The sequence below is a fragment of the Parasteatoda tepidariorum genome, chromosome 3 (genome assembly GCF_982258835.1).
Source record: "Parasteatoda tepidariorum strain Cologne lab strain chromosome 3, Ptep-v5.0, whole genome shotgun sequence".
NCBI classification, from domain to species: Eukaryota; Metazoa; Arthropoda; class Arachnida; order Araneae; family Theridiidae; genus Parasteatoda; species Parasteatoda tepidariorum.
This window is the reverse complement of record NC_141757.1, coordinates 78,684,105-78,972,462: the sequence shown is the minus strand read 5'-3', so window position 1 is coordinate 78,972,462 and position 288,358 is coordinate 78,684,105. Positions and strand designations below refer to the sequence as shown.

The 288,358-nt window shown below is 28.6% G+C and overlaps 7 protein-coding genes across 11 annotated transcripts in view; 3 read left to right on the top strand and 4 right to left on the bottom strand.

The window, feature by feature from the left end:
* Positions 1 to 28,260, bottom strand: part of Dhod (dihydroorotate dehydrogenase 2) — a 43,489-nt gene extending 15,229 nt beyond the window's left edge. The window contains exons 1-4 of one of the 3 annotated variants that reach the window (XM_087159655.1): positions 28,140 to 28,260; positions 25,957 to 26,118; positions 2,201 to 2,413; positions 999 to 1,198 (exon numbers count right to left, since the gene is read on the bottom strand). In XM_087159655.1, the coding sequence (XP_087015781.1) occupies positions 999 to 1,198; positions 2,201 to 2,413; positions 25,957 to 26,109 (566 nt within the window). In that variant the 5' untranslated portion in view covers positions 26,110 to 26,118; positions 28,140 to 28,260. Of the gene's footprint in view, positions 1 to 998; positions 1,199 to 2,200; positions 2,414 to 2,573; positions 2,804 to 25,956; positions 26,119 to 28,139 lie in introns of those variants that run through there. The other 2 variants (XM_016068894.4, XM_043038873.3) reach the window with 2 other exon arrangements.
* A 3,229-nt stretch (positions 28,261 to 31,489) lies between these two features.
* Positions 31,490 to 127,313, top strand: bark (C-type lectin domain-containing protein bark beetle). The gene is made up of 16 exons (XM_087159654.1): positions 31,490 to 32,087; positions 66,386 to 66,570; positions 69,524 to 69,714; positions 98,209 to 98,547; positions 101,894 to 102,114; positions 103,429 to 103,693; positions 103,775 to 106,219; positions 106,937 to 107,184; positions 107,613 to 109,860; positions 110,046 to 110,488; positions 113,752 to 113,999; positions 116,393 to 116,553; positions 119,390 to 119,484; positions 120,532 to 120,739; positions 123,179 to 123,593; positions 125,229 to 127,313. The coding sequence occupies exons 1-16, from the start codon at positions 31,803 to 31,805 to the stop codon at positions 125,539 to 125,541; spliced, it is 8,310 nt and encodes a 2,769-aa protein (XP_087015780.1). The 5' UTR covers positions 31,490 to 31,802; the 3' UTR covers positions 125,542 to 127,313.
* Positions 127,314 to 140,517: 13,204 nt separating this feature from the next.
* On the bottom strand, positions 140,518 to 170,111 carry LOC107439016 (WD repeat-containing protein 26). Of its 2 annotated transcripts, none has more exons than XM_087159653.1 (14): positions 169,624 to 170,111; positions 167,278 to 167,377; positions 163,559 to 163,615; positions 162,955 to 163,091; positions 161,702 to 161,799; positions 159,857 to 160,013; positions 158,072 to 158,210; positions 157,202 to 157,342; positions 156,898 to 157,017; positions 155,406 to 155,551; positions 154,599 to 154,677; positions 144,972 to 145,101; positions 143,600 to 143,779; positions 140,518 to 142,225 (listed from the first exon to the last, which is right to left on the bottom strand). In XM_087159653.1, exons 1-14 carry the CDS (start codon positions 169,818 to 169,820, stop codon positions 142,191 to 142,193), a joined length of 1,716 nt encoding a protein of 571 aa, XP_087015779.1. In that variant the 5' UTR covers positions 169,821 to 170,111; the 3' UTR covers positions 140,518 to 142,190. The 2 variants fall into 2 exon arrangements, with proteins under 2 accessions (XP_087015779.1, XP_087015778.1); XM_087159652.1 differs by having other exon boundaries at positions 158,072 to 158,213; positions 169,624 to 170,098.
* A 5,665-nt stretch (positions 170,112 to 175,776) lies between these two features.
* Amnionless (amnion associated transmembrane protein) lies at positions 175,777 to 193,152 on the bottom strand. 2 transcript variants are annotated; one of them, XM_043038827.3, is made up of 12 exons: positions 193,003 to 193,152; positions 191,010 to 191,179; positions 190,326 to 190,416; positions 188,129 to 188,367; positions 186,920 to 187,060; positions 185,751 to 185,844; positions 185,561 to 185,640; positions 184,110 to 184,245; positions 182,745 to 182,852; positions 178,009 to 178,096; positions 177,737 to 177,914; positions 175,777 to 175,933 (listed from the first exon to the last, which is right to left on the bottom strand). In XM_043038827.3, the coding sequence occupies exons 1-12, from the start codon at positions 193,052 to 193,054 to the stop codon at positions 175,835 to 175,837; spliced, it is 1,476 nt and encodes a 491-aa protein (XP_042894761.2). In that variant the 5' UTR covers positions 193,055 to 193,152; the 3' UTR covers positions 175,777 to 175,834. The 2 variants fall into 2 exon arrangements, with proteins under 2 accessions (XP_042894761.2, XP_042894764.2); XM_043038830.3 differs by having other exon boundaries at positions 182,754 to 182,852; positions 193,003 to 193,135.
* A 9,715-nt stretch (positions 193,153 to 202,867) lies between these two features.
* On the top strand, positions 202,868 to 246,154 carry Cpsf160 (cleavage and polyadenylation specificity factor subunit 1). Its single transcript, XM_016051469.4, has 32 exons — positions 202,868 to 202,968; positions 207,804 to 207,985; positions 212,089 to 212,229; positions 213,364 to 213,444; positions 214,986 to 215,155; positions 215,235 to 215,378; positions 216,210 to 216,349; positions 216,823 to 216,933; positions 219,706 to 219,799; positions 219,893 to 219,980; positions 221,106 to 221,270; positions 222,092 to 222,149; positions 224,400 to 224,494; positions 225,396 to 226,088; positions 229,474 to 229,622; positions 230,459 to 230,554; positions 230,639 to 230,711; positions 231,374 to 231,477; positions 231,572 to 231,677; positions 231,783 to 231,872; positions 232,080 to 232,208; positions 233,298 to 233,450; positions 234,160 to 234,367; positions 235,661 to 235,890; positions 237,429 to 237,497; positions 237,581 to 237,664; positions 239,300 to 239,476; positions 243,165 to 243,231; positions 243,324 to 243,533; positions 243,630 to 243,759; positions 245,255 to 245,393; positions 245,873 to 246,154. The coding sequence occupies exons 2-32, from the start codon at positions 207,830 to 207,832 to the stop codon at positions 245,918 to 245,920; spliced, it is 4,398 nt and encodes a 1,465-aa protein (XP_015906955.3). The 5' UTR covers positions 202,868 to 202,968; positions 207,804 to 207,829; the 3' UTR covers positions 245,921 to 246,154.
* On the top strand, positions 202,965 to 203,748 carry san (Probable N-acetyltransferase san). Its single transcript, XM_021144273.3, has one exon. It carries the CDS (start codon positions 203,147 to 203,149, stop codon positions 203,654 to 203,656), a length of 510 nt encoding a protein of 169 aa, XP_020999932.1. The 5' UTR covers positions 202,965 to 203,146; the 3' UTR covers positions 203,657 to 203,748.
* Positions 246,155 to 250,783: 4,629 nt separating the features above from the next.
* scat (VPS54 subunit of GARP complex scat) lies at positions 250,784 to 284,368 on the bottom strand. The gene is made up of 24 exons (XM_087159644.1): positions 283,968 to 284,368; positions 281,740 to 282,047; positions 279,768 to 279,843; positions 279,637 to 279,662; positions 279,138 to 279,272; positions 277,904 to 278,046; positions 276,313 to 276,412; positions 275,434 to 275,576; positions 274,419 to 274,542; positions 273,931 to 274,038; positions 273,529 to 273,587; positions 267,378 to 267,474; positions 265,905 to 266,008; positions 263,761 to 263,893; positions 262,018 to 262,149; positions 261,006 to 261,055; positions 259,379 to 259,461; positions 259,202 to 259,295; positions 258,983 to 259,088; positions 257,231 to 257,318; positions 256,726 to 256,847; positions 256,425 to 256,505; positions 253,034 to 253,236; positions 250,784 to 250,992 (listed from the first exon to the last, which is right to left on the bottom strand). Exons 1-24 carry the CDS (start codon positions 284,209 to 284,211, stop codon positions 250,896 to 250,898), a joined length of 2,856 nt encoding a protein of 951 aa, XP_087015770.1. The 5' UTR covers positions 284,212 to 284,368; the 3' UTR covers positions 250,784 to 250,895.
* Between the last annotated feature and the right edge of the window lie 3,990 nt (positions 284,369 to 288,358).

Genomic DNA, 288,358 nt, shown 5'->3' with positions numbered 1-288,358 from the left:
CTTTAGATTGACATTTTTAAATGATTTATAAAGGCAACTAAGTATTAAATAAATAATGGATTATTCATCGATTTAAATGTAATTAAAGATTTTAAAAGTCAGTACAGGTTAACAAAAAAATTCCAACATCCAGGCAACCCTAAGGTTCTGCAGAACGCTATCTGGGAACTACTAACATGGATATTCGAGATAAAGTGGATACCTTATCTCAACCACTACTCTATTTTATTAATAAACTTTTTTGATGAAATTCTAAATGTCACATAACTTTAAAAATACAACAGTGAAGGTTAAATGCAGAAAAAAAGTTTTTCAGCCCGACATTTAACATTATTTATTTTAAAATACAAATGGGCTGTCATTTCCGATAAATAACACGCCTCAAGATAACCACAATGAATGTTTTAACTCAAAAATAAACATAAGGAGACTAACATTTTACAAAAAGACTGAATACAATTTTAAAACAAGAAAAATATGATTGATAAATTTATTTCATCTCTTGAAAATAAAGTTACACAGATTATGAATAACCATAAATTATGAATACCTAGAACTTAAGATAAGATTTTAGAAGGCAATGTCAATCATACTTCATTCAAAGGGAAAATCTTTCATTCAAGGTGTTTTCAAGATGTGTCCAAAAGAAGTAATGATTTAAATAATTTCTGAGAAACTTTTTCTAAGCCAAATAACTAAATTTTGGTCTCTGTATTAAAACGAACAGTTCAGTGTGGACATTCTAATGGATATTAACATAACATTGCATCTTTTTAAAAGAAAACAGTACTTTATGTACCAGTAATTTCGATGGAAGTAGGCTGTAATTGGCAATTGTACTAAAGATCATAGACTGTATTTTGGGTAATAATAGAAATAATTAAAACATGATAAATGATATATAACACGTAGCTAATAAATCTAGACAGCAAATGCGACACAATGAAACATAATTAAAGCAGCATTTATAGTTCATGGATGCTTTTTTCTATTTTTACCTGTTAATTAAAGCTTCATCTTCAGTGAGTGAAAAAATTCTAGGCTTTGGATTTCCATCTTGTGGCAAAGGTGTAATAGTACCAATTTCTAAGAACCCAATACCAGTCCTAAATAAGCCAGACGGAGCATCTGCATTCTTATCTAACCCTGCAGCAATACCTATTGGATTTGAAAAGTTTAAGTTCCATACTTGAGTTTTCTGAAAGAAGAACAAATAATCATATTACCATGACTCTTAAATAAGGAAAACTAGCATATATGGACATAAGAAACAATCAAGTTATTAAAGAGGGGTTAAATCTTTAAAACATAGTAATTAATTATGAGAGCAATTTAGTAGATAGAGAAGTAAAATCCTGTATCTTTGATGTGAATAACTGTGGTATTTAGCTGTAAGATATAATTAAATTAAAAAGGGGTCAAATCTTTAAAATATAATAATTGATGTTAAGAGTAATAGATTAGAGATGAGTAATATACTAGAGAAGTATAAATTTTTAGTATGTTACAAACTGACATAATTGATTATCAATTAGAAGAACCAGATATTTTTTGCATAAAATATCTATCAATCTTAATTAAGTGACAGAATAATCTAATAAAAATAAATAAAAAAAATCTGGTTTAATTAAAATAAATCCCTTTTTTTTAAATTATAATTTTTTCAAACCTTGTACAATTATAATGATAATAAATTAAATGTATTACTAAGCAAAAAAGTTTTAATATATTTCTTTCCTAATAATTTCACCAACTGTCAAAAGAATATAAATACTCTAGTTCCCAGTAAAATATTTTATATCTATATTTTCGGAATCAAATTAAAGTTATTTACTAAATTGCAATCAAAATTTTAAATGATATCAATTTTTTTCCCATTCAACAATTAAATAAATGGTTTGTAATTTCTAGCAAAATATTTAAAAAATATCACATATAAAATCTATAATAAATACAATTGTTAAAAATATAATTTCTTTTAAAATGAAGATTTACAAAAAAAAAGTACATTTATCTGCCTAAAAATATGACTTCTTTCTTTGCAGTTTTTAATTTAACTACTCTTGATTGTAAAATATCACAACAGGTACAAAAAATTTGTAAATTAGTTAACATTTTTATTTCAGTTTAAAAAGTAAATTTTTAAAGGACAAAAAAATATGTTTGCAACTAAACTATTTCTTAACACAAATTCACTTACTAAAAGATCTCCGTCCTCAACTTTACATTTAGGTATGAGTGCTAGTTTAGCAGCATATAAACCAAGCATTTGAGATGATTCAGGTGATAGTAATGAATGCAAAGTTGGCATAACAACTTTATGGAAAAATTTTTCATTGCCTTGTTGAAGGCAGATTGCAGAAAATGCAGCTGTTCCCCCAATAGCTACGACAGCTAAGGACTTTAGTTTCTTCTATAAAAATAAATAAAAGATAAGTAAAAAATAAAACTAAATATTTGGTTAATTTGAGGATAGGTAAAATATAAGTAAAAATAATAAATTAAAATAAAGGTATTCAGTTCGTTATAAGTAAGTTCAGAGATAATTTGAAAAAAAAAAAATGCCATTTTACCAAAGCAACAGCTTTAGACATGACTGTTGTTCTTAGCTAAAACTAACAAAGATGTAAAACTTCTTAAGAATACTACAGTACATTGAACTCAATAATCAGTACAATCACTATCAATTAGCTATTATTTATCTGCACTAAAAATAGACGATTAAAAGCACATGCTCCTTAGTTGTTTATTTACGTTTTGCAAGCTGGATGAGAAACACCAAGGTAGAAAACCGAAGACATGTAAAATTTGAACAGAATAAAAAGTTGATCTCGGCGTTTAGTTCAAGAAAGATTTTTCGAACGTCATTTGAGAAGCAGTTGAAAACGAGTAGTTCAACTTGTATTTATGAACGATGTAGAATACAACATGAAAGCTGAAAGTTACAGCTAGTTGTAAAAATTATCTGCATATTTCACAACTGAAAAGGTCCCGCAGTGGACTGATCGTTAAGACACGGTTCCCAGCAGATCACCGAAGTCAAGCATCACTGGCTACGGTCAGTGTGCGGGTGGGTGACCACTTGGATCAGTCTGCGTAGGGACCGAGGGTGTGCGGTATTGGTCCTCGTTAAACTGTGCTACCGTAAAGTGCTCGACTTCGCGCGCAGGTCGTCGGGCTACCGAAGCGGGGGTGCCATCCCTTCCGCAGAGGATCAAAATTGTGATGGCATGTCTTCGGATCATCCTCCGGGATGTTTCCCAGACCGTCGCCAATAGCCCATTGTTCAGCTCTAGTGCGACGTAAATTAACAACAACAACAACAACAACACAACTGAAAAGGTTCTCCCATATTTCACAATCCCGCAGTGGACTGATCGTTAAGACACGGCTCCCAGCAGATCACCGAAGTCAAGCATCACTGACTACGGTCAGTGTGCGGGTGGGTGACCACTTGGATCAGTCTGCGTAGGGACCGAGGGTGTGCGGTATTGAACCTTGTTAAACTGTGCTACCGTAAAGTGCTCGATTTCGCGCGCAGGTCGTCGGGCTACCGAAGCGGGGTGCCATCCCCTCCGCAGAGGATCAAAATTGTGATGGCATGTCTTCGGATCATCCTCCGGGATGTTTCCCAGACCGTCGCCAATAGCCCATTGTGCAGCTCTAGTGCTACGTAAATTAACACCAACAACAACAACCATATTTCACAACTGAAAAGGTTCTCTGTTATCTGAACAAAGGTGAGAAAACAAAAAGAACAGTGACAAAAAAAAAATCTTAAAAAGTAATGACATACACTTGTTTTTATCATCAGCTCAGTTGATCAAAAAGCAATTATTACTCATCTTATTCATTCTATCAAATATTCATTCGTTATCGAATGAATGTATTAATGGAGGTTGTTCTTAATTTACGTTGCACTAGAGCTGCACAATGGGCTATTGGCAACGGTCTGGGAAGCATCCCGGAGGATGATCCGAAGACATGCTATCACAATTTTGATCCTCTGCGGAGGGGATGGCACCCCCGCTTCGGTTAATGTAGAGTGCAATACAGGCACTCTAGGTTAATGGAGGTAGAAGAAGGATTTTTTTGGGTGCTTTCTGACTAACATTGGATGTTGTAGTTTTTTCAGCATGTCGTAAACCAGTAGTGGCGCCATATGTGGAATCAGAGAATCCTACGTCCCACTTTTTTCCTAACAAATTACATAAATTACATTTTTACGAAATTGTTTTTCAATAGATTTATTACAAGTAATAACACTTTACTATACAGTTTGAGTTTGTTTGTCTGATTTTGTGTACTTCTTTCTTTTGTGTTCTGTTTTTCGTAAGTCAAATTAAATAAACTACAATAGATTCTTTACGATTGCATGGAGGGTTGCAGTAACAGAGTACTCTTACTAAAGAACCTCTTACTGTGCGTTAACAAGAACAAAAATTCTAAAACCGGAACGGAATGTTGAAATTCTCCGCTTAATTTTTGTTTGCGAGACGATGTTTGAACGAGACTTGTCGTAGGAAGTTTTATTATTCAAATTAATATTTAAATTTTTACATAACTTTACCTTTCATAATTCTTTTTATGTATTTTACAAATTCTAAAATTCTTCTAAAATTAATTCTTCTTTTTTATCTTAAAGAACAATGACAGGGCCGGTCCAAGCCGATTTTCAAGGGTAAGCAAAAATATTTTTGGCTTCCCCCCTACATGAAGGATAATAATAAATATATTCGGAGTAAAATAAATTTTATTCGTAATTTCTAAAATAAGTCAAAGTCTAGAAATGTTATTTATTTATTATTTTTTTTCTTATAAAAATATGGTACAAACTACTTTAATTTAAATCATTATTTTCAATTAAAAGGAAGGATTGTTTGCATACATTTATAAGTCTTACCTTTTTATATTTTGAAATTATTTTATTTCAAAATGATAAAAAAAAAAGGATAATAAGGTATAATATTTTATTTTACATCATATTTTAACATGCCAAAATCTAAAATTCAAACCGTAACTGAATTTAAAAAATCCAAAGCTGCTTAAATACATGCACATTGGATCATTCAGATGTTTCATTCGAAAATTTCTTACTTGATTATGTGAATTCACTACTAAATATTTATTATAAATATTAGTACGTTTCTTTTATTTCATACATCCACCTATATTCATAATTTTTTTCACGAATTGTTTCGCACTGCTCGGTCTTGAATAATCGTGTAAAATTTAATGAATAAAGGTAGGAATACTTCAATCACCCATCATAATTGCCTGACTTTACACCATCAGATTTACATCCATTCTGATTGCAATAACATTTCCAAAATGCCTCTTCCTGATATTTTACTCAAAAATACAAATACTTTTTATGAATCAGACACTTAAATTTTGTAGGCCCGATAGCGAAAGATTTTTGACAACGTATACGGTTACATCACTGATTAAAATAAAAAACTAGTTAAAATATATTGTACAATTTAATGCAAAAAAAACGACACTAATTTCCGGTTCACGGCGTAATATAACACCAGAAGAAGATTGATCACTAAAACTTAAAAATAACTACAAGTTAATGAATCACTGAAACTTAAAAATAACTACAAGTTAATGAATCACTGAAACTTAAAAATAAAAATTAATGTAATAAATGTCTTAAAAATAAATGCCTTAATGCTTTAAAAATAAAGTAAAACTTTGACTCTTTTAAAAAATTTCAAAATTTTTGTAGGAGATTAGAAAAAAAAAAAAAAACTAAATAAAGTGATAAAATTTAAGAATTTTTGAAAATATTACTATTTAAAGAAAAACTGTAAGAAAGCGAAAATAAACTAACCAAAATATAAATGCAATCACTAAATTTTGATACTGGAAAAAACAAACAATATTATAATTATTAATTTTATTCAAATTTGACACTATTTTACAAAGAGGGAAAATTAGGGCACAAATATCTAGAAATACATAAAATTTTGAAATCCCAATGAAATGAAATAGCAATACACATTATTATTTATTTTTTTAAAAATTTGCTTTTAACTAGTCTCGCAAAATAAATTATGAAATTAAAGAATAATTAACTAATGGAATTTAAATTGGAAATATTTTAAATTACAAAAAAATAAATAAATAAAACACAATAGAAGGGATAAAAAAAGAACTAATTGAATGACTAATTAAAAAAAATTAATACTGATCTAATAAATTCATATTATTTCATACTAATTAATAAGAAAAAAGTTTTAGGTTTTTCAAATTTTTTGTAACTAAAATTAAAGCATTGATAACAAATTATATACTGATAAAATAAAAGAAAACAATAAGATTATAAGACTTTTAAATTAATATTACGTTTTGAAAAGTAAAAATTTATAAAATTATTATGTAACTGAGGGAAAGTAATAAACTTTGTATTTACTTTCAGAAAGGCGCAAAAAATAACTTGAATCTGAAATTACTGATATACTTATATAATTTGAAAAACTAACAAAAATTTTAGATGGAGACTTTTTATTAAAAGTGTGGCGTAACTACCATTACGATTATTAAACATGAATTCACTGGTATGTAAGACATCTAATTAGGTTCAATCATGAGGTACCTACTGATAGATGAAGGTTGGCATTGTCGATAGCTTCGCCCCCCCCACTATTGGTGATCTTCGGACATGATGTGAACACGCCTACCTTGACAGTAACGCCCCCTTTCGATCTGGTAACGCCTACTTCGATGGATGGTCCACATTGAACAATTGACTTGCTACTTGTGACTGCGACACCATCCACCTCCTAGCGCTGTTGCTCCTCAGTTTCAATCACACACAACGTATACACTCGACTGCTAAAGACAACACAGGAGCGACTACGACCGTGAAGTTAATACACCTCTCTCATTCAGCACACAGAAACCCGGTGACCTTAATCCAACTCTCCCGGTCTTTCACGAGTACAGCAACTAGCGGTATCCGTTCATCGAATTCCATCCCTGATAAAAATCTGGTGGGGGAGTATTGTGGTGTAACCAACACTACGATTATTAAACATCAATTCACTGGTATGTAAGACATCTAATTTTATTCAATCATGAGGTACTTTTTGATAGATGAAGGTTGGCATTGTCGATAACTCCGCCCCCCCCACATTGGTGATCTTCGGACATGATGTGAACACGCCTATCTCGACAGTAACGCCCACTTCGATCTGGTAACGCCTACTTCGACGGATGGTCCACATTGAACAGTTGACTTGCTACTTGTGACTGCGACACCATCCGTCTCCTAGCGCTGTTGCTGTTCAGTTTCAATCACACGCAACGTATACACTCGACTGCTAAAGGCAGCACAGGAGCGACTACGACCGTGAAGTTAATACACCTCTCACATTCAGCACTCAAAAACCCGGTGACCTTAATCCAGCTCTCCCGGTCTTTCACGAGTACAGCGTAATGTGGCGTAACTTCCACTACGATTATTAAACATCAATTCACTGGTATGTAAGACATATAATTTGATTCAATCATGAGTGAGGTACCTTTTCGTAGATAATGGTTGGCATTGTCGATAACTCCGCCCCCCCCACATTGGTGATCTTCGGACATGATGTGAACACGCCTATCTCGACAGTAACGCCCACTTCGATCTGGTAACGCCTACTTCGATGGATGGTCCACATTGAACAGTTGACTTGCTACTTGTGACTGCGACACCATCCGTCTCCTAGCGCTGTTGCTGTTCAGTTTCAATCACACGCAACGTATACACTCGACTGCTAATGGCAGCACAGGAGCGACTACGACCGTGAAGTTAATACACCTCTCACATTCAGCACTCAAAAACCCGGTGACCTTAATCCAGCTCTCCCGGTCTTTCACGAGTACAGCGTAATGTGGTGTAACTTCCACTACGATTATTAAACATCAATTCACTGGTATGTAAGACATATAATTTGATTCAATCATGAGTGAGGAACCTTTTCGTAGATAATGGTTGGCATTGTCGATAACTCAGCCCCCCCACATTGGTGATCTTCGGACATGATGTGAACACGCCTATCTCGACAGTAACGCCCACTTCGATCTGGTAACGCCAACTTCGATGGATGGTCCACATTGAACAGTTGACTTGCTACTTGTGACTGCGACACCATCCGTCTCCTAGCGCTGTTGCTGTTCAGTTTCAATCACACGCAACGTATACACTCGACTGCTAAAGGCAGCACAGGAGCGACTACGACCGTGAAGTTAATACACCTCTCACATTCAGCACTCAAAAACCCGGTGACCTTAATCCAGCTCTCCCGGTCTTTCACGAGTACAGCGTAATGTGGCGTAACTTCCACTACGATTATTAAACATCAATTCACTGGTATGTAAGACATATAATTTGATTCAATCATGAGTGAGGTACCTTTTCGTAGATAATGGTTGGCATTGTCGATAACTCCGCCCCCCCCACATTGGTGATCTTCGGACATGATGTGAACACGCCTATCTCGACAGTAACGCCCACTTCGATCTGGTAACGCCTACTTCGATGGATGGTCCACATTGAACAGTTGACTTGCTACTTGTGACTGCGACACCATCCGTCTCCTAGCGCTGTTGCTGTTCAGTTTCAATCACACGCAACGTATACACTCGACTGCTAATGGCAGCACAGGAGCGACTACGACCGTGAAGTTAATACACCTCTCACATTCAGCACTCAAAAACCCGGTGACCTTAATCCAGCTCTCCCGGTCTTTCACGAGTACAGCGTAATGTGGTGTAACTTCCACTACGATTATTAAACATCAATTCACTGGTATGTAAGACATATAATTTGATTCAATCATGAGTGAGGAACCTTTTCGTAGATAATGGTTGGCATTGTCGATAACTCAGCCCCCCCACATTGGTGATCTTCGGACATGATGTGAACACGCCTATCTCGACAGTAACGCCCACTTCGATCTGGTAACGCCTACTTCGATGGATGGTCCACATTGAACAGTTGACTTGCTACTTGTGACTGCGACACCATCCGTCTCCTAGCGCTGTTGCTGTTCAGTTTCAATCACACGCAACGTATACACTCGACTGCTAAAGGCAGCACAGGAGCGACTACGACCGTGAAGTTAATACACCTCTCACATTCAGCACTCAAAAACCCGGTGACCTTAATCCAGCGGGCCGGCCCTAGGCATTTTGGCGCTCCGGGCGAAACATTAATTTTGCGCCCCCCCCCGTTTTTTTTAAGTAAATCTCATGCGACCATATCAGAAAGTCAAGAAAACATTGAAAAAAAAATATTAAAAAAAACGTTTTATTAGAAACTCAATCATCAGATAACAAGATAAGCAATTTAGCATTTAAGGCAAAATAACAAAGATTAAAGTGTAGTAATGCTAACTAAACTAATATCCCATATTATAAATAAATTCTAACTAACCAAAGTAATTAAAATGTCCTTTTTTCTAACTTTTCCTTCGGCAAACTCACGAACCAGTGATTTCAAGTCTAATTTGTCACTAATTTGGTGTTCTATAGCTATCATTGAGCCGATTTTGCGTCTGCATCGTTCTGAGATAATTTATTATTATTTTTTGTTTTGAAAAGCTTCTTTCCCCTGAAGCCACAGTGACTGGCAATGCAAGTAGGATTCTTAATGCTATGCTGAGGTTTGGTGCTAATTTAAGTGTAGCGATAAACTTGAGAACTTCAACAGGGGTTTCCTTTTTTGTTAATAATGACGAAACAATGCCTATTTCATCGGCTAGTTCCAGGGTGTTAAGATCACTTCAATTTCCTTCAGTTAAAACTATTTCCAAATCTTTGCAATGAGCCAGTAGCTCATTTCTGGGCATGTCTCTTAGACCAAAAATATTATACAAAAAGACCAAAATATTATATACACCAAAGTATTATTTAGACCAAAATATTATATAAACCAAAGTATTATTTAGACCAAAATATTATTTAGACCAAAAATATTATATAAAATACAATCAATTCTTGAAAGGCGGGGGGGGGGGGGGGTTAAGTGGTTTTGTCATGTTGAATTGAATTCAACTAGGTTTTGCATTAGTGTTTATATGTATTATATTATTTGAATTATGTGCTTAGAAATAAAAATGATAAATTCCGCCTGCCACCTCTCAATCTTGTTAACTATCATTTTGGTGCCCCTAGATCATTGCGCTCCGGGCGGCCGCCCGAATCGCCCTGCCCTGGGGTCGGCCCTGAATCCAGCTCTCCCGGTCTTTCACGAGTACAGCGTAATGTGGTGTAACTTCCACTACGATTATTAAACATCAATTCACTGGTATGTAAGACATATAATTTGATTCAATCATGAGTGAGGAACCTTTTCGTAGATAATGGTTGGCATTGTCGATAACTCAGCCCCCCCACATTGGTGATCTTCGGACATGATGTGAACACGCCTATCTCGACAGTAACGCCCACTTCGATCTGGTAACGCCTACTTCGATGGATGGTCCACATTGAACAGTTGACTTGCTACTTGTGACTGCGACACCATCCGTCTCCTAGCGCTGTTGCTGTTCAGTTTCAATCACACGCAACGTATACACTCGACTGCTAAAGGCAGCACAGGAGCGACTACGACCGTGAAGTTAATACACCTCTCACATTCAGCACTCAAAAACCCGGTGACCTTAATCCAGCTCTCCCGGTCTTTCACGAGTACAGCGTAATGTGGTGTAACTTCCACTTCGATTATTAAACATCAATTCACTGGTATGTAAGACATATAATTTGATTCAATCATGAGTGAGGAACCTTTTCGTAGATAATGGTTGGCATTGTCGATAACTCAGCCCCCCCCCCCACATTGGTGATCTTCGGACATGATGTGAACACGCCTATCTCGACAGTAACGCCCACTTCGATCTGGTAACGCCTACTTCGATGGATGGTCCACATTGAACAGTTGACTTGCTACTTGTGACTGCGACACCATCCGTCTCCTAGCGCTGTTGCTGTTCAGTTTCAATCACACGCAACGTATACACTCGACTGCTAAAGGCAGCACAGGAGCGACTACGACCGTGAAGTTAATACACCTCTCACATTCAGCACTCAAAAACCCGGTGACCTTAATCCAGCTCTCCCGGTCTTTCACGAGTACAGCGTAATGTGGTGTAACTTCCACTACGATTATTAAACATCAATTCACTGGTATGTAAGACATATAATTTGATTCAATCATGAGTGAGGAACCTTTTCGTAGATAATGGTTGGCATTGTCGATAACTCAGCCCCCCCACATTGGTGATCTTCGGACATGATGTGAACACGCCTATCTCGACAGTAACGCCCACTTCGATCTGGTAACGCCTACTTCGATGGATGGTCCACATTGAACAGTTGACTTGCTACTTGTGACTGCGACACCATCCGTCTCCTAGCGCTGTTGCTGTTCAGTTTCAATCACACGCAACGTATACACTCGACTGCTAAAGGCAGCACAGGAGCGACTACGACCGTGAAGTTAATACACCTCTCACATTCAGCACTCAAAAACCCGGTGACCTTAATCCAGCTCTCCCGGTCTTTCACGAGTACAGCGTAATGTGGTGTAACTTCCACTTCGATTATTAAACATCAATTCACTGGTATGTAAGACATATAATTTGATTCAATCATGAGTGAGGAACCTTTTCGTAGATAATGGTTGGCATTGTCGGTAACTCAGCCCCCCCCCCACATTGGTGATCTTCGGACATGATGTGAACACGCCTATCTCGACAGTAACGCCCACTTCGATCTGGTAACGCCTACTTCGATGGATGGTCCACATTGAACAGTTGACTTGCTACTTGTGACTGCGACACCATCCGTCTCCTAGCGCTGTTGCTGTTCAGTTTCAATCACACGCAACGTATACACTCGACTGCTAATGGCAGCACAGGAGCGACTACGACCGTGAAGTTAATACACCTCTCACATTCAGCACTCAAAAACCCGGTGACCTTAATCCAGCTCTCCCGGTCTTTCACGAGTACAGCGTAATGTGGTGTAACTTCCACTTCGATTATTAAACATCAATTCACTGGTATGTAAGACATATAATTTGATTCAATCATGAGTGAGGAACCTTTTCGTAGATAATGGTTGGCATTGTCGATAACTCAGCCCCCCCCCACATTGGTGATCTTCGGACATGATGTGAACACGCCTATCTCGACAGTAACGCCCACTTCGATCTGGTAACGCCTACTTCGATGGATGGTCCACATTGAACAGTTGACTTGCTACTTGTGACTGCGACACCATCCGTCTCCTAGCGCTGTTGCTGTTCAGTTTCAATCACACGCAACGTATACACTCGACTGCTAATGGCAGCACAGGAGCGACTACGACCGTGAAGTTAATACACCTCTCACATTCAGCACTCAAAAACCCGGTGACCTTAATCCAGCTCTCCCGGTCTTTCACGAGTACAGCGTAATGTGGTGTAACTTCCACTACGATTATTAAACATCAATTCACTGGTATGTAAGACATATAATTTGATTCAATCATGAGTGAGGTACCTTTTCGTAGATAATGGTTGGCATTGTCGATAACTCCGCCCCCCCACATTGGTGATCTTCGGACATGATGTGAACACGCCTATCTCGACAGTAACGCCCACTTCGATCTGGTAGCGCCTACTTCGATGGGTGGTCCACATTGAACAGTTGACTTGCTACTTGTCACTGCGACACCATCCGTCTCCTAGCACTGTTGCTTTTCAGTTTCAATCACACGCAACGTATACACTCGACTGCTAATGGCAGCACAGGAGCGACTACGACCGTGAAGTTAATACACCTCTCACATTCAGCACTCAAAAACCCGGTGACCTTAATCCAGCTCTCCCGGTCTTTCACGAAAACAGCAACTAGTGGTATCCGTTCATCGAATTCCATCCCTGATGAAAATCTGGTGGGGGAGTATTGTGGCGTAACTAACACTACGATTATTAAACATCAGTTCACTGGTATGTAAGACATCTAATTTGATTCAATCATGAGGTACCTACTGATAGATGAAGGTTGGCATTGTCGATAACTCCGCCCCCCCCACATTGGTGACCTTCGGACGTGATGTGAACACGCCTATCTTGACAGTAACGTCTACTTCGATCTGGTAACGCCTACTTCGATGGATGGTCCACATTGAACAGTTGACTTGCTACTTGTGACTGCGACACCATCCGTCTCCTAGCGCTGTTGCTGCTCAGTTTCAATCACACACAACGTTATGCACTCGACTGCTAAAGGCAACACAGGAGCGACTACGACCGTGAAGTTAATACACCTCCCACATTCAGCACTCAAGAACCCGGTGACCTTAATCCAGCTCTCCCGGTCTTTCACGAAAACAGCAACTAGTGGTATCCGTTCATCGAATTCCATCCCTGATAAAATTCTGGAAGGGGAGTAATGTAGCGTAACTTCCACTACGATTATTAAACATCAATTCACTGGTATATAAGACATGCTAACTTGATTCAAACATGAGGTACATTTTGATAGATGAAGGATGGCATTGTCGGTAACTCCGCCCCCCACGAAAGCATTGTGCAGCAGGAAATTCAAGGAGTGTCTGTTCTTCCTATCATCAAACATAGTAAGTGCTAATTTTTCTGACAAATCAGAAATCTCATTTCGTTTAATTGTTTTCCTTATAAATTTTGTATTAATTAATTTTTGTGAATACACCAATGCCCGATGTTGCACCAATATTTGCAACTTCCCATTTTTCTTAACAGAAAAAGCGCTTACCTTCACAAAGCAAATTTTTATTAGAACACTTTGGGAGGTGAAATTACTAAAGGCGAGTCGCTACCTCCGTCTCTATAGGTTTTTCTTGAAGAAAAATTAAAGGAAACTCAACAGACATTAGTCTTTAAGAGTGACTGTCATCCGCATCTGCAGATCGTAAATTATCAGAACAGAATGCCATCGACTCTGGTGAAAAGAAAGATCCAAGACAAGGAATGTTACATTGCTACACAGTTTGAAGGGTTATTTTATTACCAGAGTATTAGATATTTTTCAATATTTTGTTTTAGGAAAATAAGTTCTTTTTAACTCTTATTTTTCAACAAGCAAAAGAAAAAAGAAATTTTGTTGAAGGAAAAAAAAAACTGCAAAAAGATTTTTTATTTTCAGTGTCTAACTTGGCTCCGGCTCCCTACGCAGCAGCTTATTAGGCTTATAGCTCGGGCCGGCCCTTATCACTGACTATACAGTAACAGTTGCTATGCGCTATTCATTGCCGATAATTTAATAAGAAATAATATTAATTACGAAATTTCAAATCATAATAGAAAAGTTAAAAGAATTTTTTTTCTTCTCAAATCTTCTAGATCGGATGACATATAATTCAAAATTTATTTATCTTCCTTTGAAATTTTAATTAAGACTTATAATATCAATAATCATTAAAAATAGTGTTAAAACTAACCAGGATTTCTTAAAAGATACAGATAGCTTTCAGCTTCAAATTTTTTCATTGAAACAGCAAAAAAAGGAACTTCTACTTTCAATACTAATAATAAATTTAAAAGAAAAGAAAAGAAAAAAAAACGAAACTTCGATGTAATTTTGTAAAAAAATTTTCTGTGCGATAGGGTCCATTAGAAATGCAAAACCCTGCTAAAATGCCCTGCTCCCCTGCTTACAACGGCTTTGATCTTTTATTGCGTTAATGGATAGGCAAGTAGACAATCATTAAAAAAACGTTCTGCAAAAAAAGGATAATTGCGGTAAATTTAAATTTCAATCAGCATCCAAACATAAATTCTTTTTATAGTATTATTATTATTACTATTTCATTTTTTATGCGTTACTTTTAAAGAGCGAGCATTAAAAAAGTATAGTTATGAAAATATGAAAAAAGTATAAAGAAAAAATAGTTTTTCAGTAACTATGGAGTCTACACGAGTTTGTACCAATACTAGCACGCTCCCAAAGGCGTATCTATGGAAAGAACCACCCATGGCATATCTCTTACATGCGCCCATCCTAAGATATTAATATTGTCTTTTTTTTTAAAGCATTGTTTGAAGTGTTTAATTCTTTTCGCAGTATTGAAAAAAGATTGCATTGTATTTTTTTCTTAAATAGATTGATAACTAAATAAATATTAAATATAACAGAATTAAATTATATCTTTTTAATTGTTAATGCATTCGCGTGTATTCGAAATAATCATTGGTTAGAAATAAGAAGACCTGTTTTATCACATTTATATAAGATTCTATCGCTTTTTTTCAATTGTCAATAAAAATTCTGAAAGTTGTTTATTTAACATAACCGGATAATTACCCAACATCTTCAAAATTAAAACGGAAGGAAATTGATTTTTTTAAAAATAATTTTGCTAACACAAAGCAATAAAATCATCGCGATATAATGAATTCCTTAAAGATCACAGTGTAAATAATTACGATTTGTTATGATAATTACAAATAAAATAGCTACAATCAAATGATATATTTTGCTTAGTTTATTTACTGTTCAATTAAAAAAAAACCGATCCTCATAATATAATTAAGTTTTACAAACATTATATAATAACAGATAATAAGAAAAAATATACACATAATTATATACAGAACACTAGACTTAATAGCGACAATAATAAATTTTTAATGTGAAATAAATTAGAGGAAGTTGACGTTTTAGTTTAAGAATATCCAGAAATAATTCATTTGCTAACAGTAAGGAACAAAAAGGAAAAATGTAAAGAAATAGATCAGAATACATTCTGATATATTTAATAATAAAAAAATATGAAAAATTCTCTTCACATCGTAATGAAACAAATTAAAGATAAAGCAAAAAATTAAACAGATTTCAATTATAAATTTTTGGACGTTCAGTGTGCAAAAAAATAAAATAAATAAATAAATAAACGGATCATTCTGATAACGTAGTCACAATCTGGGAAGTAACTCCAGAGTTTTTCAATCAAATTGAAAAAAAAAAAATCGCACAGTTATAAAAGTCGTTTATAATTGTGTAAATTTTTAAAAAATAACTTTTAGTAAATATTTATTATTTTATTTAATAGCGGTCGCAAAAAATTTGAGTTGTAAGGTAAACATTTTCTTACATCGTTTTAAAAGAAGGTAATTTAACATGGGAAAATACAATATTTCAGCTAAATTGATCGAACAGTTAATGAGAAATCAAATTTTAAATATCCGACTTTCTTAAAATTCGATTTCTCAGGAATCCGAACTCCATATTCGAACTACATGATTAGACCAACCTGCAGAACAGATTTTTTTAATTAAAAAAAACTTTTTAAAATCAATCAAAATTAATTAGATTTAAAAGTTATTTTTTAAGGAAAGAGAAAAATATAATTCATTGAAATATTTGAGGAGAAGATGGCTTTTTGCATCTTTATGAAAATACATTATAACAATGCGTATGCTTCATAACTAAACAGGCTCTAATTTTTCAATACATTAGATGCTTATTGTTTTTTTTTTATATTCTTAGAATAAAGATAATTATTTAATAAAAAATATTATTGTGATTGTTACTTTATTGATAACTTTCTTTTCGAGATACTAAACTTTGTAATGGTTGGTTATGAATTATAAATTATAACCATAATATTATTTTGTTACCATTTTACTTTGATTATAGGAATTAAATATAATCTATAAATAGAGGACACTTCATTGAACCCTTTTAAAAACAATGTAACAACTTTTTCCAAGCAATATGATATGGAGTGACATAAATGTAATGTAAGGGATATATATTGTAAAAGATTATAAAATAAAAAAATAGTATTTGTTTAATCTACATTCTGAATAAAAGTAATCTGAAATAAAAGAAAAGATATAGGAGAGAGATTTACAAAATTTTGTGCCCGAGAAATATGGAAGCCTGTTCCATAACTCGAAGACAGCTTGATAAAGATTAAATAAATGTAATTTAAAAATTCAAAACAAACATGTCCCTAAAATTTACAAAATTCTTTTTCTTCAATTTGTAAGTAGAAGGATTATTTAGGAATTAAAATATAATAAAAATTGTGAGTGAATAATACTTCTGTGACTTAGAGCACGAAAAAAAAAAAGAAATTCCAACAACTGACGATTTATTCCTTATGTTCCATTCAAAGGAAAGAAAAAAAATCGTGTTAACTCAAAATTTATCTATTAATAAATAAAAAGAAAAATTTTTTTAGGTTGTTGGCAACTATTTGCTGAACGTAATGAATGTTACTTACTTAATATTCACAAAATTATTTACTTATCGCGATTAATTTTTAGGAAATTTAAAAAATTGTGCCCCCAATAACATTTGAAATTTTAACATTTGTTGTTTTTTATTACATATTAATTTTAATAATAATGCATTAAAGAATAAAAAAAATCAGTGTGCATATGAAATGTTTTGTCATAAAACAGTAATAATAAAAACTAAAAAATATTATAAATTCTAATTTATAACGTTAAAAAAAAAGGGGAGGGGGGGCAAATGTCCCTCTCGATCTATATATACAGAGATGCCAACTTGCTCTGTTTAATGGGAAACTTTTTTCTAGTGGAAACAAAATTTATGTTTTGTTTCTCGGTTTATGTAAATTTGATATAAAATGATTTTTTAATGTAATATGTATGTATAACTCGAAATTTCGAGTGAAAAACAATTTCATTCCTGATATAAGCATTTTAAATTTTATCAAAATTAAAAATTTTGTAAGTTTTAGTTTTTAACTCTCTACCACTTAATAAAATATTTCGGAGAAATCTTAGCAGTTGGAATCAATGCTTCATAGACATCATTTCTATAAAATATAACGCCTATAATACTAACTAATAATTCATGCTTAATGCATTTATTTAAATATTTAGGAAATGATTACTTACAATCAAGGAAGAAAATCCTAAATATTTGAATGAATTATAAGAGCTGTAACCTATCAAAACAGATTATAATATTTCCTGTTTTGGAAGGATTTAAGCTAATTTACAGCAGGGGCTCTTTTTGAAATCTATTCAATAGATTCGGATAATCGAGAGATTCAAAGAGGTTTTAACCCCTGATGAAACTGAAGATTTATACAAGCATTTTACTATAGAATAATTAGTCTAGGCTAGACTGAGCCACCCTATCGTTTTCATATTTCTCTGTCCTCTGGTCATCATCAAAGATCTATCTCTGCCTCTGAAGGGATTCTATCCATTTCCTCTCAATGTGATATGAAGAGGAGGAACAAATTGTTTATCTTTTTCTCTTTGTGGTTGTGGAAAAATTAAGAAAATAAAGATTTATTTCTCTGCATTCTGGTCCTTCCTTTAATCTTTTCTGGTTTTGTGACACTTTCAACCTAAGAATGGGGACATCTTAATTAAAAAAGAGAATAAAGTTATGGGGCAATAGAGTAATAATTATATAATAAAGTAATAATAGTTAGCAAATAGAGTAATAATTATAATTATTAAAAACTAAGCATTATTCTTTAAATTATGATTTCATAATTAAAATTTGGTTTTTCGCTGAAATCGCCGTAAATATAACAGCAGGAAAGAAAAAGCTACTTAGTTATTTATTTTAGTATTTATCGTGAATGTATTCATGAACATTACAAATTATATTCAATAATCTGAATTGTTTGACGTTCCTCACCTACTTTTTTTTTTGACGATTAGCCGTTCCCTATCATATTTTACTCCCCCAGTGACAAAAAGAGTCCCTCAAAAGACCTCGATATTTTCTTTTCGAGTCTACATGAAAAGATTAAATGTTGTACGCTTTTTTTCATTATATATATATATATATATATATATATATATATATATATATATATATATATATATATATATATATATATATATATATATAAATATATATATATTATATATATATATATATATATATATATATATATATATATATATATATATATATATATATATATATATATATATATATATAATATATATATAATATAATTATATTATATATATATATATATATATATATATATATATATATATATATATATATATATATATATATATATATATATATATATATATATATATATATATATATATATATATATATATATAATATTTTTAATTATGTATAGATATATATATATATATATATATATTTATTTATTTTTAAAAAAGTTAATAAAATTTTTAAGTAAAAGAAATTGTTAATGTTGATCGATTTTGCGCCTTGCCATTCCCTAGATACGCCACTGTTCAAAACAAAAATATTTTTTCAGCTTCAGCTAACAGTTTTCGCTAAACTAAATTACGCTGAATTCGATATTCAACTAATGAATACGTCAGCACTTTGCTACCAATTTTTTTAAAAAAACATTTCTCTATGAATGTGTAAAGTCGCATATAAGTAAGTTTAGACGAATTTTGGTTGCTGGCGAGTGATCGTGAGTCGGAGCATTTCATCTACTATTGTGAATATATTAATTTAAAGTATAAAATATAGTAGAGTATAAAAACTGAGGAAATGAACAATAAAAGTAACCGAAAGCGATCTGAAAAAAATTGCCAACTGTATAAGCAGTTAGTTCAGGTGTATATTTTGCCGATGAACTGAAAATGACAAATATGTATTACTTAGCTTAATTTCTAATAACTTTTGGAACAGTTATATTACTAGAATCTCCTGGTTTTCGCGGTATATTTTCCTTTTACATTTAAAAAAAAGGAAGGGTTGGAGAGAGATAGTAAATAAGGGAAATATTCCTCTATTTAGTTAAGCGAAAATTATTAGCAGTAGGATATGACTTTTTTAGATAAACTGAAGATGAACAATATGTCTTAATTTGCTAATATTTCTAATTACTAATCAAACAATTATATTGCTAAGTTGCATTTTTTTACGAACGAATACCACTCCAACATCTTAAATTTTAACTACTCTACAGTCAAAATGTTCCAGATCGCGAAGCAATCTGAAATCCACTCCATAAGAAAATCAGGGTTTAGGCGAAAGACAGCGAGTACTTTTCAAAGATATGCAATTAGTTTATTATTAATTTTACTGCATATTTCGAATTTAAAAGATAAAATTTTTATTTTCTTAATGATTATGCTGATTCATTGAAACTCAGTGAAAAACTATTTACTTCAATTCAGTTTTTTACTTAAAAAATATATTAAAAATTTCAAATTTTAAATCACGTCTTTTTTCGATTAGCCCTACACTCTTGGAATATCTGGTGGTAAATACTGCACTGAGTCAACTATTAGAAAAAGCATACTTCTGTTGTCTAATTACATAGTTAATAATTTTTTTTCTTCGAAATCTGTAGAATTTGATTAAAATTGAAACATATTAGTCTATTTAAAGTGTTTTGGAATTTCGAATTATTTTAAATAGAAACAAAACTGACCAAGCAGGTGGGGTAATTGTTAGTTTTTAGGAACTCTTACAGATCTTTATGTTGTGACCTTCGATCTCTTTTGCTCCCTTATTGTGGTGAGATGGAACAAGAAGAAAAAAAAGAAGAAAAAGAGACTATTTTCCTTAGAGATGAGTAAAGAATGTGAAAAGGATGAACGATAGAATAAAATTTTATTACGAATAATGCATTTGCAATTTTTTTCCCTAGAAAACGAAGATTCGAAGCAAAATTAGGATCAATTTCTTTTTTAATTAATTTTAACAGAAAGTAACCAAGATGGAGGGTGCACCGGGATAGGTATCGGTATTCCGGTGGGCTAGTGAACCCTCTACCTCTCCTCTTCTTGCCGGCTGGCATATAATGCCTCAAGTCTCTTTTTCCAGGCACCCCTGTCCTCTTGTTTCCTCCCATCTATTTAGTTGTGCTTCGTACAGATCTTGGTGTATACGAGTAAGCCAAGTAAGTCTAGGTCTTCCTCTTCTATTTTTTCCATCGGGAGCCCAAGTAAGTGTGAAAAATTGTGTTAAGGAACACTTTATTTCAAATTAACACCAAGTTGAACCTTCACATACACTTCAGAGTAGTCAATTTATAAACAGCAGTGGAGAAATCATAAACTAAGCTCCCATGTATTCACACCATTCTTGAATTATTGTCGCTTCCGTAAACGTCAATCTTGGCATACTTTGGATATCACCAGTAGTCTGTTTACAATCGATTAGGAGATAGCGTGGATTCACCGTTTCAAAATGTATGCATGTTTTTAGTGGTGCGATCAGAATAATAATATTTTAATTTTTAAATATCTGGCAATGTATTAAATATTTTTATAATATCGAATTTCTATCCTCTTCTGCTATGTTAAGCCCAGTTGGAAATTCCTCGTAATAATTTCCCTGTGTTGTGTATTTTTAATCAGCTAACAAAAAAAAATTTTTTTTTTTGAAGAATATGTGCATCCTAAATTAATGATTTTTTTCTTCGTGTTTCATCTTAAAAACAACTTTACTGACTCTTGTTTGAATCATTGCATTGCTGCAATTATACATTTTAGTATTACTTAATACACAAAATGGTGGCAGCTTCTTTACGCCCAGTAGTGTAAAAAAATACTCTTAGTGTTTCACTATACTAAGAACTTGGAAGTATCCCTTGGTTCTTGGTGTAGAGTAGTTGCCGCCATTTTTGGTGCTAAGATACACTAAAATTTTTTTAGTGTGCAAAGAGCTAATAAAAGATAGATCGGTCTTTGAAACTGTGCACTCTAAATTAGTTTGACTTCTGTGATGTTCTTAAAAAATTATAGTAATATCTTTTGGACAGTAAAACATTTGACAATTTTTGACTCATTCTATAAATTTATGATTGGCTTTGTTATTTTTCAGTTGTTTTAAAAGAATTTTCTTAACCCCGAATCAAACAATTCTGTATTTACGGAAAAGTGTGGTACATAGAACACTATTCAGCAGCACAACGCTGCAGAATTAAATATTACTTTATTTCTTAGATTTATCGTAAAGCAGAAAATTCTGATGGATTGCAGATGTGATTTCTTTTCCGTAAATTGGCTTTATTTTTGACTAAAAATAGTTCTTAATTTCGGCAAACGAGAAGTTCTACGTACTTTTCAAAAAAGGTTTACGATAAAGTGAAATATTTTACATAAATCAAATTTTGACACATCCATTCAATTTTTTCAAATACTTATTTTTATTTTAATGGAATGATATTTAAGTATTTTGATAACGACTTCAAATATGGATGCCAAAATTGTTCCAACAACCGCACCGCATCCTTAACTTTTCAAATTTGTAATAACTGAGCAATAATAGTGTTTGCATAAAAGAAAAAGAAAAGAAAAAAACTTTTTCCTGTTGTAATTTTCCATTATATTAATTTTTCAAGACGTGTCTAAACTTATTTACCTATCCCAAAATTTAGCTTATTTGCCAAGCACCGGAACTTCGTGAATATAAAAAAAGGAGTTTCATCTCCCTGTTAGCGGCGCATCAAACAGCTGGCGGAAATCTAAACATAAGAGTTTCAAAAGTGTGACGTCACGATCAGAAGGTAGAAAAGAGCGTAGCTGTTTTCTCCCTTCAGAGAGATCAGAGGTGGTTGTGAAGAAATTAAGATAGTCGACTCCTTATTCGATTGTTTTTTCTTTCATTTTTTAAAGCTAAAAGTAAGAATCCAAATTTTTTATGATCTGAATAATTGTGTAAACATAACCTTTGCCTTAAAATAATAAATTTAAAATGAACCAAAGGAAGAAAAAAATCATAAAGAATAAGTAAATTAACGCAGTAAGAAATTTCAGATTAGTTTTTAAAGATGTTTTTTTTGTTGTTATTTTCATAAGATTTATCCAAACCTTTTTTTACAGATAAATTTTAAACTATTTTAAGAGTAATCAATCATATTAAATAAATAAAATTGATTAAAAATAAAAATATTTTCCTCAGAATTGAAAATTAGTACTTAACATAACATTCATGGAAACAAAATATTATTGGAAAGAACACTTAACGTAAAATTCTATAAAAAAAGCATAAAAATGGTTATCCTTTATAAACCTTTGAAATATTTATAGCAAATTTATATAATTATACAGAATTTTTTTGATTTACTGCAGTAAACTAACAAATTCTTTCTAATTCTCGTCTAATTACTTTTGTTTTGCATACATGTGATAAAAATAATTTAATGTGACTTATTAAATAAGCTGAATCATTACTTTAATGATATAGATTAGAACTTTACGAATGAGGCAATTAAGTATATGAAGATTAATTTTATCTTAAAGTATAAGTATGCTTTAATAATGACAAACATGTATATATAGAACAAAAGCTTTATTTAAATCAATGAGAAAATATGTATACAAAAACAAATAAAGAGAACAATAAATTTAAAAAACAGAACAATAGATTTAAAAAACAGAACAATAAATTTAAAAAACAGAATAATAAATTTAAAAAGCATTATAAACTTAATTGAAATAATAGTATAACCAAAACAGTCTGCATCATCATATTTATAGATTTTAAATTTAAAAAACGGAAAATAGTTGAAACAATAAAATGGCTGAAAAAAATACAAAAGCAAATAATTTATTTTCTTTTTTGCAGAATTTTCTGTTCTCATTTTGGAATAAAAAATATTTGCCAATGACTGGTTTGATTCAGCTAGAATTTTAAATTTATAAAATAAAAATATCATAAAAAAAATTCTGAAATCTCAGAAGTTAAAAAGATAATTTGCTCTAGAAATGTTACTTCATTCATTTTTTGAAAGAACACCATAATTTTTAAAGAACAGGATAAAAACATTTTATATTTTAATAAAACATGAATGTGAGTTGGGATTTTGTTACAAATTCAGATATTTGTAACACCATGAAATTAGAGATCCATTTTGAAAATTCAATAATTTTTGAAAGAAAAACTGTTAAAATTATGACGTTTCATGACAAATTATGCTCAATACTGAAATTCATGACTTTCCAAGGTGCATGGATACCCTGTGTATTTTACCATGCATGTTGATGAAACAAAATGCTGCCCGTTGATAAAATAGTAAATATACATGCAAAAGTAAAACAATAAATTACTAATAATTGTACAACAGTTGGCAATTATATAGTACTACATTTTATTTCAAAACATAACTCCAAATCCAAAATGCAAACAAACATTTGGTAAAAAAATGTCATGGGTAATTAAAAATATTTTTTTACATATTGTATTTTACCATGAAACAATCTTTAATGAAACAATTTTTCTGAAAATGCTGCACAATTTTTCTGAAAGATATTTGGAACACCATGAAATTAGAGATCCATTTTGAAAATTCAATAATTTTTGAAAGAAAAACTGTTAAAATTATGACGTTTCATGACAAATTATGCTCAATACTGAAATTCATGACTTTCCAAGGTGCATGGATACCCTGTGTATTTTACCATGCATGTTGATGAAACAAAATGCTGCCCGTTGATAAAATAGTAAATATACATGCAAAAGTAAAACAATAAATTACTAATAATTGTACAACAGTTGGCAATTATATAGTACTACATTTTATTTCAAAACATAACTCCAAATCCAAAATGCAAACAAACATTTGGTAAAAAAATGTCATGGGTAATTAAAAATATTTTTTTACATATTGTATTTTACCATGAAACAATCTTTAATGAAACAATTTTTCTGAAAATGCTGCACAATTTTTCTGAAAGATATTTGGAACACCATGAAATTAGAGATCCATTTTGAAAATTCAATAATTTTTGAAAGAAAAACTGTTAAAATTATGACGTTTCATGACAAATTATGCTCAATACTGAAATTCATGACTTTCCAAGGTGCATGGATACCCTGTGTATTTTACCATGCATGTTGATGAAACAAAATGCTGCCCGTTGATAAAATAGTAAATATACATGCAAAAGTAAAACAATAAATTACTAATAATTGTACAACAGTTGGCAATTATATAGTACTACATTTTATTTCAAAACATAACTCCAAATCCAAAATGCAAACAAACATTTGGTAAAAAAATGTCATGGGTAATTAAAAATATTTTTTTACATATTGTATTTTACCATGAAACAATCTTTAATGAAACAATTTTTCTGAAAATGCTGCACAATTTTTCTGAAAGATATTTGGAACACCATGAAATTAGAGATCCATTTTGAAAATTCAATAATTTTTGAGAGAAAAACTGTTAAAATTATGACGTTTCATGACAAATTATGCTCAATACTGAAATTCATGACTTTCCAAGGTGCATGGATACCCTGTGTATTTTACCATGCATGTTGATGAAACAAAATGCTGCCCGTTGATAAAATAGTAAATATACATGCGAAAGTAAAACAATAAATTACTAATGATTGTACAACAGTTGGCAATTATATAGTACTACATTTTATTTCAAACCATAACTCCAAATTCAAAATGCAAACAAACATTTTGTAAAAAAATGTCATGGGTAATTAAAAATATTTTTTTACATATTGTGTTTTACCATGAAACAATCTTTAATGAAACAATTTTTCTGAAAATGCTGCTAGTTGATAAAATTTTTTATATACATGCAACAGTAAATTATTAATTTTCTGTTCTCATTTCAGAATAAAAAAAATTCGTAGATGCCTGGCTTGCTTCAGCTAGAATTTTAAATTAACAAAATAATAAAAAAAATTCTGAAATCACAGAAGTTGAAAAGATAATTCGCTCTAAAAATGTTTTTCTTTCATTTTTTTTTAAAGAATGCCATAATTTTTAAAGAACATGACAAAACATTTTACATTTTAATAAAATATGACCCGTGGCTGGCGATTTTGTTACAAATACAGGTATTCGAAATACAGAATTCAAATACAGAACAGGTATTCAAATACAGAAAAACAAAGGAAAAAAATTAAAATCAACATGCGAATAAGGATGAGAATGATGTTAGTATAATCCCCTTCATTGAGAAAAATAAAAGTATTAAATAATAAGAAATTATATTTAAAAATTATCAAAGACTTACTCTTGAGTGAGCAGTTATTTTGTAGTTCTTTCTTGGAATTTTCCGCAACCACAATTGCTGCAATTCAGCATCCTGAGGGAAACGAAACACAGAAACTTTATGATCTTCATCATAGTTCCCTCGACACATTGGGACGCAACACATATAAACCATGCTGGCTGCCTGAAAAATAAATAGACATTAAGACTTATGGCTGTAACTAAAATATTTATTAATACCTTAATGTCCAATTAGAATAATGAAAATAAAAAAAATTAAAAAAATTATTTCCCAAAAAATATGTTACAAAATATATTTCCTAGTTAACTGATTCTTAAATAAATTTTCTAAAGTTCTGGTTCATAAAAACAAAGTTCTGCAAAATGTACTCAACAATCTCTAAAATAAGTGTTCGTTAAGTAATTTATTCACTAAAATTTTCTTTATTCAAAATACTTTTTTTAAAAGTAAAAATTCTAATAACTAAATATAAACAAATGTAACTTTTATCAACATTCTTCAGATAAACACATATGGTATTTTCCTACTGAAATTTGCTTAAATTTTATTTCATTAGAGTTAAAAATAACTACTTTTCATCACCAAAAGTTTAAATTTCTTTGTAATGCTTGTTTATAATAATTAGTGAAAAGTAGTTTTCAAATATTGTAAACATTAAACCAATTGGTAATTCTACATTTCAAATAATATCTTAAAAAATATTTTTCTTAGTTTACAGATTCTTAAATAAATTTTCTAAAGTTTTGGTTCATAAAAACAAAGTTCTGCTAAATGTACTCTACAATCTCTAAAATAAGTGTTCGTTAAGTAATTTATTCACTAAAATTTTCTTTATTCGAAATACTTTTTTTAAAAGTATTATAACAGCACAGTAGAAGAACTATAAGTTAACAATGACACCAAACCTTGATATCGAAGTAGAAAATAATAATTTTATCCCCGAACATCAGTACATTTAGAAATTCTTCAATATTAAAATTCTTCTCAGACATATTTAAATTTAAAATTCTAATAGCTAAATATAAACAAATGTAACTTTTATCAACATTCTTCAGATAAACACATAAAATTTTCTTTATTCAAAATACTTTTTTTAAAAGTAAAAATTCTAATAGCTAAATATAAACAAATGTAACTTTTATCAACATTCTTCAGATAAACACATAAAATTTTCTTTATTCAAAATACTTTTTTTAAAAGTAAAAATTCTAATAGCTAAATATAAACAAATGTAACTTTTATCAACATTCTTCAGATAAACACATAAAATTTTCTTTATTCAAAATACTTTTTTTAAAAGTAAAAATTCTAATAGCTAAATATAAACAAATGTAACTTTTATCAACATTCTTCAGATAAACACATAAAATTTTCTTTATTCAAAATACTTTTTTTAAAAGTAAAAATTCTAATAGCTAAATATAAACAAATGTAACTTTTATCAACATTCTTCAGATAAACACATATGGTATTTTCTCACTGAAATTTGTTTAGAGTTAAAAATTCATTCATTAGAGTTAAAAATCACTACTTTTCATCACCAAAGCAGTTTAAATTTCTTTGTAATTCTTGTTTATAATAATTAGTGAAAAGTAGTTTTAAAATATTGGTAAAGTTATACCAACTGCTAATTCTATATTTCAAATTATTAGGTATTTTTACTGAGAAAGATATATACACATCTCTAATCTAACATCATAATGTACAAAACATTAGAAACATCATATTAGTATTACAAGAAATTGCATAGTTTATTCTTACAAACACTAAAAAGTTTAGCAGTAAATGTATAATTCAAACATATTTTAACCGATTTATTGAAATGTATATTTTATAAACAATTCTAGGGCTATTTAAAATCTTGAGCAGTCCATTTAAATCGCTTAGATTCATTTAAGATGCTTTAGCTGATGAAGTATGAATATAAAATACAATCGAATGCTTTTGTAATTTTATATTTGAACACTAAATTATGTTATTTTATAATTCAAATGGAAATAGATCAGATAACACATATAAATACATTTGGAACTCAAATAATGTCTCACAACATAACACCAATGCAAGTTAAATAATATACGTGCTTTCAATCCGATTTCAAACTTAATTTACACCATATTACAGTAAAATCTATTGAAATCAAACATAACACATTAATAAAAAAAATAGTAACTTTTACTTACTTTGATATCTCTTTAAATCTTCGATAAAAAATGAAATTCTGCTGCAACATTCACGTGTTCAATGGAGCTTTAAATGGCGTTCCTACGTTAAAGGTACAGACGCTATTACCTCCTCTTCGTGACGTCACGGAGTTGAAATAGTTGAGCCAGCAGGCCTTCACCTTCTAGTAGGTTATGGCTACGCGCAGTTTCATTTCCCCTTTTTCAAAATTCTGACTTTCTATTGGTTCAGGCACTCAGGTAAGCTGTTCGCTTTCAGCAATCACCGGCAACTTTCAGCAAAGCGTCATCCGGAAGATGTCACGTGACCTTACGCAATATATTTCTCTCGCTCTTTTTAGTTTCACGGTAGTTTCGGTATTAAAAATTTATTGTTGGCGAAAAATGACTCATTTGGCGCAAAATGCTTGTTGCTTTTTTAGCCTTATTTTCTCTCTTCGACTTAGAGTCAATGTTTTAAATTATGTTTAGTTTTAATTTTTTTAAAGTTTAACTCGGGAAATTTAATTTTATTTCTAAATGTTATTGAACATTTTAAAAATTTCTAATTTTCTTTTAAAACATTAAATAAAAAATATATTAATATATTATTTTGCTAAAAAGCAAAAGAAAAATAATAATAATAATAATAATCTGCACGCAGCTTACTTATTAAACTATGAAGTATATGAAATCATAAAACTAATATAAGAAATAAAAGCTAATTTCAATGAAATTTATTTTATAAAACTGTTCCAAGTAAATTAAATCTAACTTAATTTATTCTATCTGAATTAAAATTCAAGTAAATTCTGGGAAAAAAAAATGATTTTTAGGTTTATTACTTTTTTTATACAAATGCGGATTCAAATATTTGGTTAAAGAATTAACACAATGCATGGTGACATTTTGTTGTAAAGAAATTATTAACTCACACTTTTAGCCCTGAAAAAAGTAGTATTCTGGTATTTACTAAGCAATTGATGTCGATACAATTAAGATCCCCCCTTCCCCGCTATATTACAAAGGTTTGTAAAATATTCATAATAAATTTTGGCCCCAGCAAGTATGTAAAACAATCTGAAGATTTAATCTTTCACGATTTTTTTATTTGCTCACAACACAAATTTTTAAATAATAACTAGTGGATTTAGAATCTGACTGTATTATTCATTTCATATCTATTTTTAAACTTTCAGAAATATTGTTTTTGGGAAGAAAAAAATGAAACAAAACATATTTTTCATCATAGTAGCCTAATTTCTTATGGCCTAATATAACAATAATGTATTTCGATCTGTTTATAATAATGGTTCAACTACCACTCTGCTAACCAGATATGAACACTAAAATTTCAAATTAAAGTTTATTCAATTTTATCACAGTCGTTGAACAGTCGACCCAAATTTTTGAATTTACGACTACCAATGTTCAACTCCATAGCCTTGTAACTGTGAAACCGATTCAGAAGATAAGGGAACTCCTGAATCAAGTATTGGGAGAAATTTGAGTTGCACGGAGAGGAAAATCATTAAAACCTCCCCTCTATTAGCCTGACGGCAAGGGATCTCTGAAAACCAAGATTCGTCTGCCACTGAGGCTATTTTACATCAGCACTATGTTTGGTGTGAGCCAGGTGCGGAACTCGTATCAACCAGCCATCGCTGGGATTCGAATCCGGGTACAAGTAATTGAAAGTCAATAAAAAGAGGAAAATATGGTTTAAATATAATAAATTTCAGCGTTCTGTTAGTGATTCGTACTCTAAAGGGAAAGGAAAACTTCGTCTTATCCAAAAGATTAAAAAATAAAAATAAATATTACAACATTTAATTGTGTTTTATTAAAATATTAACTAAGAAGAAACTTCTTTATTTGTTTAGTTTTAATCACAATATATTAGTCGTATAATGTAATTATAAATTCTTAAGCACGTTTTACGAAGGACTTGGAAAAGAGTAATAAAATGATAAACCACATTTTTAAATTGTTGTTTTCAAAAGCGTTTTATGGTGTAAAACATCACTATTTCATGAAAAAAGTGAATTTTTTTAAATTTTATATTAAGCTCTTATTAAATTGAAATTCGGCAAATTTGTTAATAATTTATGTGGAAACAATACTGAAAAAAAAAAGTGTTTGATGCAAAAATGTCATATGTCTAAAAAGTGCCAAAAGCTCTTCATATGTGCACTTTATTTACAAACACGCTTTCCTTTTAAAAAAATTTACAGATTTCCATTTGTAAATTGGCCTATTTTATGTTACTTCTAATTCAAATTGATCGGCAGGCGATAAAACAAAAGATTTCAATAAATATAAAAAACTGTAACTCACTTTCTAATTTCCTCCGAATCAGACTTCAAACTAACTAAAGTTGTGAAAGGAATTTTTCAAAATTAAAGACCGCATTTTGACATTGGTATGAATAAAAAATTCTATGGGAATTTTTGGCACTATTCCAAATTTACAATTCAAATTTTCACTTTCGAATATAAGAGAGTTCACCGTATTTTCACATAAGAAATATTTTAAATCTGTTATATTTTTCACATGATTATTGGTACGGAAAAAATTCCAGATAAAATTGCCAAAAGACATATTGGCATCCTGAGCGACGGTACTTTTTAACATAAGATCTATTTTTATTTTAAAATTTTATGGAATGAAAAAAACTTGAAATAGCATTATTTTTACAGTATACACCGTTAGCATTAGTATACAATGATTTTACAGTATATATTACATTAACTACTACTGTACATTACAATAATATTTACTGTAAAATTACTGCAATTAAATGAATATTACTGTAAAAATTATTGTCTAAAAGTTTACGGTAAAAATGAATTTCAGGGTAAAGTGAGGTTGCGAGTACTTTACTCAGGGTGCCAGTACTTTTTGCTTTAGTTTTATTCGGAGTTTTTTTACAATGCATGAAATAAAAATTTACGGACAAGATCACCGAATGCACCGAATCCTTTTCACAAACTGGGTGACTCATACTCTTCAGCATTAAGAGAAACATCTTTTTCATATTAAAGAATTTATGTAATAAGTTGCCACGAGTTTATGTTTTTTCTTATTTAAATATTTCAAAGTCACTAAATAATTCAAAGTCATTGTGATTCGGAAAACAATGGGGAGCAAACAATTTCTCTTAACCAGTAAAAAGTTTTATACACACTATGATAAGTTCTTCTTATCAATTCAATTCCATATAAAAGCAATTTATTTGCCGCAATGAAACTATTATTCCTCTGTTAAACATTGGCTTGGTGAATACTGTTTAGATGGCGCTGAATTAAAACGATAAAAAATGGCAACCCTGTAATTCAGAAACCACTTTATCCAGGAGCGACAAAAAATCAAAAGTAAGCTTTGTGATCGTGAGCCAGGTAGATAAGTTTTCGTTCGGTTGCCGCGCGCTGGATATCTTTTACGTACGTTTTTTTTAAACGGAGGATTGATAAAGTGAGTGTTTGCGGGGGACTGATTTACCCTCATCGGACATAATATGGGGGACTAAAAAAAAAAATTGTATAGAAATGCCCCTTTCCGTCAGTTTCCCCCCGTTTTCAATTCCATGTTTACAGTTATTTCATTGAGTTTATCCTAAGCCTAATAGAACGGACTCAGGTGTGTTGTGGTTTGAAAAGGCTCTTCCACGCCCTTTTGTTGTCGATGGTGAAAGTGCGATTTGGAAGGGGGCCACCCCCTATTATGATTATGTGGGTGTTGTTGTTAACTTTTTTAAACTTTGAAATACTTGTGAATGGAAGGACTACAGAATTAGGTGGATATATTTCGGGTACGTTGGTGCTGGATGCTTCAGATTCCCCGTTTGAAGTTCGTAAAGATATTATCATAGAAGGGGAATCAAATTTAATTATTAAACCAGGAGTTGAGTTAAGGTTCGCTCCAGGAATTGGAATTACCGTGTTAAGAGATGGTATTTTGGAGGCAAAGGTAAATATTTTTATGGATATCTATTTTATTATTATTATTACCATTAGTTTAATATTTATTTAAAACAGTGAACCAAATATAAATATTTTTTTATCGCTTTACGAATTGACAAAAAGCAATGAAATTTTTATATTTTGTTCATGGATATATATTTATTTTTTTTTAAATTTATCAATAAAACATTTTATTCTAAGAAAAAATGCTCGCGGCAATTAACATAAAATCACAGAATATATTTACTTCTATGAACGAATTCAAACAAAATATTTTGGATAAGCATGCGAGATAATATTATCTTACTATAATTCAAATATTTTTTTAAATTATAGGCTTTGTCTCTATTACTTTGTTTAAAAGTAGCGAATGAATTAATTTATTAAAAATAGGCTGTGTAATATCTTAGCAAAGTAAAAGAGGGAATTTAAAGTTTAAAAATTTTAAGAATAATACTACCCATTAATTTAGTAGCTCAAATATTTTGCACATTTGAAGTAAATAATGTATATACTCATGTACTGATGTATTTTCAAAAAGAACGAGCCATTTCTTTTTCCAATATAATTCCTAAATAAGTGTAAGAATTCAAATGATAGAGTCCATTTGTTTATAAATACATTTTTATTTAAATTTTTATTTGATTTGCTACATTTTTATTTAAGATGCTACGTTTTTATCTAAAGTTATTAGTAATTTTTTTAAAATTTCATTAATATTATGCTTTTTTATAATTCAGAAAATAAATCTTATGCAAGGGTACTGCATAAACGTCATCTCATTACTTCACATGATATAATTTAATAAATGCTACTCATATAACTTTATATGATATAAATTCATTCATGTTGGTCATCCTTAAGAAAAGATAAAATGTTATATTTCTCACTAAATAAAAAGAATTCTTTTTATAATTTAGAAGGAACTCTTCTTTCGTGGTTTTGAGTTAGTACATAAATGGAAAAACTTATTTTGTAAAAGGGTGAATGCAATTTAATGAAGCAAGAACTCTTAAAATGATATATTTTTACTTACCTGATATGCTATCATACAACTCAGGGTTTTTTTTAAACAAATTATTGTTTTATTTAAATTTAATAAATTCTTTGAATCGAAATGATTCAGTTCTCATAATTATCTAAGATAAAAATGGACTTAAGCATTATTTAAGCTATTAATTAAATGTTTAATTATTTAATTTATAAATTACATTATTTAGAGTTATTTATTGAAATAATATACATAAGTTATAAATTATTTATTAAGTTATAAATTATAAGACCATGTCTACAATATTACAAGACTTTGTTAATAATTCTTCTCATAAAACTATTATTAATCAAAAGCTGATTAAAATAAATGTTTAACTTAAAGCATGTAAAGCATTAAAAATATGAAAAATATTAATTTTTATATCCTTTGGTAGTTTGAATATTTTGTATATTTAAATTAAATCATGTATATATTCACATATAGTGATGCATTTAAAAAAATAAATATTTAGTCTGAAATTGCATTTATTTAAATTTGTATCAGGATACCTTGGATTAAAAGGATAAACTCAATAAAATGAGTTGAAAATTGAACTCATAAGAAATGTTGATATAGTTCAAATTTCATTTGTCGAGATAGTTCAAATTTCATTAACTGTTAGAAAAATTATTTTAGAAACTTTTTTTGAAAGTTTGGGAGCAAAGAAATATAAATTATTAAAATTATGGAAGCTTACTAAAAATATACTTATTTATTCAAAAAATATATATAGAGAGAGGTCAAATTTAAGTAGATCTGCAGAACTGAGGAAATTGCAAAAAATTACTCAACAAAATTACTCTCAGCAACCATTTCAAACAATGTCATTTCAAAATAGCCATTTTTTATGATTTTTCCGACACATTAGGAAATTTATCTGATAAAATAAAAGTACTTTTTTCTATAAAGTAGAAGTATAAATATGCTAGAATGCTTTCCGTAAAATCACGAGCTACATTTGTAATTGTTTATCATTGGACGACATTACAAAGCCTTGTAAATTATCTTCTAACTTAGAGTTTCTTTATTATAATTTTGTGTTATTACTTTTTTCTTGTTTATTGCGTAGAAGAAAAAATATCTTATAAATATTTGAAATTTAGCAAAATTTAAATACACAATTTGAAACGCAATAAAAAAAACATAAATGTATATTTATGTATAATAAAAAATACTTACATGTAATAGAAATATAACATAACCTCATCAAATATTTTACATAACATTATGTTTAAAAATGTTATGAAGTGAAATTAAACGTGTGTTGCAGTTTAATATTTTGAGAGTGGGTAATAGTTCGCAAAAAATGTTACAGACGTTGTATGAAATTTTTGAGGACCTTAAGTCTCATACTAAAAATTATACCAGTGGGACCCAGTTCCTTCCATAAAGTTAGTTGCTTTATTTTAAGAGATAGTTAAATAGATCATTTCTAAATCCAAGCAATATAAGTATTATAAATTGGAAGTGTCATTTATAAGAAAGCAAATAAAATATACCCAAGAAAAAACGCATTTTTAGAATGCTGCTTAAGATACAGCATAAAAACTGTATAATATACAGTTATTAATAATTATACATAAACAATATACTCTCAAAATTAAGCAAAAATGTGTGAAAAAAAATCAGATATCAATACAGTATTGGAAAACCCATTCATTCAAAATTGAAATAGCATATACTCATTTTTGTACAAAATGTATTGCCTCAAAAGTGATCTGAAGGAAAAAATATGTGAAAGAGATGCTCATTGACTGACAGGAGGATTCGAACCAATGTCCTCCGGGAATATAATAGGATGCTCTAACCACCATACTTGTACGCCCCAGTCCAGGGAAAGTTAAGAAGCTTTTCATTGTGGCCTCTGCAATATCACCATATCATGCTAATTTCCAATTTTAATGGTACAAAGAAATACATTTTGAAAACATAATCACCATAGCTTAGTCAGGTCGGTAATTTCACTATTACTTAGTTCGCTTTTTCTGAAGAAAAAAAAGAAGTTTTAATCGAATAGAATGTATGTCACAATATGTCATTGCCGGGGCCACTATTTAAAAGGAGATTCCTAACTCTTCCTGAACTTGAGTGTACAACCATGGTGGTTAGAGCATCCTTTTACGAACCCGGAATTTCTTGGTTCGTATCCTGTTGGCAGCCAATGAAGATCTCTCACACATTTGTCCCTTCAAATCACTTTTGAAACTTTGCATTTTGTTCAAAAATGTGTATATGCTACTTCAGTTTTGAATACATGACCCTTTCAAATTCGACTATATTTCTTTCGAAGCTATTTTGTCACATTTTTGCTTAATTTTGAGAAAACCTTTTTTACAGTGTATATGTAAAATAATTTAATATGTATTAATTAAACTTAATTAATTCACTAATACTTAAAATAAACATATTTAAACCGTACAAATTAAATTTACTATTCTAAATTTGAAAGCCCCATTATCTTTTTGCTTTTAATTAATACTCACGAATCTTCTATGACAGTGAACAGTTTTGTAGAAATGCCACTAAACAAATACTCACTTTTAAAAAAAAAATTTAAATTTTTCATTTTTTTGCCAAAATGTATATTTTTTTACTATATTTCATAAAAAAGAACTCCTAAAAGAGTCCTGAATTAGTAGAAAATCAATAAAAATTACATTATTAAGATTTTAAGGAATTTGACTTATTTTTTTATTTATCTTACCTAGCACAATATCCACTGAAAATGAAATACTCAAAGATCTCAAATTCGTCATTCTTATTTGTATTTTTACGCTTACCTTTGATGATAAAACGGATGATAAGAAATATTTCTCACTCTTGTTGTCATCTTTATCTTAAAAAATGCCCGTTACTCCGGCTGTCATGGCAAACTTATCAGTTCGTTTAGTTTTCTTTTTTCTTTTCTAAATAAATGCCATCGGGTCTCTTTTCAGCTTGAGTACCTAACACTTAAAAGACTTTTAAGAACAGTTTAAATGTTTCATTATTTGATTAAAAGTTATTCTCAAATGAAGCATAATACTTATTTAACTTCTTAGTCATTTTGTTTAAAATAGGAAACATGGATTAAAAGTTTTAAATTAAAATATTTTAATAGACTTCAACTGAAGGATTTTTATTAGAAAATATTAACACAATGTTGTGTTATTTCTGTACGTTTAATATGCTTTTAATAACTGCAAATGGCCCAAGAAATCACTAAAGATTTGAGAAAACAGTAAAAATTGGTTTCATTTATTATGTTATTTAAAACATTTTATGATCGAGTTTAAAGTTTGAACTTTAAGAAATGAAAGGTAGTCTTGATGCGTAAACTTCTTCGGTTACTTTAATACATTTTATATTAACTGTTACTTACTTATATGAACTTTGCAGGTAGTGGTATCCAATGTTTCATATGTATAATGTTAAGTTGAAATTTAAGGCAATGTTAATCTATGAAAAAAATTATTCTGTCGGTTATTTTTGACCCAAGTACAGCATCTGTTACATAAAATATTTTTTTTGATTTTCTTATAGCACTATCAACAAGGAGAACAAGTCAATCCTTAATGACTTTTGATCTAAGTGATGTAGTAAATCTGACCGATATCGATATTTTTTTAAAAAACTGCCTTTGTGTCTGAAAGAGAACTGTTGAATGATATCAATTACCATATTGTAGCCTTAGCGTTTAGTAATTCATTTTTTTTTTTGGGGGGGGGGTTATTTCCATATTTACTATCTATTATCAATGAAAGATTTTCTAGTTACAAAATTTAATTTCAACAACTTTCGGGAAAAAAGTTCTTGTTGAAATTTTTTAAAATCTTTTTAATAAAATTATTTAATTTATTACAGTTATTTAAGTTTTAATATTTTTAATACAGCTGGAAATTTTGTAAATTGAAATAATTCATTTACAATACATAATATCATCAATTATGAAATCATTTTGAAGGCGTGTTTTCCAGGAAAAAGTTTGTACTTACATTAGGTTACGTATGCTAATTTTTGTGAAAGTGGCTTGAAATGTTGTTGCAATTATTTGCGTATGTTTTCTATTAATGATTCAAGTCTGAAATTTTTTTTTAATTAATTGAAAAAAGAAACAAAATAACTCAGAGTTGAAAATACTATGTTACTCAATTAAATAAATTTTTATTAATTTTTTTGTGAGCATCCGATTATCACGGCCTTAACCGCATTCAGAAATAGACTATACATAAATATTTTATGATCGCTTGAAACCATAGGCGAAGCGTATTTTTCACGGAAAACATTGTGCAAACATTGCGAAATGTATGTTAATTATGTTAAAAGTTGTTTGAGATATTGTTGGAATTACTTGCGTGCGTTTTGTATCAATTACCTCATCCTAAAATATTTTTAAGAAATAATTAACAAAAACAATCACTCAGAATTAAAAATGCTACATTTTTAAATGAAAAATAATTTAAAAAATATTTTTTTTGGCCATTCGATTTGTGATGTTGTAAAAAGCTATTTAGAAATTGACAAAAAGTTCTGTTATATTCGCATGGTTATATTTAGTTTGTAACTCACGCTAGGTTATTTGAAATGTATATGGAATTATTTGTACTTTTCTGTCAAAGGGAGCCAAACTATTAATGCTATGTAATAATAGATGCATAATATACTAATATAGTTGCATAATATTGGTGCAACAATTATTGGTTTTTCTCCCTCCCTTTTTTTTCGCAGTCTCTTTTAACGGTTAAGTACTTGTTTTTCGAAATAATTTTTTGTTTGTCCCAAATATTATTGCGCACAAAACTAAATGTTGGTGCACTGATTTTTATAAATATTGAAATTAATTCATTTTGCATTTCATGTGAGTCAAATAGGTTAATTCCATAAATAATGATGAATTTAAAACTACTAGAATGGAGGTACTACTAAACAATACGAATTTCAAACTTCCCGTTTACGTCTTATGAAAACTAAAAAGTTGTTTTGTGGTTAGAATTGGCTCTGTTCAAGGTGCCTCTCTAAGCGATGAAAAATAAACATAAAAATATAATAAGTTGTCTCTACAAGATTTCTCGCAAAAAAGCCGTTGAGTATTTTTCTAAGCTCTTCAAGGCCACTTGCGAAGGTCATTAGCACGCAAAAGAATCAAGTCTGGTTGCAAATATCATTGGTGTCCAAATATAATACACTTTACAATCAGTTTACCTTAAAAACTGGCGATAGAATTTTCCTTACTTCATTTTCGGCCCATTTCCACTGGTAATATTAGCGTACCTCACACTCTAATGGTTTTCTGAGCTTTTGGCTCAGAGAAGGAGTGGTTTTTCTTTTTTTAGGAAAACGTGGATGTTTGTTATCAGAACTTAAATTAATAATCTTTTAAGTCCTTTTTTTTTAAATGTAGCCTAAAATAATATTTAGTCGTAGGAAACATGTTTTTGTTTAATTAAACACATTATCTTTGACGGAAAACTGAATAATAATTATTGAGTAATAAACATAACTAAGAATTTTTTTATGCTTTTTTAGTAATACAAGCAAAATTTCACACAGAATAAGCTTTTAATTTTCTTTTATTTAAATTCATTTTAAAAAATTATTATAATTTATAAGTATTACCTAATTAAAAACTTCATTCGGTTAAAAAAAAATATCAATAACAAATAACAGTCGATCTGTTTCAAGCGCTTCAAAAATAGGCGCCCTCTTACAAGATTTGCCAAACGTGAATGAGAAGAAACAAAAGTGATTTAAAATTAAGAACGTAGAGTTGCGCATTAAAAATGCAATAATAAAGAATGGAAATAATAATACAAATAAATATCTCACTTTTCGCTCTTCTCATTCGCGCCTGGCAAGTCTTGAAAATAAACGTCGATTTTTTAAGCGTTTGAAACAAACCGACTGTTATTTGTTATTAATATTTTTTTAAAGCAAATAAAGTTTTGAATTAGTTAACATTTTACCGCTTCTGTTTCTTGGGAATATTTATTTAAAGTTTATAAATATATTTGCAAAAACTGGGATGTATATAAAATAAAAAAGGTGTTTTTTTAAAACCTTTGCCCTTTTAAGAATATTTATTGCCAAATAAGTATTTTGAGCAGGTTTACTTAATTTATCATTTAACTCAAAAATATTTATGTCATAAAATTCTAAAGTAACAATGCCACAGTACATTAAAAAGGATGTAAAACATCATGTACACTACAACGTGCAGCATATTTAAAGGTTTCAAAAATGATACGTGTGGGAAAGCAGAAAAAAAAATTAGACATAAGATTTCTCAAGAATATAAGAAGCGTATTTTCCCCTCTCTTTAAATGCATTTGCTTTTTAAGCACGTTTTGAATCCGTGATATCCTCTACGAGTTGCCATTGTTTTTGAAGTGTCTAAAACACTATATAATTTGTTTTTTCCAATTTTAAAAACTATTATCAAATGCATATACAGGGAATTAAAAGTAACTCTAATGAATTTCACACATAAATGCTTTGAATTTGTTATACTATAAGGGTCTTTTTTTAATTTAACCACCAATCACGATCATCTGTACTATTTTTTATCATGCCAACAAAATATACCTCACTAAAAGTATAGCTTTAATATTTATTGATTTTTTGATGAATTATTTATAGATGTTTGTATACTACACATTGTTTATATTATGTCATAATTTTTATAAACTCTTTTTGTAACGGCACATTTCTATAAACACTTTTTGTAGCCCTTTATTTAGTTATTGCCGCTATAGAGAGAGTTCAAAATTACATTACTCAAAGTTAATGGACATAAAGAAAATTTGTATTAAAAAATTAGATATCATATGTATAATCAGGGGTATACATATGATATGTATAATCCAGACATTTTGTGAAAGGTCCGTTTTTGTAAAATTGTGAAAAAATTACTCGTAATTTGTGAATATAAAATAAACGTTAAGTTACATTCTTTCAACCAGGGTCCGCTTTTGTGGATTTGTGCAAATAGGGTCCGTTATTGCAAAAAAACTTTTTCAAGGAGTTTTTAAATTGTAAAGACATACAAGATTATGCTTAACACTGTAAAATTATAATAAATAAAAAAAATTAAATTTTCAAAAATAAACAGCAATTGTTGCAACTAAATGAGAGGGGCAACATACAAATATTTCGTATTTAGCTTTTACTGCTGAACGCAGAATATTTATTTCGGACGAATAAAGGAAGAAGCGTCTGCCGAAGACAAAACTTAGTTTGTTTACATCTGTCTTTCTCTCCCCCCCCCCCTGGGAAGGTTTTATTCGATTAGCAAAACAATAATGAAGATAAACAAATTTGTGAAGAGTCCGATTAAAAGATAAATTATTTTGTGAAGGGTCTGTTTTTAAGTTAAAATATTTTGTGAAGGGTCCGTTTTTAAGAAAATATATTTTGTGAAGGGTCCGTTAACGGACCCAAATTTCTTCTAAACAGACCTCAGATAATACAAAAAATAGATAACTTTAAAACATCTGTTATATCCGCCGTTGAACAGCCGACTCAATTTAGGGTTTACGGCTACTAATGTTCAACTCCGTAGCCTTGTAATTTTGAACCCAATAAAGAAGACAAGGCAACTCCTGGATCAAATATTGGGAGAAATATGCCTTCGTGAAGAACTTTTTGATGGAACTAACCCGCATTTGCGTTACATGGAGAGGAAAACTACGAAAACTTTCCACGTTTAGCCGGATGGCAAGGGGATTCTTATCTATGATTCACCTATCATTGAGAATATTTTACGTCAGCATAGTGGTCGGTACGAGCTGGGTGCGGGATTCGAATCGACCAGCTATCGCTGGGATCGAACCTAGGTCACCTCATTGGGAGACGAGCTCTCTATCCCCTGAGCCACCACGGCTTTTAAACATCTGTTATAAAAAAACTTAGGTTTGTTTTAAATTAATGTTTTATTTCGTTGTCTTGACTTGTCTAGTTCTAACACCTATCATTAGGTTTCACCCACACAGTTTGTTGAAAGGTTGTCTAGTCCAGCAATTCCCAATTTTTTTACGGTTATGGAACTTTAAATGATCGAGTATATTTCAGCATTAAGTTACTGGGTTACGTAAAATTTATTAACAGCTGTGAATATGTTAACCAAAGAAAGATTACTGATTTTTTTGATAATATTAAACAATGTGAAGAATAAAATTTTCTCTATCATCGTATATCAAATATAATCTTAAAATTATAGGGTTTATGTCAAACAGTTAAAATTGCAAGCTTGGTGTAGGATCTAGTCAAGTTCTGAATTTATTCTTGATATATGCATAAGTTGAAAATGAATAAAAGGTGCTGAATTATAGTTTTAAAAAAAGAACTGTTATGTACGTTGAAAAGGGTTATCAGAAAAACATAATTCCTTTTTCTAAAATTTGGTCATATTATTTTGAATAGAAAAGCTCGATGAGAGATACTGTCTTTTTTATAAATGCTTATTCTTTTCATAATTTCAATATATTGTAACAAGAAGAAATATTTAAAAAAAAAATTCTATTTCTTTCTTGGTGGCATTTTACTTAAATAATTTCATAAACATAACCAAAATATCTAATAAGTTATGCTTTATTGTTCAGATGAAAATTTATTCACAGATTTCAAAAATCACTGTTCATTAACAAAAAAATTAAACTCTCGTATCCCCTATGACACTGCCGGGGAACCCTAAGGTTCCGAGCAGTAGTCATAGTGTCATAGGCCGCGGAACACCTATTGGGAACCGCTGATCTAGTCAAAGGTGTAACAAAATGTCCTTATCATAAATGATATCTACAGAACTAGAAATCCATAAATATTGAGTTGTCTAATTTTAGTACTATTTCCAAGATATATTTAATAAGCTTAGTTAGTGGCATTGTATAAGATCTTTACTGTAACAAAACATAATTCTTAGTCATTATTTTACAATTTTATCTAAGTTCAACTTATCTTGGCAAGTAAATATTGACTCAGATAATAAAAAATATTACGTTATCATTGGAAAATTATTGCCTTTGCGACAAATATATTTTCTTTTACTACTGTTCCATTTTGTTTTACTAAATTTGAAATTTGATACAAGTTCCGAAACAAAACGACTAGGCGATTTCAGATTTATTTTTCATATCCTATAGTTTTTACTGACCCTTTTGAAAATAAAAATCTTTTTATGCAATAGAACATCAGTTTAAAATAAAATTGAAATACATTCTCATCATTAATGCATGAATTTATGAAATATGATGCAATAAATCAGTTTAAATAAATTATAATGTAAGAATGTTAGAAGAATAAAATGAAATATACTTTTAAGATAATAGTGCAAAAATTACCTTTTTATATACATTTCACTATTTTAATTATAGGAAGTATAAAGATTCACTTATTTTTTAATCGCACCTTATAGTGTTTTAAAATAGCAAATTAAATAGTTTTTTCCCTTAAAAAATGAAAAAAAAAGGGGGAGAAAGGGAGAAGAAGTTACGTTTTCCAGCGCGTCTGAAAAAGAAATGAGAATAAAAGCTGGTTAAGTGATAAAAATGCTCTACTATCTAATATTATTGATGCGGTTAGTTAAAATGCCTTTTTTTGTTTGAAATATTGATCTGCATTTTTCTTAATCTGATTTTCGTTACTAAATTAATAGTAAATTCTGTAAGTTTCTTAGTGATACCAGTTAAAAAAAAATTATTTTTCCTTTGCAGAATTTTTACTAAGCATATTTTCATACTTTTTTCATTATTTTGTATTAATTTAGGTTAAAATAAGTGAAAAATATTATGTATAGCATTTTAATAATTCATGTTTATGAAATACAACAGGAAACACCTATATCTTTTTCTGTGCTGAAGATAAAATCTTCCAAACATGGCTTACTTCTAAACAATAATTTTCTTCAATTTTTCACTTATTTTTTAAAACTTATTGTAGCAATAAAGATATAAGAGAAATGGCTATTTATCACTGGAATTTCTTCAATTTATTAAATAAATCATTGATAAATTTTTGAGCAAAAATGAAATTTTTTTTTCAAACTACTTTTTTAGGATTTCATAATTTCTAACCGATTTTTTAGTACTTATTGAACTGTTCTTTTTTTACAATAAAAAAATACCGAAATTCATTTTTACTTGCACTGAGAGCATAAAAAAACTATTAAAAAGGACATCAGTGTCCAGCTGCTTCAAAGTGTTAAAAGAATTATAAATATGTAGCATTTTTTAAAAGTGTGAATATAGTGCTTGTTTATATTTGCTTTAAAAATTAAATTACTATATAAATCAGAGTTTTTTCAAACCATGGTGTTGCTACAAGTTTAATGGCTTGTTTGCATGGTATTCTTTTTCATAAAAAGAAGCTAATGAATGAAAAATGCGGTTTACGTTTTAACTTTAAAAAAAAAGGACGCAATTTGCAGTTTGAACCTAATGTGTGCTTAAAATAAATGAAGAAAAAGCAAGATACATTGAAATTAGTAATAAAACAAGAACATCTGTATTATTTATTCTCATCAATAAGTTATAATATAATCTAGTCTACTGCTTCATATTATCTATAGAATATCTATATCTTATTGAAAAAAAATTCATAGATTTTTTTTAATATTATGTACGTCTATATTCGAGAACATTTTACAAAAATTATAAGCTTTACGATGCTACTAATAAACTTTGCACAACATTAATGCTACTTATATACTAATTATACTTTTGTATGCTTGTTACATTCTTCTTAAACATTAACTAATTATTACTTATGGGCCAGTTACTTACTTCTTATATTATTTATATACTTTTTACATTATTCTTATACCTTATAAACTTGTTGCATTATACTTATATGGCTTGTTACTTACTATTTATTTACTAGTTAGATACTAGTTACAAACTACTTATACTATTTCATACCATTAGTATGAAATATATAGTATACTTTATACATAATAATTATCCTACTTACATACTTGTTACATAATATTTATGCTACTTATATATTAGTTATATATTAGTTATGTACTATTTATATGAAATACACTGTAAAAATTCCGGATGAAATAACGATGAAAAGTATTGGCACCGTGAGTGCTGATACTTTTTACATAAATATTTACTGTAAAATCACTAAATCACTATAATTAAGAAATATTGATGTAAAAATACGGTATAAAATTTTATGGTAAAATTGGATTTCACAGACGCTACTCTCAGGGTGTCAGTATTTTTTACCTTAATTTAATCCGGAATTTTTTAGTGTTCTTCATATAAATGAGAAAAATACATCGCATTTTGTGTTGACGTGCATATGAGTATGAAAACTCAACGCAAAAATTTATCGGCGCTTTTCATACCCACCGATTTGTTTTTACTCCTACAATTTTTCATTTGTTTTGCTTAAAATGCATCTTCAATTGCTGTTAAGATTCTATTTGATTCTTTAGGTTTTTTTGATTAATTTAATGACAAATTCTGAATATTTTCAAATCTTTTTTCTCCTAATTTACAGCCATATAGATAAAAATAATAACATTGCAAATTGTCCAAAATTTTTTCTCTTTGAAAATACCTGCATCAATATACTATGCCTATCAGATCGAATCGGAAGAAAATATTCTTTACTGCTTTTACAAGGTATTTATTTAGCGTGGAGTTTTACATGATCGACTATACAGTTTTTTCGTTTCACGAATTTTCTCTTATTTAATACTTAAAATCTAGTTTAAACATGAAAAAATTATGTAAAAATATATTTATTTTATTAAATGTAAAAGTTTTATGGATCTTTGTTTTAACATTTCGTAGTTTAAAGTTATAAAAGAACACTTTGTTATAGTTGATTGCTATTTGTAAACCAAAATTCGGAAGTCATAAATTCAGACAAAGTTTAGTACATTAAATAAAGCCTATGACTTTATTTCGTTATGTTACGTGATAACACTGGCTTTAGAATTTATTACCATCGATTAAGTATTTTCTTCATAAATTCGCAGGTGACTTCACAGTTTCGAAGTGGAGCATAAAACATTCTCTGGGTGTATTTTAAAGAGTTTGAAGATTTCTACCATCTTTACCTGAAATAGAGCGAGTAGTTTTCTTTTTAAATTTTTTTGGAAAACAAGTTTGTGTTCGTAAAGTGTTATAGCTTTATTCATATTTATGGAGATTCGGTTCTTTTTATCGCTGTTCTTCCCGCTGTTTATCTTGCCGTGTTCGGAAGTTACACCTAATTGCCGAGGATGGATTAAAATATTCGTTCTGGAAGGATGGACAATTCGCACCATTCAGTGAACTTGCTTTCTTTCCCACCAATCGACACTTCCGAAAAAAATAGTTTTCTAATCTTTTTTTCTTTCTGTGAGAGTTGTTAGGGCTTAACTCGGTGGATAAATGACCGAACGGTGAAAGAACTCAAAGGAATGCTTCAATTTCTCATTTAGAAAGATTTTTGAAACATTCATCAGTCAATTTGGTGACATGCCTTTGGCATATTCTTTGTCTACCAATTTTCCCAACTGTGTTTTCACTTGACTAAATCTCCAGTTTAGGTATCACCTGGAAAATTAGTACATAACTTAAAACAATAATAGATAAACGCTAGAATATATGTTTGGCTTATAAATATTTAATTATAGCTAGATTTCTTGAAAATCTTACATTCATTCATCAGTTTATGCAATTCTTCACCAAAGATCGGTAAATTACTAATAGCATATTGGAATCATCAGTTCATGAATTCATGTTAAGACTGGTTTTGCGAATTATAGAATTATAGAATTTTGCGATGATATAGAATTGAGAATTTAAAATTGGTTTTAAGAATTAATAATGTGTTAATATTGGTTTTAAGAAAGGGTAAAAACTCAAATAGTTTATTAATTGCATGTTTAGCTTATAAATATTTAATTACGGTTGGATTTCTTGAAACTCTTATTATCACTCATCAGTTCTTAAGATTCTTCAAAAAAAGATCGATAAATTACCAATAGCATATTTGTAACAGTTCATGAAGTCAATGTTATGTTAAGATTAGTTTTAATAACTGCGTTGAAATCAAATAGTGCAGAGAAAATCCATAAATTAATTTAGCTTAATTCAAGTATTTGGTAAATTATACAGGTGCCTGTTATTTCCCCTTTTTTCATGTTTTCATTATTTGTGATGAAAATATGTCTAATTATATTATATTTTAATCGCTGCTGTAAAATAAGCAATTTGTTTTTATTATTTAAACATTCTTTCCTAAAAATAATTAAAAAAAATATTATTTGAACTACCAGAAATAAGGTGATGAAAGTAAAAGATGCGAATACACTTTACTCAAAATCAAGTTTTTCGACAACAAACATGCATTATCTGATTAATTTTCAAGAGATTATCAGTTGTATAAGTTAATGAGTTAATGATTAATCTTTAAAATGTTTGGTTTTATAAATATTTTTTTTACACTCTGTAATACCAAAAATGATTGTTTTAATGTTTGAAAGTTTTGAAAAAAACCCCCCAACTTTTTGAAAAGACTTTTGAAAAATGAACCGAATGTTTTAAACTATTTTTCGAGAAAACAGCCATCGGTACGAATTCAGAACGATAGTTGCCATTAATAGCATCTTATGTCAGTCGAGTAATTGATACAATTCTTTTTTTAAATAAAACATTATCATTCGAAACTTTTAATTACTTTACTTAAAAAAAATCAAAATTGTAATCACACAGTTTTAGATATTTACTCAAAAAATAAATTCAGCTATATCATATACTATGTCACGTATTTCATAAAATGATTTTCTGAATTTAAAACTTATAGTCTAGCCAATGTTCAAATCATTATTTTTTGTTCATATCATTGCTCATATAATTATTTTCTGAATATGTTTTTAATTTCAAGTTTAAATTAAAAAAATGCGTTTCAGATGTTAATATAAAGGATTGTCCTAGCAAGTTTTTTACAATAGAATGATTGTATGCTGTAAAATATAAATAGTTTTTTTTTATCTGAAAACGTTTCTGTTAGTAAAATCCAAGGTAAAAATTTCAAAAACTCTACAAATGTGAAACAATTATTACTAAGTTATCTGCCGGATTTTCATACTCTTAATTTTCCCGTAATTTGCACTTTTCAAAAATGACTTGAATTTTTATTATTTAATTGAAATTTATGGTTATGGTTAAATTTAACCTATTCAGCTTCGAATACTGTTTTAGAAAATAATCTAAAAGTATTCTTTATTCCAAAGAAGCACCTACAGACGAGCTTAGGGATAGCGTGAATGTCCGATCGAGGAATTTGGACCTTGTCCACTCGTATCGGTTAACCGACGCTAGGTTAAGTTTCACAGTTTGAGTGATTATTTTTGGTGATTAAACCACTTTCTCAAAGAATCACTTCAATATTTAACCATAATATCAATTCATGTTGCTATAATATAAAGCGAGTTTGTTGTAACCTTAACCCTTTGACGTAGAATTTCTATTAAATATATTTTTCATATTTTTATCATTTTTGTATTAATTTAAGTGAAAAATATTAAATTTAGCATTTCAATAATTTATAGTTATGAAATACAACATGGGTCACGGGTGTCTTTTTCTACGTTGAAGGTAAAATCTTCCAAACAATAATTTTTCGAATATCTTTCACTTCTTTATATCTTTTCACTTATTTGCAGCTATTTAAATCTAAGAGAAACCTCATCACTGAAATTTCTGAAAATCAATTATTGATAAATTTTTAAGTATGAATGGAAAAAAAAATTTAACTACTTTTTTTTTATTTTATATTTTAGTACACATATAATAACAATAATCTAACTGATTTTTTCATTAACTATTACACTGTTTTTTTTTTTTTTTTTTTAATGAGAAAGCATATTTTTACTTCTAATATGAGAGCCAGAAAAAATATATGAAAGGGAAGGCGGTGTCCCATCTGCATCAAAGAGTTGAAAAGCGTTATGTTGAACCAAATTTCCATTAAAATTGAACAATAGCAATTTTGGCATCAAGTTTGAAAGATATTATCGTTTAACAGCCTCTTAAATTCTAACAGTGTGAGAAGGAGAGGGTAGTGAGAACGAGTTCTTAGTTGTCTGACTTAATTTTAAATTTTTTATAACACCTATCTAAATTATTTAATGGAACTATATTTTCAGAGATTAATTTTTAAGGCACCCTTTTTTTAGTTTAACATAGTAGCTTTCATTGATTATGCGGATATTGAATTCATCAAACAAAGTTCAGAACAAAATAGAAAAGGTCAGTATTTTACCTAAAATTCCATCTTGTTTAAAACGATTCCTCGTTTTTATTTGTTTATGTAAATTTTATAAAAATAAATGTATACAACGGAGCATTGTTTTTTTGGTACGATTCCTTCCTCTATGTCTGTTTATCATAAAAAGTGGTATCACGTGGTGATTGTTTTCTTCTAGTTTATTTCTCGGGCCATCGACTTCTCAAGAAAAAGTATCTAATTATTATTCCCAATATTCATCCTCCCAAAAAAAGAAACACGATTTGGTTTCAGTTCAATAAGCAAAGCTTGCTTTGTTTTTAAGTTTCAGTTTTCAGATGGACGCAATCTGTGTTCCATCCATTTAGAGATGTCTCTCTATATGTTTATCAATTTTTTTTTCCAATTTCGTGCGTTCTAAATAAGTCTGCATTTTAATTCTTTATCTGTATTTTGATAAATTTTATTTGTTTATAAAAAATAATAGGAAATTAAAAAGAAGAGCTTAAAGTAAATACAAATGTAATTTATGTATTTTTAAAATTAAATTTTTTAATCAGCTAAGAAATTTTTTAATGATGTCTGGGAATTTAATTGAGAACTATTCAAAATTCATTCTATTTGTTTCTGGAAAGGAAAATAAAATGCAACAAAAAGAAATTATTCTAAAACAAGTTTTATGTATCTAGGACGATCCATGATATTCAAGTTTTTCTGAAATACCCTCATTTTTATTGTATGGTAGTATGGGTTTTTATTACATTATTTCTGCTAGTTATATAATATAATTAAGCTAATTTGCTAATAACATTTCATGTAGCATTTTAGCAATAATGTGATAGTATTTTTTTTTAGATTGAGACGCAATCGTACAGTGAGTGATTAACTGTAAAAGAACCAGGGTTCTATCCCCGATAAAAGCATAAAATACGACTTGGGGACTCTAACCTATGATCCGTCTCCCACTGAGGATATTTCACGTCAACACTGTGGTCGGTACAAGCCGGATGTGGAGTTCGTATCGACTAGCCATCACTGAGATTCGAACCCGGTTCACCTCATTGGAAGGCGAGCACACTATCCCTTGATCCACCATGGTTCTGCCTTTCCTATTGTCAACTTTTTGAAAGAAAAAAAAAATTTATTTTACTTGGGAGGCTCTGCCTTTTGCTTGCTCAATTCGCTCACCACCCCCACAATTACTTCTCATTCACTGATTCTATTTTTTTTAAAAGTAAAAGTCGTTATTTTTCGCGAAAACAAAGAACATTTTATAAATAAAATATGTAACTTTAATAATTTTATGAACTAAAATAACTAATTGGAATTTCGGAAAAAAAGAAGAATGCTTTAAGTTTACCAATAAAAATTGCCATTTATTTCAGCACGTTAAAATTTAGCGCTGTTGTTGCACATTTGTGAACCTGCATAACAGCCCGCATCCTAAATTAGCGGCAACTACGCTTACGAATTTTTGATTAAAATAAATAATACTTCATAAAGCAGAAAGTTTTTTTTTAATAACATCTAATACTAATAAACAAAAATTAAAACACTAAACAATGTAATTAATCTCTATTTTTCAATTTATATTTAAAGTTAATTGAAGTTAAATATTTCACCTTCTCTAATAAGAAGAGCTCTTTCTTTTTATTTTCCATGGTCCTGAAAATTTTCTTCGAAGGATCTGCCATCATATAAAATAGCGTTTCTTTACGAATAATATGTTATTTTAATGATTATTATTTGTTTGTAAGAGTTACTCATGACAGCTTGGTTCAGCGCCTTTTATGCTGATTCTGAAAATGGCGAAAAGCGCCAATATGAAGAAAAGCCAGTTTTATGAAAATAAAAATCATTGTTGGGATCAAATTTTTGATTAAACAGTTTTTAAAATGCTTAATAATTTCCTTTGATTAACTGAATTATTTGTGAGTTCTTAAGTCCAAACAATCCTTTTCAACAGAATAGTGAATACAGTTTAAAATTAAAAACCTTGCTTCGAGTTTAATACACTCAAACTGTGTCTTTTCAATTTTCTTCGGCGGAAAACTTCCCCAAGAAACTCTTAACAAAGTATTTAACCGTTTAAAATACTTATTACTTTCGCGGAAGAATTGATGGTTATTAAACTGACCGCCATGAACTACTTAAACTCTGAAAGCAAAGATAACCGGAAATCTTGAATAGGCAAAGAAGATGCATGGCTGGATTTTTTAAAACCACCCTTAATAGTAAATCTTTCCTTTTTTTTACCATTAATCTTCATGGGCTATTCTTTATGTATTTTATTTTTTAGAAGGAATACAATGCTTTCTTTAAGTAAACTCTTGCCCTTTTTGTTACGAAAGGTATCTCTTGCGTTAGGCAGAAGGGAGTTGCATAAAATAATTACATTGGTAGGACTAAGAGAACAAGTTTATATAATAATAACTTCTCCAACTCTTTTCTTTTATCCAGATAGATTTGGACTAACAATAGGCAGCTACATTATTCTTTCTTTTTTTTGATAGAAGCTATCATCTAATATAATGAAACCCTTTCTTCGCTGCTTCTACTGAAAATAAAGAGCGAAACATATTTTCGTTTTCTAAAAAAATCGAAGAAAATATTTTTAAAAGCAATGGACCTTAATGGTCAAACCCGACTAATGAACCAGCGATATATTTTACTTTATTTTACAACCAACGTTGAACAGCCGACCGAATTCCGAGTTTGCGACTATCATCGTTCCACTCCGTATCCTTATAATTTCAAACTCAACCAGGAAGACAAGAGAACTCCTGGAGCATGCATTGGGACACACTAAGCCATCTTAGAGGACTTTTTGATGGAATTTTGAGAGAGCACATGGGAGAGGAGATTACAAGGAGAAGAAACCACGGAATCTTTCCACGGTTAGTTCGACGGTAAAGGGATTCTAGCGGTCATCGCGGCTCAACCAGGGATTTGGATGGTGTTTTCAATAGAAATGTAAACAATAACAATCTCGAGTTCGGCACCTACTCTAGTTCCGGTTAAAAAGTTTGCAGCTGCTTACTACATGTTATTCTGATAGGCGATGTTTTCAAACGGATAATTTTGTTTTCAATAAAAGAAATAAATTAGATAATTTCTGAGCTCAAATCTGCCATATTTCATAAGATATTAATGTTAATATGTAATTCTGGTGAGTTTGAAGTGAAAATTTGTTTTAGTTTTTCAGAGATATATTTTTAAAAAAGGTGACATGGTTGCTAGATTTTGAATAACTCGCTTTTTTGGCAGTCTTGATATGGCCTCTTTCCATAAGTTTATTACTGTTTGTTCTTGTTGCAAGCTGTGAACCATCTTACGTTAGTGTTAACACTTTTAGCATTGTAAACACCAGTATTGTTAGCATTGTAAACACAAGTAGTAAGTAATCAAATACATTGTTTGCAAGAATTTCAAAACGCTGATGCCAAATGGCTTTAAAATACAACGGAAACAGTAACCCAGAAATTTAGGCGGTACCGAGCTTGCAGCGTTCCCTAGTGTAGAAAACACCATCCATAGTTAGCACTCGGTTTGCTGGGAACATTTTTAGCGGCGACGTCTGAATTCCTAGTTTATAAATGTATTTCATATAAAGTTGACGAACTCATGAAAGCTGAAATAGATCGGGTTCTTTTCAAAATATGGTATTTGGCTATCCTCAAAATTCCTTAAAAAAGCTTTCGTAGAAAAAACAGAGGGAAAATTACCGCGAAGTGTCATAAAAAGAAAGAATGGGAGATTCTTACAATTCCATTTTTTAAGAATATTATCAATGAAAAATAAAGCACCTACAACGAAAACAAAATTTTGAAGCTCAATTTCGTGAAGAAACGTTTCGACCTATAATTAGTTAGTTTGTAGTTAATGGCGTGAAGAATTAATTGTATCAAAAATTTGGTTAATAAATAATGATTTTGTTTTGAGTTAAAACAAGGGTGGCTATCCTTTTTAGGAAGATTCACAATGTGGTTATTTGGAAGAGTTATACTATCTGAAAAAGAGAAATTGTGCGTTCCGCTTTAATTTTTTCCAATATTCTTAAATATATGCATAAAAAGGAGAAAATTTCTTTTATAGCCTGGTTATAAGGTTTTTTGCTCGTGGCATTTTATTTATGTAAGTTTAAGAAATAATATAATAATTAAAGCATAAGTGCAAATTTAAAGGTTCTATTATTAATAAGCATCTTTAGAGGTTTAGACAGGTCGTATATAAAATAAAATAAAAATAACTTAAAGTGTTTAATTCTAATTACTTTTTAAATATATTTAACATATAGTATTTCTTTTGAATTTGTGTTATTTTCCTGAAATCATTTATATGATAAGTTCTAAAAGATGTTAAATAAATGGAGTTTTAGTTGCTTTATCAGTTCATCTTTAACGGCAGTTTGATTTCATTATGTGCATATTAAAATAATGATCCAAAAATCCAACCAATTATAATAAAAAAAAAACTCACAACATCGTTTTGTTCAGAAATTAAAAACTATTTCGGGAAAAAGGTAAGAATTTCTTTTATCTTAAACTTATCAAACCTAGCACTGAATCAATCCTTCAAAATGTAATTTAAATCCATTATAGATTGAAGTATTGTTGACTTTGAGAACTAAAACTCCAGCATTAAAGCATTCTGCCTAACATCTGCATTAATGCATTTTGCATAATTCCTACATTAACACGTGTTAATCTTTTTCCTCCAAAATCAAGGGGGGAAAAAGCTAATGTTTGTTAAATTTTATGTCATAGCGGCGTGCCTTAAGCTAAATAAATTTAAGAAAGCCGATATATTTAAAAATTTTAATGCCAGAATTAATATTATAGCAATCAGGGGTCTGTTTAGAAGAAATTTGGGTCCGTTAACGGACCCTTCACAAAATATCTTTTCATAAAAACGGACCCTTCACAAAATATTTTAACTTAAAAACGGACCCTTCACAAAATGATTTTTCTTTAAACGGACCCTTCACAAATTTGTTTATCTTGATTATTATTTCGTTAATTGAATAAACCCTTTCCAGGGCAAAAAACAAGAAAGATGGGTGTAAACGAATTAAGTTTTGTCTTCGGCAGAAGATTCTTCCATTATTCGTCCGAAATGAATATTCTGCGTTCAGCAGTATAGGCTAAATACCAAATATTTGTATGTTGCATCTCTAATTTAGAAGCAGCAATTGTTGTTTATTTTTTAAAATTTAATTTTTTTAATGATAATTTTACAGTGTTGAGCATAATCTTGCATGTCTTCACAATTTAAAAACTTCTTGAAAAAGTTCTTTTTTGCAATAACGGACCCTATTTGCACAAATTCATAAAAGCGGATCCTGGTAGAAAGAATGTGAGTAATTTTTTCACAATTTCACGAAAAACGGACCTTTCACAAAATGTCTGAACAGACCCCTGGCAATAATGAAGAGTTGTTACCAAACATTGTTGTCGGTGGATTTTAAATTTGTAGCTTCGGGTCAAAATATGTAGGAGTTCATTGTAGTTCGATTAATTGTGTGCAGGTTCGTTAAAACGAAAGATAAGTTTGTGGGTTAAACAGATGTGACTAATGCTTAATTTCCAAATATCATTAAGAGATTCATAATTTTAAAAGCTCTGACTTAAGTTATTCATTTTCCGTTTTAACACTAGAAAGACTGAAACTTAGTATATCCTCTATATTGCCTAAAAGCAGTCAAAATAGTGAAAGAATAACTAATGTGTAAAAAAATTTGTTTATAATTAATCTTTAATATTTTTTACATTATTTACAGTTATATAACAAGTTATTAGTAAATATTAACAATAAAAAAAAATCATATGTAGCACAAAAGTCTCAAAATTCTAAGATATCGTGTCATTATATACTTAATTGTTTTTCTAATTGAAATTAAAAAGCAGTCAAAATGACTTCCTTGGTCAATCTAGTGTTAATTATTTGCATTATGACAAATTTTACTATAAATGTAGTGTAGAATAGACTTAGGAATGGATGATGTCTCTTGGGGAAGTGGGAAATTACAAGGTCAAAAACTATTGTAGGTGCTGAACAATTACAACATTGAATTCATATTGCAGGCCGGATGTTCTCTTTTACCATTAGCAATCTTAATTACTGAGTATTTTCATGTACGCTGGTGCAACATAATTCTCCATACAAATTATCCTACCTTGATGACACTGGAGTAGGCTAATCAAGCCATCATAAACGTTATCGAAAAACCGTATAATCTGAAATTTCGATATTATTGAAGCGTGACGGACTATTATCTACCCTTTAACAGCCGAGGAACGGTCGTTGATCATTTTTAAGTCCGATTGTTCTTGCTAAGTAGGTTACTGTAGCTGTCAGGCGAACACGAGATTTCGTTACTGATTCTCTTCCTCAGAACGACTCATTAGAAGGCGAGAATTACATCAGGTATTATTCTACGAGTCTGATGAACCTTCAGAGGAACGTGTCTGGAGGTCCATGTATCATTCTTTTACTCCGCCCATCCTTTCGTTTTCATTCTTTTTTTTCAGGATTACCCGTCATTTATAGGGTTTCCGATTATTTCCATCAGGAGATCGCGTGTTTCTGGATCAAATTCCAAGACCAGTGGAGTATGACCTTTCCATTATTCGACCGGAAGGTGCAAGTACACTTAAACGCATTTCCGTCCGTTGTTGTCGGCAAGATAGTGATGTATTTTCTTTTATTCGTTTATTTATTTTTGGCTGAAGCTGACGAACGTGAGTGCCATTTGAACTCCAACTTTAGTCAGGGACAGCTAGTTTTGGCCGAGATAGTTATCTGATTATCAAAGATGGAAGTCAAGAGACCATGACCGACATCCCCTATTTGGATTAAAACACTTAATGTCACTTTTATGTTTGCATTGGGTGTTAGAGTAGCTAGTGGAAAATTTCAAATTGTATTTTAATGAATTTCCATTGGCTAAAGCAAGTCTGAAATTTAAATTTTTTTTTTTTGGAAGTTTGAAATAATTTTGTATAAACGTTTTAGACTTTTTTAAAATTAATTTAAATAGCGAAATTTTTTCAGAAATCGATTTTTTCTCCCAAAAAGATATAAGCCCAATTTGCAATGAGACTATTCGTTAGCCGATATCTATTACTACTGATCTTCTAGTATTTTTTCGACTAGCCTCAAACTGATTTTTTTTTTAAAATTTGTACTAGCAGTTTTGCACTTGGTACTGATAGTTTTTCTACTAAGTAATTGTATTTATTTATTTTCATCTATTTATTTGTTTTTACGGTAGAATGAAATTCACTCTTGTTTTCTTGTTTATAATCATTAGTATATATATATATATATATATATATATATATATATATATATATATATATATATATATATATATATATATATATATATATATATATATATATATATATATATATATATATATATATATATATATCTATATCTATATATATATATATATATATATATATATATATATATATATATATATATATATTTCTTTTTTTGTAATTTCAGATAAAACTGTTTATTATAATAGGATTTGCATTCAAAATAGTCAATTTTACATTCTTAGCGTCTTTAGTTTTTGTTTTACTACATTGTAAAGAAGTGTGTGTGTTGTTGAGATGAGTAGTAAAAGTGAAAAAAAAAAAAGAAAAAAGAAAAAAATCGAAGAAGCTAAAACTACAAATGTTTGTCTAATTATAAGGGCTTTATTAAGTCAGTTTAGTTCTTAAGCATTTTAACCTAACCTTACCTAGACCTTAAGCATTTTAAATATAAAAAAATTAAAAAATAAGTTAATTAGTTTTAGTTTTGGTTCCATGAATATCGAAGTTAGAGTTTAGTAGAGAGCTTTTTCTGAACGGATTCCAATTTATTAAATTATTTTGTAAGATAAATTTTATCTAATCGACAACTACTAAGTTATCATTTTAATATTACATATCTTGTAGTGCAAAATCTTTATTCAATTAAAAATAATTTTAAATGAAATATTATAAATAAACTGAAAATATTAAAAATATTGTAATTATTATAAATATTATAATTATTATAAATATTATAATTCAAATATTATTATTAAAATATTATAAATATTATAATTTCATTTTTAATTTGTATTGTTAAAATCCGTAAACTGTTTTGTTGAGTCTACTACAACCTCATTATGAGCTAAAGTAGACAAAATTCAATTAAAACAATCTCAGAATAAAAGAATTTTCATTTGTATCATTTCATAATTACAATTTTCAACCCTTTTGTTTGGAAATCTTTGGCAGAGTAATTCTATTCTTAACGTTAATTCGAAAAATGCCGGCAGCAGTCCAGTGCCACCTACACAGGAAAGCTTAAATCTGATAAAAGAGTTGGACAATGAATGGAAAACAATGGAAATTACGGTTATCCCCCCGAAAAAATGATTTCAAGGTCCCGCTGGATGTGGAAAGACAGAGAGAAATTGAATAGAATTACTCAAACTTGAATTAAAGTGGACCTTGAACTTGAAATAAGAGTAATGGAAGGTGGGGTCATACTAACTTTACTTTTATTTTTCTAAATTTGTATTTTGTTGAAAAAAATTTTTAAAAATTTCTTTTCGTTATTTTTAATGTGAATATAAGTTTCCGCACTATATCTTATCCTAAAATTTGAAAGCTGTTAATATGTACAGTGCGCAAAATAAAAAAACGGACCACCCTTAATAACGTTTGATTTAATGATCGGATCTTAATGTTCTAGAACTCATTCTTAATGATTCGAAAGGGTAACCTGAAATACGCTTATTAATTAGTGCAGACGATATTTTAAGTTACGAAATCAGACGCATAAACGTACTTTCTTCGAATAAGCATAGCTTTTTTCGACGGATTCGGATTTCTGACCCCCAAAATATCGGGAGTAGCCCTAAATACCTGGGAAATTCGAGAAATAAAACAATTTTTTTGGCACTTTACTGCTCACCTAGTTAATATGCACGTTGCCTAGATAATCCGTAGAATAACTTTTTTCTGCACTTTAACCGTAACATATAACAACTATTTAACCGTAGCAGCAAAACAACTACTTAATTTACGTAATTTTAAAAAATAATTTTTCCTAATAGTAAAGGTAATGTATTAATATTTCAAAAAATTGGAATTAATTATAACAAAAAACTTGAACCATAAAATAATTGTGTCCCCTACTGCACATAAATATATCAAACAGATATTAAGGATCTGGTAGAAAAATGGTTTTGCTTTTAATTTCTGAGAAAATATTTTTTATAATTTCATTTTTAGATTTATATAGAATAATAAATAAGAAGAATTCTAAATGAAAATTTATATGGAATTCAAAATTAAAACTTTTACAATAAACGGAAGGGGCATAATTGTTTATTAAACAATTATATTTTTTTGAATGTCAATCAACAATACATTTAAATTTCATAGATTTTGAAAAGGCTTTTGACAGTTTACACAGAGAAACACTCTTGAAGCTGTTGAAGTACTATGGAATTCCCGAATGTTTTGTAAACATTATCAGAAATATATATAAAAATTACAATATATGAGTTATCCATGCCGGCTAACAATCCGAATCTTTCAAGGTTGATTCCGGTGTTAGGCAGGGTTGTATACTTTTTCCAACAATCTTTTTAATTGCTATTGACTGGATTATGAAGAGAATATCAGAAAATAAAAGGGGTATAAGATGGAACCTTGCTGAATACCTCTCTGATCTTGATTTTGCAGACGACTTATGTTTACTGACCAACCCTCTTCAAGACATGGAAGCAAACATTTTAAATGAAAGGACAAAGAAAAGAAAATGGAGTTTATTATCAACCAAAATATAATTAGATTTTTGAAAATTAATACTAAACAATTAAAGGACATAATCTTAGAAAATAGTAAACAAATAGTAGAAAATAGTAATAGAAAATAGTAATATCTCCTCCAGAGATAAGCAGTTTTACGTATCTTGGAAGTATAATTGACAACAAAGGAGGATCAGATGAAGATATACTAAATAGGTTAAACAAAGCGCGAAGCAATTACGCTATTCTCAATAAATTCTGGAAAAACAAAAACACAACAAATTCAACAAAAATTTGAATTCTCATTACTACTGTTAAATCTGTCCTACTATATGGATCTGAGACATGACACTGCAATAAAAATAACAGGAAAAAACTTCAAGTTTTCATTAACAACTGTTAAAGAAGAATCCTGCGTACCAAGTGGTTTCATAAAATATAGAAATTCTTAGAAAAGCAAAACAGAAACCAATTGATCTGGAAATTCTAAAAAAAAACATAAATGGAAATAGATTGGTCCTGTTCTACTTAAATTTGAAAAATTTAAAGTAAAACATGTTTTTGATTGGGACCCTCAGGGCAATAGAAAAAGAGGAAGACCTAAAAGTACTTGGCGCAGGATGATTGTAAACAAATTGAAAACAATAGAAAAGACATGGAGAGAGGTAAAATATGTGGCCACAAATAGAGTGAGATGGAAAGCTATGATAGAAGCCCTATGCTCCAATTCGGAGTGAAAAGGAATATGTATGTTATCATAACACAGCTTTTAACAAAAAAATTTTGTGGAGTTGTTCGAGAATAAACCCATTAAAAATAAAAATGACACAAAAAAGGAAGTAAATAAAACGTAAATTAATTGTCCAAAACTGGATGAGGTTAAAAAAAGTTTTTCAGCATCAAATTATTGTAACAATTCTTAAAGGAAAAAAAATTAACAGGTTTATTCTTTGACAGCGGGATAATTTTTTTTTCTGTCAGGGGGGGAAGTTAAAGCGTGTCACACAGAAAATTTGTTAAGAATTTTAGGTATGACGTCATTCGTATGCAACTTATCATTTTATCGCTTGTGCCAAAAATAAACCTCGATTTGTCTCTGAATCACCTCTTTGTTCTTTTTTTCTTTTCCAGGTAATCATAATTTATAAGAATGTTTTCTACTGTGAATTTCATTTAATGGACCGCTGATTCAGTACGCTGTAGAAAAAGATTCATTTTTTATTTCGATTGCTCATTCGATTTAAATTTTCCGTTGTTAATAAGATTTAAAACCAGAAGATTTAAAAATCTGTTTTACGTAAAAAATTAATCAGTGGAATAAAAAAAATTAACAAAAACGAAAGGAAACCCATGTGATATGTAAAGGACCAGGAAAATAATTAAATTATCGGCTTGCTTGTCTCTGCTTTGACAAATTTTCATTTTCTTGGCTAGATACACTGACCCTGCAGCCTGTGGTACAATTTTCGTGAGTGACCAGTGAATAACATGAATTCACTGTTCTTCCCTTACAATGGATTTTTTTTTTTAATTTTAAAACACGACTTTATACATTTAAATTGAAATTAAAAAGGGCAAAAAATTAGCAAAAATAAAAACCCATAAGGTCTTAAAAAGTAATGCTAACAGGGAATTTACGCGAGCTACCTTCGATACCATTGTTCCACTTACTCAGTTTTATTTTATAAACTCATCGTTTCGTGGCTCTAAGAGAGTTTCATGCACTCGCTGTTGTTTTATAATGAAAATTCTTTAAAAAGTTTTCGTGTAACCTTATTTCCTTGAACTTTGATTTTGTTTACCTTAGCCACAAGCGTATTTAAAGCTAAAATGAAGAAACTGGCTTTACAATCTACATACGAAACCTTCACTGCAATCTTTGAATTTTTGTGGCATAGTTTTTGCGGTTGACGCATTTCTAAAAAGTAGTTACTAGAGGAAAGTTTGATCCTATGTGCAGTCAACAGTTTATATACTAAGTTTTAAAATATCCTGTAGTTTTAAAAACCAACAGTCACTGTGTAACTTTCAGTTTGCTTTAAATAGAATTGAACACCTATCATAATTATTTTACATTACTGTTTATTACATGAAATAGAAATATTATGGAATTGATTAGTTAAATAACACATTAATACAAGTATTTTTAACAATCATTAACTGCATCCTTTTCTTGCGAAAAAAAAATGAAAAGTTACTAAACAATATTCTTTTTTTGTGCATGCAAGAAAAATATGTCTAATAAATGTGCTTAGTAATTAAAAAGGAAGGATATTTACTAAAGTTATAAAACAGCTAGATCAACACCCAATTGACACATATCTGTCTGGCATTATTTACATTGGCTAAAAGCCACCTTTTTTGATAATAAATTAATATACTTAAATAGACAAATAACGAACACTGTTATTTAGACAGAGGTGATTGATTGTAAAGAGACGAGTTTTTGTGATGCAGACAAATATGTTTGAAGTTTATGGATTTTAGAACGAGTTTGTAGCAGACTTAACCAATTAAATACCGATTTATTTAAATTCTAAACTAGAATGAAATAGTTAATTTAAACACTGGTGTAAGGTTCTGATTAAGTATGATAGAAATTTTGTGGTGGATTAACAACCAAATCTAGCTTGATCCCTAAACCAATACATTGTTATTTATATGATGTGATAATTTTCAATTCATTATCTCTTTCTGTATTAAATTGATAAAAAAAAGAATTTTTGCCATTGCTTTTTACTGATTCAAAATAATGCATGACGAGTCATTGAAGCGTTTGGGTTAGTTTCAAATAAATTATTAAAAACTGCCAATAAGTGCATAGAAAATACTAGAATCGGGAATTATTAGGAATTATGGTATTGGAATTATTGGGAATTATGGTTTCAGTAAATTATAATGATTTGTAACTAATGTAATTAATATTTACATTTCCGTTTGTTTTAATTTTTTACACGATGTGAATTTATATGAAGTATATACAAATGTTTTGCTGCTAGAAGATATTTGATAAAAAGATGCTTTTTTTCTGATAAATAAATTTTTTTTGTCTCAGTAAATTTATTTGACTAGATTTTATAATTATATCATAACTGTAAGTGTAATGACAAACATAAATATTCACAAAAAAACACGAGTTAAATCATTTGCTTTGCTGAAAATCAAGAAGTTATATTTACTTCATAAACATAAATTTAGAGAAAGTAATGTTTTGTGGCTTTTTGATTCCGGCTATTTAAATTCCGGCTTCACTAAAAACATTCTGTGGTTGGCTTTAAGCTAAACATCAATTTATTAAGGAAAGTATCTTAAGAAAGCTATTTTCTATTAAAAAAAGATGGTTTGTAAACAGCTTAGCCAATGTTTGGAAGCAGAAGCTTCAGTTTATTTTTGGGTGAACATATAACCGAGATGCCTTTGTGATTTTTTTTTCAATGTTTTTATTTCCCATTAAACATGCTATAAAACAATCTTTGCACAAATTTTCCGTTGGGGTTCATTGTGCCATTTATATTTGTCGCAGTATACAAAATTCTGATTCTTTTATGACATTAAGAATCTACATTAGATATTTTATCCTATGCAAACAGCTTTTTAATCTATTTGTTACTGTAAAAGCCCGAAATTTGGTAAATTTTATGGTTTGTCAGTAAAACCTAAGATTTTCCAAAGTAGATTGGTAATTTCTAGGTTTTATTGTTAAAGCTTGGTAAAAGGCCAAAATGGAAAAATATAAAAGCATTTTTTGGCCTTTTACCAAGCCACTATGGTAGAAGATAGGTTTTACCCGTAAAACCAAAGATTTCGGTTTTTTACTGTAACAACTGTAAAAAACCCTTAGTCTGGTAAATTCTCGGCTTTACTGGTAGAAACTTAGGATTTATTACAGTTGTTTGAAAAATCCTAGGTTTGTTTGAAAAAAAAGGCTCGGTAAAAGGCCTAGGATATTAAAGTGTAATTTTTACTTTTATCAAGTCACTTTGGTAGAAACTAATTTTTACCAGTAAAACCTAAGAATTGCTAGACTTCGGGCTTTTACCGTAACACATTAAACCATTATCATATACATATAAATACCATTTTCTTATTTTCGTCCACTAACATATTCCTTAAAACTTTCATGGCGACAATGACGTGCCTTTGTCCTACCCTCTGCGCTTAGAGTTCCCCCGCAGCATTAAAATTGAAACAAACCGCAAATTCCTTTAAAACTTGTTTATTTTACATTAAAAAGTAATAATTAATTGGGTATAATATGAAAAAAACACAACTACTTCCACTTACTAGGAATAACATTTACCTTTTAGTTTAATTAATAAACTCTGAGTTTTAAATATGCTTACTAAATTCATAAACTTCGGTAAAACAACAATATAAATTATTTCCAAAGGAACTAGACTAATACAATTCCAACCTGGCGAGTAGCGACTTATAACAAGACACTTCGTTTGATGCTTTTACTTGTTGCTAGAAATCAGGTTCGCAGAAAATGCTGTTTACTAGTTAAATTTAGTAGGAATAACACGATCTGTGACGTAGGCTATAGTATACCCAATTGCAACTATAAAGTCTAAAAATATTAAAAAATATCTGGCTAACAAAAGCATGAATAAAAGAAACAAAACATATGACGAGATAAAACTATAAATAAAAGCACGGGACAATTTATGGAACATCAGAGAGTTGTTGATTTTTGAGGAGGATGGTTTTTGTTTTTGAATTTAAGGTTTATACTAACCCGTTATGGGTTTTCCTATATTTTTTACAAGGTTATTACTTACCCATTATGGGTACTTTAATTTTGTTTGTTTATGCGTGGTTGTTAAATAAATATGTTTTTATATAAAAAAGAACTGTTTCTTAATATAGCTTGATTCGTTACACAATCAATAACCATATTGACTAATATAACAACAGAGCACAACGAATATTCCTAGAAGACGAGTTATCTCGTCCGTCACGATGAAAAAGATAAGGGTTTACATGCAAACTAAACTATAATATTAAAATAAAAGGTGTTTCTTCTGATGAATGTATTTCAGATTAGTAAACAATGATTATCATTAAAAGAAAAAATAATCCGATATTTTTATCTTCCTCAAAACGTATATTACAACAAAGCTCAAACCACAAAAATGTTTCCATTGCTTTACGAACTTCAACAATATCGTGTTTCGCATTCACTTGACCGATTTCCATGAAGATTTCACAAGGGATGCGATGACATCATGCAAAAAGTAAAAAAAATAAAATAAAAATAATAAATTCGAGAATTCATTTTTCTCTCACACCGAGTTTACCATTTTTTCCCTCCACTTCCGTATATGTATTTTTATCAGTCTAAACAAGAAGCCATTACAAGATAGCAAAATCCCTTCTTCGTCCAGGTTCATGATCCATGAAGTGAAGCTTGTGTCCTCCGAAAACTCATATTTCTACTTTTCGCAATGGCTGGGTCACGTTTTCTGCCTTTTGTTGTCAATCTGCCGTTTTTCTTGGCACTGCATCCTTGATTTTACTAAATGTGAAGAAAAAAAAGGTGTCTCCACGGTTTATTTACCTAGCTAAACAGAACCACTATTAAAGGGTTAATTTGTAGTAGCGATTGTCACCTTTAATTTAACATTCAATTCATCACAATATTTGGTTCACTTACGTTTTTTAAAGGCATTAAAATACCTTTGGTTTACTAATGAAAAAGCTGGTTGCGCATGGATTTGTATGCAGTCTCGTAATCGTAACCGTAGCCAGTCAATGAAAGCAACTTATTGTAGTAGTAATGTAATTAAATTGGTTATACAATACTAAAATGGCTCAATGATGAATTTAACGCAACGTAAAGGTTACAAGCTTTGTATGTGAGCAATCATCTAGAATTCTATTTAAAATGTATTGTCTTTTAACATTAAATTAGTAGAAAACATTGTATTCGTATTTTTTTATAAGAAATTTACAATAAGATTTCAAATTTTTTATAATTTGTGGAACATATAATATGTTGTTAAAGTAGTTAAAGTATAAAAATTAAGGTATACATTTTGTATAGAGTTTTTCTAAAAATATCTTATATAATTTTTCAATAAATAAACTGATTCTTCCATTTCTTCTTATTGGCAAAAACATTTCTTGTAAAGCTGTTTTCCTCAGCAGAAGAAATAAATTATAAGCAAATATCTTATTCATTAAAATAAGCTTGATTCCGCTACTTGATTTGACGAAGATAGAAAGCACATTTAAAAATTATTTTTTCTTCATTTGCTTAAAATCTAATTTACTTACAAGAAATTTTAAAATTTTTTAAATCAGAAGCTGAAATATTACTTTTAACAGTTAATGTAACTAGTTTATTTTGGGGACGAAAAACATCTGATGCAAAGTCTTATTTTCTTTTAATAGGAAAACATTTACTCATTTAAACCTTAAAAACTGTTGTATATAAAAACACATATTAGTTTAAAGTATGTGTTAAACATACATATGTGCTCACCGTTGGTACCCCCTAAAATCATGAATCTGCCACTTCAGCAATCATAGATTCGTGCTTTTTGTGTTATACCAACGATATTTCCTATCAAAAGTGTTTTTTCTTCACGAGTCAAATTTTAAAGAGAATAAAAATTATTAATGGTACACATTTATAAAAAGCCCCAAAAAAAAATCTATTCTTTTAAGTTTGAATAGAATTTTATAAAATATAAATTATTGTTTTTCTCCTTTATACGATGGTCACCCGGAAAGTACGTATTTCACATCCCATTAAAAAGAACATAGCATAATTCCCTGGGAAAATTTAATGCGAAAGATACAGTAATATACACTCTGCCCAATGAATTAGAAACCTCACATTAATTTCTTATTAGACAGTTTGCATTGATGACAGCCCAAATTCATACAGGTATCCATTCTGCAAGCTTCTGGAGTGCATTTATGTCCAGTGCTAGTCGTGCATACTAGATATCTCTAATATTAGTATGCCATGATCGTGAGAATAAAATACATTAGTTACGCAGACTTTAAAGTACTGAAAATTAGATGTAAGAGAAGATTTCTGTCGAATTTAACTTGTCAAAAAGTCATAAATATTTTCTATTGGTTTATAAACTAGGGTTTGCGGCTGTAAGGGAAGGCGTTAGAAGCCAAACTGAACACTTCTGGCACTATACATAGTTGCATCCAATAAGTGTTTGTCATTCTTTGAGTAAAAATGTAAAATTACAGGACGCACTTGATCCACCAATATGTACAGGTATTGCATGGCCTTTTATTCTCCCTCGGGAAACATCAGGACACCATTTCCACACCAGCAAAACACACTCCACATCATAATACTTCTACCAGACCCTTGAACGCCAGCGAGCATTTAATAAAAAAATCTCTCAGGAATCTAATGCATTGGCCAGTGTGTGTATTTCAACTACATCTCAACATGACCATTAGAATTATAGCACTTGTCTTACCGTTGGATATATTTTTGTACTTCATTATCAATGGAGTTTGCTAGAGCCCCTGAATTAGACAGGCCGACTTATCATTTATTTTTGGAGCAAAGAGCTAACATAAGCACATAACATAAATAATACTAACATAACGTTAACTTGCGAACTTGTTTGCTCCAATATTGCTTGATAGGTCAGCTCTGATAGTATAGGAGCCTTAGAGTTTGCCACTGAAAAATGGCGTTAGCGTGTCTCAGCTCTCTGCAGTTTTGGTGGAAAACTAATGCTTTTGAAAGTATTTTTTCACGTGCAAGAGCAGATAGAAGTTGCAGGGTGCCTTGTCGCTGGAGCTGTAAACTCGCTGCTACAGAAGTCTCAGTGGGTACTTGACCATCCACCTGATAGTATCAATCTTGCTCCCAGCAATTTATCTTTCTTCTTGCATATGAAGAAATTCCTGTACGTACTTCACTTCCCCGCACAAGTGAAGACAGCAGTCACAAGCTGATGCCATTCTCAGGCGGTAAATTCCTATCATACCGGGCTGCGAAAACTTATCCCTCACTTTGACAAGCGTTACAATTTCGATGGTTCTTATGTTGAGAAGTAGTTTTTGAAATAAATCTTTCCAGATAATCACATTTTGATCCTTTTCTTGAGCCATGCGGTACATATTTCTGGATGACCCTCAGATGCATTGAGAATAATTAGTATTATATTATTTGTTTATGATTTTAAAAATATGCCAATTGTTAATTTAGTTCTGTTTCAATGCTATGTATTAAGCAAAACCTTTTTTGCAAATTAATTATTTTATGTTATTGTAGGGTTTTGAAGATCGCAAAATAACCTTCACTCGACTGGCTGACAGACAGATTTCCTGGTCGGATTCAGACTTAAATAGATCCAAATGGCCAGAAGTCAGACTAGTAGATGGACATTCCATCTTAGAAGGCCGTCTCCAACTATTTTACAAGGGACAATGGCATTCTGTTTGCACGAATTCCAAAAAGTAATCATTCATGCTTCTATAAACTGTTTCTTACGAGCTGTCAATTGCTTAAATATAGTTACTATTACTAAAGTCATAAAGTTGCTTCTATGTCATTCAGACTTTTAACTTTTTACTTGGATGATCATTTCAAGCCATGTTGATTTGTAGACCCCATGTTAAAAATTTTAATTATGATTCAATTTTATACAAAGGTACAAACGAATATATGTAGACTATCAGAGTGAGATAAGAGTTATAGTAGCTATTACGACCAAATGTAATTTTATTGTACTAAGTATCAGAAAAAATTTAAGTAAGTTTGAACTGGTAAATATTTTAAAGATGTCTAAAGTAAGTTACATTAAAAATCGTTGTGAAGGTTTCAAAAGTTTGATATTTCTCGTTTGCCGGAATCAATTTTTAATGTATATTGAAAATGTTAGAATAAGTAATTAGTATGTTATAGTTTTTTCATTACTTTATTTTTTATACGTAAAATGCCATCCGCAAGATACTTAAAACGAACGAAGCACAAGCCTTAAAGTTGAGGGACGTTGCTAATAATTATTTGCTTATTACGTGAATAAATGAGAAAATCAATAACGACAGGTCGATACAAATTGTAGTATATTTGTTCTTTCTTCAGGTCAAAATACAATACAAACGTAACATATTACCCGGTAGGGAAAACTGATAGCGGAAGCTGCAGATTACCATAGCATCTGCAAACATCTTTAACTCTCAAATTACTTTTTAAAAAATTGAAGAAAAATTATTTAGTCTCATTTTTAAAATGAGTCGTAACTAATTTGAAATGAAAATTAAAAGAAAGCCGAATTGAGAGAACATAACATAGAACAAAAAGTAAGGAAAAGTATTCTTTTTCTGTAAGTTGATGACAGATTTACACTGTATAAGGATTTCTTCACTTCTCTTTAGAATTCATTCAAATTAAGCTTAGGGGATACGAAGTTTTATGTATAATGTATAAATATCTATTCTAAGTTTGCTATATATCTGCTAATTCAATCTGAAATTTAGATTTATGAAGGTAGCGTTGCAGATTTACTCCACTAGTTGAGCTACCTGGTATATTACCAGTAATAAATAACTAATACATACGCTCTTATTACTTATTCTACATAAAAATTTGTATGGAAAATAATAAGGTACTGTATAGTTTAATGGCTAAAAATGTTCGCTTCTCTTAAAGCTTGCTGTCAAATATTTTTAACTTAACTCGTATGTTCAGTGTTCTACAAATATATCAGCTCTGATAGCTTAGAAATCGGAACGGTTTCCAAATTTTGACCTAAATATGCATAAACTGAATTCAAAGCAGATGAAACTTATTAAATAACATGTTATAACTTCGCATTTGGTTGACTATAATAGTCAATTTCATAGAACGTTGCATAGTTATAAAGAAACAAAAATTAACTGATATCTATACAAAATTACTTTTTGAGGACATCGTTATATTGAGAAATTAGTTCTGACTTTGGTTCTTTACATTTCTTGTCACATTCTGTATGGTATAAACATTATATATGCATTCTGCATTCATTAAAAATTCAATGTTTGTATTATAAATATTATATACATTTTAAAAATCTACTGTTGTTAGAAATTTTGTCACGTGATAAAGTATAATATCGATCAAATTTTTTACAAAGAGTGACGTTCTTAAACTATTATACTTGATGCTCTATGATTCGATTTAAATAGAAATATAATTTAATTTAATTCCTTATTAAAGTTTCACGTTATGGTTCACGGTGTGTAGTACATTTCGGTATTAGTCAGCTTAATTATGCAATGCTAAAGTTCAGCTTGAATGGAAACTTGGATAAATTTAATTCTTTATTATAGTTTCACGGTATATAGTTTATTACGGTATTTTAGTTCCCTAATACGGTACCCAATTGAACCTTCTTAAACTTGATTACACGTTGTCATGGTTCAATTTGAAGAGATGTGATTAGATACGATTTAATCTTAGATACGAGTTAACTAGATATGATTTAATCTAATTCCTTATCAAAGATTCATGGTGTATAGTACATTTTCGTGAGAGTTAGCTTGATTATACAATGCTAAAAATCAACTAGAATGGAAACTTCGTTCAATTTAATTATTTATTATAATTTCACCGTGTATAGTTTATTACTGTATTTTAGTTCCCTAATACGGTACCCAAGTGAACCTTCTTAAACTTGATTACACGATGCTATGGTTTGATTTGAAGAAAAACACGATTTAATCTAATTCCTCATTAAAGTTTCACTGTATAAGTTCATGATGTGTAGTTCATTTTGATGTTAGTTAGCTTGATTATGCAATACTAAAGTTCAGCTTGAAAGTAAACTTGCTTAAATTTAACTCTTTATTATGGTTTTGCAGTGTATAATTTATTACTGTATTATAGTTCTCTAATATGATGATGAATTGAACATACTTAAACTTGATTACATGTTGCTGTGGTTCGATTTCAGATTTGTTCAGATCAGATTCGACTTATTTATGTTTCACGATTTAGTTCATTATACATTTCGGTGTTAATAAGTTTGATTATACAATACTAAGGATAAACTTGAATGAAAACTTGGTTTAATTTAACTCTTCATCAAGGTTTCACGGTGTATAATTTATTAAGGTGTATAGTTCATTACGGTATTATAGTTTCTTAATACGGTGATAAATTGAACCTTATTAAACTTGATTATACGATATAATGATTCAACTTGAACAGGAACTTGGTTCAATTTAACTCCATGATGAAATTGCAGCAAAATTTACGTTATTATGAATTAAGGAACCAATATAATGGTTGAAAGTTGAACCAATTTTCTGGAATGGGAAGCTAGCTTTGAAAATGTGTTTATAGAAAAAAAGTAAGATGTTTAAAATGAAATGCTCATCAACTTCTCCTCAAATACAATTAAAGAAATGTGTCTTATTTCCCTCTCAGCTGGACCGAAAACAGTCTACAAGTAATGTGCCGACAACTAGGATTTACGGGTGGTCATCTGAATCGTTGGTTTCCTCGAAGTAATGACTCCAGTCAATTTATGTATGAAGATCCCCAATGCTCAGGCAATGAATCGTCCCTTTTTGACTGTCCTAATTGGAATTCAAGACAAATTGGCAGCGGTGTGTGCGGTAAGTAGGCTAAAAAAAAAATAATTTTTCATTTTTTTATTTTATTATTCTGTTATTTAAATTTCCTGTGAATCTGGAATTTCACTTCAGTGCCTTAATCTTTTAATGTAATAGACTACGGTGCGTAAAATAAAAAAAGGACATATTAACTATTTTCGTTCTAATGATTTAGCTGTCACGCATAAGATACGGTTTTAACGGTTCGAAAGGCTAAACTTAAATGTGCTAATTATAATATTATTATATGCAGATGATATTTTAAGTTACGTAATCAGACACAAAGCGTACTAAAAACAAAGATACTTTTTTTTTCTCCACTGATTTGATTTCTTCACTCTCCCAATATGGCAGGTAGCGGCCATCTGGAAAATGTGGTTATAGTGTTACTTTATAAGGATTATTAGTTTGCATCTAAATAAAATCGAACAAAGTATGCTAAGCGTCAGATTTCAGTGAGAAATAATCATAAATAAATCACATGATTGTTTTTTAGACTAATTAGATGACGAGTGGAGTGTCCGGAAACTTAATTCTACAAATTAAACTGATATTGTTTGTATGACATTTCTTGTTGTCATACTCGTGTAAAATATGCTTAGATCACTACTTTTTTTTAAAGAAATTTTTTTAATGAAATCGAACAATTTAAATTGCATGAATTAGACATTTGTCTGATGCAGAGCTTAGAGACAGATGTGTCTGTCCTCTTGTTCCTTTTAGCTACGCAACTGAGTTTTCTAAATAGATTAAACTCCAGAAGCAACGCGTCTAATATATTGCACCACGTTTGATACAATTTTATGTCTTAAAATATTTCTTTTTGATTTTTTTTTCTGTTTGTATGCCTTTCGATTGTTTGTGTAAGAACATTATCCTCCGTTGTTCAGGGTTTTTAAATACAATGAAAAATAGTTTTAAGAAAAATAAAAAATTCAATTCAAGTATCATTTTGGCATATTTTTATGTTTATCTTATTATATGAGCATATATTTTTTCATATATTTGCATGTATGAACATATATTTTTTCACCGCCAAAATAAAAAGAAATAGATTATAAAAATTCCCTAAATCATGCAAAAATAGGCCAAAAATTAAAATGTATGATTTCTTATGCTATATCTAATAAAGTTAGACTTAATGAGCTGAATTTTTTTCAAAAAACTTCTATTGCACTTATAAGTTTACTTTATAAGTTTTGTTTGAGTTTCTTTTCTTAACTTGTTATTTATATTGCATGTTTTTTTTTCCTGGACTTCTATACAAAACCATCGGGGTACTGAGGGAGTTAATTTAGGCATTTGATTCTCCCTCAATTAGAAATGGTTTTGTTTTTATGGCTACCGAGGCCGGTACCCCCTGAAGACGTCGGCTTCGGTGGTCATATTTTCATTTTTATTTCCTTCATTTTCTTTATTTACTTTTTTTTTGTTTACTTTCTTTCTGTTAAGCTACATATTTACATAATTCTACATATTTACACAATTCTTACACAATAATTGCGGGACGCGGGAAGTTTATGTAAAAGAAGTCGTCAAATGTCTTCAATGCACCACTATGCATAAATAAATAATTATTGTAAATTACAAAATTGTGATTGGCAGTTTTATATAGTTTAACCTCTTCCTTCTTCCGTCAAAATAACTGGGTTAAGTTTCGCCCCTCTATTTCTCGCGTCCGTGATATTTCCAGTCTGGAGTGTTTAAAAGTAAAGTGCCAAAAAGATAAAAACAATCCATCTCTTATGCCCGGAATCGTGTTTATTTCTCAATCTATACACTAGATGATAGTACCAGACTATTTGTAATGTGTTTAGAGATATTTTATTTTAAACTAGATGTCAACACTTATCAAACATGTACAGTGCGAGGAAAAAAAACAAAAAAAAAACAGCGAACCACCATGAATAACTTTTGATATAAAAATCGGATTTTCACGTTCTAAGACTTAATCGCTCGAGGGGTGACCTCAAATATGTTAATTAATTAGTGCAGATGATAATTTAAGTTACGAAATCAGACACAAAAATGTACTTTCTCTCAATTAACATACCTTTATTTCGACGGATTCGAATTTCTGATCATTAAAATTAGGGGTTATAACAGAAATCTGAGAAATATGGTTCCAATAGCTTGATCAGGAGAGCTGTCCAAAGTTTGGACCCCTTAATGTTAATTTTATTTTTCACGTATTTCGCGATATCTCGAGAATTTTTTATGCGAATTAATAGCTTTTGTACACAATTATAAAATGTATTTATCTAAAGATAATTTCATGCAAAAAAAAAAAAAAAACTTTTAGTAAATACTTATTAATTTTTTTAAAATTTTATTTAACAATTGTTAAAAAAAAATTAGTTGTAAGGTGTAAAATTTTTTACATCATTTCAAAGAATATAGTTTTGCATGGCAAAATACAAAGTTCAAGCGATAACGGCAGAATAGTACCTGAGAAATCGAATTTCAAAAATACGTCTTTTTTATATTGTACATACGCTTAGTTTTATTTAATTTTTTTGAATAAAACAAAATAGGCACTTTTATGACCGTTTTCTTCAAAACTATGCGACCATTAAGAGGTTAATAATTATTATTCTTGAATACAATGTAATATGAATAAATAATAACGTGAAGCAATATTTATAGTAATAATAATAAAAAAGCTCCAAGATAGTTTCTCTGTGTGCATGTTGTTATGCATCTGTGGTGGATCTCAAAGTTTAAGGTACTTTTTTTTTATACCTAAAATTAACATTAATGTCCTTGCCACAAGCACTCAATTTGCAGCATGAAATAATTATAAAATTTTATGTCATTAATATTTTTTCCGCTTTCCTTTTGAGACAAAAATTATTAACTGTCATTCATTAGTTTATGCCGTTAAAATTATTTATCATTATGACCGGAAAAAAAATTACGGAAAGCTTTTATGTTTTTTTTCCGCATTTTTGTTCGAAATAAATATTTTGACGGCGTGACATTGATAATGGACTGAGGTCGTTAGACTCTGCTTGTTGACCTGGGAAATGATTCACAAGGTTAATCTCTGTAGTTTTCAAAACTATTAATAGAAAAAGAATATTTCCAATATAATTAAATATGTCCATTGGCATTTATAAAATAAATATTACTATTTCACTTGCAAACAGAAATTATTATTGAAACATTTACTAATACTCTATATAAATGACTTTAATAAATGTTTTGACTCTAAGCTGTAAATTCTATGCAATTATTATCATTATTAATTAATTTAGAGTTATGCAGGGTGTTCTGTAATACACATCCTTAGTATATATTTTTAGAAACTTGGAAATAGAAAAAAGTATGCGCTTGAAGAGGCAAAGAAAATTTACTAGAATTTTCCCGTAAAGTTTTTGTGAATTTTTAAGTAAATATTAATCTTTGGAATTTATTTTTATTATTCTGCAAAATATAACTTATGTTTTAATTTAACTTCGTATTTTCTTAATCAAATAAACCAAAAATTAAGCTTCAATTAATAACTTATAAAAAATGGACAATTCATTTCAACGTGATTTATAAATTTTAACAGTTTTATCAGCTCCCATCATATGTGATTAAAATAATCTTTATTGAACTTACAAATTTGAGACTTAAATAGAAAACCTATTATATTTTGTTACGATAAGAATAAATAAATAAATATATATACATATATAAATATAAAATTAAATATAAAATTAAAAATATAAAGAAAACAGGGAAAAAATATTATTTTAAAGAGAAGAAGAAAAACTATCATTAAATAAAAAAATTCTTAAAAATATTTGAAAATTTAAAAAAAATTAAAGCATCCGGAATCTATAATCTCTATAATCTCGCCGTCAGCTCACACGATTATAACAGCGAAAAAGAGAGCTTTCTAATATTGTTTTTGTATTTTGTATTGTATTTTGAACTTATTTCATGGGTTCTATATACTTGCAGCTAATGAGCAGTAATAAAAATTATTATTCATATTTTCTTTTTCTTAATTTTCTTCGTTAATCTCTCATTTCTTTTATCCACTTTATTGTGTTATATATATATATATATATATATATATATATATATATATATATATATATATATATATATATATATATATATATATATATATATATATATATATATATATATATATATTACATTTATATATATATAAATTTTTTGACATTGACATGTTGAAGGAAATTATATTACTGTAATAAAGTTAAATGTTATTTACGAAAAATTAGTTACCCGTTAAGGGATTTATTAGGAAATTATTTGAAAAATACAACTGTAATTGTGTAAATTCAATTTAATGGTATAATGACATTTACAAGATGGTTCCGAGGTCAACGAAATTGTATCTATTAGTTAACGTTTAGCGAAAATATATTTTAATTATTCATATCTTTATACTATTCAGTAAACATCCTTTTCCTAACGCCGTTGTTATAAGATTTACTTAAAAGAAAAGTAACTCTAATATCAGGTTTAAACTTTTGGTTTATCAATAAAATAAATAAAAATGAAATCAAAATAAGAACAAACAAAAAGCGATAAAATTCGACACGCTTGCGTGCTATAAGTAAACCAAGTTAGTACTATTGGAAGAAATTATTTCTTGAAAACTTTTGTGGCACAATAGTTCTTTCCTAGATTCACCTGACTTCATCTTAGGTTAGTAATGTTGAGTCAACAAGGTTACGCAAGAGAAATATAGAAAGATTAAATGAAGATAGAGTAGAATAACATTAAAAAAGTGATTAAATGAAGATTTTCCACATATGGACAAGCGTTCGTTTACTCCATTTTTTTGAAAGAACTTGATCTTCCTTTATTTATTTTAATTAGTTTTGTTTTTCATGGTACATTCGACTGGCAGCTCTAATGTTATGTTTTTTTAATCTTTCTATTCTTAAGTTTTTTTTTCATTTTCAAACATTATTTTTGTTTGTCGTAACTTGTTTTTGCTATCTATCTATCTATTTTTTTTTTGCTGGATATGTTTTATTCTATTTTATATTTTTTGCTTAATACGTTATATTTTAATTTTTTTCCAACTTTTTGGTGCTCTTTACATGGAATATATTTTGTTTTGGATATATTAATACAATATTAGAAAGCACTTTTTATTTCTGATATAATCGTGTGAGCTGACGACGTGATTATATCTTTTTCTTATTTTATTTTCTGGCATTTTTTTCTTCACTTTTTTATTATTTTTTAAAAACATTTGAATCATCAATAATTTTTCTTCTTCTCTCTAGAAATCTATTATTTCCCCCTTATTTTCTTTGTATTTTTAATCTGTTTCTCTGTCCCTATATTTCGTAAATCTGGATTTTCTAGAAAAACTTACACCATTTCGACACTTAAGTTGTAGTATTTTGGTTCATAGGTGATATTTTAATTTCAAAATGAACATAATATGGTGTAAAAATAGTTTTAAATAATGTCGAGAAATACTTATAAGAAATACAAATAGACATTTTAATGATATTAAAAGCCTATCTAAGGATACCAAACTCGACCACACTTCGTCAACCCCTGATGCTAGGGCAACTCCCAATGAAGGTCGAGTTTGGTATCATTAGATAGGTTTTTTATTTTTTTTTTCATAGATCTGATGTGTATCTCACGATAATTATCAATTTCAACGACCTTTGTATATTGCTTCACCCAAGAACCGAAATTTTGCAACCTGTATCTAAAATTGAGGTACTTCTTTTGAATGGAAAATCCAAATTTGCAATAAAAGATAGGGATTTCTATTAAAAATGTTTCCATAGCTCGGGGGTCCATCCCCAGGATTTTGAGATTGGGAGTCACGTTTTCTATCCTCTAATACCTCATTTGAAAATATTTCGTACGTTTATTTTTAGATCTTTGATCCAATCTGTTCTTCGAAGGTTTATTGTTTATATTGAAATAATGAAAGTTTATAGTGCAATAACAAACAAATAAATTGAAGAACAAAAGTTTAAAAATAAAAAGTAAAGTATTTTTCATTATTTATATGAAAAATACTTAATAAAGTAAGTTAGTTGTATTGTTTTCTACATTGCTCTTTTTCTTACTTTTTAATGTTTATTAATTTAGTCAGTTTTTAATACACCGAAGAGCCATTATATTGTGACCACACTCCATCTATAACAATGGGCTCACCCAGGTTTTCATGGTTTCTCGCCCAGGAACAATGTTTTCATGGGGCACATTGGGACCCATAATCCTCATAGAACAATCCCTGACGTCTGTAAGCTACTTCAACATAGTTGCAGACCAGGTTCACCCATTCATGGCAACAGTTTTTCCTGCGGGGGATGGTGTCTATTAACAGGATAATGCACCATGTCATAAGGGTCGAACCGTCATGGATTGGTTCGAGGAAGGCTCCAGTGCCTTTCAAGTCATGTCTTGGCCCCCAAATTCACCTGACCTTAATCCAATAGAGCATTTGTGGTCCTACTTGGAAAACCAAATTCGTACTGCCACGTTACCCCCTCGCAATGTGAGGGAATTGCAGGACCAGTTGGTGAGCGCTCGGTACCAGATACCTCAGACTACCTATCATCACCTTGTGGAATCAAATGCCACTGCGGGTGCATCAGTTTTGAGGGCTAAAGGTGGTCCTACATGTTATTAGCAGGGTGGTCATAATGTAATGGCTCTTCGGCGTATATCCTAATACTAGTATAATTTGGTTCGTTACTGAATCAGTTATTCTAAATAATCATCGCAGTTTTCAAGATGATTTTGTTGGTCACATTTATTATTTTTGAAGCATTTGAACCCTTTAATATCCATCTATTATTATTCTAAGTCCACTAATCTCAATTTGATAATCTGAATTGCGTCAGATGGTATCGAATTCTCTCATTTGATTTTACAGTTCGGCACCATTGATTTATATTTAAATGAATGGAATGCGTTAATTACAAACTATTGGTTTAACTCCAATAATTCAAATCATTCCGAGGATTAGGATTTTTTTTTTTTTAGAATCTTGAATATGTTTAGTCTAATCTGTGATTTAAGTTGTCTCGAATAATTGATGGAAAAACTCACGAGAATGATTTATTTAAATCGAATCGCTGATTCAATACGCTCAGTTTAATGGGAATTTTCAATTAAGATAAATGATTCACTAGACAACTACGTGAATTAACCCGTCTGATTAATTTCACCGATTAAAAGCTTATAAGTGAACTAAGTAACTTCAAATTATCATGATTGGTTTTAAAAAAAACAGTTCAATTCTAACATACTATCTCGATGGAATCGTAAAAAACTATTTAGTAGAGATCGGTATTTTGTGAATCATGAAAAAAGTAAAAAATAATACTAATATTTGTCGGGACAGTTACAAACCGGTTGAGTTCACACGATTAATCGATTTTTATTTTGGTTTGACATACGTGATTGCACGTATTCGTTTCTTCTTTATATAAAAGGGTAACAATCTGCAATCCGGAAACTATTTTTTTTACAAACTAAAAACATTGTATTCGATAAAAATCATTTATGCTTAACATGAGTTTTGATCAGAGAATCAGATGTTATGGTACAGCGCGTATTGTCATGTTAATACCGTGACTGTAATAAAAGAAATATTGTTTACGCCAAAACATGAAAGATCACGTTTAACCATCACGAGTATACAAAAATAACAAGCAAATCTGCTAGATCATTAAAGGTACCACAATGGTTAATCATCTTATCAAGATGTTTAAAAACTGTTATTATCTAGGTTGGTGTTCTCTTTATAATCGTTTTCGATCAGTAAACCACAAAAAAGAATTCTATGAAGTTTTAACAAGTTGAAAAGCGTTAATCTTAAAACATTGTTGAAAAGAACTAAAATTTAAAAGTAACTTACAGTTGATCGAAACATGTTATAACATCGTATCACATCTAACAATTTAAATCGCTTTAGAACTATATTAATGATTTAGTATTCTTAAGAAAGTTGAAATAAGAAAAAATTTTTAAATTATATGATATTTGCCATTTGATTATATGATATTGGTCAATTAACTTCTGACAAGTATTTAAACAGTTTTTCTTAATTATTCAGTTACTGATAATTTTCATTTTTCGAAGTCAAACGTGGAATTTTTTTAAAAAATCTTTTTAAATGTACTTGTGTACTGTATTTGATTATTAAAATTATTTTTAAATTTTTGCATAGTTTGTAGAATAATGCATTGGAAATAATCTCACGAAAGAGAGTTTTCCAACGCTGTATATTGCAAAAGTTTTTAAACTAATAGTCGGAAAACAATTTTAAAAATGACTCTTTTATAAAGTTTCTAAACATTACACCAATTATTTTACATTTATTAAATAATCACATATCAATATTATTTCTTTTTTCTATTGAATTTTGTTTTAACTGTTGGCAGCTGCTGTTACAAAGTTTTGTTCGTAATTTCTAAAGTATGTAAAATTAATCTCTCAAACTGAATTTTTGGACAACATAATTTTTAAAAAAAATATTAAAAAAATTAATGTTTCATTCCGAATTAAAAATAATTTAAATATGATAATCTGAAAGTAGTTTGAGAAATATGTCAAAATATTTTGTTCATAACGCTGTTCATTTTTTTACTTTTATCCAAGAACGATAATTGCTTGGTGCTTTTATTACTGTATATATTAAGAATCCTCTTTTATGAAAATTCTAAGGATTACACCAATTATTTTACATTTATTAATTAAGCACATATCAATATTATTTCATAAAGCTTAATATGTACCAAAATGTACCAAATTGGAGGGAAAACATTGTGCAACATTCTCAAAATCCTTCAGAGCGATTGCAGTCATTCGAAGTTTAGAGTTTTTTTTTTTTTTTTAATTTATCTATCGATTAAAATATAAATATTACCATTTGTGGAGGTATTTTTACAGTAATGTATATTAACATTGAGGTTCTTTTATGAAGCATATGAAAATACTTTTTTTTTCAAAAATGACAACTTATACTTATGATTTTCAGCGACAGATGACATCATTTATAAACTTTTATTTGTATGTGGTTGTAAATTAATTTGGAGAATTTCACCATCTTATTTTAATTTTATCTACGTTTAAAGTCTTGTTAAAATTTTTTAAGCTAAAAGGAAATTAAATATATAGCATATGTTTGACGACCAAACTTTTATAACAATCCGACTGGTTGTATAATTTACCACAACCAGGAAACTTTTCGTGTGAAATTCCAGGCTGGCAATAATTAGCGTAAAATAAATATAAGTTAAGGCTACACGGTACCCTTTTTTAAAAAAAAATTTTAAGGCCTGTAATATTAAAAGTAATAATAGATTTTCATTTTTATTATATTATTAAACTGATTTTCAAAAAGAAAAGGCAAATCGACAAACCACAATTTAAAAAATTTAAATTTTTTTAAAAAATTCAGGATTTTTTTAAATTTTTATAACTTTTTTAATTTTCAAAATTTTTTAGTTATTTTAAATAATATAAATATCTTAGATTATTAGGAACAAAAGTTAGCATGGATTTGATGCTCTGATCCTTAGTTGAATCTTAATTATTTTTATCGTTACTAAACACGTGGAAAACCCAAAAATTCTAAAAACTCCAACTTCAAATTTTTATTAAAAAAAATTTATACATCTCACACTGAAATCCATACTAACTTTTGGTCTGTATATACATAAAAGTTTCTACAAAAAATTTCAAGGCTTTATCTTTAAAGGGAAAAAAACCTTAGGGAATCGAAAACAGTGGCATCAACAAAAAAGAAAGTCTGAGAAAATGACATTTAAAGTAAAGAGAACCATAAAACCAAAACTAAAAATGCTTGTACAGTCCTACTTTCTTAATATATTATAAACAAACTTATTGCTGGTCCAAAAACACTAATTTAATTGAATATTAATAGTATTATATTTTTTCACATTTAAAATTTATATGTAACCTGTATCGGCTAAAATACACGTAACATTGGTTTAGACCAGGGGTCGGTAACCTTTTGAAATGAAAGAGCCAAAAGTTACAATTTTACAAAATTTCCCGCTTTTAAAGAGCCACTGAAAATTTTTGATTTAATACTATAATATTTTTTTATGTATATATGATTTTTAATTAAAAAAACGGTTTTGAATACAGAATAATATTTATTCTTTATTTTTAAAATGCGCTAATAATTTTTTTAAAATTTAGTTTTTATTTAATTTTTTTAAATTATTTCTTTTGAGGGGGGGATAAGAATACTTGGGTCATTAAAATTCGATGAAAATTGTAAATTTTCTTACTAATTCTTGTCAAATTTTCAACAGAAAACGCGCTTTTTTTTATTGAATGTGCAACGAAACACAATCTTATCAGATAGATTTTATAATAATTCTTTTTAATTTTTCATAGCAATTCCGTAATAATATTCATTTATATTATATCAGAATTCTTTCACAATTTTCCTTTTTTAAGAAATATGTACCGTCTATTCTTGTTATTGTTAAAAACAATTTTTAAGCACTTAATTATTAAACATTTAAATAAATTTTGCATTTTTTTGTCAAGGCAAACGTTAAATCGACTTATGATGAAGTGCTAGAAACGATGGTCACATACTTTTTCTATTTATTGTAATTTCTATTTATTTTCTATTTATTGTAAACATTTATAGAGCCTCGAGCTTTCCAACTCAAATAATTTAACACTTTTTTAAAAAATTAATTTAATAAAAGTCACTGAAAGTAACGATCTTCTATTATTTTAAATACCTTTTATACGCAAAGTTACAACATTAATGTATTTGATTGCTAAATTTAATAATATGCAGGAAATTCGGAATGACCGCTCTTAATATGCATTTAAAGAAATTTTGTTTCAAGTGAACGCGAAAACGAACAGATAGAGGTCACACGTTAGAATTTTAACAATCGAAAACAAATAAATCACTGTTGAGGAAGGCGAGTGTAAAAAGGCGATTAACGATTTTTTACTAAATTAAATAACTTTATAAATTAAAAACTTCAACATTCACCTGGCAATTAAACAGGCCTGTTATTATTACTATTATTATAAAGATTATATCAATATATTGCATTAGATATTTTTTAAATTTATATGCTTCTTTTTTCCCTTTTAAATTTTAATTTACTACATCCGCTGAAGTAGATTTATATCTTTATTTTTGACAAGGTTTATAAAAATTTATAATAAGGGTGGTCTTTTCATAACATCATGTTTTACATGATAATAACATGTGATACACATCAAAGGCTTTAAAAAATGTAGATGAAAATTAAATTTGTATTTGTTCAACTGAAACACTAAACTTAAAAATTATCAGACATCAATTATGACTCGTGCATTTTTTTAAAACTCTTAATCTAAGTAGGATTCTTTCTGATGCATTTCAAATATTATATGCGTATTTATTTAATTTTAGTAATTTGATTTGCGAATAATTATTTTTAATACTTATTTATTACTAAAATTTTATTTTTCATTTTCATTTAATAATTTTATTTATTTTTATTATTCATTTTATAATCTACATTGTTATTAATATAAGAGCTGTGACTAAAATCCTGAATGGGGATACAGAAATAGTTCTTTTTTTCTGGGTTAAATTTTTTCACGCATTCTTGCCTTAAATTTGTAAAATGCTAAATTTTTTATCCGAATATTTCTTTATATAAAAATAATACTATATAAATAATAAATAAAACTTTAAAAAAAATTTAACTATGTATTCAAACATTGCAGCATGATAAATCACAAATAAATATTTGTAAAATTTGATGATTTGTAAATAATGCTTTACCGAAGAATGTTTAAGTCTTTTTTTAAAATATAAAAAAAAATACCCTTAAATCGCAAAAAAAATTTTTTTTTTCTGGTTAAGGCAGTTAAAGTACAATTTTGTTAATTATTTATTTTGTTAATTATCGTGCCTTTTAATACAAAACTGTGAATTGAGTTTTTACATAATTACAAAAATATTAAGTTTCTTTTTACTAATAATTAACTTAAACAAATGGAAAATTGTTAACTTAAATCTTAAATATAAATAAAAAACATTAAATACATACGAAATACATCAACATAGTAACAAAAAAGATGAAGAAAAAAAATAATTATTGAAAAAAAAACTGAAGCTTTTCTATTTTTAAACACATTACATTTTTAATAAAATAAGCATTAGTATAGTTTTGTTCATAACGGATTGCAGTTTGAACTTATTATAAAAACAAATGCTACGAACAAATATAGAATTTGATTTTTGAAATTTAAATTAAATAAGATCTGTGAAAAATAATCTCAACTGAAAAAATTAAATTTAAAAATAAATTACTATTTTAAACACAAAATTAAAAAGCTTAGTAAATAACTATTTAAAAAAAGGAAAAAAAATTCCTATATTTAGAATTCAAATGTGATTTATCTGCTTCCATCTCCAGCTCCTACTAATGAATATAAGTAACGTAAAAAAAATTTAATTGCTCTTTTTTCTTTCTTTTAATCATTTTACAGGGGAAAAGAGAATAAAATTTTTTTATCTACTTCATAAAAATCAATTTTTTCCCATATATATTTTTAAAAAAAATATTTTTTTCTTTTTTGAAAAAAGTCCTATACCTAAATTTTGAAGCAATAATTGAGGAATTAATTTAAAAAGAAAATAACAACATATTTAATGAAATTTAATTTTACCTTAATATTTAAACAATAAGACTGCAAATAGTAAATATTCATAAAAAATTTATACTTACATTCAATAATAATATTAATTTATAAGATACGCTTTGAGTAACTAAGTACTTGTAAACTGGTACTGGACAGTTAAAGACAGATCAGTAAAGTAACTGGGGAGGTGAGTGAAAAGAAACTGGACAGTCATATAGAGAAAACCACAGCTGTATGTGCATTGAGCTCTTTCCTTCCCTTTCTTAACGACATGGACAAAGATATTGTCTTTATTCTTAGAAAGAGCAAGAGAAAACGTGAGAAAAAGGCATTTCTAGCTATATACTTTTAAAAACAACCTGGATTTTTCAAGTTGAAAGAAATTTCCGGGGTTTTGTCTGCTGTTTCACAAGATCAGAGTCGCAGGCATCATCCTTTTTTTGTGCCTTTTCATGGTGTCGGTAACGGCATGCTCAAACAGACAACAGACTTGCCACTTTTCCGGGTGAATACTCGGAATCGAGTCGGAATGAGACACCCCTCTAACCGGGCTTAACGATGGGCCTGAGGGTAGCGGTTTGTAATTAACGATTATAAGAATAGAAAGCTCTTGAGAAATTAGGTACTTAAAAATATTTTTTCTTATTTTTAAGGGCTTTGGTAACAATTTATTAATTTTTTCGTATGGAACTGGAGAGCCGCAACTTTACATCAAAAGAGCCACCTGTGGCTCGCGAGCCACAGGTTGCCGACCACTGGTTTAGACAAACAAAGCAATAGGATTAAAGAAATAGCTAGCATAATTATATAAATATTCAGTCAATCAAGTATAACAAATATTCTGTTACGAATGTATTTATAAATTAAAAAATATTAGTCTTAAAAAGGACTTTTTATAAATAAAAATTTAGTAAAAACACAACTTTAGAACGCATCCATCAAACACCGAACATAAATAAACAACAATGCTTCTAGAAGTGAAAGTGAAATTTGATAACTTTTGGAGAAAGTGAAAATTAATAATCATCGAAATAAAATAAGTCTTTTTTTGAAAAAAAAAGTTTTAAAATTAGATTTAAAAGAAAACGAAACTAACCACGCCCCCTTGCTTGTCAAATTGTGAGTCTGACACAACTCGGAAAAATCCTAATATCTCTAAAACTAATTAAATCTCAGATGCAAAATTTTTCAACTTACTTCCCAACCACATTAGCCACCCAAAAATGCAAAAATATTTTTTTGCATATTTTTGCGAATTTTAGGGTACTGTGTAGCCTTAACGAAACAATGAAAGTTTACCTTTTCATTCCGTCCATTATTTGTTTAATTATTTACGTATCCGGCTTTTCAGTTCGTAAGTTGTAATTACTCCTTTTTAATTTTTTTTACGGAAGCTCTCTCTTGCATTGAAATTACAAATAAAGCAGGCTCAGTTTTACTTGTTTTTCTAGCTTCTCGAACGGGAATCGTTCCAATTGAGCGATAGAATTGTGTAGTCACATATTTGGTTCTTTCTAGCATGCAAATCCTTTCAAATTTTCGCAAACATCAGAATCATTTTTTTTTTAAACTCCAAGTGTTCCCTTTGCTTTGAACATCATTAAAACTATTAACTGATGGCGTTACAGTTGCGTTTAAAAGTATTTGTTTCTTTAATAGTGGAATTAGTGGAATAAATAGAAGAATAGAGGAATAGTGGTGAAAATAGAGGTGAAAAGAAAAAAAAATCTTACTTTGAGTTGATTGAATAAATACAAAAAATTACTAATAGTTAAAATTTTTAATAGACTTTTCTAGCCATACTGAATCAATTCAGCTGATAAAAGTGTTTAAAACTAATAAAATTGTGTTTTTTTTTACGTCTAGTGATCAGATTTTCATTTACTAGGACTCGATCTTAATGATTCGATGGCCTAACCAAATAAATGTTAATTTTTTCAGACGATATTTTAAATTATGAAATAAAATATAAAGATGTACTTTCCTTGAAGAAACAAGCCGTTTTTGACTGATTTGGATTCTTGAGTCTCAAAATAGTTACAATATGGAAAGTAATGTCCTGATAGTTTAGACTAAAGAGCGGTCAAAAGTTTGGGCCCCTAAACGTTAATTTCACTTTTTGTGTTTTTCGAGATCTCAAAAAAAGTCATATATTTAAATTTTTAATTCTCAAAAACTATTTCTGCGATTTCCTTCAAACTTTGGATTTTGTCATTTAAGATTATGCAGCTTAAATTAATTTAAAAATGTGCAAGAATTACTATGAATTTTTTTATGCTGATTAAAATAAATAATAAAAATGCCGAATAACTGAGAGTTATTTTTGCATAGAATTATCTTAGATAAACAATATATTTGATTTGCTTGATTCCTACAATGCTATGAAAGATTCAATGAAATTCGGAAATACTTAAAATAGTTCTGAATGTAACTCATTGTTTCGTATTTCTTTTGAAACGTTATTATCCTTTCTATATTTACATTTCAGAGCTATGATAGATTATTGCCATTTCAAGCGTTTTGTGTAACATTCAGAATTGAAAACTTTTCAAAACGATGCTTTTGTTTTCCGTTTTAACTCCACGTTTTCCATTGTTAGGAAAGGAGTTCTGTAATTTTTCCACTTTTTCACTTACTATGAAATCATTTTGTCCAAACAGTTGCGTAAAAAATTAAGAAACATTTCTTTTTGGCTTGTTATCGTTATTCAATTTCAAATAATTATTTGGAGTTGGGCTGCTTACTCCCCCACCCAGTTGCGAAACTCAACTTTGTAATTGAGACGTACTCAAAACTCACATTGTTTGCAATCACTTATGATGAAGAAAGGCTTTTTTGTTGATTGCCCAAATGTGAACTTGAGTGTTGAAGAAAATTCTTCAACAATTCATTTGAAGTGCGTGATATTATAAAGCTCATTTGACAAGGTCTGAAAGACTTGAAATAACCTTTTATCCTTCTTTTTAAGTTGCTGCAATAAACACGCTACTTTTTTCGTATGGAATGATTTAAATTTAGAGACACAATTTTGCTTGTTTAAGATCCATTAAAAGAATTGTTTCAAAAATTTTTTAAAGTTGTTATGGATTTGTTAAATGGAAAAAAACCTTATTTGTTCTACGAACGCAGGAGCAATGATGTGTAATAATCTTAATAAAAATAAATTACCACTGCCAAACTCTATTCTGAATCTAAATATAAAGAAATTAAATTGTTGTAGTTTCTTTAGATGCTGGGAGTAAACTGAATCATTAAGAACTGATAACTTTTAGATTTGCATTAGCAATTTCGCAAGTTGTTTTTATTTTTGTATCAAATTCTTAATAAACCCTTAATGGAAAAACAGATTCAAAAACAATGAACTTCTTTTGAAAATGTAAAGCGATCTAAATTAAAATAAGAGAAAAAAGATCATGCGTTAGATTCTGTTTTAATTTCTTCAAAAAGAAAAACTATTGTCTGTTTTCCTTGTAGGTAAGAATTACTCTTTAATGGCCACTTCTCTTTTGATACATACGATTCAATCACGCAAGAAAATTAAGAAAGATTGAAATATTTTCTTTCGACTGTATTTGCTCTTAATTTAAAAAGGAAAAAAAAAATTTTAAAAGTTTACTTCTGGTTGTTTTAATACGTATTTATTTCTTTATATAAATATATGATTGAAGCACGCTAGAAAAGAATAAATTGAAAAGTTTGTTTCTGGTTGTTGTTCTATTACATACTATGCGGATCTCGTAAGTCCTGGAGTCAGATTCTACTTCAATTTCTCATATTAACGTGAAGAGAATAATATATCATGAATACCGATCCTCATTTCATTAACTCCACTATTTAATAGTTTTTGAATATGCCGACCGGCTTGCGTAGGGGGCAAGGAACTGTCCTTGCATCAGAAAGGTTCTGGATTCGAATCCCGGGTATGGCATGGATGTTCTTTCCTTCTCTGTACTATCAGTCCTCTCTGTGGGAGCGACGTTGGCCCACCTAATATGGTGCCCCTGAAAGAGAGGCCAACAAAATCACCCTGTAAATGCCTGAATTGACGGATGTTAACACAGGTGGGCATTGGAAAAGAAAATATTTTTGAATGTTTATCGTTATTTTCTACAAAGAAAGCAAAAATATGTCTATTTTATATGTATCATATATTGAAATGGTTTTAAATTTTAAACTTTTAATTTCAAAATCCAATCGCACTTTTCATTATTTCTACAGGAGAGTGTAATGCTTTTCTATAAAATTATAACTGAGTTTGATTAAAATGCTTATTTTCGAAAAATAGCAAGGCTATTATTAAACAAATCCGGCCAGTCTTGACATACACTTCTGAAGCTTGGACAATGACAAAACTGGAGGAAAATTGTATCGCAATATTTGAGAGAAAGATTTTGCGGGGTATACTAGGTGGTGTAAATGGAAACAATAGCTGGAGAAGGATATTTAACTTTGAACTGTACAAGATTTATAAACAACCTGATATTATTAAATACATAAAAATAAATAGAATGAATTGGATCGCACACGTGATTCGAATGAGTGACGACAACACAATAAAAAAGATACTGCTTTTTAGATCCACTGGAGAAAAAAAAAAAAAAAGCGGGGAAGGCCGCGGTTGAGATGGGCTGACTCAGTGGAGTCTGATTTTCTCGCAAATAATGAAAAGCATTGGAGATCAAAGATAAATCGGAAGTCATCATGGAAAAATCTTCAGAGGAAGGCATCGGCTCACATTGGGCTGTCTGGCCAAGTACTATGATGATGATTATTATTAAATAAAAAAAAATTCTTAGATACTTAATTAAAGAGTTTGCTTTGTTCTCAATTTCGATTTTTGTACCAAATGCAAGCGATATACATAAATATTTTAAGGAAGTGAATTTTTCTAAATCGTTTTGACTTAAATAGAAAACATTCAAAAAGCCCAGGTGCTGACTTTTGCACAATTCTGAATTGTCTCGATTGAAGGTAGAGAAAGAAAAAGAGGTGTAGAGGTCAATATTCTTGGGCTGTACCTCTAGCGTGTGAGTCAGTGGAAAGGAAACAGTGAGGAGAAAAAGATGTAGGGCACGCGGGGGAAAGTGAGGTAGTTATCGGCGTTACAGGTGAATTCCTCTTCATCATATTTGAACTTCATTTTCGCTTGAACTTCGGACAGATGTCAGTTTAAAAATAACTTAATAAAAAATAGTTTGACAAATGTTAAATTTAATTAAACGATGATATTTTTTCACGAAAAAACCCTCCCGCTTGTCATTCTACCGAAAGCATTTGTTGGGTTAGCACATTAACCCTATGGTTAACGCCATTGTTAACACATTTACTCAGCAATACCCATTTTAAAATAGTATTTTGTCTACAACAGTAAATGACATGAATCGTGAAATAGCGTGACTCATTTGTGAAATAATAAAATAAATTACGACTTAAAAAAATTCGTTTAACAAATTTTTTAAAAAATCTGTTAAAATTAGGCACGCAAAATTAAAGAATTTTATTCAATTAAAAGATTTGTAAAATTTAGACATGCAAAGCGTAAGGCCAATTACTAATTGAAATTTGAAGAAAAGTTGTCTCACAATTGTTATTGCTGGAATATTTGCTAAATTCAAAGCAATTAATTTCAAATATTTAAGCAAATTAATGGGGAGTTGTGCGTGGCATTGTGAAAATGACGCCCATCCTTGTAATAAATCACGGGGAGAACCAATTTTTCATGCTTTTAATTTGTCAAAACTTAGGAATTCTCAAAATGCTTCAGATAATAACAAATGGAACCTTTTTAATTTCTGATTCTCGGATTCAGATCTTTCCTTAAATCTAGTCATGAAAAACAAACGCTTAAGAAAGGAAAAAAAAAACGAGTTATAAGCTTGTATGAAATTGAAGGCTAGTTTAATCGAGAGCTATTTATAGACGGCTAGTTTTAGATGAATCCAAAAAATTGAATGGAAATAAAATTCAGAATAAAAGAATTTCGTTTTTATATGGAACACATGATAATTATTCCAAGCTCATGACGACGAAAACGAATATTATTATCGAAACAATCGAACTTGTCAATAATTCACGATCGTTCGGTTTTACGTATAGCTGAAACATCGCCTGATCTACCAAATATCTAATTGTTTTTATCAGATCGGCATTCAATAAAGTAAACATAATGTGCATCACACATTAAATCTGATTATTCTTAATATAATACATTAGTCATTAATCTTGATTGAAAAAGCGTTAACATGTCCAAAAATTTGTTTAAGTACTTTTAATATAAAGTTATAATAAGTATACCAAAATTATAACACTCAAACACTTATAAAAATAGATATGAATTTAATGTCTTAAAATTGAGCTAGTTTTAAAATTACAAAATGTTTGTATTAATATTCATATATATGAACTATTTGTTCAGATACTTATTGCTCCTTAATCAGTACGTTTTAAAACGTTTGTAATATTTGTAGCGATATATTCATGTAATCATATGAAAATGCAAATTACTTTTACGGTTATTTGTTTAAAATGCATCTAAAGGCGTTTTAGATAAGTTCTAATGCTTATTGCTCATTAATCTTTATATGTTCTAAAAAGTTTCTAATATTTGTATCTATATGTTCATGTAATCATAAGAAAATGCAAATTATTTCTATGGTTATTTGTTTAAAATACATCTAAAGGCGTTTTCCTGAGTTCCTACTATTTGCATTTTTCTTTAGGCATCCAAAGATTAGTAGAGACAAGTTATTTATGAGACTATTTATTTGGCATACGATGTCTGTAAAAAATGTTCCAAGTTTTTTTTATTTTTTATATTCAGGCAAACACTCAAACAAATTACTTTTTCTGCTGTTAATTTTGCATCCGTCTGTAAGCATAGGGTTTAATATTTTTTGTAATCGCTATAAAAAAATTGGTAACGAAAAATACTTGTTCGGATATATGTTACAGAAATATCTCTATAATTTTTTATAAGTTTTAAAAATTTATATTTATGCAAACATGAGTAAAAAATATTCGTTCAAATATTTATTTTGCACGTATTTTCATACGTTTTAGTAGGTTATTAGTGTTTTAATTTATGATTATGTAAATATTGATGAAGATAAATTATTCTTTCAACAATTAGTTTTGCATCACCCTGTTAACTTTTTATTAAATTAATATTTTAATTTATGATTATGTAAATATTGATAAAGGTAAATTATTCGTTCAACAATTAGTTTCCCATCACCCTGTTGACGTTTGATTAAATTCCTAAACATCAACAGCATTTACATTCAGGCAAATATTCGTACAGATAAATTATTTGTTCGGATATTTATTTTACATACGTCCGCATACGATTTAATAAGTTTCTAATATATTTATTTGCAATTACGTAAACAGAAGTACTGACAAATTATTCTTTAGATAATTAGTTTTGCATTAGTTTGTAAGCATTGAAATTCCTATTATCTACTGTATTTATATTCATGCAAACATTCAAACAGAGAAAGTACTTATTCAGTTATTTATTTTACATATATCTATATAAGTTTTAATAATATTTTTATTCGAATTTTGCTGTAAATGGTACAAGCAAATTATTCGTTTAGCAATAAGTTTTGTATCATTTAACAAATGTTTTAGAAAGTATCTAATATCTGCTGTACTTATAGCCATACGTCTGTATAAGTTTTAATAAGTTCCTAATATTTAATTTATTTTCATGAAATGCCATTTGATAACGATTCTATGTAAAAATGATTATTTTATTATAATTTAAATAAATATTTTGGGTTCAGTACCACATGAGAACGCGGATCCCTTGATCTCGTCAAATATTGCCAGGGATCCATGAAGTTAAACTTTAATCTTTTCCATTAGACAAGGGAAAAGGTTTGGCATGAAATACATTATCACGTTATTTATTGTTTGATCAAACTGTGCTCACATAATAGCCAATTATCTCTTTTAAATATTGAGAAAAAACGGCAGGTGGTCGATACCTGCAGAATCAAATAATGTTAATAGTTGTCCTCATTGCCAAGAGCTAAGTTCATCAGGGATTGGGCTGGATGTTTTAGAGTAAAAAAAAAATTTACTGGCGTGGTTTCAAACTCAATCTCGGCTTATATGTAGTCTATATTTTATTAAAATCAAGTATTTCTATTTTAGTTAGAGCCTCTAATGCATTGAATTGAAGTCAATTTGGTGCTATTGGAATGATGAAAATCCCAATCGAGTAATGATATTATAATTTATTTTAGAACAAATAAAATTGTTCGAAAAGAAGTTGAATTATAATACAACTAGTGAAACAGAGAATCCAAGATAATAAAAAATTGAGGTAAAACAATGAAAAGTAATTTAAATTAAACTGAAAAAAATTATACAGAATTAAGAGCATAGGCGGATCAATAAAACAAGATATGATAATATGAAGTATTTGAATTAAAGAGCTATGAAAAGTAATTTTAAAGCCCACAAGTGAAAATTGTTTCTTATTTTTTCAAATGAATCTACCTAATAGTAATGAATTATTCAAATTCTAAATACTTTTTCAAGAATTTCCTTGAATCATCCTCAATGTTCTTTTTTTTGTAAATGAATAATAATATATATTCATACATGAAAAATGTTATTTCCATTTAGATCTTCATTTATATTAGTTTTTGTTTATTGAAATGAACTTTCGAATTAATTATTATGGGCAAGTTAGGAATAGCTCTCTCTATCTCTCTCTCTCTGTGTATATATATATATATATATATATATATATATATATATATATATATATATATATATATATATATATATATATATATATATATATATATATATATATATATATATATATATATATATATATATTAATAAGCATTCATCGCTTTTCACAAATCAATTTTGTTTTAATAAAACATGAAAATGAAAAGAAAAAAAATTTCTGTATGAAATTACCTATTTATGGACATTATTTGTTGCAGCTTGGGATAACGACTAATTCATGGATTTGGTCTCAGTTCTCAATGCTTTTAGAACAAGAACAATCAGTGTTATTTCGCTGCAATTGATTATTTTATGCAAAAACAATCAATATATTTGATAAGTAGAACTCAAAACGAAATACAGAAATTGGTTTTTTGAAACTAATGTCCTTTTATTTTATATTATAACCTTTTATTTTTGTAACGCATTATTCATTGAAAAATTTTGAAATTTTTTAAAAAACTTAGTTTTTCGTACTTAAAAATATCTATTGTTCTTCCATTAAGTCACAGATATATTTAACCACAAATTATTATTTTAAGGCTACCGATAGCTCGACTGAAACTAAATTTTTTTATTACTTTCATTTGTTTTAATAATTTCAATAATTCATTAGGATTACAGTTATAAGTTAGTTAATTATTTTGCACGAATTCGCTCGATTACGAAGTTTAGAATATTTTTTATCGCCAGTTTTAGTCTAAATAAACGATTAAATAATAACTTAAAAGGATTTTTCTGATTATTCTTTTTCTGTTTCAATTTTTATTGTTTAAAGAAAAAAGTGAAAAAAAGAAACTAATGACATATTTTGATAACATGAAGTATATATTTTTTACTTAGTTACTTTGAGCAATGCATTACTATCAACATTTGCTGTTAGAAGCTAAATTTAATTTATTAATTATTTTCTCAATAACCTACAATTGAGTGTTTTTGCCTCCAAATGTTTTTGTACTGCAAAGTTTTTGTCTGCAGTTCAAATGCAGCGAGAGATACGGAAAAGATAGTACTCTACTAAAAGATTTTCGTAAATTAATTCAATAAAATCTTTACATAGTTCTTGCATAACTATATATAACCCGACGCATAAAAATTTTATAGAATGATCTAGATTAAAAGTAGTTATTGAGTTTGGTTCACTATTGACGAAGCGTTGCTAAAAAAACAAGAAAATAAACAGATAGCCAACGAAAATGTTTTTTTAAAGAAAAAAAAACGTATCTCTATCTATATCTAACAACGTCTAAATATAATTGGTTTTGCTCTATTTTCTCAAAAGCAACGTTTTTGGTTAAATCACAACAAATATATAAAAAGTAATCCTCCTTATCAGGATGGTTCAATCGATATTGACCGCCTAAACTTAACTCATTTTGAATCTAAACTCGATTTAGTTTCGTCTAGTTACTACTTCCAAAAAAGAAAACAATAAAATAAGGGCCAAGTTTCAATTGACCTAGCTCACCTAATTTTAGTGAATCTTCAGCTGCATAGCAACTGCAAATTGAAGTAATATTGATTCAGGAGTCATAACGTTTTTTATTTGTTTCTTGCTCTTAACTCTCGCTATAATACATTTTAATCTAGTTCTTTAACAAAAGTTTGCTAAATGATGCTAAAGAAAGTTTTCTAATTTTAACGTCTGATTATTCTAAGTTTAATTATTTCATTGTTATAGTTTATTTTTTATTCATAGGTTGAAAATTAAGTCAGTGATATAATTTCCCGCCAAATCATCTTGAATATAAAAGCGTGCATATAATATATGTATTTCTGACTAAACTCATTATTTCCCTCAACAAAAGACAAAAAAGTCTTTTGACACCTCAAAAGATTTCATAACAATATATAATTTAATTTTGTATGTCAACACCATTTTGGGGTGAAATATCGATTTTAATCACATGAGAAAATCCAGATTTCAGTGGTAATGGAAACAAAATAGGAGTTGTTTTACAATTTTGATATTTCGTTGCTTTCCACCAAGTGGTTCTTTTGTGTTAGCAGTGATTTGTTTAAAAACATTTGGATATTGATGAGACATTAATGTATCATGTATCAATAAGAATATTTCTCAAATTGTCTTAATTTAAAATTTCTTCTTCTAAAATTCTTAATTTGAAATTTCTACAGTTTTGGTAATTGTGTGCATTTAGACACAAAGGTGTTTGGACAACTATACCATAATTTTTTAAAGATGTAATATAATGTTTCAACTGACATTGAGTTTGCTGTATTAATTTTTTAAATACATACTCTAACTGTTTTCAAAATTAAGGTAAACGAAATTTTCCCAACTATGTTTTAAGTTTTACAGCTTCCATTTTTTAATAATTTTTTCTGATAACTTGGTAATAAGAATTATATCACCTATAATTTAGCAATTACACATGTAAAATAAAAACAACATTTAATAACAGGATAGGGTCTTGAATAGATCTATTTCCCACATCTTGTATGTAGTGTGCTCAAAAACTAAACGAGATTATTGATCGTTTTAGAGCGTTTAATGAACTGAATTCTGATTCGATGGAAGCATTTGCGTGCCGCTAAGAACATACCACGTCCTGTATTCGAAACAGTACATTCGTGTGAATGCTGAACCAACCCCTATTTTTATGGAAATGGAAGACTAATATTTACATACAATAATTTAAATATCGTATGGCGTTCTTCTTCTAAATTTGTTACTAACGATTTAATACAAGTTGGATTTTTTGTGAAAAGAACGTTTTGCAAATGTTTTATCGTAATAAAGAATTGTATTTTTGAAAAATACTATAAATCACGGGTTGCTGATATGCTGATAAGTAAAATAATATTTAAACAATTAGTGGGTGAGAGAAGTTGTGTCTTTATTTTTGATAAACTGTTAAAATAGTTTTCTATAGATAATTCTTGTTCAGTATTAAGAACAATTTTTAGTTTTCTTTTTAATTTCAGTGTTAATTTCCGTTAAAAATTTACGATATTTTCTAATACGAAGAGAAAAATACTGTGTCTTACTTTTCGAAACACATTTGGTTCAATTTTAAAGTAACAAAATATTCCACGTCTGTTTCCCTTTGGACAAATTCGAAATAACTACGCAAAATTAGAGTCACAAGGAAATGCATTTGTAAAGAATAAATACCACTGCTGGGATTATTTAAACTCATTTTGAAATATTGTTGTAAAAAGAAAGCTTGCAGAAGGAAATAATAATCCGTCATTGTGTCGTTAAGTAATCATAGATGGTTTTCCTCAACTATTTTTTTTCCACGAATGCATTTAGGAAAAATCAGAATATCTTTAAATTCTTCATAAATTATCTGCCTAGTTTTAAAATGTGACGGTTTAGTAAACATGTGTAAAAGAAAACAAATTTCCTTACCTTAACTTATATTTATTAAATAATTTTTCATTATTATTATAAAAATCGTCTGCAGAAGTTGTAGTTAACGTGAAAAGTTAAAACGTGAAAGTAAAACTGAAGCTCTTCCAAAACGCAAACAATAATGATTTAAGCGTGACGATAATTACCTTTTGAGAAAATGGAAATCGTCTCTTAAAATTGTTTGTTTTGTGCGTTAGGAATTTTTTTACTCACAGTTTATTTCCTTAAAAAAAAAAAAAAAAAAAAAAAAAAAAAAAAAAAAAAAAACGATGCGAAACTCATTGATTGTCGGAAGTGCCATGGATGTTCTCGCACTTCTTGCCATTTTGAATTGGGCTCTTTCATCGCCTTTGTGCTTAATTGTTCATGCTTGCATTCTTCTTTAGAGTGAGCAGCTTATGTTTCACTTTCGCTGTTGTTGGGCTCAACGCGGACGAGAGGCCGACCGGTGTCCATGACCTCTTTGATGTTGTGTTCATTGTTCGCCTGATGAAGAACCGGCATCTAATTTTTTTTTTCTTCTAACTTAGCGCTAAACTATTCGTTTGTTCATTTGTCATTCTTATTTCGCAAAGACAACTTGTTTACATTTTTTTTACATGATCTGAACTTTGTAATGACCGGATCTTAAATGGAAAATTTTTCAATAATCCCCTTTATTTTTTTCATTAACTTTTTTCTATATATTTTGATTTTTTGTAGTGAAACTTTTTATTTTAGAAAAGAAAACTATTATAAGGATACTAGATATAAAATTTGATATATGTATAATTGAAAAAAAAAAAAAAAAATCGTTACATGTGAAGCACTGATTCTTTCGTCCCTTATAATGTTTATTGGTGGTGTACTTAAAACTTAAAGCATATTAACTTGAAAAGCGGTATATATTGCTAAACGTTGCAAATATTGCTAAACGTTGTACAGCTATAAACTTTACTGGTAAAGAGTGCACCCATTACTTTGAGCACGCCACTGACGTTTATACTTAATCCAAAATTATATACTTGAGATTTTGGGCAGTCTCTGACCAAAGAGTTATAATGTAATATCACGCTGATGAGCAAAACATAAATAACAATATTCCAAAGTAAAAATGTGGAAGATTTTCACTTTGGTGAATTGTATTAGAAGAAAAAACTCTAAAGTTTCAATTGTTGGAATTTTTCAAGAACATATTTTTAATATTAAATATGAGTAACATTTATACAAATGATTTAAAACAAATTTAGTAAATTGTTAATTCTTATATTAAATATTTTCTTTTTTAAATCGTAATGCGCGTCTAGTCTAGCAGCAGAGAGAACATGCATTTTCAACAAAATTAGTAAATATAATAGTAAATTTATTAAAATTAATAGTAAAAATTATATAATAGTAAAACTTATTTCATGTTTTGAAATTAATATTATTTAATTAAATTATAAGTGCTCAAATCAGTTAGAGTACTCTAATATAAAATATTGATTTCTTACAAAAAGTTTAAAAATTCTCTTTTTTTGGAGAGAATTTTTGAACTTTTGGTGAGATACAATACAAAACTTAAAGCCACTTTTTTACTTGTATAACATTTTTTAATTAAATAAAATTAGGAGAAACAAGTTTTTTTTTCTGTAGAAAACCAACCATCATAAGAATTGTAATGTAAAAAACCGAAAATTTTTCTAGAGAAAAAAATATAATGATCAAAAAATTTATGACACATTAAAAAAAAAAGTAAGAAGTTTAATCTTTCTCATATCGATATAAATTAAGATGAATTGAACTTTTTTTTCGCTTTGTTTTTCTTTAACCAAATTTTTTTAAAAGGACATTTTGGAAATGTTATTTTGTTATTAATAATCATAAATTATCAATTTACAAAAGTAGAAAACTGGAAAAAAGTTTTACCCTCCTGTTACGTCATACCGAATGTCCATGATAACTACAATAAAAAATGTAGATAAAATAAAATAGCGTCGACATTTTATTGAAAAAAACAACAATTTTACAAAAAATTAAGCTAAGGAGTATTCATAAAATTATGATGCTTAAAAACAACTCTACGAGAGAAAAAATTAAACAAATGAAGGTAAAAAAAGTTAAAATTAACACAAATCATGTATCCATTAAAAATAAAATTAAAAGAAATTTTTATTTTGTTAAAGATAACATACTACAGTTATATATATTTTCGTAAGTCATATTATTTTACTGTTTTAAGTTTTAATTTCCTTTACTTTTCTAAGTTTTTGACTTAATTTTGCACTTCGAAATAAACTGGTTTTTAAGAAAGTGAATATGACTCTAGTGAGGAATCATGAATCATACGGAAAATCGAACAATTTAGCAAAATACCAATTAAAAGAGCAAATGAATCAGAATTTTAGTTCGAAATAAAGTATCGCTTTCTTTAGCCCACTTTTTGTTACGTATTTAAATTCCTAAATTGATAATAAACCGTAAACTTTGTCAAGTTTTTAAAATACGATACTTCATATCCTAATTAGTCTCAGAACGAAGCAAAAGAGATAATAATTGACCCATCTTTTGTTTGGTACAGGAACTTAGAAAACGCCAAAAAATTTATTGAAAAATGGCAATTTTGGCCCAGTTTACAGTATTTTTTAAAACCTTTCCAAGTGCTTTAAGGATATGCTATTTAATACGCAGTCATGTAATCAAATAGAAATTCTCTATAACGCCACATTTTAGAATCGTATTTATAAGTTCAATGAAAAATGTACTTTCTCTTTAGTTTTTCCAATAGTAGGGGAGAGTGGGGTCAATTGTAACATTTTTTACTTAACTATTTTTAACTAACAAAAAATCCAATATATTATTAGTATTAATTGACAGACGAGTAAAGTAGACTATCCTCTACTAGAAAAAAATAAATACCTGATTTTAAATATTATTATATTAGTTATTAACAATTTTTGACAGTCGCGCAGTTGTTACAATTGTCCCCACTTACGGGGTCAATTGTAACAGTTCATAAATTCAACTAAAACATAGTTAATTATACATATTATCATAGTTGTGGTATATTTTTTTTTTTGATCAAAATAGTAGTGATATTTTAGGAGTAAAAATAATAATGAGCAGAAACCTAAAGGGTTAAACTTTTAACTTTAAGGGGTTAAAAATTTTAATTTCTGCTGTGAAAGGTGACAAATAAAATAATGCACATGCAACATAATATAAATGATATAGGAAGCTATTGGTGGTTCTTAAAGAGTTAAGTAATGGTTTGTAAACATAAGATTATTTATTTCCAGCTGTTACAATCGTCCCCTTACTTATTCTTACAATCGTCCCCAAGACGCCATTTCAGCTTCCTTTCTTAAAAACAATGCCAGTTAATTAACAAAACTAATTTTTTTTATTGAAATGTTAATTAAGGTGTCCACTTACATATTCGGTTACTAATTTTTATTTGTTTAAACAAAATTACTTTGTTACAATATAATATTCTAATACCAAAAAAAGTACTTGCGTGGCGTGAAAATATCTTTTGTGATGTAACTCTTTCAAAAGTACATAAAAATGGTTGCCAGCAGGGGTGTACATGTAGATTTATTAAATACACCTTGTGCGCCACCTAGGAACCAAATCTAGAACCCGACACTCGAAATTTTTGCTCTGTTACAATCGTACCCTGTTACAATTGACCCCACTCTCCCCTATAATTAATTTCTGTCTAATATTTATCGACTTTTTCTTCTCTATTGTAGATTTTCATGCGGATATTGGAATATCATGTGACGGATACCTTGGTAGCCAAAAATCGTCGAATTGGAGAGGTGTCAAGTTTAGTTATGGCAAGACGAAAATAAAAGAACCCATCGAGAACAAAGTTAAAAAAATAATTTCTTTATCTAGTCTTGAACATGTTAACATCTTTCATGCTGGTAGAGATGCCTATGGTTATGCTGTGCCTGCCATAGATGTTATTGGTCAACCACCCATAATGGAAACCTTGCATGTCAGAAATTCTGCTTTAAATGCAATTAATGTTATAGAACCACGTAACACATTTTCTCTGGAAAATTGTCTGCTTGCGGAAAATAGAGGTAAGTTCCACTGTTTATTTTATTTATTTTTGCGTCTCAAATAAAGTTTTTTGTTGCATTGTAGAGAATGAAGTTACGAGGTCCTTCCTCACATAACCTAACTCAGATGTCTAAAGGGTGTAGAGATGAGAAGGGAAAAATCTAAATATATGCTTTTAATGACTTTCATTTGATTTTCACAAATAAACTGATGATGGATATCTACTCTATTAGGCACTATCTTCCGATGCATGCAAAATATAAGGCTGTCACCCAATCAGAATTCGAGATCTAAAACGTGTGATATTTTAGAATCTCTATTAATTTTTTTCTCACAAAATTATGCCAATACAATTTCGCAAGCAACCATTTATTAAAGATATTTAAATAGTTAACAGTTATTAGTTTTTATATTTGTGATAAGTATCTTTATTTTTATGCAATTAATGTTAAACAAAATTTTTTAGCGTCATTCAAATCCCGTTTCCTCAATTTAAGCTACAATAAGATAAGATATTAACAAATCTAATAACTGAGAAATGTGTAGTTTTAAATTACTTACTCAAAACCACAAATTGCATTGCTTATTATTGTTAAGTTTTGAAGAAAAATTCAGAGAATTCTGAAAATTCAAGAGCTATTTCTCTTAATCTAATAAAGCGACCCCTTTATTTCGAACCTTTTTTGACAGACAATGTGCCGTCTAATATTTAAAATTTTGTCAAGTACAAAAAATTATCGAGAAAAACAAATTAAAAATTTAACCTAGAATCCAAGATGGCGAGGGTAGGGGCCTTTTAAAAGTTTTAATTGTACTTTCAGAAAAATCGGTTATGTGTTGACCCATAATATCGTGCAAAGATTTTACTTGTACACTCACAGACTCACAGAAAAACGATTGAAAGTTGAACCACAATGACGAGTAGATGTTTCACTTGTAAACGCTCAGAAAAATCAATTGAACGTTGAAAAATAATAGCATGTCGATGTTTTTTTTAACTGTACACTCTAAAAAAACGGTTTAACGTTGAATTATAATGACAATTACCCATAATGATGTGCAACTTTTCTGCAACCTTAATAAAGTGTTAAACTGAACCGAGTTTCAGTTTAAGTGATTATTCATGCAATCAAGTTTACTACGATAATATGGCTCAACTTTCCACCACATTAAATTCATATATTAAATGGAGGAATGAGATTGAACATATTATGTTTCAACATTTTTAATGCAGTATATTTTAATCATACGTATAAAGTTCTGCGTACAAAAAATACGAGAAGATGGTTTGACCTTCTCTCTTCTTAAAATACTAACTAAAATTATAATTTAAATAATTGTATGCGTGCGTGATCTGAGAGAAATATGAAATTAATTTCCATTTAGCTTAATTTTTACTAAGAAAAAAAAAACTTGAAATTATCTTAAAATTTTTCGATGTTCTCGAAACGTTATTAAATATATAAATAAGAAAGACTGCAGCTTTTTCAGTTTTTTAATTTTATTTTCTCATCACAATTTTCACTACGAAATAATTATAACCTTATCTCGAAATAAACACCATTGAAAAAAACAGGTTTATAATCACGTTGTGAGTTGTAATCACTAACCTTATTATGTATGCAGTTATTTAACGGAGGGTTTTCCTAATTTATTTCTTGCACTTCATTCTACACTTTCTAAAAAGCAATTACTTAACCACAAATACCTTGAATTGTAATTATATTGTATCGTGGAAGTTACAGAATTCCGTTACGAGTTTTTCTTCAGTTTTATTTTACAGCATTTCTTGCTTTCGTTTTTTAAGAGTGGAATCCGGTAATCGAAATTTTGACCACTTTCCGACAAGCCAAAACACTCAAATCGCTACTGGAGCTTTGTGTCTGATGACAAACCAAGTTTCAAACAAACAAACAGAACCACTACAAACAGAATTTATAGCTATATTATTGCCACAAGAAATTTATGATTAATCAAAATTCTGATCATTTGCCAAATAATTCCTCACGTCCGACTCTAATACAAGATCCAGTTATTTTTCGACCGCTACGTATTAAAGTAACAACCATATCACCAAAAGGCGTTTATTGTTTATCAAATTTTCGGCCTCTTTTCGACTAGTTATAGTGCTCGAATTTGAACTGGTGCTCTGTGTTAAGATGCGAGTTTCAATCGATTCTTGACTGCTACGAGCAGAATTTTAGATCACAGTACAACTAGCTAGAGTGCTTAAATTTTAACTGGATCTCTGTGCTGGATGACAATACAAGCAACAATTGCTACCTTAACCCTTTAATGGGCCATTTATTTCTAGTAAAGGTAAATTAAAGTATTTTTGGAATTGAAATTGTTTTAAGAACAGTAATTGATATAAGAAAAAAAACTCATTTAGTTTATAAAAATGCCACTTTATTGGTGGTAAATATATTTAACATGACCTATTAGGAACTTATTGACTTTTATTTTTCTTTATTTATCAAACTTCAAAAGGAATTATATATTTTATAATTTTTACACGTTTTTTTAAACTAACAAATGGTTACCAATTTTATAGAAACGCACTTCAAGAAGGCTGAAGTTATTAACAAACGGAAACCTAAATTAAAAGTGGTAAAAAAGTGATGGTAAGTATACTCACCATGGCCTTCGAAAGGGTTAATGGTGCAAGCTAACTTCAATGTAATTTTATTGCTAATTGAAATTTCGACGTCTACCAAACATTTCTAGAGTTACAAATCACAAAACGGAAGTAAAGAAAATACTAAAATAAAAATATTAAAAAAAACTATGTTTTTCAACTAGACTGAAAAGGAGAAAACACATTTTTGGACCTAAAACGCAAATTTTAGATTGCCTCACCTTCACTATAACTTCTATCACCACTAAAATCCTCCACCCCTTGAATTTCATTTGGATTTTGATTATAGCCATATACATTTCTCCTTATATTAAATTACACTTTACAAAACTTCGTGATATATTTGTAACCTATTCTTTACAATTTCCTAATTAAAAAAAATTACGTATTCATTGAGTTTTGAATTAATCTTTCCTTTATTTTGCTTTCCGCTTATCCCAGAATTCGGTGAACATTATTTTGATCTGATTACGTAAGAAACGATACTTATCATACATGTAAAGTTTAACGACAGAGCCACAACTATATCAAAATATCATCCAAAATGTTATCAAAAGAGTAGTGGCCGGTGGAGCAGTAAGAGTTGGTCATTTATCAGATATTATTTTTCGTATATGAATGGCATAACTGATGATACTCAGTGGAAGTTGTTTGTTTTATTGAACGCTTAAAAAATATGTCTAATTTGAAAGACCTTTACTAAAGTTTTTTCTTTATTTTATTTCTAGGTTATGGCATTTTTGTAAATAGCAGCATCAGCCAAGTAACTCTTAATGGAGTAGACATCAGAGACAATGGCGGTGATGGTGTTCACTATTTCCACCACGATAACTTTGGAACAGCTCCCTCTTTCTGTGATACTGGCAATATTTTAGACGAACAAATATATCCTGTATACCGGAGCTATGTTCAGAGAAGAGAACAATATTATGTTCAAAATTGCGAGCAGGTACTTTATTAAAATTGCTTTACTATTATTCTATTCCTATGTTTAATGTTATTTCAACATAATGCCAAAAACTGGTCAACAAAGTACTGTAGCGATTAAACTTTTCCCTTATTGCCTAGGGATTCAATTGAATGCCAAATAAGAAGAAATACATAGGGCATTCTATGAAATGTCGGCGTTTCAGCAATAATATTTTTGGCCGTGGCATTATTTTTTAACAAAAAAAGAAAAAAATTATATTTAGAAATTAATGTCTTTAGTAACCTTTCGTCATTTTTTATTTTGCAGTAAAAGCATTTTTCATATTTTAGAACTCCTAGGTATCTATAGTTGGTTAACACTAGAAAGACTGAAACTTAGTATATACCTATATTGCCCAAAAGCAGTCAAAATGACTGGATTGTAAAAAAATAAATAATGTGTGAAGAAATTCGTTTAAAATTAATTTTTAATATTTTTTACATTACTTACAGTTATATAACAAGTTATTCGTAAATATTAACAGTAAAAAAAATTATATGTCTCACAAAAAGTCACAGAATTCTAAGAAATTGTGTCATTATATACATCCTTGTTTTCGTAATTGAAATTAAAAAGCAGTTAAAATGACTTTCGTAGGCAATCTAGTGTTAAAGAAATATAAAATATCTCCGATTTCATGCTTTGCCTGAAAACACCAAGCCTGCAATAAAATGCCTAATTATTCTCTAGATTTATTCTATTATTGTCATGCATTGCCGGGAACATATCAACAAGATCAATCTTTACGTTTCGTTTATTTGACGAGAAAGACTTGTTTTTTGCTGTTCGTACTTTTTGCGATCAATTGATGTGCTACGAAATTAACATTTGTTTTCTTAAGCAGAAGAAATAAAAAAAAGGGATTAATTGCTTCCATTCCATCATTTTTACAAAAACGATCCTTTTTAAAGTTTAATATAATATGAGCATTGTTTTTTTTATTTCTCTATTTTTACATATATGAGAAATATATTAAAAAATTATTTTGCTTAAATTAATAGATTATGATTTACAGATAAATTCCCAGATATGTATTATGTAAGGGTTTTGTTAAGGTTTTATTAATTAACTTATAAAAGCAACTTTTAAATTTCAGTTTTGGTTTTAGGTATTTTAAGATAAAATTTAGACTTATACAATCATAATTTCATTGTATTTGTTAGGAAACATTCTGAAGAACATAGTTCTGAAAATAATTAACTTAATAACCATGATTTAACTCGAAATTAACTGCAAATAAATGTCTTAATTTTCATTAAAAAATTTTTCTATAAAAATGTTAACTATTTTTAGGCCTTTGAAGTCGCAAGTTGGACAGGACAAGTTCTTACTGTAAACTTCATGGGATTTGCAAGTGACTTTACAAACGCAAAGTACACTTCCCGCATCGATGTTTATGACGGAGCTACAGATAGTAATAGACTTCTCGCATCTATTCCAGTTTTAAACGGTACATTCCCGCAAAGTGTTACCAGTACCAAACACAAAATCTTGTTGAAGTACAGGCCTATTAAAAGTTTCTTCGCTGCTTTCGTTGTGGAAATTACTGCCAATCAAGGTAATATTTAAAGGGTATTTCCGATACGTTATTAGCTCCATTTTTTATTGCATTACTTATCTCTTTTTATTGCATTTTTAGGGCGAGCGTACGATTTGAACGTAACAAACAGTCGCATCACGAACAACCTCGGAAAGGGAATCACTATGCATGAGCAAAAATCAGGATTGTTAGTAAATACTTCACTTATTTCAGAAAACGGTTACTTAGCTGGAATCGACATCGCCAGCGGAACTGGAGATATTGTTATAAACAGCAGTCTCATATCTGATAACAATGGAGACGGAATCAACATTACATTTTCTGGAGGTTATGTACAAGTGGATCGTTCTTCCGTGGCAAATAATTTGCAGAGAGGAATCGCATTCTGGTTTAATGAAACATCCAACCATTTAGCGTTTAACCACACGGTACAAATCACTCGCTCAGAAGTAGTGAATAACACTCTTTATGGTATCATGATTGGGAACCAGTGCCTAGCTGATTCATTTTGGAATGTAAGTTTGAATTCTTTTCGAAAAAATAAAGAAAGTGGCGTGTTGATATCATCTTGTTGGTGGACAACCAGGAATGTAAAACAAAGCAATTTGTTGATAACGCATAATCAGTTTTTAGAAAGTGATTATCTGGCAATTGAAGCTTCTCCTGTTCTACACATGCACTTACTGATTGAGCACAATGAGTTTAGGGGACACGAAAGAGGTGTCATTTTTGTTGGAGGATTAGATGATGACGATTTTTTGAACGTACCTGCTAAAGTTGAAATTCAACGCAACTTCTTTGCATTCAACTATGGTAAATTTGTTGCTAATATAGGAGTAGCAAAAGGTCCATCCGTGCAAGAACTATTATTTTATAATAACGACTTAGAAAGGAACATTGTTCGAGAACCTTATTCTTCTCTTAATCCCCGATCACGTGTCAGTGCCGTCGTAGTGGTGTCATCACAAAGCACACATGTTTACAGAAATCGTTTTGATAATATTGATTCTGTTTATCAGCTGGGATCTCACGTGGAGAAACACCACATAGTTATAAACGCAAGTTTTAACTATTGGGGAACTGTTGAAGCGCGTAAAGTTTATGAAAAGATATTTGATAGGAAGGATCGTTATAACTTAGCTCAAGTTGAATTTTTACCATTTCTTACAATTTCTTCTGATCTTGAGTCTACTGCAGCAATATCAGATGTTCGTGAACGTGATAAAATCATCCCGTTTCAATCTGGGATGGAAATCGGGGGTGAAGTTCCTGGTGTTATATTTTTACCTAAAGGTACTTATACTGTCAAACGTGATATATATGTCCGACCTAAAAATGGAAAATTACATATAGAACCTGGTTCGACTTTAAAGTTCGATCGATCTGTTGGCATGATGGTTCAAGGCATGCTGATTTCCGAAAGTGATTTGGAATCTGTACCGATTACGTATACTATCAATAGTTTTACCACCACTGCCAATGGGGATGAGAAAAGAGTTCGCCTATCGCAAGGATCTGAAGGCTTATTAGAAGTATACGTTGATGGAAGATGGGGTAGTGTGTGCAGTTATGGATGGGATATTGTTGACGCATCTGTTGCTTGTAATCAACTGGGATTGGTCTTACATCCAGAAGATTGGCTTTTAGAGCAATCAGAATTTGACAGTTCTCGTTACGAAATACTTTTATCTAACATTCAATGTACCTTTCAGGATACTGATATCACTTTTTGTAAATCAGAGAGAAAATTTGAAAATTCTTGTTCAACTAAAGTTGGATTGCGATGTTATCAGCCTTCGTGGTCTGGTCTGCGCTTAGGCATGGCTGCAGGTGAATGTAGGCTAAAAAATATGATTGTTGAATATGCTGGGCTTTTGGATTACGCTACAAACAGTTTTAAACCAGCTCTTCAAATAGATTTTAATCGACACCATCTTTCAAAACTCAAGATCCATAACAACACCGACTCAGGCTTGGGAATAATGTGGAATGAAGTGTTCGTAGCGGAAAGCCGTCAATTACTTGACAGTCTGTTAGCATCGAATCATCGTCATGGTTTAGTTCTACATACTCAAGGATTAAGTGTTCTGAGATGTCTAATGTCTAATAACGCTGGAAGCGGTATTCACTATAATCCAATGTTTTCTAAAAATGAACAAAGAGACTTAATCTCTTGGATTAATTTAGAAGAGAGAAGTAAGGTTATTAGAATTCCTGATGATATCACAGGAACTATCTCTCTAAATTTTGATGAGTATCGGTATTTTGTGTTTACTCAAGCAACAATAGTTAAGCGATTCAACATAACCACCACAAGTGGCAGAAGCTTAGGAATTGTAGTTCTGAACCCTTTTAAGGAAACTTCAACTGAAAGCATGACCATTTATGGAAGGTTAGAGACGGGACACGATGTACCTCGTTGGAATGCTCGCAACAATTTGACAGCATTTCCACTGAGAAGTCCAGGTTATGGAATGCTAATAGAATATCATCCTGGGCAGAATCCAAGTGGCCAAGCAATAATATACGTAGCATCCGTGGATGGTAAGACTGTTTTTGAATTTTATTGAATAAAAAAAAACTTTTTGGAATTCTAAAACAATATTAAGAATTAACATTTTGTACAATTGCTATATAATTTCTTTGACGAAAAATATTTACAGAGTTTTAATACTAACCAAAAATTAAATGAGTTTTATGGCAACCGAAAAAAATGATTAGGTTTAATTGTTATTACAATAAAATCGGAAAACTAAGTACGTGTAACAGTGTATGTATTACTGCAATTAAGAGTTTTATAGAATCTATTTTTTGAATAATTTTTAGTTTTGATATAACTATCTGTCATCTTCAGTGCAAGAAACAAAATTGACCGAGCAAATAATTGTAGGGGGCTGGTTGGTAGAACCCCCTAATTTTTTTAAGAAAATTGAAACCATAATCTCATGAAAATTGAATGAGTGTGCTTATATTAAAATCCGAGAAAAAAAATCGGAGTGATGATGGTGACACATTTAACCACAACTTCATCCTCAAAAAGAAAAAAAATGCATTAGCAAATTTTGCGTTTGGATCATCTATTAAATTGACTTACAATCCACATATGTTTAGAATTATGGTGTAATGTTTTAGCTTACTCAGATGTTATTGCCTCCAATTTTTAAATTCCAATCTCATTTAGCTCCTACTTACTTATTTTGTTTTGTCAAAAAATGCGCGTTGTTTTTTTAATTATAATTTGAAAAATCATTCTATTTATAGGGCAAAGAAATAAACAGCAAAAGGAAATTCATCCGACGCTGCACATTGATTCAGTAGCCATTAGAGGTTGCAGCAGAGGCATTTCAAGTCATCATTTCAACAGAGATATTAGTGATCGGAATGATCATTTTCACCGATACACCAACGAAACTATTCTCATCACGAACTCTGAGATCTCCCAAAGCAAAGACGAAGCCATGTTCGTGTGGGCGCCATTTTGGGATCCTTACATAAAAAATCTTGCAGAGGTTTGTTAAGAGTTTTTTTTTTTACTCTTCAAATTTCAAAATACTAAGTAGACTTCTTGACCATCTTTTTGCTTGAATTCTCAATAGAAAAATGCTACGTAAAATATTCTGGAGATATTTTTAAAATTTTAAGTTATTTTATTTGAAAGTTTTATTGATCTAAATTATACTTGTAATATGACTGCATTAACCATTACTCATAATTTAATTTTTTTTTTATAATTTGATGCTTTGTTTTATCAGTCATTTGTAACTAAGAATTAATACTAGTTAGAACTTTATGTCATAACAATTATTACGGAGCAATCTGGAGTGTAATCAATAAATTTGCAAATAGTATTGATTAATAAAATAGACCTTGATGAAACGTTAAATACATTTAAAGACATTGCGTAATTTGTTATCTAATTCAATATTATTTCTTACAGATCAACTACACCATGATAAATTGCACCATAAAAGAAAATAGAAAAGGATTGTTGCACTACAGCAGAGACATTCGCAATTCGAACAATTTATTTCATTGGACGATTAATTCCACAGCGTTTGAAAGAAATGGCGAAGGGGGCGTAGATATAAGGCTTCCATATGTATGGCAATATTCTGAGAACTATACACACTCATTTGCAATGCACGATTGCTTATTTAAAAACAATAACAAGTTTGAATTTTCCATAAGTGGACATTTTGCTCGTGTTAATCTTTCCCGCTCATTATTTGAAAGCAATATTTGCAAAAGAGGTATTCTAAGTTTCTCCGGTATGGAAAAAGAATTATTAGTCGAGAGTAATTACATTACAAACAACTCAGCTGTATTTGGCGTAGAATTTAATTTGCAGAGCCATGCTAATAAATTTGGATTAGTGCCTGCTTATTTCCGAAAGAATATTATCACTCACAATCGAGACATAGGCGTTGGACAGAAATTTGGATACCAACCCACAAGTTATGCTTTGGGTGCCCGAGGAGTACAATCTATTAATGTAACTCATAACATTTTTGACAATCCCAATTTACAGTTTGAGCTTTTGACAGGAATTTATACTGGATCCGTCGAAAATAAAATCAATGTGCAAAAAAACTGGTGGGGAACTTCTGATTTTGTTCTCATTCAAAAAAGGATTTTCGATTTTGATGACTGGAATGGTTATGCTATAGCTGATTTCAATCCATATTTAAGCATTCCTGATATTGATGGCCATTTAATACCTTTTGACAACAAAGAACAGCTTTTCCTTATTGATGGATATCTAGGCGGTCGCCTGTATCACAATCTTGTGCTTCCTCTCAAAAATAAACCTTACATAGTGACATCGGATTTAACTGTTATGCCCGGTGCTACTTTAACTATAGAACCTGGGGTGGTGATGGAATTTTACCCAAGTGTGGGAATTCTTGTTCTAGGAGAACTTGATGCCCAAGGAACCAAAACCGACCCTATAATTATGAAACCAGTAGAAATATCTGACAACCATCGTTTCCGCAGGCAAGTTGGAGCTGTCTCGTCTAGATTATGCATTGATGAGAAATGTGATAAATATAGAAATGATGGTTTCCTCGAAATATATAACCGTACCACTCAGCAATGGGTTCCTATTTGTGACGCTAGATTTACCGAAAGAAATGCTCAAGTTGTCTGTAAAGAATTAGGACAGAGCACATTAAATGCGCACATATCATTCGGACCTCGCCTGGACATGGGTCCAACGCACATTAGTCATATTAGATCCTGGCCACATCCACTAGAGTGCATTGGAACAGAGTCATCACTGATGGAATGTGAATATAGGTTGAACGGCTATATTGATAACTATATGTGCCCACACGATGGAGATTTTGTGTACGTATACTGTGGTTCTGAAGTCTTACCCAAAAATATTGATCACTGGGGTGGTGTTCGTTTTTCTATACACAGCTTCGAAAATCCAGAATCACCTTTAAGTCGTCCAACTCTAAATTACATTTCAACTGACTTGTCTAGACTTTCTTACGTTCACGTTCAAGGCGCTGGCGTTCTTCATAATGAAAAAAGTGCTGCAATTCAGCTTGTTCAGAGAGAGGTACAAATTGATTATGTGAACGTGAGTGAAAGTGCATCGCACGGCATTGAAGTTATTGGCGTGTCTGGTAATTTGGCCTTCAATGAGCTTATCGTTAGAAACAACATGGGAGTTGGCATCAATTTCTTGTCTTTAACTGGGGAATCGTCTGGAGATATGGATGCCAGTAAATTGGGTTATGATCCACTACAACAGATAGACATGTCTTATGGAATTTTCGGCTTAGTTGATATATGTGACACCAACAAGCAGATGGAAATTGACAACAGGATAATTCTTTATTATAAATACGATAACCAACCTGTTGATTGCGTCAAAATCTTCAGCTCTCGTCATTATGGGAAACAAATTGGCTTCAGACTTTTACAATTCAATCTCTTCAACGGAACAAAGTATGCCGCAAAGCCCGATTCCATACAAATCTATGATGGAGATGTGTTTAATGTGTCTTCTCCTCAATTGACCTCCATAGGATTGGATTCCGGATCTGATGACGCAATTAAATTTTACGTTTCATCGTATACAACTCTAAGTATTCTTTTGCACACCATTGGAGGCAGTGGAGATCATGGATTCATTGCTGAAGTTGTCACATTGCCCATATCTCATCCCACAGGTAAGATCTTTATTAACTGTTTAAGAATACATAGCACAGCCATTTTGGTAAATGATCTTAAATAAATATGCTTGACATATCGATGTTATTATTAATTAATTATATTAATAGTTTCATTAATATGTATGCAATTCAATCGAATTTTATTACTATTACTAATATAAATACATGTTCTCTATTTTCAGTTCGAGATTCTCAACATAACATATCCTATTCCGAAATATCGCAAAATGGTGAAGAAGGTATAGCCTACAGAAGCGCCGGGGAAATCACACCAGCAGTGACCATAAGATACAATCGCATTACCAACAATGGCAGAGAATTATTCGGAAATTTCACTGCTGGAAATAGTGCTGTATTATTGGATGTGCAAAACGCAAAGCTGGTGTTCTTCTACAATAATCTGATCATGAAGAACCAAGGAGGACTCTTACTGAGGGTAGATTCTCGAACGGCTGTTTCGGCCCTAAAAGGAATGATCGTCAATAACCTCTTCACTGAAAATAGAAATCGAGAAGTACTGAATTTGCAAGGAAGGAAGTCTGGAGCGTTTCAGTTTATAACTGTTTTAAGAAACTATTTTGCTAGGAACTATGCTCGGTATAGAGATACCCTTGTCATTTCACAGGTACGTTGATAGTCAGTTTAATATTAAAAAAACTGCAATTAAAAATTACATTAACTGGTAAATATATGTATTAAATATATAGGATTTTCTGTTATAGCTATTCTATATTTTTTAGAATCTTTGTAAAAACTTAAGTCAAAAGAGCATGCACATTAAAGGTCTTAAATTAATACTTTGGTAAAGAAATAAAAAGAGCGGTATCGCTTCGCGCTGTCGTGCCGCAGGTTTCTGGTTCGATCCTCGAGCCGGGCAAGGTTGACTCAGCCTTTCATCCCCTCAGTGGGTCGATATATGAGTACCAAGCATGCTTGGGAACTAAACACTAGGGGTTCCGCTTTCGGCTGACCACCTGACCGGAACATCTGCTCCTGCACCCCAGAGCCCAAGGTAAAAAAAAACTGAGAAGGACACAGTAGGCCTTGGCCCTCTAGGGCTGTCGCGCCGCTGAGTTTAGTTTAAAGAAATAAAAACAGTATTAAAATCTTTCAAATCACTGGTGAGGAAAGTGGGATCAAAAGTATTAAAACCAGATGGATAGGGTCTGATTCATTTCATCGACAATAACTTTATCGATAGGTTATTTCATCGACAATCACTTCATCGACAGGCCTTTTAATCGACACCATATCGTCGACAGATTAGTTTCGTCAACAAGGTCGTTACGTCATCGGAATTTTTTTCGTAATTTAGTATATTTTTTCGTGTCTAAATTTTTTAAACTTAGCCTAAAGCAAGCTTTGTACCCTTTGTTGCAATTGTCAGAAAAGAATTTTTTTTATTAGAGTACGCGTTACGTCACTTGCACTTCTTCGTAATTTAGTGAATTTGTGTTGGAATATTTTAAACCTGGACTGAAACAAAACTTTTATAGTATGTTGTAGGTGCCAGAAAAGAAGCATTTTTTAAAAAAAATTAAAAATATTCTGCACTTCTTGCTTCACATCACGATGCAAAAATGAAATGTCCTTTACATTTGGCGTTCTAGTTGTATTTTGCACATATTTATAACTAAGAAAAAATGTGAAATTTTTAAAGCGTATTATTATTATTAGATTAGCATCACAAAAGCTATTGCAATAACTGCTGTTAATGATTCTTGATATAGAAAATGAATGGAGAGAGAAAATAACTAGAATAAAAGACAGTGAATTAATGTATCAGCGAAATATTTATTGATTCACCGATTTCGTTGTTAGTCCATTTCACCGACAAAATGTTCTGTGTCGATAAAAAAAAAATTATACTAGGATACATAATGTTCCATCACAACAAATAGTTCGCATTAATATAGGTTAAAATCATGTTAAAAAAACACACACTTTTACAGTGATAACTATAGTAGTAATTGCAAAAAATTTAATCAGAAAAGTGCAAATCTTTTAGATATTTTACAAGTTAAAATCATTTATTACGCCTTAATTTATCATTTATTACGCCTATTTTCATTTATTACGCCTTAATTTATCGCACATTTTATATTAAGTTCAAATATTTATTTTTCAAGTACAGTTGATTTTTTTTCATAGGTAAGTAATCATTCATTACAAATAATTAACAAAATTTTCTTTCATAAAAATTACAGTAATTATATATTTCAAAATCAAAATGATCGTTTTTTTTTAAGAAAAAAAAATCAACTTTTAAGGGGAAAAAATTGCAAACCCATGGATAGTCTGATAAAGCTTGGAGACATTGTTAAAAACTGCCATTCAAGTTCTTTGTGTTTTCTTCGACAATCAAACTGATTGTGATGTTTTCAATTTTGTTTTCCGGAAAGTAATTAAATAAAATTTTTCCTTGCCAAAATAATTTGTGACTTCAAAAAGTGTAAACTTTTTTACTTTCTTATTTTGACAAGGGTTTTACGACTATATGTTAAGAACGGTCTTCACGGAACACCCAGGTTATATACTATTGAGCTTGCAAATTTTTTTTTTAACTAATCCTAAAAAAAATATTTATGAGCAAAATTAAAAAAAATGAAGTTTAATTATAAGTTAATATAATATAAATAGAGTTAAAAATGTTTTCTGTTTAAAGACAAAGACTTTTTTTTATAAAACAGAAAAATAATATAATCTTAGTTCAATTTACCGAATGTTGTCGAGTCGTTCTTAAGTGGCTGCATTAGAGCAAATTTTTACACCCTTTTTAGGGTCATTTATTTCTGTTAACGTTAAAATATTTTTGGCTTTAGGATTGATTTATAAAAAATAGAAAAATTGATTTAGCTTACCTAAAATTTTTTTAAAACTATCTTCTTTTTTTTTTTTGGAAAGTTCGATGGGATTTTTGAAATTTTACTTTCTTTAAAGAATTAGCAATAAACCTGAATTTCTGTGATTATAAGCAATTAAATTAATGAATTTTGTGCTTATGAGAATAAATAAGATCGATGAGAAGTGATCAATTGAACCGATGCATGATGCGCAAATAAAAATACCCCTTTCTTTTCTTGACCTCAAGTAAAGCCAAACTAAGGTAAACAACGTTTAAGAGCACAAAAAATATTTATAAATGCAGACACCTGTTTCGGATGCTCAAAGGGCACCCTTCATCAGTGCAACAGAAAGAAATGAGAGAAAACAGGGTAAATATAGAGATAGGTGACGTCACAAGGGGGGTTAGAGTAACGGCCAATAGGAGGGAAAGGTGAATGGATGTTCCTTCCTTCCCATTCGTCGTCATCCTTTCACCCTTCCCTCCTATTGGCCGTTACTCTAACCCCCCCTTGTTACTCTAACCCCTGATGAAGGATCCCTTTGAGCATCCGAAACAGCTGCCCACTTGTGTACTCAAGTAAAACCTTTAATGTTAAGCACATTTTTTTAAACAAAGCTCTTCACTGCTTTTCCTCTATTTTTTGAAGTTATCAGATGGCCGCGTAAGCCATAGACGGGAAAATAGTTAACCATTGACATTTAAAAATTAATTAAATTGATGTGAATTAAACTTCCCACGGACGTATAAAGGTTTGAACCAATAATAATGATGCGTTTAAATAAATACTCAAAATAAATCATTATCAATTCTGTTCTGCTCGATAAATCGGCGGTGTTTTACGTACTGTTGAAGAAAAATATATTTGATTTCATTTAATGAAAAAATTACTTTTTTAAATAAAGTATCGTTAATCAGAGAATAAACAATTTTTTTTCTTTCTTACCTCTATTATTAATGCAAAACCATGCAATTTCATCAATTAAATTTTCTTATTGCAATATTTTGACATTCTCATATGAATTAATTTCTTTTCATTCCAGGTGGTTTCAAACTTTACAGAAAACATGGCTTATAATAATACGGGCAAACACGTTTTGGATGTGCAAGGTTTCGAACGAATGCCTCTCTCTTACCAAACTTGCATTAGAAATTGGTTTTGGCGGAACGTTGCCACTGATTATTGGGATAAAAGTACAATTATTGCTAGCAAAGCTGGTCAAAGGTTCAATTATAACTACATGGTGAATCCTGATAATGACTTTGAGCTGGCCGCTAAAAACCGAACATTGTAAGACATTTTTTATATTTCTTTATATATATATTTCTTTTAAGAAAAATGAGTTTTGATTCTAATGTCTTATAATGTAATAATGAACAGTATAGACTCAAATTTTCCCAACAACTAGATGCTAAGCTGTTTCCAAATAGTTAAAGTGACAGCTTTTCCATAATATTGCCCATCCCTGTATGAAAAATTACAATTATTACTCTCTCCCTTTTAATTTTCATTACACTCCCTTTAATATTATTTATGATAATTTAAACTAGGAAAACTAGGAAATTTTAAAATTCAAAATCTTAGTTTAAATCTTTTTTTAAAAATAATATGTAAACACAGAGTTGTCTTTTTTAACATTGTGAGTATATAGTGTTAATTATTTTCAAGAAAATCAACAAAATGAAAACCTTCTATAGCTCGTTCACCAAGAGTTGGCATTTGGCTTCGCCTTCAGCACGTGTTATCTGGGGATACTATTTCGCTATTTTTGGGGAAAGGATATGAAACAAGGTTGCTATTTGGCGATCGTATGACAAAAATATTTATTTCGCAATCTTAATGTGCATTTTTTTAACATAATATAATTCATAAATCTGACGACATTTCTCTCTTTTGAATAAATAGTTTGTCCTTTTCGAGACATTTTGCTGCAATATATTTAATTAGCTAGAGTAACGTAAGGTATGATAGCAGATGATAATGCGAAGTAAGTGACTGAAAAAGAAATCACCCCGCGCTGAAATGAACTCTTCATCCGAGGAGGTGGAGCTATGAACCAACTCCTGGTGAACGAACTATCCCTAAGTTTCAACATACAGCATTTAATTTCTCCTGAAAACCAGTATCGAATACTTGAGAAATAATATTTTAAGATACGTTTTCCCGTTCCTATGCTTTTACAGAGCAATAACTGGTTTTGCGATTACTGATCGGAAATTTTAATTACGATGAAAAATTAGAAAATAAAAAAAAACTTACAAATTAAATATTATTTATTTGTAATAATCAAAAACAAAAGTTAATTAATATTTTTAATCCTTATAAATTTTTTTTTATCGCATTAACTGGTTGAGTTTCTTCTAAGCTAAGTGTGTTCAATAATTTCAGCCTTTAATCTATATTTTTATAATTTTTGTCAAAACTGAAGGCAATAAAAATATGAACTTTTGGAGAGGAGAGGCAAAATCGATATCTAAATTGGGCGATTAACAAGTGAATAAGACGTGATTTAAAAATGAAATGCTAAATGAAATTTATCTATTTCTAATCTCTCAGTTTTCTTCAGAAATTAAAATTGTTTCGATATTTTTAATCTCGCCTTCATTATTAATGGCTCATCATTCTTAAATAACGTTTTTTTTTTCATCTCTTAAATACTAATTTGTAATCCATCACTTTTATTATTTTTCTAATTTCATTTCTGTGCAAACAAAAAATGTAGAAATCATGCACAGACGTTTAGGAACTATTACATGCTCGCAAGCAAGATGTGTTTCGTTCATGATAACTATATCACTATCACCATTGATTAGCCTGCAGTAACATCGTCACGTTGGGTTTATGTGATGCTTTCCAACTAGTACAGGCTTCGCTTGCAATCTAATTCACTCCAGAATTTTATATGGAGACGGTTCCGGTAACCAGGAAGGCAACATCATGCAGGATTGCTCGTTTAGGGTGGAATTATACTGAGCTTCAGAACAGACCTGCTTGTTCAAATCGGAACTACAAAGGGACAAATTGAGCTGGACATCATTCTGGAACAACACTTAAGTTTGTTTAAGGATGCCAAGAATGCAGAATTTCTGCTTATGGGTGAAAACGAATGCCTTCAATCTGAGTGATATCACCCGTATGGATAGCCAGCATTTTCACTTGACTTGAATCTGATAGAGTATGCGTGGGACATGCTTGGCCGATGGTTTGTAGTTCGTCCAACCATCTCCCACGTGTGTACCCGAATTTCAGAGATACTGAGTGGAGTAATCTCCCCCAAGATCGGTTCGACAAATTGATTCTCGGTATGCCTAGGCGTTGTACGGTGTCTATTTCATCGCCTGGGAGACATACAATGTATAAGCCATTATATCAACCATGCAATATTAAGTTTTTGTAAAGGAGTAAGGAGTAAGTTTTTGTAAAGGAGTAAGTTTTTGTTAAGGTTTGTATATTTACTCCAGGAAGCAAAAAATCGTAGAATGGTATAATGCATGTACCCTCTTTTTTCTTTCTTTATATTTTGTTTAATATATGGGCTTTATGAATAAAGCATTTTTGTTTTGTTTCTAAACTTTTATGAGCCGGAGCTGGCAATATGCTTAATTTATGGACATGAGTGTAAAAAAAAAAGGATGCCCAAGTAAGCTATCTAAATACAATTGAAATTTGAATTTTCATTTTAGTCATTATTACAAGGAAAATCCTGTGAATGCGAAAATGAACTGGTGGGGATTTAATGGAACAGCAGCAATATCTGGCCGTATAAAGGATTACTACGATTTTGAAGAACTTCTTGAAGTCGAATATTTCCCTTTCTTGCCAGACAACTCAACAGTTTTAAGTGGTAAGTTTCAAGACATATTATTCTTGAATGGAAAGATGTGTTACGGATGATCGCCTTTATTATATATTCTTAGACTAGTACTGTTAAATACGGTAGTGTTGAAAACATTAAAATTTGTTTGATTGCCGGAAGAAACAGAAATTGAAAGGCAATTGTTAGAAGAACCTTCAAATTTTATCTGGCCCTCAAACTGTGCTTTCCCTTTAAACTTTTGTTTCCTCTAAATCAAACAGGTTCTAATGTCTTCAATCTCACTATCTTCAGCGGTAATTCGTTCGATTCTCAGAGAGTTTTCGTTTTTTTAAATACTAGATATTAACTTGTGATCCATAGGAAGCATGCATGCATAATATATTATATCTATATATATAAAAATCTTTCGTCACAGTTTTAGCGGTTAAACTCCTCCTAAACGGCTCGACCGATTTTGGCGAAATTTTATACGTATATTCAGTAGGTCTGAGAATAGGTTTATAACTATTTTTTTTTTCATTTTTTGGACAAATTTAACGTATATTTTAAATATATCTTTATTTAATCGTATTTGGATCCAAAAGAGACATAGAGACATGATAAATCAAAAGTAATATTCACGCACGTTACAACAAGTCATATTAAACTTTATACTTATGCTCGCCCTTAAAAGAAGAGCATCAAACATATTTGCAAGTATGTGAATGAAGGCAGTGATATGGCAGTATTTCGAGTCGAAAATACTGCTCTTCCAGTGAATAACAACGACGAAATAACGCTGTACCAAATTGGCCGGTACATCAGCTCCAATGAAGCTGTTCGGCGTAACTTTGGATTCCCAATTCATGATCCAACCGTTAGTCATTTAGCCGTTCATCTTGAATACGGTCAGAGCGTATATTTCACGAACGAGACTGCGATTGACCGAGCTATAAATCCACCAAAAACTACACTAACCGAATTTTTTTGAATTGTGTAATCGTGCGGATGCTTTTGGTGCCTTTTACACGGACATTACTCTACTCAGAAATACCACACTATTTCACATGGGCTCAGACAAAAAAATGGACACCCTGCAAGCAAGGCACACCGGTTGATGCATGTCCCGGTTTATTCAAATCAAACACCGTAGGGGAGAGTATTTACAGTCAATCCAAGGCAGACTGAGTGCTTTTATTTTCGACTATTGTTGGCTAATGTCACCGGCTCATTGTCATTTCAAGATATACGTAAAGTCGATGGACATCAGCATCCAAAGTATAAAGATGCATGCCTTGCACTCGGCTTGATGGAAGACGACAACCCGTGGAAATGTATGCTTGCTAAAGCAGCACTGAACTGTACTGCAAAGCAAATTCGTCTACTATTTGCTACAGTATTAACTACATTTATCCCGGCACGTATAGGAACGTTATGGGATAATCACAAAGATTCGATGACTGATGACATACGGTATCAACATCGCACACGTTGCAACGATCTAACGATAGCATTCAGCGATGCTATGTGCAATGAAGCACTGATTGCTATTGAGGATCTCTGCATTATTATTGCGAACTTGCAACTCAGTCATTTCGGTATGCCTTCGCCAAATCGAAGTGCATCTGATTTATTAACCACTGACATGAATCGTGAACTTCAATACAATACTATAGAAATGGCAGCGATTGTTACTCGCAATGTTCCACTAATGAATGAGGAACAAAGGAACATTTATGATGGCATTATGCTCGCAGTTTTGGCAGAACAAGGTGGATTTTTTTTGGATGCACTAGGTGGAACTGGCAAAACATTTATTATTTTGTTATTTCTCGCTGAAATGCGATCAAATAATGGCCTCACGTTGGCCGTTGCATCATCTGGCATTGCGGCAACTTTATTGGATGGAGGCAGAACAGCTCAGTCAATATTTAAGCTGCCACTAAATATTCAAAACAACCCAGATGCAGTGTGCAACATAAAAAAAGCAATCGTCTATGGCCACAGTGTTGAAACACTGTAAAATTATCACCTGGGATGAATGTACTATGGCACACAAACATTCGCTTCAAGCGTTGAACAGAACATTGAAAGATATAAAAAACAATGACAAATTATCTGGCGCCACTCTGTTACTCCTTTCAGGTGATTTCAGACAAACACTTCCATTAGATTGGCATTTGCAATGACAAAGCCAAACAATGTCTTTTTTTCTCTTAGATTTGAGCACACCATGTTTTTCACACGGTGTGCTCAAATCTAAGCATTCATACGTGGATAATAAGCATTCATACGTGGCATGCTCTCGAGTGGGCAAACCATCCAATTTATTTGTGTTAGCTAAAGATGGAAAGACAAAAAATATTGTACACTCCATTGCACTAAGAGATTAATATTGTTGACTAATACTTTCAGAATTCGTTGTATATATAATTTATAAAAAAAAAGTTACAATAAATTAAAAAAACTATTATTTGGTGTGCTGTTACTTTCACATTCCGTCATCGTTCACAGCGCTCCATGCCTCTTCCACTCATATACCACATACGCACACACTTACTATAAATAAGATGTATATTCATACTCTAGAAATAATTCATGTGGCAAAACAACGTTTGCCGGGTCAGCTAGTATATATATATATATATATAGTCAGAATTCTAAATAAGTATGGAAATATGATTTTCATGAGTTTGTTTATATAGAAATGCTCTTGTTGCTACGATTCACGAACAATTTTTTTAATGTCTTTCAAAAAAAGTTGCAATCAAAAAATTTGACTAATTGTCTGGTGTAGTATTTTAAACATTTGTTTATTTAAAGCAATAATTGATTTAAAAATATAACTGTGTAAACTGGATAATAGAATTTCTATATTCCTTAGGAAAATGTGCTGGTGGTTGGACAAAAATAGGCGACACTTGTTTCTTATACGTCGGTGGGGTTATGACTTTTGTTGAAGCAAAACGATTTTGTGAGGTAAGCACTTTTTATGGAAATTAAAAAGCTTGTCACAACAAGGCTATATTACCTAATTGGTACAAGTTAACCCTTTATAGGGCCATTTTAGTTTAGTAATATGTTAAAGTATTTTTGTTATAGAAATTGATTTATAATAGGATAGAGATTGGTTTTTGAAATAGAAATTGATTAAGTATCTATCGCATGACATGCAAAGAATGGTCATAAATTTTGATTCTAAACACTTCAATTGTTTAAACAATTTGTAAAAACAGCCAATACCCATCATTTAGACGCTTACTTTACGTGTCAAATTGCAGTTTCATTTCTCAAAAGTTTTGCAGGGAGAGAAAATACTGCCTTAAAATTTTTTTGCTAAAATTGTTAGCAAAAAATTCGCTGTTTATGCCTTTTTCATTTTATTCTTGAAAATGATCGAAATAAGATGTAAATACATTCGGGGATGTAGAGGGGTTGATATTTACACTTTTTTCATGAGTCCTATATTAATAAAATTAACTGCTATTGCTCTTACACAGCTCAGTAACTGCAGAATATGTTTTGAAACTCCGAATAAAACTTAATAATTTATTTTGCTATAACTTAGATAATTAGCTTTGCTTAGGAAGAAGCATTTGAATGAACTTTCTGCTTTTCTGTGGAAGAACTTTTTTTTTTATTGAAGGTGTCAATTGTACGATGAATTTTGACCATAAATAGCTTAAATTCAATGCATTGTTTTAATTTGGTTTTTTGGAAACCATTACCCTATAGTGTAACAAAAGTTTGAAGTAATGATTTATGGTTAAAATTTTAATCAATGGCTTTAGAATGCTTCTTTCTGTTTAATTTATATATTAGTTGGAATGTTATGAGTTAAAAAATAGCGGTAAATGTACAAATGCAATCTCTGTTTAGAAGTTAACTCATCAATTTTAAATTTCCCTTCTCAAAAATTAATGGACGTGGGAAGATACTCGAGGAAAAAAATATTTTGAATAAGAGAAACTAAATATAGTTCATTTTTATGCCACTATAAAAACTATAGCCTTTTATTTCTTACAGCTGGATAATGCCTCAATGCCATACGTCAAAACAAAGCACGATGAGTTGATGGCGTTTGTTGAACACCAACAATACTATTACCAACACTATTCGGATCGTTTTTGGATTCAATCTTTGGATATTCCTCCACGGGAATGTGCAGTTTTAGTAAACAGGAAAGTTGTGAAACATCCTTGTGACGAATATTTCCCATTCTTGTGTGAAAGAGGTAAAAGAAAACAGTATTCTCTTCACATTGTAATTAAATGAAATTGAACTTTAAATAGTTACTCGGCTCAAATTTTTTTATTTTCTAGGTATGCATTGATTTAATTTTAAACAATAGAACTATAGTTTCACATCAGAAAAGTGTTGTCGTTGAATTTTTTCCTACGAAATTTTTGCTCGAAATTTACCAACATTTTCAATATGTATTCATTTTTTAAAATTTCGTTTCAACGTTATTGATGACGTTAGAGTCTGAAACAACCCATTTAGTTGATAAAAAGTACTGACAAAACAAAAACAACCTCTTTTTCACATTAAGTTACATTTAACAAATAAAATAATTCTTAAGAATGCTATTCAACCCATTGATTACGAAATAATATGTATGCTAAAGGGTTCTTTTCCTGCTGCTCGTCTAGTCGACGGCTTGCGAGTTATGAGTCATATTCACGGGACTAAAATTTATGTAAAATATGTATTACTCAAATGCATCACAAGCGATTTTTTTTTTAAAATCAGTTTTCAGGTTTTTTGTTATTAAAAAAAGAGCGTGATTAGTCACAAAATAAGTTATAGTTGCTGCCAACAGACTTTCTGAAATACCATGTTTTCGAATGTACAGTAAGACAAAAAAAAAAAAAAAAAAAAAAAAAAAACGAACCTTTCTGAATAATTTTGATCTAATGTACAGTAAGACAAAAAGTAAGATTTGATATCTTTACATTCTAGGACTCAATGATTCCAAAGAGTAGCCTCAAATATGCTAATTAGTTAGAGCAGACGATATTTTTAGTTACGAAATTAGATACAAAACGTACCTGCTCTGAATCAGCATACTTTTTCCGATGGATTCAAATTTTTGATCTCCAAGATATGGGGTCTGGTCCCAAGATGGGAAATATGGTCCCAATAGTTTGGTCAGGAGAGCACTCCAAGGTGTGGTCCCTTGTCCCCTTAATGTTAATTTAACTTTTTGCGTATTTCACCATATTTTGATAACTTTTTAAACGAAATTAAACATTTTTTGCATACATTTATACATTTGTTTATATAAAAACAATTCCAAGTAAGAAATAAATCTTAGTAGGTACTTATTATTTTTTATTATTTTATTTAATAGCAATAAAAAAATATTGTATTGCGAGTTATGTAGTTTTTTACATAATTTTAGAGAATGCTATCTTAAATAACAAAAAACAAAATTTTAGCGAAATCGGCCGATTAGTTTCTGAGAAATTGAATTTCAAATATACGACTTTCTTAAAATTCAATTAAGCTATTCGACCGATTTCGCTAAAATTTTGTATTTGACCATGTAAAATCAAATACTTTAAAATGATGTAAAAAATTTGCATACCCTGCAAGTCATTTTTTTACCATTATTAAATAAAATAATAAAAAATAATAAATATTTACTAAACTTTATTTTTTGCACGGAATATCATCTTTGAATAAATGAATTTCATAATTCTCTCCTGATCAAACTATTGGGAGTATATTTCTCAGATCGCGACTACCCCCTATATTTTGGGGGGTCAGAAGTCCGTCGGAAAAACGTATGTTTATTCAGAGAAAGTGGGTTTTGTGTCTGCTCAAAATATCGTCTGCACTTACTAATTAGCATATTTGGGGTCTCCCCTTCGAGCCATTAAGTCTGAGTCTTAGAACTTGAAAATCAGATCAATTAGATCAAAAAATATTCAGTGTTCCGTTTTTTTTCGTTCCCGCATTGTACGCAATTGGTCCGTTTCCCAGAACGGATCCTTTGGAGCCCGCTCCAAACTGTTCTGACAATGGGGTTCGAAAACAAGCTGAAAAGTTTAATCAGTTTTCATCTTAAGAGATGAGTGGATATATTCTTTCCTTGTTTCTATGTCATAAATAAACGATTTTGTGTAGAATTCAAATGTTTTGAAAGCCATTTTTAAAACTGCAACAATATTTTTGTCACTTTTTCAGCAAAATTAAAATACATATAAAATATACATTTATGTTAGCAAATTTGATTGTTGCATTTAAATAGAAAGATCGAACCACATTCAGTAGGGATGTATAGGTTTGTAAAAGTCGTGAATTTTATTTTGTTATTCTTTAAGATTCTAACTTTCTAATTGTAATTTAATGTTCTAAAAGAAATATTAAAAATATTGATAAAATAATTATTTTTAAATAAAGAATAATGACGACACGTTAAAATTATGAATTGAATCAATCGAGGTCCAACTATTAAACGATTAGCAACGTAAATGATAAACTTCTCAAAAGTTGAAGAAATTTGAAGAGGGCACAAAAAGCTTCTAGCCGTGGAATAGGCCTAATGCCGAACTCCGTCATAACTGTTATGTAGAAGAAGTAATAATTATTTTTGTTGAGAATTTTGCCATAAATATGTCGATTGTGATAAATAATATAACAATCGATTTTTTCTTCTCTTATCTAGATCCTGAAATAACTGTTTCAACAAGTTTGTGGTTTATGGAACCACTCACAATAGCTTTCCTGTGTGTCAGCGCTCTTTCCTTCCTTTTTGTGGCTCTATGTGTTGGATTTTGGCTTTGCAAGTCCAGGCAAAGGTACCGAGAGAAATTGGAAAGGAGAAATTCCATACGAGCATCTATTAGATCAAATCGTTCTCTAACAGGCTTTTCAGAACTAGGCTATAAGAGGAGAATAGAAAGAGCATATGAAACAGAATCAATTCCTAAACCAGTTCAGTTGAAAATGGATGGAAGTTTAGATTCCGTAGAAAAATCAGCATCTAAATTTAGCTGTTCTATGGACGATAGCTTCGAAAATACTCTTGGTGACACTAGTTCAAGTAGGGTTCCAAATGGCGACTTTTCTGCTTTTGGAGGGTAAGTACATGCAAAATATCAAAAGACGTTTTCGATAATGTATAATATAATTTTCATTCGAAATATGCAGAATTCTTAATTTAACCATTTTAAGTTCAAATTTGTAAGCTGGAGTGGTTGGAAATTGAAAATTGCATCTATTTATAAAGTGGTAGTATGTTTACCACTGTGAATACATTTACAAATTAAGTGAATATTTTCCCCCCCCGTTAATTATTCTTTTTTTTCTTTTCTTTTTAAAATAAAATGATTGCTTAATTTAGTAACCAGATACAAACTTTTTCTGATCAGCATGCTTCCGTATTAGTATCAGTTCCTTGTTCGTACCAACAGACATCGCCAAGGCGCCAACAAGTTTTTTGTAACTTGTAATTTATTTAGAAAAAAAAATGTACTGGTTTGCTTGAGGAGAGCTTCACTTCCAGACCAGTTAGCTCTTGCTGTGATTCTCCTTTTCTTAAGTTTTAGTTTTTTGAGTGTGTGATTTACTTTTTTTTTAAAAAAGTTTCAGCTTCAGTTTTTTGCGGTTGTCGCAAAAATTTGGCGACTTTTTGGCTCAAGCTTCGATACGGAAATATTTCCTTTGTTATGAATAAATTATGAAGGATCATACTTTAACATTAGGAGACCATGCCCTTAATTATTTACCTCTAGTTTTACGAAACTTATGACGACAGATCTATATAAGTATTTCTCAAAATTAGTATCGAAGAATATATGAAATTTCCAACAATGAAAAAAAAAAATCTAACGATGGTGTCACAGTTTTCCATTGCTGTCGAGACATTTTTTTGGCCGGAAAATCACATGGTAGGATAAAATTTTCCAGCTTATTCCATATTATTTTGGATGTCATCCATATTTTTTTGGCTGTAAAATTAATAAAAGGTATTGTTTTCCTGTGAAAGATTTTCGTATCTCAAATTTAAAGATATTTACCTGTAAAATTATTTTTATTTTTATATTACTCTGCTATTATAGCGTTTTTGATTTTGAACGCTTTCGAAATTTAAAGAATTGTTTCTTCATTATAACGAAATTCTATAATATTATCTTATTAAATTTCCTTTTAAGATAAACTTACGCGAGTCTAAGTCGAAACTTACTAAAGGTTTAACCAAAAAAAGTGGTGTAAATTACATTAATATGTTATAAATTATAGTCAAAGAGATTCGATAAATGATTTAGAACTTAATGATCAGCAAATTGTATTTAATATATCAGCCTGTTTGATTAGCGAAAATATTAAATTACGGCTGTGACCTCGCCGACTTTCTTCTAACACTATATACCTTTAAGTTAAAATGTTACTTAAAAAAGAATTATTACTAAGCAAAATTATTTATGTTTACTAATAGATCTTAATCATATGAGAAATATAATCATACGAGATCTTTCATACTTTTTACCAATCAAATTGGATTCGAAATGAACATTTAATTTAAAACCTCAAATATTACATTATATCTCTTCTTACATAATTTTTTTTCTCCAGAAATCTTTCAAGTTAATTTATTAAGTCCTAACTTAATGCATCCTGAACCAAAAATTTATTTTAGGATAAACACATTTCTGCCCATTTTCAATATTTATTATATTATTTTTACTTATTTGTTTTTCTTTTTCAAAATTCAGATTCCGCTCTGACGCAGAACATGAAAACAGGACGGCCAATCTGATGGCTCATCCAACATTTGATTTGACGTATGAAAATCAGTGTTTTGTCGATCGATCGGTTTCCAGAAATTCTCACGAAATATCTAGAGATTGGAGTTCTTCTACGGGGTCTACTCTTGACATGAAACGAGCTTTGGAACGAGAAACTAAAGAACAGAACTACCACGTTGGTCCCTACAGGCAGACTCCTTCTCCGGCTTTAACATTGGAATCCAATGGAGACAGTAGCAGAAGCAGCAACAGACAACCTCCATTGGAAACAGCCATGTAAATAAATTCAAAACAACAAGTCACAACATGTTCCTATTGCATTTGCAAGTTTGAGAGTAAGCTGTGCTTGCATCAAAAAATGATGTCTTTCAATCACAAAGACTGATTTTTTCAGACTGATCTAAAGCTCAGTTGCATGAAATAAGTTTAACAGCAACTTGCTCAATAAGTAAACTGGAAAACAACGATTTTGTTTATTTAAAAAAAAATCCCAAAAAGGCTCATACACATTCTGAATAGGGAATAAATTAGCCCAAGTTCGCTCTAGTTTATAAACCTTATTTACATTTACTTTATTGCAAGTTACTAGTATGCTTGCTTAGGTTAACACAACAAACCTGATTTACTTAACAGCAAATTGCTAGTAAATTCTCTCACCGTAACTGAGCTTTCTACCAAAGTTTTTAAGTGCCTGCTTTCTTTTTCAAGACTTAGTTATCAGCAAATAATGCTAGTTTGTGAACGGAAACTGAAAGCAGTGTTAGATTTAACAATACCTGGTGCCAAGAATGAAGCAGGATAAAAAATATCATGCCTGATATTTATTTATTTAGTTGCGATTTGAGCAATTAAAATTTCTTAGTGACCTAAGGAATTCACAATCATCTTAAAATCAAAAGTGTGAACTTAAGTGCCTTCATTGAATACAATGCTCAAGACTGTATTTTTTTTATGTGCAATAAAGCACGACTGAAGAAAAGGGTGCTCATAAAATTTACAAGACTTCAACAAAAATATTATTATTATTTTTTTAAGAAACACATTTCATTTTCCTTATGGTTTTATTTAAAATCAACATTAACAAACATAAAACACCATTTTAATTTCATAGTTTTAGGTAAGCGAATAGATATTTAGTCATCTTTGGAGATAAAAACTTTTTGATTTCATAAAATAGAAATTTGAATGCAAAAATGAAATATTGTTCAGCAAGTAGTTTAACACTATTTGCTTTATTATGCCACGAAATTAAAGTATCATATACAGATGTAGTTTACGATCCTGACGATCAAAAGTATACTATTAATTGTTATTTTGATAGTTATTGTCTAATATGGTTTAAAAAAAAGCAAGAAAAGGCTGTACAATTAAAGAATATCACCAATGAAATTGTTGTAATTCATGTAATTGCTTTTCATTCCAGAAATTTAGCACTTTCACGTAGAATCTCTCACCCATGATATGCGCTTGCGCATGTACTACGAAACAATCTCAGTTTTTTTCTGAGTTTGAGTGAAACAAAACATACATGAAAGAATCGGATGCTGCGTGAAGTTGCTAAATCTCTCTGTTAATAGTACTTCATACCTAGCCTTACACACGTTTACATTTTTGTATTATTATAGAGCTTACTATCATTAAGGGCTCATTAATAATAAATTATATAAGTTAATATGTAATTAGCTAAGGAACTATTTTAATAAGTTGTATATTTCAAAAGTGAAATGAAAATGTAAAGAGCTACCAATTTTTAAATTGGAATAAGCCAGTTAAATTTTAAAAAAGCTTGTATATAGAACAAATATGCTTTGTTGCTTACCTAGTAATCATTGTGTTATCTAGTTCAATATTTAAATAAATTTCATTTTCACAAAAGAAACGGAAGAAGAAAACTGCCTTTTTATGTAAAATGAGCTTTTTTTTAAATCGTTCAGTTTTAGTGAACGAACACGTGTATATTTGATTTGTGTGAAATAATTTTTATACTTATTTTAATATAAAAGTTTTATAAAATATTTTTCATTGTAATAAATCATTTCCATTTGATACAGAGTTGTCTGAATCTTTTTTTCTTTCTAAGTACTAAAAATAACGAAATAGTCTCCACAATTTCAACAGGCCTTAGAATGCTAATTGTGATCTGGATTTATCCCCAGTGTTTAACAGATATTTTAATTGCATAAATTCAGAATTCTTTGGTCAAACCACATACAGTACTAAATCTCAATTTTAAAACAGCTTGGAAAACTTTAATCACTATCGCTTCAATCCCGCAAACTAATGTAGATAAAAATTGATTTAAAACATACCAACTGTCTCTTTCAAACCACATAAATCAACAATTCTGAAGACATTTTTCATAACTTACAATCTACACTTTTTTATTTACGACTTAAAAGTGTTTTAATTTCTTTTTCAAAAATAGATATTTTGTAAGTTTATAGTAAATGAAATAGTGTAATTTTATTTTTTCGAAATTCCAACTTTCGAAGGAGTTAAAGAGATTTGTACAGAGTTTTGTAGTATCGCGTTTAATCTTTAATCACGTTTTTCAAGAAAACAGTGTTTTATAATCATGGTATATAATCGGTATCTCAGAAATTATTCATCTAATTTCCATTTTGTTTTCAAAGTTCAGACAAAATTATCTACATTTCATCTACCATATTACTACTATCTACATTTCATCTTATGTAAAATAAAAATTGACATCAAAAACTAAGATGAAATGTAATTCGTATATTTACACACATAGTTAGATAAAAATTGGCTAAGTGGTAAAAATATTTCGCCCAAGATCAAACACTCACTTTACATATTAAAAAAAAACGAAAAACAAATAAAAACTAACTATACAAAGACCAGTAAAAAAATCCAATAAATGGTTTCGCGTAAAAGATAATATTTTAAGAGGCAGATAGTTATTGCAGTGGTAAACATTTCAGGACACGTATATTTAATAATTTATATTCCCTTTTCCTCGACTTAGGTTTAAAAATAACCAGCAAGACGAACTTTATAAAAAAATTTCCTTACACTCGCAAGGCAATGTGACATTCCCGGGCATAGGTTCTTTTGCAATTTTTTTTTAATACTGAAGATGAGTACATACTCTTACGGAAGTTCGTCGCAACATTTATGCGACTCCCTGTTATATGTAACGTTTAAAAACAGACTAAAATTGTCATTTAAAAAACAAACTGTAGCTTGGAGAAAGAAACTGATAGCAGATTTGAAATTAGTGTCACGAAAGTATCTAAGAACAGGGTAAATCTCATGCAACAGAAAATAAATCGCTTCCCAGTGTAATTTTTGTGTATAAACTCAACATTTTACTTATTTTATTCCTGCATGTTTACTTCGAAAATGTATTGGGTTGAATGCTTAGTTAATTTGCTAATTAGCCGGCAAATCCGGTAATGCACTGGGTGACCAAAGCATTATGCGATCTAGGCAAGTTAACCAAATGGTGGAGTAAATTAAGTCTTGCGACAAAAAAAGAGGAAAGAGCACAGGACTAATATTAGTGGAATCCTTATTTAACTTAAAAGAAAGCAACCCATATGAGGGAAACTGAAAAATGTCTTACCTCTATAAATATAGTCTTGGCTGTTGACCCTGTTTCAATATCTTCATTTTAAGTATATCAAAAAACAAAATGTGCAGGCCTAAAATTAAATGTCCGATCTTTCAATAAATTTTTTTGGTTCAATATTACGAAATAGCTTAATTCCTTCACAGAATAATTCAAAACACTCTCTTTTCCTTTGAAAAATATCAGTACTACTATGACACACTTACTCTACTGTTGAAAATCCAGACCATGGCTACACTTGCTGATAACTAGGTGCAAGTATATTTTGCCCGGATGAATAAATTAGAATTAAAATATTAAACTAGCACTCCTTTTATATAGCTAATTAAACAACGATAATAATTAGCAATTTCTTTATTTTTGAATAAATATTAACCCTAAAATATCAGGTTCCAAGTTTAACTATTCCTAAACACAGCCACACTCACCTAATACTTCTTTATTTATTTCCAATGCCTACCTGTGTTGACATTTCGTCAATGCAGGCATTTACTGGGCAGATTTGTTGGCCACTCTTTCAGGTGCACCATATTAGGTGAGCCTCACGTTGTTTCCATAGTAAGGACAGATTGTACAGAGAATGAAAGAACATCCATGCCTTGCCCGGAATACGAACCCAGAACCTTTCTGATGCAAAGTCAGTTCCCTGACCCCTACACAGTCCGGTCGGCACTAAGCTAATACTAAATCTTAAAAAAACTAAGAAAGTTGGGATGACAGCACAAATTACCTCATAGAGATAGAATAAAAAGTGTACCCACGTTTAAGACGAGAATGGAACTGATTACCTACCTCTACACTACAAAGATTGGCCTTCCTGGACGAGTGGGCCGCTCAGTAGCTTCGAGATAGAGGGTTCAAATTCAGCCATAAAAGCCTTGATGTATCTTAGTGATTTCCTTTTTCAAAATGTTCTTTGTCATGCCACAAGCCTATGTGTGTGTGTAACAATATATAAATAAAATATAAGCAACAAAGAATTTGGATTGCTTAATATTAAGATAGTGCATTTGAGCAAAAGTATTAAGTTTGGATGACAGCACAAATTACTTTAGAAATAGAATAAAAGGTGCACGACGAGAATTGAACTGGCTAACGCTACGCTACAAAAAATTCGGGTTACTTAACATTAAGGTCACGCATTTGCTTTTGAAAAATAACTGGAAACCTCAGAAATTATAAATGAATCATCTGTTCTCCGGACTGTTAATATAAATCTGGAATCCGGTAAACTTCTTTAATTTTTTATTGAAGCTCCTAGACTAAATCTTGTCGCAAAGCCACCATTCACGAATGAAGACACTGATCAAAACTAGGAGTTGCAGAATCAAGATGCACTCTTTTCGTTGAAGTAAGGACTACTGATGATTATCATACCCTTTTTTCAGGAGATGATATAAAACAAGAGCGAGGAGTTACGATAATTAGTGAGAAGGCAAGGAGAAGTCTACAAAACTGACAACCGGTAAATAATAGAATTATTAACGCAAACTTCTATTCTAAATTAACAGTTATACAGGCATATGCACCAACCAACGATGTTGAAGGCTGGTTGGTAGGGCGTTGGGCCTATGTCCAAGAAATCATGAGTTACCGCCAGCCGAATACTCCCCCTGTAGTAAATAGTGACTGGTGCACGTTGAATCTGTCGATGTATCAAAATCCTCCGTGTTCTCATGACAAATCATACCTCTGGGAGTATTAAATTAGAGATTGACCGTTCTCTGGGCATTTATATGCATAGTAAATCAGCAAAAATTTCTTCACTTTTAAGCTATTATTCGTTCTGATAAAAAAGAAAAAATGATAATTTAAGGAAAAGGAATATTACGGTACAATATTAAAAAAAAATTAAAAAATACGTAATATAATTTTTAAAATATTGACCCTTCACGGGTCCGAATAACGGACCCTTGGGTCCAGCAATTTGTTGATTTCTATCTTCCATATTTTTCCCTTTCCAGGGTCCCCTAATTTGTCTTTAATTATTTCCTTTGGTACGATTATATAGAATATTAAAAAAATATATCTGGTCGAATTTGAAAATTATAGGTTAATATTAAGGGAAGATATGGGATCATTTATACGCATAGTATATGAGGAAAAATTTCTCCATTTTTAAGCTACTATCCGTAAAAAATATATTAAAAAAATTATGAAATATAATTTTTAAAATATTGACCCTTAACGGGGTTCGAACCCCGGATCCTTGGGTCTACTAATTTGTTGCCTCCGATCACGAAACACTAATGGCCAAGCCACAGACAGCTTTACCACTTATATTAACCTTTAAGTACTTTCCCGCGCTTTTCCAATGGAACCATATTTTGCCCCATCCTTGGCCTCCTAATTTGTTTTTAATTATTTCCTTTAGTAGGATTGTATAGTATATAAAAATATAATATTTTGTCGAGTTTGAAAATTTTACTGTAATATTAAGGGGAGATATGGGGCACTTAAAGCATAGTACATGAGCAAAAATGTCTATATTTTTAAGCTATTATTAGCTCTTATAAAAAAGAAAAATAATAATTTAAGGAAAAGGAGTATTTTATTTACGTTACAATATTGAAAAAAAAAATTATGAAGTATAATTTTTAAAATATTGACCCTTAATAACCAATAATTTTTAAACTCGACCACATATTATATTATAATATAATATACTACCGTATCAAAAAAAAAAAAAAATAAATAATTATAGACAAATTAGGGGAACAATGAGGGGCAATATATGGTTCCATTAGAAAAGCGCGAGAAAGTACTTAAAAGTTAATATTAGTGTTACGTGATGGGAAGCAACAAATTAGTGGACCCAAGGATCCGGGGTTCGAACCTGGTTCTGGTCAAAATTACGATCTGTGTATGAATGGGACTGTCCTATAAAACAGGCTGTGACGTACATGTGTGTCAGAAGTCGATTTCTTGCCAATAGATAGCACCACTGCCAAACAAAAAGCGCATCCCTCTTGCCGTAATGGCAAGAAAACGCAGAGGGGATGTGGCAGATATGCAATGAAACTTATAATGCAACTCCTTGAGTGACGGAAAAAGTAACTAAGAAAGAATTAAGAGATGAAAGATAGAATCTAAAATTATAAATAAAATAATAAATAACTGTAAATTTGAGAGATTTCTCACCGCTTACTAAAATAAATACTGGGATGCGAACAAAAAAGTAAAATATTCTGCAAGAACCGACAAGATGCCATGGCATTGACTCAGCTCCCGGAAGATTCTTAGAGAGCAAAAGCTGGGAACACAGGAGAGGTTTACAAAATTAATAAAAACATACTCAGAAGAGACTATTGAAAAAGTGACTGTGGAGCAAAGAGTTAAAATGGCACAACACAAAGAAATACAGGAAAGATGGAGGAAACATTTTGAAGAACTATTAAATGCGCATCATATTTCAACTAGCAATGGAAACTCAAATTTCAGTGAAGAAATTGACTTAAATGAAATAACAAACGAAGAAATGAAAGTAGCAATAAAAACGTGAGGGGCCGGGATAGCCTGGTCGGTAGGGCGCTGGGCCCATGTCCAAGAGGTCGTGGGTTCGATCCTCGCCGGCCGAAGACTCCCCGTGTAGTAAATGGTGACTGATGCACGTTAAATCTGTCGAGTCTCAAAGTCCTAATTGTTCCCACAACAAATCAATACCTTTGGGGGTACTGATCCAGCAGTTTCCTTGTCTTCTGGATTGGTTCAAAATTACAAGGTTACGGAGTTGAACGTAAGTAGTCGTAAACCCATGAAATTGGGTCGGCTGTTCAACGACGGTTATAAAATAAAATAAAAACGTGAAAGATTGAAAAAGCTAGCGGAAATGGCAATTTAAACGCAGCCTTTCATACCTTGAAGTAAACGCAAATTCTTCGTATAAGCTGTTAAATAACATCTGGACAAATGAAACTATCCAATATCATGGTTGAAAGACGGTATACTCAAGAAAGGTGATCTTAAAGATTTTACCATCTTTTAGATCACCTTTCTTGAGTCTTCTACTACTATACTTTTCACTCGAGTTCTTATGAATAGAATAAAAGAAAGAGACTTAGGATTGAACAAGCGGATTTTCGAGGAGGAAAAAACACTACAAATGAAATTTTTATCATTAGAAACATATTAGAACAAACCTCTGGATTTTACCGACTTCGCTGAAGCTTTCGATAGCATATACAATAAGTGTCTCTGGATAATTCTAAAGATTAATGGGCTCCCTTAAAAGATAATTAACATTGTAAAATGTTTATATGATGTAAGTAATGATAGAGTCCTAGTAAATGGGAACATTGCTAAAAAAGTTTGACATAAAAACAGAAATCATAGAGGTTTGCGAATTAACTGGACTGCTATTCCACATTGCCATTGACTGGATCATGCGACAGACCTTAAAAGAATGCAGAACAGAAATAAGATGGAATTTCGATAGCCATCTTGATCTAGACTACGCTGATGACATTGTGCATCGTCATCAAATTTTGAAAACATGAAATAAAAGATATTTAAAGGTAAATGCTAAACGAATTGGATAACAAATAAATGAATCCATGACTAAATTGATAAAAAATAAACAGCAATAAAAGTGAAAATGTATACATAAATGGCAAGAAAATTGAGGAAGTAAAACATTTTATATATCTCGGTGCCAAAATATCCACCGAGGGAGAGGCAAATAAACATACAGCTATACGAATTAAAAAAAGTCCAATTCACGTTCAAGATATACTCAAAATATAGAATTCAGGCAGCATCCAAACGAAGCTAAAACTGCAAATTTTCAAACTAACAGTAAGAGCAGTCCTACTTTCAGGCAGCAGCACTTGGAAATTGACAAAACAAGAAATTAAATTTGACACATTTCAAACAAAATGCTTTTGAAAAATCTTAAAAATTTAGAGGGCAAATAAAATATCAAATTCCAAATTTTATAAACGAATTAATTATAAATCCATAACAGCAATATTTAAAAAAAAAGCACGGATGGACAACGATTGGACACATTCATTCTCAGAATGAGGTCATCAGACCCAACTCGAATAGCACTCACCAAGACCCAGGATGGTAAGAGGAAAAGAGGATGGTCAAAACTAACCTGGTGACAAATGATCCTTAAAGAATAAATGCTTTCGTTTGGCCACGGGAACCAGTCCGGTGCAAGGGAAGCAGCACTGGACTGGAAGGGGTCCAGCTCGTGGCCTCATGCGTCACTCCAGCATAAAGAGAAATAAGTAACGTAAGTCAAAACTATAAAGTTTTCTAAATCAGATCACGATAAGTTTTATAAAGTGAACTAATTATTATTATTCATCCATTGCTTTCTTGATAAAATAGCCTACAAGTAACATATGTACAAAAATTTTATTAAAAAAACCATGAACATTATATGACTTACAGAAAAAATTGCTTAATTTGATAATTTCTGATTAAATCTCTTGTTATTGCATACATCATTGATACACAAAATTTTCAATTATTATAATTTTTTACACAAGGTCCCAGCATTTTTAACAAAAACCAAATTAGTTGTATCAGGATAAAAAAATAAAAACTTCATATTATACAATGATTTCTTGAACAGTACACATTTATTTTTTAATAAGTAATTTTTTCCAGATCATTAAAAAAATCAATTTTAGGTTTATATAAAAAAAAATTAAGAAACTGTGAGATCTTAATTTAAATAACAGTAATTACTGTAGGCAGAATTTTATACCGATAATGATCTGAAAGTATTTTTTTCATGCTTAGGTTTAAAAAAACTGTTGCCATTGAAGTCCTACAAAAAATATATCTTTATAAAAATGTTTAACAGTAAATTGCATATTATTTATCTGTTTTTTTGCTGCTAATGCTAAGTCAATGAGCGCCGTTCAAATTTACACATATGTGTAATTTTATTTTATTTTTGAAGCAAACTACATAAAATTTGATGTATCATAAAAACCTCAAACAAATTTTAAGTAGTGAGCAGGAAAAATAAACCTTAAAACTAAAATTTTGCAAAAAAAAAATTCGAATGGTGTTTAAAAGTATTGTAATGAATGATTTAAGTAAAAGAATGTTTGAAAATTATGAAAGGAAATAAAATAACGTTTTAAACTCCAGTTAAAAAATTCAGAATCTTAAATTTAAATTAGTTATTAGTAAGTCAAAAAAAAGTTTCATGCTTTATAAATGAAATCAAAACCACCCAGAAATCAACATTTAAGATTTACAGTAAAAATACAAAAAACTAAAGTAAACTCAGCGGCACGACAGCCTATATAGGGCCAAGGCCTACTGTGCCCATCTGTTTTCTTGACCTTGGGGTGCAGGAGCAGATGTTCCGGTCAGGTGGTCAGCCGAACGCGGATCCCCAGTGTTTAGTTCCCAAGCATGCTTGGAACTCATTTATCGACCCACTGAAGGGATGAAAGACTGAGTCAACCCAGGACCTGTGGCAAACGAGAGTAAAGCGCCACCACTCAGCCACCGGGCGTCACAGCAAAAATACAAGATGGAGAATATTCAGTTCGTTCCTTAAGTAAGTCCTTTCTCTCCCTCGAAAAAAAAAATTAATTACATTATAAAATAACTGATTCGAATGGAAGCATATTTTTTTTTTATTACAATAGTTGATGTATTCTCCCTTTACTTTACCATTTTATGTTAAAAAAATATTATAAATTACTGTAATCGATTTTACCCATCATACTTAACATATTCACAGTAATAGTGTCTTTTGTCTATTTCTTATGTTATAGGAAATTTGTACTAACTATAATTATTTTATTATTAATCCCAGTATAAAGACATACATTTTTAACGTGATAACTAGAAAAAGGAAATTTCTAAAACACGATAGGTTTTAGCTCTAAGTGGTATTTTTTCCTAAAAACTACAAACAAGCACTATTTTTTTCAAAAATTTAAATTTGAAAACTCTGAAAATGAACTTTTTCTTAAAGTTTTTTGTTCTTCTGCTCACTTAAAGCAAAATTAAACATTTTTGTTAAAAAGTATTCCGCAGAAGTAATTTAAGAGTTGGCAGATCGGAAAGCTATTAACAGACAACTCATAAAAAAATTTAAATAATATTAAATTGCCAACTATAAGGGAAAAATAAGAATTTTTAACTGATAATTTGTGATGTAAATGTGTAAACCAAAGAATGTTTTAATGTGATTTTTTATACAAAGTTAAATTTAGTAAAATAAAATCTCTGTATATGATTTCATAATTTTTCTTCATTCCAAAATAACATTCTTATCAAAATCATGTAGGGTTTTTTCAGCTAGTTACATGCTAGAATTAGCAAAAGAACATTGAGCAGATGCACAGATTTCCTTGAATAATGATAGACTCGGCTATGAATTTGAAATAAACACTAATTTCGTTTTACTTCTAATTTTAATTAAGTTTAAAGCATGTTAAGCAACTTTTAATGTATGTAATTATGATGGCAGATTCAATATTACTTTTTATAACAGACAAGGCTAAATAATTATTAGCTTTAAATTGTTTTGTAAATAGAATATGAATCTAAAGAATTGGGTATCAAGTTTTTATCCTAATTAGATAAAGACTGAATTTAATGAAAATAGAAAAAGACTTAAAATCAATGGAACTGCAATAAAATAATGTACTTTTATTAGTTTGTGAGCATAAAGATTTATATTCAGACATTAGTAGAAAAGTTTAGATAAAGCATAGTTTTACACTATTTTTTAAGAACAAGATATAGTCATTCTTTTTTTTTTTTTTTTTGGGCTACTTAGGCACAATTAAAAAAAAATTGGATAATTATTTTTATTTTTTCGTAATTCGTAATTTTTACGTAATTGCAATTTCGTAAGATTCAATAAAAGCCCAAGCCTATTATTTAAAAATTTGGTTAATGTTAAAAATTGCTGAAAGGTATTTCATCATAAAGTATATTGTAATTTCATTTTACAAATAGTAGGGGTTTTGCTGGGCAGATAAAATATATTACATGAAAACATCGTGGCATTTGAGCATTAATTATATTTCTAAAAATATATATAAAACAATTTTATAAAAAAGAAATACCATAAAACATAATGAATTAAATGCGTTACTTATTTTAAAAGATAAAGCAAGAATAAAATTGAATCTACAGTTTGAAAGAAGGGAATCAATTTAAGTGCTTTTGTTTCAGGACATAAAAAGTAAAATTTTTGTTGTCTAATTGCTTCGTAACAAATCGTTGAAACTTTATGTGTAAAGGAACAAATTTTTATTTTATTTATTATTATTATATCTTTTTTTTACTGCTTGTTCCCTTTTTCAAGCTATTAACTAATTCAAATTTCATTTATCTATAGCACCCCTCTCCTCAGATTTTAAGTGTTTAAAAAATAATGATGCATCTAATAATGCTGTAGTATGAAAAAATCTTATCATATAGTTAAATTTAAAAGCAAAATAAAAAAATTAATAAAAATAGTCTACATTAGTTTCCTCATGTTCACTTTTTATCATAAAAAACTTATTCCTTTAGTTAACATAAAGAACTAATATTAGGTATTAGTAAATATAAAAAATATCCAATAAAGTTTTAAGTTCAATAAGTAAAATGTTAACACAAACAATAAAAGAATAACTTAGTACTAAAACTTAATTAATAATGTTTAAAAAATTTCTTTAATTTATATAAATATTTAAAAACTGACGAACATTAATATATTAAGAAGGGGTAGGAGGAATGATTGAATTTAAAAGAAGAAATAATTAAGTTTCAGTCTCAGATACTAAATGTTAACACAAACAGTAAAAGAATAAATTAAATATAAAAACAAGTTTGTAAAAAGTGCAAACAATATTCATTGCAAGTCAAGAAAATTAAATTTGTTTTGTAAGAAATAAATTTATTTTAAACTTTTTGCAATTTCCAAACTAAGTTCCTCATCAATTAATCACTCATTCTGAAGCCCCTTCTAAATAAAAACTTTCAAAAACAATAAAAATTTTAACTTTTTACAAACAACAAAAAAGAAAATTTTATACTTCTTTTGATGTTCATTAAGTTGCAAGCTCATTATTCTATTTCTTAATATTTTTCATAAATTGCACAACTCAAGATTTAATAATTAGTGAAAGCAGAAAAAATCAAAATACTATAAACTAATAATTAAATCTAAGTTTAGTTTTAATATGTTCCTGTTGTATTCAACACAATAGAAAAAAGTAGGGGAAAATACAAATTAAAGCTCAGAAAAGGAAACGATTCCAACTGTTTAGTGACTTATTTATATGAAAATCCCTAATCTAAAAAGAGCTCTCTTGTAAGAAGGCTGTAACACTAGACTTTCGATTTTTTTAAATATATATCACCTTATTCTCTTATTCATCTCCCAATATATTTTTTTTATTGATACTTGATTTAAAAATATGGAATCATTCCCTTGCATAACTTCATTTTAGCAAATTATGAAATTTTTACTATATCGTTACTTCTAAATCTTGAGATCTTAAAACTTAAATTCTATTTCATTAAGATTTTTATAACTTTTTAGATTTTATAACAAATTTTATATGAACAAAATTTTAACATAGTGTCCATGATCAATAAAGTTATGGTTAAGCAATGATCTAGTACAGCAGTTCTTTATTATTTTTGGCTATGGGACCATAAATGATCAACTTTCTTTCTAAGGAACGCCACCTGTATAAATTAAACACAATTGTGAACATATTAACTAATATAAGGCTTTATTTTGAAAATACCTATTAAGAAAATGAAATTTTTTTATCGTTTTGTTATTAATAATCTTTCATTAATATCATGTCCCGCATTTAAATTCACAGTCTCAAAGTTTTATCTAATCTATTTATAAATTTGCTTTTGATGTATATGCTGAACATAAACAAAATAAACAGAACTAAGATATTTTTTTAAATGAAAACTAAAAGAATTGTAATAAACATTGAAAATGGTCAATAGGAAAACATATGACTTAATTAACGAATAAAGTTATTTCATTTTGATTTGAAAAGTGCAATGAGAAATACCCCTAATGTTAATCTAAATATTATTAAACTTTCCAAAAATTTAATAATATTCCTTTCTGGTTTAAAAAAAAAAGTCTTAACTCTCTAAACTCCTTTCATTTTTACAAGAAACCCTAAGGCTCTGAAGAATATTATTTTGGAACGGCTGATATAGAAAAAGAAACAAAATAAAGTATATAAAAACTAAAGAATAATGGCTTTTTGTAATATTGTAACTGACTGAAGTGCCACTTGTAAACATCAAAAGAACCGTGGATTGGTCACGCCTGATGTTAATGTTCTTAGTTTTTATGTGTTAACAAGGTATGAATTATAATTTAAGCATAAAGCACTTTTAAATCAAGAACTAGGATAAATGAACCATCATGAAATACTAGCAAAATTTATCTTAAATAAGATAGAAAAACTAAAACTTAGCAAAAGGGAACTCCTCGATCTTTTCAACTGGGTTGCTTTCTGTAAGAATAAACATAATCCAGCAATATTAATTTTTTTTCCTTCATAACTTTTATATTGGCTAGAATTTATAAGCATAGCACCATAATTAAAAATATTTTAAACCTTAATTGCTCGAATTTGTAACAAAATCTGCACACAAGATACTTATTACAAAAAAATATATAAGTGTGGGAAAATTCCAGCTTCTGGGAAATACAAACAACGCTAGATCTTTTAGTACAACAATACAAACAAATCCTTATTGTAATTTAACTAGAAGCTGCTAGTATCTATGCATGGACTAACCAAACTTGGACAGTAAGTTCTCTCACATATTTTTTAACACATGTTATTCTAAGGAGATTAATTCGTGTTAATGTGTGTTACTTAAATTGTACACGCTCTTTAAATTCAGCTGAAAAACATTAAATAGTAACTTCTAGTTAACTGAACAATTAATAATAAAATCATAGTGGTACATATATATTTAGTAAAGACAAACCTATCACACAACCAGTCTACAATGATTTTACTTTTAAGAATCAAGATTTTTTTTAAGGCAATGAATCATAACATTTTCTGGAAGTAATTGGTGTCTTTTGTACTATGAAAGCTTGCCTTTTCCCATACTAACATATTCTTTAATCAGTTACATTAAAAAAAAAAGAATTAAACAAATGAGAGGGGGAGGATTAATTTCAATTATTTAAAACTACAAGAAATGATGCTAATTTTTGATGTGAAAATTTTGAAGATAGTCTCAGATACGGCACTGATTTTACATAATGTGACACTTTATAGAACATGCTCATTTTGTTCATGTGCATATTAATTTAAGAAATATTTTTAAGAGTATAAATATATACATTTATAAATGACACGATAGTATTGGAAAATTAGAAAAAATAGCACTTATTTTCTTGTCAGCGAAAAAATGTCATTAACTTTAAAAACTTAAAAGCTGGAACATTTTTATATGATAAAACCAGAATTTATTACAAAAAGTTATCAACTTAAATGCAATATAAACATGATTATTTTTTTTTAAAAAAAAGTAACACTTCATACAATAACATTCAATTTAGAAATATAATGAATTAAAAAAAATAATAAGTAGAGATATAATTTCAACAAAAATAACTAAAATTCAATGAAAGGCATTTGATGATATAACACCTGAATATTTAACATTTTAAAGACAAACACATTAATGAGAAAATATATTTTAATCTTTGATTATAGTAATTGTCATTACACAATTCTAGACAAGTACTTCAATGTTTAGTATCAGCTGTACACTTTACTTATGCCCTGTTAACTGAGATAATAATGCACAGAGTTAATAATAATGCATTAATAAATAAATTCGTTGCTCTGAATCGCTTTATATCTAACCTCAAATAAATAGTGAAAAAAAAGCAATTAACATTGCAACAAATGAATGTAAACATAAACCTCTATTATAATCAACAGAAACAACAAAGAATTACAAAAGTTAGTTTGATAAACAGTAAAACCATTAGGACATTATATTTTTAGAAAGGGAAACTGATAAAAACAATTAGTAATTGTTTTGAAAATTAGTATCAATGAATACAGGGTGGATATAATTTAAGTTAACACATATAAACCAACGCAAAGTCCATTGTGGTGGGTAGAAGTTGATGAAATTTTGCATCAGCATCACATGGACTATAGGAAAAAGAAATCTGTTCGACTGATAGATAGCACTTTTCAGGAAGTAGAAAGGATGCTAATGTAATTTAAAGTGGTTTAAAAAAAAGCCAGTAGTACTGCCTTCTGAACCATGCCAAGAAAGCACTGAAAATGGCAATTGCTAAATTTGACGAGATCGCAGAGAAAGAAGACAGTAGTGGCTTTCAAATGAAACTATAGATCATGTTGCTACAATAAACCATTTTGAGATATGGCTGAACTTCCCAATATGCTTTTTGAACACGCATTTGATGAAAATGGAATACCTATTGATGCGGTATAATTAAATAAAGTATTGAATCTCCAATTCATATTTTACACTCCTTATCTAAGCTTTTTTTTACACCGTTAGTCAAAATTTGAATAGAAATTTATTTAATTTCTTTTTCTTACTGTCCCGATAACATACACATCCAGTATCATCAAAATACATCGATCAGAATGGACTATACTTTCCTGCAAAGAGTTAATTATGACCACCCTGTACAATAAATAAGTATCAACTTTTTAAAGAAAAGTAAAAATTAATGTTTGCTAAAAGTAACGCTAGAAGGAAGGGAAATTTTTGAATAAAAGCTATCCTTAAGAACAACTTTTCTAAAAACCATTGCTTTACAACACTCACTACCGGTTATAGTTTGGACACAATGTTCCAAAGACAAGGTATCAAACAACATCTAAATATCATTTGTAAATAATATGAATTTTTATATACATCAAACTTATAACTGCCAATAACGTTTACAAACCATAATATAATAACATGAAAAAAGCTAAAGAAAAAAAAGAATTTTTTTTTTTTAGTAGGTATAAAATATTTTGCACATCACTCCACACCAGCATACTACCAAACTCTGACTATTACAGCAAACATGTTCGGAAATATTCTTCTTAACATAGGCACAATAACTTTGCAAAGTTGAAAGATCTCAACAAACACGTCGCAGTAATTATGTGTGTCGTGTTCTAAATGTAGACCTATAGGTTAATCAGAGATGGGTTGTTACAACAACACTTTTTTATTTAAGAAGTGGTCCTTTTATTCTGTTAATATTTCCATTTTTAAAGACACACTGTGGATAATTCACTGGTGGATATAGGCCTTTACAGAAGGATATCTGTCACCAATGGTTTATAAATACAGGTTCCTACACATGCGTTAGGCTATACATTTGTGTTTGATATACTTATGGATTGTCCTGAAAGAAAGAAAAAATTTATGCATTAAAACTATAAAACAAAAGGCCACACATTGAATTTATACAGTCTATGAAAAAAGAGCAATAAGAAACTAAATATTCAAAGCATTGAAATGATAAACATTTGTCAGATAAATATAACAGTTTTGCTATTTCATACCAATAAAGATGTTGCAACAAGCTAAGATTGATTAAAAACTTATTAAGAATAAATATTTTGTGGTGATGATAACAAAAGATAAAAACATTAAAGTTCAGAACATATATTAAAATAACAGTAACATAGAAATTTTGATGCTACAACGGTACACTGTTTTCAGAGCATAATAAAATACTGAAAAATGGCAAAAATGGATAAAACTTAAAACTAATCAGTCTACAAGAAAGTGGGAGTTTATATATTTATATACCATTTTTCTGTATTTTATTATGCACTGAAAATAATGTTCCAGTGTGAAACCATAACTTGCAGGCTATTGCTATTTTAACTTTATTATTTCAATATATTTGTGAATTTGTTACTCATAAATATCAGTTGTTTTTATCTATTAGTTAACAAGTAATACAATTAGTTCAACATTAGTGATAAGAAAAAATACTAACTTTTTAATGCACAATATTAACATTATCAAACATTCCACCAAAAACTTTTAAGAAGATATTAAAACCAATGTGAAGTAAAGAGATATATAGTTTTGAACCAAGCACCTCTCGTTATTAAAGATTTTTGAAGAATTCTTAAATGAAATTTGCATTTCCAATCTGATATTCATATTAAAAAAGTTCAAATATCATAAATATTAAATAAAGAAAGATATGCTTGCAATTTTTAATTCAGTGGGAGAGACTAAAATTTCTTTATGTGCTTTGATGGAAACATTTTTTTAACAAATTTTTGAATGAGACAAACTCATTATTTTACTGGAAGGGAAAAAAACATATTGTTTTATAAGATCAAATTTTTACCTACTCTCGCTTAAGTCAATTTCATGATCACAAAATTTTCCAACAAAAAAAAAAAAAAAAAAAAAAAAAAATTCATTTAATATTCTAATAACAGAAAAAAAATTTTCTTAAACAAACTTCATTCTCCAACTCCTTCTTTCACACTTTACTATGATTTTTGTGTTATAAAATAAGAAACCTACAGATAAGAATCTTACACATTAGTCATTTTATTCACAACTAAAAAAGCTTAATTTTGCAATCCTATATACTTAAAAAATGTTTGTGATTGATGATAAATTGCCAAGTTATATTTCGAATTAGGATTTATATGCATGACTTTGTTTTTTCGATTCACATGATTCTGAAGGCATTACTGTACAGTATATATACATAAATAGAATTTTAATAAAGGAAATAGATATTTACCTTTGTTTGAACGGTACCTTTCAGCTGGACCCCAGATTCTCACTGTTCCATCATCAGAGGCACTAGCTAGCATGCTGGGGTAGGTGGGATTCCAAGAAACACAGTTTACAGTGCGTGTATGACCAAGAAGAACAGCTATTGGCATTTCTCTCTTAATGTGCCATATGTACACTTTGTTATCTGTCAATATAGATAGATTTTACTTTGAGATCTTTAGCATACAATGTTTTTAAAACACACTGATAAATAGGGTTCACATCAGTAATGAAAATTTAGTGGTCCAATAGGACCACCTAGGTATTCATTTAGCAGTCCAAAAATTTAATATGGTAGAAAAAAAAATTCTACTTTGCAAATACATAGTTCATGTTATGGCACACATCAAAAAATATTAATTGCTATCTATATAGTAATAATAACTAATTAGGTTCAATATCCCATAATGATTAAAGATTAGTATCCATTGAAATTAAGTGTAAAAAGCTTAAATAATATAAGTAAATAGATTAAACATACAGACTAAAATGCTGAGACCAAATAAATAAAATGAGAAAGACAAAGAACTAACAAAATATCTTATTATTAAAAATTAATTATCCAGATATTACAAAATTCAAATTAAAAATTATAAAAGTCAATTATTAAAAAATGCAAAACCCATTATTATAAGCAAATATATTGTTAGTACTTGAATGCAAAACACAGCACAACATGTAAATTTGGAATTTCAACATTTATTAAAATATTTTCAAGACAGGCTAATAATCTGTAGCTAGAGTAAGAATAAATAAAGATAAAAAATAAATAAAAAATTTTAAGACTAACTTTAAACACTTAATAGCATAATGGATAACTGTCATTGTTAAATTTCTATGATTTTTACAAGATACAGTTTCCTTTATGATAATTATGATCAAAACCGTGAGAAAAAAAATAATTTTTTTTTTGGAAAACTAGCTTGATGACTAAGTTGTAGTCTAATTGTGCCTTAACAAGGAATTTCATTTTTTGAAGAGCAAAAAGTATAAGATTAGAAAACAATAAATAAAAAAAAAATTAAAAAAATACATTCAGCAACATGAAAGCAAGAAAACAACCCTTACAGGAAAGTTGCTATCTAACATGGCTAGTTATCCAAGATTAAATGCAGAATTACAAAAATATTGCTACATTTTTATGCTAAATAATTATTTAAAAAAATATTACTACATTTAGAAAAACATTACTACATTTTATGCTAATTAATTAAGATATATTAATATATTTAGAAAAATATAACTACATTTTATTCTAATTACTAAAAAATATTACTACCTTTAGAAAAATTTTACATTTTATACAAATAATTTTTAAAGATAAATCTTGAAAATACCTTCACTTCCACTAGCAATGAAAACTTGATTGACTCCACCAAAACAAGAGTGAATGGTATAATATCCTTGAGTCACACCTTGAAACTTTCGTACTAAAACCCTGTCTTCAATATCCCATAGATGCACACCCTGCAATAATAGGGAAAAAATATATGTATTAATTCAATTCTTCTTTTTCTTGAAAACATTTTCATACTATTTAAAACATAACTCTTACTGAGTAACTCTTACTTCTATTACAATATACTAAACTTCACTATTATATTTAAGTAATAAGATCGAAATTTTCTAAGAAATTATTACCAACACATTTTTAAAAAAAAATCATATATTTTAGAAAAGCTCGCATAAGTCCACTTAGCTAGAAGATAGAGCAAATTGCTGAAGTAAAAAAGATAAGTTTTCTTTAGTAATACTGAAATGCAAAATTTAATTAACACTCCACAGTTTAATTTCTTTTTGAACAATAAAGAGACCATAAAAAATGAAGTACTAAAAAATATATAATTAAAAAAATTGAGAAACAGTATTTTCTACATTAGTTTTTCATAACCTCCATAATTATGTGGTCAGACTGTATGGTCATATTCTAATAATCTAAAATTATTATACAGGGTTGCCACTCAAATCTGGAAAAAAAATTCCCTGTGTTTTCCCTGTACAGTCCGCAAAAAAAAAAACGAATCACCCTGAATAACTTTCGTTCTAATGATCGGATTTTCACGAACTAAGTGTCAATCTTAATGGTTCCTGGGGGTGACCTCAAATATGTTAATTAATTAGTGCTAACTATTAATTAAGTTACGAAATCAGACACAAAAACGTACTTTCTCTGAATAAACATATAATTTTTTTTACATATTTGGAATCTAGACACTTGGATTAGGGGGGGGTAGACAAAATTGTAAAGAAATTGGGTGGTAAATTGGGCCGCAATAAAGGTTTATATATTTGGCGATAGTCCAGAAAACAGCCAAAAAAAGTCGCCTGCGCAAATAAATATTTTAAGATAACCCATTGACTAATTCAAAAGAGGAGTGCTTAATTTTACTAGGTTGCTACGCAACCAAACTCTGATAGTAAAAAAATTGAAATAATGTTCAGTGATTGCTCGGAGAGGTTTAATTTATTGTTAATAGAAAATATCTCGAAGTTTCTAGGCAATAAACAATTTTTTTAGATTTCTGTTCAAAAAGCAAAAAAAAAATTTTCAATCCCCTTTGAAAAGTAAATTTTAATCGATTTATAAATTATTTATGATAGTTTTTAGAATTTAAATACATGAACTTTTTATCTGATATTATTTAGATTACACTGTTTTTACTATATTTACTCGAGGATTTTATACTAAAATCAAATGAACATAACTTATTATAGCTATATACAAAATTTTAGGGATAATCATTTTTACAGCTTTAATCGAGTCTTCTAGGCAAGAAATTTTGAAGAAAAAAAAGTGCTTGAAAAATAAAATGCAGATTGTATAATAATTCTAATGCACATTCACAAGGTTTTCTACAATTTACGATATTTCTTTTTTCTATAACACAAGGAATTGCTGAATGTTTAAAAAATCGCTTCATTCTACTAGATATTTAGGTTACATCGTTTTCTTTGGATAAAGATGATTAGCAAATAGCATCCTCATGTTTCGATACATTCTGAAACTTATACATTCGCAAATTCACCATAAAATGTCGCACAGCATATTCTTCAATTACGATAAGCTACATTTAACACCAAATACTATTACTATGGTTATTTTTGTTTTCTTATATATATCTGATGCTCTCTTTTTAAACAGAGCTCGTAAGATCCTTAAGATACTGAAATGGGGGTACAAAAACTTAAAAGATAAAATATTTAATTTCATTAACTCAAAATATCTGGTGTCAAAATGTTAATTTTTAAGTTAAATATAACTTTCACAATATTGATGTTCTTACGTTTTTAAAGACCACATGAATCCTGATAAAATATTAAAATGCATATGTTTACTTTAACGAGTGTAAAATCCTTATCAAAATAATGATCAAGACCCAAATGTAAAACAGAATAATTGACGATAAAAACTCAACTGGCTTCAAAACATATGAAGAGGGAAGTAAAAGTCGACATGTTTCGAGATTTCAAATATAATCGCCCATTCTCAAGACTTGTCAGGCTTGGATAACTTATGACTTTTATTATTGGACGCTCAAAACATGTCTATTTTTACTATCATCTATTATTTTTTTAAATCAATGAAGTTTTTATATTTTCAATTCAGTTTCTTGGGATTATCCATTTAGTTACACAACATATTAAATTATTTCACTCGATATTAAAATAAGTTTTACATATGTTATAGGCACAGGTTCTTAGATTGAAAAAATAATAATTCACTACTTTGTAAAAAAATCAATGCAATAAAAAAAAAATTTTTTTTTTTTGCTGCAAGCCTTAACATTTTAATTTAAGGTTATAAAAAAATTCCGTTTACAATTGAAATTTCAAAAATCGAATGTGAAAATGGAATGTCCCCTAGTACCAGGAATCGAAATTAAATAGTTACAAGGACAACATTTTTAAACAAGTTAGCGTTTCCGTCCTACTCGAAGTTGTTTGAAAAGGTATTTTTTATATATCGATTCCAAAGTTTATTCTACATATATTTCAGGGTATACTTTCGGAGTATTTCGATCGAGTTTATTTTTACACCCTTATTTGCTTAAAATTATTAAATAATTTACTTAAAATAAATTATTCAAGCTACATGATTTAATGCATTTATAGTATAATAATAAACGGAGCTTCCAACGCATATCTTTAACCTTAATACCGCTATCATTAAATAAATGGAATAAGCTTAGATAACTAATAAAAGTTAATTTTCCCCTCGTTTTAATTTTCAAGGAATAATATGCTTCGATCAAACAGATTTCATTCTGGAAATAGCGAAATTATTGAGTTGGTCTCTTGGAGCAATATCATTCTTATCCTTATTATCTTTTGACGAAATATAGGAAAAATTAGTTTTCACAGTTTCTGTAAAAAGTATGTTAGCCTACTTGCCACGTTTTTTTAAAATTTTTTTTTATTAAGATAAGTTCGGAAATTTTGTATTTTTTATAGCATTTTTTTTAAAAATCAGATGACTCTAAAATTGGCACAGCTTCGGAATCAATTTTCAATTTTTGGTATTTCCTGCTTAACAAAATAAGGCATTTTCCTGATAACAAATTATACTACAATAATATCTTGGAAATCATGCTAAAGTAAAAAATTAAACTAAATAGTTTAATATATTATCAGAAAAAAAATCTACTTGGTATTATAAAGAGTAAAAGATATAATTAAATAATTAGTGAATCACGCGTGGTCAGATAATTAAAAATTTAATTTCACAACTAAGATAGTAGGACGACATTTAAGATACTGAGATATTTTAAGACACTAAAAAAATTGGCTACGTATTCCACAGCTTTTTGTGTTCGGTATCTTTATCCTCTTTGTAGTGATTTATAAAACATCAACACTATTTTAGATAATCTAAGTTGAAGTCACAAGAAACAAAAAAATATATAATAATTATATAATAAATTATATTCCTTTTTCAAAAAAAATAGTATGCTAAGTAAATAATCAGCTGTTTTGCATTAAATAATTTTAAACAGCTGAATGTTTTTAATTTCTTAACAAGGTTTTATTCTTAGCTAGCAGACAATAATTCTTTTAAAAAAAACTTGACTATAATTTAAAAAGGAAACCTAAATTAAAGAAAATCTAAATTAAAGTTCTAAAAAAATTTATTAGTATATTAATGAAGAAATAATAAACGTAAACTGGTAAAGAATAAGATTTTTAAAATGTTAAAATTTAATTAAATAGTTGGTAAAATAGTTCTGCGATTAAAGATTAGGATGATATAGGGTAAACCAACAAATGAAGGAGCATTTCATAAATATTTCTTAGAAATAAGATTTTAAACGTTTTAATTTAGATTGATTGGTAACAGTAGCTTACTACCTAACAATAGGAAGTCATCTAACAATGCATTTAGTTACCTGGTCCTTGAGTCTTCTCGGGAAAAAGTTTTGAATTTGTTAGTATCTGTTCAACGCCTTGTTTCCTTGTCAAAATTATAAGGTCAGTGTTTGTTGTTATCAGTTTAAACTACAATTAATTGCATATAATAATGCTTTCTTTTCTCATTGCGAAAAAAAGAATTCAAAATATGGTTATTGAAGTTACGTTTTATTTATTTTAAGCATCATAACATAAGCAAGTACTGAGATTAGAGGGTGTTTATTAACTGGATTACCGAACGATGAAAAACCAATGAATAAACAAGTGTTCCTTTACTGGGATTTTTTCAAGTTAATAAAATTAAAAGAAAAATTTTAATTTTCTTGTACCTTTTGTCATATTATAAATCAAAATTATGTTAAAAAAAAAAAAAACTTCTAACCAGTGAAGGAACAGGCATGTTCCTTCACTGAGAATAGATTTCCCAGTGAATGAATAGTATGAATTTACATGGATAATTAGTAGTTCAGAGACATAGAGGACTCCTAAAATTCACCTAAACAGGGGTCTGTCTAGGTTTTTCTGACAGGTACCTATTTTGTGAAAATTTAGACGTAATTTGTGAAAAATTAAAAATTATATTAAAAAATCAACACAAAAATATGGATTTATCGTTTCTTAAGGGATACAAAAATGAAATTTTAAGAAAAAGTATTTTGTGAAACTACCGTTTTTCCTAAAATTGAATTTGTGAAACTACCGTTTTTCCTAAAGTTGAATTTGTGAAGGTACCGCTAAACGGTAGTAAATTCGGCCTGGACAGACCCCTGCTAAATATTGTATGAATAGTTCCTATAACAATTTCATTTAAAAATGCAAATTTAATTGCTAAATTTATTTAAAGAATTATAATAATAATTAATTTATTATTTATCTTTATAAATGTAGTGATTAGCTATTACATCATACCTTAGACACTTTAATAAACTATGTTTATTAACTAAATATAACAACTAAATATAACAATAAAAGCTTGAATGGAAAATTTCTTTGCAGGATTTTGTGCTAATAACTAGCTAAATTATTATCTTATTGCCGTCCTTAATGTCCTAACGGGAACTGGTAGGAAAAATCCATTTAAAGACAATTATCTAGGTGAAAAATGGGTGTAGTTTTTTTAAGGCGACATCCACCGATAACTCAGTGCAATGCGAAGATAATTTCAAAAGGCAAAACTTCCCTTAGAGAATAATATTCGAAATACTGGTTTTAAGAACTTCAGAAGAATCTTTAGGAGGGAAGTAGCCCTGGCATCCTTTTATAAAATGATTGCATTTACAATGCGAATGAAACAAGAGTTGAATACTGCCCTTAAACGGGAAAAATCTTCTGCCTTAAAAATTATAAGGATTTATATTCTAAAGTACCTAGGAAAGAAAAAGTACCTCCATTGGAAGTTTTTCATTACAGAAGAATTCGGTGAGATATTACAGAATCAGTCCCTGCTACATATTTCATTGAAAAAAGCTATTCATGAAATGAAACGATGACCGCAGCAATTTACAAATATATTGCAAATGTTTCTACCCATGGCTAATTAAAAATGCAATCAAATTCCATATTTTGCTTCTTCTAGATAGGTATAAATCTCATATCAATTTAAAACTGAGCAAGTTTTGTTCCTCAAAACAAATTTTCTGGTTTAGTTTTCTACCTAATTCATGGAAATCTCTCGTTAGATTTTGAAAACAAAAGAATTGTAAAACAATAAGTCTAGAAAATTTTACATCCATTTTTAAATAAGATTTGAGGCATCAACTGATGAAGTTAAAATGCTTTTATGAAATGCGATATTTTTCCATTCGATGTAGAAAACGTTGACTGTAACAAATGCATGCAAAACAGACACCAAGAGTTAATGAGCAAGACAGCTTATCAACAAAACACATGCTTCGAGAGTAACGATGCACTATTTCTTCAGAAGCTTGAGAAGGAAATCTCACAAGTTATGTTGCAAATTTTTAAAGGAACATTGACAGAAAAGTTTAATCTCCCAAATATCCAATAGCCTGTGCTTTTCTCAATATGGAAGAATTTATTTCAAAAAGAACAATTGTATAATCGAATTTTGCCTCTGAAGCTGAGACAACTAACATTAATAATGAAAGTATCTTGAAAACTGATTTTGAGATAAGTCCTCTTGAGGCATTGTTAGTTGCAAAAACAATTGTTTTCATAAGTAACTACTAGATATAAGTCAATGAGAGATGGGTTTTACTTAAACTTCGAAACTCCTTTTTCTCATTTATTATCCAGTGAGGAATTCTGGAAATGAAACTGGAAAATCAAAAGAAATTTCGAAGATACATTTACATTGGCCAAAAATTTGGAAAAAAGAGGAAGGTTAAATCAAAAGAAATAAATTACTCATGACGAAGATTAAAAAAATACTTAAAAAGATTTTAAAAAAGCTTAAAAAATATGGGGAAAAGAGTAAACAAAAAAATGATCGAATTATAATTATAATAAAAACATCATCGGATTACACAATGATAAACATTCATAATTTTAACTGTGGATAACATAATTAACGGACTAATAAACTGTGAGAAAAAAATGAAAAACATTTTTTTAAAATTATGTATTCAAACATATTTTACTTTCCATTTAATGACTGAAAAAAAGTATTATATTTTCCACATTAACTATGGTTATATGTCGTAATTCCAAGAAAAATCTTGTTTTTAGACATTTGTGTGGCCTATGGATTCCTAACGAGCATCGAACATTCTCAAAATTAAGTGTTCATTCACTGGAAAATTTAGTGTTTATTCACTGGTAAAAACTGTTCATTCACTTGGTCATCTTACTACTTATTATTTAAACCACCAAAAGCTTAAAATAATATTATGAAAGTTATCAAACTTTTTTTTTACATAATTTGCATTTAATAACAAATATGTCGACACCATCATTTAGCTAAAATTACAAATTTTGAAATTTTTATGAATTTTTTTTAAAGGCAAGATAAGCTTAAGTGTTCCTTCATTGTTTAGTTTACCCTATAAGATGTAGAGAAGTTTGCGATGCTGTGAGAGATGTTTAAAAATGTTGACTACGTATTTTTATTAATATTTATAAAATATATATTTAAGAAATTGATAAATATATTATTCCAAATCTATGCATACGTATGTATATTATTCAAATTGTATCAGTTATTGAAAAATAAAATAAAAAAAATAAAAAATAATCACATTAAATAAGCACAATCTAGTGTATTCTATCAGAAGCACGCTTTCTTAAAACTAGACATTTGTTGAATAAAGTGTTTTTTATTCAAAATTCTTTACTAAATTGCAAATAAATTATTAAATGACTAAAAATGAAACATCGTATTTTATAGTGTGAAAGAAATAAAAATAAAAAGATTAGCAAACGATTATTAGCGAAAAAAATATGAATGAAATTTTACGCTACGCGCGCGAAGTCAAGTTCCTCCCAAGTTTATCACATTTTAATATTAATCGCCCCAATTAGTTATTTCTTTATTGTCGCCAAATTATTTTTTTAAAAATAATTAATTTTAATTTTTCTCAGCTTCTAATAAATAAAAACAGCAGAAACTTCAGATTTTTCAATTGAAAAATATGTAGATTAATATGGTATAAAAAAATTTATACCTTATAATTCAATATTTTTTCATCCTCACTTTAATTAAATAATAAAAAATAATAAATAATTATTAAAAATTATTTTTTGCATGAAATTATCTTTGGGTAAATGAGTTTTATGAGTGGGTGCAAATTTTTTTTGAATTGCTTCATTAGTTTTGAAAATATGACTGAGAACGCAAAAAGCGAAATTAACATTAAGGGGTACGAACTATGAATCGCTCTCCTGACCAAACTATGGGGACCACATTTCCCAGATTGCGGCTACCCCCTATATTTTGAAGATAAGAAATCCAAATATGTAAAAAAAAATGCATGTTTATTTAGAGAAAGTACGTTTTTGTGTCTGATTTCGTAATTTAATTAATAGTTAGCACTAATTAATTAGCATATTTGAGGTCACTCCCAGGAACCATTAAGATTGACACTTAGTTCGTGAAAATCCAATCATTAGAACAAAAGTTATTCAGGGTGATTCGTTTTTTTTTTTTTTTTTTTTTTTTTTTGCGGACTGTACATATTATATACAATATATATTAAGAGGAAACAGAATTACTGCACTCTTCTGTGAGCTATATTAGGCTAACTATAGTAGTTCTAATTGCTGGAAAAAATTAGAGAAAAAAAGGAACAGTTGAACATACTTAAATAATGCTATAAGAAATGAAATAGTTGATATAGTTGGAATATCATCCTTAAATATCCCATAGATTAGGCATTGACCCTGTAGCAGAATTTGTTCGAGCTATCTGCGACAAAACTCTCTATCATTAATATTTTTCTGCAAGATACTTTTAATATACTAAATATATATGTTACAAATTTAAAATAACAAAAATGCTGGGTTTCCAAAAAAAATACCATATAATTTTTTTAATAAAACACATAATTTTTTTATTCTAATATTATGGGTGATATTCTCCCACTTTTTATGGAGTAGGTGGGACAAATTATTTCCTTTTTCACATTTCGTAAATAATTATCATAATGAAAAATATAATTAAAAATCATGAAATCCGTAGTAGTAATTGCTGAAAAAAAGATCGACGACAAAATCACGTGAATCGGGCTCCTCATATGCGTGTTTCGCTTCGAGATTATGTTGTTGTAATAAACAATATTGCATAAAAAATATCGAATATAAAAACTAGAGAAATTAATGGCAATAACTGCCAAAAATTCGATAGAATTATTGCCTCAAAAAGGAAGTACTCAAACGCATGATTTGAATTTTCCATATTGTTTGAAATATATCAGGATATTTAAAATCCACGGGAAAACCAATATCAATAACTGTGGAAAATACAGTCAAAACATTACATCAATTTAGGATACTATTGTTGTAAATTAAGCACGGCAATAAAAGATTATCTAAATGCATGAATCAAATATTATGTCAAATTTCTGTAGAAAAGAAAAGTAATTTTGTTTTTAACCTTTCAAAAGAAAAATATTTTTGCAACAATGTCGCTGTGATTCTGCTACGGGGAGCATTGAGAGGTCACCATTTTTTAAAAGATGAAAATAAGAAACAAAATTCCCTGCATTTTCCCAGTTTGTTAAGAAAAAAATCAAAATTTCCTGCATTTTCACTGTTATTTTAGGTGATTTTTAATTTCCCTATATTTTCCAGGATTTCCTGGTTTTGTCTATGAAGTGGCAACTCTATTATAAGATTTTTATTACTTCTTTCAAACAGTATCTTCAAAATATTATTGAATCAAAAGAAATGTTTCCTACGGCTATAAAGAAAAACCTATCAATGCATAATTGTCCTTTTTACAAGAAAATAAAACAAAAAGCAAATTTTATTAACAGATACATAATATATAATAATACAAAATGGATTAAAATATTTTTTTAAGTTGCAAATAGCACTTAAATAAAAATATCATACATTTATAAAGTATACCTATAAATTAGTGATCTAAGAAAAGGTCATACCTGTGTAGCAACATTCAATAAGGCCAATCTACCAGAATCATCACAAGTGAAAGACATAACTGAATGCCCTTCTTGTAATCTGTAAAAATTGCACATTTTATAACTAAGAGTAAAAGAAGTGTAATTTAATAGAAACAATACCAGAACATCAAATGGAATAAAAAATAAATAAAATAACAGGAAAGGAAAAGACACAAAGTTTGAGTCATTGTACTAACAAAGGAAAGACAGGGCAGTTTTGGAATTTGATTTGGGGTAGAAGCTGAAGTGGTTTAGAATTATTCTTATTTAAATGGATTGCAAATGAAAACTGATAATGTTATTCAATAAAAAAATATTTGCAAAACATGAAAATAATAGCAGAAATACTTAAATTTAAAAAATTAAACAAATTTATATAAAAAATAATAATTATTTTTCAAAAAAAATTTTATTATATAAAAATAATTTATATAATAATTTATAAAATTGGTTATTTTTCATTTTAATGTTCGATTAAAGCAAATTTGCAACAAAAAAAAGTATATCTTTTTCCTTTTAAAAAAATATATGCTGAAATTTAATTTTTTATTGTATTGGACAAGAAAAAGAACATAGGTATAGAAATTGAAAATATAGACCTGACAATATTTTTCATTTTAACCATGAACTGTTAAATGAACAAAAAGAAAAAATAATAATAAAAAGTAAGAAGTGAAAATACTTGATAGCATTAAAATAATAGGACAAAAAAAAAAAAAATAATTTACTTTCAAAAATTTAATATGATCATTATGTAGCAATGCTTACTTTTAAGTACAAACTTACATATTGAAATCTGTCAGGTCTTCAAAATTGTAGCCCCTGATACGATGATGAGTGTCAGCAGCTAAGACTGTTTTACCATCCTTTCTACACCACAGACACTGAACACGAACACCTTCCCAAGAGTCTAGAACATTACCATCTAAATCCTATAATAGTATATGTAAATAAAAATTATTATTATATATATATGTTTTTTTAAATAACATAAAGAAAAAAATATTATCTATGAAGAAATGAATATTGCATTAATATGCAAAATTCTGTATTAGTGAAATAAAAGTTGAAGCAGAAAATAGAATACCAAACTTTTTTAAAGAAACTAACAGTTATTTTCATTTCAGATCTAGCTACATTGACTAATTGCACTTCTTTTCAGATAAAAAGTTAATTAATAAATATTGAGAATAGTATATAAAGGATTTTGTTAGACTCGAAATTACAAATAAATATTAAAAAATTTAGGATAACTAATACTGCTAAAAATTAAATTTTGTGTTTAAAATGTTCACTATTCGTATGCCTTGAGGTGTTTTGTTTACATTATTATAAAATTTCAAATATCCTTAAATTTTAACTATTTAATATCTGTCCTCCTTCACATAGCCATAAATACTTTTTTTAATACATCCGTTTAAAAAAAAGCTAACTATATTCATATATAAAAATACAATAGGGGTCACATTATTGGCAACATATTTTTAAACTTTTTTTAAAATTAAAATAATTTTTTTACAAATAATAATAAAAAAACTAAAACAACCAAATTTTTACAAAAAAATTTTTTACTTTTTTAACTACTGAGCACTCAGTGTTCAAAAATAACAATCAAAATAGAAAAAGAGATAAAAATTTTTCCTTCTGATGTACGTTTCATTGTTAAAACTGTTTACCGAACTGCAACTTCTGTTCTCAAAATGTAGTTAGTTTTATTACTATGAATAGATTTTTTGCTTTTAAGTAAATTATCAAATTTTCAGAAACAATTACTTATATTATCTAACAGTTAGTTAAAGCTATTTTAACTGGGTACATTTATTTCTCTGTTGAAAGATACGTACTTTGCTTCACTGAATATTATTTAAAAAATATAATAATAATAATTTATCTAAAAGCAAACTTAAACAAAAAGTGCAGCAAGCTTCTGAAGAAAATTTTTTAATATTCTTCTTTCATACCAATGGAATACCTGCAAGTGAAGTAACGTTGCATTTCTTTACGTTTTCAACTGTTTTTTTCATTCTATTTCGAGTAAGCCAAATCCGTCAAGTATCAATTCACTTAAGCAACTCATTCTATATCCTTTCACAAGATTTCAATTCTTTTATTATATATTTCTTACTTAGCATAAAGACAGGCATGAAGCCATGTAGAAAATAAACAAAGTAATATCAAAATTAATAACAGAATCAAGACAAGTTACAATGAAAGTGGCAGAAAATAAAAAGTTTAACAAATTTATGAATATATAAAAATCAAGAAAGTCTAAACTTACACATTGATAGAATTGCCCTCTAGTTCCACCGCATACAAATCGTTTTCCATCTTTATTCCAGGCACATGTAGTTAAGCTATCTTCAGGAGAGTGGTTCATTTTGATTCGAAGACCGCCAGTCTTTAAAAAAAAAAAAATTAAAATTAGAAGCATCTTATACTTTGGTGTAATTTTAAATCCTAAACAATTCAACATTTATTTAGCACAGAACAAATAAATCAGTATTACAGAAAAATTGCAAAACATACAAATTAAAATGACATTTAAAGAAAAAAATATATAAATACTGAAAAATAAATCTTACAGCAATATTCCAAACCCACAAATCAGAGGAATCATCAGGACCACACGCTATGAGATATGTATCATCAGGACTCCAAGCTAAAAAGGAAACCCCTCCAGGATGGCCTTCGAATGTTCTTCGATGCGTGAGTTCTAGAGTATCCTAACAGAAATATTAAAAAATGAATAAATAAATTAAATGAAGTCTTTACTATCAAAAATAGCACAGTATAATACAGTGAACCTAACAGTATAAAATCAAGATCATTAACTAACAATAACTAAATGTAACAAGTAGCAGCACTAAAGATCTGGTATCTAATTAAATAATGTAGTCACCAAGTCACTAATCATAGAATCATAACCAAGACACTAATCATGTAGTCACTGATTATATGAGATATACTTTTTGAAAATGGAAAAACTGATTGGTGTAATTTAGAATGACTGGTCGAACCATAAGAATTGGGAATGACCCCCAAGTTTCTGGAGAAAAAAAAATGAATCAATTACTTTTGAAATTTCATTATTTCTATTATAGTTTTCTTTTACATATTGAGGAAAAGAATTTAATTAAAAAAAAGTATAACATCACATCTAAACTCTTAAGTTCAAAACTTGAAACAATTTGAAGCATTATGGTCTAACTTCAGTTTTCAGAAGACACTCTAATACAAATCACTTTAATTTTTAATTTGAAGAAATGTGAGTCAACATAACATTATCCGTTTGTAAAAATACATCCATTATTTTTTACATAAATTTCATGTAGGTATTTAAATATTATGAATACTATCAGAAAATATTTTTAATGATCAAGTCGAAAGGTACAGCTATTTTTCTCAAAAATTAGGGTTTCAAAGTAATTTTGGAATTAACTAATAATACTTACAGGATTAACATCCCATATGCTCACAGTGGTATCTTTTGAGCCCGTAGCTAATTTTTTACCATCATTAGAGAAACGACAAAACCAAACTTCATCACAGTGATCTTTCAAAACTTGAACAGTCTCACAAGGAAACTGTTCCCTACAGTATAGAAGAAGAAAAAATTTACATACAAAAAACTATTAACTACCTTAAAAATTTTAAATATACTTATCAAGCATTTCCTTATTAAAAAAAGTCCCAATTACACAGCCTGAAAATCAATATTGATTTTAAAATTAAATAATTTTCTAAAAATTATGCATATGAATATACATATGTTATTATAGCACTTATTCAAACATTACACAAAAACTGTACTATCATAAGTTATTGTTATGTATCTCAACCATTTCATCAATGCTAAAATTAATAAATAGAAATAGTACAGTTTTCTGATAACCCAAAACACTACTCAAACAAGTTTCAGAACATTAAACAAATTTTTTTTTTAATATTATTTATTCATTTATCTATTTTTACAAAATATGTAGTTATTCAATAATTAAAAATTATGCAATAATTATACATTAAATTTTAAAAAATAAACTTTAATCTTCTTCTTATTATGCCATTTCTTTTCAATACTTCTCAGTTTTTTATCTTAAATTAGACCCAAAAAAAAATAATAATACATTTATACTGTATAGATAAATTTATGATTGGGTGATTATATGAACATCTCTAAATAACAGTTCACTAAAAAAAAAATAACCTTACTTTTTCTCTTATCTCATTTCTAAAATAGTACACCTTTAGCTTATTTCTGCTCACAAATAAAAAGCATCAAAGGTCACATAAGTTATGTAAGGCAGACTTAAAGGCTCTATAGCTAAAAAATGCGCAAAAGTGGTGTTGCTTCACTATTCAAATTAAGGCTTTTATGTAAGCAACTGCAGTTGGCAAAAATGATAATTCAAACAGCATCTTTCCCTTTCGACGAAATTTAACACTCTTTATTATAGTTTATATAAACCAATACACAAATTTTATTTTTTTGGAAAATGTTTACCTTAGTGAAAGGTATATGCAAAATAAAACATCAGCAAATAAAAGCAGTAATAGATCATTGGTCTCTAAATATCATTTAAAATAACAAGAGTCTAATATAAATTGTACAGTTGCAATTAAATAAATTTTTCCCAATAACTCCGAGGTCAGGGAGCATAAGACTTCACCAACAGCATAATGGTGGTAATATGGTTTGCAATGAGCACCGATTGATTCTGAGACAAGCTGGTACCCATTGATTTGAAGCTTAGTAAACTTCAAGCCATCAGCAGAAATAGAACCCAGTTCTACAAAATGACTTATTACCTAAGCCACCATACTATCATGACCCTTATTAGAGTAATAAAGACAATAGTATTTTGATTGTTATTGCTACAGAAACTTTCAGAAAGGAATAAGTTTATGTTAGTTTGCAACAATATTACTATTTGCTTACTATTAGCTTACTTACCATTATTATTATACTTACAATATTATCCTAACATAAAAAATGCACTTTAAACATAAATTACTTTGGTTAAGTGCAGATGAAGTTTTGAATTTGCATAATATTGAACAGTAGAAACGACTCTTTACAATAAAAACCAAGTTTTAAAATGAGAATAATATTTAAATCTACAGTACTTTGCAATTAACATATCATTTTCTAAATTCTAAATTTTTATATGAGTTGATACTTTTTTTTATTAAGGAAATACTAAGTGATAAGTTCTGAATGAATAAAAATTAAAATTTACTTTGTACAGGTGTGGTCAATCAGGAGAGAAATATTATCTAAATTACTGTCAGATTTTGAGTTATGGTAAGGACATCTATCTTTCTGAAGCTCTACTGCTTGATTTAAAAGGGTTTGAAGCCTTCTTGGCGGTAACATCACAGAAGGAGGAAGGAAAGCTAAAAAAAAGAATGCTACATGATTAACAATGTACCAATTCACGTATCTGGAGTTTAAACTAAGAAAATAAATTGAACATTTTTATTGTTTGATGAAATACATATATTTTTAAAAAATATAGTTATTTAATTTTTCTAAAGTAAAATACTTTTTTCAGCATCATTAAAAACCATTCTTATTTCTTATTATTGTTATTTTTTTTTCGCATTTCACTAGTTATGCAATTATGTAAATTATTATGTAAGAATGATTATGATTGTTAAGTTTTGTACAGAAATAAATCTATAAATGAGGATTTCTGAGCCTTGGAAAAAAAAGAGAGTCTGAAAAGAGGCTAAATGTTAGCAAAAAGAAATTATTAGTAAAGTAGAAATAAGGATCATTGCAATCAGGGTCTGCTGGTTTGAACCAAAGTGGTTAAACCAAGTGGGTTTAAAAAAATAATTAATAAAAACAAGCTCGTTTTATTTTTTTAAATATTTTTTATTATTTAGATGGATTTTTTCAGTTTTTCAAAATGAAAAAGATTTAAAATTTTGAGTTTAGTTCAAACTGGGAATCTGTATTATTTCAAATAAACATAAAACTGCAATTTTTAAATGTTTAGACAGAAATGGTTTCCAACAAAAATATCTTTGTTAAACAGGGTTGGCATTTTATCTAGAACACACCTATTTTTTTCATTAGAGTGGAAGAGAAACTGGAAAAAATCAAGAAAAACTAGATAAAATGATCGAAAATAAAAATGACCAATACAATTGTTTACCGTTAATTGTTAAATCATAAGCATAATTCAATTTTAAAAAAATTAAATTTAAAAAAGTTACAGAAAATTTTAAGTTTTTTCATTTATTATTTTTTTAAAAATTATTTATTAGTTTTTTTTGTTGAGAATTTCGAAATCCATATATCATATTAACAAAGAATTGGTTTAAATATTCATGCTTAACATTATTTGATTATAAAAATCCGTATGCTATTTAGAATTAAATATGTGTTTTTAGTAGTATCTACGTTTAGTGTGTGATTTGTTAGATTAATTAGAGTTATTAATAAAATTTCCTTATTTTATTTTAATAGTTCTTCATATAATTATAAAATTAAACTTAAGTTTTACTATACTTTTCATTTTGAGTAACTTCAACCTTTTTGCCCACTTATTATTTCATGATTCGACTCAATTGTCAATCATTTAAATTTATTACTATTAATTTTATTTTCTGGTAAATATATACTTCTATGGTGAAGTTTCAGTTCATTGGAACCATGTGATTGTTGTCATATCCACTCAGAAAATAATATGTTAATTTTTAAATAAACTATTATTTGTTCATAACTTTTTCGTTGTTCGTCATAATTGGCATTGGATCATCATTGGTATTCATTCTAAATTGGCATCGTAGCTATCTTGCACAAATTAAGAAGAAGAAAAAACCACTTTAATGTGCATCAAAGCTAGTTCAATTGTAATATAAAACAATTATATAAAAATAGAAATCATTATATTACAAATATATATATATATAGTGATAGGATATTTAGGTTAGGTACTTGAAAAATAAATTAAAACAAAAATTATTATCTTGATAAATTTAAGCCTGACTGATAAGTAATGAAGAGTTAAAAAAAGGTACGTTATATCCTTCATTCTTAAATATATTCTATTAAGAAAAAATGAGAGAGTAACCTTGAAGTTTTTCCATCAACTTTTGCCTTGAGTGCACTCCTTTTCCATCCCAATGAGACATTCTTCTCAGTTCCTCTCCAGTGCTGCACATCATATAGCTAAATAATAAAATATCAGAAAAATATTTTAAAACTCTGGATAAATTGCAATTTTCAATCTTCAGATAAATTCCTTGTGTTGCAGCTGTTTTGAAACATGTCTAATTTACGTATACAAATTTTGCTGAAAGAATGTTTTTCCCTATTTTTAGTTATAAAATTATATAAACGCTTCTCACTTAATTCCAGAAATAAAATTCCCACACTTTTCAATGTATTTTAAGAAAATTCATCATAATACTACACAATATTTTATCTTAACACTGAATTTTTTCATCCAAATATAGTGATTTTTCCCCCATTTTTTATTATAAAGGTTATCATGAAACAATTTTACTGAAATGTGGAATTTTAACAACAAATAATTGCAACATATATTAGAATTAATTTCAATTTCAATAACTGATTACTGTTAGACTGCCTATTTCCCAGGAATGTTGAAGGAATTTTTCAAATTTTTGTTAAAGAATTATGATATTTTTCCTGACTCTTCCCTGATTTTTAGAATAAAATCAGATTCTTTGACAATTTCATAATTCCCTTGTTCTCCCCAACTTGTGGGAGCCCTAAATATATATACTCTTTCTTATTTTTTTATTTTACAAGAACTGTAGATCTGGGTCCATTGTAATGGAATAAATATCCAGATCCTTCAAGTTCTTTTGATGAAATTTTGTGTTCATCAAACAATAAAGAAAAATGGATGCACAACTTCATTTAAATTTTTGAGACATTAATAATTTTTTTTTTCATTATTTAATAACATGCAATATGCACAAGTCAATATCCCAGAGTTATACATGTTGTACAATATATAAATAGCTCAATATATTTAAGCTCTTACAAGAAATGATTAAAGGACTTTCCCAATCTGTTCCTTGTCTAAAATAAAATAGAGCTACACAACAATGAATTTAGAATAAAGGTCTAGAAAATTTCCATGGCCTTTTTTCCAAATTCAATGATTTTCAAGGACTTTTGCGCTAATTTTAAAGATACAATTTCACCTGATGCTGCGGAATACAAATTAAGATTTTAAAATTAAAAGGGTAATTAACAAATCCACTAAAAGAGATTTTTGGTCGATACGGTACAGATTCTGATATAATGCCTGCAACATGCACATATAATCACAACCACTAGCTTTTAACTTACCTACTCAATTCATGTACTCTATTAGTGTTAAATCGAAGAGGAGTCAGTTCATGTCTTAAACACTGAAGAGCTTCAAGCACATGACCATCTTCTAAATATTCTAAATATTTCTGCTCCAGAAGTAAAAATTTCATTTCCTAAAAATAATGTTAAAATAATTATTTTACAAGCCTTGACAAAGCACTTAATACATTCTTTTCAAAAATTAAGAGTTATTAAGAAATACTGATTTTAAAGATATTCTGTTGTTAAAAAAATCTGCAGTAAGTTGGAAAAAAAACAAATCATGGAATACTAGTAACACTTGCTTTTAGCACAGTACCTAAATTCTATTTATTTTAAATATTTCATCATATAAACAACTTAAAAGCCTTAGATTTGTATATAAAATTCAATGTTTTCAAACAATAAAACCTGTTTTAAAAAAATTTACTATCTCCCTAAATATCTGTGAAAGGAAAAGAGCAAAAAATGCATTTATTGATCATGCAATTTGTATAGTTTTTTTAAGTGAATTTTTTCATTTGGAAAAGAGCCAATTATTGTGATTTTACCTTACTACAAAACAATAATAAATAAAATAAAGGTTTTTAAAATTACTTACGACCAAGGAATGTTGTGTTTCCAGTAATTGCTTTAAATCACCCAGATCTGTTTCAGCCTAAAATAAATAAGACCTGTAGATAATATCTGTTCAGAGAAAGCTAGGAATAACTAACGCTACTTAAAACTTATGGTTTAACTTTATCATAACTAGCAACTCAAAAATACCAAAAACAAACATCACATAATACCCACCTATATTATATAAATGCATTATTACATAAGTTTTAAACCACCATTAAACATAAAATTCATTTTTTCCAACGAATATCTTGTAAGCAATTTATGTACCTATATAATACTGTCTTGATAAATAAACTTTTCTCTAAAAACTTTTTAGTAGAGTTTTCAAATTACACCTTTTTATGACACGAGAAAGCTCTTACTCCAATAGAAGGAAGAGATTGAAAATTACATTGGCTCCAACTTTTCTGATGTCAATGAAAAAATGGCCTTCAAAAATTGTTTTTCTGAGATAAAGCTTTCTGTATGGAAACAGATAAAAAGATTTATCTCAGAATATTATTATTAATCCGTCAGATTCTAAGAATTAAAAATAATATTAATTCCAATAGAAATTTAATCTGCAGAAGGAACTGCTAAAATAATTAAAAAACATTCAATTAAAGATAAAATTACAATACTATCCTTATTATGACAAAGATATCAGTACAAGAGTTATGTTCTGTTGTGCAATTAAAAAAATTCAATTTTTTAAAAAGTTGTCTGAAAAAATATTGGTCTTTCGGATCTATGTTAATTTTAATTTCAAATACTGCTACTTTTTTTAAAATAAAGTAAGAAAATAGAAATGAGCAACATTTCGTACAATATATAATTATGTACTATTTTAAATTTGTTACAAGTACAATGAATGAATCATCTAAGATAGTGAAAAGTTTTCTACGGTCATTAAATAAAATAAATATATGGGTACAAAATTAAACACCATATAGCCTTAAATCCAGACTTAAAAATGAGAAGAAAAAAACTTTGAGAACAGTAGACTATCTTCATCTCTATTCAAAACACATTTTTTTTAAAACCAAATTACCATAACTGAGATATTAAAAAAAATTACAGAAAGAATTTTAATACTAGCATCAACCTTCCTGTGGCTAAGGGTGCAAATGCGGCTCTTGAATGGTCAAGATACAACCCCTCATCAAACCACAAATTAATTGGAAAAAACCACATAACTAGTATATGAGATTTTACAGCTGCTTTGTAACTTTAAGTTAGAAAAAACACTCAATTTTCGACAAACAAAATGTAGAGTCACTATTTCAAGGTGTCAAAAGTTTCAAGGTGTCAAAAGATTTAAATTTTTCAAAATTTCAATTATTCTTAAAGAAAATTATCTTCAAACAAAGCAGGTTCAAAACAATTTTTTTTCTGTTAAAGAAAAGATGTTATATTGCATTATAGAAAGCAAAATATTCAAATTTCAGAAAATTATATGCATAATTTGTCGATTAAGACAAAATGAGGGTCTTGGAACAAGAATCAAATATGCCTGAATTTTTATTAAAAAAAATTTTAATGCATTTTTTGACCATGGACAATATAATTATTTTAATCAGTACAATAACTTGGCAGATACGTAACATCACTTAGGCCAGTGTTTCCCAAACTTATGACTTTCATATACCCTTTCTAAATTTTTCTTAGTGCGGTGTACCACTAATAAAAAAATGAATACATTTTTTACTTTCCAAAAATTGCACAAAAGTTAAAAATCATAACTGGCTGTTGACACCACTAATTATTAACTGTTAACTCTGCAAAAAATATCCAGTAGAAAAATACGTAATCGTAAATTTTCATGGCTAACTTTGATTTTAAAGAAATTTTCATTTGTTGCAAGATATTTCGCTTAAGAACGCGTACCCCCGCTAAACTGTTCCTGTACGTACGCGTACCATACTTTGGGAAACACTGACCTATGCATAAGTTAAAAGATGGTAAAATATTGGTTACTTTCATTACTGAGAACAAAAGAGTATATTGCATCTTTTAATCGGTCGGCATTCATGATCATAGTAAATTTCTTTACAAAGGATTTAATTAATTCATCTATCATATTTTTCTTGTTTGGAAACTGCATTCCTTCTTTGTGTAATTGTTCCAATAGGTGACTTAATGGGAAGTTAAAACAATTTTGGCATTCACATTCTCATTGATTTTATTTTAATTTAGAGTACTGAGTTCTCTAGACAACCATGTTGCTTAATGAAATTAGCTACTTGCAAATAATGTGATATATATACTAATAATAGAAATTAAATATTTAAGTGGATAAAAGAATTTTCTTTTCATTTCCGTCTAAAAAAAAATTTCAAAAGAAGTGCAGCATTAATGAGATATAAGCAGTGTTCCAAAAATTAAAAGAAATTTTGGAAGCCAGTAAAAAATATTTGCTCTCTTTTATTGCTATCTTTTTTTCCTTTTTTTTCTTTATTTAGCAGATTTGAAATTTTTTGGCATAAAAATCAAGCACTTACATTTGGAATACTTATTGCAAAATATATGATAACAAAATATTATAAAAAAAACTATTAAAGAAATATCACAATGATAAAAAATCAATAGAATGAAAAAAGTATAATATTCCTACAATGAAATATATATTTCTGTGAACCAGAGATTGCATTAGACGCTATAACAGTTTCCATATTATTACGGCTATTAATTTCCTATCGCATATTTGAATAACGACATACTCAATCCGTAATGACTTGATTGTGAATCCATGCTGCTTATCCATTCCTTTTTCAACAGTTATTAGCTACACATTTCCACATTATTTTTAAAAGCTCATTATTTTAATAATATAATACTTCAAAAAGTGAACTTCGTATCAGGTATTTGAGTCATTACTTTTGACACATTTGATTTTCATTTATCTATTTTTTTCAGTTATTGCTACGGATCTCTTTGTGGTTTTTATTATCATAATATTTTTAAAGGTGTACAATTCTAAACACTAGCATTTGAGTAATCCCCTTTCGATTTGATATCAACATTTACTTGTCTTAGCATTATTTATTATGAATCCATGAGGTTCTTTGATCACTATTTACCAAATATTGCCAGATTTTCACATGCTTTTTTAAAGTTCTGTTTTTTTTTTTTTTTGACTTAATGTTATTACAAAACTCAAAATCAGAAATTTGAGGAATACCTGGCAGTTGAGGAATACATGTTTCTCCAATGATTATTGAAAACATGGGACAGTGTTGGGAAAAAAATATTATATAAGCTTAATTCTCAAAAATGATTTTTTCATTCAAATATTTAAATACAAAAAATGGCAAATTGTAATGCAAAGCTGAAAATACAGCCGTTAGTTAAAAGTTGTAAGTAAAAATGTCCCAAACCCTGCTTATAAGTACGAAGTTTTATGTACTTACGATTTAAGGACCTCATGTTATAATGTTCATTTTTCTATGGACCATCATTATATTCAGGGCAAATTCAATTAGCTTATAAAAAAACTGAACTCATTGCAGAAACAAAACATTTTCTTTTTCATTCTAACTCCTACTTCTTTCAACAACAACAAAAAAAAAGATTTGCATCCCTAGTGTATAGTGTCCCAATCTCCCTCAATATTATTTAAGAAGATGAATTTATTAATGAATAAATTAACAAATAAAGAGCATTATGGATAAGTACACAGTATAAAAATAATGTTAGCCAAAGAAATGATGTTAATACCTTTGGCCAGTCACCATCCATAACATGAGCTTGAAATTTGGCAGCAGATGGATGATCTAATCTACAGCCAGATTCTTTCATTAACTGTTCAGCAGTACGACTAAAATAAGCACCATCAAGTTATAAAAAATTCTTACAAACCAGACATAAAAAGGTATTTTGGTTTAAAATATTACTTTAAATTACATATTCAGCATAACTAATTATGAATTATAACTATTGTTGAATTAATGTCAATTCTTTTATATGAGAACAAGAAGGCAAAATTATTGAATAATTAGACAATTTTAAAGTTTGAAAAATGCAATGTAATTATGAATCAAATAAAGTTAAAACAATTCTTACTCACTACATTTTAAAAAGTATTTGAACTTAAAATAATATTATTTTAAATTATTTAATAAAACTGATTTTGAAAATTAACATTGAAATAGTGTCAATTTTGTAATAATAATGCCAAACTATTATAATAATGTCGATTCTATAATAATAATGTCAGTTCTATAACAAATGTTTGACCATCAAAGAAAAATGATTGAATAAGTAGATATTTTATCCTTGAAAATACAATTAAGAATGTCCTGGAGTCAGATTCTACCTCTACCATCTCTCATTTTAACCAATGAAGAATTACATAATTATCATTATATTATTTGGGTTATTAGTTACTATTTTGGAAATATTTTTGTTTCATTTTATTCATTCAAGTGCATTTTATGAAATTTAAGTTACTTAAATTTCAAGTATTGTTAAAAATTTCATAACTTATTAAATTTTCATTTCAATATGTTTTGGAAAAGTATTAAACTTAAAATTCCAAATTTGGTAAATTCTGAAAGATACATTTTAATGAATGAAACCAAAAAAAAACTTTTTAAATTCTATTTAGTAAGTTTCCTTCCTTCCTGAATGGTTACCTTTGAGTGGATTTTCACCGAAGTTCTTTCTTTATGGATTTAAACAAAAAAAAAAAAAAAAACAATTCTTTTTCATCTACTATTCTCTACATTCCAGCCACATGACCAGCTATTTTGTGTCTCCACATCTTAGTGAAATTAACAATAAAAAACTCTTTAAATATTTTGCAAAATTTTGAGCTAAAAATATTCATTCACTTGAATTCCATAAAGAATACTTGAGAGTAATAAAAGGGCCTCTTCATTATGCGCTGTTGATGCCCTATTGCATACAGGTCTTAGGTGACTTTTACACATCATCAATGACGGTCCTGAGTAAGTTTTTCAGGACATAAAAGCATCTATTTAAATCTTTAATCATCTTCTAAATTAGAGTCACATAATTACAATTATTGATATCTGTTTCTTAATATTTAAAAGTATTTTTTTAAATCTTTTCTTTTTCAAAAAGAACATTTTGAAAGTCTAAAGCTAGGCATACCTACTAGTAGTTAAAAAAGAGGAAATTGGGATTCATATAATTTATTAAGAATCAAATGTTAATATAGTAAAAGGACAAATAGAATCTACCTCCAGGACATTTTTAACATTTGAATGTTAAACTTCAGTCATATAACTGTTTATAAACAACATCATAAGATCAGCAGGGCTTAAGAATTGAAAAGACCTTGAAATAATTTCAAAAATAAATAAAAATCAGTTTGAGATGAAAGAATATTAAAAGTAAGAATATGGTAAAAGCATACAGTTTGATAAAATTTGCTTCTGATTAAATGCTTTTAAAAAAATCTCAATAAAAAAAGGCAATTTTTTTTCTACCTATAAAGTTAAAATCTTATTTACAGTTTTGCTAATTGTATAAGAACTATATTTAAACTGAATACGATAATAAAGATTTAGACTTAACGATAATAGTTTTAATAATATTAGCGTTAGCAAAATTTGTCTATTTAACAGTAATTGCAAAAAATTTTAGAAATAAGAAAAATTTAAACAATTCCAAAGTAAAGTTAGTTTACATAAAGAAAGAAAAAAAATTCGTTATTGTGTTAACAGAATTATTTCATTAGGGATCAAAACTGATTCTCTTTGTTTACAATCGTAGATCACAAATTTCTTCGATGAATCGAGTAATAACCTTGAAAGTTATTTTGAAAAATGAATAAAGTACTTAAAATAACATGCTCCGGATAAGTTTGACAGTTAAATATGAAAGAAATTAAAGTTGTATAGCAATTTAAAAGTTAGATGTTCTAATGTAAATCAAAACAAAAAGAATGGCTGCGCATTGTTGACATTAACATTAGACTCATTTGTATTGTAAAGATATGTTTCAAATTTTATTTTATTCAAATTTTTATGTTTGTAATATGATATGGCTGTAAATAAATAGGAATTAGGATAGGTTTAATTGGTTTTTGTTTCGTACTTTAATCCTAATCCTCGAAGATGCTGGCCTATTAATCGTATTATGTCTTGATCTGTTTGAGATCTTATCTTTGTGGAAATCGTCTTGTGAACGTCTCCATTAATTTCCACATTTTCTTCAAAGGAACAAGTACCGTTTTGCAAGTCATTACTAGTAGAAGCTGATTCACCATTATGACAACCATTACTGGCTTGCATGTTAGTACTGACTGCAGAAAGGCGCTGCTTTTTAAAGGGTGGGGGAGATACTCCACCGTCGTCGGAATCTGCACTCGATGCCAGGCTTGCTAGAAATGCGTCTTTTTTAAATCGTCTTTTAATTTCACTTTTAAATTCTCAAACGATATCCATCAAGGTATCATGAAATACCTCATGCACTACGTCCCTGATTCCACGAACCACCATCAGCTTTTATAAACATAGCCAATAGCAGAATCTCAGCTGTAGCTTCACTATCAACTACTACGTCACGAAACGTCACATAGATTGAACGATGGGATAGAAGAAACACATATTTAACAGATGGCGCTTTTGTGGATCGGAAGACAGCTAGAAAAGTCGTCAACAGGCACTTGAATTTGGTCTGGTAATATTTGATATTAAAAGTTTGCTCTCCTCATAAACGTTATTTTGTGTAAATTTTCCCTATTTTCGGAATTACTTAAACAAGTAAAAAAAAATATGGTTCATAATAAAACTAGTTTCTTCATTCCATGTAAACTAAAACATAGATCGCGATCGCAACGCTTGAGTACGTCCTCTAGCGGAGCCTGAAAATATCAGACATTTATTTATTAAGTTTTCATTAAATTTAATAAGCCACAATAAAGAATGAACGTTGCAATGCTACACTGACGACATTTCCAGAGCAACTGAATGACTGTTCGAATGGTTCCTCTCATACAGTACAACAACGCCCCCTGTAGCGTTGCGATCGCGAATCAGGATAGTTGATAATTTGTTTATCATTTAATTCATTGTTGATCGTAAAAATTTTAATCATAAGGTTAACAAACTTTGAATTTAATTTAAAATGTTATTTTGAATGCTAAAATCCAACGTTAGAGAAAATTGGCCGAATAGATCTTGAAAAGTAATTCAAAATTCCGACTTTTTTTAAATTTTGGAAACTATTCTAATTTATTTATTGGTTGATGTTGATGTTAATTTACGTCGCACTAGAGCTGCACAATGGGCTATTTGCGACGGTCTGGGAAGCATCCCGGAGGATGATCCGAAGACATGCCATCACAATTTTGATCCTCTGCGGAGGGGATGGCACCCCCGCTTCGGTAGCCCGACGACCTGCGCGCGAAGTCGAGCACTTTACGGTAGCACAGTTTAACGAGGACCAATACCGCACACCCTCGGTCCCTATGCAGACTGATCCAAGTGGTCACCCACCTGCACACTGACCGTAGCCAGTGATGCTTGACTTCGGTGTCTTAACGGAACCGTGTCTTAACGATCATTCCACTGCGGGACCTAATTTTTATAAAACTGTAGTAAGAGACTCGACCAATATTGTTTAACAAATTTTTCTTGTCATTAAAAGACATTTAAAGTTATATAAAAATTTAAATACATTTAGGAAATGTTTTCAACCATTGGCGATCGAAATGGGCTGCAGGTGGCGTAGAGCAGAACTCTCTACCTATGGCAACACTTCACATGCTTTCCCCATTAGCGTGTGGAAAGTCATAGAGGAAGGAACTACGTTAGTTTCTCTCTTGATTTCAATATGGATTAAAATATTTTAAGTTGGAAAACTACATGGGACTGAAAACTACATTAAACACAGTTCTAAAGAAAAGTATCACGGAAATTTTAAAAAAATACTTTTATTAAATAAAAAGGGAAAATATCGTAGTACATTCCTATGCAACTGAAAGGAGGAGGAGAGGGAAGGGAGAAGCTATGGGAAGCGTGGGCCCAAAAACGGCTATGCCTAGGGCCCACGAAAGGTATAATCCGGCTCTGTGCCTGGGTCCTACGAAAGGTATAATCCGGCTCTGTGCCTGGGTCCTACGAAAGGTATAATCCGGCTCTGTTGGTAGAGTAGGGTGCTTTTTTTTCAGCAGCAAATAAGAAATAATATTTCATTAACGAAAAGTCAGAAGAACTTGAACAAACGACCCAGAGCATTGGTCCAATATTTGAAGAACAATTTCGCAATATTTTTTTTTTTCGTTTCTGTTATCAACGAACTTGCAACTGATAAATTCCGATGTTCAAAAAATAAAGAAGTTTTTAAGAAAATTAATTTTTTGAAGAAAGGCCTTACTTTATATAACTGTGATTTCTTAAGGAAAGGTCAGAAATATGTTTTAATTAATAAAAAAATCGCGAAAAAAGTAACTAAATAAAAACTTGGCATCGTTTAAATATTGAAAGTAATTTTATACTGTACGTACATAAAAAAATTTAAATTATATTTTCCATAATTTAGAGTTAGTAGTTGAAAATGTTAAGTTCGGAAAAATTTCGTAATAAATAAAATGTCTTAATCACATTTGGTATAGTATAGTGTTGCTCTGATATTCTCTGAGCTGAGAGTACCTGAATTTTTACTTAAATAATTAGAAACATAAAGAAACATGAAGCACGATATACTATTCTATATAATCCAAATAATAACGATTGTCCATAAGAATAAATGCTAAACACATTATTTACTCATATAGAGATAGCCTCGTAAAGATTAGGGACAAATGTGAGGTGCATGAGGTTTGTAACATTTATCTAAATTGTATCGTTTTATTTTTTTTGTAAGAGAAACAGGCCTGTACAAACTTTAAAGACTTCGTTACAACTTTTTATGAGGATTCATTTTTGAAATTGAATCGAATTGTGTTTCTAAAAAAATTCATTTGTTGTCATTGGGGTTGAATTCATCGTAAACTTAAAAAAAAATTGCGAGTTTCTTTTAACTCTTAAAATTACTATTGTTGGAATATGTGCAGTACTTCTTATAATCTGTATGATTGCGTTTACATGAAGATGATGAGAACGTATTAGAACCCAAAGCTTTATTAGATGTGAGCTATTAATTTCTAAGATGTGCATAATTATTTAAAATAAGTGTTATGTCAATTATTAAAGCTTAACATCGCTATCTTGTAGATTTAAACAATATAAGGGAAGGAAGAGATAAGTCAAGATTGATTTAAACTACTAAGTAGAAAACGGAAATTAAGAATAACATATATTTTTATGATTCAAAAATAAGTAGCAATTCTAAAAAGAAACACAGTCCCAATATATATATATATATATATATATATATATATATATATATATATATATATATATATATATATATATATATATATATATATATATATATATATATATATATATATATATATATATATATATATATATATATATATATATATATATATATATATATATATATATATATATATTGCATTAATATATTTTGCTTTGACTTTATTGATACAATATCAGAAAGCACTCTGTTTTGCGGATATAATCGTGTGGGCTGATGAAAAGATTATATCTTTTTTTCCCAGTTTTTTTAAATAAAATTTCATTCTTTTTCTTCTTCTTTTTTTTTTAAAAAAACTGTTGTTTGTTATTTTTTACTTATTATTTCCCCCCTTTTTTCATATGTCTATAATTTTTCTTTGTTTGATCTTCATTTTGAACTTATATATATATATATATATATATATATATATATATATATATATATATATATATATATATATATATATATATATATATATATATATATATATATATATATATATATATATATATATATATACATGGTGGTTCTAAAAAGATGGGAAAAATTTCAGGAAGTGATAGTGCACACCCAGACAAACAATTTTTATCAAAGAATGCATGGTCGAAAACAAAACCCAAAACCGCTGGAGGGCGTCAAAGTTTATGTTCTTATATGAGGCAAAAACACACAAAGAACGATGAAGTTAAGTTATAAAAGTAAATTTAATGGCATGTGATTACAATAAGTGTTAAAAACAGTGGCCGGCAGCGGCTATGCTGGTACAACGGTGAAGAAAAGATAGGCGACCTTTCCCTGCAGCGGCCGAAAGCTTTGCGACAAATAACGTAGCGCAGTAACTCGCAATAGAAATGGAGCTTTCTCGTTTGCATGAAAAAACTTTCCAAATGCGCCAGCACCTTTGCGTTTTGTTTTCGACCATGCATTCTTTGATAAAAATTGTTTGTCTGGGTGTGTACAATCACTACCTAAAATTTTTCCCATCTTTTTAGAATAACCCTGTATATATATATATATATATATATATATATATATATATATATATATATATATATATATATATATATATATATATATATATATATATATATATATATATATATATATATATATATATATATATATATATATATATATATATATATATATATATATATATATATATATATATAGATAGATAGATAGATATAGATATAACTATATACTATATAAATTTCTGCTATGCTTTTGAATTGTGACTCTTTAGCGTCTGTAACATAATTACTAAACTAATGTTCATTCAGAATCTTTACTAAAAATGCAAAATTAAATTCATTGTCTTTAAATTAGCTTTAGAAAATTAACTAAAAAAAATTCAAAATAAAAAATAATATTTTTAAAAACCACGTTTTTGTAGTGAAGAATAATAATTAAAAAAAAAATTGAAAAACGAAAAACGTGGGGCTCATGAAATACATAACAGTAATGTTATATTAGTGTGGGTATGTGTACTCTTGAGTATATGTGTATGTATATCTGTAATTGTAATTGTATCTGAATGTGGATGTGGAATATGTTTGTGTATATGCATATGTATGTGGATGTATATGCGGCTGTGCATGTGTATGAGTAAGAAAATGTGTATATGTATGTGTATATGTACTGTTATGTATTTCATGCGCCCCACGTTTTTCGTTTTTCAATTTTTTTTTTAATTATTATTCTCCACTACAAAAACGTGGTTTTTAAAAATATTATTTTTTATTTTGAATTTTTTATTTTAAATTATAATTTTTTTAATTTTTAATTTTTATTTTATATTTTTTAAGAATTATTACTTTTCAATTATTATTCTTCACTACAAAAAACGTGGTTTTTAAAAATATATATTTTTATTTAGATTATTTTTCTTAGTCAAGAGTAGTCAAGACTACTACAAATAATAGAACTTTCATTTTAAATTAGGGATACAAAAATCCTTATAGAAAAACAATACCTTTACGACTTTCATTAGTTTTATGCTGATGACAACCAAAACAATCTGGAAATGAATGAGGAAAAACTGGATCCTACCACGTGATTTTTCAGCCAATAAAAATACTCCGACAACAAAAATATTTTCACCTGACACGTAATAATTTGAAATAATGGAATCGACAACAAAAGACAATCTCGAAAATAATTTATTTTTAAAATTTTAATTTTATTTTACTTTGGATGTCTTTTTTCTCTTCATTTTCATGCATTGTCATCCAATTCTGAACTATGTGCCAAATTTGAAGTTTGTAGCTAGTCGGGAAGTTAGTTTAAAATCGATTACAAAATTCCACCCGGACAGACATACACGAAGGCAAGTTTATATAAACGTGGTAAAATAATAGATATCGAAGTCCAAGGTTATATTACTTGACTATTATCTTTTAATCAATTGACATATTTTATACTTGTCAATGGCTGCCGGTTATTTACACTTTTTTACTTCAAAGTGAAACGTATTCCAAGTGCAATTAATTGACCAGTGATAAAATTTCAAAAGGCTGGTACACATGTAGTGACGTAATTTTTGACACCTCTATCGAAATATCTAAGCTAAGCTGTCATCAACTCAATCTTTGCTCAATGGCTAACTACTACAATATTGAAAAAATTGGTAGAATGATTATAGTTAAAAGTGATATAGTTCACCCTCTGACTTGAACATCTCTAGAGTATTTTTTTCCCCATTTAATAGCATTAATTTTATATCATTTCTCATATTGCTTCGGAAAAAAATCTACTTTTTTGAACGTTGACTGATGACTCATTTTTTAATTAAGTTTAATTGTTCAAATGCTAAATTAAATGTCTTGGATGTTTTGAAAGTGAAGAAAGATGCTTAAAATGTGCAAAAGAGCAGTAGGCTGACAACAAAAATCTTTATTAAGACTTGATTATTAGCTATTACTCAATTTCTTAAAATCTAACTTTTCTCCTTCTTTTCAGAGTCCTCAAATATCATAAACATTGGGTTTTCTACGTAGTCTTTTCCTCCTAAGTTGTCTTCATTACTGGATGTAGCCTTAAAACATAAGAGCATAAGTGAGAAACATGAATATCATAAATTCTGAAAAAGTTATAATCTTTGCGAATAATAATATGTACACGTCACATTCTTGCAGTAGTTACTACTTGTTTGATAAAATAACGTTCTTTATCAAACTACGTGAGTTCAAACTACGTTAGCCATCACTCAATTTTACTAAAAGGGCATCAAATGTTCTTGAGCCAAATCTAAATGTCCATTTTTGGAATCCTAGTCATAAAATTTCTCACAATAGGAGTTGCAAATCAATATTATGATAGGCTAAGAAAAAGTTTAAATGTCAGCTTAACAGGATACCTGCAAGTGACGTAGAGTGGGTATCTCGATCCAGATTGTTGTTGAAACGGGGCATTAACTGTTCTTTTCATTCTATTTCAAGAAAGCCAAACCCGTCAAGTATCAATTCTCTTAAGTGACACATTCTGTATTTTTCGCAAAGATTCTTTCTTAAAGATTTCAATTCCTTCATTAAATAGTTACACAGAGACTAAACACAAAGGCAGGCACGAACCCATGTGGAATATAAACAAACTAATTATGCATCGAAGTTGCGAGTTACACAAAACAAAAATATATCACGATTACAATAAAATACATAAACAAATTATAAATCTAAGTTAAGTAAACGAAATAGACGAGAAAGAATTGCATTTCAACAAATTCGAGATGCGATGCTGCATTATATTTAATTAATTTCACGTTATTAACACTCTAACTTATGTAGAGAAACTTTGCTCAACTTTAATACGCCATTTTGCTGATAAAGATTAGCTGGCGCTGACATCATGGGTCACAGATGTGGGTGTGGGAGATCTTCTTCTTGAAGTGTAAGCACCCTATTGTCCGCATCATGTTTCGAAACATCAGAATTTGTGACAAGGTAACCGAAACGAAGGGCGTTAACATATTTTAGTTACTATGGGTATATCGTATATTTTGTTGACGTGCAGTTGGATAATTTAAGCATCTGCAAATTATAAATAATGTTTTTTTTAACAGTGGAGTCTCTGATTTATTTTAAAGTTAAGAACCTTGTATATTATTAATAAATTCTTGTTACAATATAAAACATTATTAAGTTCATAGTTTTTCAGGAAATAATTTATTAAGTATTTTTAAAGTATTTGCTCAATATGACATCACTTGGTTAAAAATATTATATAAAAAAACTTGCATGCAACGAAAACTACAATAACAATATACATGCTAAATAATTTACCGAACATTCTGTTAACAAACTTCTCTAGAGAGCCATATGTGCCTCAAACGCGTTTAGTTTTATGTTCAATATAAATTTAAATTTTATAATTTAAATTTTGTTTTTCGTCCATTATGTTAATCTCGGAGTTAATAAGTTACTTGCAAAATTAATATATATATATATATATATATATATATATATATATATATATATATATATATATATATATATATATATATATATATATATATATATATATATATATATATATATATATATATATATATATATATATATATATATATATATATATATATACATAGTAAACATTAATCAACAATGGTGTCGCTCGCGACATTGAAGGTATGTATCTTCTTTCATAATTTATTTTCCTTCAGAACATACGGAAATATATTAAAAAATTTTAAATTTTTTTCTCTTTACAAAAATAAATAGAAATTATATTTTAAAAATTTATTGCCACCACGGTCACTTTAATAAGGTTTTTAAATTTGGGGTTAAAAACTATAAGTTGATATACAGAAGAAATTAATAATTAAAAATCAATTCATTCTTACAATCTCGTCTGTAATATTAGTGCCGTACACTGGGTTATCAAACGCTTTACTTTTTTCCTCTGATTTTGAAGATCTTGGACTCTCTTCAGGTTCTAACTCTTCATGTGGTGTGGTCCCAAGCTCAAGTTCAATCTTTTCTCCTCTTAAATCGAATCTTGCGAACGAAAATCCTGGAATTCTTAAAGAGAACGATATAAGAGGCAAGAATTCAAGAATTCAAGAATAGAATTGGTTAATATAGTAATAAAGCGTAAATGTTCCCTGGAACTTACTGTCTCTTTTTGTAAATAAAGAAAGCTATAGCTAAGATAGCGCAGATGATAGCCATAATTACAGCTGCAACCGAACCAGAAGACATTCCTGTAAGAGTAGAGAAATACGGTTATACGTATCATCCTTCACGCTCTCGTACGCATACTTGTCAAGTATTTTACCATTTTTTTAGCGTTAATTGTGCTCACTTTACAGAGATAGGTGCATGCGCAGTTGCTTCAAAACTTGCGTACAAGAGCCTGAAGGATGATACGTGAATCTGCGAAATCTCTTTAAAAATCAAAGAGTTAACTGTTAATTCGGATGGTCTAAAATTGCAACAATATTTCCCTCACCATAATTTTGTAACGAAATTTAATATTTTAAAAGAAGTGCCTAGTTCAGAACAAAACAGCAATCTGGTAATCTCCGAAACACAAAAAATTATAATTATTTTCAAAAATATATTATCTGCATTCTATATTTCCCTATATTTCTCTTTCGCCGGCCAGGTGGCCGAGTGGTTAGCGTGCCTGACTGCTAAGCCAATGGCTGCGGGTTCGAATCCAGCTCTGGGCATGGATGTTTCTCTCTCTATTTGTGGCAGTGTGGCGTGGGTAATGTTGCTCGTCTCCGTGACTTTGGTTCACAGGTGGCCACTGGGTAACGATAAATGAGCATCACTTTCGCCATCTTCTAAGGCGGAGAACGAAAGTTCAGTGCTTGCCGTTACTTAAAAAAAAAAAAAAATTATTTCTCTTTCAAACTACTGTCTTTCTTTTCTTTTTCTTTGTACTTTTATCTAGAGTACAAGAAAACTCACATTTGGGCGTAGAAAAATGAGTTGATGACAGGATTCTTTTGAAACAATATTCGAATATGCGACACTCGCACAGAGAGAGTACCTAACGTATAGTTTGTCTAAGGTAAGAACTCCTCCCGCCACAAAGTCTGAGGCCGTCTGGTGCCATGGAAACAAGAATGGCGCATTTTAGGGAGGGTAGTTTCACTCTAGAACTAACACAAAATAGACCGAAGAGATTCCTTCTCTCACGCCGACCCGAGCCCAAACCACTCCAAAACAGTGACCTCGCACCCCTACTTGAAATAGTCATACCTCGTTACCGTGGCCAAAGCCACAGGTCTGTCATGGCCACCGCCAAAGGCCACGACGAATGTCTAGAGGAGTTCTTATTTTAGACAAACTCTAAGTGACCTAGCAAGAGAAAGCTGCTCTGATTTAGATAAAGGCACCTTTAATTTTCACAACAAATTGTAAACAATTGAAATCATGAAGTGCATCGTTCAAACTATTAATATTTTAAATTGCCTCTGGTTTGCTCTGATACCCTTGAAAAAACTATTTTTTAATGATGACTGTCGAAAGTGATAACAAATATATTTTGTTGGTTTGTTGATTATATCTTATATAGCGGTACGTGAATGTTCTGCGAGTCTCTAGACCAGTGATTCTCAACCTTTCTTTTGTGGCGGCACAATTTTAACGATTTCGAGATTTGCCGGCACACAATAAAAAAAAATTAGTTTAAAAGTTGTTTACTTACCTATAATAAATACACTGTGTTAAATAGTTAGTGATAATAATTTTGAATGTGAAATAAAATAATATGTACAACAAAAGCACGTTTATTAAGAGATAATTATTTCTTTCGACTAATTTTGTATTAGTTGGTAACAGTTATTTATTTTTTTGCTAGTTATTAATTGTTAACTTGTTTTCTATAGTTATTAACTGTTAGTTTTTCTACATTGCTATTTTTGTGTGATTTCTTGGTAACTAGTTTTTTTGCTAATTAATTGTTAGCATATTTTTTTGTTAGCTATCCTTTGCTAATTCGCCTTTATAACTATTAATTGCATAGCTTACTTTAATGATTAGCTTTTATTTCCGTTTGAAAGTCATATTTAGTTTTCTTTCTTTTGTTAATTAATAATTTTAATGGTCATTAAATTTTCTGCTTATTTCAACATTTTTTAAAATTGCCATAGACAATTTAAATGCTTCCTTCTTATTTTAACTTATTTTGAGATTGTCAGAGACAAGACAATCGATGACAAAGATTTTCACGCTGTTAAAGCCCGGAAAAATTGTAAAAGTATATATATATATATATATAATATTATGTATATATATATAATATTATGTATATATATATATATATATATATATATATATATATATATATAATATTATGTATATATATATAATATTATGTATATATATATATATATATATATATATATATATATATATATATATATATATATATATATATATATATATATATATATATATATATATATATATATATATGATATTATACATAATATGCACTTTTCTTTAATTTAAACTTTACTCGTAATAAAAAAAGCATTTTAATTTTTATTGTATCATTTCTAATATTTGGCGACACATTTTAAAAATTTGGCGGCACACAAAAGTGCCGCGGCACAGTGGTTGAGAATCACTGCTCTAGACGGAACCTGGTAACGTAGTCCGATTTAATTTTGACGTACTTATATATTCCCCCCCCCCCCTGATATTATTTTAACGCTTGGTTTAAGTGAAAAATTTAAAATGTTGTTGCACATTTATGAATAGAATTGAAGTCAAAATAGTGACAACATAACTTTTTTTTAATGTTATGTTTATGTATGAGTAATCTTATTTTCTGTAAAGCAATTTTCTTCAATCATTAAATTTCCTATTTGCTAAAAAATTAAAGCGTACTTTTTAATTAATTTTCGGCTTCTAAATGAAATATCGTCATGAGGTTGGAGTAATTCTTCTTTTTCTTTCTTTTCTTTTATTTTATAGTGGTGGAACAATAGGGAGTCGCGAAATGTCGAGTTCGTGGGCAAGTTTCACTCTTTCAATTTTTTCCATTATAATTTCAAATTGAATTAATAGGGATCCGATTTCTACCTCCTTCAATTTTCACTTTATAGTTAATCGTCAGTATAAAATTAAACAAGTTGCAAAGCAAGTCCGCGAGAAAGGACCAAGCATTAACAGCATTACTGCCGAAGGCGACAGAGTCAATGAGGAGGCGCAAAGGCGAGGTGGACTAATTGGTTACCGAAAAAGATGGATATGATAGTCATAATTGGCTATACTAAAGGATATGATTTTTAAGAAAAAAGCATGGTTGCATAACATATTTCACAACATTTGAATACTTTGTATTCTCTCTGTTTTACTCATTGAATTAGATCAGATCAATTAAAATCATTTATTTCAAATTTATCCTTGCGTTACATTAAAAGCATAAAAAATTGTAGATTTTATAGATCGGAAGGCACACATATGAAATATGACAGCTATTTAGCAAAACAAACTGATAGAATATGACAATTCAGTGTTAGGGGGGGGGGGATAAAGAAAAAACTCTTTTCACTTGTGTAGTTAGTTGTGTTCATCTTGTGAATTCTTTAAGAATTTTTTTCTTCCTTTTAGCATCATTATCAGCTACAAAAATGTATTTAAATTACAAAAATGTATTAATGTAAAATGTACATAAGTGGGAGTAAGAGGAGGCGGGGATATCTTCTGAACATCACGTTGCAAGGCATCCCAAATATACTCATTATTGTTCACGTCTGGAGATTTTGGTGGCCAGCGGCACTCTTCTGAATTTAGACACTTCCGCTGGCCACCAAAATCCCCAGACATGAACTTTATTGAACATATTTGGGATGCCTTCCAACGTGATGTTCAGAAGATATCCCCACCCCCTCTTACTCCCACTGGTTTATGGACAGCCCTGCAGGATTCATGGTGTCAATTATCTCCAGCACTACTTCACACATTGATCGAATCCATGCCACGTCGTGTTGCGGCGCTTCTGCGTACTCGCTGGTACCCTACACGATATTAGGCCCGGTATGCCAGTTTTTTTGGCTCTTCAGTGTATATAGGAATAGTAATAAATTAATAAAAGTGAAGTTTTTCCAGAAGTTTTTTAAAAAATTTCCTACGCAAACTTTAACTGTTTCCTTCTTATAAAACGATATCTCTAGAACTAAAATTTGAAATAATCTGAAATAAAATATAAAATAATGCTAAAATTTGAAATAAAACAATTGAATAGTTCGATAACCTTAAAAAGAATCCTTAAAAAAAAAAAACCCTTATAACTTTAATAAAATTTGTAATTGAAAACTTACATTTTTTTAGTAATTATTCGGACGATTTATTTGCGTTATAAATTAAAAATGGCGCAATCATATTGTAAAAATTTTTATATTTTATTATTCAAAAAATTCGCAACCATTCATGGAAGGTAATTAACCAACTTAAAAATAATAGAAACTGTTATGAATTATTTGTTTACCTGAAGATTATTAAAAAAAATCATTCTCTGAGTATGGATTCCCATTTAAGACTTTTTTAAGTGCGCAATTTGTTCCATAAAGAAAATTGATACACTGTAAAAATAAAATTTAGTAGGTCAAACTTTTGGCCACTCTCATAATAAAATTAATCAGACCACTTCCCCCCCAAGATTTTAACTGCCGCACATACTTTTGGGAGAAAGAATCCAAATTCATCTAATAAAAAAGGTTTTATATTAAATGCGAATCGTTCTTCTTATTTTTTCCCCGGCACAATGAATTGTAACTTTTCTATAACTGTCTAGCCGAAACAATAAAGTTAATTTGTTAAATTAAAATTCATCCGGTTCTGACCATAACTAAAATTGTTCACCTAATAATATTGTTGAAGCAAGTTTACCTGATGTACCTGTATAGTTCCCATAATTACCATCTTTTGAGTTCCACAAAGTAGACATATCCAATTTAGGTTCTCGGATTCCTATAGGATTAATTCCAGTGGTAGAAGCTGGAATTATTTTTTTTTAGATTATTTTTTAGATTATTTTTTAAAATATTACATTACAATAACAATATTTTGTAAAGTAAAATTATTCCCCTGAATAAATTGTTGTCAATATTGTTCTATTTCCAAGAATATAATATTTCTTTCGAAATATTGCTATTGTATTTTGAATATGTTTTTACTAAATCAATTTTGAAAACTAAATTCAATCAATTTTTAACTTTTTGTTACGTAAATTTTTTTGAAAATACCCGTTTAAATGCATTCAAAAGCTTAAAGAAACTATCATTTAATAGAATATTAATATATTTATTATTAATACGTACTTTGATAGTTATTATTATTATTTTTTTAAAAATCTTATTATTTATGAATGCTTAAAAAAGAAAGCAAACTTTTTTCGTATTTTCAATTGCCTCACTTAAGAAATTTGAAAGAAAAATTAATTAAGAATTTTTTTGTAATTCATTGTTGCTTACTTCAATTTTAATGTATCACTGTTAGTGGTCAGCCTATTCATCTAGTTGATTCGTGAGTAACGTTTACCATTATATCCTTGCAAATTCGAACTCAACTCAAAAAACAAGTGATTTCCAACCCTGCAATGCTTGCATGATGTGACTCCAAATCTTTGTAATTTTATATCAGCTGTATATAAACCTACCAGCCAAGATTCCAATGAGTTTGAACTTACGCTAGTTCAAGAACATAAAATTCAGAAGACAAACTTCACGCAACCAACTCAAGAGAAGACAAATCAGAACCCAACTCAAAGGACAAGTGAACTCCAGCCATGCAACAAACCCATGGTTTACATGATGTGATTTTAACTCTTTAATATTTTATATCAGCAGTATATTAACTTACCAGCCTAGATTCCAAAGAATTTGAACTTACGTTAGTTCAAGAACATGTATTTCATCACTATTTTATTTCTCTCTGAATTTTAAAGTAAGCTAGTGAAGCTGGCCACTAATAATTTTTATTACACACTAATGACTTTTAATCTAAGTTTAAAATAATTTGGTTAGTTAATTGATATTTGGTGGCTCAAGTCAGAAATGGTCATACTGTTTCAGTAGTGATAAGTTTAATGTAATAATTCGTAGCAAGTTAATTGAGTTAAAATTGATTGATTAACTGAAATATACAATTGATAATAATTCTTCGAAATTCTTGCATATAATAAAATAAATTAGAACAGTGATAGAAGAATATGTTATATGCTAAATTAAATCTTATAAATAAACGTTTTCGTACCTGTCTCTAAAGCATCGAAAATAATCTGAACAACTTCATTCGCTAATTGTTTCCCAGGAGAAATATCAACAAAAATTGACTGAATATGTCCGGTTGATAGTTTTGAAGTAAAACTCTCAACCTGTTGGAATTTTTCCTAAAATATTTATAAAACAAATTATTTTGTAAATAAGGAATGTTAAATATTTAAAAAAGACGAGTTAAAAAAATAGTTATTTTTAAATTACAAAATATTTTATTAGGAAAAAAATAATGACATATTTGAAGCTCAATATATGAATGGCGCTTCCTGAGAAGCACCACTCAGATTTGTTTCAGATATATACCACTTTCATATTCAATTTTAATTTTCTCTTCTATTTTTCATAGCAAACCATGTGCAAAGTAAAAATAAATTGGATAATTTCTTTCCCATTCACAAATTCCCTAAAATACGTTAATTATTGAAAACATTCTCAAACAGTAATGTATCAATTCTTTCAATAAGTAAAAAATAAAAACATCCTTAAATTTTTATGCATTATCATCGAGGTAAATCCTCTCTGAAATTTTCGGTATTGTTGTTTGATTTTCGAAATAAATTGAAAAGTATTTCTAAACATTACTCTCTTTTTACTACCTTTTCCTCCTCTTTCTTTTTACTTAGACTCTTTAATTTTTTATTATTTAATGCCTTTCTTCAATGTGCTATGCTTCTCTCTTTCTCGACTCGATACTGATCATCAGGCTGTGAATTTTTTTTATACTTAAAAGTCAATGACCTCTTTTCGCCACCGATTGATTCAGTGACGACAATCAGCTAATTGCAAGTCAAAATGTAATGGGTAATAACGTTCTCTTAGTTAATTTAAGCGGCAACTGCTGAGTTCAAAGGTGTTGGCCCACTGATGGCATTTTACTGCTGATTCAACGGTAAGCCTGCTTTCATCTTTAGTACATGTAAAAGTGATGGCAAACCCTTATGTAAACCCAAAACATTTTATCTGCTGGCTGTCGGTAACTTTCACCGCTTAACCGACAGATTTCTTTCTATCGGGAAATACAATTTTTGGAGGCTACAATTGCCATATTTCTCTCACAAATCGTCATTATTTTATATATATTAACAGAAGGATACGTAATTTTTCAGGTATTTTTTGTAAGTCGTATCAGACAGGTACTGTTGCTAGTTAGTAAGAACATTTAAAAATAATTTTACAATGAAAGTAATACGAAAAAAAGAGTTGAAAAAGGATCTCGTATAGTTTCTTTCACAAATTTGCATTATTTGATATCTGTTACCAGGAAGATATATATCATTTCCTAATATTTTTTGTGGGCTGAATCAGACAGGTTCCGTGTTCATAAGAATATTTAAAAATTATGTAACAATGTATTAAGTAGAAAAAAAATATCTGATAAGTGCAGAATAACATGATAAAATAAATTTTTCTGTAAAACTTTATACTTACTGTAGTTAAGTATTTATCATACATTTGCATAAGACCATCCATTTTAAAACTCCATTCATATTTGAAAGTTATTTTGGCAGCTATATTTTGCACATGAAAGTAAAATGAAATGAAAATTAAAGTTGTTCAAAAAAAGTTATTTTATTATTACTTTTTTGAAAGAAAAAAAATGAGAGAAAAAAAAACCTACCACACATAGGACAACAATGTCCAACTACCTTAATCGGGTCTGAACAAGAAAGTTCCGGGCATGGCACCTCAAATTTGCAAATTGTTGGTAGAACCTAAAAAAATTTGTAGTGATTATGTTATCTTTCAGCAGTTTTAAACTTAAGTTTGATAACTGTGGATAGTAAGATGCTTATAAATTAAAAAAAAATATGTTTCAATGAAATACATAATTTTAACTGACGCATATCATATCAAACGGTCCCTTAAAATCTTTTATTATGGCCAACGTTCTGTAATTTAGGTAAAGGCTGAAGTAATAAATAAAACTGTAATCAATACAGTTTTATCAGAATCTCATATTTAGGATTGTGATGAGAAGTATGCATCAATATTTAATCATATAACACTAATAGAGCCTTGCAACAAATATTGTTGAAGGAAAAATAACATAAAAAATGGGCAAGCATTAAGAGTTTTAAATTAATATTTCACTCAGGAGAAAACAGAAACGCTATATAAGTCTAACGAATGATTACTGAAGAAGGTGAGACTAAAAGCACGAAACTTGTTTGATTGCTGAAGAAAACAAAAAAAGTAAAGCGATTGGTTGGTAGAAACTCTTCCAAGTTTCATCAGACAATCAAACATGATTTAATATTTTCAGTTCCGCTTTTCTCAGCATTAATTTGGTGGATATCACTAAAACATTTATTAGTGATCCCTCATATGTATACTTTTTTATTTATCTTTTGACAAGAATTCTAAGTTTAATCCTCTACGCTTTCTGCTCAGTAGTACAAAACAGTAGTAGCTCAGTAGTTCGGTTGAACAAGAAATTTATGATATAGTTCAATTGGAAAGATTCATTGAATATTCCAACTGATTAATCTTCCAGCTCCTAGTGTTTTGTTTATTGAATTAAAATATAATTTATATTTTCGTTAATACCTTTTTTTTCTTTAATTTGCTCTAATAAAATCAGTGGACAGGAAAGGGTTAAAGATGGACATCTGGACATTACGGGACACAATGTGTATGATTTTTAGTACGTCTTTTTGTTTTAATTACTCAATATAGGCTGCAAGTAAGTTTTTTTATTTTATTTAACCAAACACTATATTTTAGTTCAGAGTTCTAGAACACCCTACTGTTATTCATGCTAAATGTGTGTGACATTTTTACAAGTACCTCATGGCCCTCATTTCCACATTCGCATCCAGTTACATCAGTGCACGTAGATTCTGAGATCCGGAATCTCGGAAAATCTGGAAAAAGCAACTTTCCTGTATCACTCCTTATTAGCATATCAAACTTGTCTTGGTTATATTCCTAGTTCATAAAAATAAACTTGTAAGTACAATTTTAATAAAAATATGTTACATTTAAGCAATTTTTAAAAAGTATGCAAAGAATACATATTTGAAAAGAATTTACACCTCCTTGTTGAAATTATAAGTGGGAGTTCAAATTTTAATGATTATAAATCCAGATCTCCGAGTAGCACATCGTACTCCCGCGACACAGATCCTGGGTTCTATCCTCGGAGCTGGGAAGTTTGACTAAGCTATTCATCCATTCAGTGGGCCGATAAAATGAGTAAAACGCATGCTTGGGGATTTCTTGTTCAGCCTTTCATCCAACCGGAACCTCTTCTCCTGCACCCTGTACCCCAAAGGTCAAGAAAACTGGGATGTGAGCAGTAGGCTCTGGCCCTCCACAGGCTGTCGTGCCCACTGAATTTAGTTTAGAATATTTTTTGACTCTAATTTCACTACTAGATTTATATAAATTTGAGTTTTTTTCTTTACAATCACTGTGTAAAAGTTTTCAAGGATGACTTTTCAATCAATGATGTAATGCCATTTATTGATTCGTTTTTTGTTGATTTTTGTTGATTGATGTTTTTTGTTTGATTTGGATTGGGAAAAAAAAGATGTTTCTACGCTTTCGTCGAGATTGTAGAAGAATGCGAGGAAAAAAAAATTGTGCAGAAGAAGAGCCGTGATCAAATCATTTTATTTATCGAATTATCGAAAAAAAAAAACGATTCCGTTTGGCCAACTGAAAAGAAATTTTTTCTTTTCAGTTTTTCTTTCAATTTTTTTTTGTCACTCAACATACATTGCAAAAACTTCGGACGTTTAAAATAGAAATATTCTGTATTCAACTAAACTCAGACAATTTAGATTTTAATAATAAATTGATAATGATTTGAATAAAAAAAAACATTCTGGAGAAGAAAAGAGGAAATATTTTGCTTTAAAAAACAATATTTAAATTATGAGAAATGATGCAGTCTTAAATCCTCCCCCCTAAATATTTAGATAGATTCATAAATATTATTGTATAGATATTTAACTTTATTCTATAGTTTTCTAAACAGCCTCATTAGCTTACTTGGTAAGAATCCTTGTTACCAATGTAAATTTTTGATACCCGTGTCATTGGATAAATTACATGAGCTCGGAATGTTGTATCTGCTGGGAACCAAGCCTCATCCATTGGGCAAGGAATTTGGAAGGCGTGAGGTACAGCAGAATTCCGGGTGGACACTTTTTTAGGGAATGCACGGCTCGAAGTTATATTCCAGTTGCTAGGATCATACCAAAAGTCCATCCTTGGTATAAATTCAGCATCTAATGTATGAATAAAAAAAAATTAGTTCTTTTAGTTTTAGGAGAAAAAAAGATTTTATAATTTTGTTATATGTTTGAATTATCGATAAAATTTGTTATATTTCTGAATTATCGAAAAAGATTTTATTCCTTATCGTACACAGTTAAAAAAATTTTTTATTGTATTAAACTACAATATAGTCCAAATTTATTGCCAACTTAAGAAGACGTTAAGTTGAACCGCAGTATCGTTCAATTTAATCATTATTCTTTCATTTGATTAGACGACATGAGTAATTCCAATTCGTACGGAAATATGTTTAAACTTAACATTTTCTTAAAGTTGCACCAAACTTGCACATTATTATTGTTCTATGTGCCAATATAATGGTTAAAGCATTTAGCTGATTTTTCAAAGAGTTTCAGGATTTAAAATAAATTATCATTTTCTCTAAAAATTTTCTATCGTTTTCGTATTAAACTACAATATTGTCCAAATTTACTCCAAACTTAAAAAAGCGCAAAATTGGCCATTTTCAAATTTTTTTTTTGTGAAACTTATTATAAATTTGAATTATTGAAAGAGATTTTATCCTTTTGTCGCACACTATTAGAAATTTAGGATCGTATTAAACCATAATATTATCCAAATTTACTGCTGACTTAAAAAGAAGCCAAATTGAACCATAGAATTGTACAATTCAATCATAATTCTTTTGTTCAATTAGACATAACTGTGATTCAACTAGTGCAGGGATGGCGAACCAATGGCACGCGTGCCCTAAATGGCACGTGACACAATATTTTGAGGACGCCACCCATGACAAAGTTCATTAAGCATATTAACAATTAAATTAAAATTCACAATAAACAAACAAAAAATAAAAAAATTTTAACGAAATAATTAACAATTAATGCCAAAAAACAATTAATAAGCATAAAAAACCTGCTAACAATAAATAACTAGCAAAAAATTAACAGTAATGCTTGAACTAACATCTTACAACCTAATATAAGTTATTTGTCATCTAATCTGCAACAACAGAAGTCACACTGATGTTACTTTAAGTTGAATTGCGCATGCAACTGAGACATTGCAAAATGTATTATTTTTCATAGTAAATAAAGAGTTTTGAGTTGATAGTATTTAGTATTATTATTTTCCCAATAATCACGAAGTCAAATTATTTGACGGGCACGTCTATGGCCTCATTAAACAATTTTTTAGAAAAAATGGCACGCTGGAGCATAAAGGTTCGCCATCCCTGAACTAGTGCGATTGAGGGAACCATGTTCAATTTAACACTTCCTTAAAGTTGCATCAAACTTGTACTTAATTATGGTTCTGGGTACCGATATTATGGTTCAATTTTGAGCTGATTTTTCTGATAGTGTAAAATTAGCTTAAGGATTTAAAAGAAATTCTTGTCTTCTTTTCTTATTTTTATCTATATTTAAGTTTTCAATGCAGTTTGGTCATGATATCAACTATTCAGATTCAGTTAATATTACACAAGAATACTTATCCGAATAGTTATGAAATCTGAAAATTAAACCAAATCGACTCCTTGTTTTCTAGAAGATTATGGAACCAAACTTACTTCAGAAAAGAAACGAAAAAAAGATTATTTCCGGTGACAACATTACATGCTCATATTTATACGAACATACACAACATCATATGTTCATATTTATACGATTAATTTTTACCTATGTTTTTCGGGTAGAAGAATATTTTGTAAAAAAGAGTTCTAAATCTGGCAAAATCGTTTGCAATCATGATTCTGCCGTTCTTAAGTTACAGATATAAATATGTTGAGCAACACTTTTCAAAGGAAAAAAGTACTATATCGGACGAAACTGTTTGCATTATGATTCTGTCATCATCAGGATATGATACGGATACCAACAGTAGAAACGTTTCCTTGGAACATATTGATAGAAGTTAACTATTGTCATTTTTTCTGTAATGGACTTACCATCATTGGGACATTGTCCTTTCTCCAAACCACCGCCAATTTTTAAAACAGCATTTTCAGGAAACACAAGCTCTCCATTCATTGGTAGAAGCTAAAATAAAGAATTAGTCAATAATCATTAAAATCCTATGATTAATTTCAGAAAGAAAATAAATCATTTAGAAAATTAAGAAGTACATCTTAATTCAATTATTCTCCAGTACCTTTTTATTTTATTACTGGTGTTGAACAGCTGATCTAGACAGGGTTTACAGATATCGGTGTTTAAATTCGCAGCTTTGTAATTTTGAATTGAACCCAGAAGATAAAGGAACTCCTAGATCAGGTATTGGGACAACCTCGCCTTCGTAGTAGACTCTTCTATGAAACTGACAAGCATTTGCGTTAGACGGAGAGGAAAAAAACGAAAATCACCCAAGAATCGTCCGATGGTAAGAGGACTCTACATCACGATTCGTTTACAATAGGGATTAACTTAAGGCAGCACTGTGGTCGACGTGAGACTGACATCGAATAGGGAGCAGTCTTCACCGCTACTCGCGCCACTCCATTGGCTAGCGCTCAATCCTACAAGCCACCGTGGCTCTATCCAGTAATTAAATAGTCAAGAAAGAATCTAAATTTTATCCTAATTGGAAAACTTAGTATTGAGAACGACATTATCTAATAAAAGCTGCACCTTACCATTTCAGACACTTGCAAAACTTCAGGCATGAAAATTGCGACAGGTGTTTCAGAAGGAAATATTACTTTCTGGTTAGAACATGGTATTCTGCCATTTTTCCAGTTACGTACATCATTAAAATTCATACTAGATCTCCATGTTTTTACATCTTGACCTGTTGAACATTTCACTGAAAATAAAAATAAGAACATTTTAATTTTCTGTAATGTATTCATTTCAGAATTTGAATGCATGTCTCTGAAGAATTTGTCGCTAATATATCTTATTTTCAAAATAGCATATTACTTCTAATATAATTTATTCTATAAATGACATTATAAAATAGCAAAATATTATAGGAGATGGGCTTATACTATTCTTTCTTTAAAATTATTCTTGCTAATTAATTGTATTTTTAAGAAGAGTTTGCCATATTGTAAATATTGTTTAATTTATATTTATTAAATATATCAACATACTTCATATTAAGAAAAAGAAATTTTATTTTAATAATTATAATGAATCAAACACTACTAAAGTCCCCTATATGAAACGAGTTTATGCAGAGCGCTAAACACGGGACACAGAAATCGTAGTATCATATGAGTTAAAAACACCAAATTGAGGTTAAATTCTACAACGTCAAGTAATTAAAGATAAAAAATATTTTTTCTGTGAATTTCATGTTCTCTGAGACTGTAAAATCCTTAGAAATAGAAAAGACAAACTAAAAATCATTTCGTAACAAAAACATAATTTAGCCCTAATGGATATAACTAAATATGAAATTTTTGAGGCAAAATTTTGAGGTTAAAAATGTGTTTTTCTTTATCTATGAATAACGTAAAGCTAGCTTGACGAACAAAGTCATAATAAATAAGAAGAATATATATATATATATATATATATATATAAGCACAAAATGTAGAGAAAACATGGAAAAAGTTGCAGAATAATAACAAAAGAGAAGTAGAAAATTACTTATTATATATATATATATATATATATATATATATATATATATATATATATATATATATATATATATATATATATATATATATATATATATATATATATATATATATATATATATATATATATATATATATATATTACATTGTTTCTTAAAACGTTTTGCGACATCGTTCTCTTGTAAATTCAATTACTTATTTACTTTAAAGATACATTTTAAATCTCACCGTAAAAGCCCAAAGTTGATGAAGTACCTTGAATTTTAGTTTCACGGTCTACGTAAATAGCATTAGTGGCTAATTACGTAGTTAAAAGGTTAAAATAATATTGAAAAAGCACATATGATTTCAATTCAAAATTGTGTAGGCAATTAAAAAGCATCGGCATTTACTTTTAATAAGAAGCATTTAACTAGAAATTGCTTTTCATAATTTTTTATTAAAAACACTACATTATTGTTAAAAAAAAATTTAAAAAACATACAATTATTGATTGAATTTTGCGTTATAAGCTTTTAATTACAATCAAAAACTAAACTATTTACAACTTTCGAAGTGAATTAATGCAAAATAAGTTTCGATAAAAAAACTACTTTATTTACTTATTTATTATTATTATTATTTTATATTTTTCTTATTTATTAATGTCAAGAATTTTATTTTCACTCCACACTAAAAATTAAGTACGAAATTGAAATTGCGAATCTTGTTATAATTTAAGGTTGCTAAAAAAATATCATTTTACTTAAAAGTATAAAATTCTCTTTTTCATTTTTAGAGTTCTTTTTTTTCATTTTTAGAGTTAATGTTTCTTGTCTAGAATAGATTTGCAAGTGAGGGTAACTTTCTTAAATAAAGTAAAATTAAGATTTTGTTAATGAACAAATTATATATTATGCATCAGTTAATATAATTTAAGGATATTTTTTTCACATTATTTAACACCGTAAGATCTCCCGTTATTGCCCATATAAAACATAACAGACGATCAAAACCTACTAGAACAAGTTTTACATTTTAGAAAATGAAAAATACTTACCTATTAGATTAAAGTAAATAAATATTTGTATTGATAACAATTTCCTTTGCATAATAATTGTGAAATTTACACGCAAGACAAATGCAGGAGTATTCAAAACGCAATATGAGTCGAAAAAAGTTGATTCGTTTTGTTCCTTGTTAATCGGTACCACACAGTAACAATCGCAACAAAAGCACAGACGAAAGACATCAAAGAAAAAGATGATCGAGTCCATGCAAATAAAATGGGGTACTTTTACATAAAATAGATACTAATAAATGGACGTAGTTTATATTCTCATGCTTAAAAATACATTGAAATAAATGAAATTAAAGATGGCACCCACAATTAACTGCAAACCATACAAATTTTAAATAATATTGTTTATTCGTAATGAAAATTTTTTTAAAAATTGTGACCTTCAAAGTGGTAAACTCTATGTTTTGCATTTTTTTTTACTTTTTTAAATTTTAATAACTTATTGATATTTTTAATTTCCTCAATTTTTAATAATTTAAAAAAAAATGTGTTGTGAAAGCTTACATGTTGTGCTTACATAAAAAAATAATGCTTGATAATCGAGCCAAAACAACTATGTATATTATGTCAATTCATTAAAAAAAATTGAAAGATATTTGATACAGAGATTTGATTGCAGTAACTTTAAGTAAAAAAAAAATAATCCATTATTTGAACGAAATCGATCTAATAGTTACTAAGATATCAAAATCTAAAACAGCAAAACTTTTTTCTTTCTTTGTTCATTATAAAGGAGCTATTCGTCGGATTTCATTTAAATTTCGGATATTGTCACATTGTCTTAAAATCACATTGTTTAAGAATACGTAAAATATTTATCTATTCTTAAAACTTCAAAGTAAGTTACAGTTCGAAGTATATTAATCATTATTAGAAAAAAAAATTAATAAAATAAATAGTAATGATTATTAAAAACTATTTTTTGTGTATAATTTGTCAAGCGAAATCGAGTTTTAAAAATGGAAGGGGGAAAAAATAACTCAGTATTAGGCAATTGCTAAAGATGGATGATAATTGCAACGGCAAAATTAAAGATAGGAAAATGCGAAAATTAGCAAAAGTGATACTGTGAGATACTGTAAAACGTGTTTTGAGTATGCAAATTTTGAGTTGTCGCCTGCCGACCTGTAGTGCACATACCATTGTTCAAACGTTGCCGCAGCTGTTGTTTGCAATGGTGTCTTCAGTATCGCAGCTGGAGCGAAAAGGACAAGTTTGGCGAATGCCATCTGCGCATTATTTCAAAAAAGTGCAAAATCGATCAACATCAACGATTTTATTTTTACCTAGTAATTTTATTTAATTTATTATTATTATTTTGTGTTAGGGCAGAATTAAAAAAAGCATTCAACATTTAAAGGAAAGACCATAATGCAGAGAATGCATGATTCCTAAATAAATCTATAAAATTATTTTTTCACAGAGATTATTTTTTCACATTATTTTTTCAAAGAGACAAGATAAGCAATTTGTTTCTCCTCTTATATCACATTGAAAGATTGCAATCGTTCTAAAAGGGGAATTATCCAAGTAGGAAATGAATTAAATCTCATTAAGGAGAGTTATAGATCTTTGGTGATAACCAGTGGACAGAGAAATGCGAAAACCATGGGGTGTCCCAATCTAGCTTAGACTAATTAATCTGTCCTAAAATGCTTGTAAATCTTCGATTACATCAGGTGTTAAAATCTCTTTGATGAAAAACGTTTTCGGAATCTGTTGAGTTGATTTAAAATGCCCCTGTTGTAAATGAGCTTAAATCCTTCCATAAACGATTTCCGCTACCCATGGTGGGAATCACTTCTACAAAATTGTGAAATACTAAAAATAGGAGGTGCCTTTGCCTCTCTCGACAACTATATAGTTAGGCTAACCAGGGGATATAACCAGGGGAGGCTACTCTGAGTACTGATTCGGCAAGATCTATACATCCAAATATCCTGAAAATTTAATCACTTGTTCTTTCAACTATAATGTATGTACCCAACAAATATCATTCTGTTATTTGCATTCCTTCCTGCGGTGTAGCAATTTTAATGGCCGATAGTATATTTTAGTGAACAACGTGTACAACAAGGATTTTGTTTTTTGATTGCAAGGAATATTTTCCAATATTCAAATAAATGTATTGTACTTAAATTATTAGTTAGCGTTATCTGCGTTTATTTTCTAGAAGTGGTGCCTATATGCAGGAATGCCAACTGCTAAGACTTCTCGGAAATATTTTATCAAGTGGTTAAAAACTAAAACTTGCTAAGTCTTGGATAAAATGCTTACCACGAGATGTCTGAAATGTAATTGTGTTTCACGCGAAATTTCGAATTATATATACGTAGTGGCGGGAAAGATAATTTTGTATCAAATTTAAATAAACTATAAGAATCAAACATTAAATGATAAATTATGCTACCACTGGAAAAAAAAATTCCCATTCAGCCCATTCAGCAGAACAAGTTTGCATCTCTGATTGAGAAGGACATTTGTTCTCCCCTCTTTATAATCTTATAAATTAGAATATATAACATTTTGTAGTTTTTATTATTACTGTCTTATGACAAAACATTTAACTTGCAAATAGAATTTTTGGAAGCAAAAAAATTGAATAGAGTACCGTCATGTGGGGCTACTTTATGCAGTGGGGCTACTTCGTGCAAATTCGAATTTGGCACTTTTCAAGTGCTGTTATTCAGTTTACACTTTAGAAAAGCTGCAACAATGTTTGCAAGCAGTTGCTGGTGGTATGTCGATTGCAGAAGCTTCTCGGAAGTACAAAATCCACAGAAATACTATCTCTAATAAAATTCACAAGAAACACGTGAAACGTGCCAGTAAACTATTATTTTTCTTCTACAAAGATTTTTCTAATGAATTCATCAAAAGATTTAACACATAAAAATATATTTTATAGGACATCAGGTGATTTTGACAGAAACTGAAGAGCAAGTTCTGTCATGTTCATTCAAGCATGTTTTGTTCAAATTTATCAATATTATAAATGTTAATGAATATGTAATAATTATTATTTTTGAAATTTCATCCATTTCAATGTTCAAAAATGTATATGGTTTCCTTTTGTATAAACTCAAAAATTTTGAAATAAACATTCTTTTTAAGAAAAAATTCTTAATAAAAAATGGTTTTTCAACACTGAAAATTATTTTAAAACTAATATCTTTACATATCTTGATGTTTTTGTTATTAAAAATGTCAACAATTAACTTTTTTAACAATTTTATATCAATACTAGTGGGCTGCGCCCCCTGCTCGCGACCACTCGCCAACCCCCGAAAATTGCTACACAATCTTATATGGTTCGCTTCGCAAACCAAGTTCGCTTCGCTCACTACTAATTTAGGTACATTGCAAATGCACAAAATTCTAAGAATTCAAAACAATCATTCAAATCCATATAAAAACTTTTTTTTTTTTTAAAAAAATTACATCTTTTTAGTAAATACTAAGTCATTAAAATAAATTTGAATTCAAATAAATGACATGTAATTCGTTAAACCAATTAGAAATGTGCTATAGTATAATTCGTGATATAAATAAAAAATTGTCAAATAAATTCGTGAAAAAAAGAGCTTTCGACAAAATACTAGAATAGAGATCTATCGACAAAGACTACTCACTTTTGCCTAGCTTAATAGTATGAGATTGCCGCAGCTGATGCTCTCTGGTTATTTCAGTTTCTGTTTTTAAAAGCGCTATATATTGAGCCACCTCAGCTAGATTTGGCATGTGACATTTTTAGCGGCCATCATTGGTCGATTTTCTAGCGTTGCCATTCGGGGAGCTGTAATGAGGCTTTTTTTTGTCGCCGTGTAAGAGAAATAGTAACGTAAACAAAACAAATCAAACGTTGCCACCGGCGGAAAAGAAATACAGCCAAAATTTGGGAGCCACGTAAGAGAATTATATATATTAGATTATACTAAAAACATGATTATTAAACTGAATTTCTATCGCTGCACAAAGTAGCCCCATTTGGGGGCTACTTTGCGCAAGGTATGTTTTGACTTATTATTTGCAAATATTACATACAAATAATGCCAATGTTGATCAAATTCACTCATGTGAGTCCAGTTATGAATATAATATCGATAAATTTTACTAAAGTTTGAATTAACCTAGTTTTTTTACATGTCAAAGTTCAAAAACTGCGAAATCCTGCACAAAGTCGCCCTACCTGACGGTATAATGAAATACTCTTTAATGCATTCTTATTAAAATTAATGTGTAATATAAAAAAAAAAAAAACAACGTTAAAATTTTAAATGTTATTGGAAACATAATTTAAGTTTCCTGAAAAATAGTTGAGGTTAGTAAATAATTTTGTGTATATTATGTAACATTCATTACGTTCAGCAAATAGTGCCAACTACAGAGAAATGTTTTTCTTCCCATTCATTAATAGATTGATTTCGAGTTTAATCACTTGTAAAAGTTCGATTTTTTTTTTCTTTCGAATAGTTAGATTAATGAACATATTGTCAGTTGTTGACATCGTTTTTTTAATTTAATTTATTCTTTTTTACTCTAAGTTACAGAAGTATTATTCACTCACAATTTTTATTATATTTTAATGCTTTAAGTATAAGTTTCAATAATCCTATTTACGAGCTGGAAATAAAATAGAATTTTTAAATTTATAAAGACATGCTTGCTTTGTATTTTTAAATTTCATTTATTTAATATTAATAAATTTTTTTTCGAGTAATGGAACACGCTTCTATAGTGTCTCGGGCACTCGAGCTCAAAATTTTGCAATCTTTCTCCTATATCTTTTCGTTTATTTCAGATTGCCATTTTCTTCCTTTTTGAAAAAAAAAGAAATTAGATTAAATAATTACTAATTTTTAAGTTTTATAAGTCTTTTACAATATATATAATTTACATTGCAGATATATCACTATATATCATATTACTTGAAAAAATTGTTTTACTGTTTTTAAAAAGGTTCATAAAATAAAGTGTCCTTCATTTATATATCATATTTGCTTCTTTTATAATCAAAGTTAAATGGTAACAAAGTAATATTAAGGCCATAATATGTAGTTTATAATTAATCATTACGACAGTTTAGTTTCTCCAAAAAAAAGTAGTAGGTCATTTAAGTGACAATTAAATAAATATCTTGATTTTAAGAATATTAAAAAACAATATGAAGCAAACGAAACAATACAATATGAAGCTTAAAAAACAATAAGCATCTTATTTATAAAAAAATTAGAGCTTGTTTGAATATGAAGCATGCGCATTCTTATAATATATTTTCATACAAAAATCCCTCTTTTCCCCAAATATCTCTGTTTCCTTAAAAACAACTTTTAAAACTATTTAAACTTATTAATTTTAAAAAGTTTTCTTTTGTTTCTTGAAAAAAAGGGAAAAAAGAAAATTACAAAGCAGGTGGATCTAAATTCATACGATGTTCGGATTCCTAAGAAATCGAATTTTGAAAAAGTCATGTATTTAATACGTGGTTTTTTCAGGAAATATTCGATCTAATTTTTTATTTTTCCATTTTAAATTACCTTCTTTAAAAACGATGTAAAAAATGTATACCTTACAATTCAAATTTTTTCGGCTTTTAGTAAATGAAATAATATTTACTAAAAGCTATTTTTGGACAAGTTACACAATTATAAACGAACTATATAATTGTGTGCAAAAATTTTTCGCTTCACTTGAAAAGTTCTCAGATTGTGGTTATCTCCTATTTTTGGGGGTACAGAAATCCGAATCCAACGAAAAAATGGCATGTTTATTCAGAGAAAATACGTTTCTATGTCTGATTTTTGTCGCTTAAAATATCGTCCTGCACTTTTAATTAGCATATTAGAAGTCCTTCCCTTGAACTATTAAGAATGAGTCATAGAGCGTAAAGATCAGATCAAAACTTATCAGGGTGGTCCGTTTATTTATTTTTTTGAGCACTGAACGAAATTTATAATTCAAATCGGTTTAATTTTTTCGCTTTATCTGTAATTTGTTAAAATTTACACTGTGATCTTTAAGGAATATATTATATCGCTATGATTTTATTGTTTTAATGTTAGCAAAGCATGATCATTAAAAATAAAAATCTATTTCCATCAGTTTCAAGTTCAACAATATCTGATATGTAATAATTCCTTCTTAACCCAGAGCTACTTTTGTTGTGTGTGTGTATTTTTGTAACCAAATTATATTTTAAGAACTTTAAAATATAGTTGTGGTTAATTAAACAAATTGTCAGAATTTTTATTGGTAGGTAGGTACTTTATTTACGTTACACTAGAGCTGCACAGTGGGCTATTGGCGACGGTCTGGGAAGCTTCCCTGAAGATGATCCGAAGGCATGCCATTACAATTTCGATCCTCTTAGAAGGGGTGACTCCACTGCTTTGGTAGCCCGACGATCTGCGCACGAAATCGAGCACTTTATGGTAGAACAGTTTAACGAGGACCGATGCCGCGCACCCCGCTCCCTACACAGGCTGATAAAAGTGGTCAACCACCCGCTTACAGACCACAGCCAGTGATGCTTGACTTCGGTGTTCTACGCGTAACCGTGTCTTTGCAATCAGTCCACTGCGGGACTGAATTTTAATTGACAACTGAAAAAACGCAATAGAATCTTCCGTAATGTGATAAAGCAGACTTTTTGTTTCTAACCAACGATGATTTTGAATACACTTGAATGCATTACAATTAAAAATAGATAATTTTATTGTTATAGTTAATTTTTATTGATCTATCTTTATTTAAATACAAGGCAATTTTTTGCAGTATTGCCTAAAAGGGTTAAAAACTTCAAACAATGCTTTTATTTCGTATTTTATAAAAAAAAAGAAGAAAGAAAAAAAAGAAAAGAAAGAGAATATATATATTTTAGAAAGGGCACCAGTACGAGATTTGCCATAGGCGCTTCTTTCTATAGATACGCCTCTGACTTGCGTCTATTTTCAGATGAGAGTAGATTCAGTCTCTCGTTTGATTGTGATCTGGCGCAAGCTTAGTACAGCGTATAGTCGAACAAACATACAGAAAAGAGACCAATATCCTACAGTGTTATGATATGATCGCACCCCAACATCGTAACAATTTCATTTTTATTCCAAATCTGGCCTTTTTCTTTCTTTCTTCCTTTCTTTCTTATGAGGATTTGAATTTTCATTGTTGTTTCAGGTGAGGGATTATAATGGATGCATATTTAAAATGGTATAATAAATTAAAACATATCATATAATAAATTCGTATTATATCACATAATAAATGTTTAAATTATATAACTGAATATATGCATTAAGATGATTAAAGCATTGTAAAAGCTTTATTCAAGTAATCATGTATTCATATCAGCATAGCTTTAATAGTTAAAGATGCAGCCAAAACTCTAAATTGTTTATGGAAATGCATCCTGCCTTGATTTGTTTCTATTTCCCTCCCATTTTGTTTTCGTCGATGAATTGTGTGTTTCCTTGTTTCGTTTTCATCATTCAAGCTATGTCATCTTTAGGAGAAACAACACGTTTGAGTGTTGAAACATATCAACCTTTATTCCCATTCATTTATGTAGCAAAGAGAATTGTTTTTAAATTTATTTTAAAATATGTTATATAATGTTAATTTATTTTAAAATATGTTATATGAATATAACTGTAAACATTGAACGTTACACATTGAAACAAGAAAAGTTATATATTTCCTTAAAATGTTCATTTAGCAAAATATGTTCATTCGAATAATTTGCAGTTTGTTGCGTGTGAAAGAATTTTTTTTTTTCACTTTAGTTCCATTGGAATTACATTCCTGTTGCTTTTTTAAAAAAAAAAATTAAATAAAGCGTAAATAATTATATGATTTTAATGTACCTAACAAATTAATCCATTTAATGTATTCCGAAAAATTTGAAAAATGTCGAGATTCAAAAGCTTCTACTGACTTTTGGTCAACATAATATCATACGTAATTTATATCCAACTAGACGATTCCAGACATAAACGTATGTTGCTCATCTAGATGCATCCTGATATTTTGCAAGGCTAGAATTAAATAATCAGAATCGGATTTCAGCTTGGAGAGACCATAAGCAATTGAAGATAGTGGGAGCTTAGGTTCAAACTCAAACTGTCATTTTTTTATTGTTGCTTATAGGCATTAAATTAACATTATTCGAAAATTCTCGATTTTATTATTTACACGAATTCTAACCAACAAACAACTTCTAGTTAATAAAAGCGTTCTATTCTACGTTCAAGCGGATAGTGAAATCAACTCTATTATTGATAAAAAGTATAATATGAGATCAATCTAAATCCCTCCAATTTAGTAAGTGCTCCCATTTGCAAAAGATGTACCATGAAATTTGACACCAAGAAAGCCTGGGAAAAGACAACAGTTTGGGAAACATTTTTCAACAAATCGGGGAGGAATCATCCTTGCTGATTATTTGTTGACTTTGACCAATGCCAAGCAATGAAAAAAAGGCTTTTTTTAGGGGGGGGGGACTTTGAACAGCGCTACTTAGAAAAATACATTTTACTTTGTGGGCCCCTGCGATTCTCGGGGCTGTAGAATGCAACCTATCTAGCTCATACGTAAATCCGGCCTTGCTAATAACTCAAATATAACAGATTTTGTATTCATTTATGAAACTTATTTACCTAAAGAATAAAGATTGCATGACACAAAAAATTATATTTAATAAATGTTAATGATTATTTAGTTTAATTATGATAGAAAGTTTTTTAAATGCATGTAATTACAAATTTTCATATCATTGGACAAAATCCAAAAATTTAACAAATTTGGTCAAATAGTTTCTGAGAAATAAAATTCCAAAAATACGGCTTTTCGAATTATTTTCCTTTGGAACTGTACAACAAATTCCATTCAAAATACATTAACTAATTTTTTGAATATTGCGTTTTTCTTATAAAATTTAAGAAATTGAGTACTTTTCAACAATTTAAACATTTGAGATCATTATTAAACAAAATAATAAAAAAATACTTAATACTCAATCTTAGTTATTTTTTGCCAGTAAAATAATGAAGAATAAAAAAAGGGAAAATAAATAAATATATAAATAAATAAATAATGTTTTTTTTTTAAAAATTTAAATTTAACAATTCTATTCGGCGCAGTGGGATTACTTCTACCAAATTTTGTATTTATCAGTGGAGGGGAGGTACCTTCAACCTTCATGGCTTTGAAAGGGGTTTCGTTCCTTGGGGTGCACACTTGGGAAAAGTGTGGAAACATCACACGTGGATTCCGAACTGACCTGGTTGCAAGAATCATCTGTACTACTGCAATTATTCAACAAAACCTTGGTGTATTTGAACGAATCGCCAATCCATGGCCCAACAGTGTAACGCGTGCATTGCTAACAAAACAATTGTAGACATTCAACAATTGTGTTGAACATCTTCTGTGACTTTTTATAGATCATTTACCATAGCACATGTAATATCTTTTACCAATAAATGTTTCAGATAATCTCAGTCATGTGTCTCTTTGTTTCTTTTTACCTGTCATACTTCTTTCCCATGACGTTTCCGTTACGTAATTCTGGGAACACATTCACTCACGTGTAGCAATACAGCGCTATCCCTAATCCTGATTTTATTACCTTTTCTAAAATTTAAAATGTGCTGAGAAAATTAATACCATTGCAGTCTTACACTCGAAAATTTTCATAAGATCAAATTCCCCCCCCCCTTTGCTTCATGTTTTCATATTATTCCCATTAGGCAATCAATCTTGGTGCGTGCATGGAGGTATTGACGTCATTGTAAAATACAACTATTCAAATTTTTTTTAACCGAAACCGCATTTATAAAATTAATGAAGTTTTTGGTGGCAACAGATAGTTTATATTCTGATTCTCCCTCGCCTTCATCGGTGTGTTGTTAATGAATAATGATTATATTGCACCGGTTAATTAAAATATATGTATGTTTATAATCTTATATTTTTCTTTTAATTATTTTTTTCCAGAAAAAATTTGTCGTGCATTTGATTATAAAATATAATTTTACTGTTGAAAGTTTGTTCAACGCAATTGCCTTACTGTAACATCCAATTATTCATTACGATCTTTATTATTTGTAAAATATTAAGAAGTACCAGAATGATCGAAAATTGTGAAAAAGAAACAACCTATTCTCGCTCTTATAAAAGCGGAAAAATAGAATTGGGTGATGTAACTCCTCACAACATTCGCCAGTTGAAAAGACTAAATCAATTTGTCTTTCCTGTTAGTTACAATGACAAGTTTTATAAAGATATATTAGTTGCTGGTGAACTTGCTAAGTTAGCCTACTATAATGATATAGTTGTTGGAGCTGTATGTTGTCGTGTTGATGCTTTTGATAATTGTAGAAAATTGTATATTATGACTTTAGGTTGTCTTGCTCCTTATCGTCGATTAGGTATTGGCACCAAAATGTTGGAGCATATTTTGAACTATGTCAAAGAAGACGGAAAGTTTGATAGCATATTCTTGCATGTACAAGTAAATAATGATAGTGCAATCGAGTTTTATAAAAAATTTGGTTTTGATATTGTTGAAACTAAGAATCGGTATTACAAAAGAATTGAACCAGCTGATGCTCATGTACTTGAAAAGTTTTTAAAATGAGTTTTATTTGCGATATTCTAGTGTTAAAGTTTGATCTGCTTATTTTCTGATGAAATTGCTGTTTTTAAATAATAAAATTTATCTTTCATTTCTTTCTTGAATTATTAATATTTTTTTTTTCATTTAAAAATTAAGTTCTTGCTAAATCAGTTTTTTCAGCACCACTGTGTGATAAAATAGTGTTTAATTCTGTTCAAGACAATTAACTTTACAGTATGCTGTGTGAAAAGACATCTCTTCCTTATTGTTAATGTTGTTTGCTAATGATATTTCGGCAACGGTACCTGTTAGTTAACTATAGCTATTATGCTACCACCTAAGGGGCTTGAAGAGTTTTAAACCTGAATTTTTTTTTAATAAATATATAGGCCTTATCTTTGGAGGTGGTCCCCAAGTGTGATTTTTTTTTCTTTTTAATTTCTTGCATTTCATAAGTTTCTGCTGCTCCAAAGTCTCCAAAACTTTGCGATTATGTTAATGCAGGTACCGAGATGGAAATCTTTCCTGTTTGCTATATTTAAATTTTGTGGTGTCAAAATGAGTTCCAAAAATTTTTTTGCTTAGCCAAGCTTAATAATCGTTTTAGCTTTATTAATATATATATATATTTGATCTTTAAAATAATTAATAAAACTTAATAAAAATTTTGCAGAAAATATTATAATTATCTTAATTTATTACAATGGTAATGGTTGCTTAAGTTGTAAAGAGTAGTTTATACCCAAAATCTGATGCCATTTGTAAAGATAATAGATTGGGATTTGAAAAATGAGTTAATTGAAGTGATTACAAAAAGGGTTATATTAATTTTAAATATTTGTAAGATTAAAACCATTTCTAGAAATTTAATCATTGTCAACAATATTATTTAATGTTAATTTTTAATGTTTGTTCTATTATTTTACTTAGATTGAATGATTCAAATTTGAAGTTTCCAAGTGTCTAATATTGTGATTTATTTTTATTGTAATTTTTTATTAATATTTAAAATAAGGTATAATTAACTTAATCCCGCTTTTATGTTATTTGTTTATCTACAAATATGAAGTTATATTTTATAATGATAAATAATGTATAATAATTAAGGTTCTACTTTTACCTCGTATTTTATTTTTTCTCCATTGTCAATACCTGCAAAGATTTGGCACAATTTGCATTTGTATGACTCTTCAATTCATGAGATCCATTACTTCGATTTATTACGTTTTTCTTTATTTAACTTGCCCTAATAAAATTATTAACATAAATTTGCTCTTTTAATGTGAAATACCTAGAATTTTCTTTAATTTACTTATGCTGACATCTAAATAAAACTTAAACCATCAATAAATTTGCTACTATTATGAAATCATGCGTCAATTGTTTTTGCATTGAAATTAAATATCTATTAAAAATAACTTATGCTTGGATGCTTTTAAAGTAAACTGTTGTGTCAAAGTTTTAAAATTTTGTACCATGTATCTTTAAATTATAGTTTTACGTTTGGTATGTTTTCATGATAAGTTGAATGTATTATTTGAGGCATATTACATAAAAAATCTATTTCTCTGAACTTGTTTTGAGTATAGTCAAGTTTATTGTTTTGCTTAAGAATGCTTGCAAATGTGTTCTTAAATATATATAAGAGGAATGTTTAAATTTGCATACATTCATTTATTTAAGTAATGGTTGTGGAAATAAAATTACCAACAGAAAAAAAAAATTATGTTTAATATTTTATTGCATACAAAGAGTTAAATGCTTGCGAAAATGGTTGATATAGTATATAATCTTATATATTTAAAAACATCTTTATCAACTTTTCTTCTATTTTGCTCTCCAAATAAAATAAGATTGAAGTAATAGTGTGAATCAGAACAAGGATGCACAAAATTCTCCAAGCCTAATATTTCCCCAGAACTCAGTTTTTTTGGATTGAAATTTCCCCTAATAATATAGCTTTTTCTTTTTATTCACACTATTTTTTTTTTTAAATATATTTTTAGAAAGTAAAATTTTTCTTTGTCAAATAAAAAACAAAAATTCATTTGATTTTACAGAATTCCTGATTAAATTTTGATATGTGTTTGAAAGAAAATAAAAGTTGAATTCAGCATACCTTGAAACAGTAATAATTTATAAAATTAAGTTCAAGGTTCTATTCACTAACTTAGAGAATTTAAGCTAAAATAAAAAATTGACGTATAAAGTTATTTGTGTGATATATTTAAAATAACAGGAAATATTCTCTCTTTTTAGTTAGATATTTTCTTTCTTGTTGCTGTAGGATAAGAAATTAAAAAACTATGTTGATATAAACTTAAAAAATGTATATCAGGAGTGATTGTATTCTGGGTTTTTGTATCATTTTCTGTCTGAAAACTAGAAGCAGGGCTTGCGAATATCACAGAATTCAGTGTATGTAAAGACCATTGGTTCACAGACTTCTGTGAATCAAAAAATTATATTCAGGCGACATTTTAAAGCTTTTTCTCAATCCTGTTATAGAGACGTTTACACATATTCTTTCGTCAATTACTTCTTACGTGATTCTTTTGACAATTTCATTCTTTTGGTTTGTCCTGTTATAGAGACGTTTACACATATTCTTTCGTCAATTACTTCTTACGTGATTCTTTTGACAATTTCATTCTTTTGGTTTGTCGGATTTTTGCTATTTTGAATACGGAGAACTGCTCACGTATCTGCTAATATTCTGATTCTTATTCACACTATTTTAATATCAAACATCAATTTTCTTATTTACCTGATTTAAAAGCTGTGTGGGACGATTCATATTCATGCATTATAAAAATCGTATATTTCGATTCCTATCGACGTGATTTAAAAAACGCAATATCATAATTTGTATTTACACGTTTTCAGGACAACCTGAATTTATCTCTCCATTAACCTCGTTCACGCGATCAGACATATGCTACATCCTTGAGTAACCTACTTCAAGCTTAGTAATTTTATTAATTGTGAAGTTTATTGCAATTACTTTCAACATTGCAATTACTTTCAAAATGAAATCTTTTCTTTATAAAAATATCTGATTTAAATAAAAACAGCAAATTATTCGTGGTGGTATGAGTCAAAATTTAGTGGTCCTGGATCAACTGGCTATTTTTACTGCAGATACATTTATATGTATTATTATTTAAGAGGTTGCTTGTAATATTATTGGTAGTAATGAACTAGACATTTATATTATTGGTAGTAATGAACAAGACATATTCAAATTTTGGTTAAATTGAACTTTTCGGCGATCAAAAGAACACATTTGTAAAGTAAACGTGTTTATAGAAATTTTTCTTGTTAATGAATACCAAATTAAGATTATAAAATGTAGGCACATAAGAAAAAATAACCCAGAGTCCTTATTTGCCTTTGAGATGTTCTTATTCATTAAAAATGCATAATTTCTTTTCTTTTACAAACTTTTTTAACAGAAGTTTTGTTTATGAATATTGCCATATAAGTATGAAGTTGATCTTTTTAAAAATATGTTATTTTGTACTAATATACATAAAGTGATATGGATTTTAACTTCAGGTAGAAGAGTAGCTTTTAATATGTTGAAACTATTTACTAGCATTTGAAAGAACAGATTTTTTCCATATTTTTTAAGAACTGTAAATTTTAGTTCCATTCATATAAAGCTATTTTCATTTAAATCTATAATATATACATATTAGTATTCACCTCCAAACTGTTTAATTTCACTCTTGATTATGTTACAATTTGTAGAACTAAAATTTATGAAGCGAGTCGAAGTGTGCAACTTCTTATTTTCAATAATTTAACATGTAATGTAGATCTTTGTACTGGACTGTTATTATTCATATACTGTACTTGTGTTGACATGTTTGTAAAGAAAGTTCTCTCATAAATAAATTTAATAAAGTTGTTTTATTAATATACTGGTTTCTCTGTGTCTTTTTATTGCATGCTCTTTCATATTCACTATAAACACTGCGAAACATTTGTAATTTTTTAATTGTTTTTAATGACTGTTTACAACATTAAAAATGCAATTTTGTTTTTTTATTTATGAGAGGAATTTCAAGATTTTAAAGTTAAATTTTTTATTTGAATTGTATTTTTTAATCAAATTCACTTAAAAGTTTATACAATCGTTATTAAAATAAGTTTTTGATTTTAGGTAGCCTAATGTTTCCGTGAAGCAAAATGGCATCTAATATTTATTCTTTCTGCAAACAAATACATCCTCCAACTGGAGTAGAACATTGCCTCTATTGCAATTTTTACAATTCTAAAGAGCAAAATTTAATCATTGCTAGTGCATCAGTGTTACGAATATACAGATTAACGCCTGAAGCTGAGGTAAGAATTGTGCAGGATGTACAGGAATGTCACACACATGTGATTGTAATCTTATTTTTACTAGTTTTCTTAACTTCATATACTATTAAAAATACTAAAAAATCTTATTTTTTTCCTTTTTCTATCTTTTTGTTCTGATAATATTTTGCGATTTTCAAAGCAATATGCTTATTCAATCAGTATCTAATTAAGCTGTTCTGACGTCTTGTATAAAACTTGAATTCCATTATTTTTTTTTTTAACATACACATAACATGTTTAGTTTCAGTACAACCTGCAAAATTGTTAAATATTTTTTTAAGGAAAGAAAATTCCTCTGATTGAAATAAATGTTTAACATATAAAATTATTATTCATATAAAAGATAACAAAAGATAATTTTTAAATATTTCTGTCAGAAAAAGAAGTAGCTTTTTTGATATTTCTTTTCTGTTAATTGTGTGCTGAATTTTTAATTGTAGGTGCTGTAGCAGACACACAAAAAGGAATTTGTTAAATAGACAGGTTGAGGTTGGCAAAAAATTAATAGTGTAAACAAATTAACATTACTACTACAAACTTGTTCATATAACAGCTTTACTCTTAAGTGCGCACCATTAGTCTAAACAATCTCATTCTAAGCAGAGAGGAATTGCATTAGAAAACTGATTTTTGTATTCGGAGCAAAGATGAGGCAAATATATTTAAGTTATGACTTTATTCTCGTTTAACAGATAACTCAGCTACATCACAAAATGAAAAGCAAACCAGTTGTAAATTATAAGCTAAAACCTGTACTGTACAATTTTACTTGAATTCAGTTGAGCTTTTGATTATATAATTTCTAATTATGAGAATTTGAAACTGACTAATTTAAAGTGCTTAGTGGCAAGGTTCGCCAATTTAGAAAAACCAATCTTTAGACCCACAGAAAGTTAATTTTTTCAATTTTTTACTTCATTTGAAATTAATTTCAAAATACATTTAAAATTTTATTTGCAAATATGAAGCCAATTTTTAACTTGTTTTCTAAATTTAGCTTAGTAATTATATAATTAATTTAGTAACTAATACCATCATGACTAAAAAATACCGATCTCAGTGTACATCATTCAGTACCCTTTATATAAATTAAGTCCTATTTATGAACAAACTTAATTATTTTCCATTGATTTTAAAAGTAAAATTATGTCAAAATATACAACTGTTAAAAAATATATCAAATGAAAATATTTAAAATATGTCTGATGCAATCACAGATTAAAAGTATATAATTTTATACTTTTAACCCCTTAACGGTTGGTTAATTTTCAAGAAAACGGTCATAAAAGTGCTTTTTTTATCCCTGAAAATTATATAAAAATATGTGTATGAACAATATATGTATATTCATTTTTGATTTGTTTTTAGCTTGAAATTTTAAAATACTAAATTGTTAGGAAAAGCCAATAATACTATGACTTAATGTTGGTTTTCCAGTAAACAAGGAAAATTTTAAAAATATGTGTTTTAAACATTAAAAAAGAATTTTTAAAATCATGAGATACAGAGGCCAATGTCACAATCTGGGCAGTAGTAGTTTAGTGCTGACATCTAGTTAAAAAAAAAAAATCTATCTGTAATTACCTTAAAAATATCCTGGTACTGCCACCTGGTGTGTAAAATGAGAAATAAATTGTTTTCCTGGCAAAAGAAATGAATTAGTTTTATTCTTATCGGTGCGGTGCGTTACTACTAAACACTCCAACCCGGAAATATCATGGGAGCGAGAAATAGAGGGTGAAACCTCACTTTGTCATTTTCACGGGAGCAAGAAGGAAGGGGTTAATCTACATAGTATCTTTTTCTAATGGTATACAAAAAAAAAATGTGATTTTCAAATTTTTATTGACTCCAAAAATATATCGGTGTTGAAAAAATTTAAAATCTGATGTACAGAGTATCTGCATCCCTTGAAAATTATGGGTTGGTACCCGTGTTTTCATCCTCGTAACAGAGGTGATAGTCCGGAAATCACTTAATGAAGGATGTAGTAATGAGAAAAATCACAAATTTGTGGATTATTACAATTTATTTCATCTTCATATGTTGACAGTATTGATATCATGATCTCCAACAATTTATCGTATTAAGCACGAAGCAAATAAAAAAAAAAACAAACTTCACAATTAAAAAAAAAAAAAAAACTTTAATCTACTTGCACATCATATCCCCAAGACTGAAACCAAGAATTTCGTAATTGGAAAAAGTTTTGCAGTGCCTTAAGAAAACCAAGGGTCATTAGTAAATAACCAATCAGGAACAAAAAGGAAGAAGATGTTACCAGAATAGCTAATGGAAAAAAAAATGGGCAGTTCACACTGAACCCCCTAAGAAATTATTGGCCATAAGAAGAAATTAGTTAAAGATCGTAAAGTAACAACACATGACCAATACACTCCCGTGACAAAGCTGAACAAGGTCAAGAAAACTTAAGTTAATGATTTCTGTCCAAGAGGCATTAAAAAGTTCATCTGCTGTGAGTGAAATAGAAAAATGTCACATATGTTGAGGGAACTAAGCTATAAAAATATGTATCTAAGTGATAAGAGCTGCAGCTGCAGAAAGTTGCTAAAAAAGAGAGGAGAAGACAAGGAAAAACACCTAAAACACTAACTCCCTTGCAGACCAAACTGACCAGATTCAGGTGTCTACAGAAAGACAGGAAAATTTAAAGGAAGAGGAGTTCTAGAGATAATTTTAGATTACAAAAAGTAAAATATATTGGGGAAAGATATCTAGTGAAAAATAAGGCACTGCATGACATAAAAAGAAAGGGCAACATAAAAATGCGGGTAATACACAATCATATTATAAATTCATATTGCACAATTAAAATATAGATTATCAAGCTTGTAATTAAAACATAATAATAATCTGTAAATGTTGATAATAAAATATGCATTAGTTGAATATATGCACAGATTAAGAACAAGTTTAAGTTTCAAAAATTGAAAGTTAATGAAGTTAGGGCGGAAACCCATATACAAGAAATTAGAGTTAAAAGGCAAAAGTAAAACAAATTAAAGAGACAAAAAAATTTAAGGAGAGCATGAACTTGTGATAAAAAATATTATCACATTATATATTGTAAAAGGGATGGTTAGATTGTCAAGTTATCAAAAAAAAATAATTTTAAATTCTGAAATAATGTATTTTTAGGACATAAATGTATACATTGGGCCATTAGGTACTTTCTTTTTTAAAATATAATTAAATAAACAGAAGTCGACACTTTCCGAATGTTATTACTTTATTGACAATAGCAAACCTTCAGATAAATGATGCAATGAAATTTTAAGTGGCTAGCTTGATTGCAACTAAATCTATGAACCTAATTTTTCAAAATTTGCATTGCAATTTTGATGGTTTCTAGCTCTATTTTGTAAATAACTCAAGCAATATTTTACTTATTGACCTGAATTGTTATGGATTACTCAGCATAACATCAATTACCTGAACAATAGCCAACAAAGAAAAGTCTAATGGCATCGAATAACCATTGTAAGGAAGACAATTGACATCGCCAAAATGACTTATTACAGGAATATGGAATTTAATGTTCTAAAAGTAGATAAAGATAGTTTTATTTCTTATGAGGCACTGATGTTCTACTGAAACCAATATAAGTTCAAATCCATGTTGTTATCTCTTCGCTTTAACAGTGTTACAACATTAATATTTTCTGCTTATTTCACAAATTAACGTACAGCTGGTTTAATTGGTGCTTTATTTTGAATAAAATTTCATTTTATCTTTCAAATTGTTCCTGCAGCATAGTACATGCTTTAGAAATGAGATTTTAATTTTTTGATGTTGATCAAACATAAATATATTAATATTATTTCAAACTGTTTCCAGCAATAAACTGCTACCAACATATTTGAAAAAGACATCACTAGGTGGCCAATTTTTTTTAATAATTTATTTTAATTATTTTTTTTAAAAATTAATTACCTTTTTTAGATAAAAATCATTAATAATTCTTGTTTCTGATTATATTTTATGTTATTCAAGTATTGTTGTATTAAAAACAATTGATTGTTTACTGTATTTATTTTTGTTTTGTTTTATTTTCTTTAAAGATACCTCTAGTTGGAGAACCTAAATTAAAATTAGAATGCGTGCAAGTATTTCCTTTACTTGGAAATGTGATGTCTATGCAGTCCGTGAGGCTAGCAGGGTCGCCAAGAGAAGCTCTTCTTCTTAGTTTCAGAGAATCTAAAGTAATATTTAATTTTTTTGTCCTTTATATTTATAATGCACTAAGAATTCAGCATTATTTTTAACTAATTGAAATTTTTTATACAAAAATTTGTAGATTATTTAAATATTTCATAATATGTAATATATTATGTACAAGCTGTATGAAATAGACTGTGATTTATTATTTGTAGATTGTATCGAATGGATAGAAAATATTTTTATGAAATTTATTTTGTTAAAAAATAAATGCTTATAATTAGGATTTATTTCACAAGTTTTGACTACTTACTATTAATTGAAACAATTATGATAAATATTTATTTGCTTTTTTCTTTCTTTCAAAAGTTATTTATTTATTTAATTGAGTATAAAATTATGCTACTGTCTAAATTATGACTAAATTAAAAAATTTCTTACTAAGTGGCAAATTTATAACAAATATGAATTGTTAAATAAATTACTTAAAGTTGTCTAGTATAAGAAAGTAATTTTAATAATTTGGAACAGTTACTGATTATCTAGAAGTTTAATATTAATCACATGAAATGTAAATTTAATTGATTTTGTAAATTGATGTAACTGAATTGAATTGCATTAACTTCTTCTACAAGTGGCTGTATTACTTTTACATTTCAACATGAGTTAAACAGCAATACCATATGAAATTATAATTTTTTGCTTTTTTCAGAATTCTTTCTTCCAAATAACTTCCTTTTCAATGTTAGATATGACATAGAGTTTTGGAAGTATTTTTTTTATTTATTTTATATAAACATAGAAAAACTGAAATTTTAAAATTTAAATTATTTCAGTAAATTCTAATGTTCTTAAAATTTTTCTGTACAATTATGAAATGTAAAAATGGCATAGCATATTCTGAATGTAAAAAAATATTTCTTTTTTTTGTAAAATCTATATAATGTCTAAAACAACACAACACTGACTACGTAAACAACATTACCTCATCTAAGCTAATTAAGTATATTTAAAAATATACTCGAAAAAGGAAAAAAAATGTTCCTTTTATGAAAATTTCGATTTTTTCTGTGAGCCACATTCTAGATTTTGTTAGTCTTACAGGTTAATACATTTATTTAAAAATGTACATCATTGTTTTTATAGCTTGTTTTTATAGCATATCTTTCCTTTTTTAGTTGTCATTAGTTGAATATGATCCTTGCACACATGATTTAAAAACCTTATCCTTACATTATTTTGAAGATGAAGACATGAAGGTGTGTATGAAAGTTTTTAAGTTTTTTCTTAATGCATACGCTGCATAATGCTTCTTAATGCCCATTCATATTCGTCAGATCTATTTATAATTTGTTATTTCAGAAAAAATTTTAAAAAATGTTTTGTCAAACAAAATAAAAATAAATTTAAGCACCGAGAAAATTTCAAGCTTGTACTAAAATAAAAAAAGTTAATCAGATTTAAAAATATAAATACTAATTTTCTGTAATTATTTTGATTACGTTTTTATATTTTTTCAAATATTTTATCTGGTATGCATGATGAAAAATCTTTTGTCATTACTTTCAAAAAGTCAGTCAATTATTTTGTCAAATTTTAAATGTTTGTTACATTTCTAATTTTTTTTCAGATTTCCAAGTGAATTTTTATTTCCTTTCTGTAATCATCTCTTTAATTCTCTTTTTGTTTTCATCAATCAAATTTTTAATAGACTGTAAAAAAAAGTTTTACACCTAGGGTTGGCAACTTCTTACCAACTGATTATTTTGTACCTTACATGAACATTTAAAATTATTTGTCTCGTTGATATTACCGTTATTTACACAAAATATTATTAATTAGTAGTACCTTATTAGTAATTTATCTGTAGTTTATCACAAGTTAATTAAATTAAAATAATTACTTAATTAAATTAAAAAGTTAATTGGTAATTTAATCAGAACTTTATCACAAGTATTAGTTGTCCTAGTTATTTGATTAGTATTGCATATAATTGTTGTAAGTATTTGTTAATTAATATGCATAATAAAAGATTTTCAAGCTTTTTAGATTTTGTGTTCATATAATTTCATTTTGATAGAAAAGTATTACCCAAGATAAAATTTAAAACTTCATAAATAAAAGCTATTAATGAAATCAAAACAATTTATTTTACAAATTAACATCATGTAAAACACAGAAAAATAGTTTACGATTTCATTAGAGAGACATACAAGCAAGACATTAACAAGATATTGTAACATTAACAAGAAAAAGAAGAAACGAGTTGATAGTTGGTTGAAACAGTTTGATGATACAAATTCAAGCTGAAACAGTTTGATAAAATGAAACAGTTCAAATTCTGCTCAGATGATATTTAGATTTAACTCATTTTAACTAAACGCAGAGGATTATTAACTTTAACTCAAAGGATTATATTTAGATAAAAATACAGAAAACAGCTAGAGGTTCTACAAACCATTTGTTTGGTCATATGGTTGTTCGTTGGCCGTATAAATTTTTCTGTACTTGGTTCATTTTAATCAGTTTGATTCATAATAGTGTAATATAATATATTATTAGTTCCTTTTGCAACCTTCTTAGTTGTAAGCATCTAAATATAGGGAGAAAAATTAATTGGAAATTTCAGTCAAACACTTAAAACTATTGACAAAAAACAATTTCTAAAATTCGGTTATAAATTTTGAAGAAAAAATTATTAAAAAGAATTTGCTAACCATTTCAAAAGATTAATTCTCTATTTACTAAGTTTCACATTTTCATCCTAGAGGTGATGTAAGTTAACTTATTTGCTTTGCAGGCTGGTGCAAACCATCATCCTTACATTCCTTTTGTGAGAGTTGATCCTGATGGACGTTGTGCTGCAATGGTATGTTATGAGAGAAGTATCGTTATTCTTCCATTTCGAAAAGAAAATATTTCAGAAGAGCAAGAGCCGTCTTCCTCTAGCACACATATTGCACCTGGCCTGTAAGCTATTAGCTATTTGTACTGTTTTTAAATTTTGAAAAAATTTCAATATTAAATTACATTTAATTTATGTTTTCAGCAAAACTCCAGTCCTTGCTTCATATACTATTAAATTATGTGATATAGACGAAAAAGTTAATAACATCAAGGACATGCAGTTTCTTCAAGGTTATTATGAACCCACTCTTCTTTTATTATACGAACCTCTGAGGACATGGCCTGGGTAAGAATTTGTATTTAATGACTAATATCAGATTTCATAAAATTTGTTTTTAAACCAATATTTGTTGCCATAGTAAAGCTATTAATTAATTCTTTTCATGGTAATATTTATATAATTTTTTTGTTAATAGCTGTTTTAAAACATTGAGAATGTTATTCATAATGTTAAACAAATATTAGAGTGCTCTGATTTCAATTCAGGCTACTGGATATGATCGATATTGACAGCTTGTTTTATTTTATAATAAAACAGTTCCTTTAAGTTTGCATTTCAATTTATTTTAAAAGACTATTTCCAGAAAAGGCAGTCAAAAAAGATATATCCTGAGAATAATTTTGCTACTTTAAAATAGTGTACAACTGTGTTTTATTGAAATACTTAGCTGATAGTGCATGTATAAAATTGAATGTATTGCTGTTTCACAAAAATTAATTCTAAATTGAAAAATTGAAATAATATCTTTACAACACAAGTAGCCAACTTCTTGGCCAAATTATTTTTAAAAAATTATATTTTAATAATTATCTTAAAGAGGCATTGGGTTGATTTCAGTGACTTTTCCCTTTTGAATTTTTTAAATGATAATAACTGTTTTCAGAATTGTATTTCTTATCACTTATTTTTTTATTAATATTTTATTGAAAAACTTCTTAATATTTAACAGATTCATTTAAAAGGGTTATCTCTAAACAATAGTTGTACTCCATCAAATTTGTAATTGGTTTTGCATGTTAAATTTGAACATTTAAAAGTTACGAGAAAAAGTATTCAATTTGATCATAACATATAAGTAATGACATATATACTTCAATTTTCTATTATTGTTTACAGTCGAGTTGCAGTTCGTCAAGATACATGCTGCATATTGGCTTTATCATTAAATATAAATCAAAAGGTTCATCCTGTAATTTGGTCTCTTAGTGGTCTACCTTTTGATTGTCAGTATGCCATGGCTGTACCAAAACCTATTGGTAAGTTGATTTTTTTTTTAATTGAAAATTAATGTGCATGTTTATCATGTTTAATTTATTATAATCATCCTTAATATTTCATAAAGATAAATAACTTTCTAAATATAGAATACTTATTTTTTAAATTTTATTTTAAGCTTTTATCTGTATTGAATAAATTTTTCTATTTGTATATTTTTAATCATTTTGGGATAATTTTGATAAACTGGAGTTACAGTATAAAAGCTTTTTTTTCTTTAATTTTTTTATTGTATTAAGAAGCAATATTAGGAAATTACTTCTCATTTTCTTAAATTATATTTAGTTAATTCATCATGAATAAATTAAATTTAAAATGTCTATTTTGATTTCGTGTTAAATTGTAGTGCAGTACTATTCTAGTATGACATTCTAATTTTGCTTGATTTGATGTCATATTTTAAATTTATTATGAATTACTGTATTAGAAATTTACAATTTGTTAAATATTTTAGGAGGAGTCCTTTTAGTTGCTGTAAATTCATTACTTTATCTTAACCAAAGTGTTCCTCCATATGGTGTTTCAATGAATAGTTTTACAGATTTTAGCACATCATTTCCATTGAGTAAGTTTCTTTTCTTGTTTTCTTTTTTTACCCAATCAAATTCATGATATATTTAAAATGAATTGATTTAAAATGCGGATTTCTGGTTTGAGGTCTTGGAACAAAAATGTAATTAGGGAGAAGTAAAATTTTTAGCAATTATTTAATTTCTTTGCTTTAATTAATCAAACAAATTTAAATAATTTATCAATAAATTAAATTTTTCACTATTACGTGGCTAAAACAAGGTCCTTTATATGATGATATGGTGATCCTTTATATGATATTTAATTAAACAGTTTTATAGATTAAAACATATTTCATTTAGTAAGTTCTTTTTTTCCCAATCAAAATTGTGTTATCTGATTTAAAATGAACAAATTTATGTTATGACTCAATTTAAAGTGAGAGCTGTTTGAGCAAAATTTTATTAGTAAGAAATAGAGTTTGTTAGAAATTTATAATTTCTTTAATTAATCAAACTGGTTTTTGTATATTGCTTAATTAAAACACCATTCCAAAGTGTATAGTTATAAAAATATTTATTTAGTGGAACAAAAAAAAAGCCTGTTTATGGTTAGTTATATATGTTACATATATTATGCTTATGTTGCTAGGTATAAGTTAATGGAAAGCTACAATTGTGAACATTAATATGTTTTGATATTAAAATAGAAATAAGACATATATAAAATCTCTACAATTAAAAAATGAAAATATAAATGTGTGTTTGCAGAACAGTACTTCATCAGGAGACATACTGCTATGTCTATTTTATGTATGTCTTATTTCTATTTTATATAAAACAAATTTGGTTTCAGCTGCCTTATGCGCTGTCCCAATTCAATTTAATGTTTCAATGTGTTTATTTACCTCTTATGTATCAAATTGACTTCGTAAATTGAATTGATTTTATGATTAGGTTATGTTTTGATATTGTAATTCAAACTATGCATGCATGTGCAAAGCTATGTTTACCTGCTTTATTTTATTTTAATGTGAAGTTTTATTTATAAATAAGTATGTATTTATATATTATGTAAAAGTTATTTTATTTTTTTTATTACTATCTACAGCAGGGAAAAAAAACTATGCAGTAAATAGCTTTGTGTTAATATCTTATGATGGCTCATAACTGTATGATAGAATCCACTCTTAATTACTAAAAATATTCAAATACAGTGTTACCTTGTAATATCAGTATTTATCATTTTATTAATTATTTATTTTAACTCAGAGATGGGGCTCTCATCATATATTTTTTTGGGAATTAACTCTTTCCTAAAAAGAGCCAGTTTTGTTCCAATCGGCATGAAGATTGATTGTTTATGTTATATTTTTCTATTTATAAATAAGATTAGTTAAGTTTAATGGTGGTTTTTTAATAAATCCATAGAAATTGAACTGCAATTATCATATATTATGGATTTTCTATTTCAATTGAATACTGCAAGAGTAAGGATTATATTTAAAGTTTACATTGTCAATTAAATTTTTTTATTTTTTTTTATTTCTCAATTTAAAGAGCTTTTGAACACTCCGAATTTTTGTCTTGTGTTTTTAAGAACTTGTAAGTTTTTCAATTTTAAAATTTTAGATCTAATGAAAGTGGTTAAAATGTTTTAATACAGTACACTCTCGATTATCCGTGCGGGGATTATCCGGTTTGCGGATTATCCATGCTCATTCCGGAGTCGTACAAAAAATTTGAAGAGAAAAAGTTTCAAAATTTAAAAAATTTGATTCATGAAGTTATAACACTACCAAATCTTTGGAAAGCAACATTCGTTATTGGATTGCAGCATATGGAATATCAGCAGCACAATCAAAGGTAAAATCGTCTATGTTATCACAATCATGGAAAAAGATCATACCGCTTCATGAATAACCTTCTTCAGATATTCAAGAAGAATATAATAACAGTATTCTCGAACAAGCAAAAGAAATCTATGGTTTCAAAATTCTTGATGAAGAAAAATTAAAATATAGGTTTCAAAGTGATGCATGTGAGCCTGGCTTCCAGTATTTGACAGATGAAGACATTGTTATGTTGTTAAATCAAATAGTGATGATAGTAGCAAATGCAGAAGATGTAATAAATGAGAGAAATACAATTTCTGCTGCTCTACAATCTGTTGAAACTTTATTAGATTATATAGGAGCATTTGATTACGGTAACTTAACTACGGTTCGTAAAATATGTGTCAATATGCGGCACATTTTTTTAAAAGGAAAATTCCTAGTTTGATGTTATACGGGATGCAAATGAAAGTCATTTTTATATTTTTTGTACTGATATGGATTTTTTATTTAATTAAAGGAAGTTTTCGGATTATCCCTGTTTTTCGATTGTCCGTGTGACCTGTCCCGGTGATTAACCCGGATAATCGGGAGTGCACTGTACTTGTTTTCTATTAAAATTTTATAGTTATAAAAAAATTAGGAATTTTATTTAGTGCTACTTGAAAAATGAATACAAATTGCATTTTTAAAAGCTTATATTCTAAAAATTTATTTTATGGTATTTATATTTTTTTCTACTGAAAATTACAGTACTTTAAACTTTTATCTAGATTTATCTTGGCTATTAGGAAAAAGGGAATGTTTTTCATAATTAATTACAAAAATATTTGACACATTATGAAATATTTTAAATTATTTAGTTTATTTTCAGGTGTATTGGTTGTTTTTTTACCCTCTAAATTTCAATATAAAGTTAGTAATTTATTTTAACAGTTATTATAAAATTAGGCACTGTCAGATTATTAATTTTGTTTATATTTTTCTGTAAAGAACCTCAAGAAGGACTCAAACTTGCCTTAGATTGTTCCTCAGCAGCATTTATTTCTTATGATAAGATAGTAATTTCTCTTAAAGGTGGTGAGCTGTAAGTATCTAGTTAAGTAATTGCTAATAACAACTTGGAAAACTAATTTATTATTTTGATATTTTAAAAATTAATCATAATTATTGTTTTTAGCTATGTATTGACAATGTTTAATGATGGAATGAGAAGTGTAAGAGGATTTAATTTTGACAGAGCGGCTTCCAGTGTTATTACTACATGTGTAAGTATTATCTGTTCAGTACTAGTGATTTTAAGTCTTGGCTATTGTTTTATATGAGTTATGTTTATGTGTATTTTGTAATTTCATTATTATCATATGATTTGGTTAATTTTTTTGACATCCTTTTGAAGTAGTGTTTCTCTTTTGTCTAAATTAAGTTTCATAATTGAAATCAATTGAGCATTATTATTTAGTATCAGCTAAAAGTTTTAATAATGAGGATACTTATGACATTTTTCAAAATATCAAAATATAAATAAATTATGGCGGGATTATACAGTGGGGAAGTAATCCTGCAATAATTTGTTTAGCTTTTAATATTTCAGAAACATTTTTTTCAGCATTTGAAACTTCAAGGTTTACTTGAATTCACTTTTCTCTAAACTTCTGATTTTTAAATTACTAATGGAGGGGAAACAGAATTTGCTAAGAATAGTTTTTACCACAGTACAATGTTTTCTTAAGCTTCAAGCAAAGCTTCAATTATTTTTTATTTTGCATACCATCTTGCTGAAAAGAATCTTCTAAACTTTAAAACAGGCTAATATCTTATATATTAAAAAAATATCAAAAATTATTTAAAAAAAAAATTAGGCAGGAAGGCAATGTTAAAGTTAACATTAATTAAAAATTCTTAGTGTATGTTTTATGAGTCCAAATAATTCATTAATGGAATTACTTTACAAGCATTGAAAAATTATGTTATAAACACTTTTCATGAATAAAAATTGACTTTTCATAATTTTGAAATTTTGTGCCATTTTTATAATTTATCATAGGTTAGGGATTTTGAACATTTAATATCAATTAATTAGTTATTTAAATTGTATATTTTAGTTATTTATTTAAAGTTATTTAAATTACATTAAAAATCATTTATTTATTTAAATTGCATATCATTAACTACAAAGTGGCAAAAGAATCTTCTTAGAACAGCTTTAAGTGAAAAAAATTATAAGGAATTTAGAAATATTCTTAAATTAAATACAGTGTATGCATATAGTTACATAAAAATTTAAGGGGTGATATATTTTAAACAGTATTTCTGCTTTATTTCTTCTACTTAATAAATTTCATGTGATATAGTGATGAAAAAAACTATATATTTTTTCTTTCTTTCTTTAGATGTGTGTCTGTGATGATGGCTATTTATTCCTTGGATCACGTTTAGGAAATTCCCTTCTGTTAAGGTATACTGAAAAGGTGGATAATAATAATATTATGGATGTGGATATTGGAATCAGAACAGACATGCTAAGACAAAGTACTGAAGATAAACAAAGTGAAGAAGTAAGAATGTGTTTTCAAAATATCATAAAATTACATTGTTTATTCAATTTGTATGAGAAAAAAACAAATATCAGAAATCAATTAATTTTTTATTATAGATATACATCTCTAACTTTTCTTCTTCAGTTTTCATCAGAGTCCTAAAGACATTTATAATAATTTTTTTTGTAGATTTGTCCTTAGTTTTCAATTAAAAAATAAAATTTTTGTGTTAAAGTTTATTCTTAATACAAAATTGTTCTTTTATAATTTAATTTTATTGTTCTGTTTTATCTAAAAGCTTGGCATCTGCTTAATTTACGTTTTCAATTGTTACAAAAAAATTTCCATTTTCTGAATTTTTATAACACATCTAAAAAAAAGAAACATTTTTTTTTAAATTATAGCTTTTCTTTCATTTTTCTTCTTTTTTTTTCTTTCATTTCTCTTCTTCCTTTCTTTTTCTATTTTATTGAAAACATTATAAGATTAATTAATGGATTATTTTTACAAAAAGAAGATCTAGCGTTATTTAATCTTTATTTATTTCTCAGTTTAATTTAAAGTCTGTCTAAATCTCTGAGTGATTCACTATTGATTTGAGTATAAATCCACTGATTAATTCTGCAGTTTCCAAGTTTTGTTACTGATATTTAAATGGTAATGTATGCAGCATACTTGAAATGGCAAGCTAACTGGTCTCTAGAGCAATTGGGTGCACTTTTGCATTATTTGTATAAGGGCCATGAAAAATTTGAGTGTTTAATTAATAGGTCGTTGGTGTGCATTATGGAAAAGAGCAAGCTATCAAATTTTGAAATCTATTTGTCTTTTTATTTCAGATTACTGAAGAATCTGCTGCTAAAAAAGCACGTTTAGACACAATGGATGATTGGATGGGTAATTATTTATATTCTTTGAAAGTGATCACTACATTATATAAACTTGTTTAGGTAATTTAGTAACATTTTTACATATAAGTTTGTGTAAATAATTCCTTCATGTTACTAACTAACTTTTCCAGATTTATGAGGCATAAGTAACATTTGTCTATTTGTGGCAATGAATATTAAGTCAAAGACTACACAAAAAAGTTTTGAGATAATCGTAAAAATCATATTTCCCCCCTTGAACTTTTATGAACACAGTATGACTATTTTGAGAGCATTCATTCTAACAATTTATCAGATCACTAAAAATTTAAAACTATTTGCTTCTAAATATTTATCTTGTTTAATCAATCGCTGTTCTTAAAACAACATGAAGCTGAAATATATCTGTTAAATTAAGATATACTACTGTGTATTTTGGTGTATAAATCAACCTGTTGAATAAATTGACCCCTATTTTTGTTTATGAGATAGCAAATTTTTGCTATGTTATTTGTCGCTACTGTCGATTGTTGAGAAAACCAAATATGAAAATTTCTAAATTTAAAATATTGGAAAAATGTGGATTCCAATGCTATTGTAAATTTTTTTTAAAAGTGTGGAATTTCAATTTTTTTTGGATGGGGATAAAGAGGATTTTTTTGTGAGACTGTTGAGAAAGCCAATTATGAAAATTTCTAAACTTAAAATATTAGAAAAATGTGGATTCAAATGCTATTGTAAAATTTTTAAAAAAGTGTGGAATTTTAAATTCTTTGGGTAAGGATGAAGAGGATTTTTTGTGAGACTGTTGAGAAAACCAAATATGAAAATTTCTAAACTTAAAATATTAGAAAAATGTGGATTCAAATGCTATTGTAAAATTTTTGAAAAAGTGTGGAATTTCAAATTTTTTGGATGGGGATGAGGAGGATATTTTGTGATACTGTTCAGATGAGTATGAAATAGAATCAATTGTGAAATAGGATCCGTATGATAACACTGCTAGCCATATTGACCATCTGTAACCCAGATGATGTTCTGAAAATTTTAGATTTTGTTATAGTTTTTTAAATGAAAAGATTGATGCAGAGTTATTCATATCTGTCTCATTGTTTATTATGCATAGATGTTTCGTGCTCAACAAATGCCTGACTTTATTGCACGTGTATGTATAAGGCGATACTCTGCCTTTTGTGAAATTTTAGGAGTTTGTTAGGTCAACTTATACACCAGGATGTAGGGCAGGATGCAATAGCAGTTGCTAATGTGATGTTTGATTAAAATCTTAAAATATAGGTGTTCTTGTATTGAAAGTGGTTAAACTAGTAAAGAGTATGTTTTGTAGATTTAATGATCTTCACTATTTAAAAAAAATGCTTTAATGAAAAACAGCATTCAGGTTCTAGAATGGGTAACTCATTTTTATATTAACTTTTCTAAAGTTTGATTTGTGTGCTGTTTATTTAAAATATTTTGTGTACTTCTTTATCTTTATTTCTACTGTTCAGGAGTAGAAATTACGAAAATTTAGTTATTGCTCCATGGACGAGTGACTAAAAAATCTCACAAGTTCATATACATTTTTACTTGTTCGCTTTTTAATTCATATTAGATCAGAATATTTTTTTAAGCAAAGTAAATTGAGTAAATTTAAATAAAAAACTACTGTATAAAGAATATGTAATGTTCACAATTATAATGAAATGTGCTATTTCTTGATAATATCATAGACCATAACCTGCAACTGAAAATAAAAAAACCAAAACAGTATACCATCTTTTTACATTGATTGCTGGCTTGGGAGACCACTTATTATTTCATGGTAGTCCCATTTAATTTTTTAGTGGTCATGGATATATGGACCATAGTTAATTTTGAGTCCTGCTACTGTATAACAAAACACTTAATATTTTACTTGATGTATACTTTACAAGGAATGTTGTTTTTTTTCTTCTGTGTTATCAATATAACGTAGGCCTACCAAATTCGTTAGAATTTTTTTTTGAGCATATTCACACAGCAATTATCTATGTAAATTTTTAAGTTCTCTCACTCCTGATAAGGTGAGTTTTGAATTTTAAATACGAATTGAGTTGTCAAAAAATGAAAACAAATTACTCAAATAAAGCATGTCTAATTCTAAGATGGCTAAATTTGTATTCAGTGTTTGATATTTTGTTTCATAAATTATAATTTCTTCAATTTTGCTCCAGTTTTGTAAAACTGTTTCCATTCATTGCATTTCCATACAAATCAAGTTTTTTTATTAATATTTTAGCATCTGATGTGGCATTGATTCAAGATCCGGAAGAGTTGGAAGTATATGGAGACGATTCCCAAACAACGAAGCAATTAACATCTTATTCTTTTGAAGTAAAAACAAATTGGTGTTTATATTGTTGTATTTTGATGAATATTATCATAAATGCTGTAAATGTTGATAAAATGATTTTATTGATATAAACAGCTCATATTAAGTATAACCTGATATAGACTGTCTACTTATAGTTGTACAATAGACTATTGATTGTTATTCACTCTAAATCTTCTGAAGAGCCAGCTTGTTGAATATATCACACATATTTTAAAAATATTGGAAGAAAGGCATAACATTTGTTTTAAAATCATTTGCACAAAGTTTGAAAGCATGTAAATATTAAATTACTTCAATGCATCACAATTGCATAGTAAAAAGGTGTGATGTTATAAATGAATTTTTTAATTTCTTTAATTTATAAATAAGTGTTCTGATTGTTTAATTTATAAAAATCTCTTAGTAATTATTTTTATTTAAAATTTTTTTTTCAATGTATAATTATGGTGGGAAAAAAAGCAGATTTTTTAAAAAGTTATTTTTACATATATCTCCTTTTGTTACGAGTGCTTAAGATTCATTTTGGGATAATATTTTTTCTCATTATAGTACTATTTTACTTTATGATGTCACATGACTATTTATTTATCGTATCTTTACTTGTAGCTTAATGTTTGTAAGCACTTAGAAGATTAACTTGATAAAGTAACCTTATTTTATATATTATTATTATTTTTGGTGATTTCAATTTGCACACATAATTGCTAAACTTTATAAATATTGCCAAAGTTATCTTTATCAATTTGAAGTAATTTTTTATTTTTACTGTTAAAGTTTCTTCAGAATATTTCTTAGGTATGATATTGACTTTGCAAGAATTGATATGTATGTAACAATTTTTGAAATTTGTGGTTCTGTGTTGTTTTTACTATAATTATTTAAACTTTTTTCTTTTAATAGGTCTGTGACAGCTTGCTAAATGTGGGTCCATGCGGTAAAATTTGTATGGGAGAGCCTGCATTTTTATCTGAAGAGTTCTCTGGAAACGATGATCCTGATCTTGAGTTGGTTACAACTTCTGGTTATGGAAAAAATGGAGCACTTTCTATCATCCAAAGGTCAGTTCGACCACAAGTTGTTACAACGTTTGAATTACCTGGTTGTGTTGACATGTGGACTGTTGTTGGTCCTATTATTCAGGAATCACAGAAAATTGAAGAAAAAACTGCAGAAGTGAAAGAAGAGGATAGTGAGGAAAACTTAAACAAGAGTGCACAACTTCTTAAAGATTCACATGCTTTTCTGATACTTAGCAGAAATGACAGCAGCATGATTTTACAAACTGGTCAGGAAATAAATGAATTAGATCATAGTGGTTTTAGTACTCAAGCGCCAACTATATTTGCTGGAAATCTTGGCAGCAACAAGTTTATTGTGCAAGTGTCACAGATGGGTGTACGTTTACTGTTAGGATCACGCCAAGTACAACATATTCCTCTAGATGTTGGATCTCCTATAATTTGGGCATCTGTTTCTGATCCATATGTTGTAATCATGAGTGCAGAAGGTACAGTAGTACAATTAATGCTAAGATCTGATGATTTCGGCACTGGTTCACGGCTAGCAGTATCTAGACCTCAACTGGCACAAGTGGTAAGTTATAAGTATTATTCATATTATAATTAAACAGAGTTGGCAAAATCGTGATTTTTTTGTTTTAGAAAAAAAAGGGTTTTATTTGATTAAAATCATGTTTTTTTATTTATTATTATTTAAATTAGATTTCTTTGTACTTGCCAAATTATTGTGGTGACAATTGCCAAATTTAGTACTAATGCATTTTACAACTAAGGCCTATCTCAAATCATCACCAACACATACAAATAAAGTAAGATGAAAATATCTGTCTAGAAATAATGATCACAAGGGAAGATAATTTACTTAAGCAATTTGAATGATGATTAACTCAATTATCAGGATTTACTCATTAAAATTAATTTGACCATGTGGCATAATAAAATAAGGTCATAACAAATTATACTAAACTAAATCAACATGTGACAAACAGATTTGGAGAACATTTAAAGAAAAGGAATTGCACTATTGCACTGCTAGAGTCAATTGAATTTAAAGTCACTTATCTTGCAGATGTGCTAGACTTGGCTTGAAATCTTGAGGAGCTGATAAACTTTATAGGTATCAGGTTATTATTCTCTGGATATATATATATATATCAATTGTTCAGTCCTGTTGCAGCAATTGTTTCAGGGTTAATGTATATTTTGCTTCAGAATTTCTATCAAAAACCTCTTCTTTTTTTTAATCACCTTCCACTGAGCTCACCAGGTCTTAACCCTCTCTTCCTCACCCCTGTTTTGCCCCTCTTCTCAGGTTTCCTCTCTTCTTATCCAAAAATTGGGAGACCAAAACTGCTTAAGTTATTCACAGAGAGGCTATCTCAGACACTCAGACAGTTTGGGTAGAAATAGGTTGACTGATACTCATAAAAAGGAAAAAGAGTTGTAGCAACACTACATTATCTGATAAAATGTATTAGTACTTAATATTATTTAAACGCACTAATATAGTTAAAATAGTTAATATTTTTTACTAATATGTTGAAAATTTTTACAAACTAATCACTGAATATCATGGTTATATTTGTTCAAGCTAAATATCTTAAAATTTTTAAAATATAGAGGCAATTTTTCAGTTACATAGCCAATGAAGTGTAAATTAATTTAGATCATAATACGTTGATGAAATAAAAAATTATTCTCTAAAATTATATTTTAATTATTTGGGATTAGTTTTTCTTGACAGAACGAGTCTTTCTTCACTATTGATATACTTTAACTGTATAATTGAAGTAAGTTTATTACCAGCAAATTATTTTACATACAGCTAATGAAAAATCATAGTTTGAAAATTTTATGCCACTTTTATCTAATTATTAATTAACATACATACCCTTTCATTATTTCTTTGGATAAAAACTTCATTATCAATGAAATTAAACTTTATAAAAAATCATAACCAAAAGAATATATTTATAAATAATATTATATTAAAATAATCCTAAAAGATTTAAAATAAAAAAAAGTCAGGCGATTTAAATCAATGATTTAAAAAAAAAAAAAAAAATCAAGTGAAAGTTAGAAATTCTAAAAATTAGGATATTCAAATGCTCAGTAATTTAAGTACCTTGGTTTTCAAATAGGGTATCAAATGCCAGTGTAATCAATATGGCCATCAATTGAGTTAGAGAAGAATGGCATTATATTTCACATAATTTTTATGTTCATTTTATAGAAAATTTGCACTCAAAATGACATAATAAATTGTTGTACTTGACTCTTATCTCTTCCTAAGCTAGAAGATTGCAGAAAACATTATTAAGCTATATTTTTTACAAGTTACTCATTTAATTTTTTATAAGTTGCATTTTTTTATGTCCTATTGTCCAAATGAATGCAGGGTTTATAATTGTCCTGATTTCAGCTTTTTGTCCTAATATTCATATCTTGAGAACATACCATTTTCTGTGAATACATGCGAAAATTTTGAAATAATCGATTTGAAGAATCAAAAGATTTTTATTTTTGTTCCAACAGTTTTTTATTTGAATTAATCATGCTAGTAAAAATCGGAAAATTTAAGAGATCAGACTTAGGGACCGTTCCACAATACGTGGCTCAGGCATTATAGCTGTGTTTTCAACTACAAGATTTATAATGGAATCAATGCCTTATGGGATTCTTTGGTTCATGCATGACTAATAACTTAACTTTATGGGAATTCAGTAAGCTTGTAAAAACGTAACTTCAGTAATGGTTTTAAAAATTTTAACGTAATGGATTCAGGGGATATACACTTATATATTATTTTCAGAAAATGCAATTACAACTTTTATAGAATGTTTTTTTTTGTAGTTTCACGATTATTGATTTATCTATTTTCTCTGTTTTTCAAAGTAATTAATTTCAATAAACAGTAAAACATCATGGAATTTTCGAATGGTGAATTGAAGGATCATCCATTAAATTACTTTTATACATAAATGTTATGCAGCATATTCACTGTTTTCATTTTGAGATTTACCCTACTTTAAACTAATTGATTAAGAAAGCCTTGAACTTGATTACGAATTTTTATCAAATATTGGTATGAGGAAATATCAACTGATTGATACTGGTTGTTTTTTTATTGCAACAGTATTATAAAATTTTTATGCATATTGATCTCAAACTATTACAAGTTGTTCAGTACTCTATTAATAAAATAATATTGGAAACTGTTAAAACTTTCTTCTGTTATAAACATAACAATTGAAATTAAAAATAGTATAATTTGTTATTTTTCTGTAATAAAATTTGCCTTCATTGTAATTAATTAGAGCACTTTCTACTTTTTTTAGTTTTATCATTTGCCCTTTTTAAGAGTAGTTTGGTATATTACCTGATTGAAAAATTCATTCTCTTCAAAATTAAGCAAATATGAAATAATAGTTAACATGTTTCCAGCCCTTCTAAAATAGGCACCCGTTTTCAAGACTTACCTGATGTGAAAAAATATAAAAAGCAACAAGAAAATACACAGTTGCCTCTAGGGTAAAATGTATTTCCGTGCGTTATAGAGAGGAGGGAGGAACTAATGTCGTCAGCAAGAGAACCAGCATTTGAATGAATAAAACAAGATTTCAGGGTATCAAAATGAGCTGATGTAACTGGGGTGGAATAATTTTAGCATTATTGAGATTGAATTTATGCCCAAGATTCCAACAGTGCTAAGCAATTGTAGATTTCTCAAATTCTTGATAACGGACATATCTATCTAGTTCCTTAAGTGTACATTTTAAAGCGCGTCTAGTTTGCCAGATGTAGTCAAAGTCGCACTGATAAGGAATGTGGTACTTAATTTAGGAGACTTGCTAGATATCATACAGATTTTTACTTTTAATAAAGATTCAACTCATATTCATGGATATTTTTCTTTGTTGTATGATAATTATTTTCCTAAAACAAATTTAATATTTTAGAAATCCAAAGTTTGCACTCTATGCGTTTATAAGGACGTGAGTGGTGTATTCAGTACTATCCCAAGAAGTACTGAAGAAGAAACCAAGTCTCAACCAAAGCAAAGTGCGCCCGCTGTAAACATTGATGATGTCATGAAAATGAATCCTGAGTAAGTACATACTAATAGGGCCACAGGTTATAATAGTCTGTAGTGTGGAGGAGAGTGTAGGGCAACATATTTTAATTGCAAGTAGTGTAGCACCAACTATAAATGTAACTATAAATGCAACAGTGGTAAACGATTTATGGGTTGGAGCCTGGAAAGTTTGTGTTTTTTTCTTTTAATGTTACATCCCTAATATAATTTTTTTTTGATAAAAAACCGGTTTTTTCCAACCCTGCCAAATTTAATGATAAAATTTTTCCAATTGTAATTTTTTGTTAAATTTTTTTTTTTTGCATTTAAAAAATAAAATCAAAAATAAGAGAATGTTAATATCTTATGCAAGCATTGCTCATACCCACCAGACGACCATAACTGCTCTCAGCTGTATTAAAAACCTGCTGCTACATTAAAAAAAAGTTATAATTTTGATCTAAAAGTTTCCATTTAAATGTGTTAGGTATACATGAATTTTTTTTTAACTTTGAATAATCTAACAATGACAAGTATTTATTTAGAATAAATGGTCTACCATTTCCTCTGTAACTACATCTTTCTTTTTTAGATGTTTATTATTATGATATGCATTCCAACAAAATGTAATCCTAATTTTAATAATATTTCCAATTAATATGCTATGCATCCCAATGAAATACTTTAACAAAATATTCACTTATAAATTGGTTTACTTGTTTAGTTTGGATAGTTGAAAATAATGCTTTTCAGTTTTTCTTCCTTCATAGTTTTATCTATTATATTTAATTCTTTCATATATTCTTAATTTTATTCTTTTATTTATTAATTTTTAATAGCTTTATTAAATTCATAATTTTTACTTTTAGAGCTGTTGATGATGAAGATGCTTTATTGTATGGTGAACCTGCTCTTTCAAATGAAAAATCGATTGATGAAGTTAGGATACCCCAAAAGAAAACTAAGTAATATTTTTGTTTGAGTGATTTTTGTAAGCTGAATAGAATCTATAATCAAATTAATTCTAAATATTCAATTACTTTTTTTAGACCTAAAATTGAAGTTAAAGACATTAAACCTACATTTTGGTTGTTTATTGTGAGGGAGAATGGAGTTTTAGAAGTATGTATAGTTTTTTTTGTAATTATGCTCATTGATTATGATCATGATTGAATTTCTATTTGCTCATCAGTTAATTCTTATTTTAAAATAATAAGTTCTACTTTTAATAATTAAATTCAGCCTTGTCCAAATACAATTTAATATATATATATTTTTTAAAATTTTAAATTTATTTTGCAGTAAAACATGAGAATTTTTTTTTATCAACTCATGTTTTTTAAATTGATTTATATTTGACTGTGACCCTTTTATGATGATTTCATAATTGAATTTGTATTAGTTCAACAATGCTCAGTTAGTTTTAAATTAAAAGCTCTTCTTTCAATAATTACTTTCAGCTTTGTCAAAATATAATTTACTATTTTTTTAAATTTTCTTAAGAATGCAAAAAAATTGTTTTAAGTGTATATAATATATATTTTATGTATATTATGTGTAAAGTATATATTTATGAACACTTACAATGTTATGTTCTTTTGAAGCTTAGAAAAATTTAGAAACCCATTCATTTATTTATACATATAAAAACGAACCTTAAAAGTGTTATAAGAAATCAGAATAGATTAAAAACAATTTTTTTAACCACTCAATGAATATATTTTTTTATAGTTTTCATATTTATAATTTTTTTATACTTAATCATTAACCTCATTACTTTTTAGGTTTATTGCTTACCTAGCTATAAGCTGTGTTATTTAGTTAAAAATTTTCCAATGGGTCAGAAATATCTAGTGGACAGTGGTCAAGCATCCACAACTATTTCAAGGTGGGTTTTATTTTAAAAAAATTTATGAATGCAATGTGTAAATATATTTTATTATGTGTTTCACAATATTTTTTGTGTTCTATAATTTTTTTAGTATCACGTCCGACAAAGCTACTGAAAAACAACATGAAGCATTGCCTCTTATACGTGAAATACTTGTTGTTGGCTTAGGAATTAGATCCTCAAGGCCTATGTTGTTGGTAATCTATTTTTTTCTCTTTCAATTCCAAACTTAGCTTCGCTTTAAAATAACTGCATAATTTTTTTCCCCTAAACCTATAATAAATAAATTCTTTTCTATTTAGGCTCGTGCTGATGAAGATTTATTGATATATGAAGCCTTTCCATTTTATGAAACTCAAGTTGAAAACCACCTCAAGCTGAGATTTAGAAAGGTTAACTTCATGATTTTTTATAAAAAAAATTTTTAACTTAAAAAAAACTTTTGATTTAAGTGATCAGAGGTATGGATAAATAACAAGACAATAAATGTTTGCATTTTGAAGAAATCTCTGCTCCTCTCTTTTTGTTTAAATAAAATTCTTATTAATTATTTTTTTTAACAATTCAAGTTTTAAATTTTTTAATTTTTACTATTTTAGCTGAATCATGACATCATAACTAGAGAAAGAAAGTTGTTCAAACCTAAAAAAACAGATGATGATGATAAGCCAGTTGACCACAATCGACGGTGGTTGCGATATTTTGCAGATATTTCTGGCTACAGTGGTGTAAGTATCCCTTGTGGCACTAGACTGTTTTAGGGCGATTTTCAAAGTTACTGTAATTGATAACAAATTATCTTTTATGTAGAATACTTTCTTGCTTTGCACATGGTTTATGCTAGAGAAAAAAAATAATTGTGCTTTTTTTTTTCATTAATCCTTTTTTGTTTTTGAAAAAAAGAAGGAAACTTTATAATTTCTTAAATCTTTTTCATATTTGAGGATCAAGGGGAAGAGCAGTTTAGATCCATGAAAGTTTATTCTAAGAAAAAATGAATTTTAAGACATGAACAGTTTAACATGTTCAGAGATGATTGTGCTCCGGAAAAAATCCCGATTTCCGGATTTTTTGCTAACCGAGATCCGGAAATCTAAGGTCCAGAAGTTTCAAGAAATCATCAATCACAAAAATTCTTGTATATTTTATTTAAAAGCATCAGAACTAGAATTTATACTTGGCATCTCTTTCATTTGTAAGTATTTTTTCTGGTAGAATAATAAATGTGATTGCAGATAATAGTAAAGTTATACATAATTATTAATTTAAATTATGCTGCATATAATTTATTTAGAACTTAATGTAGTGAAAATATCAAAAAAATAAATTTATAAAGACGTTAATTTTTTGAAATGCGTCATTAAGGATTTTACTCAAGAAATTTTCAGGATTTTTGAGTTGGGCTTACAATCACCCCTGCATGTTTCCATCTTCAATCTATAATAACTCTCAGAGAGAACTGATTTTCTACTTTATTGGTTTGTCAAAACTTAGCAATCTCCAAAATGTAGCAGATATTGAATGAATTGTCATTTTTGTGAAAAATGGACTGTTCTTCCTAACTCTTCTTCTTCTGTTCTTCTAAACTGTCCTTCCCTTTTCATCTTCATTATTTTAAGAAAATAAAAGAGAATAATTATTACTCTTAACTAGTTTATATAGTCAATATAATTATATATCTGTGAGAAAATGCAATTGAGAAAGTTTCTTTATAATGTATACTTCAAAAATTATTTTAAAAAAGGATATTAGTTTATTAAAGCTTATAAAAGAAAAAAAAATAATGTTAAGCAATTATAATTAAAATTGTTTTTTAGGTTTTTGTTTGTGGAAATGTTCCTCATTGGTTATTTTTAACAGTACATGGTGAACTCAGAATGCATCCAATGAGTGTTGATGGCACTGTTACTTGCTTTGCACCTTTTCACAATGTAAACTGCCCCAAGGGATTTCTTTATTTCAATAAACAGGTAAGCTATGTCAGTGGCAGTGTATTTTATTATTTTTTTTATCCAATTTTTATTTAAATAATTTCAAAAATATACCCAGTTTTTTTAACAGGAAAAAAATCAACAGAGTGGTTTTTAAATTTTTATTATTGATGAAATTAGTAACAGACAGTCATAAAATATTATTTTGGTGGTACATTTTGTGTGCTGTTGAAATGACTATTTATTTTTCATCGCTATTTTTTTCTTAATTAAAATAAATAATAGTACTTTCAAAATATCGAAGCATAAACTTCACATTTTCAATTAACAGGTTTTAAATTTTGTTCAATTTAAAAATTATTGAAAAATGAAAAATTAAATTTTTTATAGTACTGTGTTTTCTTATAAATGAAAGCTCATTCATTGTTTTTGGATGACGAAATTCTAGTCTGTTGTGAAAATGTGAAATAATTTCAATCCTTAAATTTAGAAACATAAAAAGCGTAACAGATAAAAAGACAAAATGATATTTTTATTTGCTTAACTTTATCCTTTTTTTTTTTGTTTTATTTATTTTTTTTTTTTTACTTAAAATTTTTTTTTAGATATTTGCTTAAGTAATGATGGACTTAGGTAGTTAAATATTTTTTGAAGTAGTAAAATGCTTTAAAGGACTTCATTTTTTATAAAAAAAATTTGTAGTTTTTAAAGTTATAAAGTTAACTTTTAAATGCTTTTCCTAATGTAGGGTGAACTCAGAATTTGTGTTTTGCCTACCCATTTGAATTATGATGCTCCCTGGCCTGTTCGTAAAGTGCCTTTGCGTTGTACACCTCATTTCATCAACTATCACCCAGAAACTAAAACATATTCCATTGTGACAAGTAACATGGAGACTTGTACAAAACTTGTACGTTTTAATGGAGATGAAAAAGAATATGAAATGATTGAAAGAAGTTAGTAAGATCTTAGTAAATTTTATTTATTTCTATTAAGTTATTGGAAAACCAAATATTACAATTCAGCTATTGCTCTTAAACTTTATTTACTGTTATAGATATTTTATGTTTATTTAGTACTTATTTATCTCTTTATTTATTTAGTTAGTATCTTACTTATATTTAGTATCTTAATTTATCTCTTTATTCATAAGTTAATTTTTAGAGTATTGAAGGTGATTTCTATACACTGTTAGTTTTGAAATATAATAAAATTTATGATATAGAGCAATAGCACATTGTTTCTATTAATGTTTTTTTAAATATGGAGACGGATTTTAATATAAATGACTTTTTATTTTTTAATCTTTTTTACACAGATTTTGCTTATCGCTTTTTTATTTATTTAGCACATTGGTTAGAAGGGTATTATAAGTAAAGTTGAAAGTGTAATTCTCCATATTTCTTCTCTATAAAAAATAGAACAAAAATTTTTTTTGGTATTCCCAACTAGCGACAACCAGACTTATTAGTAACAGTTAATACAGAATTACAAAGAAAGATAATATGTTTTAAGACTTTATTCTACATAATTTGTTTAATCAGTTTTATGGCATAGCCACCACTAAAACAAAACAACTACCAAACATTAAGTTAATCTTGTTAAGTTGGAATTGGTAGGACGAAAGTTTAATATATATATAATGAAATAAAGTTCAATAATCAGAAAGATCATAAAATAATGTTATGTATATAGCATTCTACTACTTGATAAATCCGGGATCACCAAATATGATAGCTAATATAGTAAAGATGGCTCAAAAATAATCAAAAATCTTACTTCCACAAAAAAAATCTATTCAATTGCAGACATTTAAGTATACTCCTAATAATAAATAGTTGTATATCTTTGCATGTTAGATTTTGGCAGGATGGGCGTAAATGGGGAAAGAAATTTAAACGTTGCTATCAAGATAAATGAGGTAATGTTTCTAAAGTATTTCTTATGCTGAATCGATTGAGACCAAGTTTGTTGCAATAGGACTAATAATTCAAAAGTTATAATGATTTTATATTAAAAAAGTTCAATGTTTAACTTATACATATTTATGTATTTGAATGCTATCTATCTAAGTATAGTTTCTTATGTCTTATGAGAATGTATAATGCTGATTTTAATTATCGAACTTGTACCAAAAGGAATAATAGTTCTGATGTTGCTAGGGTTTTGTATTATACATATATTTAAAGAATTCAAAATGCTATTTAGATATTAACTTGTATTTATCTATTTATTTTTGTGATTTATAGCGGATGAGCGCTACATGTATCCTTTGACTGAAAGATTTTCCATGCAACTGTTTTCGCCTGTGAGTTGGGAGGCGATACCCAACACTCTCATGGAATTGGAAGAGTGGGAACATGCCACTTGTGTTAAAAACGTTCTGTTGGCTTCAGAAGGTACTCGAAGTGGCTTAAAAGGTTATTTGGCTATGGGAACAAGCTATAATTATGGTGAAGATGTCACCAGCAGAGGAAGGGTATTCACTTTAAATTAGTTTTAATATTTATTCTAATAATTAATAAAAATTAAAGAAAAGAATCAACTTACTTAAAACTACAGTGGAACCTCGATCCATATTTTTTGTTGTTGTATATATTGTCTTGTTTTACTGATCCCGTCATGAATGCTATTCTTATAATGCTAATAATGCACTTTTATATTGTTTCTAATGATAAAAGATTCATGCTGCACCTATCAGGAATTTTAACTATTGAGGAATTGTAACGACTTTAAAAAGTAGAAAATTAAGTTATTTCGTTTTAAATTTTTTTTTTAAAAAAAACAGTAGTTCCTGATTTAAATAATAAAAGGAATAAAGATATATTACAGTTTGGGGAAAATACTTCAAATGTTGCATTTGATGTTTATGCATCAGTTGATGAAAACGTTGAAACTTGTGGTGTGACATTGGTTGGGGAAAAAATGACTGCAGAGACTGAAGAAGTACAAAATGATGCTGATGAAAAGGATAAAATGTGACCACAGCTAGGGGTAGCATTTTTCAAAGGCCTCAAAGCCTTTGAAATAAAAAGAAACTTCATTTATCCTTATGAATTTACAGAAAATTAACAGTAATCTGTTATAAATGTCAATTTTATTTTTGTGTCAAGAAGAAAAGGGTTTGTTAAATTAAAATTTCAAAACATTTTAAATAAATCAATGTATTTTATTTATATTGTAATTGATTTATATTGTATTGCATTGTAAATATTTTTACTTTAATTGCATAATTTTTGAGTACTTATTGAAATTTATTAATTTTTCAAGTCCACTATTTATTACTTTTAATGCATATTCAAATCATTATTTGATATTTCATATTGAACCACATTTACCGTTTTCCCGTACATATCATTTCGCAATTATTAATCCTATGAGAAATGATCAATTGAGATTATTCTATATTATATTTATAACTGAAGCTTGAAATATATATTTTTTACATGTATAATAACATTAAATATACATTTTAGTTATATCCTTTCATTTAAGTCATAAAATCTGACTCTAGAACTATATTTTGAATAAGCATGTCTTTATTTTTAATCAATTTATGATAAATTTTTTTAAATCATTTTTTAATCAATTTTTATTTTATTTTAAAAGTTCCGAGGCTCAAATTCCTCAAAATATTAAAGACAACCATATATTGCTAAATGTGGTTGAAATTACACCTATTATAAAGCGAAGTTTTTCAGTTAACAATTTTATTCGAAAAATATATTTAATTTCTTTTATAAGTTATATAGATTTTTATAATTGATTTTTTTATTTATAAATGGATTTAATAATTACAAAATTTTTTGGATTTTAAAGTATTTAAAATTTTACATCTCTTGAAGTTGTTTTACTTCAAATGAGAAAATTTGAAAGTGAAATACATTGGTTTTAAAAGTTGCAAAAAACGTAAAATTTTATGTAGCAGTTTAAAAAAATTGCTAAATATTTTATTCTACATTATATTTGTGTTATTTTTTTTCTAAAAAATTTCGTTAATTAAAACGATTTTTTTAGATATTTATCTTAGATATCATTGAAGTTGTTCCTGAACCTGGGCAACCACTAACGAAAAATAAAATGAAGGTAATATGTTTAATGTTTTAACTTTGTTATTTATTTATTAAATCAATTTATTACTTAAATAGCAAATATTTCTATTTCTGTAGACTGTTTATTGTAAAGAGCAGAAAGGCCCAGTCACTGCTTTATGTCAAGTTTCAGGTTTCCTGTTGAGTGCTATTGGCCAAAAAGTAAGAAAGATTTTGCTGAATAATTTTTAAGAAAAATGAGTTTGCTTTTTTTAAAGTTTTTTTTCTGTTTTGTTTAGATAATTATGTTTATTATTAATATTTAGTACATTTTAAAGATATTTGTGTATATATATCTTAATTTTTAAATTTAGACATATACTTATATATTCACTTGATTTTTGTTATTTTCTAAAATTTAAATGTTCTATTGAGACTTTTTTTAAGAAAATGCGCATATTTGTGTTAGATGATCAAAGAATGACATTGAAGATACACGAAATTAAGTTTGATATCTTAACATTTTATATCTTTAATTTTAAAACAAAAACAATATATTTTACAATTATATATCATTTGCAATTGTTTGCATTGTATGTGTGATTTGAAAGCATATTTTTTGCTATTAATTTTTGTAATTAGTACCTTTGTAAATATAATAAACTAGAAAAATAAGTAATAATAAAAAAATATTGAATTAATGCTGATAAGACCCTTGTTTTTAACCATAGTCCTGGTGATTTGGAGTTCTAAACTTGCAATGTCTGATAGCTTTTACTCTTTTATTATTAAATTCCATTAAAATTAATTCACTATTCAAAAGGCAATCCACATAATCTTGAAACATTTTCATTTTAAGAAATAGATTTTTTTTTAAAAATTAATCCTTAAAAATTTTTTTGGAATTTTTAAATTAAATTTCACGGATACAGTAAATGTTGAATTGTTGTATCCTTATTTCTTATTTACCCTGTTTTGACATTTGTAAATATAATTAAAGAAGAGTTTATATTTAATTTATTCAAGGCTTTATCTTAAAAATTGGCATATGTTCAGTGGCAGAATTTTTAAGATTTTAAAATTTTTCAAAATATTTTCATTTATGTGCTTGTCCTTATTTTTGCTTTATGTATGATTAAATGAAGATCATAAAATAATTATATTTATGAAATAATTAAATGAAGATTTGCTCTTTTGATGATTTATCTTATCAAATGAAAAATTTCTTTTTAATTCTTTCTTTCTGAAGTCTCAATGTTTTTAGTTAGAGTTTTTTAAGAAGTGTAATTCTTTTCTATTATTTTGATTTTTCTATTTTAATATAACAAGAATTTTTTTTTATCCTTGTGAGAAAATTCCAAGTACAAATAAATAAATAAAAATACTGAGTTTAAAAAAAAAATCTTTTGAATTATAGAACATTTAAAACCCTAAAGTTCAATACTAAGAAAGGAGCACAATAATTTTATTGAAAGGTAGTTTTAACATGTTTTACTATGATTTAGTATTTTTGTTTTTACAGGTTTGATTTTAAAAAGATTATTAATTATGATTAACGATTATTTTATAAATTATGATCAAAAAGAAAACAAGAATTCAACTGGCTTATTCACTTGTAATTCACTCTTGAAAGTGCTGTAAATATTTGATCAGGAAAGAAAGGAAAGGTAAAAATGTAAGTTGTGTAAAAATTAAAGCACTTTCTTAACTAGCTTATGAAGTTTATCTATTAATTCACAAAAGTAAGTTAATAGTAACTAATAAATTTAATTAACTAATCATTTATTAGCATAAGTAAATATCCATAAATTATTTTTTAATGTAATAAACTAATTCACTCAATTTTTTATTGTTTAGATTTATATATGGCAGCTGAAAGACAATGATTTAATTGGAGTTGCTTTTATTGATACTCAGTGCTACATTCACACAGCTATATCTTTGAAAAATTTAATTATTGTTGCTGATGTATATAAATCTATATCTTTGCTGCGTTACCAAGAAAAAAGTCGTACTTTGTCTCTTGTTAGCAGAGTAAGTTTTTTAATTCTTATTTTTTAAAACTTCTTTTTTTTAAAAAAATTCTTAGTTTTTTTACATTTGTTACTAAAAATCCATAAAATCATAAAATTAGATTTAAGACTTTTTTTATGCCTGTGTTTGGGGGGGGGGGGAGGCATGACAATGACAGAATCATATTTACTTTTATTTATAACCTTAACTAATGGGTGGCATCACTGCAAAAATTGGCATCCAAAGCAGTAATTAAATTAATGTATTGGTGAGAAAAATAAATTTTCAATACTTAAAAGTGAAATGTTTAAAATTTTATTTTCATTTTCTAAATTTAAATTAATTAAACTATTCAACTGAAATTTTAGAAGAAAAGATTTTTAAATGTTTTAATTATAAAAAAAAAAAGATAATTTATATTGTCCATAATTTTGATTTTATTTAAAGGATGTAGCGATTATATTCTGGAACACATTCTAAGATACAATATGTGCATAATTTTTTGTATAATTTTAATATCTTTTGCTACAAGAGAATGTGTTCTAATCTGTTACAATCTTTTAAATTAGCACAGCGTTTTTTTATTATTTTAATTTACTTATGAATTTGGAAGCAGTGAACTTGATTTGTTTATTTTTGTTCATCAAGTAATTTTGCTTTCGTGTTTCTAAAACAGTTTTTTTTTAAAATAATCAAATAAAATTCCATTTTTTAAATAACTTTTAATATAGTTGCTAATTTGTTAAAAACATTTATAAAAAGTTGCACTTATCCATCTCCATGCCTAAAAATTTAATAATACATTCATTATTATATTGGGAACGTAACTTCTAGAGAACATGGTATTCTTATCTACAATTATCGTTACAATAAATGACATATCATATAGGCTCATGTTTTCCCTATTTTGATTTTGTATTGACTTTTTTTATATCATATAAAAAAATCAATGTAGAATCAAGATGATTGGAAACCTACCTAAATCAATAATATGTTAGGTTTAAACTGAGAATATTCTTTGTGTAAACAAAGAATATTCTTAAGGTTTGTAGGTTTAATCTTAAGCAGGGGTCTGTCCAGACATTTTGTGAAAGGTCCGTTTTTCGTGAAATTGTGAAAAAATTACTCACATTCTTTCAACCAGGGTCCACTTTTATGAGTTTGTGCAAATAGGGTCCGTTATTGCAAAAAAACTTTTTCAATGAGTTTTTAAAATGTAAAGACATACAAGATTATGCTCAACACTGTAAAATTATAATTAAAAAAGATAAATTTTCAAAAACAAACAACAATTGCTGCTTCTAAATTAGAGATGCAACATACAAATATTTGGTATTTAGCCTATACTACTGAACGCAGAATATTAATTTCGGACGAATAATGGAAGAATCGTCTGCCGAAGACAAAACTTAATTCGTTTACATCCATCTTTCTTGTTTTCTGCCCTAGAAAGGGTTTATTCGATTAGCAAAATAATAATGAAGATAAACAAATTTGTGAAGGGTCCGATTAAAAGAAAAATCATTTTGTGAAGGGTCCGTTTTTATGAAAAGATATTTTGTTAAGGTTCCGTTAACGGACCCAAATTTCTTCTAAACAGACCCCTGTTAAGGAATTGTTGGGTTTAAACTGAGAAAAGTCGGAGAAAATTAATAAACTTATGTGCGAGGTACCTAAAAGTGTGATGCTTTTCCAGAAAATTCTGCATTTTTAATCCTAATAGTCTCCTAAAATGTTTTGTAATGTATTTAGTGTTTAAGAATAAGACATAACTGAAAAAAATTGTAATAAAAATTTATGCCATAGGTTAAAAAATAAAAAAATTAGGGAAATTTTAAGAAGTCAGTCGGGAAAAGTTTGAGAATTTTTTTCTGAGTGTTTGTGGCCACAATTACAATTTATTATGCAATTACAGTTTTATAATTTGCAATTTTTACTTTATGGGGCTGACAAATTTTTATTTTAAACTCGCTTGTGTTTGAGAAAAATATTTTTCAAAGGAAAATGTTTGTGGTTTTCTTTCGACTTTTCAACTATAACTGTCAAATCTAAAAATTAAGATGTGAAAAGTACACCAAGGTGCAAGGCACTCTCCTATATACACTACCCAGCAATAATTGAAGAGACACTTTTAAATTTTGAAATTTTTTTAAATTTCTCAAGAAATACTTAAAGGATTATTTTATAATTTTACAAGTGTTTAGGTCACACAATTTTTCATACTTATAAATAAAGTTGAAAGCTTTCAGAGGTTTGAGGGACTGGTAATAAATTAAGAACAACGAAAAAGTATAGTTGAATACCCTGCCAGAAAATATAAATGAACTTTCAACTTGTATTGATTACTTAGGTTATTATACGCAATAAAAGATTTCATATAAGAGTTCAGTAACCTAGTTTAAATATTTACGGAAATTTGGACAAAATTATGTAAAAAAATTTTTTTATTCATTTTATTTTATATAACAAAAATTAATAATATATGATAATAGTTTATAATAATGTATGTTATGGTATAAGGGAAAAAAACATGCAAAAGAAAATATACTCTTATAGGGGATGATTTCTCTTGATGTTGGTGTCATATTGTAGTAAATCCTGTTTGTTATTTTAAAATATCATTTGTGGAAAACCCCTTATTATTTTAAGAGCTTTCTTTCAAAGTTTACGTAAACTACTTCAAAAATTGCCTGATTATGAAAATTGCCAATTATCAAGACTGACTTTTTTCATAATTTATCAAATAGGATTCACAGCAAAATTATTAAAAAGAGTTTTTAAAACATGTTTTGCACATGTGCAGTATGAAAGGATTACTTTAAATGAAAATATCTTGTGCAATTTTTTACAAAATTCTTTCTTCACATTTTAAAATGATAATTTTGCTATTTTAATTGAAAATTGTTTTAAGAATTTTGTTTAATTTTATTGAATATTTAAGTTACAGCAAAAATCATAAGACAAAATAATAATTATTTTTTCTAAAAAATTGTCTGTATCTTCATAAATATTTAAGCTAGGATGATGAAATTTTGTGGAATGATTGCATATAAAAATCGAAGCAAAGCAATCGATACCAGTTTATAGCTATATATTCTGATATAAGGTGTTCAAAAACACATTTTTTTTTGTAATTTATTGCCGGCCTCTCAAATCTCTGAGAGGTTTAAACTTTATTGAAAAATATAAGAAATCGCATTACCTAAAACACCTCTGAAATTATCATTCAGTATTATGTAAAAATTTAAAAAAATTTCAAATACAGGAAGTAATTCTTCAACTATTGTAGAGTTGTGTATGTTTGATTCAAATTTAGACCAGTTTTGATATCCATTGTAGAGCAATTTATTATTTAGTTATAGTAATAGTAATTTACTTAAAGAAAAATATATATTAGAATTTAAATTAAACATTTAGTATATGCACTCTTGCAGAACGTTTCTAAATATTTTTGAAACTGTTTTGGTGTTACAAAATCTCTGATGAATTGAGAATTTTTTTTTAGAGTAATGTAAATAAATTGAAAAATATTTTCTTAAAAAATAAAATAAATCCCAATAATGATGATAAAATAGGTAATATCTCTTAAATTATATATCCTTTATTTAAATTTTATGGAAAAGATTGCATCATAAATGAAAAAAATTTTGTTTAAAATTAAGCCGACAATTTCGTATTGTACAAGTGTGTATGTTTTTGAATATTTCAGGATGTAAAGCCTCTAGAAGTTTACAGTGTTGAATTTCTTATTGATAACAACCAAGTTGGATTTTTGGGTATAACTACTTATTCACACTATAAGTTTTGTTCTTAATACCTCATCATTTTATCCATTTTTGTTTACAGTCTTTCTTTTTTTTAATTTTAGTTTCTGATGTGGAGAAAAACTTAATATTATTCATGTATTGTCCTGAAGCAAGGGAAAGTTTTGGGGGCTCAAAACTTCTTCGCAAAGCAGATATACATGCTGGTTATCATATAAATTCATTTTTTAGGATTCGATGTCGTATAGGTGAACTATCCAACTATGATAAAAGACAAGCAAATCTCTTAGAAAAGAGACATGTCACAATGTTTGGTATGTATGTTTATTTGCCTACATGTTATTTTCCACTACACTTAAATATGTTGTAAAATATATATATATATTTAAAAAACTTCCTATTAATTTCAGCTACTTTAGATGGTGGATTAGGGTATGTGTTACCCATTCCTGAAAAGACTTACAGACGATTACTTATGTTGCAAAATGTTTTAGTTACTCACATTCCACATACTGCTGGATTAAATCCAAAAGGCTTCAGGTTGTGTATTATTGCATTTTCTTTTTATTAATATATTCTTTTTATTAATATCTAGCATTTCTATTATAACTATATTTTATTAATGATAATATATATATATTAAAAGTGTCACTGAATATAGTAAAATTGATAGCTAGTGAATAACAATTTGGGTCTTTTCCAGCCTTGATGAAGGCTACCCCACAACGAGGCATAGATTCTACAACATAGGAATGGTTTGCCAAACATCAAAATCAATTGCCCATAATTTAGTAAAGGTCACTGGTGTAGTGTGATATGCTTTTACATCTTTCTTTGAAATATCTCAATTAGAGACCAATTCTTGATAGATAAGTCAGAAAAATGCTTAAGCTGTAGCTAACCAGAATCTGTGAAAGGTGCGATTGTCTTGGTAGTAGAATACAATAAATACACCATTTTGATGTGCATGACAGTATAACACAAATGGAGGTAATGATCCCGCAACTCTACAAAACAAATCACATTGACGAAGGTTTATACAAATACGTAAAATATGCCAAGCATGGCCTCACATCACTATTGAGCTGCAATGATTTTGTACAGTTCCGAACTGGCATGAAGGATTCATGAGCCTGATGCCATATTTGCAGCCTCCCGTCGACATGAAGTAGTCGAAAATGATCCCGACTTTAGAGTGCATTCTCTTGCTGAACCAAGAAGTACAGCCTAATCGCTCGCACTGAGCAATGCCAATGGTTCTCTCGTGAGTCTAAGGCTTATAAAGCCTATATGGGGAAGCGAGTATAGTATATTCACCTTGATGCATCTGAGTGGTAATTTGAGTTAATATATCTGCTGAATATGTACTACATGTCTAAACCATCTCACACCACGCTAATTCAAGATTAATTGTTTTTAGTCTATTTCAGATCTTGTGCTTTTAAACACTACCTTCTCTACCAACAAAATCTATAAAATGTAGTCATTTATATTGAGCTGAAATTTATCATATTTCATGCATTATTAATAAATTTTTTTATTGCAATTTTAATTTTATGTAAGTTATCAAATTAAAATTTTTAGAATGGCAATAGTCTTGCAGATATCACATTCATTTTATCTTTATAAAGCTTAATAAACTCTTATTAACTAAAAGTAAAAATCTTATAAAGAAAATAAATTTTTTTAATAATTAATTTTCATTAGCCATATATGTAATGCATGTCACTAATATGACGATTAATATAAAATAGAAATTCTTACCCTAAGAAAGTATTTTTTTCTTTATAACTTTGTTATAAACCATATTTTTTCTATTTTATAAAAATTACTTAATTATTTTACATATTTATTTACTAAATATTTATAGATAATAAATTTCTAAAAATGTAAATTTAAAGTTAATTTAGAAAAAAAATAAAATTCAATATTGTGTTTGTTCTTTTTAAAATAAATCTTATTTGTCAAGTAATAAAAATATTTGTTTCGCACCAAAAAACATCTGAGTAAATTTACTTTTTGTGATATGCTACAGGATGTTTAAAAGTCAGAGAAAATTGTTACAAAATCCACATAAAAATATTTTGGATGGAGATTTGCTGTCTATGTTTCTCAATCTATCGATCTTGGAGAAAACAGAAGTTTCTAAAAGAATTGGTACTTCATCTGATCAGGTAAATTTACTTTGTTAATATGAATGGACATTTTTTAATGCATAACATTATTTTTCATAAAAAAACTATATCCATTATTTTTTAAGAATTTACTGAGATTTCTACAACAAATTTTCATATTTTATTGTGATTTTGAATATAAATCTTTTTATTCAATCAAATAATTAAAATATATATACAGTTTATTGTGACATTGTTTTTGTATTAAAAAATATAATTGTTCAAAAGATTAAAATGTTTTAGTATAAAAGAATGCAATTATTTTGTAAAATCCCTAACTTAATTATGTAAAAAATGCTAATAATTTTGAATCAAGTCATTCATGAGCTTTTTTAAATAGAGCAATTTTTATTTACTCTACACTGCTCAAATTAAAAACTGTATGTGTATATACATCAAAGACTTATAAAGTTTTTTTTTTTTGATCTCAAACACTCTTATTTGCCAGAAATGTATTTAAGGTTCTTTTTCTGTTATAGATAATTGAAGATCTTCTTGAAATTCATCAGAGCACATCATATTTTTAAAAATGCTTTTATTATGAAGAACAACAAGTACTTATTTTTATAAACTCATTTTATGTTTTCTGCATATCTTGATGCGTCTTCCCCTTTATCTTACAAACCTTCGTTTTTTTGCATTTCTGTTTCGCAGTGTTTACAGTGGACTTTATTATTTATTAAGCATTGTCATAGAAAAAATGTGTTTTTTTGTTACGTTGTACATATTATTTTTATAGTAAAAATTTCATCTGTCTGATATATCATTTTAGTTTCTCATTTTTATTATAGAAGAATCAAATTTTCTTCGCTAAAATATAAGCATCATATTTTAAGTACATGTGAAAAATATGACTCCTCTATAGATAAAATGTTTACTGCAAGAGAGTTTTCTTTGAAGAGTGCTGTATTAGGACAAGATTTTTGAAGTGGGTTATGAAATTACCAAGTATAAAAACAATTTAAAACGTTTGCACAATTGTATAGACTAATATGAAACATGTCAGGGGAATATAGCAAGTTATCTGGGTCTTAACTAGCCAAATTACCAATTAATTAATTGAAAATTTGATTGATGCGATTGAAAACTAGAAAAAACAAATAAAAAAACATTCATCTATTAAGCCACATTTTAAAACATGTATACACCAATTTCAACCTCTTCAAACAAAAGCCAGTCTCATTCTGTTCTAAATAAATTTAAAAAATTCACATGTGACATTGCCTGTTTCATTATTTTTCTTGCTTATGTCAGCCTGGCTTAAATTTATTTTTAAAGGTACTGACATGCCGCTGCCAAGAGAAAAATATGCTTTCTTTATATGGCGAAATTTTCTCCCAATACAATGAAATAAAATTTAGTTACTATAAATAAAAATCTCATTTAGGCATATTATAAATCAAAGTTAATAAAAGTAAATCAAAGCTACTAACTACAGATAGTTTTTTCTCAACTGTATGCAAACACTATCAAACAATTAAAATTCATGCTTATATTATCTGCAACCTAAAACTTAGATATAGTGACTAAAAGTTAATTGAAATATTCCTTAAAATTTTCTTTTTCATCATTTACTTTTATCATATTTCCTACTTCTGCAATACATTACATGTGTTATTTCACTACAGATTTTTAAGTGTAAACAATTAAACACTATTGGTGATATTACATCTCAATCTTTGATCACTACGTTTTGCTTTAAATTCATATTTTAACTCTAATAAAATTACAACTAGCATGCAAGAAGAAGTTTTAAAACAACTAAAAATTACCATAGAAATACTTATACTTGGACAGTATTTTCTTAAAAATCAAGCAAAATATTTATGAAAAAAATCAATCTAGCCAAATTCCATAAATTTTGTAAATATCTACTCTAACCATTTATTATTATTTTTTAACCCACTTTTTTTATTAAGATAGATAAATTTTTTTTTCGGCACTAACTTTAATAAGGCTTGTATATCTTTCTCAAAATTCAGGTCCAAAGACTCAGTCATAGAATCTTCTGAGAATAACACTCTTTTGCCATTTTTTCCCCTTCAAGGCTATGTTGCTAATCAGAGCCATAATTTCTTGTCTTTTTATTTCATGAGGTATTCTTCTGAAATTTTTTGTACTAATCTAAAAACATGAAATACGATGAAAACTTTTAAATGCTCTGGCGGTTTTTCTCAATTTCATAATTTTTTCACATCATAAATTCCATTATTTTTTATTTTTGACTGACTGGAATTATCTATTTTTCTCTTCCGTTTTTGCATTTGACATCTCTTTTTTTTTCTATACTTCCAAACTTGATGTTCTAAATCTTCAGTTAAATCCACATTATTTACTTGTGCTATTTGGCCACTTCTTTCCATATTTCCAAATGCCAACAATTATAAGTTTCAAAATCTTTGTTTGACACTTCTATTAGCCCTTTTGATCTGGTTACAGATTTATGGGCCTTGCAAGTTCTTTGCGTCACAATTCAAAATAATTTGTGTTTCTTGCAAAATTTATGATATTCCGGTGTAGGATGATTTGATTTCCTCCATTTATCATTCTTAATCCATATTTTCCTTTGGAATCTAGTTGACTGCTTGAAACACCACAAAGCAAACCTTTTTTTTTTTTTTTCAGGTTCCATTGCTCTCGCCAACTGTTTTGTACAGCGCTTCCTTACCAGTACTTTCACTTAAGATTTTTTTTCTTTTTAACAGATGGGGCCTACCATCAACTTTTGATGTATTTTTCTTAGTAAACCCTGCATTTAACTTAAGTTTTTTATCCCTACGAGTCTTGCTATAAACTTTTGATACACTATGAGCAGGGTGCGTAGCGTTTGTAAAAAGTACTTAAAGGTGCTTTTTTGGGGATTTCGTTTTTAAAAGCTTTTAAATGTGCTTTTTTCAGCTGACGTTTTTAAAAAGTGCTATTTTTCCGAATAATTTCCCCCCCCCTTCAGTGATATCTGGTGGATCCCATGCATTTCACGAAAAATGGGGAGTTTGCTATGTAATCATTCACGCGGACTTCATGTCGTACCTACGTTATGACTTGCGCATGCGCGCACACTTAAAACCGAAACCCGAGTGCTCCAATTCGGATAGAGAATATCAGATCCTTATGAAATGTTTTTCTTTTTAATTTATTTTATTTTTGTTTATTTTATTTTACTTCTAACACTTTTTTCGACGTAGGGGGTAAGGGTACTTTTGTTCTGAGTTCAGGGTCAAGTTGAATTCACTCGGTGATGTGGGAAAGTACCGATTGTTTCGATTTACGCTCGTATCTTTTTGGTTTTTTTCAACGCTAAAACTGTTTATAAAAAGTTTTTCAATAATATCATTGATTGAATATGAATTTTTTGAGTGCTTGAAAATTTTTGTAAAGTGCTTGAAAAGTTTTTAAAAAGTGCTTATTTTTGATTCAAAGATTTGGCTACGCACCCTGTATGAGTCTTAGTGCCACCAACATGTCGAAGTGGTAAACTTCGTTTCCAGTATTCTCTTGACTTCCTACCCCGGGCTACAACATCACTGAGTATTAAATTCCCCAATTTAACTTTTCGGCACTCAAGGTTGCTTACACTCTTTAATGCCACCTCATCCACTTTTTCATTTTTTCCGTCACCACACTAAACATTCTTTCTTGCCTCTAAGGGTTGTTTCCAGCATGGTTTCACTGACCTCAAATTTATTTCCATTACCCATTTATACCTCAGTGGCATTTATCGTATAATTACTTTCTGTTGTAAAGAGCGTGTCTTCAGCCCACGAGCATGCGATACCAAATAGTGCATCTTGATCCACCACAGAAACCTCTGGTACTAACCTATCTATAACCTCTGGTTTGTCCACCTCTGAAACTCTGTTCACATTTGTCTCTCTTAGTACTTCAATTTTCGTTTGAATTATTTTTAAAACAATATTTCCACATTATGTTCTTCCTTTCTACTTTGGTGACAATTTCTAATTCTTATTCAATTCATATGAATCCCGACTTTTGACATTAAACTTTTTTAAATTCTTCTCAGATTTTGTACCTTGGCGACTGTTCCATTTGTTCCTCTGTGACTTGCATGTTTTTTACGACTTTATATTTTGGAAACTTTTGTATGACTCCCATGACTACTTCCGAAATCGGGTTTCTCAATATCATTTATTGGCCTTTCAAACAATCTTTGAGAGCTTTTAAATTCAATCTTAGAAATTCTCCTCATTAACAACCATGCATGTCTTGGCAGCATATTCATTTTCTTGGCCTGCAGTTCTAAATTCTTATGCTTTTCCCCCTTTCCTGCTTCTAACTGCCATCGAGCGTAAACAGTAAATTTACTTTTCCACACTCCTTTCTCAAAAGCACTAGTCCCACTTCATAAGACGCCAGTTATCAGGGGAATATGATGAGCGATCTTGGTCTAAACTAGCTGAATTACCAATGAGTAAATTGAAAATGTGATTTAATGCAATTATAAAAATAGGAAGAAAAAAACAAATAAGCATTCATTTACTAAGCCGCATTTTAAAATACATCTACAACCAATTTCGAACTTTTCAAACAAAAGCCAGTCTCGTTCTGTTTTAAATAAATTAAAAAAATTCACTAATGATGTTGTATGTTTCATCATTTTTCTAGCTTTTGTCAGCCTCGCCAAATTCTATGTTTATAAGTTCTGACAAAATATATATATTTAATTTTCATTATCACATTTTAAGTAATTTAAGCAAACCTTTAAAAGCCATTGTGTAAGTTCAATATTTTAACTTTAAATAAATCTTCTCACTTCAAAAGGTTTTTTTTTAATAAAATTTAGTTATTACACTCAACTGTCTTAAATGGTGGTAAAAAACAATCTATAACAGTAAGTTACAGAACTGGTTTTTTCTTTCACAGAGTGTAAGATTGTAACAAAGTCCAATTTCAACCATCACAAAATAAACCTAATTTTAATATCTGGTTTACATAAAAATTAATTCCCCCCCCCTTCCGTATGGCTAAAAATCTGTGGCAAAATTTTTTTTTATCTCGTAAATATATATTTTGATAAATTTATAATAAATATTTTTATTTATTTATAATTTTTATTTCCTGCAACTGGGTAAAAAAATAATTATACTTCTGTGAGTCATTCAAAGTACTTTCAAATAGTTTTTAAATAATGTTTTAAATGTTATAATCTTAATTTTTACTTCATGTTTTTGTTGGCCCTCAAAATAGTATTTTCTAGTTTTTATGGTCTGTTATTCAAAAATAATTGTGCATTCCTGCTTTTAAACAGTTTATATTTTAAAAATTAACAAATTATTATTTGGTGCATTTTTGAAACTTATGAAAAAATATCTAGTATTTCCTATTTAAACAGTTTGACACAGAGGAGCTTGCCAAAAAGTGACCACAACTAATGAAATATAATACAATAATTTATTTTCAAAACAATTAATTGAAAAATATATCCTATTCATTTACAATAAACTGGTATATAATATAAATTCTTTAAATAAATATTACAATTTATTATCTAGATTGCCATAAATCATTTATATTAAAATCACTTGGAGCATTAAGCTTCTTTAAATTTTGAATATAAAAAATTAGCTCTTGAGTCACCAACCTAGAAATAAAGAAAGAGAGTAGCAAATTAATTTACTTTTCAAAACATTTTACAAAATATTACAGATAATTAGCCATAACCTATACATTAAAAAAAATATTGTGCAAAATATATTTGGAATTGAAAAAAATTTCAGTTGCAATTTTACTTTTTTTAAAAGTACCTAATTACAGTAAGTACATATATAATATATATTGAGTTAAAAAACATTATTTAAAATTACTAAATGAAATCAAGATATCTCAATTAGAAAAGCAGTGAAAACACATTTTAAGCCCCATCTTCTGAAAATAAAGTAATCAGTACTATACTATTTATGTTTTGTTAAATCAAGGAGCCTTTAAAAATAATAAATAACTGTAAAAAGTAAAAATTAATGTTGCATCACGAACTATATAGATGGCAACAACAAATTTGTGCAAAAAGAAGACAAATTCTAAATCTAAAAGCAATTTCTAAGCTGAGGTAAATTAAAAAAAATGTAAAAAAATAAATAATTTATATTTTTTTATGCACTAATTGTTAATTTACAATCGCATATTATTATATCTAGCATACATTTTTATATCCTTATGTTAGCTGAATAGATCTGTATAAAAGTTGACTTTTGAAATTAACCTTAGAAGTAGTTTTAAAATACTCTCAGCTTACAAACATAATATACTACAATAGGTGTAATATACAACTAATTACACTCATGTCCAAAAATTAAGGAACAAATACATTTTTGTGGACAACTTATGAAATGAAACCAAATCAAGTAAAATTTCTGGCATGAACTTGCTTAATGGGCATCGCAACAGATTGTACAAAAGATGTGGCGAAATAGCACTTCTGGAAGGTAGAATAAGAGGTACGGTCGCTTCCCCCAACAGCAATGCAGGTCTCAAATGAACTTTCATGCTGTCAACAAGGTTGACAAATTTTTACATAAAATCTACTTTTCCCTTAAAGCAGTACTTTGCTCCTGGAGGTTTCTCAGAGGGTGTGTCGAGACATAATTACCCTGCTAAGAGCAGCTCAGACATGCTCAAGAATATTCACGTCTGACTGGCTACTCCTCTGAACATCTTTGTTTCAGTTCTCTGGACACTCCTTGTCCTTTTCATCTAAAAATGAACTGGGGAACAACAGTACCTTCGAACAAACTTACATAGGATAATATTAAGCAACCAGCCCTTTACCTCAGAAAAGACAGGGTAGCTTTAATTTGCAACCTAGAAAACAGCACGAGAGATTAGTCATGGGGCTTGTATTGCCAATTCACTATCCTTCACAGGTATTATTTTACGTATTGATGTAAGAAAAGTTACATCATTTTTGAACTATCTTGCTGTGTTGCTTGATCTTGAGCCACAACTTTTTTATCTCGCAGGGGATACTTCTCTTTTTGGATTTTCATATTTGCATTAAATAGCAAAGCAGTGCATAACTGATTAACTGTAAATCGGACAAAAAAAAGAAGAAAGAAACTTTTTTATTATCACCATTTTTAAATAAATTTTTAATTGTTTTAATTTAAATTCACTTAATTTGTATCACAATTTCTAAAAATTTGAAAAACTGCAGTTGTCCCACAATTTTTGGACATCAGTGTACTTAAATTTTCTGATTCTATTTTCTCATTCATTGTTCTATTCCATTAATTTCACATCTTTATACTTATAAATCTTTCAAACTCAGATTCTTGTCATAAATTATATATATTCAAATGAGTAAAATATGCCAAAAAATAATTGAAATATTCTTTTAAAAGCATGTTAAGATAATGTAATTTTAGCTAAAATAAATTATGTTATATTTGTGGTTAAGAACAAAAAAATGTAAATAAACAAATGAGTTTCTTCCAAATATAATTTCTAAGCTTAAAAAAAAGTGCAGTAAGAAGGAAAAAAATTTCAAGAATTGGCATTTGATTTATTGCTGAATAAAATCTCATTATCTAGACATAAAATAAAATTTGGAAAAAAAAAAACTCATTTATTTTGAAAAATATTTTTCTTAAGAACTTGAGAGCAAAAACAGAAACAAAAGAAATTACCCATGCTGGGGTCCACCATCATTGTTCACTTGCAATCGGGTAAGATGAAATCTTAGTTTAGTTTTAAAATTATTATTAACTCTACTAAAAATGCTATTCAATTCCTCAGGAGAGAGCACATTATGAATTAGTCCATGAACCTTTGAAAGCTGCTTAGAAATGGCCGTGAATGATGGAGAAGGAACTGGAGCTTTAACTTCCCACTAAAAATAATATAAATTGAATTATGAAAAGTATCATTAATCACCAAAGTGCTTGTAAATTCAAAATAAAAATAAAATTATCCCAACTTTTAACTTTGGAAAACGGAAAACATAAGACTACAGTGATATTTTTTTCTAGTACACTATTTAGGAAATTATTCAAAAAATAAATTAAATATAATGATACTTAATAAACAATTTATTGTTAAAAGCTATATATTGAAAAAAAAAAACTTTTCACATAATTACACTTACAAATATAGACATATAAATAATTTCTTTCAGAAATATGGTATACTAAAATTAAATTATATCACTTTGACCAAGGTTTTCAGGATAAATGCTCAAAAATCTAAGTTAATAGCAACTTTTATCTTCCCTTTCCCTCCAAAAAAATCAAACTTACATATGAGTCTTAATAAACATTATCATAAGTGATTCTAAAAACATAAATGATAAAGTATAGAAAAATTATTTGTTAATCAAATTAATTATTTTTTTATCTATTAAATAATATACATAGTATCAATGGTTGGAAAAACTACATTACTTTTACTACAACTACTTTTTTTAATTGTAGTAACTACTTCACTACTTTAAGGAGATGAACTTAGCTGGAGAACTTAATTTACACTTGGAACTAATTAATTAAGAACTTTATAAAAAATTGTTTTGAATAAGAAATTGACTTACATTAAATATCAGGGATGAGATTTTTCCGCTTTTTAGCGGATTTCCGCTTTTTTCACTTTTATCTCTTGAATTTCAGCTTTTTTTATCAAAAATTCAGATTTTCTAAAAATTGCACTTCTTTTTATAAGTATTCCGCTTTTTCAGAAAATTTACCGATTTTCAAAGAGAAACAGAAAATTCAAACTGCATAGCTACCAATCCTTTCTCATTTTCACTTATTTTAGCTATTTTCTCCCCTTTTACACGCAGCAGATAAGATTTTCTGAATTTTTTACCCCGCCCTCCAGATAGATCCGATTTTCGTAGTTCAAACGACGCTGCTTCTGACAAGCCTTTTAGAGGTCCCAAGCCTGGAATCTGCTAATATCTCGATTCTTATTCACACAATTTTAATATCAAACATAGCTTTTCATATTTGCGTGTTGCGATTCTTATTCACGCGATTTGAATATTGTACGTTGCGATTCTGATTTACAAGATTTGAAAATCCGATATTGTGATTCGTATTTACCCCTTATTAAAAACCTATGTAGCGATTCGTATTCATGCTAGTTTAAAATTCAATGTCTTGATTTGCTCATGCGGTTTATAATATCAAACATTGATTTTCGTATTTATATGTGATTTTAAAATAAGGCATTGGGATTCGCATTCACGCATTCTAAAAATTATGCATCATAATTCCTATTTATGCAATCTAAAAATTACGCATCATGATTCGTATTTACGCGATCTAAAAATTATGAATACTGATTTGTATTTACGCGTTTTAAAAATTCTATATCCCAGTTTGTATTTTCTCATTTTCAAAATCGTATATCTAGTTTCATATTCTTGTGATTTCAAAATCCATAATTGTTATTCATATTCACGCAATTTTAAGATCAACTATCGCAATTCTTGTAAGAAGTAAATTTTTTTTAAAAATTAGTTATTATAAAGGTGACTGTTTTTCCAACAACGATTATTAGTATAAGTAAGTCTTACAACATCAGAGAAACTGGAAGGGAATATATATTTAAAACTTACATTCTGTGCTTGCAAAAAAGGAAAAATAGGATTTGTCACAAGATGTTTGAAGATAGACTAACGACTAAATATAGCAAACATAAAAGATATAGTAAACAAAAGCAATAATTTAAAAAGGGATTTAATTAATTTTTTTTTTGGAAGAAGAGTTTAACTCATCATCAAAATTTTATTTATAATTGCTGTTATTTATGCTATAAAATGCAAAATTCTTATCAAATAAAAAATAATTATCTAAACAGTTGCTGATTGTCATGTAATTTTTCAAACTAAAATAGCAATTTTTGTATGTTAAGGAGTTACTGTATATTTCTACTTCACTGTTATTGATATGTTTCAGAGGGCTCTAGTTAGATTAGACTATAATATGAACATAATGATTCGGTCCATTATTAAAGTTTTTTTTCCAATATAATTTAAAAAGTAATATGACTAAAATATTTGCTATAAATCACATAACAGTATTTATTAAAAGAAATGAAATATTAATGTATATTCTCAGTAGTTTTAATTGCTAAACCAGGTAGTTTTTCAAGTAATAATTGTCTCTTATGTGAACTGAGCAAAAATATAATTTCCAGCTTTATTTTTTCAATTGGTAATTTTTATTTTCACTAAATGTTAAGTATCAATGTAATCATTTATATAATAATAGATTAGTACACAATTGTATGTCAACACATTATTTATTACCCTAAACTGTCTGGAATTTATTATTAAAGGTTTGCGCTTGCGTAAAATTTACTATCGTGGAAATTCAGCTTTTTTGCCTTTTGGATAATCTCATCCCTGAAATATGGAGTAATAATTAATAAATATTTATTCACGTTTACATAAGCTAATTCTTTATTCTAAACCTTTTTTTTTAATTTGTTAATTTATCCTTCAACTTTTTATGAATTTTTCAACAGCGAGCATTCAATATAAGAAATGCGAAATTTTCAAATACTAGCAATTTTTTTAATTGCTTAATGCCCATTTATTTCCTCTAAGAAATTAAGTACATCGAAAAGAGGTTTTCTTCCTTTGAAATAACATCAGTGTTTTACGAGTGTGCATTCGCCTGTGAAAGTGTGACCAGAGTGATTGATTATCTTCTTTTCGTAATGGCTAGTTTAAGTATTAGTTATACATGATTTTAAATATGTAATTTCTAATAATGCTCAGCTGCATCCATTGACAGATCCGCAAAGACTGTTTCTTTTTTAAACCAATGTTGTAAAAAGTAATTGCCAAGAATAGCTACAAATTACTTTTTTTTTTTTTTTTTTTTTTTTTTTTTGGTATTGCTTTACACACTACAATACTTTTTTTTCTTCAAAAAAAAAAGAAAAAAGCACACAACACTACAAACTGCGGAAAAATAGTGACTACAGTAGTTTCCGTACTTGTCATACGCTATTGCTGACCACTGCACAGTATAGCATTTTATTAATGAAAATTAACAATAAATCACTAATAGTTACCTTTCTCAATTGCACATCAAACATATCAGAAATTATTGATTCAAGTTTAAGACTGATTTCTCGAATGTGCTCTGTATAGTTCTAAATGAAAAGGATAATAAAGATTTAATAATACATTTAAGTAAATGGAAAACAAAAGTTATTCGACAGTCAAATAACTCAGGTTTTTTCACTAGGTAAGTTGAAAAAGTTTTGCTAACAATTTTTTATCAATTGCAATGATATTACTCACCAATTTGAAAACAAAAAAGAAGAATAAAAATTTAAAAACTGGTAATAAAAATTTATTTTAACTACTTACTCTAGTAACATGATCAAAATGTTTATCTATTGTTTGCTGCCTAGTTGATGTTTTACTTTGGAAATGATTCTTTATGTAAGGAATGAAGTACACTATCAAATGCAAACATCGAGATGTCAAAGCTGTAATGGAAAAAAAAAAAATCATTTCTAAATAACAAAATACTGTCTTAAAATTTTTTCCAAAAATAATTGTTATTTAAGAAAACTTTATACAGATGGTTAACTTATATCAAATGACACATTATCACTGGAAATGTATTATCTTTAAAGCACACATAAGTTTAAGACTTATTTTTGAAAGTGATTTACTTGGGGGGAAAAACAAAGCAAGTTAATTTTGAGTGCTTCATTAACTATGGATTAGCAAACATGCATTGTTAGTTATAATAGAAGAGTCCTTATAATCGCAGATCCTAATATAAAGCATAGACTAAATATATTTATAGTGTAATTACTATGTATTGTTATAGTTTGAAAAGAAACATAATAAAGCATGAATCTACCTAAATGCTTGGTGTTTATTGTTTTTAATCCAACTAACTGCAGGGCTCCTGCACCAAGGACCAATTGACAAGTTCTTGAGTTAAACACCTTGAAATATAAAACAATTCATTATCCTTTAAAATGATATACATTCTAATAAATTACATATTTATTTTTACAGAAAATTAACTAAAATATTTTGAACATATTTGTAATAAACACTTATAAATTATACTAATACCTATTTTAACCCTTTCGCGAAGTTTTATTTATTTATTTTTTACAACAGAACAATTTTGGTAGCATAAACTAAGAGTAGGGCAGCATTATGTACGGTAGTGCCATCTATGTTCTGTGAATGAAAACACCTTCAAAAATATTGGCAGGACTGGTGGGAAAGTCTCCCATTAGACAGAGAAGCGTTTCTGTCCCAAAAGATTTTTTTGAAATTTGCTTGGGACGTATTTGTCCCGTTAGGCGCAAAAGGGTTAAGACACTATTAACCCTGAATTATACAATAACTCATGCTTGTCATAATCTTAAAAAAAAGTTTCTCTTATTTTAAAAACTCTGATGGAAAGAAATTAAACAAAAAAAAGAAATTTAGCACTTCTATGCATTATTCCCACACAGTCACATATATATGTTTTGAACTAACTGCATGTATCTACCACACAGATTCTTCAAACTGTGTTCGCTTCGTAGCTGCAGAATGTTTAAAGAACATGTCGTGCTCAGAACAATAGAGGATGAAAGCCGTAAATCCTTGTATTTCACAAATTTATAACTACAGCTATAAAAAGATTACAGATACAGTCAAACTTCCATATCGTGAACTTTGATAACACAAATTTGATAATCTATATTCTTGTGCATTTGCTATGTTGATAATAAAAATAAAAAAATTTTTTAGCCAAATATATTACTCACAGACCTTCAATTTTACAAAATATTTTTCATCACTAAAAAATATTTTTCCGAATTTTCAAAGACTTTAAAATAGTCTTTCAATTTTTAAAAACATTTCTAGAAAAATATCAAGAATCAGTTCTTAAAAACCAAAAATAGGAGATATTATCATGTTTGAAAAGAAACTGCTTGTATTATCCATTTTTAAAGAAGTGAATGTGTAAGATGTGTGCATAGAGATGGATGCTGGATCATAATACCGGAAAGAACTTACTGCTTGCACAAATCCCTCGCACCCCCCCCCCCAAAAAAAATTTATACTTAGGAGGTAGTTATTGTTGACAATAATGTTACATGTGGTGACTGGGAAGAATCATAATTATTAAAAGTTATTAAAGTATCTTTGTAGCAGAAAAGGAAGATGACAAAACAGAACTGCAGAAAATTCAAATTAAAAAAAGCAAAGATACTGCCATTAAGGATTAAATTATTGATATCACAATTTTTTTAATGTCTCCCTTTGAGTTCATAATATCAAGGTTTGACTGCATTTAAATATTTCCGATTTTTATTATATTTTCTGCTTGAATTTTGTTAAGTTATAAAATTTCAAAACATCTTTCTTAATTAGTAACTTATGAATTTTTCTTAAAAAAAGAAGAAAAAAATACAAGTTAACATGGAAAAAGAATTGATTTGTATCTACTAATAATAATCAAAATAAAAATGAATTTTATTTAATTTTTTATATAGTTTACACAAATAAAAATCTAATAATTTTCAAAATTTGAAGAAATTGATAAGGGTAACATTTTTAATAGGCAAAAACTGTTAACTTTTATGATAAATGAATTTATAGATACCTTTAATAAATCAATAAGTCGATTAGCAAGATCTGTTGCCAGCAGTGGTAATTCTTCTGCACACTGACAATATTCAATGACCATTTTTAATAACATCAAGACAGTCCTTACAAAAAAAGTGAGCATATATTAAACTATTTATACATGATAAGAATGATGAATTTTTTGAAAATTTAATGCTAAAAAAATTAGAGCAAATATTAATGTTTTCAAACTTACCCACAAACTGCAAAATTTTGCCCATCAACAACTAAATAGAGCTGAGGTTGTTGACTAGTAGCTAAGACACCTTTTTTCATATAAGTAATACTTCCTGTTTATATTACAAATGTATTGGAATCAATCAACGATTTCAAATAAAAAAAGTGCATTAAGTTTAATAAAAAGAATATTTACCAGTAGATATAATGCGATTAACCAACTCTTGAAACTCAGATGGAACATCAGCTTGTTTCCACTGCTCATTTTCCAAAATTAAACTAAAATAATAATAATCATGAGAGTCTTAAATGTTAATGATAATATTTATCCACATAGTAGTTACAAATGAGACATAATAGTTTTGAAATTAAAAACATTCTAAAGCACACTCTCAAAAAAGAATATATAAAAAGAGAACATAAGAGATATGACTAAAAACAATTTTATTTAAGTATAAGATAACAAGATTGGTTTCTGTTAGACTTTCTTCTCAACTTATTGTGAGTAGATGGTGTGCTGTATTGTTTTTTTTTTTTTTTTTTTTTTTTGTCCTGATAAAAAATTTTAACTTCAGAAAGCTGTTTAGCACTCTGAGTTGTTAAAAACACGCAGTATGCTTAACATCTTGTTATTTCTATATAAGAAGTCAATATTAAGTTCTGCATTAACTCTTTCATTGCATCGGACAAGATAATTCATCTTCCAGGAATATTTGCTATGCTCTATCGTTGTATTGGTGAATAGGGTTATTAATTGCAATTGATTATTATTTTTTAAAGTAAAGTAAACAAATTTTAAAGGAATTTGCATTTTGTTTCAATTTTAGTGTTGCAGAAGGACTCTAAGAGCTGAGGGTGGGACAGAGACATGTCATTGCTGCGATGAAAGTGTTAAGTTTTATATAACTGTAATATTTAAAAAATAATATTAAAAATATTTAATAAATAATTTACTGATCTCTCACCAAAACAGTTCACAAAATCACGATGGATAGGAAATTCTATAATGGCAGATGGACTTAGAATAAGTTCATTAAATAATAATAGAATCAAAGAAATCAATTCATGTTAACTAGTCATTGAATCCGAATTTTGCTCAAAACAATCCCTGAACTACTCATTAAAATAAAGTAAAAAATCTGTTTTGGGAATTCTGATCATTTATGATTTTTCATCAAAGAAATAATTATAATATTTAAAAAACAATATTAAAAATATTTCATAAATAATTTACTGATCTCTCACCAAAACAGTTAACAAAATCATGATGGATAGGAAATTCTTTAATGGCAGATGGACTTAGAATAAGTTCATTAAATAATAATAGAAAATCAACGAAATCAGTTCATGTAAACTAGTCATTGAATCAGAATCTTGCTCAAAACAATCCCTGAACTACTCATTAAAATAAAGTGAAATATCTGTTTTGGGAATTGTCATCATTTATAATTTTTCATCAAAGCAATAATTATAAGAAATAAAAAATTCAAGAAACTAATTACCTGATAAACTAGTTATGAAATCAAAATATTTATTAAAACAATCCAGAGACTACTCACCAAAATAATATTAAAAATCAATTTTGTAAATTTCAATGAATTAAGATTTTTCAGCAAAACATGTATCCACACTGCTTTTAACAATAAGAGATATAAATCAAATAGTGCCGAAATATGGAATATTGTCTCTGACAACATTAAAATTTGGTAAGTTTCAGAGTAAATTTTCAACCTCACTATTCGTATCTCAATCACATAAATATGCAAGAAAAATTAAATAAACAAAGGAAATGAGGGGAAAAAAATTTACATGTAGAAACTTACATTAATTTTGTTTTCTTTTCTTCATGAAACCTTGATACAAAACGATTGGCCTAAAATTTTAATGATTATTCAAAAAGTTAACAATAAACATTGGAAAAAGAAGTTGGAAAAAAATACTAAAAATAAGTTTACATTGGAAAATAATACATAGATAATAGAATACATAGTTAAAAGAATATATAAATAAACCCTTGCAAGGAACAAGAAAATATTACAGTATTTTCTTTTGAATAATTATATAAGCAAAGCCTACCAAACGGTATCTTGCAGACCTTTTGAATTAGCTAGAAGTTCCTTAACAAACTTATTAAGAAAATAATTAATATTGCATATCTTACAATTCAAAATTTTTCCGACTATTATTCGGATAAACAAATTTTATAATTATGCGTAAAAATTTTCTATTCACTTAAAAAGTTCTCAGGATATGGCGAAATACGCAAAAAGTAAAATTAACATTAAAAGGTAAAAACTTTGGATCACTTTCCTGACCAAACTATGGGGACCATACATCCCAGATTGCGGCTAACCCCTATATTTTGGGGGTCAGAAATCCCAAATCCATCAACAAAAAAAAGGCAAGTTTATTCAGAGAAAGTAAATTTTTGTGTCTGATTTCGTAGCTTAAAATATCATTTGCACTAATTAATTAACATATTTGAGGTCACTCCCTTGAACCATAAAGATGGCGTCCTAGAACGTGACGATCCGATCATTAGATCAAAAATCGTTCAGGGCGGTCCGTAAAATATCACTTGCACTTATTAATTAGCATATTTGTGGTCACCCCTAGAACCATTAAAATGAAGTCCTAGATCGTGAAGATCCGATCATTAGATCAAAAGTCATTCAGGGCTGTTCGTTTATTTTTTTCGCACTGTACATATATATATTTTTTATTACAAATAATTCAACAGTGTAACACAACAATTATTAATTAGTGTAATATGATAAGTGGGGGGGGGGGGTGACAATTTGTACAATGAGTTTATAAAAATTAATGCTGAATTACCTGGTTTTGTAAAGAAAGCCTCAAAGCAGTACTTTGCTTTCCAGAAATAATTTCACTCTTACTTTGAAAGTCTTCAATACTTTTAGCCAAAATAAGAAATTCAGACATGTTGAGTTTATCTAATGAACCATCCTAAAAAATATATAAACCATACTAATTTGGAATTTTAAAGATAAAATAATTAATAGGAAATTGAATAAGAAAATATCTTTCTATTTTCAATAGTTATTTTATAAATTTTTTATGGATATCTGCTATATCTTGATTAAAATAGCAGGAAAAGTGGCTTGACCCAAGCAAACTAGACAGGAGAAAGATTAAGAACATAAAATGTTCCCAAGATTTTATTTGATTTATGGAAGTTCAGAAGAGCATTGAGAACTTGAATTCCAAGTTGTTAATAGTTTTATTGTTCAGTCTTATAAAATTAGAACTGAATGAAAGTTTTAAGTATTTATAAGAATTGGACTGTGTTTTAATTTAAAATTAATCAAGGAGAAATCATCAAAATTTATAAACATAATTCTAAAATAAACATCCAGCTGAACTAAAAAATAATTTTACTCAGATAGAAAAAAATTTTAAAGAGAAAGGAAAAAAAATAATATTTAATAACTCTTTAAAGGATTTTTTTTATTTCATTCAAATATATTAAAATCTCATTTGAAATGATTTTTATAAAATTGGAAATTATTTTATTTAAAGGAAAATGCTACATTAGTTAAAATATCAGTATCATTTCATTAAGATTTCAAATCGAATCATTTATTTCATAAAATTTGATTTTAAATAAATTAGTAGTTCATACATCTTATCATTAATTATTTAATGTAATTTAGTTTTTACTTATAGCATGAAAATTAAAATTTGATGAAGTGTAAAATAAATTTTTACAAAATTACATATTTTAATCTCCAATTAAAATTAGTTTTACCAATTATATGAAAATAATATATATATATATTTTACTCAAGAAAGAAAAAAGTTCATTTTAAAGGTATGTTTGCACACAAATGAATTGTCAATAATTAAATTTTATATATTTTTCATAAAAAAGGAGATCAAAGAAGGCAAGCTATCATATTAAAAGTTTATACATCAACTTTTAATTTTTTTTAATGATATTATGGAAATTTTTAAGAAAGTGTCATTCAGGAAGAAAAAAAACTACTAGTTTTTCGGCATTCTAGCCATTATTTGTTAGGAATTAACATCTTCTGTAAAATGTTTTATTTTTTTAATATTTAGAAAATTAAATAATTAAACTGGCAATAGAATTGATTGAAGCAATATCACTAACTTTTATTGACATAAAGTACCTCTTACCAATACCTCATACAAATTTAAAACATGTCTTAACATTAGTTAATTCCTCCAAAATATATCAACAGAATAGTTAGTGTAGTAAAAATAGAGAATTTATTTTTCCTGATCTTTACTTATATAGTAGCTCATACAGTCATATCAGCTCAAATCAGAGCACTACACTTTTTTTTAACTCTATATAAAATATTGAAAAATGAAATTGGAAAGTCAAATCTAATTTATTCAGGGATCAAATAAAAAAAATGATAATAAAATGCAACAATTCAAGGTCTACCTAATTAATACAAAATTTAGATAAATCATAAGCTATTGTTACTGCTAAAGTGGAGAAAATAATAAATCTGATCAATATAAATTAATACAAGATCTTTAATGAATAATAAAGATATTTTTCAATTAGTATATAAAATTGCTCACTTTAGCTTTGGCTGTCAAAATTTTTGCACAACATTCATGTGCATGATCACAAATAGAGCATAGGACGTCTTTCAAGACTGGCTTAATATTTAAATAATCCTGCTCAGAAACCATCACTTCATTTTCATATTCTCTGAAATATATTAATTCAATTTAAACTACATACTATAACATTAATGATCTATAAATAAAATTACTTTACACCTTAGTATATGAAAAGAAAAGATTTAATATTGATAGACTCCAAATAGTTTGAAAAATTTCACTTTTACTAAGTATCACCAAGTGTTTTATTTTGAAATGAAGTTGATTTATTGTTTACATTATTAATGGCTAAATAGGTTGGCCAAATTCAAGTTTTTTTTAAAAAAGAAAATCAGATTTATTTGATTTGAATCTATTTTAATTCATTTTTCTAATATTTACCTGCCAAATCATCTGACAAAGTGTGTTAACAGTATTTATTATTATTTAAAAACAATAATATAGCTTAAATAGTTAACACTTCTAAAATATTTCAAAAATTATAATTTAATAATTACACTTAATGTAAGGTGACAATTTAATCTTTTAATTATATCTAATCCTTTAATATTCTTTAACCTTTACTTCCTTTTTATTTTAAATTTATTTAGTTTAAATTTATTTTAACCTTCTGTTTGACCTTCCTCGTCGTCAATGCTGTCATCGCCCTTCCTGTGGGGAGAGTTACCTCCTCTAATCCTGCCTTTCTTTTTTCTTCTCTTATTTTTTTAAGAGAGCTAAGTTAACCAATCCCTTTCCTTTGATTTTTCAAACTCTCCTCCTCTATAAATTTAATTGGCTATCACTTTTCTGGTCGTACACCAGTTAACGAATTTTTAAGACACTTTTAACAGATTCTCTTTTTCGTGCTTCCTCGCTGATTACTTTTTTCTCTGATATGCGGACTTCGGTCCGTATTGAGGGGATTTTCTTTACATTTTTTTTCTTAACCTTTATTTTAAATCAAGTCCATAACTGTAATCAATTTCTGTAAATCAAACATCTACACTTTATACCTTTAATTTTCTTTAACACTAAAGACCCTCTTAAATTTAGGCTCTCTTTCCAAAAATATCTTTCTTTAAGGGCAACAATAAAATTTAGCAAGGTAAGAAAAAGAAATCAAACAGTTTAAGTAATTATTTAAGAAATTGAAAAAAAAATGAGGTTATTCCACATCAATAATGAGATTTAGCTACTGCCAAGTAAGTATTTGCATAATCTAGTATTTGTAAAAGCACAATGGCATTGCAGAACTGTATGAGCTTTCTGACCTGTTAGCAGGAAACTACCTTAAAGCCTAATGTGGGAAAATTTATGTACTTTGACTTAAGCACAAAGTGTCTATAACTGTCTTAGATATTTATATGAATATTAACTAGATTATGTCAATTGCTATAGAAAATTTTTCAAACAACGTGAAATGAAAATTTTTACAAAAACCATAGTGCTTTTTAACTGAACTAAATAAAAAGCTATGGTAAAAGAAATGTCTAAAGTTTAGCACAGGAAGCGCAAGTGGTTAAAATTCCTAATAAGAATTCTGGGTTACTACTTCCAATTTATTTTCATGACTAAAATTAAAAAACACACGGAAATATAGTTATTTGCACTTGCACTGTTTTCAAAATTGGTATTTACCATTGAATGTAGAAATTCATTTAACCTTAGCTGAAGACAAAAGAAACTGAAGGTAAAACTCAAAATATGGCAGCATTTTTATTTTTTATATGGTTTCATTAACTTCCTTAAATCAATTAATGGCTCATGACTCATAAGAATTCGTAAAAAACAAAAAATCTTATAAATGATAAAATAACATGAAAATTAAAATGCAAATCTGACTAATAAACTTTCTGAGAATATCGAGCCTGTTCAACACATTCATAAACTTAACATAAATAGGAGGAGGGATACACCAGAAGTTTTCACTATTCTGATCCAGTTTTAGAATCTTGTAATTGTTTACATCAGTCTCACATCCATATCTTTCAAATGCTTAACATAGTTAAAGACACAATATAGGTAAACTTAAAGTTACAGATAAAAAAATAATTCCTAGCTATTTCTTAAATTAGATGACTGTTTTAAAACAAAATATATGAAGTGAAATGTCATACATTAAATGCAAAACTGAGCATCTTCGGAAATTTTCTCCAGTAACAACATTGGAAACATAACCAGAAGCAACCTCTAATGTATCATCCATTACTTGATGTAAAGCCTTTAAAAATACAACATTTATCAGATTGACATTTTGCAGGTATTACTCAAATTATTAATAAAAATAATAACTATTTTAGCAATAGCACTTATTAAAATAAATAACTTTTAAGAACTTTATTAATTGTAGATAGTTTAATTTATCCAAATCAAAATAACTAAGAATACATTTATTAAATTATTCATTAATTGAATTAACGTTGAAATAAGTTTTAAATAAATAAATACAAGTTTAAAAATAAACATAACACGAAAGTATTTCTTTAAATATTAATGAGAGAAAAGTTTCAACTAACTAAAAAAAACTATTTCAATGAACTAACAAAAATTATTTCAATGAACTATTTTTTTTTATTTTATTACTTAAATAGGATGGGATAAACATTCATTAAGTGAAAAGAAAACCAAGATGGAAAAGGTTTTACATAACAAATAAACTGTTTCTACATTAGAATGAAAGAGTTAATTTGATTATAAAAAGCTTGATCATAATTTTCTTAGAACATAATGTAAATCGTTTTTTATTATTACGTAAATGGTCGTCAGATAACTTAGTTTATTTAAAGAAGATTGCAAAAAGTGCATTTACACATATACATTTCGCTAGATGATTTTTTACCACCTTTAAGAGCTGTATGACTCCTCATTTGCAAAATATCAGCATAAAAAGGGAAGGAAAAAAAAGCAAAATTATATGTTTCTTTACAGTCTCATCTAGTTGCATGAATTTTTAACAAAAATTGAAAAATATAAAGTTTGATGGCACAATGCAAGAAAGTATGATGAACACAGATCCCTTTCACACTAGATATTTTTTGGCACATTTTTGACAAAATTGTGCTTGGTCCAGTATTGCATGCAAGAGTGCACTTGGATGTTTCTGAATGAGGAATTCAGTTAAATATCATTCACCAAATAGCATAGCAGTACCAAAGATAAGTGTAAATTTCGGATAGTTATTCTCAATTTTTTTTACTCAGTTTAAAATTCCTTGATGATTATTACTCTTCTCTTTTCAAAAACTTAACATATAGTCAGACAATTAAATGATTTAAGATTAATTTTAAAAATAAGTTTGCTTTATACATAGTTATGATTCTGGTAGCAGAAATCTTCCAGCACAGAAGATTTATTACAACATCTGCAGATTATTTTTCATCTCCTATTAAAAAACAAATCAATTCCAAACAATGTTCTTCCGTTAATAAAATTTTGAAAAATAAAGAACGCCATTTTCAAAATTTCAAGTATTCTTTAAAAGAGTATAAAAAAGACATTTTTTTAAAATGTCTTTTTTAAAATCCAACCCTAAAATTAATTAAAAATATGAAAAAAGACTTTCCTTCTTTTTCAAAAAAAAAAAAAAGTACCTGAATGCGTTGTAGGAGAAAATGCAAGTTTTTCATTATGAGTTGAAACAGCTCAGCCCATTTTTGAAAAGTCAATGACTTCAGCTGCTCAGCCAAACTAAAAAGAGAATTATGGGGTGTCATTTCTTAATGTGCTCAATTTATACTCTATGTATAGCTATGAAACTGGAGAACTGAAACAATCACAAACATACTGTTTCACTTATTAAAATAATTTTTTTTTAAAATTAAATTATAAAACATTAATTGAATATAATTTTACAACCAAATAAGTTGATTTTTTCAACAAAATTTTTTTTAAAAATATTAATGAATTAATATGTAAGTTATTGAAAAAATATCAGTACGCATTTTTTACATATTTCAAGAACAAAATCATTTAACTCATATAAAATAATATGAAACTGTGGCAGTTACGAGTAAAGCTAGAACAAGAAAATTCTCTCTTAAAATATTTCGTGGTAGTAAATACAGCATTATGATTTTAGAATAGCAGAACATGACTGCCATGACCTATATATATTGCATAGTTCTCATCACTTTTATCAGAATGTTAAATTTGTGGGGACATTAAGTTTTCTCTGAAAATGTGCAGGTGTGTACATAATCTTCTACAGATAAATCAAGTAGTATCAATCTCACCATCCACCAACAATGCCTGCAGAAAGGGCAAGATTTACTCTCCACACACCATCTGTTGATGCATTTTTCGTGAAAATGGTGCCCACATTTCAATATCACAGGGCTGAACATGGGGTTGAAACAAATGGAACAATCCTTAAAAAAGTATTCTGGCATGTCCAGTGCATATATTTGTTGTATAATTTCTTGCGCCATTCTTTTCCAGTTGATGTGGATAAAAGTTTGAATCCCGTCTCTTTTAAATTTTTCAAAGGCCATTTTCCAGAGAAAGCACTTTCCCTGAAATTGCCAAACTCGCCAGGCTATGGATCCTTCATAATCGTCCATCACAATTTGTAATGAGGGTCCATCCAACTTGTGTACAAATGTAGCAAAGGTTTTGTGACTAGAACTCCATCTATCATTGCCTGCGCTACTTTTGCTTCAGCAATATTGTTGGACATTAAGGATTTTTTTAATTTTTTGTTGGCTTCTTCAAGTAATGTATCAATAGTTGTTGTGGAATCCTTGACTTCTTTCTCTGCAGTTTTTAATTTGTCTTATAAAATGGAAATATCCATTTTAGACTTTTTAAGCATGCTCTTTTTTTCTTCGGCTTCTTTAAGCTCTTCTAGCTTTTTTTCTTTTTCGATTCTATCTTTTTCCTTTACTTTCTCTAATTCTAGATAAAGATTATAGCTTTTGTAAGCAACACGTGCTGAACATAACAACTTTTCTGATATTGGAACCATTTCAGCCTTATTATTATATGCTTTTAAAGCATAAGCTACAGTCAAATGTGCATTCAGCATTCTAGAAGACATAGATGCTCTCTCTTCTGATAATATTCTGCCAGATTTGGAAAAAGCTCTTTCAACATCTGCACTTCCATGAGCAAGTGTCAATACTGCTGTAATAATATTTTTAAGATTCATATATTTAACACTACCATTTAAGCCTTGAATTTCAAATATGTCACTCCAAAACTTTCCAATTGGTTTTTCTTCAATAACTACTAACTGTAGAAGTTTCCATTCATCTATTACATCTCCCATCTTTGAAGGAAATGGTAGCAAGGATGCAATTTCTTGAATCTTTTTCAAACTGTTTGCTTTTTTAATATTACCAGGTTTAATACATGACAATATAGATAATAATTCATTCATAAGTGGCCCTTTTTTCAAAATATAACACCCAACTGTAACAAAATGTTTTTGAACATTCAGCATGAAATTTCACTGCACTGAATAAGACAGTCAAGAACGTTTTTTTCTAACACAATATCCTTTGAAGGCAACAAACTGTCTTGATCAAATATATCACCTAATACACATGTGCTTTTTTTAAGATATGTCAAAGTTTCTGGTTTGCAAACTCTGCCACCAATTTTAAGCACCAGTTCTTTTATGCAATCATAAAGTTCTTGCACTAAAGGTCCTTCGTTTTGGAAAAATCTAGTATATTTGGTCAGAATTGTAGAACTAGCACAGACAAAATTTAACTCTGCTTTAATAAGTGGCAGTTTTAAAAGAAAAGCAATTTTTTTTATAGCTTGCAGAATCTAACTTTCTTTCTCTGAGAGGTATAAATTTTAAAAAATAGTGGACAATTCCATCCCAAAGTTCCAATATTCCAATAACGGTTGGTTCCAATGTAAGCCATCTTGAAGTTGAATGTTTGATAAAGCAAAGGTCTTAAAGCTTTTTTTCAACCAAAACAGTTCGAAAATCTTCTCTTCTGGCAGGCCATCCATCAAAATAGTGAAATAATGCAATAGCTAAATCAGAAGTGTTACACCCAAAAACATTTAAACCTTTTATAAATGCATTATGTAGCATGTGTATGTTGCAAAATCCCATATTTAGCAACCCAACTCCTCTAGTTGATTTTATTTCTTCATTCATTAGATTAAATATGGCTTTGTTAATATTAGGTCCATCACTGGAAAGCATTAACAAGTTTGAAAAATTCAAACCTGCATTATCTATGGCAGATTTTAGATGTTTCATCACATTTTCTGCTTTTGCATGGCCTAAGAAAAATGTCTCCAAGTGATGAGAGAAACTTGTTTATTTTTTTCAGACCAAAAACGAACTCTAGTATATAAATTAGCATTGTTTGTAATTTCGTCAAATTGTAAAGTATAAAAGGAATTTTTAATCTCATTCAAAAATACATTTCTGAACTAGAGAGCTAACGCATCAGTGATAAGGTATGTTGCTTTAGTTGGATTAAGTGAAAAGTGTTCCATAGTTGAGGAAGGAAACATACAATTAAACACTTCATCTATGTCTTTGCAGGTAGAAAGTGGAAAACTAGAAGAGATCATTTTTAGGCACCAAATTATTTCAGCTTTATAAGCTTGATCCTTAATGCTCAGCATACTTAATGATGAAGAATGACCAGATAATGAAAGCTGGTTGGAGGTTTTTTTCGTTGCAAAATTTGACTTATGTTTTTCTGATTCAGAACGCCTTTTTATAGCATAAAAACCTTTATCAATATTTACAGGCATCATGTTACACACCACACAAATCAAATTATTTTCAGGCTGGATGCCCCAATCAGACACAATGTGTCCATTAGAATCCTTCATACCAAGCCATTGTTTTAAAAATTTACATTTCCCCTTGACTTGAAATATTTACATTATGAATATTCTAAACAATTTTAACTAGAAAATGGTTATATTCTTAAAACAAATTATTTCCAAAAAAACAAAGCATTTGGTAGAAAACAAAGTCAAAATTGTTGAGTTTAAGCATGTGCTAGTTTTGGGGAAAACGCTATCTGTTGGTGTATCCTTTACTTTAAGCTCATTACTCAGCTCAAATGTGCACAGCTTACTGCTCCCATTGATTTGAAAATGATCGATCTTTTATATGACGTCATAGGTGCGCAATTTTATGAAAGGCAGAACACGTGATCATAGAACTACTACACCAGTAAAAAATAAATTATTTCTGATTAAGTTGCTTTTTTTTTTGCTGAAAGAAATGAGTAAAATGCGGTTCTATTCGATGACGGCGGACTTTTGCGGCGGTAATTTTTTTTTGCGGACTTTTGGGAAAATTGTGGACCATTTGGGAGGCCTATTTTATACATTCATTAAAATGTAACACATTCAATAAAATATAAACATAAGTGGATCAAAGTTAACAAAAAGAAACAAAAGACTCATGCTTTTGATGAAAAGGCTCCAGCATGAGCCGTCTAAATTTTGATAAACAATATGGATGAAAAATGAAGAGAAGAAATTAAAATTAATGTAAATCTGATCTGCAGTATGGGCAGTTATCACCCACCTGCATCCATTGCATCCACAATTTAGTCGCTCAGGACTGAACATTTGCTCTAAACAAATAGAGCAATTATCAGGTTCTTTATAAAAATAATCGTTCATATCCTGAGCATATATGGAATCTATTAACTCTTGGGCCATTCTTACCCAATTAATGCGTATAAATGGTTGCAGGCCCTCCCGTCTCTATTTTTCAAATGCCATCATAAATAATCTATGTTTCCCAAAATAAGACCACACACGCCATGCAACAGATCCCTCATACTCGGCTAAAGTAGCAGAAGGGGTGGGAACATCTAATGTTGAACAAATATCTGTTAAATTAAATATTGTAGCAGATAACAAAATATAAAATGGGCCACAATACCTTCTAGTGTATGGCATTGGGACGGGTAGTGTGAAGATATCGGGGGCCTGAATTTTGCTTAGTACGAGGGTTACTTTCTCAAGAAAAACATCAAACTGTTCGCCGTGTGGGTAGCCCTCCTCATGATATTTTAAGTGGATTTCTCAGTGCACTATTGTGAGTTTTAAAGAACGAACCAAAAGGCTGACAAGAGCTGCTAGTGAACACACAACAATGTGAAAGTAAATTAAAAATGAATTCTTATAAAAAAATTTTTTTGCAAAAACATGAAAAATTATACATTTAATAAATAAAGGTAAAATATATATTTGTTTGAACAATTCTAAAAGAGCATTTTAATTTTTAAAAAACTTATCGAGTAAAAATGTATAAAGATCATTACTAAATGAAGAATACTAAAAACTCTGATTAAGTAGATTTTTCTAACATAAATAGAATACAATCAATCTGCGCTTTATTTTATCAAGTCTTTCAAAAGCTATTGAAAAAAGCAAAATAAAAATAGCAATAAAAGATATTGAGTACTTTTGCTCTCTCAATATTTTATTACATTATCTTGTAATATGGATTCACATAAATTGTGTTTTTAAACAACAGTTTTTCATTGTTAAGTCACCATTTCTTTGGTGGTATGGTGTTTCAAAAGATAATGTTAATGATTTATTCCTTTTTGCCATGATATTATAATGCATTTTAGCACAATAATCAAACATTCATAACCTTAATTTTGTATCTGATAAAAACTCCTACATTTCTACTTTTGAAACATGTATGGCGAGTACTGTCTCAGATTAAGAAAAAAATTACTAAGATTTAGATTCTATTATATTTGATTAAAATTTTTTTTAAAAAGTTAATGGCCTAATTATCATAATTATTTAAAGTTACATTTTTTTCTGAATTCTTGTAAACTGTAATTCGAATATGAATTAAATGGTATAAAATGCAACTATCACACAGAGTCATTAAAAAAAAGAACAATCTATTTCTTATCTTTTTTTTAAAATACTTTTTAAGCTTTAATAAACTGTGAATAACGATGTAACACATATAGACTATAATGAAATTTTAAAATAAATACTATTAAATAATGGTTTTAAATTAATTGTTTTTTGAATAAAGAAAATCATTTTTGATTCTATAAGAATTTTTAAAAATAGTCACATTTTTACACATGTTTATATTGACACTAACATTCATGTGAATAGTTATCATAAAAATGTTAGGGAGGAATTAAATTGAATTATTTTCAGGGTAAATCTTTTTAACAACAGACTAGTAATCATTAGAATTTTTGAAAAAAGTAAGATCTAGAGTAAGTAATCAGATCATTATGAACGTTCTAAGACTTTATAAGATAAAAGATTATTTAGTAAATTTTCATTATTGTTAAATAAAGGAAATCATTTTGATTTTATGAGCTAAGCTCCTTTTAAAATAATGTATATTTATATTAAACTTTGTATTATTACTTTTTATAAAAATATTGAGGGTGAATTAAGACAATTTTAATTATTGCCTAGATAAATTCATAATAAAATATTAATAAATAGTATTTTCAAAAATTTTAATAAAGTTATTAAGAAGGATGTTCTTCCCCAACCATTACAACCAAAAAATATGAAGAAAAAAAATTATAGCCAATTAAAGTAAATACAGCTCTTAAACTTCAAGGCAAAAATGTGAATGCAGAGATATTAAAACTTATAATATTCAACTAAAATTATAACTGATTTGAAAAGTCTAAAAATATAAATAAATTTTTTTATTTGTTATTAAAAATAATGCCTATATGAAGAACACATACTGTAAATAATGACTGAAAAAATTATTATAAATTTATAAACAGCATGTTTCATTACTTGCCAGTGTTGCTTTCAATGTCGAAATCATCACTTTGAGATATCACTTCTATCACAGTCTGAAAAAAAAAATTTAAAAATGTGATTATGTACAGGTAAAATTACATTAAAATCAACAAGACATTTAAACATAAAATATTTGTAAAAATTTTGAATCAAACATGGTAAAATATAAATATTTTTTCAAAGTTTTACAAATGACTCAAAATACCTAATCAAGTGTTATTAGTTGAAACTTTAAAAAATATTTTAAAAAAACTTTTTTTTTCTAACTTTCAATTTTCTTTGACTTTTTTTTTTCAATTACCTTTACCTTAGCAATCAATTCATATTTTTCAATTCACATAACATTTTAAATAATCCCTTTCCTACAAAGATAAATTTTATAAAATTATTATGTACCTGTTTGATAGTAGCTTTTACTGTAGTAAAACATTCTTCCTTAAATGTTTGTACAAACTGAAAATGGTTCTGCCGTAACATACCAAAGACTATAAGAATCAATTTTTCCTACAAAAAAGTTTAAAAAAATTGTTAGATGTTATTCAAAGACAATTTCATATTTTACACATTTTAAAACAAATAGTACAAAAAATTTTAATCTTTTTCGGACTAATATCTGTGAGTTAAAGTTTACTTGGATAAGCTTAAAGATATATATCTTAAACAGTAAACTCAAGAATATCTGCGGAATTGGTTTATCTTGCTTAGTAAATAAGTAAAATTTCATTTTACTTATTTACTAAGCAAGATAAACCAATGACAAGCAATAAACTAGAGTTAATATAAATTTTTATTGAAAAATAAGTTCGATAAAGTTCTTTAAAAAAAATATGAATATTAATATATTAGTTTTCTTTAAATGATGTAGCATATAAAAATTGTAATACCTCTTCCATGACAAGACATTCAGTGTGAGGTCGATTTAAATCTGCAGTTAAATATCTAATAAAATCTGTTGCCATCATTTTACCGATAACTTTTTCCATTTCAGCTAGCTGTGAACCAAGATGCCTAAAAAGTAAATTAGGCATGTAATAGCTATGTGGTAATTTAAAAGCACTTAACATAAATTTTCATTTAGCCAAAGTTTTATGAACTTGATTATTCACATACAAAATGCTTATTAATGTTTTTTATAACATTAAATTTGAAAATTGGACAAAGTTAATTAAAAAAATCCTCTAAAATTACTACAAAGGAACAATTACTTTTTATTTATCTTCTGAGAAAAGAAATAATAACTTATATTCTGTTAATCTTCAAAATAATAATTTCGTAAAAAATAAACTAAGTAGTGGATTTTTGTATATTTTTTTTTTTTTTTATAATAAACAATGAAATATTTTAAGAAAGAAGGAATTTTTATTTAAAAAAAATATATCAATTAATAATATCAAGTTTTCTTTAAAATTAAAGAGTAAGTTTAAAAAATTTAAACTTCAAAATACTTCAGGTTGAAAAAATTACATCGTTATCACCATGTCAAAACCAGGGTTTTGCAAATTTGGCAGTCTTAACTGAGATGAATTTCTTAATTTGTTTTTCGGTTTACCACACTATGACAAATATACAAATATGAATGACACAAAGTAGTCTTGAGAAATGTTTTTAATTTGTATATAGTATGAGAACCGTAAATCTTTATATACATCTTTAAATTTAAAAAATAATAATAATAACTTTTGTATATTTATGGTTTTGGTCAAGTACTGACTAAATGTCAATTTATTTTCCTAAATTTCTCCACTTGCTTCAAATCTTAGTTTTTGTCAAGTTTGAATCTTTTTATAAAATGTCCATCATTAAACATTTATAATAAATGGTTAAATCAAAGTTCATTTTAAATACCATAAAATAAAACCAACTTTTTAAAATAAACAATAAATTCCAATAAAAAGTCACCTGAAACTGTGAACACCACTTAATTCTTGAGCCAAAACATCTTGTGTTGTATAAATCATATCTAATGCACCAACAAAATCAGATGTTTTTAAAAGTATTTGAATCGTAGGCTGAGTTTGATGAACAGTTGATATAAGATTTAGCTGCAATTTTAAAAATGTATAAAAAAAATGTTTCAACACATTTTAAAAAATGAATGTAATAAAACAAACACATGATAAGATTTCTAATTCATTATAAGTTAAGCTTAGTATAAACTACTAAGCTAAACATATTTTTTTTAAATAGATTATAAAATGATGCACTAAAAATTCTTAAAATTCACACTGTCCGCCTATTGAATATTCGTACAATATCAATATAATTAATTACAATCATTTTAACTATATCAGGGAATTTATATTACCAAATACTGAAGAAACATATAGAAAAATAAATACTAAATAAATAATAAAAATTTTCACATTTTTTAACGCTTGTAATTACAATTAAGGAGCTTTAATGAAAAAAATGCTTAAAAAATTTATTAAACTTAATAAGTTCAAAAACTAAGTGTAATTGATGTTGATCGTTCACATTCATGGCATTTTACTTTGTTGCCAAAAGAGAGTCTTAAGTTACTCATTAATTGTTTGTTACCAAATGCACTTGGAACCTTCGTCCAATCTGAAAACACTCAAAGATTACCACTCATACCTTCATCCACTCAGACTTGAGAAACTTAAAAACTTAACAAAAAATAAATGAATGCTGCATAGTAAAATAACATTAAAATATGTTCTTTCTTTTTTATTGCTAAATCTTATTTTTTAGAAGTAAAATGTCACTTGAAATATCCTTTCCTCCAGTTCTTAATTTATATATTTTTCTACAACTCACTTTTTTATAAACGGCATGAAGATTTTTCTGTCTCCTTTTTAATTTCATGATTTTCATCGGCCCAGTTACCAAGACATCCTCGATAACATGAATTCTTTCCCTGAAACAAATTACAGAATTTGAACATTCTATAGTTATAAAATATGTAGTTAATGGGAGAAATAAACTTTTTCTACATATTAATTAAATTTTTAGCTATTATGAGAGAAATCTGTTTGACATGTTTCCTAACCTTTTTCCTCTTACTTACCCATAGATCAAATTTTATTTTACGGATATTTTCTCGCTCATAATCAAACAACTTACACTTAGTAAAAAATATGAAACTTAGATTTAAAAGTAAATAAAGCAGAAGACTCAGTCTAACATTAAAAACATGTGATATCGAATTTACAATAGCAGAAATAACATAACTTTAGAAAATTCTTACACAGTTTAACTAAAGCTGACATTTGTAATAATTTAGGGCACTATTTTACTCTGTAAATTGGATTCGAGAAAAACATTTAAAAAATGTAAAAGTACCAGAAAATGTAAAAGCTGGTGAAAATGTATATAGATAAAAAAAATTCAGCTCAGCATCAAGCACCAGAAGTAGTAACAGAAAATTTACAATTGTCAAACACCCATACAATAAAACAGATGACTGTTTAATTCTTCTCATAATAAATCTTTCGAAAGCTATGCTGTAATGATAAGGCATTTTATTTTTGATGAGCTATATTATATTTTAAATATTTTCATGAAAATCACCTTTAGTGGCAGTAAAACATATAAGTGCAAAAATACAACACAGTAGAGTATATTATTGATTACAATGGGGAACTTTTTTCTGTTGACATTTTTAAGGGATCTTAGATATTTTCATGCTGCTGATTTCAAATCTGTAGTTGGTTTCCCTCTCTAAGTTATTTTTAAAATGTCATTTTTAGTATATTTCTGTCAAAATATGCAAGTTTAAACATGGTGTCAGTATATAACAAGGGGTCACACAAACGTTGCAACAAATTTCTATGGAGTTAAGGCACATCACTAGGATATAAATTGCATAGAAAACCCATGCTCAAAAATGTTGAATGTCACTAGGGGTGTTTTCCTATTATGAACTATTTCCTTGTGTACTTATCGAACAGGTCATAATAGGGAAGTGCCCCTAGACGTTTACATAGAGATTTCCAGGCATGGGGTTCTTGTACAATTTTAATTCTGATTATGTGCCCAAACTCCTTTAGTGCAACATTTACACAATCCTCTCTTATATACAACATTACATATAAAAATGTCATTTAAAAATAGCCTTAGCAAAACAAATTTGAGATTTGAAATCCCCACACTTGAATTAGGCAAGATCAAGTACTTGTATAAAAGCAACATATAATTTGTTCCCTAGTGTTATCTGTGAGAAAATAATCAGAGCTTGATAAGCAATGAAAAGAAAATGATTAAAAAAGTAATGACATGAAATCATTAGCACAATAATAAGTCAAAATTGATTTGCATGATACTGGAACAAAATGCTATGAAATTTATTACACAATACTGATACAAAATATTTTGCTTGATATCCAAACAAAATTTAATGATAACTGACCTTAGCTCACAAACACACTTAATAACTTCAGTTAATTGATCCATTAAGGCATCATGAGATGTCATTGCATGGAAGAAAGCTTCTGATCTCAGTGAAATCTGCTGGGCAATATGAACTTCCGCTATATCTAAATAATGGCTCATCTACAAGAAGAAGAAATTTTTTTTTTAACTATTTAGCATAAGACAGAGATTTATAACTTATAACTTTAAAAAAAAGTAGTTTAAGGAAAAATATTAAAATAAATCAATTAAAATCTAGATACTTCCGATCTATTTCTTAAGCAGTTGTAGTCACTCCTAAGTGAAATCAATTTGAATAAATTTTAGAATATTTTGTTATGATGTTTAATATCCACTAATACCATATCATTATCACATAGATTTACAGAGCCAGAAGAGCCCAAAGGATAGAATGATCGCTTTTCAATGAGGCAACTCAGGATTGAAACTAAGAGATCAATGCCTATGCTGCTCCTGGCTCACAATGACCACAGAGCTGACGAAAAATATCTCCAACGTTAAGAAAATCATAGGTTACAGCCTCCTTTTTGTCAAACACAGTGTAAATGTTTTTTGACTTTCCCTTTTCTTGTAACATGGATAACTTTGTTTAAAAATAAGTCAAACCCTGATTTTTGTTCCAAGAGTTATTTTTGTTGCACCTACTGCATCATAAATTAAATAACATGCAATTAATTATAGAATAAGATAAAGTTTTAGCACACCATTAAAAAGTTAATTCTTAACAAAATACATTTTTAAATAATAATTATACATCTATAACTTAAGAGGATAGAGCACTTTAAAAATAAGTTATTTTATGTGATACTAGAAATGAATATTTTTACTTATCAGAGGTATATACATCCAGTATCGGTAAGCAAAATTACACACACACAGATATATGTATCTTGGCAAGGTCAATACAACTAAGGTATAAAGTTTTTGTTTTTAGTTCACTTGCACAACACAAAAAATCAGTTCATCAAGGAGAATGTACAATCCACTTATAACTAATAATTTTACGCTTGCAGAAACATACACATAAAAGTAAAAACACTTTATCCTATTTCCAGGTGCAAAAATTTTAATCTTAAAATGAAATTAATTAGTTTAATTTCACAAGAAAGCTTTTTAAAGTAATATTTAACAAGGTCACTAAAATTTCTTACTCAAAAACTTTCTACAGTTTAAAAAATGCAAATTAGAAAGGCAAATAGTCTTGCATTTACTTTTTCTTGTAGTAACTTTACAGAGTTCTTTTGATTTGAGCTGCTACAGGATTCGTGATTATACAATTGAGACCATGGTATAACAGCATTAAATGTATTTGGATTCTCCAAGTTAAAATCAGACTGCAAAAATATCTGAAAGGACAAAACTATAATATTAAGATACTAATTATATTAACTAGATACAATTTACAATTATGCAGCAAACAAATTATAAATTCCTTATGGACAAGAATCTTTGCTAAAAAAAAGTAGTTAAAAGAAAAATCAATTTTAGTCTTTATTAAGTTTTACAAGAGTTTTTGACAATTTTTGCAATGCTAATGATACTGTATACTAAGATAAATAAAGTTAAATAGAACAAGCAATTTTGCATTTTGTGATTTAATTGCCTACAAGTTTTAAATGCAATTTACAATTTAAAAATTTATCATTTAATTTGACAGAAACAAGCTTACAACATAGAGCAAAAAAGCTCATTTAGAGCAATAAAGCTTACTTTAGGAATTTCTTCAATGTCAGCATCTAGAAGGAAGAAAAAAATAGGTGAAGAAAATTAGGAAAAAAACATGAAGTAGAAGGAAAAACAGAAATGTACTATTCATAGTATAAGTTAGGATAATATATTACCTGGCTTTTCAATTAAGGACTGCAGATATTTATTTGGTTGGTCTTTAATAATCTTCTTAGAACTCTTCCGTAGACCCTAAAATGTAAAACAACTATGAATCCATAGATATATACAGTGTTCTTCCTAAGCGTTTTTAGGAGGACAGCCAGCCCTGCTTGCCCTTTCATCCCTATAAATGCACCTTTTTTATACAAATAAGCTGTCATTCTTTAAAAACACTGTCTTTTTATTCATATTCCATTTTTTAAAAAATTAATTCACAGTTTAAATAATAATTACACATTGGCAAAATTATCTGAGTTTATATGTTTAGTTCTTATTACTATTACAAATATTTACTTCGTTAGGATTATTCTCAACTTGTTAAATTTTTATAATTATCTTTTTTTTCAGAGGGGATATTAATAAAAATTTTTTATGACTTTACATTTTAAAATTAGTTTTTATATAAATATTTTTTTTTAAAAAAAAAATTTTAAGGCATATTTTTTTTTAAAAAAAATATGCCATTTTCAGTTTAAATCATAGTAAATGCTTTCAAGTTAAGTCAATTTTTTTTTTTTTTGAAAAAAAAAAAGATTTAGCATGTCTTTAACTATTTTTATAAGCTACAAATTTTTCTTTTAATGATGAGAGAGAATTATTTTGAGAAATATATACGTAGAATAGTATAAGAGGGTAATTTAAATATTGTTGAGAATCATATGAAGTTATTACATATGATCTTTTCTGAGAGACAGTGCCTTGCTTTTTTTATTCCTAGGGAGAACTCTGATATATATATATATATATATATTAGATTGGTGTTTAAAGTGAGCTAAAGAATTACATATCCAACTGCTATTAGTTTAACAATTGCGTGCCATCACAGAATTCATTTGTTTTCCTAAGCAACTTAATGGGTTTTTTTTTCAAAACAAATTTCTGTATATGGTCCTTATATTATTTATGGATAATTTGTCTTTAAAATAATAAAGTGACACTGTGTCCAATACACAGCATAAATTCCAACAAATAGCAAACTTCTTACAGATAAAATCTTATCTGTATAAATGTAAAGGGCTACTACTGGTTTGTTTCAACCAGTTGATTGCATTTGTGTGAGACACCAAACTTGAATTTACCACCAAATTTGACTTCTGGACACACCAAACTTAAAGTATTCCCTTCCAATCGCTTCTTTATAAAAGAGGTATTACTTTTTACAAACTTAATTTTTCAGATGGCCAGACAGAATGTACTGGGCAGAAAAGAATGCTTAATTTTTTAGAGGAAGAAATGAGGACAATAATACAAAAAATGCTCATTATATTTAAAATTTAATCAAAATTCAGAGCAATCTAAAATTTTATGTTACGTAGTAATATTTTATTTATGAGGCACAACGAACTATTGGAAATTGTTTGGGAAACATCCCCGAGGATAATCCTAAGACGTAGCATCAAAATTTTGATCCTCTGTAGAGGGGGTGACTCTTCTTTGATAGCCCAACGACCTGTGTGCGACGTTGGGCACTTTACAATATAAAACAGTTTAACAAGGACGATAATGCATGCCTTTGATCCTTCACAGGCTGATCAAATCAGTTACACACTTATTCACTGACAGCAGCAAATGATACTTGACTTCGATGATCTACTGGCAAGGTGGGATTCTGTCGATTAGAAAAACTTTAGTTTAAAAAAAATCAAATGCTAGTTATAGAAGAATGCAGTAACAAAAAATGCTAGAAATCGCTTATGATCTAGATTTACATTGCAAAATGTATTACCATAGCACTTTAACAAAACGCTAGTATGTAATCTAGTTTTGTTACTAGTGTTTTCTAACTCTAGCACACTTTGCTACTGATTTTTTTGAATGAAATCATGCTATGTGTACTGGACACGGTGTCTGAAAAAATCATTGCACAATGAGTTCAGAAACTTTCAAACAGTGAATAGTAAACAAATAAAATTTTGCAAAACATACCTTTTTAATATGCTTTAAATAAGTTTCAAAATGTAGATATGAAATATCTGGTAAATAGGTAGGAGGTAAACAAGCAGAATCAATGAAATTATCACCCCATGTTTTAGTGAAAAGATCTAGTTCTCTTTTAGCCTTACGAGGATCATTTAAGACAGCAGGCAAATTTTGAGAAGAGTTGAAAATGGTCCATTGATATTTATCATCTACAACATTCGGTTGAGGATTTGACTGATTAGCAGTAAAGATATGTGCATACTTTTGACGAAGATTTTCAACAAACTTGTCTTCTTGAGAATGATCATCATCAACTAAATTAAAGATCAAATCAATTTTCATTACTATTTACACAAAAACTACATTCTTGTTCATTTTTGATTTATTAATATACAATGATTATTAAAACAATAAATATTTGAACATTAACCCATTGATAGTTCTGTACATTAAAAGTTACATTTTAACCTGCAGTCTTCTCCACATAGCGAAACTGGTTTTCCCATGTTAATAGATACAGAAATAGTGTATAGAGAAGAAAAATTCTCTCAATTTCACCCATTTGCTAAACTCCCAGTGGGTTAAATAATAAAAAGAGTTACTTCAACTAATCTAATTAAATCAGGTATATTGTGATCTCTGATCAGTAATGACATAGTAGTCAAGGCACTGAGCAGCCTCTTTGATGGACATGGTGAAAGTTTGAAGGTCCTTTTACTTTAGAACAATGGGTACCAGTTTATCTAAGTAATGGCAGTTAGTGCACAATGATGCATCTTCTTCATTACCATCATCAGGCAAATGGTCCTAAAACTGCAGAGCCTTAACCTCTACAAGCCTCAAGACTAAGCAGGGGTCTGTCTAGGTTTTTCTGACAGGTACCTATTTTGTGAAAATTTAGACGTAATTTGTGAAAAATTAAAAATTATATTAAAAAATCAACACAAAAATATGGATTTATCGTTTCTTAAGGGATACAAAAATGAAATTTTAAGAAAAAGTATTTTGTGAAACTACCGTTTTTCCTAAAATTGAATTTGTGAAACTACCGTTTTTCCTAAAGTTGAATTTGCGAAGGTACCGCTAAACGGTAGTAAATTCGGCCTGGACAGACCCCTGATAAGAGTTGGCTGTTGCAGTGATGCTTTAGTTTGTAGTAAGTAAAAAAAAGCTGATCCACAAAATTAGCACAATGTCAATAAATGTTTTTCTTTTTTTTAAAATATGGACAAAAACAATATAAATAGATTCAGGAGTGGTTGATGCAGAGAACGGCGGCAGTATGCCCTCCTCAATAATTAGAAATCTCAATAAAATAATGGTGGTTCAAAAGCACTAAAATTTGACTTGAACCACCATAAAATAAATATTTTTAATTCCCCAGACCAGTAATTGATGTTAAAATATGGTACTCCACATTTTTTTATTTTTTCCTTTTCGTTATTTTTTAATTTATTGTTTTGGTTTGTGTTATTGTCACAAAATAGCATACTCTATCGTAATTGTGAACATTACACATTTTTTTATAACATAATGTAATTTACTTCATTAACTTTTCTTCATAAAAAAAAAACTGAAGTGATATGTCAACAGACCAGTAAAAATGTGTAAGGACTAGTAATATCTTTTACTCTTTGGTCCACAAACTTAATTTCACCCACTATGGTGGGTTAACTAGGTTTGTTACTTTTCTGGGGATATCTCCGTATCGTAGTCTGTTGTGTCTACTACAATCGCCAAGGTGCCAAATAGACTTTAAACTTGCAAATTTTTTTTAAAAACAAAACCTGTAGATGTTTACCCGGGGATGGTTACAAGTTATACTCTTCAAGTTGGTCCCTTTCTGCGATATTTTTTTAGTTTCTCGCCGGTCACAGCCTAGAAGTTGCCAAGACGTGACGATTATTCTACCACAGCTCAAGATACGGAAATCTGCCCACTTTTCAATATTAAATCACCTATTTGATATGGAATCAAAAGTAACTTGTAGAAAATGTGATTTACTACAAAAGTGTTTCAATAATAATATATCAAACGAAGCGAGTTAACTACTATGTTAAATATTAACTCTTCATACTAAAAACAGCTAGTTGGTGGGGATTTAAAATAATAAGCTAAGCGAAAAAGAATTATGTGCATAAACTATTATTGATTTCTCCTTTATCGAAATTAAAATTATTTCGTCCATAGCGTAATATTCGTATTTTAATGCACACTACATACATTAAACTCACCAGTAAATGTTAAGACGTGATGCTTAACAACATGAAATTCATAATCTTGATCATTTACCCCTTCAAGTGGTAAAGAACCACATATGTTATTGTTACCGTAGCAACAAACATATGATCCCCCTTCTTTCTTGCAGTGATTTAAACGTAAGTGAAGTCTGAATTCTTGGGCAGTTTGAAATTTAGTGTCTATACATAAATTACAGCGCTTCCATGCAGCAACTGACGACCTGGTTTCTGATGTCATAGTTGCATTAATAAAAGTCTACAACGAACATTTCTATTTATCTTTACAAATATTGCCATTGCAGCTAAAATTTAGATTTTTAGACAGCTAACAGAAGTGCCAGCTAAATCATTACAGAATTGTAAACAAACAAAACTAAAAAAGACTCATTTACACAGCTTATTTCCTCATCCAAATTTCGATACGATTCGATTTAATGCACAGTTTGGTTGGTTTCATTTAAATCTGAAAGCCATGCCATGCAGTGTGGACGTTTGGACTAAAGGGTCATTCTCGCTGTATGTAGTTAACGTACTCATATGATCGACGTCGGGAAAATATGACAATCTGATTGAAGAAATCTATTTTTCCGCGAAAGGCTCACCGCATCTTTTTTTCACTTGACAATGATTGGGGGTGAGGATCCTCTAAGACTTTAGTTCTGAAAATGCAGCAGATTCGAAGTTACTTCAGCAATTAAATGTCCTACCTAGACACAGATATGGCCTACAGAGTTACAACTTAACTGGTTAATTACTCTGGCGAACATTTTCACTTTCAACAGAAAACTGTCAACCAGACGAGCTCTATGTGGCTGTTCGTTGTTGCCCATTGAAATTAAATCAGAGCCAAATACATCTCTGAAAAGGGGACATACAGCTACAATAAGCACCTGTCCTAGACATGGAGATTTGAGGGGATTCCATTATCGACTATGTCAACCATCATCTATCAAAAGGTACCTCATGATGGAATCAAGTTAGTATGTCTTATATATGTACTAGGGAATTGACCTTTAATATTTATAGTGGTAGTTACGCCACATTACTCCCCTTCCAGAATTTTATCTGTGATAGAATTCGATGAATGGATACCACTAGTTGATTCATACTGAAATTTTTCTTCTTTTTTTAAAATTTTATTTCATTTTGCTCATTATATTTTTGCTTCGTTTTCTTTTCTTTCTTTCTTTTTTTTTCTTATAGCATTTTGCTCCTTATTTTTTTTCTTCATTTTTGTTTATTGACCGGGAGACTTTATTTACTTCACCGTATTTTTTTTTCTTTCTTTCTTTGAGCAGTATATTTTTAAGCAAATCAACTGTTTAATGTGGATCATCCATCAATATTGGCAAGTTCTTATCACTTCCGCAGATCACCATTGTAGGAAGGTACCTCAAGATAGAATCGAGTTACACCACAGATTCATCTATCTCCTACATATACCATTAACCCTTCGCTGTTGTAACAGTCGATTTCTCTGTTACTTAAAGCAGATAGTGAACCTGTAGTTAAAATTATTTATATTTCCGTATAGAGAAAACCAGGGATCGCCCTCTAATACTCCAGAAGTTAACCATTATGAAAGCGAATGTATGATGTGTGTGCTTCTTGTCAAATAACTCATGCCGATAAGCATCTTTTGTATCTTTGAAAAAAAAGCACTTTGTCTGACGTAGGTTATAGAGATAAATTCTTGGATCCATACGTTCGCTTTCAAAGAAAGTAAGTTGACCCTGGTTTAATTTTTATAGACGGCAGTAAATGCATTATATAATTCATTTAGTAGAAAGTGGAAATATTTTTCAGTTTAATTTTATATAACTATTTAAGAAAATGATCTGTGAATTTTTTTTTTAAAGTTTTATTTTTAAAATTCGAATTAGGTAAGAAAATATCAAACATTGTGTCATAAAATTTTAGAAACCACTTTCAAAAAAACTTATGTAAAAATGTATGGAACGGGTGATTGATCACTATTTGAGGCAAGAAAAATGTATCAAGTCGTGTGAAAGAACGAGTTATTAACATCAACACGATACTGAACATAATTTTAATAATTTATCTTTTATAAAAACCCACAAACTTTTCCACGCAAAAGCTAAAAAATATAACAATATTTGGTGTTAAACAATAATAAAGGATAAAAAGTCGCAAATAAAAGTTTTGCTGAGTCTGAAAAATTTATAGCGAATATATTGATTATCACAAAACCGGACACAGGTACGAATCCAAAAACAAATTTATTGTGCTTATTTAATATCTGTAAAGAGTTTGATAATTGTAGTTTACTTTTTGATTGTTGGAATGTTCATCTTCACAAACATAGTTATTTTATTAATGCTGTAATACAAATATTTTATTAATGCTGCTTTCTGCCGAAAATTACGCTTTCACTATTACGCTTATTATCAACCCCTCTGTGATTGCTTCTCATTCATCATTACTTATAAAATAATTTACTTTGGAAATACAGATTATGTTTGTGAGACTCAATATAATTAAGTTAGTTTTCTTATTCCATCGAACTCCCTGCGCAAAAAAAATTTATTCTGCGCAACAAAATGTAACATATAAAACAAACAAACAAAAAAAAAACGGAAAAAAATTCGCAAAAAAGCACTAAAAACTGCAACAACTTTCAACAAATTAGAATTTCGAGAAAAAAAACTATTGCTAAATTCCCGAATAAAAATAATCCTTTTAGCTTATCAAGTTTCCATTATTTAGTTATCTTCCTGCGCGAAACAGAGAGTGGCTCACACGGTAATTTTTACTGCATTTTTAACATTTAATATTTCTCAAACTAATTTTTAAATGCTTTATTTTTTTTATTTCATCGTACTATATGTATGTTTTTCTACACACCTTTGCAATTTCTAGTTTCTAAATCTTATAGATTCTGCGCAGTAAAACAAAATGGTACCTAAATGGAACACTAGAAACGGTGACGGCGGCGTTTACCATCTTTAAAAATATAGGTCATTTCTTTTTTTAAAAAAATCATAAAATAATACTACTTTTTTAAAGTCCCGTAATTTTTATTGCAAAATTAGTCTCGCAAAATTAAAAGTTAGAAAACGATTTTAAATTTTTTTTTTTTATATAAAATAACCATTAGAATCGTTTGATAAATAAAAAAGAATATTCCAGGTAAAATGAACCATATCAAAATTAAGTTTATTACAGCAATAATTAACAGGTTGTTGGGATTTTTTTCTTTTAAAAAAAAAACTTATTTTAAAATAGTTTTTATGAAAGGTGATAAATTAAAGTTTTCCTACAGTAAATGCAAAGCATGTGAACATGGAAATTTCAATTTAGAATATCAGAATTTCAGAGTAACTTAGAAATATTGAAATGTGAACGTAGAAATCTTAGTCATTCATCACATCAGCTGATTTTAAAAATGCATTCTAAGCGGATAAAATAAAAAAAATTAGAAAGAGAAAAAGAAGTTAAATCAGATTCAATGGAGACAGACGATATTTAAATTATTTTTATTTGATAAATAAAAAAATTACATTGTGACTTTTGGTGAAAGATATTTAAGAACAATTGTTTGTTGCTAAACAGCCTGCCAGCATTAGTATTTTTTTAAATTGATTTCCTATAATAGTATTGGTGAATCACTCTAAGTATAAAAATCATACAAGTTAGTAAAAATTTTCAAAAGACTTTTTAGAATTTTTATTTAGATCGTGGGAGGATTCTACATGCTTTTAATTGATCAAAATATTTTCGGTTAATCTTAAAAATTTTTTGTGAAAATATGGTATGTCGTTATAATTAAGTTAAATATGGTTATTATTGTTTGAATGTTTACTAGTTTCGAGCTTCTAGTTTAAGTTCTTTTGAAAAATTTATTTATTTTATATATTTTGTAGAATTTCTTTAAAATTTCATTTTCCTGAGTTGCTTAAAAAATGAAAAGAAGCGAATTTTTTGCGAAGTATAACTAAAATTAAATGATTTGGAATAATACCAATGTAGTCAATATTAAAAGGAATTGTATTCTGGAATGTATTATATTTTACTGAAATATAATTTAGTCTGGATCTTTGAATATTTTTAGGAAAATATAATTATGACAATAAAATTTTGAATTTCATGAATCATATTTTATGTTTTAAAATATGTTTAATTTACTAAGTCTATTTAGTTATTAAATTATTAAGATTCAGATTCCCTTGAATCATATAATTTTTTGTGTGACCACTTTGGAGAATTTCTTCAATGAAACCAAAAGTTTATGTTAAATATTTTAAATCATATCGAGATAGAATTGGATAGTATTTAATGAGTTTTATCTCTTCTTATATACTCACGTCACTTGTCTTTTGAATTGGGTTCAAAATTGCAAGACTACGGAATTGAACATTAGTAAT

Coding starts and splice junctions, on each gene's coding strand:
- LOC107439016 (XM_087159652.1), bottom strand. CDS start 169,820: ATGCAAGCCAGTAATGGTTGTCATAATGGTGAATCAGCTTCTACTAGT. Junction 160,014..161,701: donor GTTGATGGAAAAACTTCAAG/GTTACTCTCTCA, acceptor TCTTTTTTTTAG/CTTTCCTTCCTCCTTCTGTG. Junction 145,102..154,598: donor TATTGAATGTTGCTACACAG/GTATGACCTTTT, acceptor CTATTATTGCAG/GGTGTGCATCTATGGGATAT.
- Cpsf160 (XM_016051469.4), top strand. CDS start 207,830: ATGGCATCTAATATTTATTCTTTCTGCAAACAAATACATCCTCCAACT. Junction 216,350..216,822: donor GGCTGTACCAAAACCTATTG/GTAAGTTGATTT, acceptor TAAATATTTTAG/GAGGAGTCCTTTTAGTTGCT. Junction 235,891..237,428: donor ATGTCACCAGCAGAGGAAGG/GTATTCACTTTA, acceptor CGATTTTTTTAG/ATATTTATCTTAGATATCAT.
- bark (XM_087159654.1), top strand. CDS start 31,803: ATGGTGAAAGTGCGATTTGGAAGGGGGCCACCCCCTATTATGATTATG. Junction 98,548..101,893: donor TCTGCTTGCGGAAAATAGAG/GTAAGTTCCACT, acceptor TTTTATTTCTAG/GTTATGGCATTTTTGTAAAT. Junction 120,740..123,178: donor CCCATTCTTGTGTGAAAGAG/GTAAAAGAAAAC, acceptor TCTCTTATCTAG/ATCCTGAAATAACTGTTTCA.
- Amnionless (XM_043038827.3), bottom strand. CDS start 193,054: ATGCAAAGGAAATTGTTATCAATACAAATATTTATTTACTTTAATCTA. Junction 190,417..191,009: donor TTTTGCAAGTGTCTGAAATG/GTAAGGTGCAGC, acceptor TCTTTATTTTAG/CTTCTACCAATGAATGGAGA. Junction 185,845..186,919: donor GTGGAAATGAGGGCCATGAG/GTACTTGTAAAA, acceptor AAATTTTTTTAG/GTTCTACCAACAATTTGCAA.
- scat (XM_087159644.1), bottom strand. CDS start 284,211: ATGACATCAGAAACCAGGTCGTCAGTTGCTGCATGGAAGCGCTGTAAT. Junction 266,009..267,377: donor TTCTCCTACAACGCATTCAG/GTACTTTTTTTT, acceptor GTATTTTTAAAG/GCTTTACATCAAGTAATGGA. Junction 261,056..262,017: donor GGCTTTCTTTACAAAACCAG/GTAATTCAGCAT, acceptor TTAAAATTTTAG/GCCAATCGTTTTGTATCAAG.
- san (XM_021144273.3), top strand. CDS start 203,147: ATGATCGAAAATTGTGAAAAAGAAACAACCTATTCTCGCTCTTATAAA.